Raw genomic sequence first — 280037 nt, forward strand, 5'->3', positions numbered from 1 at the left:
CCTAAGTTTGAAACAATATATAAGATTGGTGTGCTTAATGTCAATGGAATAGACATTCCTTGTATGACACCTTTTCCTGTTATAGGAAACTGTTGGTAGTAAAAACCAGAAATAAGTTTTGTATTATAGCTCATATCGTTTATAGTAAACTCAGTCGGACATCCAAACATAATGAAACCTGCTCTAGTTGCAGCACATGTTACACCCGTCCTTAAAGTATTAAATAAGTCAACAAAACCTGTTGGTGGTATATCTGAGTAAGTATCTTCAAAGGAGTATTTTTTACCATTCACAACAATAAAGTCTTCTGGTGTCAAAAGAGCAAAACAGGCTTTAGTCGTCATGTGTTTAAGGTTAGTTTACAATATCGTCCTTGAGGACTTTGTAAGTTTGTTGTTATAGAATTATATGACTCAGGGTTTTTAGTCGTAATAGTATAAACCATTATATCTTCTGCCATTTTATATATTTAAAAGTTTTTCTGAAAGTGGAGAAGAACTTCATCTAAACTTTCACATGGCGTTTCTTGAAGTTCTCTGTCTAAGAAGTTCAAATATTTTGTAAAGACATAGAACTTTCCTTTGTCTACACGAACAAACAAAACAGGGTCTTTCATATCGTTCAAAAGTGTGTAAAGTCCTTTACATGAAATAAAGTCTATATTATTTTTCTTCAAACATCTTTCAAGAAGTTTTGACATTTTTACTTAGCAAATAAACTTCAAAGAAATGTTGTGGTCGTCAAATATTTTTATGACGTCTGGGAAACTATACTTTAAGTTCAACGTTTCACCTCCTTTCATAACGTATATCTTGTCAATGACATTATATGAAACACCACAGCAACTAATGTCGGGTTCTATTTCTTTGATGTTTATATCGTCTGCCTCTGTCAAAAGTTTCAATAGTTCTTTCAAACTTCATGAGGTGCAATGACATATGAGTTCACTTTTACAGGGTTGTTTCGACCAAGTTTAACATTATACTTAAAGCTTGACAAATCTTCTCCTGAGTTTGAAGTTTGTCTTTCAGTTGTTGGTAGTCGTTTCGAATATCTGCAACAGAACTTAAGTCTCTGCTAACTTCAGGATATGTTGGTTGTTCTTTTACAGGAACAATTGTTATACCATCTTCGTCTTCGTATGGTTTCCCCACTTCAACATCTCTGTCTTTGACATTGACAATAACACTTTGACTGTTTGTTTGAGTTGGTGAATTTAACTTCACATCTGCCACCGCCATTAAACCTTTTGAAACACTTACGCTTCTATTTTTCGGAAATGACATTTTACTTAGAATAAAAAGATGGACGTATTCGAGTATCTCTTCGAATTGAAGCAGAACAAAGTTTACACACACAAACAATACAAATACATTGACAGAATAGTTCTTTATACAAACAATGGAAAATGTTATAGAATAGCAGTCTTTGCTGAACCTAAATATTTTCATAAAGCAAAGAAAGTTGGTATAACCGAGATGGTGAAAGTTCTTGAAGCAGACAAAAATATAACTTCAAAACTGACGATATTTCTAAAGGAAAGTTTATAATACAATATTATGTCAAAACTGGCGTACTGTCAATATTTGACGGAGAGAAGTCAGTTCAAGAACAACTTACTGACCTGCTGCCAAAATCTGCTCGATGGAAGCTGTCGTTACCAATCTGAGGAGCCCCAGCAGGTTTCATCGAACGAATCTTCAAAAGAGCATCTTCCGTGAAAAGTGCTATTGGTTTTGTAAACTTCTTTGCTCTCAGTTCATCTGGACCGTCTCTGTCACCAGTATATTGTATTTGTACTGTACCAACAGTTGAAATACCACCCATAAAGTCTTCTGAGTCAGCAAATGGAATGCCAAGCCAAAAGTTTGAACGGTCTCCATTTGTATATTGAGTTTTTTGACCTCCTGTATGAGTCCATACTTTCACATATGGCATAATAGAACTTTGCATTTCAGGGTTAATGGTTGTTGTGAAGTTGTTGTTAAAGTTCATAGCATCTAATGTCAAGTTGTATGACCTCATATCCTCAACTGTAGAATATTCTTCTCTTGGATAATATTTGCCATCTATGTTTATATGATATTTAATACCAGGGTTGTAGAAACAAGAATAGTCATTTATAGTTCGTCTGAACAGTACAAACATAGTATCTGCATGTTTCATTGCAGTTGTTAAAGCAATATCTGTTCTTGCACCTGGGTCAGCACTTTGGTTTCCAACTTCACCTGCAAAGTCTTTGACAGATATTTGGTGTATAGGGAACATAAGTGGAACTGCAATATATTTGGCAGCTAAAGCATTTGAAATATCTGGGTCCAACATATAGACTGCAAGTCTGCTTTCTATTCTCTTGCATTCAAACTTTTCGCATGTGAACTTAACTGGGTCCCAAGCAGTTCCAGCAGCATTGAAATAATAGTTTACTTCAGTGTTGAGTTTGAGAAACCAAAGTCTAAGTCAACTTTGTCTTTGCAAAAGTCGGCGAATGACGTTTGATTTGTTCCCTTTACGTCTGTAATAGTGAATGGGTCTTGTGTTGGTGCAATGACTAAGTTATTTTTGCTTGGAGTAAGTTCGATAGAAATTTTTCCTGCCCAGTTTGGCAAGTATCTTAAAAACCTGAAGATGAGGAAAGATGACAAAGGAACTCTAAGTTTCAGTTTTACTTTGGTTACTGCTGCTGCAGTTTGTCCAGAAAGGTTAACATAAACTCCTGGAACGTTAGGGTCAAGTCTTCTTATTTTCTCAATATTTGCATACTGGTCTGTTTGTTCTCTAGCTTGTGGTTGTACTGAGTTTCTCAAAGCGAACCATTCATAGTTTGCCCATGTTACTGTTTGAACTAAGTCAGAGTTAGAATATATCTTATATCCCATGAAAACTTCTGGAGCATATTGGTATCCGACATAGAAAATTCCATTGCAACCTTTCTTGTCAGACAACTTGGCAGAAGGTTTTATTTCAATGTCTTGTTCCACGTATAAGAATGAGTTGTCAATAGAAATAATATGAAACCTGTCGCAAGCAATATCTACTGTTGTTGAAGAACCTTCTCCAAACTCACCTACGTTTCCATAAGAAACAGCAGTTGTATATTCGTAAGTTCCAGGAACTATTTCTGACCTTCTAATGGCATTGTCGCATTCGTTATACCATTCGGAAACATTTCCGTTCATGGCATCCAAAACTGTTGGCGTTATATTCTGAGCGGCGTACATTTCATATGGGTAAAAATATAGAATAGTTGGATTTATGTGTCATAATAGAACCCACTCGTACCAAGCTTTACTTTCTTCCTGACTGAGTTTTTAACTCTTCTTTTTCCTTCATTGCCACTACTTTCACTAGATGAAGTTACTTCTTCACTATTTCACTTTGTTCTACTCTTCTCTTCTTCTTTGGTGTCGCTTTTGGTAACTTGCCCTCTGCTTCAAGTTGTTGCATCTTTGCCTCATGTTCACCTAGTATGTTGTAAATTTCCCATGTCCTTTTTGCCTTTGGGCTCTGGTCGCCCATCTCAGGTAACCTATATCCTAGAAAGATTTTGTCATAGTTTGTATTTGAGTCTTCGCGTATTGTTTGCATGACTCTTTCCTGAGTTTCCGGTTCAAGCTCTTCAAACAGAGCTTGTCCATATGGAATATGCTCGTTTCCAAATATATGTTTTTGTAGCCATTCTGGTTTTCTTTCCATGTTACCAATAATATCTTTTGTGAATGGGAAAGCTTTTACCCAATGTTTCAGTCTTGCGTCATTTATTTCTGTAGTTGGTTTTATTTTGTCAAGGAACATGTTTTTCAATACTAACATTTCATTTGGTACTGTCCATTTGAGTTTTCTTAAATATTCATCCCTTCTCAGTTCATTGTCTGCAAAGTAAGTTTTTATGACATTTTGTAAACTTTCGTTTGCAAGGTCATGTACAATAGGTTCTCTCCTTCTATCTCCCTAACTTTCTTTCTAAACTCTTCACCAAATATACCATCTCTATGGTTCTGTGTAGTTCTTTGAGATAAATGTTCTAGAACGTCAGGTGTTATATTTCCATCAGCCATGTTCATTTCATACTGGTCCAAAATATCTGCATGTTTCATATCTTTCAATGGCATTAAAGCCGCGCTGAAAATACCAGCTATATCTGGTTCACCATTCACTTCCATTGCGTCTACAACTTCTTGGAATTGTGGTTGTAAGTTTATGAACCACCTATCCGGATTAGCTTTATGACCCCATCTCATTGTAGTTCCATAGTCTGCAGAAACAAAAGTAGGTTTGTTTCCATATTGGTTAGGTTCTGAATGAACTTTAAACAATGTTTCATTTCTATATGTTTTGTGAAATTTAACCTTTTATTTTCACCGAGTTCAGCCAAAGATTGAACGTTATATGGTCGTAAGTAAAAAGGATTGTTGTATTTGCGTACACTTTCTTTCAGTTCTTCCATTCTATGCTGAATATTTTCATCTGATGTTGGAGTCTTTTGTATGTCGGCGAACATTTTTCGATATTCTTCTACTATGTCAGCGAATTTTTCTTAGACTCTTGGAAAGATTCCATATTCTCCGCATACTCTTGTTGAGGGTCAAGATTTTTCGGCTGTTCCAAATCTTCATCTAGTTCTGTGAAGTTAGTTTCCAAAGGAGGACTTGTTCGTTTCCTTCAGGCTCTTCTAGCTGTTGTTGCTGAACTATTTCTTCCATGTCTGGTTGTATCTGAACTTCTTCCTGTGGAGTTTCTTGTACCTCATCTGCTGGCATTTCATATATTCCGAGACCGTTTTTAACAAGTTCCCTATTTAACCATCCGCATTCATAACCCTTTCTTCTTTCGTTCCGTCTCTATTTTTTACGCGTTTCATGAAGATAGTTGAATTATCATTTATCTCTGACACCAAATATCTCGGAGTAAATTCATCCATGTCATTTGGATGATATGCTATTAAATCATATCCCTTAGCGAGCTTGTATTTTCCAGGTTTGAAATTATATCCCATTTGGTGCTGAACCATAAAGCTAAATAGGTTCGGGTCAGTATTTCCTTCCTTGAACTTTCTAATAGCTTCTTTATATCTGTCACTAAAGTCAAGAGTATCTGGGTAACCATAGTCTTCCTTAAGCATTTTTAAGAATTCTTGGTTTCCTTGTTCTCTACTTCTTTTATGTCCTTGCTCTGTTGTGTGCAGTGTTTTGAACTGTTGGTTGTGGTGCAGTGTTTTGAACTGTTGGTTGTGGTGCAGTGTTTTGAACTGTGGTTGTGGTGCAGTGTTTTGAACTGTTGGTTGTGGTGCAGTGTTTTGAACTGTTGGTTGTGGTGCAGTGTTTTGAACTGTTGGTTGTTGTGTTGGTTGTTGTGTTGGTTTTGGTGCATGCCTGTGTCTGTGTCCATGTGACGATGTAAATGTTTTAGGTAGTCCTGGTGCAGGTGCTTCTCTTGGAGGGTTTGGTGGTATATAAGTTCCACCAGCTGGCACATATGTTCCATCTGCAGCATAATGTCCTACCTGACTTTTCGTTTTAAGAAAGCATTTACTAGGTCTGTTTTGGTCTGTTGTAACTCTTTTTCTTGACTTTCCACAACAGTTGCTCTAACGGCGTCATAGGCACTTTGAACTGCCTGTCTCGTTGCTGCATCTGTTATTTTCGTCATATTTTGTGCTACTTCTCTTAACTTTGTCGAAACCTTCAGACTTCAGTTTCTTTCCAGATGAGAAGTCGTTCACTAGTTTCACCTTACTATGAAGAGCTTCGAAGGCGTTCTTAAAGTCAGCATTCATTAAAGCTTCATTTGAACTGTCTTCATCCGCTTGTATTTTTGTCCTTATTGACCCTATAAGTTGGGCTGCTTTAGCGTTGGCTTGGGCATCTAACCAGTCATTATTAGCTTTTATATATTCTGCGCTTTTCATTGCCTTTTGCATGGCTGCGTCGTTATTTTTACTTTCTTGTGCTAAGTTTTCATACTGTACGGTTTGGTTTTGCAACTGTAAAAGTTTTTCTGCCTTTACATTTGCTTCAACTTCTTTTTTATACTCATCGCTATCCATATATGTCTTCAGGGCTTTTTGTTTTATTCTTCATCTTTCAGTACTTTATATTGAGTAGTATGGTTTTTCAAATTTATAACATCTTGTTCCATTTTTGCTACTTCTGCTGCTTTTTCTGACACTTTTTTCGCATATTCCTCTGTACTTAGTTCTTTCAGTTGTTCTTCTTTCTTCTTTTTCTCTACGTTTAACTCATTGAGTTTCTTTGTGTGTCTGTCATATTCTAGTTTCTTTTCGTTTTCACTTATTTGTTTCTGTATGTCTATGTTTGACTTTTTGACATCTGTTATTTGATTTTTGAGTGAACTCAAATTCATTTGACTTTGAGGGTTATAAGCTGTTCCGTCTGCAGCTCCACCATAGCCTGCCATTTTCGCTAAAAGTGCCGCTCTTAAACCTCCACTCTGTGCACCAATAACTCGGTTTAAAAGCATAGGGTTGCTTGACATTTGTTGCAACATAGTGGGGTCATTCATCATTTGTTGTTGCAACTGTTGTTGTGGTGTCAGTTTTACTATTGGATGTTTCAATGCTCCCTTCCTCTTACGTATATTCTTACGTAGCTTACGTGGCATTTTAAGTGAAGTTAAAAAGCGGTTTTTGACAGATGTTTATATGACACTTTTTGTTCAGCACAAAAAACTACTCGGTCAAAGTGTTGTCAGTTTTGTAAAATAACCGTCCTATCTCATTTTAAGGGGAAAAGGCTTCTCAAAGTATACTTCCTTGGAACGCCCGTAACTTTTCCTGTAGCGACGATAGACCCTTACTTGTCCGGACAAAGTTATACTATTTTGAGTGCTCTACAAAAAAGTCAACGCGACGACTCTCAAAAACCGTTGTGTAAAAAGTTTTACCGTTGGACAAAAAAGTATATATAGAAAACAAAAAACGTTTATAGTTCATTCAATATTTGAGATGGAACGGTTTGCCAACGGTAACTATTAAATAAAATAAAAAAATAGAGGGGGTCTCCGTTGGTAAAAACCGTTTATTTTAAACTTTTCTATGAGTTGTCCGAAAAAAAAACAGTTCATTTTTCATAATGGAAGGAAGAAAAAGTGTCGCAAACAATTCGTCGACTACCTCTGCAGTTAAAGTTCCTACAACTTATGTCTCACCATTCTCAAAACCCTTACGACCTCCTATAATACCAAAGCAACTTCCTCATACAATTGCAAACAAATTGTTGGACAATTCAAGACAATCTACTCAAGAAAATACCATACAAACAAACGAAACAACAGATACAGTTGTACCAGACACAACAGGACAAGTTTTACAGTCTTCTCCAATTGCAAACAAATTGTTGGACAATTCAAGACAATCTACTCAAGAAAATACCATACAAACAAACGAAACAACAGATACAGTTGTACCAGACACAACAGGACAAGTTTTACAGTCTTCTCCAATTGCAAACCAATTGTCCAACAATTCAAGACAATCTACTCAAGAAAATACCATACAAACAAACGAAACAACAGAGGAACAACCAAGCGCGTCATCGATGACGACAAGGTCCCAGATGAGATACCTCGCGTTCGCGAAGCAATTTCAATCAGGAGATACAGAAAATACAGAAGAAAACACTACCATACCTGAACGTGTTCGCAGGCAATATGCTAAAAAAAGACTTCAACTCCTTGAAAAACTCAAAAACCAATGGGGAATTCAAGACGACACCGATTATTCGGAAGTGTTTCAGTCTGTTATGGATAGTTTGCAACCAGTTGAAAATGAAGTTAAAGACCCAGGTGTTCTCGTGGACTTGTTTGTTCAATACTTGCCTGTTACAGCAAACCTAATTGCACTACAAGCCATCGACCAATTTATTAGACTTTTCCCCAAAAATATGCAAACTTATTTGCGAAATGTGAAAATTGCTGAGTATGTCAGCATATATCCCAATACCTACAACTATCTCGAAGAATTGGATGAGTATGGGCAAAGGTCCTTTTACGTATACTTTTTTACCAAACCAGGACAGTCAAAACGGTTATATTGTATACAACCTTTACCAGAATTTCAAGACAATTTCCATGTCATATCCACTATAGCGTTAGATACACCAGAAAGAGTTCCCTACGGTAGCAAAGTTAGTATTTCAAGCTTCCCGAAAGCTACCAAAGGACATCCTATAAAATTGGCAGAATTCACTAATTCAAATTGCCAATTCAAACAGGATGTTGAGTTTGTATTCTTACACGATACCACATTCATAATACAGACACCTCCAGATGGACTCTACAAAGTATTTATAGCTGGACACGTAGCACCAGATGACGAAGAAGAAGTCGAGGAAATTATATCTTCGGATAATGAAGAGGAACAAACATTTGAAGATGTTAAAGACTCAGATTATACTGAGTAAAAAACTATTTAAGATTAAAAAATTTTATTTTATTTAAATATCTTTCTTTTTCATCGGAGTCTTGGGGTCAGTCCTCCTCTAGGTTTTTTAGGGGCTAGAAGGGGCGCAGCCCCTGGAAGCCCCACTACCTTTTTTTTTTTTTTTTTTAATATATGTATCAATTATAAAAGTAGGGTTGCTAATTTGGATGATCTTTTTGGATCATCCAAATTCAAAAAAACCCAAAGATCATCCTAAATTCGAGTTTTGGATTTTTCAATTTTTTTTTTGAAAGAAAAGAGCTTTTAAAACAGATATAAATATCAAGCAAACCATTATTATTATTAATGAGGAGCATATATTTGATAAGATATCATAACTTAAAGTCATTTTTCCGATATCAAATTTTCTCAGATCTGTGTTTTGGATTCTTTCGCTTTGGGAGGGCGCGAAGCGCCCTCCCAAAGCGAAAGAATCCAAAACAACACAATTTTAAATTTTGAGATCGAAATCTCTAATTTTTTCCATATAAAAATAGACAGTACCAACTTTGCGGATCTTCAATCCGCAAAGTTTGTACCTAAAGCGTTATAGACTAACCCATGAATGGAAAATGACATTTTTTGCCATGTAAACATTTGAAAATAAGAAAATATTATTATCTTTCAATTCTGTGCATTTTCAGTTCTTTCATTAATATAGTTCGATACACATCTTTGTATAATTCAAGTATCGAACGGAAAATGAACATTAAGTTGTTAGAAAATTCTATTTTTTCTGAAAAAATAAATCAAAAAGTTTCTTGGAATACATTATTAATAAGAAACAGATTTATGTGTTTAAAATCCATTTATCCGTATGATATTTGGGAACAATATTACGGAAAAATTAATTCATATACAGAAATCAATGAAAGCCAAATTATTTCTAATATTCAAGGAAATATCATAGTTTATAATGCATTATTTAACGGAAAATACAATAATTCCATTATTTACTTGAAAGGAAACGATGAAACAAAATTTCTTATTTCAAATTCTATCTTTGATATTTCAGAAAATACTCGTGGGTTTGGTTATATTATTAAGCAGGAAGATGGTTCATGCGTTCAACATCAAATATGTGTCAAAAATTCTATTTCAATTAATTATTTTGCCACTCAATCATATATTGTAGCATCAAATTCACCTGAGCATATCAATTTTTTAATTGATTCAACTATTTCGGTCCCGAATGGAAATAGTATTTATTATAGTTACGGTAATATTTGTGTGGATAAAACAAATATTTCTAACTTATTTCAATTTGAACAATTAATACACATGATGTGCTATTTCCAATTATCTCAGCCAAACTCAAACGTTTCATTTTCCACTCTTAAGAACAATACTGGAAATTTACATTCTTATTTATATCATTATAATTTTAAAGGAACTCTACATCACCTTATTATTGATTCAAATATGGCAAGGTTCTCAATAATTGTTTTGAGTGATTCTAATTTAACTATTAAAGATTGCAACATCATAAACAATCGAGTTCAAATTGTTATCTTGCCCCAAATGCAGAAACTGCATACAACAATGCAGCTTTTAAAATAGAATCAACTCGAAACAGTTCGTTGGATTTCGATAATTTGCTTTTTGGATGCGAAAGATGTGATGGCCATCCATTCTATTTAAATAAAGTGATAATCAAATGCATTTCTATTCAAAATGAAAACTTTCCAATAATAGAACATGATGAAAAAATACATGCAATAATTTCAATTATGCCATCAATTGGGCCATTTTCTGTCAAAATTGAATCATGGATTGATAATAATAGACAACTGAATTCAGCCAATCAAATTAAAACAACACAAATACATGTAGGTGATCGAAATATTACTTTTGAACATGATTTAAGTAAATCCGAAAAGTATGGTCCCCAAACATTACATGTAAAATTAAGTTCAGGGAATAATGAATCAAATATTTTTGACATTAATTTCATACGTAGGAAAAAAGTAATAATAACAGTAACTGATATTTTTCCTTCACAAAACAAATTGGCAATAGTTGGAACAACTGATGAATCGTTAGATAATTGTCATATTCAATTATCATTCGATAATTCAACATTCACAAAGAAAGTTCCAATTTTCTCGAATTCATTTGATTTTGTTTCTGATATTCCACAAGATGCTCGTTTGAAAATTAATCCTGTTCGAATTCAAGTTATAAATCAAAAAGGAAGAGTCATCGGAGAAACATACAAATCAATTAATACTGAAAACAAAGTATCTATCTTGACAAACGATTGTAACCTTGTTTATCTTCTTCGACGCAGATAATAAATAATATCAGCAATACATTTTTGTTGTATAAGTCAAATAATTATTATAATTATTGAATTATACAAAGCAATGTGTATTATTAGTGAATTAACGTTTCCTATCATTTGATAAACACAAATCGTTTGAAAATGACTCTTTAACATGGCTAATTCTCGAAAGTATGTATAACATCTTATTATATAACGTAAAACGTAGTTTTTTAATCTTAAACATCCTGAGAAAATGTATTTTTATATATCAAATTCAAATTTATAAAAATATTGATATTTTTTGCAGGATGTTTTATTGTCGTCTAAAAAAGAGATTTTACAAGCATCTTTTGGTACCTAAATAAAGGAAAAACATCAATTCCATCTATGGTTATAGTGTGCAAACACTCATAATATATGGAGTAGCTAATTCTATTATTCGAAAATTCGCATTGTCATCTAAAACCCCCAGACGACAATAATAATACCCCTTTTTTGATTTGTTCATAAGTATAAATATTTTAATGATTTTAAAAATCAGTTTATTGACAAGAAAAAATAAAAAATATGCTAAATTTAAGTGTTCTTGAGGCTGTTGAGAACATTTTCAATGGAGTACTTAGAATCGATTCTCTTTGTTGTTGCCTGAGTGTGAATTGGCTCAATAACGATCGGGAAGTCCCAATCTGGTTTGGAATAGTCGACATCTTCTGGATCATCAGATTCCATCTGCTGCTGGTTGAAATTCTTTGTTTGTTTGGCCAATTCCGCGAACTTTTGTGGAGAAGGAGACCTTCTTCTGTCCGGAATCTTTGTTTGTCTGGCAGGAGACTTCTGAACAGGCTTTTCATTATCACTAGATGACGAAGATGAAGAAATCTTCTTTGGAAACTCCTTTTCTGAATCAGATTCCGATGATGAAGAAGATATCTTGGTCGGAGATGGCTTTCTGACTGGTGATGGCTTTCTTGCTGGTGATGGCTTCCTTTGTGGTGGCTTGACTGGCTCAACAACTTCGTCGTCGCTTGAATCGAAGAAATTCTTCTTCTTTTGTGGTTCTTCCTTCTTCGGAGGTGGAGATTCTACGATTTCTTCGACGACTTTCTTCACTGGCTCCTCTTTCTTCGGTGGAGGAACGTCTGATTCTGATGATGATGAAGAATCCAAAACATTTTTAGCTGGTTCTTGTTTCTTGGGTGGAGGAAGTTCCTCTTCGTCGGATGATGATGACGATAAGGCTTTCTTTGGCTCTGGTTTCTTTGGAGGAGGCAAATTTTCTTCTTCTGATGAAGAAGATGAAGAAATCTTCTTAGCAGGAGCTGCTTTCTTTGGTTCTGGCTTCTTTGGCGGTGGTAATTCATCTTCTTCCTCAGATGATGAAGATGAAATCTTTTTAACTGGCTCTGGCTTCTTCGGAGGAGGCAATTCTTCATCTGATGATGATTCTGAGAGTTTCCTCTTTGGCTCTGGCTTCTTTGGTGGTGGTAATTCGTCATCTGAAGAAGAAGAAAGTTTTTGAACAGGCTGAGGCTTTTTAGGATGTGGTAATTCATCTTCTGATGATGAGGAAGAGATTTTCTTGGCTGGCTCTGGTTTCTTTGGAGGAATTTCTTCATCTGAAGAAGATGAAAGTTTTTGAACAGGTTGTGGCTTCTTTGGTGGTGGCAAATCATCGGATGATGATGAAGATGAAATCTTCTTGGCTGGTTCTGGCTTCTTTGGTGGGATTTCCTCTTCATCTGAAGATGATGAAAGTTTTTTAGCTGGTTCTGGCTTCTTTGGAGGAGGAAGATCTTCTTCATCGGATGAGGATGATGAAAGTTTCTTCTTTGGCTCTGGTTTCTTAGGTGGAGGCAAATCTTCATCGGATGATGAGGAGAAAATGGATTTCCTTGCTTGTTTCTTAGGTGGTGGTAATTCATCGTCTTCTTCTTCATCTTCGATTAGCTTCTTTGGCTGTTGTTTCTTCGGAGGAGGCAAATCTTCAGATGATGAAGAAGAAATCAAAGGTTTCTTAGCAGGAGCTGCCTCTTTCTTAGGTGGAGGTAATTCATCATCGGAAGAAGATGATTCTTTGACTGGTTCTGGCTTCTTTTCTGGAGATTTCTCTTCTGATTCTGAATCTGAAGATAATTTCTTCTTCTTTGGCGGAGGAAGTTCATCATCGCTCGATGTAGAGCTGAAAACGCTCTTCTTAGGGGCTGGTTTCTCATCATCAGAAGATGATGAAGAAATCTTCTTCTTTGGAGGCTGTTTGTCATCTTCATCGCTTGATGATGATAAAAATACTTTCTTCTTCTTAGAACTAGAGCTTGAATCCGTTGATTTCTTTTCATCTTTCTTTGAATCCGATTTTTCGGACTTTTCTTCCTTGTTTTCCTCGTGAACTTCCTCTTTGGCCTCTTCTTTCTTCTCTTCTTCCTCATTCTGTTTGAGATCTTCTTTTGGTGGCTCTTCTACGACAGGAGCGTACTTATCTTCAATTCCCCAGAGGTCCATTTGTTCCTTGGAGATGTACTGTGGGAATCTGAACTCGATCGTGTCCGGTTCTGTTTCATCATATCTATTGATCGGAAGTAATGGAGAATCCCAGGCCTGCGCGTACTCTTTAACGCTAGAGAATTCTTCGCGCTGCTCTTCTGTGAGGATTCTATTGTAAATTGGAAGGTTTTCTCCTCTGGCTTTTGCCAATAATTTCTTTATATCCTGAACGTTGTCCTTCCAGTTGGGGAATTTCGTAACGAGCTCGGCGAGGTCAGCAAGTGGAGGTACAAATAAAACGTGCTCTTCTTTTGTGGAAAGGTCAGATGCGAGTTTTTGAAGAGGTTCTATCTGTTCCATATTGACTCTGTCGATGGAAACCTGCTTGATGGACCTGGATTCCATTACGAGTTGGTTCAAAGCTGTAATGAAGGCGTCTCCGAGTGATCCATTTAATATCTTGAGATTTTCAAGGAAATTGAGTTTCGGAATGAGCTGATTGAACTTCTCAATGTCTGTAACGATGAAGTTTTGGATGACAAGTGTACGAAGAGTTGACGTATCTGGAAGATTTTCGATAATCTTGTCGAAAAGCTCTTTGCTCTCTTCTTTCATTCCGAAATCGATTGAAAGATACTCAAGGTGCTTGCAGGCGAGTACGAAATCGATCAGTTTTGGAGTAAGATTTGGTCCGATTACCAAACCTTTGAAATTACTGCATTTGGAGGCATTGAACTCGAACTCTTGGACAAAGGAACCATTTATGTGTAATCTGATTCCATTTTGGAAGGTTGTTCCCTGTAATAATTTGATTAATTCTGTAAATGCAGCTCCTTCAAAGGTTAAGAAGGACAAATCAAGGCGTTCGAGTTGTGGGATATCGATTTTCTCTGGGAACAATTGACAAATATTGGCAGAAATGTTAAGCCAGCGAAGATTTGCCATTTTGAGGTTGGAAATCTGGGTAAGGATAGTTCCTGTGTTAACTCCGATAGCAGGCATTGATAATATGTAGATATTTGGTAATTTCGGTGCAATTGTTTCGAGTTGTGGGTAGATATTGTGATCAATTGCGAGGTACAAGAGAGTTTCAGCGATGGATTCGTTGAAAAACTCATTTGCGAAGTATTGCATGTCTTCCTGTAAGAAAGCGTTGTAGAAACAAAGGGATCTGACGTGTTTTTCGGAAAGTTTTTGATTAAGTTTCTTCAAATTGTCCGAAGATAGGCTTGTGTTAATAAATGAAAAGCAATTTGCGGCGTACTTATCGAAATTGTCAAGGAGATCTTTGAAATGCTCATCAGAAGGGATACTGAAGCCCAGATGGCGGTAATGAAGGTCTCTCTTAGCAACATACTTGACGATTTCGGCGTAGATCGATTTGGCAGGCTTCTCCGCAGCAAATGTGAAAGATTTTGAATTTCTCTTGAATCCGAATGCATAAAGGATGGTAAACAAGTAATCAGCCACTGGCCTCTGTGGTGGGATTGCTATGTCTGTTATATTGTTAGCAAGCAAATAATAGACTAAGTTGCTAATTTCAAGAGGCATTGACTTTCCTACTTTGACAAGTAGGTTGTTAAAGCCGAAATTAGTTGTTACAACGGAGTATGGGAAGTTCTTTGATACTGAAGAGTCGTATCCAATCTTTGCTACTTTATCCGGGTTAAATGAACGGCACAGATAGCTTTGGATGATTCCGTAAATATTGTCGACATCAGGAGATTCAAATCTGATTTGTGAAGGATTTTTTGTTTCCTGATTAAAGTAAATTTCGATTCTGTTTGATTTTGGCTCGTTTATCCTCCTTACTTCACTAGTGTCGATAAACAAAAATTTCCTGTCTGGTTTCTTTCCTTTGTAATACTCAATCTTATTAGTCGTTATTACGATATTTCGGGCATCGCCTCCTTTTCCAGAGTCGTGGAGTTTGCGAACAGCTCCGACGTACAAGATAGTGCTACCTGCCTTCTTCTCGGCATCAACAATAGCTTGGAACTCTTGATCTTCTTTGCCCATATAACTATTAAAGTAAACTACACAAAAATTGAGAACTTTTCATTACATTTTGCAACTCACCGCGATTTTAACTTTTAGAATTGCATGATTTCTCTTGAGAGAGACTGTGTCGATGAAAATTTGATTTCACTTTTCATGCGCAATATATTTGACACGAGTCAAACTTAATTTAATAAATATTAATACTCACATATAATGCAATCTATTTCGAAACTTTCACTTTTATCATTGTACTCTCAATTTTTGTGAAGATTGAATGGAATAATTTAGGTGAATGAGAAAAAAATAAATAATTTTGAACCAAAGACAGTTACTTTTAACAAAATTTAGTTTTCAGCTGGAGTTTCTTCCTTCTTCTCTTCCTCCTTCTTTTCCTCTTCCTTCTTTTCGTCGTCCTTCTTATCCTTCTTAGAAGATGAGGATGAAGAAGAGGATGAGCTAGAGTCTTCGTCCTTGTCATCATCCTTCTTTTCTTCTTCAGCCTTCTTTGTAGCCTCCTCTTCAGCAGCCTTCTTCGCTGCCTCTTCTTCGGCGGCCTTCTTAGCTGCTTCTTCTTCAGCGGCCTTTCTGGCGGCTTCCTCTTCAGCAGCCTTACGTGCGGCCTCTTCTTCGGCGGCCTTTCTGGCAGCTTCTTCCTCAGCAGCCTTTCTGGCGGCTTCCTCTTCAGCAGCCTTACGTGCGGCCTCTTCTTCAGCGGCCTTTCTGGCAGCTTCTTCTTCGGCAGCCTTGCGAGCGGCCTCTTCTTCAGCAGCCTTTCTGGCAGCTTCTTCGGCAGCCTTTCTGGCAGCTTCTTCGGCAGCCTTTCTGGCAGCTTCTTCTTCGGCAGCCTTACGTGCGGCCTCTTCTTCAGCGGCCTTTCTGGCAGCTTCTTCTTCGGCAGCCTTGCGAGTGGCCTCTTCTTCAGCAGCCTTTCTGGCAGCTTCTTCGGCAGCCTTTCTGGCAGCTTCTTCTTCAGCAGCCTTTCTGGCAGCTTCCTCTTCAGCAGCCTTACGTGCGGCCTCTTCTTCAGCAGCCTTTCTGGCGGCTTCTTCTTCAGCAGCCTTACGTGCGGCCTCTTCTTCAGCAGCCTTACGTGCGGCTTCCTCTTCAGCAGCCTTTCTGGCAGCTTCTTCCTCAGCAGCCTTTCTGGCGGCTTCCTCTTCAGCAGCCTTACGTGCAGCTTCTTCTTCGGCAGCCTTACGTGCGGCCTCTTCTTCAGCGGCCTTTCTGGCAGCTTCCTCTTCGGCGGCCTTGCGAGCGGCCTCTTCTTCAGCGGCCTTTCTGGCAGCTTCTTCCTCAGCAGCCTTACGTGCGGCCTCTTCTTCAGCAGCCTTTCTGGCGGCTTCCTCTTCAGCAGCCTTACGTGCGGCTTCCTCTTCAGCAGCCTTTCTGGCGGCCTCTTCTTCAGCAGCCTTTCTGGCAGCTTCCTCTTCAGCAGCCTTACGTGCGGCCTCTTCTTCAGCAGCCTTTCTGGCGGCTTCCTCTTCAGCAGCCTTACGTGCGGCCTCTTCTTCAGCAGCCTTTCTGGCGGCCTCTTCTTCAGCAGCCTTTCTGGCAGCTTCCTCTTCAGCAGCCTTACGTGCGGCCTCTTCTTCAGCAGCCTTTCTGGCGGCTTCTTCTTCAGCAGCCTTACGTGCGGCCTCTTCTTCAGCAGCCTTACGTGCGGCTTCCTCTTCAGCAGCCTTTCTGGCAGCTTCTTCCTCAGCAGCCTTTCTGGCGGCTTCCTCTTCAGCAGCCTTACGTGCAGCTTCTTCTTCGGCAGCCTTGCGAGCGGCCTCTTCTTCAGCGGCCTTTCTGGCAGCTTCTTCTTCAGCAGCCTTTCTGGCAGCTTCCTCTTCAGCAGCCTTTCTGGCAGCTTCCTCTTCAGCAGCCTTTCTGGCAGCTTCTTCCTCAGCAGCCTTACGTGCGGCCTCTTCTTCAGCAGCCTTTCTGGCGGCTTCCTCTTCAGCAGCCTTACGTGCGGCCTCTTCTTCAGCAGCCTTGCGAGCGGCCTCTTCTTCAGCAGCCTTTCTGGCAGCTTCCTCTTCAGCAGCCTTACGTGCGGCCTCTTCTTCAGCAGCCTTACGTGCGGCTTCCTCTTCAGCAGCCTTTCTGGCAGCTTCTTCCTCAGCAGCCTTTCTGGCGGCTTCCTCTTCAGCAGCCTTACGTGCAGCTTCTTCTTCGGCAGCCTTGCGAGCGGCCTCTTCTTCAGCGGCCTTTCTGGCAGCTTCTTCTTCGGCAGCCTTGCGAGCGGCCTCTTCTTCAGCAGCCTTTCTGGCAGCTTCCTCTTCAGCAGCCTTTCTGGCAGCTTCTTCCTCAGCAGCCTTACGTGCGGCCTCTTCTTCGGCGGCCTTGCGAGCGGCTTCCTCTTCAGCAGCCTTCTTCGCTGCTTCTTCAGCGGCCTTCTTTGCTGCTTCTTCAGCGGCCTTCTTTGCTGCTTCTTCAGCGGCCTTCTTTGCAGCATCATCTTCAGCTGCCTTCTTTGCAGCATCATCTTCAGCTGCCTTTGTAGATTCGTCCTTCTTTCCTTTCTTCTTAGATGATGAAGATGAAGAAGATGAGGATGAAGAAGATTCTTCCTTATCTTTCTTCTCCTTCTTCTCTTCCTTCTTTTCTTCCTTCTTTACTTCTTCGGCCTTTTCTTCCTTCTTTTCTTTTGTTTCTTCTTTAGCATTTTCGACTGATGCAACTTGAGCTGGCTTTTTTTCAGCCTTAGCTTCTTCAGGCTTCTTTACTTTTGGCTGAGCTTTAAGGGCTCTTGGTAAATGACCTGGGTCATTAGGCTTTGATGCACTGCAACCCATTCTTTATTATATGTGGCTAGACGAGTTGTCAAATCACAACCGTTTTTCCATAAATTTTTATACTGATATTGGATTATATTAATATTTTTTGTTGCTTTTAATGCATGGCCAAATTTCGAAAGAATCTATCGTCTTTTTATATTTATTTACAACTTTTAAATATTTGGTTAGACTAGATGGATTTAATATTTCAGAACCAACAAACTGTTTATCAAATAATTGAAATCAACGATAGAAATCAAATCAAAATGCGATACAAATTCTTAAAATCCAAAATTTTAAAATTCGAATCTATACATAAATGCAATACTAAATATTCATTAAAATAAAAATAATAAACGGTTATAATTGTTATAGACCGAAAATATATTTTTTCGGTTTTCTCTTCAAATAATTGAAAGAATGATACTATTATAGGTTTATTTAAGGGTTTCGTTTTGCTAAAATTGTGAGAGAGGGTCAAAGTTGCTATTTGTCACTTTTCCACAAGAATATAATGGGGAAAAAGTTATCATATAGTTGATCTCATTCAGTGAGGTGAGAGATGCATGTAGTGTAATGTGATAAACAGTGGGATTGCTGCTCTAAGTCCTAGGTTCGAGACACATTGGCTTCATTTTTCTCTTTTTTATTGACGTAAACTATTCAATTTTTGTGTTCTCCATTCAAATTTCAGAATTTTTTTTGCAGATTTCACGCTACATTCGAAGTTACCTTTTGTAACAACCACCACTGCCTACGAAAGACGAAAGTGTGTCACGATTTCACCCGGAAATCCGACGGTTGTTTAAGAGTATGCACTTTTGTCACCTACTCCTAAAATTGTCACTTTTATAGCATATTTGTTTTTGGATGTTTTGCGAAACCAAAAAACAAAAAACTATGATATACAATGTGTGTGTAAAGAAAATACTTTATTTACTAGTTAAAAAATCATTTGGTATTGATCAAGTTATTTTTTCTGGATAAGATATTATATGGATAATTGGATAGAAAATACAATTATATAATCTTGTACCTGGTTTAATTAAGCTAATTGTCATCAGAAACTTGTAATTTTTATGAATTTCAGATTTTCTTTTCATTACTGCTTTTCTTAATAGGTCAAGTTCTTATTTACGTTATAAAGTATGATATTTACAAATATCAAGTTATCATGTTTTTTGAGAAATTATGAGAAACAAACAAAAATGAAAAAGATAGGAATAGCAATGAATAGTGATGTGGGTATAGAAAATGTAAGAGATATGAATGCAAAGCAATCAGTATTTAGGATATTGACCATAGATTTCGAAAAAAAAATGCTGCATATTGAGCGAAAACTATGATTATATTATAAGGCTGTCATTTAAAGCATAATGAAACTATTCCCTTTTCATTTTAATCGAATAAGATAGTAAAGATTTTTGAATTAGCTAGAAACTGATGAGATGTTTTCACAAATCAGATTTTTAATCTCTATAATGCATAATTCACTCAATATCTCAATTTTGATATTGCGAGATATTTTTGCTATCGGTTTCGCAATTTTGACACAATAGCAAGAGGGTTCTATAAGCATTATTATCAACGTAGAATCTGAATATCATATCAGAAAATGTCGCAAATCTGACATTTACCCGACCAAATAGCAAAAATAATTGAATACTTTTCGCAAAAACTTTAAAAATCGATAAAAATATGAAATATAGATATTAAAGAGACTTTTTATATAATATTCATAAAGATTTTCCAAAAATATGATACCGCAAAATTAAAAAAGTGACGTCTTGAGTGGAGTCAAAGGTCGAAATTGCTAGCTAAATGTTTTTTTAGCGAAATTGCGTATTGTACGTTTTTTTCGCAAAACGAAACCCTTAGTTTATTATATTATATAGCATATAATCATGCTATAGCCGAAAATTATAAGTTTTGAGAAGATTGAATATAACACAAATAAATTTGAATCTAAGTTAAATTGCTTGTTGTTTTTAATAGCTATTCAATGAGAAATCCAATATTACAAAATTCAAATTGAATGATTGAAAGAACAGAAAAAGTCATTCTTTTCAATTTCGAATATGTTTCATTGTATTTATAATTATATGGCAAATAAGATATTTAAACTTGATTTTTGAAGGAAAATTCACAAAATTGAATAAATTCAAATAATTTTTATTCAAAAATAAACTAGTTATTTGAGTTTAATACCAATTATCTATTCAAACTACAAAGTTTGTAATTTAAAATATTTTGTGAGATCAGATTGAATTAATTCAAGGTTCTTTTCAATTAATATTAATGACCATATTACGCATTTTCGAACATTCTAAACCAAATATATAAAAATGGGAGACGAATGTTAAATTTTCTAGACATAAAGAAGTTGTTTACCGAGTTTTAGCTCTTATCTCTAACAAAAAATTAATTTTTAAAAAAATGACCGAATACGTTTCACAGCGAGAAAAAAATAAAAGGCAAGATAGAATTTTCTAGACATAAAGAAGTTGTTTACCGAGTTTTAGCTCTTATCTCTAACAAAAAATTAATTTTTAAAAAAATGACCGAATACGTTTCACAGCGAGAAAAAAATAAAAGGCAAGATAGAATTTTCTAGACATAAAGAAGTTGTTTACCGAGTTTTAGCTCTTATCTCTAACAAAAAATTAATTTTTAAAAAAATGACTGAATACGTTTCACAGCGAGAAAAAAATAAAACTGTACACTGATTTTCATTTTCATTTCCAGTCACTTTACTTATTATTTTTTCTTTTTTTCATTTTAATTATAAATTATTTCATAATACGTTTATTTACGTTACCATTTTCTTTATTCTTTTGAATTCCATACTAGACACTTATAGAATATTTTGATTGTTAACGTACTTCATTAGAATGAATCCTTACAAAGGGTATGTCGATCGAATTTACCTAATTGGTATTTCCAATCAGATTGAAGAAGGTAAAATGACATGGGAAGAAGCTTGCACCCATGTTCCAATCGCCCCAACCCTTCAATCAAATGATTTCAAATATTTAGATGTTTCAAAATCTTTTTTACAAAATCAATTTAGCTTACAGAATATCCCATTGCCTAAAGGCAAGAAAGGTCGTAGGGTCAATCCCTACGACCAAATCAAATCTCTTGCTGTGATACATGACCACTGGGCCTTTCCCTGTGGTCAAACAAAACAATGGAAACGTTTGAAATTACAACAAATTGATGTATCTTATAGAGAAGTACGCAGATACTTCAAAGAAAATCATTTCACCAAGACGCGATTAGAGCATGCCGGGCCAGAAACAGCAGTAAGATATTGGGCGCTTTCACCCAATCTTATCTGGCACGCAGATGTTCATTATTTTAGGGGTGTTCGTGGCCAGTATATTTATGGCATAATCGACAATTTTAGCCGCAAAGTCCTAGCGTGTATACAAATACCAGATATGCTGGCAGCGACGACAGCGAACGTTGCGGCTTCCGCCTTCATTGAATTTGGCGCCCCTTATTGTTTCTGGACCGACAACGGTTCAGAAAATAGGGGCGCCTTTCAAGATTTACTTGATCTTTGGGGCGTCCAATGGCGGCATACAGACTCTCATTCTCCCTACCAAAATGGGAAGATTGAGAGATTCTGGCCGACATTGGAGCGCTGCCAAAGCATTCAGGCTATTCCTGCCTTTATTTGGGAGTACAATAATAACACACCGCATGAAGATCTCCCAATTAATCCATTAACTGGAACAAATTACACGCCAAATCAAATGTATCAGCTGAAACCGAAATACACAAATGCAGATACAGAAAGGTTGTGGCAAATATGGGATACAGATACAGGCATGACCGCTGTTGACACATTCACAGCGTAATAATAAACATAATTTTTTAATTTCATTTTTAACAAGTTTTTTTAAATGTATGTAATGAATAATTCATTAGAATATGATAATGCACATTGTAACAGAATAGAACAATCACCAAAATTTTTTTTGAAATTAAAAAATATAAAACCAAAAATAATTGTTATAATTTAAATGAAGAAGTAGTTTAAAACGATTTTATTTATGATCAAATTTTATATATTTTTTGGATCAAATCCATTTTAATAGAAATTATATACTATTCATCTATTAGTAAACACTACCGTATATTATTTTTTAAGCTATCTTATTTTTTGAACTTTTATTCAAATCTTTGGTCGCAAGAAGAATTGCATGATAAATAAAAACATTTAATCAAAGTCAATTTTATTTTTCATATTCAAATGGACTGAGTGTTAACATTTAACGTTTTTTGCTAATTGTCGTCAAAAATTAGGCGTAAAGCAAAAATTGATATTTCATATGGTTTTATGATAGATAAGCATTATATTCCCACTCATTATATTCGTAAATTTTGAGGTTTATCCTTCGCTTTTAAGATCATTGAATTTGATTTTTATATAAAATAGTTATATATTAGAAAATAATATGAGTTTATGTGATATTATTTTTCAGAAGATTTCATTCTATATGCCTATGAAAAGTACTCTCAAAACTAACTTTTTCCTAATTATAATTAAATCTAGAATATTGTATTATGCTTAGTATTATTTCATTTTTCTCATTCAATTTAGAATTTACAAATGTCAAAAAATTGAGAGCCGTCACTTTTGATTTTTAAGTAGAGTTTATCGATCATTAATGCATTAAGCATGAATAATTGGTTAATTAGTTAAAAGTTCTGCTGAGATTAAGCTTTAATTGCATGATAGTCATGACTAATTCGCTGAATAAGATTTTGAAAAATGGTCAAATCGTATAAGATGCAAAACGAGTGCATAAATGGTGTTTTTTACATGTAATGGATTGCATCGACTACCAATAAGCACCCCATAATGTCAAAATTAAATATTGCTTGGCTGAATTTTTCGATTTCAAAAATATAAAAGTGATAACCGCAGGTTTACACAACGATAACGCATTCAATTCATTTTTTTCTAAAATTTTAAGATGTCCGACAACACTTCTGGGTCAACACGCGGACGTCGAAGGGGGCGAAGCGGGGATGAGTATGTCCCTTACAGTAATGAAGCTTCTGAAGATGATTCGGACCCAGATGATTCATCAGAAGAAGAAGAAACCGAACAAAATCAAAATTCAAATGAAGAAGAAGAGGATGTAGACAAAATACAACAGATAGTCGGTATCAAAAACATAGAAAGTATCGATGACACGGATGATTCTGTTGATTTTGATGAAATTCCTCCAGAAAAAATTCGGTATTACGTAAAATGGGCAAATAAAAGCTTTATTCATAATACATGGATGACAGAATTAGAAATACTCGATGTTCCAGGTGGAGAAAACGCTCTCAAGAAATTCAAAAATCGAACTTCGGATGGATTAACAAAATCGCGCTCAAATCCCGATATACTCACTGTCTATCAAGAAGATATGGATGACAGTTGGACTCAAGTCGATAGATTACTCGGAGAAGCCGATGATGGCGATTATTACGTAAAATGGAAGAATCTTCCATACGAAGATGCCACATGGGAGAATCCTGACGATATACCTGACTTTGAGAATGCTCTCAAGGCATATAAGAAGCGCAGATCTCATGAAAACATGAAAAGAATATCTGACGCCATTCAAAGGCCATCTGGGACATTTACACCACTTAAAACCATGTCTAAAGCCGACGATGGCTCCGAATTACGCGATTACCAGATCGATGGCGTTAATTGGCTCCTTTATTGTTATTATGAGCACCGAAACTCAATTTTGGCCGATGAAATGGGTCTCGGAAAAACAGTCCAAATAGTCATGACCCTCAAAAAAATCAGTGAAATAACCAAAATTAATGGACCTTTTTTGGTTATTTCGCCTTTGTCAACATTGCAACAATGGAGACGCGAATTCGAGAAGTGGAGCGACCTCAACACAGTCGTTTTCCATGGGAAGCCGGCCTCCAGAGAGGTCATTTTAAACTTCGAATTTACAACTGATGATGAATCCGAAAACAAAGTCGGCTTTGACGTATTAATCACTAACTACGAGACATTTACAAGCGAATTCGAGTCATTTAAGCCAATAGAATGGCGTTACTTGGTCTTAGATGAAGGTCATCGTCTCAAAAACCACACAGGGAAGTGCTACCAGCTACTTACACAACTTACATTCGAACACTGTACATTATTAACAGGCACTCCAATACAAAACAACGTCGAGGAACTATGGTCCTTACTACATTTACTACATCCAAAGGAATTCGAAGACTTACCAGAGTTCCTTGAGCAATTTGGCCACATAGATGACATAAATACCCTCCAAGCCCTGCAAGAACTCATACAGCCATACATATTACGAAGAAGAAAAAACGATGTAGAGGCCACACTTACAAAACTTGAAGAAACAATCATAGAAGTCGAACTTACACGTATCCAGAAACAGTATTACACAACATTACTCCATGAAAACGCTTCAGTTTTGATGCAACAGATCACAGGAGGTTCATTACCATCATTACAGAACTTGATGATGCAATTACGCAAAGTTTGTAACCATCCTTACCTTATTAAAGGAGCTTCAGAGTTCATTGAGAAGATGATCAGAGAAAAATTATCACAAGCTTCAGAAGATGAAATACAATTACAAGCATTGATTGAATCATCAGGAAAAATGATACTTCTTGATAAATTATTACCAAAATTACATCAAGAAGGTCATAAAGTCCTTATTTTTTCTCAAATGGTCAAGGTTTTAGATATAATTGAAGATTATCTCATTAAAAAAGATATTGATTGTGAAAGAATCGATGGAAATGTTCCTGAACCTGAAAGAAACGCTGCAATTGATAGATTTGTTAATAATGAAAATTGTTATATATTTTTATTGTGTACGAGAGCTGGAGGTGTTGGAATTAATTTAACTGCTGCTGATACTGTTATTATTTATGATAGTGATTGGAATCCACAGAATGATATACAAGCACAATCAAGGTGTCATAGAATTGGTCAGACACAAAAAGTTAAAGTTTATAGATTAGTTACTCGTGGAACTTATGAATTAGAAATGTTGGATAGAGCATCTAAAAAACTTGGTTTAGATCATGCACTTTTGGATGGAGGAGAAATAGGAAAAAGTGATCCTGTGCAAGCAACGGAAATAGAGAAATTGTTAAGGCATGGAGCTTATAATATTACTCATGATGATGATAGTGAAACTGATAAATTTGTTGCTGCTGATATTGATCAAATTTTGGGAAGTAGAACAACAGAAAGAACTCATGATTTATCATCGAATTCTTTCTTCTCGAAAAAACAGTTTTTCTCTGAAAATAAATCACAAGAAGATGAAATAAATGCTGCTGATTTCTGGCAAAACATTTTACCTGCAGAACAAGAAATTCTTGAAGAAAGAAGGTGTAGAAAAAATAAAATAAATTTCGATGAAAGTTCTGATTACGATTATTCCGATGAAAATACAAATCAAACTGACAATTCTAAGCAAAAGAAAAGATATTCGCCTGTCAGTTTACGAGCAACTATTCGGAGATTAATTCATCTTGGATTAAGTGATAATCAATATGAACGCGCTATTTTGTATTTCGCAGCAATGGATCATACTTATCTCGAGGAAAATGATGCAAAAGAAATTTGTGAATTGTTGAAAATTGACAGTTTGGATAAACCTACTGAAGATATTGTTAATTCTTTGAATGAATTCTCTTCTAACTTGAATGATGCTCATGAACGTTCTCAAAGCATCGTTCGCCGCTGTTTGACTTTCAAACATCTCGAATCGATAATAAGAAAAATTCAATTGCCGTTAGATATGTGGCCAATTAATGAAAATGCTGATCCAATGGATGATTACGCCTTTCTTTTGGGTGTTTTTAGAAATGGTATCGGTGAAACAGATTCTATTACTGAAGGTTTAGGAGTTAATGAATTAAATATCGCGTCTATCAAAGCCCTTGAAAAGAAATTGTTGAATTTAATGAGTGCATTGGAAATTCAATTGAAAGATGTCAAAATTCCTGACTTGTCAAAACCGTCGGATTCTATTGAAAGAGATCCGAAATGGAGGAATTCATTTAGAGGGGATGAAATGCTACCTCATGAATGGAAAGAGAAGCACATGATGCTTTACAACAGAACTGAATTGAGCAAAGAAGAAAGTACTGCTTTGTTCCAGGCAATTCATTCTTTCGGAGTTCCTTTGAACGAAAACAAAGAAAAAGATTGGAAAAAATTGAGAGAAATCGCCAAATTAAATGGCGTTGCAATAGAAGCTGTTGAGAAAATGGGAGAAATAATCTTGAATTTGGGAATGAAATCTCGTGTTGAAGAAGAATTTAACCAAGCTTTGGAACCATACAAACAATGTTTTGGAAATTTTTCAACACGTTTATGGTTCAAAAAAATGTTTCAGCCGGTTTGTGATTTGGCAAAAATCAGAGATTTCGTTGCTACTCTTTCTGAAAGGGATATAAGATATATAGAGAAAGTTAAGCAGTTTCCGGCAGCTGAATGGTGGAGATCTGAACATGATGTTGCTTTGTTAAAAGCATTGGCAAAATACGGTTTAGTTTTTGTGACACTTTTTATCATGCAAGAAGATTCACCGTTCAGAAAATTGATTCCACCGAATTTAACAAGTGAATTTGAGAAGTGCTGTGAAATGGAGAAGACGAGATACAAGCCATGCAAACCAACAGATGCAGGTGTTCTTTCTTTTTTGTATAAGGACAAGTTGAGAATTACAAGAGCAATTTCTGTTGTCAGATCTGTTGAAGCGTTGAAAGAAAAAGGGAAATTGTTGCCTTACGACATGAAAAAGACAAAGATAACACAGATACCGCAATTACCATTAGTTTTGATATATAATGAATTGGTAATTACGAGTTTTGGAACTTTTACATCTCCTTATCAAGAATTTCCAACTGGATTTTCTTCAAAACGACTTTTTGTTGATGTAAAAAATCCAGATCAATCTGTTTGGTACGATTTGATGATAAATGATGGGGTTTTCATTATAAAGAACTCTGCAAGTAATATGACATTTAGAGGAAAAACTGCACAGGAAGCTTTTGAAAATCTGATTGAATTATTGCCTCAAAAAGAGGAAACTAATTTGAACAACACAATGAACGGATTAATTATGTTTGGTTTGAAATTCCCTGTTGTTGAAGAAGCTCTGGATATGATAAAAAAGTCACTTTTTGGTCAAAAACTGCCAATGCCTGTCATCCAGAAATTACCAATGCCGATGTTCAACATAAACCAACAAACACCAAAACCGTTCGTTTTACCTCAAGCTCCTGCTCAGAATTTCACTTCACCTCCGCAGTTCACTTCACTTCCTACAATTCCCAGTCCCATTATTTCACAAAAACAACCTTTGGTTGTTCCTCAGAAATTCACTCCACTTTCCAATATAATTTCTCCACCACAAAACATTCCAAAACAGAATTTTGTGCCTCCACAAATGGTCACTTCACTTCCTATTATTCCTCCCGCACAAAATATCATTCCGAAGTTTCCACCTGTTCAACAAAATTTTGGAAGATTTGTTTCTAATCCTGTAATGCCTCAGATTTTGACTTCTCAGAATAATTTCCAAACAAGTATTACTCAGCCGATTATTCCTGCTATTGGTTTGACTTCTCCACAAATTCAAACATCAATACCTGCTGTTTCTATCAAACAAACAGTTTCGTCACCAATTGTGAAGAAGGTCCAAGCGAAACAAGAAACTTCTTCGATTTCAAATGTCATTGACAATTCTAACAAAGTTTCAGCTCCAAAAGTTGTTAAAATCAAGCATGTTAATGCTGGCAAATAATAATTGTTTTTTTATATTTATGTATTTTTGTTTATATTATAATTTGTTTTATTTCTTTAAATATGTTTTATTTCTTTAAATATGTTTTATTTCTTTAAATATGTTTTATTTCTTTAAGGGTTCACTTACGCCTTTATGACATGGCATTCAATTCAGATATTTAAGGTTCATTTTCAATGACGCTTCACGCCAGTTGTCAAAAATTTGAATTAAAGTCAGATGGGCATAAGTGCAGCCTTAAATATGTTTTATTTCTTTAATGTTATCGTCATTTCAATGTTATGTCAAAAATTTCCCATATGATTTGATAAATCACCAGCTTATGATTATCACTAATTAGATCATTTATTGATACTTCAATTGGATAATTATCTAAGAGTGTTTGGATGCTTGCAGATCTTAGTATCTGAATTTTTGATTTATATTAATAATGGATATAAGCAAAATTGCACATACTTTCTTCCTCAAAAGATGCATATTTCATGAATACAAACAAAAAGATGAATATTCATGACAGTGATACAACATTCCAACTTTTTTTTACCGGCTATGAAGTTTTCGATGAGGATCATTCTATTGACGAAACGAAGTGAATTTTATTCAAAACAAAAACTGCTATTATATATCATGGTGATCTCAAACAGGCCCAAGCATATGATTTCTTAGCTACAAACAATGAAATTAATAAATGCAATTTCATCTTACTGAATTATTTAATATAGAAGAAAACAAATATTCATATTCTGTTTGTCAATCTCGGGGTTTTTTGTATTCATTTATAACAACAACAAGTCAGATTGTAGATGTGTTTATTATATTGGTTTTAGTATTACTTTTTTTTAATATACTCTCTAAATAAGAGTTTTTATAAGAAGAAAATTTTTATTAAGAGTGTCAGGCAAAAGATAATGGATTTGATAAAATTCATGTCATTTGACAATTTTGTGTCATCTGACAAAATTGACAGTTGAACAAGATAACATATTTTCGATTGTTAAATAATAATAAATTATCTTGTTGATTTCTATACAAAAATTTCAATGAATTCTGAAAATCAAAATCATTATGTTGTTTGTATTATCAACCCTCGGTATTTCCAAATTATGGATGCCAAATAAACCAAGACCATGTAAGAATTTTCAAAAAATCGAAGTCCCATTTGATTTCTTCCGTTATACTAGACTTACTATTCCAATAAGATGGGCTGGTTACCAAGAAAGTGAAAATGGAATAATTTACAGGCCAAGACCATGCAAGAATTTTGAAAAAATCGAAGTCCCATTTGATTTCTTCCGTTATACTAGACCTACTATTCCAATAAGATGGGCTGGTTACCAAGAAAGTGAAAATAAGGCAGCTCTTCCTCCCCTATATTTTTATTATCGTTATATCTTTCCAAAAGAAGAACCAAAACTAAGCAAGAATTTCAAATTAATGACTCCAGAGGGTGTCATAGAAGATATTCCAGATGGAATTCTCGCTATGATCAGAAGGAAGTTGCCCGTGTAGTATCTTAAAATCCATGCTAAACCATCTTATTCTGAAGAAAGAATGAGAGATTTTGTTCATTTGTAAACGTTATTTACTAATTGATGTTTTTTTTTATGTGCACAAGAAGTGTGCCCACTCCAATATTAGCAGCTTAGCTTAGCTGTTCATATTGGAAAATACCTAGGCCTAGTTATGCATATACCTATAAATATTGTTCGCATCTCTTTTATCGAAGTCAAGTATTAAATTAAATTTTTGAATATCATATACAATATTCACTTTCCTAATTAAGAATGTAACATTTAGGTAGCGTTAATATATGTCTGATTCAATATAATATGATTGGATTCGAATTTAGTTAAATCAAAATCATATTTATGGGTACCTAGTCATTTTAAGTCTTGTAATCTTAATAATAAAACAAATTCATGGGAATTATTTTAATTATAAAACAAAATCATTCCTTTGCACAAAATTTAAATTCGAGATCTGAGAAATTTAATCAGAAACTTCTGCAATTTTGTGGAAGCTATCATGTTTATTTTTAATCAATGTTATGTATACTACATATTAGGTGTTTAAAATCTGCACCAATATTAATAGAATCCACGATTTCCATACCAAAATGTAAATGTGATGCGACCAAATATAGCGTGCTCCCCAGAATTATTTTTGCCTTTTTCCTCGAAATTATTATTAAACATCAGATTTCAAATATGAAAAAGTGAGAAAATTTACATTTTAAGAGTAAAATTGAATGAAGCACGTTGAGGATGTAGTGCAAACAAACTATGGATCTAATATCTACATCATATATCAATTCTAAAAATCATAAAGAGAAAGCTAAGATCACATTTTTTGTGAGTGGGGTCACTTCTTGTGCACATACGTCACTATGAGGCCTTCAATTCAGATGTTTAAGGTTAATTTTTAATGGTGCTTCATGCCTGTTGTCAAAAATTTGAATTAAAATCAGATGGGCATGCACTTATCACTTTCTGACATGCTCTTCCAAAATCAATTTTTCTATATTAAAATTGCAAAAAAATATAATTGTCATACTATTCATTATTTAAAGATTTATAATAACTTCTTTCCAGCCAAAAATATTAACTTTTTACATAAGAAAATTGGGATGGAAATCTTAGATGTCAAAAAAATTGAGAGAATGTCAGAAAGTGGTAAGTGTGGTCTTAAATTCGATTTGAAAGAAAATGTAGTGGTTCCTAATGATAATGAAACAAGAAAACATTGTTTTTTATAATAAGGAATCTGAAAAGCTGATTATTTAAATAATATCTGCCACTCTCAAGCAACATAATTCATTTCTAAATATGCGAGCAAAAAAAAATTATGCAACGTAATTCATTTCCATTGGTCAATTTCGAGGTTTATTATTCATATAAAATAACAGCCTGTCAAGTTGTATATATGATAATTATCATGGTTTCAGTCTTTCTTCTCAAAATTTTTGTAATAATCTTATCTTGAAAATCATAAGAAGTATTCTTGAGATCATAGAAACGGTTATGCTTCAAAATATAAATGCTATTTATACTACGACTAATATCTTCACCTTTTGGGTGAAAAATTATAACATATATATTTCTAATGATAATATAATACTTTAATTTATAACTATGTATACCTTCAATTTTCATTGTTAGAACTGGCATAATCAATAAAAATTGATATATGATATCTAATTAATATGAGGATGTTTTATTGTCGTCTGGGAAAAGTGACAAAATTATTATTGTCGTCTAAAAAGGTGACAAATTATTATTGTCGTCTGGAAAAGTGACAAAATTATCATTGTCGTCTAAAAAATAGATTTTTCAAGCATGTTTCGGTACCTAAATAAAGGAAGAACATCAATTCCATCTATGTATATAGTATGCAAACACGCATGATATATGGAGTAGCTCTTTATCTGGCTAAAAATCCTATTATTTGAAAATTCGCATTGTCGTCTAAAACCGCCAGACGACAATAATAATACCCCAATTAATATAATAAAAATTTAAAACTCAGTCACATAAGCTACAGATCTAATGAAAATACAAGGTTTTAATGTTAAAAACTCATTAAAATGTACTTTGAAGTTGAATTCAGATTTTTTTCAGAAAATGTGTTCCATATTTGAATATATTTATTTTAAATATGTGGAAGCTTAACTTTGGATCTCAAATGACAAAAATATTCAATGATCTAGTGTTGAAATTATTTTAAAAAAATACATCAATAAAAATGTTTTCATTTCATAGGATATCATAAGGATTATTTATGTTTTACAAGTTGGTCAGTGCCTGACAAACCATATTGAATTTATTTATGTCATTTGACAAAAATGACAGTTGAGCAAAATTATATATTTTTAATTGTTAACTCATAATAAATTATCCACTTAATTTCTATACAGAATTTTCAATACATTCTGAAAATCCAACTTTTATTATGTTGTTTGTATTAGCAGGTCTCAGTATTTCCAATCTATGGATGCCTGGTAGAGGACAAATCATATACATCAAACCCAGAGAGAATTTCCTATGGACGGCACCAGATGGCAGAGTTCTTGATCTTCCAGAAGGAATCTTAAGTTTCCTTGATCGCGATCCAAGCAAATAGCTGGCCCAAGAAAGTGAAAATGGAATTCGTTACAGGCCAAAACTTCCTAAGACATCAAGAACAAAAAGATTTGGAGTCCAGTTACCTGTTTTCTCCAAAATTAAGGATACAAGGTTTGCAATTTCCCGCGGAGTAAAAACAACTCTTTGCAAACATAGAATTCTCAAACCAAAATTAATCAGGAATGCAGATTTACAGTTTACTTATCCTGATGGAACACCTGTACCATTTTCACCTGAAATGTTCGGTTTAATTGATAAGCAATCATTCTACGATATGGTTGGCAGACTCAGCAAGAATGGTTATCCATGGTGGAAAGGAGCATGCTAAAACATCTTATTCTGAAGAAGGAATGAGAGTTTTAGTTTATTAGTAAATTGTACCTACTAATTTATGTATCATTTTTAAATTTAAATTCTGTTGTGAAAGAAAATTCAAAAAAAAATGATTCTTATTGATTCATGATGCATTAAAACATAAAAGCGTTGCTTTTTGATATAATGATATAATAATTTAATAAAAAAACAATATTTGAAGAATTGCTCAAATATTAAAGTCAACAAGTGAATATTTTATAATTAATGTGGTTCAATATATTACTACATTGTGATTGTGATATATTGGAATTTTGAGAAGAAAAAAAAAATTAAAAAAAAAATTAACACGAAATTCAATAAATATGCATATATTATGCATAGAAGACAGGAGTGTACTGTTTTCAGAGTCTTGAGAATTATATTACCAAATTAAACTTAAACATGTGATATTTTTTTCTCTTCTGATATACTTACTCATTCTATTTATCTCTAATGATGTGTTGTTACTTTAAAAACTCTCTTAAAGCATTCTTATAAGTCAATTTTAAGTTAATGCAAATTGATTATCGGCAAAATTACAATTAAAGGGTGTTTACTAAGACCATTTACTCTTCTAGAGTAATAAAGACTTCTGGAATTATTAATAAGGATTTTAAGATCTAAATCTTTCCAAGCATCATGTGATTCTATAGCTCATGTTTCTTATATGAAACAAATTTACCAAATAATCATTTTTATTACTAACTATACTTAATATTTATATATATATAAGATATTCCGATTTTAGAGAAGGGCGATTCGGACAATTTTAGATAAAGAAGCCAGTAATTACTTATATTATAATATAAGCAACGAAATGTTCCCTTATGAAAGCTGATGTTTCTCAAGAATTGAATAATCGCTCAAGAAATTCTTTCGGAATCGTAATTCTTTAAACATTAATTTGAACGATTAATTATTATATCACATTCATATAATAAAGACATTCTCTATGAATGCCTTTTTTTATTACTTTTTTCATTCTTCACAATATTTCTGATTTAAACTTTAATCATAGTAATCCGGATTAAAAATTAAAAAAAATAAGAGTATATTCAAAAAAAATTGAATTCTATAGATCACGGTAAATGTCTCAATGTGAAAATTTATGAGAATTACTTGCCTGTTGAAATTGAAAATTCAACCCTAGGTTCCAAAAAAATAGTAAAAACAATTGAATTTTAATTACATTGAAATGGGTTAATCAATTCAATTTTGTTAATTGTTACAGTAAAAAGAACTCATGACTATATTTATATACATTCAAGAATCCCTCATGCAGATTCATCGATATCTATCTTGATATATTTGGATCAAAATTTTTGATGCTTGGAGAAATACAAATGAAGAATACTACTGTAAATCATTGAAATCTGTATTATTTTTAAATAATTTAGAGTATTTGGGAGATTTTGCATTTTATGAGTGTGCTAATTTGACGAAATTTAACTGGTCATCTGATAACAGTGTATATATTGGTGCAGGAGTATTCTCTAATTGTTACAGTCTTGATAATGTCCAACTTCCGCATTCAATTCTAAAAATTCCTGATAAATGTTTTTCATTTTGTCAATCTATTACTGAAATATCATTTCTAAACAATATTCTTGAAATTGGTAATTATGCTTTTCAAAAATGCATCAGTCTCCGAAATATAATAATTCCGGATTCTGTAATTGAAATAAAAGATTATGCATTCTACTATTCTGGAGTTGAGTCAGTAATTTTATCCAAAAATCTTTCATCTATTGGTGCGTATGCCTTCTCTGAATGCTACAATTTAAGAAATGTTACATTTTATGACAATATTTCTGCATTAAATCAGTCTTTGTTCAGAAATTCTTTCGATAATGCTTCATTGGTTATTCCTCAATCTGTAACCATCATTTATGAATATTGTTTTTCTAATTGTTCATTAATTGAAATTAATTTATCACAAAATCTTCAAGAAATCAAGCAATACGCGTTCATTAACTGTACATTACTTACTTCTATTGTATTTCCGAGCAATTTAAGTATAATTGAAGCTTCTTGCTTTAAGAATTGTAAAAGTATTAATGAATTGAGAATTCCATCGAAATTAACAACTCGTGGCAACTCATGTTTCGGGTTTATGGATAGCTTAGAAAGTGTCATCATTGAAGATGGTTCAGAGTCAATTTTTGAGCAAGAATTTTATTCCTCTATTAATTTGCATGAAGTTACATTTCCAAGCACATTGAAAACAATTCAAGCTTATGCTTTTTTCAATACAGGATTAATTTCTATTGATATACCAAACTCTGTTTTATCAATTGGAAGCGGAGCATTTAAGAATTGTTATTCAATAAATCAAATAACATTTGGTGAAAATATAGAAGAATTAAACGACTCGGCTTTTAGCAATTCATTCGATAACGCCATCATCAATCTTCCAAATAATTTGAAAACAATCAAAAATGGTTGTTTTATGAATTCTTCTATTACAAAAGTGACCTTTGGGACCTCTTTACAGTATATAGGTTATTACTCATTTTATGATTGCAGACTATTAACAAATATAGAATTCCCTAACTGTGCAATAACTCTTGATACTTATGCATTTAGTGGTTCAAATCAAATAAAAGAAATCACAATTCATTCGAATATTACTTTTATTGGATATAATTCTCCATTTTATAATATAGGACTTCTCAAAAAAGTTATATTTAAAGAAGGAGTCAAAACAATCTATCCGTATGCATTTCATAGATGTTACAGTTTAAGCGATGTAATTTTCCCTGATTCTCTCACTAATATTTCTTCATATGCTTTCTCTGAAACTAAATTATCATCAGTAGTTTTTCCAAATAATCTAACAACAATTGGAGATGATGCATTCAGTAGGTGTAGATCATTATACAAAGTTATAATTAATGATAATTTGTCTGTCCTTCCATCTTCATGTTTTATGTATGATATTAATCTTACAATATTAGTTCTACCAAAAAATTTAACAGTGATTGAGTCACATTGTTTCGAAGGATGTTATTCTCTCAATTTAACAAATCTTCCATCATCAATACAAGAATTAGGGTCATATTGTTTTGAAAATTGTTATTCTATTAATTTAACTTATCTGCCATCATCAATAGAAATATTACGGTCTTATTGTTTTTATAATTGTTATTCTATTAATTTAACATATCTTCCTTCATCATTAAAAAAATTGGGGTCATTTTGTTTTTATGGTTGTTCTTCCATCAATTTAACAGATTTTCCTTCGACTTTAATTGTATTTGGAGAATATTGTTTGGCAAATTGTAATGCATTTGAATCGATTAAAGTATTATCTAATTGGACAAGAGGTAGAGGATGTTTTTCTAGCAATGAAAATCTCAAGAAAGTTGTTTTCGATCAAAATATTACCACAATAGTTGAGAGTGAATTTTACTTATGCCCAAATCTAACAGAAGTAGTTTTGCCAGAAGCTCTTATGACTATTGAATCAGGTGCATTTTCATTTACAGGATTAACTTCTGTTATTCTACCAGAAAATGTCTCATCTCTTGGGAATAATGCATTTTCTAATTATCTCTCATTGAAACAATTCGAATTTGATGATAATTTAACAACATTTGGGGATTATTGTTTTCAATTGTCTCTTTATTTAGATGTTCTTACTTTGCCTGCAAAATTAGAATCAATTGGTATAAAATGTTTTGAAGGTTGCTCGTTTAATTCAGTAATATTTCCTGATTCTCTGATGTATATTGGCAATTATGCATTTGCAAGTGCGAATCTTACATCATTAGAACTACCAAATAGATCAATAGAAATAGGTTGTATGGCATTTAAAAATAATTCAATAACAGAGCTTTTCATTCCTGCAAAAGTAAAATTCACTGGAGAGGGTCAAATATATCTGCACGGTTATTATGATCCAGTATACAGTTATTACGGATATATTTATGGGAATGGTTGTTTTCAAGATAATGTATATCTTTCAAAAGTTGAATTTGAGGAAGAGATCATAGAAATATACTCTGGAGAATTTTTTGGTTGTTCTAATTTAACAGAAATAAAGTTGCCTCAATCTTTGAAAAAATTTGGGGCAGTTTGTTTTGCATATACTGGGATCAGAAATATCACACTTACAGATAGTATTATTGAAATTGAAACATATGCATTTGGACACTGTCATTCATTGAAAGAATTTAAATTCAATAATAATTTTAACGTTCTTCCTGAGTATTGTTTTATGGACTCATTCAATTTCTCTGATTTGATAATTCCTAATTCAGTAACCGAAATTAAAGCAGGATGCTTTAAAAATTGTCTATTAAATTCTATTGTGCTTCCAACATCACTTTCTTATATTCGAAAAAATGCATTTTATAACTGTACAATAATTAAACCTTTTCAGTTTCCAAATAGTGCAATATCCATCGAAGAATATTGTTTTAGTCTTAGCACTATCGAAGAATTAAATATATCATTTGACAAAAGGAATATTGGAAAATATTTCTTTGCTGGTTGCCAAAATCTTAAAAAAGTTCGCTTTAGTAGTAATATTCATTTTATCGAGTTTGGTGAATTTGCAAATTGTATCAATCTTATAGATGTTGAATTGCCAGAGTCTATTACTACTATTCGTGATGAAGCATTTATGAATACAGGAATTGTATCAATTAAACTTCCAGACAATTTGACAACAATTGATTTTTGTGCTTTCAAAAACTGTATTCATTTAAAAAGTATAACGTTTGGAATTAATACTACATTTATCGGTGCTTCATGTTTTGAGAATTCCTTCAATATGTCATCTATTATTTTGCCTCCAAATATGACTACAATTTATGGTAATTGTTTCAAAAATGCACAACTCAATTCCATTGAGATTCCATTCTCTGTAACTTCTATTGGTGTCAGTGCATTTGAATATAGTTATCTCCCTGAAAAATTGATAATTCATGAAAATATTAATACAATAAATGTATTTGCATTCCATGGAGTTCAGAATGTAAAATGTATTGAATTTCTTGGAATAACAAATGTTGATTTATCTGGTTTCGAAGAATGTAAGGATTTGATTGAAGTTACATTGCCAAAGGAAGGAAGACTCAGTTTTGATTGTTTCAAAGATTGTACTAATCTTCAAACTGTTCGCTCGACTCCATCACTCAACATATTAGAAATCCAAGGAAATGCTTTCGAAAACTGTTATAATCTACAAGATTTTCCATTTGCAAGAATAGATTATATTTATGAAGAAACATTTAAGAATTGTACAAGCTTGAAAAATATTGATCTGAGAAGCATTCATTCAATTGATAGTATGGCATTTTATAATTGCACTAACATTCGATGTGTGCGAATAGGAGATGGTACATATATAGGATATTCATGTTTCCAGGATTGTATCAATTTAAAGTATCTTTATATTGGAAAGGACTGTAATATTCACTATTATTCATTTTATAATTGCGAACAAATTAAATATCTAATCATTGACTCAACAACTGAATTTAATCATTATGATGAAATATTTTCAAATAAAATATCTATTGCAGTACATAATGCAGGCCCTGATAATTATGCAGATATATGTAATAGATTTAGTGAAATGGGATCAAAATTCCATTTCTATGGACTCAATAGAGAATATTTCAACGACGCATGCAATATTCCTATGCTTCCTGCTCCAAACGACATTAATTTAGCTTATTGTCGAGGATATCCAGAAACTCTTTTGCATGAGCGAGATTTTTCAAAATATCATTTTGAATTTCTTTATCTTTTATCAACATAGTAAACTATTTGCGTTTTTTATAATATGCTTCATTATCATGTTTGAAACATACAATTTTGTCTTCATATGAACTAGCAAAATCTCAATGAGATAATCTAATTATGTGTATGTAAAGGATCTATTACTCTTACTCACACAAAATATTTAGAATGAATTCACTTAAACAAAATAATCAAAATGATAAATAATATGTGTGTAACAATGGATGTAATTTTATGTGATAATTAATGCAATATTCATTTATATTCAATTAATTTTGTCCAAATGTTTGTCATTTTTGATATATTGAGCCACCAATGTTTAAAATATAAACATTGAAATTCCATGTGTTTTATAATTTTTAGTCAAATATGACCTCAATGGAAATATTGAAGATTATTTTTAGAGAAATGGACCTATTAAGTGAACTACACAAAATTTATAACTTCCCAATATTTTTTATTAATTGAAGCCTGTTGAAAACCCATAATAACGAAAAATAACAATTCAATACTAATAAGTTAATAAGTTTTAGAATTATTTCAAGAATAGTTCGATATGCCACAAGAATATAGAAATTTTAGTGCTTACTAGAACTATAATTGAATCTGACCTTTTTTTTGAAAACAATTTGAATCTATTGACTTGAACGAAAATCGCCGTTTGTTTCACCCATGAACATCTTTCATGGGATAACTTCTTTGAAAATACACCTTATGTTCTTTTAGAAAGAAAAAATGGAGTTCAAACATTCTTTAATGGATCGGCAAACTCCTTCTTTATCTCTAGTTGTGTGTACATTGAGCAACACCCTCAAGGTGCAATACGATTCCTTAATACAAATGAAGATATGTGTATTTTTATCAATGATACAACTTTTCGCCCTTGTTATACGGACTTTGCTAATTTAAGTGGAGGATCATTTTATTGGAAAGATTATGGTAGTGTTGTTCAATATAGAAAGTGCTACCACACATCATGGTGCTCACAAAATGGTCAAGCTTATGGCACAAGTGTTTCAAACAATTGCATCAACCATTGTAACTTCACTTCATTGTTCAACATAGGGATTGATGAACATAAATACGCATATTCTATTGGCCAATCTAAAGGAAATGTATTCATCAATAATAATAATCAGACTCTATGTAGATGTGTTTATATGGCAGGTTTTGTTTCAAATTTTGCAAATTCTGTTTCTACACTTTTCTCCAATTTTATAAATTTAAACTCTCAAACATTTCAGGCAAAAATAATCTCAATAGGAAACCAGAAGACTATTACAAATTTAGAGCACAATAATATTATTAATTGTAGTTCAACTTACACCTTATTGTTTTTCGGTTATACAAACAAAACAATCATTAATAGTTGCATAATTAAAGATAATAATTCGCCATATTTAATTATTTTTGATCATGATACTATTTCAACTATAAGTAATATGTATATAGAGAACATAAGTCAAATTTTAGGAAATCCTACATTCAATAATACTAAATCTGTCGAAGGTGTCATAAATGAAATCCTTCCTCTTGAGATTGAAGTTTGTTTGAGAAAGAAATATCAAAGCACGTATGAAACTCTTATTTTTGATTGTTCCCCTTTATATTCTGCTCTTACTGAATCTCCTAACTTATCAAAGTAAACCATATCTATTTGATAATTAATTCAAGATAAAATGACAATAGAAAACTGATCCGATTTTTTTTTGAAAAAAGGACTTGAACGATAATGACCGTTTGTTTCACTTGGGATGAATTCTTTGAGAGCACACCTTCTGTTCTTGCTCTTGAAAAAACGGAGTTCAAACATTCCTCAAAGGAAATGCAACTCCTCTTTATATTCATTGAGCAACATCATCATCAAGGGGCATTCAGATTTCTCAATACGAACGAAAACATGTGTATTCAAACTATTACAATAGATAGAAAAATTGAAGGCTTAGGGTTATCCTTTTCTTTATAACATATCTGAACAACTCAAATTTCACATTTAAAAGCTAGAATTGCTTTTATTTGCTATCTTAGATAATTTTTATCGAAAATTATGAGTTTCTCAATGAATAAAGCAGTTCATCAAATTGAAGATTGATCAATTGTAAGAATTTCATCAGAGATCAAACTGCATATCAAATATATCCTTTATTAATTGATTCTAATAATATATCCGCAGAATAGGATCTTTTCCTATTTAATCAGACATTTTATTAAGTAAAAATCTTTAATTTGATAAATCAACGTGTGAGTTGATAATTTTGTCTGAAGTAAATATAATTTTCATATTGATTTTGTTCAGAATAAGACAACAATTCAAGCTCAATTCATAAAAAATTCGATTCAATAAGTCCGACTTCGAGAAGAATTCTTTATTACATGTGTCAAATATGGTTTCAAAAGAAAAATGTATATTTTGTATCTTATTCCTTTACATTTTGTAAAGTAACTGAATTCTGTTATCGAAAAAAAGAAAATCGAAAATAATGGAGAAATCTGAGAGTTTCAATGGATTATACTATCATGCAGTTGCTGAGAAACTCGCACAGAATTTCTCAAACAATAAGAAATTTAGAAAGCCGATGGATGCTGAAGCGTACAGAATTGCAAATGAATACGCGATCGAGTACTTAGGAAACCATAGTATGAGCCTTACAGAAGAAATTGCAGTATCAGAATCAAATCAATACATATTAGAACGTCACAATCCAAATTGGGTTGCAAGGAAATTAAAATTAAATCCGACTGAACCACTTTTCCCACAATTAGTGAAAGTTCTTGGTGCTGATCAGCCAGCTACAGTGTCTGATACATTTTCTGATTCAGAAGAACCCCAACCACTCAGGAACTCGATTAATGTAAGCGAGAGAGGACTTCCTAAAGTTCCAGAAGAGGTTAAGGGTAAAAATAATGGCAGGAGAAACCTTATGTCTGATGATGAAGATGTTTTTACAGCTGTCATGAATACTACTTACGCAGAAGAAAATTTAGGCGAACCAAAGGAGAAAAAGCATCATCACCAACCAGAGTTTACAGCTCTGGCTGATGAAGAAGCAAAAGAAAACAAACCATCGAGATTATACAACAAGAAGGAGAAACGTGGCAAGAAAGAGAAGCTTGCCCCTCCTCCAAAGGACTATAGAGCTCATGATATGACTGATACTATCATTGATACACAGTAATAAAAATTTTGGTTATTCTTTTATTTTTTCAAACCAATAAATAATATCTCCTTTCTATAATTTCAATAAAAACATAAAAAGATTAAAAATTTCGCAATTTACAAACAAATAAAAAAAATATCTAAATATTATTAATAATTCTATTGAAAATGTTATTGATACTGAACCTTTCTGTCAATTCATCAAGTTCTGTAGAGATTGTAACCTTCGGAACCTTTGGTTGGATGATATCATATTCGGAAACTTCTAATGGAGGAGGATTTGTCTTCATTTCGCTTTCAAGAGCACCTATATTAGTCCTACTTTGTTCAAGCTCCATTGTAAATGCATTGATGTCTTGTATTTCATAAGATTTTTCATTATTTTCTTGTTTTGATGCTTGTTTTCGATTCGAAACTGCACTTTCATTATATTTTTCGTTAACAATTGGTATATCCACTGTTGTTTCTTGGTTGGCGGCATCAGATAAGTAAGATCTCAGTTGTTCTGCAACAGAATTCTTTATAATCTTATTTTCGATCATTTCAATGTAATTTTTGTCCGACCAAATGTAATTTATTGGGGATCCTCTTTGGGAAATCGCTTTAAATAAATCAGAAATTTCATTTGATGATTCTAAATTCGAAATTTCGAGTTTAAATGTACGGATATAATGATTACTTAACAAAAGCTCTTTAACTTTTGTATAAATGGCCGGAGAACAGTCATGGAAACTTAAATCAACTGATGAAATGGATTTATTTGATTTTAATGACTCTAATAGCCTCTCAATGTCATTGTTATTCAATTTCTGTGTCTTTGATCCGTTTAATGTCAAAGATTTGAGATAATAATAATTTTCCAAATAAAATGCGAATTCATTGATCAAATCATCACCAGAAGCAAAGCATCCACTTAAATCAAGTGTTTCTAGTTCAGTTGCAGACTCTAAAAGGTCGAAAAACTCCGGAAAAACTGGATTTTCTCTCCAAATCAATTTTTTGAGATTTTTCGGTTCAATATTGGAGATATTTTGATATAACAAAGTCCACTGACTCTTATCCATCTTTGTTGATATACATCGATGTTTGGAACCGAATTAGTAACAAGTTTTACGAATCTTATAAAATTATCTTCGGAAAATTCAATATTTTGAGCTATAATTGTCTGTAATTTTGGAGGGATCAGTTCAGCATCATTTATCAGTTTCGTACATGGATTTTTAGAGATATTTATCGATTTCAAAATTAAATCTTTTTGAATTGTCAAAAATCCAAGGATATGACATAACTCAATGCCACATTCTTGGATGGAGAGATCTTCTATATGTGACAGAGATCCAAATAAAAGCGGCAAACTCAAATTATTCGCTCCATCTAATGAAAGAGAACGAATTGATGAGAATCCAATATCTTTATTGAAATATCTCAAGAATACTGATGTCATATCTCTCTGAAGACAGTAATTGAAGCCAAGTTTTTGAATATCAAAATTTCCAATTGATTTTGAGAGTTCTTGGATGGTATTTTTCGTAATATTGGGTTGTATAAAGATCAAATTAGGTATATTGATTTCATCGCTTTCAGATTCGACTTCTTTTATTGAAAATAAGATTTTTGAGGAAATTCCATTTAGATATATTGTTGTAACTGATGTATTTTCATATAAAAACTCTTTCATTTGGTCAGATGTCAAAACTGGTTTAGAAATGTTGAAATAAAGCGTTGAAACTCTTGTTTCTATAGCAATGGCTTGTAATAATTCATAAGTAAATTCACACTCACGATCTATAACACTGAAATCAAAAACTGTTGAAGCGCTAGTGCAAATAACATCTAAGAATTCACAAATTTCATCTGGAGGAACTTTTTGATTGTTAAAACATAATGCTCGAAATCTGTTTGTAAGAGATCGATAATGTCTTGTAATATCAGTTAAATTTGGAAATATTGTTTCGATTTTTGGGAAATTTTGAGGTAAAATAATGCTTTTCAGTTGATTTATAATCAATGATATGAAAGCTATAGCTACATCAGATTGTATATCAATTGTTGTGGTAGAAAATTTAAAAGTTGTTGAATCTTGGGATTGGAATGTAATTTGATTTAAATTGAAGTAGGAATCACAGAAAGTTTGAGTCAAAGCACGTGATATTTCTTTAGGTTTGAAAAAATATAGATGACTTTCGTTTGCATAAAGTAATTTTTGTTGAAATTTGCCATTTCCTCTTGAAACATCAACCATTATGCATGCAAAAGGAGAATTTATTTCTGGGAAGACAATAGGACTAATTAAGTTTAAATGATCAGCAGATACACACATTTTATAAAAAATTGAAAAGAAAAAAATAAAAAGTGGGTGAACCGTGAATCGAACACGGATCTATTGAGCCACAATCAACAATACTAACCATTATACCATTCACCCCTTACATTTGTTTCATTTATTTTAATTTATCATAAAAAGCTAAAGATCTTCTCTGATATCAAATGACTTATGATTTTCTTTTACGTGGAAGAAAATTTCATGATTTACCATATCCCGTTAGATATCCCTATGCCCTTATCTTTAATTAATATTCTTCTATTATCACATTTCATTTTTTAAATTTCATGATTAATGTTTCATATCATTGCCATCATTATTCATTATTCATGTATTAATGCGTTTTCGTTTGTAATTGAATGCAATCCGATATATTTGTTTCTATTGAGCATATTAATTTCTTATGTTTTTTCATATAATCTCCTGAAAATAGATATTTGTGTTATGCTCTATCAAGTTCAGCTTCACTTTCTTGTCGATATTTATCGTATTCAAAACAGCGTTATTTTTTATAAAATTGAAAACTCTTACAAAATAATTTTAATAAAATTGTACTCTTTGTATTAAATAATTTAATAATGAAAAATGTACGTTTGAAATTCTGATTAAAAAATCCGATGAAAAAAAATTGTTTAATCCTTTTTGTATTCTTTGAATGACCTCATTGGATAAAATTTTGCATCAAATTGCTTTTCAATTTTTCAAATGAACCTTGAACGCCCTGTACCGTTAAATCCCAAAGGCTATATATTGGATAAATTTATTGCCGAAGGTGGTTTTTCGGAGGTATGGCTGGGAAGACATGAAGAATCAAACACCCAAGTTGCGATTAAAGTATTTTATAAGAGAACAATGGACTCAAAAATTAAGCTGAACGATTTCAAGAATGAAGTTCATATACATAAGCAGCTATTACACCCGTTTTTAGTTCGATTCTACGAAACACTTGAAAATTGCTTTTACTATTATATTATAATGGAATTTTTGCCAGGAAAAACTTTAAAGCAAATGATTGTAGATAAATCCTCAATCGAAGATAACACGCTCAGAACATGGGCGGTTCAATTTTTGATGGCCATTGATTATTTGCATACGATTCCACAGGTTTGTCACATGGATCTCAAAGCTTCCAACTTAATAGTTGATAGTGACAATAATATTCGATTAATTGATTTTGGAATTAGCAGACCAATCACGAATAATACGGTACAAAATGACAAACAAGGAACTTTATATTATTTTGCTCCAGAAAGATTCAATGAAGAAACAGTAACAACCAAGGTTGATATTTGGAGTTTTGGAGTGATTTTATATTATATGTTCTCAAAAACTCTCCCGTTCAGTGGAGAAAGTCCAGCTGAGACAGCACAACTGATAAAGAACTCAGAACCATGTTATTTAGATGAAATTCCTCAAGATATAACTGACCTTATTAAATCTTGTTTGATTAAAGATCCAGCCTCTAGAATCAGTATGGAACAGATAAAGAAGATCCATTGGGTATCTGAAATATACTCAGAAATGCAAGGTAAATGTGGAGATATGGGAGCTCTTAATTCTACGAATCAAAAGTTTATAAGCATCTTGCGAGTACTTGAACAAGATAGTTCCTGTTCTAATCCTGGTTCTATCCGTCTTAGAAAGCGATCAACTGCAATGAGAAGAATTAGCTCTTCTGGTCGTTTTAAAGTTATTGATTATAAGTTAGCTAACTTTGGTTCTTCGCCAAATTTCTTTAACAACTCTCCAGAAGAAGAACAATAATAATATTCAATTTAGTAAATTGTTTTTATGCATCTGTCCATTAGAATACTATTATAAATATTATTTCCTTTCTATCTTCATTCATAGATGTGAATCATCGATTATTTTTTGCAAAATTATCTTCACTACATTATGTTATGGAAGAAAAACATGCATGGAATAATGGGAATTGAATTAATATGATTAAAACTGTAATTAATTGATTACTATTTTGTCACCGAAATCTTTCAATTTTGAAATTGTATAATATTAATTCATAATTTCCGAAAATTTATATTAATCATATTGAGTGAAGTTCTGTAATATGAAAGATTTTCTTGAACGCATATTCATTGTGAATTGTTAATACACAATTGAGAGGTCATGAGTTCAGAAAAGAAATTAAGGTGAAACTGGACTAATAAAGCGTATCAAATGGTCTCCATTTACCAATTTAAATATTTAATAATCAAAGTATTTATTTATTCGTCGAATTGCTTCATTTTAAAGGAAAACATGCTAATTTATTCATTTAATAGTGGTTTTTATAATAGGAAGAATCTATTATAAAAATAATAGAAAGAAAACTCTTTTACATTAAACCGGGCAAATTATAATATACAGTATATCACGAGCATTATTATCTTAAAAATTATAATTATATAATTGAATCAAATTCAATAAGAACCCAGCCAATTCAATTTTCTATTTCTTTCAAAAAATAAACTTTTCAGTGATTCAAGTGATTAGACATTCCGGAAATAAATTGATGCGGCAATGTGACTGTTCTAAAAAACATAAAATCAAATTTAACTTTTCATGAGTTTTCAGATGTTTCAATACATCTGAACAACTTATAGCGGATACTATTATTGTTCTCTATATTTGCAATAAGTTTTCACTAATTTCATTTCGAAATCTTTCTATATTGAAATAATTCACAATTACATTTTCTGAGAGACTGACATTCTCATTTTCAGATATGCAGCAGAGCATTAATGAACAGACTGAGGAAACTTATAATAAGCCAATCCTTCAATCTGCACAGATGCGTAGGGTTAAAAACAAATTTACAATGAGTGAGGATGCAGCGCTTCAAAGTCTCGTAAAAAAGTATGGAGATGCCGATTGGTCAGCAATTGCAAATGCTTTAAGAACTAAAAACTCACGTCAATGCCATGATAGATGGTTTTATTACCTCAGCCCGAAGCTAAACAGAAACCCATTCACCGAAGAAGAAGACAATAAACTTATTCAATTGGAAAAGAAATATGGACAACATTGGGTTAAAATCGCCAAACACTTCTCAGGAAGAACAGATACTCAAATTAAAAATAGATGGAATGTTATTAAGAGAAGATTAGAAAATGATAGACCAATAATGACAACAACCTATATTAACCAAGCAGAGAATCCTTTTGACTATAATCCACAACAACTCTTTTGGGATGCACAGAATCTTTTCCAATTTTCTCAGATGACAGCACAATATTGAAAGAGCTGATGTGAAAATTGATAATGATGATGTAATTTTCAATATTGAAGTTTCAAATTTAACTTCCCTATTTTTGTGTGATAAATAAATGTTTCTTATATGATTGTAAATGATATAGGGGGATTTATATCATCGATCAAATAATATTATATGAGAACTGACTGGATTGCACAATTTATCCTCCTTCAAATTCAAATTTAACTTGCAAAATAATGATTAGATATGTGCGGGAGTACGAAATATGCAATAAAATTTGATCGATTACTCAAAACAATAAAAAAATTGAAGAAATTTCATGATAATCTAAGAAAAATCAATTGCAATTCGAATATCTTGAAGACAAATAATTTAATTAGCATAGCAATAAGATTTAATTTTTTACATTATTGATTCAGAAACGCAAAATTCGATTATCTAATAAGAAAATATGAATATTCTATCATATCTAATGCTAATTATGATATATTCTTAATTACATCGGCGCGTCATTATTCGGTCGATCTTTCTCAAAATCAAAAATTCGATTGGATTTTTTCAATGAGATTTGGGTTAATTCAAAATTATTGTAATACGAATAAATTGGATATATCAATTCATTAGAGTATAACAATGGAATTCCCACAAAAATTAGGACTTTAATACAGGGAATTAAATTATCCGATTATCAAAACTGAAAATAGTACGATATAAGATAGATATTTAGAGGTATTAGGATAATATAAATCATATTGCTTATTAAATTAATACAGTTTATAAATAAAACAGGAAGAAACAACATAAAAAAGGCATTGTTCTTTAAAATCTCAAAATACAGATGCAAAAGGATCATCTATTTGATCTACTCCTTCGAGTTCAAATAGATTATCAAACATTCTTTGAGAAATTGGATCAGAATTTTGTGTTATAACTTGCTGCGATTGTGGAATAATATTTTGTGTTGGGTTCAATATAGTTGGAATATTAATAGATTTTTCACTTTCTAGCCTTCTTTTAAGAACATTCCATCTGTTTTTGATCTGGGTATCTGTCCTTCCTGAAAAATGTTTTGATATACGAACCCAGTGCTGTCCATATTTCTTTTCAAGTTTAATAAGTTTTTGATCTTCATCTTCTGTGAATGGTCCGCGATTCAACTTCGGACTTAAATAATAAAACCATCTATCATGGCACTGTCTAGCATTTTTAGATCTAAGAATCTGCGAAATAGTGGACCAATCGCTTTCTCCGTACTTCTTTACAAGCATTTGAAGTTTTGCGTCTTCATTGATGGTAAACTTGTTCTTTCCGCGGCGTGTTTGATCTGTACGTGAAACGATCTTTGATTCTACCAGTTTGTCACTTGACATTGGAAATATGAAATGATTTTATACAAGAAATAACCTTCTGAATTTTCCACATTGAAAAAAATTCTTGATTAAGATGCATTGAAATAATTCAATATGATTTTAAAAGTTATGAAAAGTCAGTATAATGTATTCATTAAAATGGGTATATATTGATAAATAAGATTATGTAATTTTTGATTAATTAGATATTTGAATTAGCATTGAAACAGACCTCAAATTTTCACCTTTCAGTTCTCAATTGGTTATTACTAGTTATACCAAAAATATTGATTTTATGTGTATCCAACAGTGTTTTAAAATATTGACTTTTAATAATAATTGAAAGATTATATATTTTGTATGGATTGACGGTTTGATATAGAAATTTTTGTGAACTTCAAATCTCTTACTACACAAATATTGAGAGGGGTTTTCAATATTCAAAATCTTTTATTCTTTTCTTTTTATTAATATATATTATTTTAAGAATGGCAATGGATTTATGGTTTTAAACGCCATCTCAGCATTATAAAATTTGATTTTCATAATGAATTTTGATTTGAGCCATTTTATTGAAGAAAAGCAATTATTTCTTATCAATTATATTAGAGATTAGGTAGTGGAATAATTTACCAAACTTTGGCTTCTTTATTCGTCCATATAAATTCACTAAATTGCTTCATTCAAAATTTCGCAATCCAAAACTTTTCTTCTTTTCTGTTTATGAGAAATGCATTAATAAAAATGAAATCTTGATTAGCTCTCTGAAAAATATAAAATTTGAGGATCATGATGCATTCAAAAATTAAATGAGTCAAATTTGAAAACACCTTTTATCATTGGGTGTTTGTGTTATAATGAAAGGGTAATATTTTTTATTAACAAGTACATTCAAATTTCTAAAGCATTCAAAAAAATATATTGGAAAAATGCTTTATCTGAAAATTTAGTAGATATAGTTGGCGCTATATTACAATTTGAGAAATAAAGTAGGATTTTGTTTTAATTGTATTGAACTAATGCAGAATCAGTAGAGAAGAAAATATGAAAAAAAAAGATTTGGATAAAAATAGTAAATTACAATAGAATATGCAATCCAGACACAAATGGATATTTGTTTTACTTTGGGAGCTCCTCGATTTTCTTATCATTACCTAACCATTTGGGAAGAAACAAATAATAGTATATTTTATTAATTATAAATAATTTTATAAATAAATTAATGTAAATCCGATATCGTTCAGCGGTTAGGATATGTGGTTTTCATCCACAGGATCGGGGTTCGACTCCCCGTATCGGAAAAATTTTTGATTTTTTTTTCATTTTTGGCAATCATAACTCAATGAACTTCTTTTTGTAATTAATATGAAATTTGATTTACCCACAACAAAGAGGAACACCTTAATCAGTTTGTAATTCATTAAGGGCTATCAAAGTAAAGTTCCAAAAAAATATTTTCTAAAAATGTAATAAAAAAACAATACTTTATATTAGAATATCATATCACAATGACGGAAGTTTTGGAGGAGAGTTTAAACCAGTGATTGGAGGTAAGCCTGTTATCGTACCTGATTTATTAAGTTTAGGCTTCGAAACTTGTGGAACCATTTGATTTCTGAAATTGCTCAGGAGTTTTTCTGAAGAAGAAGGTTTAATATAATAACCTCTCTTCTCAATAGGTGAAGAAGTCTGATTTACTGCTTCAGCCTTTGTAACCCATGGCAATGGATCAAAGGCCAAACCTTCTGGTTTAGTTCCTGGATTGAAAACTAAAATTCCACTCTTATTAGTGTTTTGGCCGCAGTAATTTGAAGCGGAAAACACAGTTATGCAAAGCTTGTTGAGAGAATATCTAACACCCTCGTTAACGCATTCATGTCCGCGAACAATTAATTCTAAACCTGAATTTCTCAGGAAAGAGTTCAACGCATTTTGACCAAATAAGTATCCAACGCCTCTAGGAGAGGACATATAAAGTGGAATATTATCAAATGGATCTGACCAGGTGAGTTCTGTTGCGACTTCATCATCCATTATCGGACCTGGTCGTTTTATATTCTGAATATCATCTAATTTCTGAATGGATGGACCTACACCACCATGTATGCATAAAGCGTATTTGTCAATGATCGCTGCATATGGCATTTGGTTAAATGCGTTATTGACCCACTTAGCAATATCAGGCGTTCTCCATTCCTCTATTGCTGAATTTATGAAACATTCTTTGAACTGAGTATCTTGCCACTCATGATTGCCTCTTAATACATATACTTGATTTGGATACATAATTTTTAAAGAAAAAATGAGAACTAGTACTTCCATTGAAAAGTCGCCTCTATCAACAAGGTCACCAAGGAAAATATATTTCCTGAGTGGAGGAAAACCGTTAAAATGAAAAATTCTCAGTAAATCGATGAGCTGTCCATGAATATCACCTAAAACAATGCATGGTGACTGAATCTCAAGAACTGTTTTCTCTAACTTGAATAAGTTCGCTGCTTGTTTTAATATTGATCTGAGAGTATCGATTCTTGGAACGAATATCTTGAGTTTTAATTCCTTCCTGCAATAGGCATCCATCTTGTCTTCGTATTCATTTTGATAAAATCTGATTATATCTGGGATTTCATCAACTGGAAGATCTTTAAACATTAATTTTTTCTAAATGCTCCGCACATTGAAAAAAAAATATTTTTGTATGTATTCTCAATTGAAATTTAATGTGATTATCTGATTTATAGCTATTTGCGAACGAAATTACTGGAATTTTATGAAAACAGATATTTTTAATAACTTCGATAATATGACTTAACCAAGCAAGTTATTTCAATATTATAATAAAAATATAATTCTTATCTCAATCCATTCAAATATGTAAAGCAACAAAAATTGGATTTTTATGTTATTGTATTGTTTGTATGTTATATAATCTATTTATTTAAAATAAAATTAAAATCACGTTATTTTTGACACTTTTTTCCTATGGTTATTTCTTGAAATTACTAGTGGATTGTGCAGGATTAGAATAATTGCCTTAAATTAAAAAAAAAAAAAAAAAAAAAAAGGCAGTGGGGCTTCCAGGCACTTCGTGCCCTCTAGCCCTGAAGATGTTTAGTATAACTTTGTCCGGACAAGTAAGGGTCTATCGTCGCTACAGGAAAAGTTACAGGCGTTCCAAGGAAGTATACTTTGAGAAGCCTTTTTCTGTCACTTTTCAGGGAAAAAACATTTTTATTATTATATATAAATGAATTTTACAAAACCACCGTTACCGTTCTTTGGAAATAAGAGTAAATGTAAAGATATTATATTGAGAGAACTTAAGAAACTACCGAATGGTCTAACATTTGTAGATTTGTTCGGTGGAAGTTTCTATATATCTCATTTATGTCATACCGTATTTCCTGACTCAAAGATTATATGCAATGACTTCGACAACTATATGGACCGTCTCAAACATATTCCAGACACAAACAACATATTGAAAGAGTTAAAAGAAAAGATACCTATAGGTAAGATGGAACGTATACCATTAGATAAGAAAATATTGTGAGAGAGGTTTGAAAAAAGCAGAATATATAGACTGGGATAGTATATCTGCTAGACTATTATATAGTGGTTCTATAAGATTCATGACATTGAAACACTTATGTCAAAAGTTTTATATCTTAACTATACAAATGTTTTCAAAGAGGACATAGAAAAATATATTGAGGGTATAGAGTTTGTGAGATGTCATTGGACAGAGTTGTATGAAAAATATAAAGACAAGGAAAATGTTTTCTTTATAGTGGACCCGCCGTTCTATAACACATGGGATTTTCAATACCAAGTAGACTGGACTCTGAGAGACTCTTTAGAAACTTTAGACGTTTTACATAACCATCCATGCTTTTACTTTACATCCGATAAAAGTGGTTTGGAAACCGTTATGAGATGGTTAGAGGACATACATGACTATGAGTTTATATATGACAAGATAGAATATGAGAGAGGTCCTATAAACTGGAGAAAGTGTCATAATAAAGAAATTTTATTAGTAAGTAAATGTGGTTTGAAATAGGACTACTTGTTTTAGGTTTTTTCCATTGTGTCATTTATTTATTTGACGTGGCAGAAAAGTACAGAGAATATGAAGATGAACCAATGCCTGCAAATGTTCAGCATATGTACTCGTAAGAGATATTTTTATCTAATATTAAATGGACGCACAGAACTTAGCGAATGCACAGCAACCTGGACAACCAAACCCAGAGAATATTCCAAATGAAGTTAGAATACAAACTGCAATGGCAAACTATGGTCAAGTGCCAACAGATGTACAAATGCAAACTGCCATGTCAAATGACGCTGCGTTAGGTTTGCCACCATGGTATGCAAATATGAGATGGAAAGAGTTTTATACAAACCCTGAAGTGGGATATAAACAACTCTATGCAGATGACGCGAACACAGGAGTTGACCCAGAGTATGTTTTCTACCAGAGGAGAAATAGAATGTATGAGCTCCAGTTAAAAAATGCTATGGAACTCAACAGGAAACGTAAGAGACTAGGCGGACATTAGATTTTTACATATAGTAAAATGGGTTTCTTCAGTAGTATTGGAAACTTCTTTCGAAATGTTGGAAGAGGTATATGGAATGGAATAAAACCGTAGAAGAGGAATTTGGAACGGAGTCAAAAATATTGGTAAAAGAGTAGGTCAGTTTGTTGGTATTATACCTAAAGACCCTGAACCAGAAGAACAAGCTCCTGTTATACAACAGCCTGAACCTGCACCACAGTCTAGTTGGCAACCAAATCCAACACCTCAACCGTATTAAAATTATATTTTTACCGTTCGATAGTAGTTGTATATGAGACTAAGTTCTAAGTAAAACGCATGGTATAATGGAACTATTCTCTTTCTTCCATCTGTTGTAAACCATACTTGAAAGTCTGAAATACTTCCACTCGGTGGTTCATATAGCTTTGTAGGTTTTTCGTAAAAGTCATTTGCCAAGCATAAGAAAGAGTTTTGAGCGCCAGAAAATGAAGCATGAACAATAATAGCAGCTGGGTCGAAAACATCTTTAAATAAATATGGTTCATCTCTTGCATATCGACTGTAAATATTTGCTAAAGGAAGTTCGACTTCTGATTTAACATTCTTTGCAAATAATACCATGACATTGCAGTGAATTCTGTATATATTTGTTCGTCTTTCTTTGGATTGTCTTCGTAGATTTGAAATGACACTTGTGAATTTTGTTTGTCATATACAATTCTCACATAAAGTGTGCTCTCGGTATTTGCATATTCATCAGCATATTTTGCATAACATGAATTTATTTTATCTTCTATATTTTTTAACGCAGTCTGTAGAGAAGATGAAAGGTCAACTTGTATTAGCTCAATTTCTTCCCACATTTTTCGTTTCCCTTCAGATATATAATCTATATGAAACCTTACAATAAATGGAAAACTTTTATCTTTCTACAGACACAAACTTCATTCTACGAAAGCCAATAGCTTTTGTGACAGATGGGTCTCTTAGCCATCTTAATGGGTAGTCAAAACGATAGCCTTCATGCTTTACGGTCTCTGTCTCAAACTTTTGACCGACATTAGTAAAAAGTTCATCTAATGGTTTAGTTGTAGCAACTCTTGAATTTTCTTTTTCTATTGGAAGCATATTTTATCTAGAATAAAAATGTCGAAAGATATTGCTTCCATGAGAGAAATACAACACAACCGACAACTCATTATGCAAGCTCTAAATAAGAACACAACAAACTTTTCAAACTATTCTAAGATATCTGAGTCATTGAAAGAAGGAAACTTAAAACTGACATTAAACCCAATGACAGATGAGTTTCTATTTCAGACAAGAAGAACAATACTGTCTGTATAAATCCAACAAAAGGAACTTTAAACGAGAAACCTATAAATGAACTTCTTTTGAAAGCAGATGTTGACAACAAAGCTGACAAAGAATATGTAGACGATGCAATAGCAAAAGAAGAAGAAAGAGCTAACAATGCTTATGCAACAAAAGAACATACTCATCCTGAACTAGCAGACAAAACATATGTTGACAATAAAATGTCAAGTGAAGTGACAAGAGCTGAAAACGAATATTCTAAAAAGACTCATATACATTCTATATCTGATATTACAAACTTACAAGAAACCTTAAACAGTAAAAGTGCCGTTGGACATACACATACATCTTCTGAAATAACAGACTTAAACGTTAGCCTTGAAAAGAAAGCAGACAAGAACCATACACATGATTTCTTCACAACTGTTGCTATAGAAAGTATTGAAGGAACGGTTGAAGAAACTGGTGGGGATGCATTATATTGTAAACCTCCTAACTTTCCACAAGGTTTAACATCGGATGACGACATAACGACGATGAGAAACATTAGATGTAAAGATGTTTATGTCATGAAGGATGAACATAATATTAAATTCACTGCTCAAGATTTATATGACAAGAAAGCAGACAAAACAGAGCTTCAAACATTAAAGACAGAAATGCTTCAAACATTATATCCTATAGGCTCTATTTATACGTCAATGAACTCTACCAGACCAGAAACAGTTTTAGGTTTTGGAACTTGGACTCAAATAGTCGACAGGTTTTTGTATTGTGCAAACTCTTCAAAGGAAACAGGTGGAAGTAAAACGATTTCAGGTGAAAATTTACCTGCACATAGTCACTACATAGATTTAAGTACATCTCAAGCGGGTTGGCATAAGCATAGATATTGGGATTGGTCAGGAATGATAAAAGGTAAAGGATATGATGTTAAAGACAACGTTAAGTTTGCTATAGATTGTTACTGGAGTAACACTGAGGGAGGAGGAAACCATACACATCGCGTTTCGGGATATACGCAAACAACGGGACAAAGTAAAGACTACATGCCACCTTACATGACAGTTTACGCATGGTATAGAAATGCTTAGTCGTCATTTTCAACTTCTTTAGCATATTCGTCAGGAGTTGTCTTATATTTGTTAGGAACTGTCTTTGAAAGTATACCACCTTGAACCTTAACAAGTTTGAAACGAGGTCTGACAATAGTAGTTTTATCTTCTGCTTGCAGTCTGTACATTTTGCCATGTTTGCCTAAAACTTCATAATATTCTCTTGTATACTTTCTTCTATTTTTACGAACACGAACGTGAGTACCTGTCGAGTTCCCATTGTTGTCATAGTCAATAGTATTTTCATATGGGTCGCGTTTAGGTATTTCTATTTTTACTTTGTCACCTTTCTGAAGTTTGAAGCCCGGCATTCTTTCTTGTTTGTCTCTTTTGACTAAATTATTAAATATATAGTCTTTCTCTAAGTCAGGGTTGTTTTTCATTTCTTCGGGGGAGTGGTTTCCCAAACCTTTTTGTTTACGGCTATTGTAAATATTTAAAACTTGTCTCATCTTTGCCATGGAGAAGTGTCTATATTTGTCGTCATATGACATTTCATTTGCTTCACCACCTTGTGGTTGGTTTAAGTCTCTTAACATTTTTATACAACCGTCAATGACACCAAGAGCAGAATGGTTTTGGTCGACAATGAAATATTGGTTTACATTTTTTGAACGCAGATAGTTTTTTACATCATCTGATTTGAAAGAACTTTCACAGTCAGATGTCAGTTTTGTTGGATGGTATTTGTCAACGAATATTGTCAAAGCAGTTTTCACATCTAAAATATTTTTGGACCATAATGGTATGGCTTCACAGTATCTTGTGTTTTGACCGACAAATATTAGCCAGTATGGTGGTCCATCTTCTCTATACCTCGGAATGTTTTCCAAGATATCCATAAACCAAGCATTTGGTGTTGAACTAAAGATTTTTATCATGAGTGCTTTCTTTGTCGCTTTAGAAACATAGGGGTCCTTGTTTGGATTCGTCATTTTTTAACCCATAAGAAATGGGTTTATTTGGCGCATTAGCAGGAGTTGCATCCAGATTTTTGCCCGCAGTGGGAACAATAGCCAGAGGTGTATTTGGAGTTGGAAGGAAGATTTTGAGTACATTAGGTATACTTAAAGAGAAAGCACAACCTATTATACAAACTGTACAGAAAGGTTGGGATGTAGCACGAGATGCAGCAAATCTTATTCCAAATCCTGAAACAAGAGGAAAAGTTCAAGGATGGATGGACAATGTAGGAAGACAAGCAGGAAACTATTATAACAAAGCAAATGACTACTATAACCAAGCAGGACACTATATGGACCAAGGTGAAAGATTCTTTAACAGAGGATATAACCATGCACAACAATGGGTAAACAATAACCAACCGCAACCGCCTCAAACGTGGGGAATGTAAAGTTTTTTACTGAGATGAAATGAACAATACAGCATTGAGACAAATGGGTTCAAGATGGATTTGTCGACTTCCAGCAGTTACACAACGTGTTTGTCAAGTTCTTCCTATACCTCAGGAAGTTTTAGACCGACTTAAAAAACAACAACAACCAGTTGAAAACAAACCAAACTAAAATTTTTTACTGAGATGAAATGACCGAAGAAGTTGAAACGGTAGATTTGACACCACAAACAAAAAGTTCAGAACCATTGTCAAAACCTGTCAAAGAACTTACAGATGAAGAGAAAAATTCAATAATAGAAAGTGCCAGGTCTGGAAATACAAACCCTAACTATAAAGTCACTTTTCATAGAAATGGAACGGCTAGTATCTCAAAAAAGAAACAGACTCTCACAAATAAAATATTGAAGTCTGAAGGAGCTTTCGAGACAACAGATGGAAAAGTATACTTCACTGACAAACAGTTCATTATAGAACATCTCATTGACTTAGAGTCGAAATATTCTAAACTTTACAACAAACACAAAAAGTTGAAAGGAAAACAAAAACAAATGGCATATGATATTTACGAAGATGTTGACGACACAACCATACCTGCAAGTGAAGTAAAGTCAGGTGAACCGAAAAGTGACATTGAACAGATAGAAGAAGGTGAGCCAAAAACTGAAGATAAACCAAAACCAAAGTTTAGTTTCCAAACTAAACCAACTCAACCTTCATTAGCTGGTATGGGTTGGCGTCAAAGACTTCTGGTAGCAGGAGGTTATGTAAAGTAAAAGAAAAAAATATTTTTAAAACAGTATATTTTTTTATTTTTATTTGAACTGTACGCTGAGTTTGTTGGAAAAGACCGTTGGGAAACTTGTTTGTTAGACGATGAAATATGAAATGGCATACCATTTAAAACAACATTTTTTTAAAAAATATATTTTTTTATTTTATTTGAAATGTACGCTGAGTTTGTTGGAGAAGACCGTTGGGAAACTTGTTTGTTAGATGAGAAATATGAAATTCACTGTTGTGAGTCATTTGAAGTCAGAAACAAAAAGACAAAAAGAGTTTTAAGCGAATGGGAGCAAAATAACGGATATGCTAGGATGAGTATGAGTGGGAAACGCTATTTTAAACATGTTGTCATTGCAACTCATTTTATACTGAATCCTAACAATTTACCTTTTGTAGACCATATAAACCGTATAAGAAACGACAATAGACTTGAAAACTTACGCTGGGTTACTTGTTCTGAAAACAATAAGAACAAAGGCAAATTTCGAGATATTGTATTCGAATTTGTCGACGAACTAGAAGATGAAGCAATTGAAATTACAGACTATGGCGAGCATACGTTTGAGTTTTACTACTATAGCGAAGAACAGGACTCTTTCTACCTTTATACCGGCGTAAACTATAGAAAATTACAAGTATATTTTACTAAGGAAGGCTATGCTTATGTAAACGCTAGAGATACAGATGGAAAAAACGTTAGACTATATCTTAACAAATTCAAGAAGCTATATGGCATACCATTTTAAAACGTTTTTCAAAACGTTTTTAAAATAGTATATTTTTACATATATAAAATGCTTCAGGTTGAAAAACAAAGAACAAAAGTAGCAGATACAAAACCGTTAGACTATATCTTTACAAATGCTGGTAGGACTATTTCAGATGAAGAAATTTCATCCGGTGCTTACAGGTTTGATTATCCAATTCGTTGGCTTCAAAGTCCTTCAGATGCAAAGGCAATAGGATTTAGAAGAGTTTTGTTTTCAAAAAGAACTAACGCATTTATGTTCGCAGTATATTTTCATGGGCAGTATAAAGGTTCTGATGGTCTAATAGACAAATTTGACGAAATGAGAATCTTTACAGTTCGTTCAGACGAAAGTCTTGAGAAAACTCTAAATGACTTTCAAACTCAAATGAACAAATATTATTGGGAATTTCAAGAAAAATACGACTCTTTACTAAATGGAACATACTATCTGAAACTAGAATATGACAAGATGAACTCCACCGTTTCATTTCAAAAGATTGAAATTAACCCTCCAAGAGATACAGAGTTTTTATTTTGGGAAGTAGACAAACGTTCTTGGGCACAATTTCTTCGGTTACTAAACCAGAACGAACCATTACCACCAGATGGTCCATTTCAATTTATACTTCCACCAGCAGATTTGACAGTTTATAGAAACGTGTTTGACCCTCAAAATGTTATGTGTCATGCAAGTTTCAGTTCAAGCAACAATAGTTTTCTATGTATTGGTAAGGACTTTTATGACTTTGCTTCTAAATTCTACGAACCACCTAGTAACAGTTTCTCTGACTTTCAAGTTTGGTTCACAACAAATGGTGTGCAACATATTATTCCATTGTACTATGACTTTTATCTCGAATTGTCTTTCATATATAACTACGGAAAAGTGCTGAAAAAGTATTGAATGTAAAGATATTAGAAAATAACACGTTTTCTAACATCGTAGAAAACTCATGAAAACAATTTATTTTTGACACTTTCACAAAAAACATAAAAAAGTGAAGTTAAACGTTAAGGTTTACTGAACTGGTTGGATGTCGCCTTCTGAGGTTATGAAGAACGGTTGTCCTGAGAAGTGGAACAGTGCTCTGAGAATTTGTATAATTCGTGGAATTGGACTCTCTCTGTTTGGAAGTAGTATCCAAGGACGCTTGGCAAAGAACTTGAGAAGAGCTTCTTTCTTTGCTTGCTTTATGCCATCGTAGGCTGTCCCGTCTGGTATTTGAATTGGAATTCCAGTCGAAATCTCGAGAGTCAAGGCAGCCCTTCCAGAAATAGTTGTGAACTTGACCTTGGGCTTCATGACCTTGCGCAAGTAGTCTTTTATGCAGTCGTTAATTTAAATTAGGTAAATTGCCTCGTCAAATGGCTCGATGTTGTCCATTGCACTGCTTCAGAACAATACTTGTACTTTTTCAGAACAATACTTGCACTGCTTCAGAACAATACTTGTACTTTTTCAGAACAAGACTTGCACTGCTTCAGAACAATACTTGTACTTTTTCAGAACAAGACTTGCACTGCTTCAGAACAATACTTGTACTTTTTCAGAACAATACTTGTACTTTTTCAGAACAAATTTCCCGTAAAAGCTCTCAATTTGTGAGAAAAATTTTCTGTTTCAGAACAATACTTGTACTTTTTCAGAACAATACTTGTACTTTTTCAGAACAATACTTGCACTGCTTCAGAACAATACTTGTACTTTTTCAGAACAATACTTGCACTGCTTCAGAACAATACTTGTACTTTTTCAGAACAATACTTGCACTGCTTCAGAACAATATTTGTACTGTTTCAAGACAATGTCCGACGTACCACCAACCCAGTCCATTCCCAAACCAGAGGAACCTAAAGCACCAGCCCCTGCACCTCAGTTCCAGCAAGTACCTCCGATTTACTACCAATTTCCACCTCAATCCAAATCGAAGAGAGACCAAGAGTTCGAAGAAGGTCTGAACCGCTTACGCAAAGAGTATGCTACAGCTCCAACCCTTGGTTGTTCCAGCAATTCCAATCTCAATCCAAATTACTACCAATCTCAATCCAAATCGAAGAGAGACCAAGAGTTCGAAGAAGGTCTGAACCGCTTACGCAAAGAGTATGCTACAGCTCCAATTGAGAGAAAGTTGTTGCTAAATTCAGTAAAAATAATGTTTAGGTGAAGAGGTGACATCTCACCTGTTTTCTCACCTCTTTTCTCACCTCATGAATTTTCATGAATTTCATCGTAAATGTTTTGTCGAAACTTCTTCATCGTAAATGTTTTGTCAAGACTTCTTCGTAAATGTTTTGTCGAAACTTCTTCATCGTAAATGTTTTGTCAAAACTTCTTCATCGTAATGAGTGTAAATGACCCAAAAATATATTTTAGGTGAAGAGGTGACATCTCACCCGTTTTCTCACCTCTTTTCTCACCTCATGAATTTTCATGAATTTCATCGTAAATGTTTTGTCGAAACTTCTTCATCGTAAATGTTTTGTCAAGACTTCTTCGTAAATGTTTTGTCGAAACTTCTTCATCGTAAATGTTTTGTCAAAACTTCTTCATCGTAATGAGTGTAAATGACCCAAAAATAATGTTTAGGTGAAGAGGTGACATCTCACCTGTTTTCTCACCTCTTTTCTCACCTCATGAATTTTCCCGAAATAAAAAATAAAGTTAGTTTTATTTTTTTTATTTTTTTTATTTTGTATAAAAGAACAGAAATGTCAACAATCGGCACAACAACAATTCAAACAACTACAGCACCAAACTCGCTAGTCATGAATCCTACGTCAATGTTGGTAGAAATGAAAAGCTTCATTCCTTCTTCATATACTTTCGAAACAGAAATACAAAAAATTAAGCAAGAACTTCTCCAAGGAGATTTAGACTGTTGTGCAAAAGATGAAACAAATGAACAGTATCTTTATGAAATGCAGGACATTATTGACCATTTACCCAAATTGCCTGAAATTCAGCAGCAAAAACTCACTATTCCTGAATTCGATGAAATAGAAGTCAAAGCAACTGACTCAGTAGAAATAAAGAAGTTCATACGAAAGGTAAATTATGAATTCCTTGGTTTTCATTGCAACCATAAGGTTATGGACAAAGATTGCGACATGGTATATAAAAATATTTCTGACATATATAAATCTGGGGAGTTTAAGACCTACGACAACTTTGTTTCGTTAGTTGCTGAATGTGTATGGCAGATAAGAGATAAAGATAGAAGAGGTAAGGTATGGAACGAACAAATAAGACCCGCTATGTTTGAGATGAAGAGAGCAATTGACGCTTTAGTTGTTTTAGCAGGTAAGGTTTCAGAATATAACGCAAAAATGAACCCGCAATGTTCAAAATGTAAAGCAGCAATTAGGAAATATAACTACTCCGTCAAAGAGATAGAACGTATGCGAAACGACTATGCAGATTTAAAGAAAGAAGCAGAAAAACCAGCAGAAGATAAAATGGACATGTTAGAATTTCTGAACAAAAACTATCCAACAGCAGAAGATTTCCTTCTATCTGACGTCAAGAAGAAATATAAAGAGACTTTCGGCATTGTTAAAACTTTTGATATCCTCAGCGAAGAAATAGAAGCTACGAAATTGTTCAGGATTTCAAATATACATCGTACAATTCATGTAAAACGCTTATAAAATAACTAGGGTGAGAAAAGAGGTGAGAAAACGGGTGAGATGTCACCTCTTCACCTAAACATTATTTTTTACTGAATTCAGCAACAAAATTCTGAGTAAAATAATTTTTAGGGCTTGTGTCAAACCGTTGAGTTTTCACAAAATTTAAAAAATAACGTTTACCATGTAAAACGCTTATAAAATAACTGAGGTGAGAAAACAGGTGAGAAAACGGGTGAGATGTCACCTCTTCACCTAAACATTATTTTTGTCTGATTTACGCTCATTACGAAGAAGTCTTGACAAAACATATACGTTTAGTTTCGATGAAATCATGACAAAGAATGTACGATGAAGTCTTGACAAAACATATACGAAGAAATCATGAAAATTCATGAGGTGAGAAAACAGGTGAGAAAACGGGTGAGATGTCACCTCTTCACCTAAAATATATTTTTGCTGAAAAATGACCAAATTTCATGAATTTCCTTAAGACAGAAAAAATAAAGTTAGTTTTTTATAAAATATTTTTTTTATTTTGTATGTAAGAACAGAAATGACAAACATTGAGTTTGAAACAGTTAGAAAGATAGACAATGACACCAAAGTGGTTAGAATAGGTGATTTAAACGTAAGATACTCAAAGAAATACAACAAATATTCTTTGTCAGACATTATATCTCCATCTGGAAAGAAAACAAAGGACTGGGTTAGAATTGCTTCTAGTCAGAAAATTTTGACAAGAAATCCTGAGCTTATGATATCGGTAAGATTCTATGGAACTGCAGCATATCTTATAGACAAAAGTCTTATACCAATAGTTTTGTTATGGTTAGACCCAGTTGTTGGATATAACTTCATAACATATGGTTCATTCGATACGGAACGTTGCAGTGAAGGCTTACTTTACATCGTTCAGAAACCGAAGGACTTCAATACAAAAAGATATAAGATAGGAAGAACATATAATATAACTCAAAGATATGACAGTACAGTCAATAGAGTCAAGGTTGTGTTTGCTAATGATATGAGAGCTGCAGAAACAGAACTACTTGAAAAGTTTGAGAAAATATATGGTGCTCCATAAAAGGTAAAGAAACGTTTGAAGTAGATGAGATAGATAAAGCTATAAAATTATTTGACGAAGTTGCTGAAAAATACATGTAAAGCGTTTATTTTTGGTCTTTTGTGAAAGTCAGAAAATAAAGTTAGTTTTATTTTTATTTATTTTTTTATTTTGTATGTAAAGACAGATATGTCAACAACAGAGAACACAACAACTGCTATCGTTCATGAAGCCATAAATGAAGAATACGAGTACATACAGTTTAACAAACAACTCCGTCTCATTCGTTCGGTCAAAGACGATATGTACCAAATGCAAAGTATTTTGAATGCTCTTCGTTCTACAAAGCAAGCATATCATTGGTTTGAAAACCAACAGACAAAAGAACTTTTAGAAGAATTTCCTCATATGTTTGCTTCCCTCGGAAAACCGAGGGAAGAGATTCCATTCGAAAATCGCAAGAATTTGGCTCCTTGTTTGAAAGGATATTATGTTCATAGACTTTTAGTAAATGCTGTTGCAATGTGGGCTTCACCTCGTTACGCTTGTTATATTTTCATGATGTTAGATGAAATTCATAGACAAGAACGTGAAGAGATGGAAAAGAAACTTCAAGCAAAAAATGAAGTCATTGAAGCAAAAGACAAAAACATTCAGAAAAGAATACCACGTTCGGTACCAAAAGGAAAGGAAAAGAACTATAAGTATATGATTTATACTGAAGAGATGGAAAATGAAGAAGATAAAGATATGGTTATGTTGCATTTAGTCAGAAGAAACAACAAAAGCTTTTACGACCTTGCTAAGATTTACAAATCTGACAGAAATTGGTTCTATCGCGAAAACTTACCGATTTCAATGACACCTAATGAAGATGTGAAACAAATAGTTCAAGATACGTTACCTCAAACACACTATGATATTAAAGGTTGTACAATTCTTACATTCAAAGAAGATTTGCCATTGTTAAAGGAAAAAATAACAGAGTATTTTGACAACTTCAAACAAGCAGAGTAAATGAACTCTTTATTTTTCAAGCTTGACTTCAGATGGCTCAAGTAGCTCAATTAGGTAAATTGCCTCGTCAAATCCTTCTGGCATTCCGAGTCCTTCCATCCGACAGGAAGAACTCTTCCTTCCGACAGGAAAAAATTTTCCTTCGACAGGAAGAACTCTTCCATCCGACAGGAAAAAATTTTCCTTCCGACAGGAAAAAATTTTCCAGTTGTCCGTCCGTAAACCATTCAAATTTTCGAAAATTGAGAACTTTTTGGTCGAACTTCAGAAAAAAATTTTCCATCCGACAGGAAAAATTTTTCCATCCGACAGGAAAAAATTTTCCTTCCAACAGGACACAAACGAATGTCTCACGTCCCTCTTCCTGAATGCCTTCCAAAGCCAGAAGAACCGACAGCCCCAGCACCACAACAGACTTACTAAGACTAAACACTTACATTTTTCAAGCTTGACTTTTTACAATTTGAACTTTGTTTGCGTAGATATGAATTCTGAAAGAAGTATGAGGGTCTTGTATGACTTTGTACTTCTCCCATAGTTCATGTCTGTCAAACTTACCTGCCATGGACTCTTTCATAAGTTCCATGAAATCGTCTTCGGACAATCCGGGGAAAAGTATAATGTCAGTAAGTATTCTTTTAACATCTTTACTTAAACTCTTTGCTGTCTGTACACAAATGACAACTGAGATGTTAAAGTGTCTGAGCTTCTTAAGAATTCGACACATGTCTTGTTCTCTATTCTTAAGCAAAGGATGAGAAGCAAAGTCATCTAAGATAAGAAGACACCTATGAGGGTATGTCTTCCAATCGTAAGATTGCAATTTCTTCGAAATGTATTCTATCTCTTTCTGTTTGTTTCTGAAGTGTTTCTTCTCTAATATTCTCTGCATTTCCTCATTTGGGTCTTTAAACTTAGAATTTATATACTCATTTATAGCATTGTACTTCAAAACTCTTCTTTGGTACTTCTTTATCCAATCTAACAACTCAGAGTCTTTTATACATACTAACTTAGACTTTTTTATAATATCTTTGAACGAATTGACGGTTTGGTCAAATTGACCAGAAGTACTACAAATAACAACTAACTCATAGAATGGGTTCTTCTCATCTAGTTCTTGTTGTTGTGCAGCCATTTTAAGATAAGTGAAAGTCTTACCCGACCCAGGTGGTGCGATTAGACCTGTTATACCATTCTGAGCAAATAGGAACTTGTCATGTATGGGTTTTATCTGAGCATTTTCTAACTTCCTCTTGTTCTGTTTAAAACATTCTCAAATTTCTTGTCAATGTCAGCAAACTTTTTTTCTAACATATTTTTAGAAAAATTAAAAATTTTATCTTTTAGGAAATGTCTAGCGATTTCGCTATCTATATTCGAGACAAGCTTTTCGACAGCAAAACATCTGTAGACCATAAAATCTTACATAGTGTAAACAAGAAAGGGGAATTTGTTCTAAAGTTCTGTTTCTGGGAATATGACAAGAACCATAAAACATTAAGCAGAGAAGTCTTAAAATTTGTCAATGACAGACTTGTTGACAGAGATGACGCCGATTGGAAAGATGAAGTCCAACAAAAGTTCTTAGAATGCAAAGAAGACACATGCGCTGTTCTTGAAGATGAAATAGAAAACAGAATAGAAGAGCTATTAAAGGACAAAGACCTTTTACAAAAATATGGTTCTGAGAAGTTTGACATAACTCCACCAGAGAAGAAGAAGAAGAGAGAGAAGAAAGAAAGAAAGTAGAAGAAGAGAAGAAAGAACCTGAACCAGTTCCAGAGAAAAAGAAATTTGACATGTAAAAATAAAATTTTATTTTTAGAACATTTCTGGGTCAATGTCAATGTTCTCTTCCTCTTTAGGAGTAAACACTGGCTTAGACTCTAAAATCTTTTTACCCAATTTACCTTGAACTTCAACTATCTTAGACTCATAATATTCATAGTCGTCTGCTTTCTTTGGTTCATAAGGTATAACAAGTTTGTATGCTTTACCTTCTTCGAGTTTTGAGAACTTTCTGTCAAAATTTTCTTTGACTGTCAACATACCGTCAATGTATAAGTCTTCAAAAGTTGCACCACTTTTTCTAACAACAGCAAACTTAACTGGTGCAATGTTCCAAATTTTGTCAAATGTAGACTTTTCAAAATTGTAGAAGTAAACATTCAAATATGCAAATGGAGCTAACTTATCTTTGACTTCTGTCATGTACTTATTTACTGAGATGAATTTTGCCATCTTTTCTATCGGATAAAAAAATATTTTTTTAAAATTTACTCAGAAAAATTTTTCTTTGTATATACGCCATTCTGAACATCTAAAAGACTTTTGACATTTGCCAAGAATGTTCGTTTAGACGCTGTCATATAACCATACTCTTGACAATATTGTTTATATTCATCGTACAATGACCTTTCATCTAAACACTCAAAGTTAGTCTCATCTATAAACAGTTCATATACACTCTTGTTTGCTTCTAACAATGTTTGTCTCTCTTCGGTATATGGAATTTGTCTTGGATTGAACTTTGAAATATCTAATGTCATAAAATATGAGAACAAGTGGTTGTAAAAGTCAGATGTCAAAGTTTCTGCTAAGTCGTCAAAATATTCAGTATCTTGCATATGAGAATCTGACGTTCTGACAACTACATATCTTCTGTCAGAACTTTCTAACTTCATCGGAACAGCATTGTTTGAAACCATAATGAAGTTTGCAACATTTTCACAAACTCTTTGGTCTTTATATTTTCTTTCAACAACTCCAACTTTGTCTGTTATAAGACTCTTCAAAGCATCTGAGTTCAAAACTTTTGTTGTATCTATACTTTGAAGTTCATTGCAAACTATAAGTTTCATATTCTCAATTGAAGAGTTAAATTTACCGCAGATGTTTTCTAAGTTTGTCATATTCGGATTCGAATAACCTTCTAACAGTTTGCACAAAATATCTGTAAAGAAAGTATTCTTACCAGTTCCTTGTTTTCCAATTATAATGAGAGCAGTTTCATTTTTAGCACTTGGATGTTGTAAGATGTTTGCAAACCAACATAAGATATACTCATAGACTCTTTCGTTTCCATTGCATATAATTTCTTTGACATGGTCTAACCAAGCTTCTATAACATTTTCTTTCCATTCTACTTGTTCATATTTATATCCAGTGAAGATAGAATAGAAGTTTGGAGAAGGTGTATAAAACTTTATACCACGAACTGAAAAATCTTCTAACTTTGACAATAAGATATCCCAAGCATCTAACATCTTCATGCCAACTTGTACGACTTTATTTTCTTAAGTTTCTGTCTACATTCTTGTTCAGACACTATTGTTGCTCTTGGTTTGTTAAAGACAACATCCCATTCTTTCATGACATAACATTCTGGGGCAGAGTCAACATAAATGACTAAACGTTTCAAATTCTCGACTGCTTTGTTATAGTCTCGAAATGGACACATATTTCTGAATGCTTGGAAGTCATAAAAATCTGAAACATCTATTCTGTACATTTTTATAAAAATAAAAAAAAATATTTTTTTTTATTCTTGACTTTGTTGTTGCATTTGTTGTTCTTGAGCTATTTGTTGTTGAAGTTGTTCTTGTAATACAATACTTTCACCGGTTGCATCTTCCAATTCGAAACTTTCTGCCGTCATTGACAAATACATAGGACATAAAAGTTTTACAGGAACAAAGTTTGCGTCAACTAAGGTTAAGTTTATGTTTGCTAAAGTGTTTGAGTTTACTAAAGCTGAAAACTCTGCATTCGAATGAACAATAGGCAAACCAGCAGAGAAAGTGTTGTTTATACGCATGAGTATCTTTTGGTCATAGTAGTTTCTGTCAACATTCGAATAGCACTTTGAACCTAAGTTTGAAACAATATATAAAATAGGTGTACTTAAAGTCAATGGAACAGACATTCCTTGTATGACACCTTTTCCTGTTATAGGAAACTGTTGGTAGTAAAAACCAGATATAAGTTTTGTATTATAGCTCATATCGTTTATACTAAACTCAGTCGGACATCCAAACATAATGAAACCTGCTCTAGTTGCAGCACATGTTACATCCGTCCTTAAAGTATTAAATAAGTCAACAAAACCTGTTGGTGGTATATCTGAGTAAGTATCTTCAAAGAAGTATTTTTTACCATTCACAACAACAAAGTCTTCTGGTGTCAAAAGAGCAAAACAGGCTTTAGTCGTCATCGTGTTTAAGGTCAGTTTACAATATCGTCCTTGAGGACTTTGTAAGTTTGTTGTTATAGAATTATATGACTCAGGGTTTTTAGTCGTAATAGTATAAACCACTATGTCTTCTGCCATTTACTTAGCAAATAAATTTTAATGAAATGTTGTGGTCGTCAAATATTTTTATGACGTCTGGGAAACTATACTTTAAGTTCAACGTTTCACCTCCTTTCATAACGTATATCTTGTCAATGACATTATATGAAACACCACAGCAAGCAATGTCGGGTTCTATTTCTTTGATGTTTATATCGTCTGCCTCTGTCAAAAGTTTCAATAGTTCTTTCAAAATTTCATGAGGTGCGATGACATATGAGTTCACTTTTACAGGGTTGTGTTCGACCAAGTTTAACATTATACTTAAAGCTTGACAAATCTTCTCCTGAGTTTGAAGTTTGTCTTTCAGTTGTTGGTAGTCGTTTCGAATATCTGCAACAGAACTTAAGTCTCTGCTAACTTCAGGATATGTTGGTTGTTCTTTTACAGGAACTATTGTTATACCATCTTCGTCTTCGTATGGTTTCCCCACTTCAACATCTCTGTCTTTGACATTGACAACAACACTTTGACTGTTTGTTTGAGTTGGTGAATTTAACTTCACATCTGCCACCGCCATTAAACCTTTTGAAACACTTATGCTTCTATTTTTCGGAAATGACATTTTACTTAGAATAAAAGATGGACGTATTTGAGTATCTCTTCGAATTGAAGCAAAACAAAGTTTACACACACAAACAATACAAGTTCATTGACAGAGTAGTTCTTTACACAAACAATGGAAAATGTTATAGAATAGCAATATTTGCTGAACCAAAATATTTTCATAAAGCAAAGAAAGTTGGTATAACCCGAGATGGTGAAAGTTCTTGAAGCAGACAAAAATATAACAACAAAACTGACCGATTATTTCTAAAGGTAAGTTTATAATACAATTTTATGTCAAAACTGGCGTACTGTCAATATTTGACGGAGAGAAGTCAGTTCAAGAACAACTTACTGACCTGCTGCCAAAATCTGCTCGATGGAAGCTGTCGTTATGCCAATCTGAGGAGCCCCAGCAGGTTTCATCGAACGAATCTTCAAAAGAGCATCTTCCGTGAAAAGTGCTATTGGTTTTGTAAACTTCTTTGCTCTCAGTTCATCTGGACCGTCTCTGTCACCAGTATATTGTATTTGAACTGTACCAACAGTTGAAATACCACCCATAAAGTCTTCTGAGTCAGCAAATGGAATGCCAAGCCAAAAGTTTGAACGGTCTCCATTTGTATATTGAGTTTTTTGACCTCCTGTATGAGTCCATACTTTCACATATGGCATAATAGAACTTTGCATTTCAGGGTTAATGGTTGTTGTGAAGTTGTTGTTAAAGTTCATAGCATCTAATGTCAAGTTGTATGACCTCATATCCTCAACTGTAGAATATTCTTCTCTTGGATAGTATTTGCCATCTATGTTTATATGATATTTAATACCAGGGTTGTAGAAACAAGAATAGTCATTTATAGTTCGTCTGAACAGTACAAACATAGTATCTGCATGTTTCATTGCAGTTGTTAAGGCAATATCTGTTCTTGCACCTGGGTCAGCACTTTGGTTTCCAACTTCACCTGCAAAGTCTTTGACAGATATTTGGTGTATAGGGAACATAAGTGGAACTGCAATATATTTGGCAGCTAAAGCATTTGAAATATCTGGGTCCAACATATAGACTGCAAGTCTGCTTTCTATTCTCTTGCATTCAAATTTTTCGCATGTGAACTTAACTGGGTCCCAAGCATCTCCAGCAGCATTGAAATAATAGTTTACTTCAGTGTTGAGGTTTGAGAAACCAAAGTCTAAGTCAACTTTGTTTTTGCAAAAGTCGGCGAATGACATTTTATTTGTTCCCACTACTTCTGTAAGAGTGAATGGGTCTTGTGTTGGTGCAATGACTAAGTTATTTTTGCTTGGAGTAAGTTCGATAGAAATTTTTCCTGCCCAGTTTGGCAAGTATCTTAAAAACCTGAAGATGAGGAAAGATGACAAAGGAACTCTAAGTTTCAGTTTTACTTTGGTTACTGCTGCTGCAGTTTGTCCAGAAAGGTTAACATAAACTCCTGGAACGTTAGGGTCAAGTCTTCTTATTTTCTCAATAGTTGCATACTGGTCTGTTTGTTCTCTAGCTTGTGGTTGTACTGAGTTTCTCAAAGCGAACCATTCATAGTTTGCCCATGTTACTGTTTGAACTAAGTCAGAGTTAGAATATATCTTATATCCCATGAAAACTTCTGGAGCATATTGGTATCCGACATAGAAAATTCCATTGCAACCTTTCTTGTCAGACAACTTGGCAGAAGGTTTTATTTCAATGTCTTGTTCCACGTATAAGAAAGAGTTGTCAATAGAAATTATATGAAACCTGTCGCAAGCAATATCTACTGTTGTTGAAGAACCTTCTCCAAACTCACCTACGTTTCCATAAGAAACAGCAGTTGTATATTCGTAAGTTCCAGGAACTATTTCTGACCTTCTAATGGCATTGTCGCATTCGTTATACCATTCGGAAACATTTCCATTCATGGCATCCAAAACTGTTGGCGTTATATTCTGAGCGGCGTACATTTCATATGAGTAAAAATATAGAATAGTTGGATTTATATGTCATAATAGAACCCACTCCGACCAAGCTTTACTTTCTTCCTGACTGAGTTTTTAACTCTTCTTTTTCCTTCATTGCCCTCTGCTTGAAGTTGTTGCATCTTTGCATTATGTTCATCTAGTATGTTGCAAATTTCCCATGTCCTTTTTGCCTTTTGGCTCTGGTCGCCCATCTCAGGTAACCTATATCCTAGAAAGAGTTTGTCATAGTCTGTATTTGAGTCTTCGCGTATTGTTTGCATGACTCTTTCCTGAGTTTCCGGTTCAAGCGCTTCAAACAGTGCCTGTCCATATGGAATAAGCTCGTTTCCAAATATATGTTTTTGTAGCCATTCTGGTTTTCTTTCCATGTTACCAACTATATCTTTTGTGAATGGGAAAGCTTTTACCCAATCTTTCAGTCTTGCGTCGTTTATTTCTGTAGTTGGTTTTATTTTGTCAAGGAACATGTTTTTCAATACTAACATTTCATTTGGTACTGTCCATTTGAGTTTACTTAAATATTCATCCCTTCTCGGTTCATTGTCTGCAAAGTAAGTTTTTATGACATTTTGTAAACTTTCGTTTGCAAGGTCATGTACAATAGGTTCTCTTCCTTCTATCTCCCTAACTTTCTTTCTAAACTCTTCACCAAATATACCATCTCTATGGTTCTGTGTAGTTCTTTGAGATAAATGTTTTAGAACGTCAGGTGTTATATTTCCATCAGCCATGTTCATTTCATACTGGTCCAAAATATCTGCATCTTTCATATCTTTCAATGCATTAAAGCCGCGCTGAAAATACCAGCTACATCTGGTTCACCATTCACTTCCATTGCGTCTACAACTTCTTGGAATTGTGGTTGTAAGTTTATGAACCACCTATCCGGATTAGCTTTATGACCCCATCTCATTGTAGTTCCATCGTCTGCAGAAACAAAAGTAGGTTTGTTTCCATCTTGGTTAGGTTCTGAATGAACTTTAAACAATGTTTCATTTCTATATGTTTTCTTGAAATTTAACCTTTTATTTTCACCGAGTTCATCCAAAGATTGAACGTTAAATGCTCGTAAGTAAAAAGGGTTGTTGTATTTGTGTACATTTTTTTCAGTTCTTCCATTCTATGCTGGATATTTTCATCTGATGTTGGAGTCTTTTGTATGTCGGCAAACATTTTTCGATATTCTTCTACTATGTCAGCCGAATTTTTTTTAGACTCTTGGAAATATTCCATATTCTCCGCATACTCTTGTTGAGGGTCAAGATTTTTCGGCTGTTCCAAATCTTCATCTAGTTCTGTGAAGTTAGTTTCCAAAGGAAGGACTTGTTCGTTTCCTTCAGGCTCTTCTAGCTGTTGTTGCTAACTATTTCTTCCATGTCTGGTTGTATCTGAACTTCTTCCTGTGGAGTTTCTTGTACCTCATCTGCTGGCATTTCATATATTCCGAGACCGTTTTCAACAATTTCCCTATCTACGTCATCCGCATTCATAAGCTTTTGTTCTTTCGTTCCGTCTCTATTTTTTACGCGTTTCATGACGAAAGTTGAATTGTCATTTAGCTCTGACATCAAATATCTCGGAGTAAATTCATCCATGTCATTTGGATGATATGCTATTAAATCATATCCCTTAGCGAGCTTGTATTTTCCAGGTTTGAGATTATATCCGTTTTGGTGCTGAGCCATAAAGCTAAATAGGTTCGGGTCAGTATTTCCATCCTTGAACTTTCCAATAGCTTCTTTATATCTGTCACTAAAGTCAACAGTATCTGGGAAACCACACTCTTCTTTAAGCATTTTTAAGAATTCTTGGTTTCCTTGTTCTCTACTTCTTTTATGTCCTTGCTCTGTTTGTGGTTGTTGTTGTGCAGGGTTTTGAACTGTTGGTTGCTGTGCTGGTTGTTGTGTTGGTTGTTGTGCTGGTTGTGGAGGTGGTTGTTGTGCTGGTTGTTGTGCATGCCTGTGTCTGTGTCCATGTGACGATGTAAATGTTCTAGGTAGTCCTGGTGCAGGTGCTTCTCTTGGAGGGTTTGGTGGTATATAAGTTCCACCAGCTGGCACATATGTTCCATCTGCAGCGTAATGTCCTACCTGACTTTTCGTTTTTAAGAAAGCATTTACTAGGTCTGTTTTGGTCTGTTGTAACTCTTTTTCTTGACTTTCCACAACAGTTGCTCTAACGGAGTCATAGGCACTTTGAACTGCCTGTCTCGTTGCTGCATCTGTTATTTTCGTCATATTTTGTGCTACTTCTCTTAACTCGTTGTCGAAACCTTCAGACTTCAGTTTCTTTCCAGATGAGAAGTCGTTCACTAGTTTCACCTTACTATGAAGAGCTTCGAAGGCGTTCTTAAAGTCAGCCTTCATTAAAGCTTCATTTGAACTGTCTTCATCCGCTTGTATTTTTGTCCTTATTGACCCTATAAGTTGGGCTGCTTTGGCGTTGGCTTGGGCATCTAACCAGTCATTATTAGCTTTTATATATTCTGCGCTTTTCATTGCCTTTTGCATGGCTGCGTCGTTATTTTTACTTTCTTGTGCTAAGTTTTCATACTGTACGGTTTGGTTTTGCAACTGTAAAAGTTTTTCTGCCTTTACATTTGCTTCAACTTCTTTTTTATACTCATCGCTATCCATATATGTCTTCAGGGCTTTTTGTTTTATTTCTTCATCTTTCAGTACTTTATATTGAGTAGTATGGTTTTTCAAATTTATAACATCTTGTTCCATTTTTGCTACTTCTGCTGCTTTTTCTGACACTTTTTTCGCATATTCCTCTGTACTTAGTTCTTTCAGTTGTTCTTTTTCTTCTTTTTCTCTACGTTTAACTCATTGAGTTTCTTTGTGTGTCTGTCATATTCTAGTTTCTTTTCGTTTTCACTTATTTGTTTCTGTATGTCTATGTTTGACTTTTTGACATCTGTTATTTGATTTTTGAGTGAACTCAAATTCATTTGACTTTGAGGGTTATAGGCTGTTCCGTCTGCAGCTCCACCATAGCCTGCCATTTTCGCTAAAAGTGCCGCTCTTAAACCTCCACTCTGTGCACCAACAACTCGGTTTAAAAGCATAGGATTGCTTGACATTTGTTGCAACATAGTGGGGTCATTCAGCATTTGTTGTTGCAACTGTTGTTGTGGTGTCAGTTTTACTTTTGGATGTTTCAATGCTCCCTTCCTCTTACGTATATTCTTACGTAGCTTACGTGGCATTTTAAGTGAAGTTAAAAAGCGGTTTTTGACAGATGTTTATTGTGACTTCTTCGTAAAGACTTTGTTATGACTTCTTCGTAAAGACTTTGTTGAGATTTCTTCGTAAATGAGTGTAAATGACCCAAAAATATATTTTAGGTGAAGAGGTGAGATGTCACCTGTTTTCTCACCTCATTTCTCACCTCTTGAATTTTCATGAATTTCTTCGTAAAGACTTTGTTAAGACTTCTTCATCTAATTTCTCATGAACTTTCTTGTCTATGTTTTGTCAAGATTTCATCGTAAAGACTTTGTTGAGATTTCTTCGTAAATGACCCTAGTAGTATATTTTTGGTGTAAAATTCATGAAAATTCAACGGGTGAAAAATTAGGTGAGAAAACAGGTGACATCTCACCTCTTCACCTAAACATTATTTTTGGTGTAAATTTCATGAAAATTCAACGGGTGAAAAATTAGGTGAGAAAACAGGTGACATCTCACCTCTTCACCTAAACATTATTTTTGGTGTAAATTTCATGAAAATTCAACGGGTGAGAAATGAGGTGAGAAAACAGGTGACATCTCACCTCTTCACCTAAACATTATTTTTGGTCATTTACACTCATTACGAAGAAGTCTTGACAAAACATTTACGAAGAAGTCTTGACAAAACATTTACGAAGAAGTCTTGACAAAACATTTACGAAGAAGTCTTGACAAAACATTTACGAAGAAGTCTTGACAAAACATTTACGAAGAAGTCTTGACAAAACATTTACGAAGAAGTCTTGACAAAACATTTACGAAGAAGTCTTGACAAAACATTTACGAAGAAGTCTTGACAAAACATTTACGAAGAAGTCTTGACAAAACATTTACGAAGAAGTCTTGACAAAACATGAAAACATATATAATTTGTGAAAAGCTCCTGGAAGACCCGTATATATAAGACCTTCATTTATACTAAACATCTTCGGGGGCTAGAAGGCACGAAGTGCCTGGAAGCCATCCCCCAAGAAAAAAAAAACTTCATTATACTCATTCATCCTCAGGGCTAGAAGGCACGAAGTGCCTGGAAGCCCCACTCCCTTTTTTTTTTTTTTTTTTTTTTTTTTTTAATTATTTCACAAATTCATGAAATTCATTAAAAAAAAATCAACAAAGATTTACGCGTGAGCTCAACCACAAAATAATTATGTAGAATGTTTTTTTGTTACCTATGTATGATGATTAAATCTAAAAAATGTATATAACTCAGAGCCTTTTTCGGGAACAGGACAAATTTGCCACACGGCACTTTTTTTAAAAAAAATTAATGGAGCGGAGCGATACTCTGCTGCAGGAGCCCCAAGGCTCCCAATCATTACGAAAGGGAGCCTCAGGGCTCCTGAGAATCCATCAGCAGAGGCCTTTTCATTTGGCCTCTGCTGATCAAAGATTCGGCGAAGCCATTCTTCGTCTCAGGAGCCCCAAGGCTCCCAATCATTACGAAAGGGAGCCTCAGGGCTCCTGAGAATCCATCAGCAGAGGCCTTTTCATTTGGCCTCTGCTGATCAAAGATTCGGCGAAGCCATTCTTCGTCTCAGGAGCCCCAAGGCTCCCAATCATTACGAAAGGGAGCCTCAGGGCTCCTGAGAAACCTCTTTGAGAAGGTTTTCTTTAAGAAAACCTTCTCAAAGATGATTGTCAGCATTCACTCAAAATCTACCAAGAGTTTCAAAGTTTCAAATCTATCTGAAATGAAGCTTTGAATCTCTTGTATATCTAATTGTAGAGGTACCTTTTCAAAATGTCTTCTATTGATTAAATTTAATCAGTAAAAGTCATTTTGAAAAGGTACATCTTTATAATTGCTATTGAGCATTCACTCTTGGAACCTTGGAGCTCTTGTGTAGTGCATGAAAACTCCAAGATTCTAGCATAAAACATATATCATAGACATAATTTCTTCAAATATAATTTAAGGTTATTTTTTAAAAAAATAGAAAACTTAATTTAAGGTTATTGAAAAGTGACACTTGGCAAATTTGTCCCGCACTCGCCTTTTTCAAATTTAAAACGGTGTTATCAGCGTCAATCAGATGTTAAAAACAGGTTCTCATTGCAATAATGTTTTGATTTCAGAAGACTTTGATACATATATTCATATATTCCATATAGAATGCTGGCCGCAAATTACCATATGTTGAACAATTTGCATCTACATGTGCTATTAATTGATGGGAATGTCACTCAATTGCTAACGGCGACAGATAGAAATATATTGTCGAATAACCTATAGCATCGTCTAAAAATGCATAATAGATTCATTTCTCCACATAGTGTATTGGCATTTCATGTTTCTTTTTAATCAATACTTATCATATCGTTCGGTCACAGATGAAAAAGGATGGGGATATGATCATATTACTGATCTATCACTGATATCCTATGTTGGATTGTTGCATTGGATATCTATTGATTCTTTTATGTTGCCTTCTCGTCTGGCAAAATATTTTTGCCATAACCAGCATCAAATTGTGTGGTTTCACATTCATTGATTTTAAAATCCTTGGTGAAACATTCTTGCATCGATTTCTTTGAAATTTGCCATATGATATTTTGTTCAAATTTTTTCTTGCTGATCAAAATTTAATTTTGACCAAAAAATTTACTTGACATACTTCATCTTTTCTATATTTTATTTTCTTGACATTATTTTTATCCAAAATGTATAATTGTAAAATTGTCACTTTTTAATTATATGTCCAATTTTGTCACAATTATTCTTAAAGAATCCAAAAAGCGTGAACAGAAGAAGGCAATGCTTCCTCCTTCCATAAACCAACTTAAAAACCAAGCAACAAAGTTATTCAAAATTCAGCCGCCAAATAAAATTCAATCAATTTACACGACTGATGGAGTATTAATCACTTCGATTTCTGAGTTATCGCATGGTATGGAAATTCTTGTTTCAACGCAACTACCCGATGAAGACTTTTCTGAAGGTGAAAATCAAGTTGAAGAAGCACCAAAATCGAGCCCACGCTCATCGCAGATACCAACTAAGCCAAAGACTCCTATTTCACCAAAACAAACGCCGCCACCTAACTCAATGAATTCTCCAAAATTTGTACAGCCACCACCAGTCAATGTTAGTCCAATGTTTGGCAGCAAATCACCTAAGATGAGTGTTCAGTCTTCTGGCCGCCAGACTCCAGTTCTTGGACAGATTAATGAACCTTCAGCTTCAACGCCAGCCGTAAAGCAGCCAACATCGGGAACTCCAGGTCGCTCTCCATCTCCGATGGCTCAAAACCAGCCTCCTTCTCCAAGAAGCGAAGAAGAAGGACAAATGGTCAGAAATACTTCACAACTCGCGATTATACAGCAATCTACACCAGAGTTAGAAGCTAAAGAGAGCTCTGCCCGCCGCTCTAACTCTCCTAATGCTCCAAAGCGAAATACAGTTACAAGAGATGGCGTTGAAGAACAAATTGCCGAAATTCTCTCTCCAGATGAGAAAGAACGCAGAGCGATGCTTTCCTGTGGTGTCGATCGTGATCTTATCATCTCCAGCCTCTCAGAGAACCTTTCAGGCCTCTTCTCCGACATAATGCCATCGAATGCTGCCGCTACCGGTTCCTCATCGCAAAAGGGAAGTTCACGTTTGGGACAATCTGCGAAAGACGATGAAGAGCAGCCAGAAGTCACAAACGAGACACTTAAGACTGCTATTAGGCAAGTACCGCAAGTCATGCAGCGCTTCATGACTCAGAACGGGAACAGCGAAATCACACAACAAGCGATTGTCCAGAAGAGACTCTTAAATCACTTCGGCGAGATCCCACGCATATCCAACGCCTTAGAACAACATATTAACGACCAAATAAAGAACGGAACGTTCTCAACTCTCGGTGGATTTAATGTCAACTTCAAGACATTGATTGTCGGACCTAGATCGTCAGGCAAAACAACATACCTCAAGAACCTCGCTAAAAATGTTTACAGAAGATTGATCGCAAGCGGACAATATCGTCATACATTCGTATTTAATGTCGACTTTCTACAGATAAAGGAGTCGTTTGACGACCCAATTAAATTCTACAACGCATTTATGGGCCTTGCATTGGCTCAGGCTGCAAGCCAGAGGATAGATTTCCAGCCATATCTCGATATGATTACACAATACTTCGAAAAGATCGTCCAAGTCGATACATTCATTAATCTTCCTACGAAATTCTCATTACAAGACGATTTCAGAGCTACATCAGCTGTTTTAACTGAATTAGCCTCGAATATCTTCAACGCGTACAAGAAATCAGGTTCTCTCTCCATATTTATGACCCACGTTGTTACGATCCCAGATTTCATTGCCAAAGCGTTCGGATACAGCAGAGTTCTTGTAATTGCAGATCACATCGACGTTGCCGACGTTCTTGTCCCGTGCAACGACCAATTAACGCGGGATACGCAGAATCTCCCTATTATAGAGTTCGTTAAGCTCCTCCTTGAAGACAACGCCTTCATCGCCGGATGCCAAGACGAAAGACATGCAATCGAAGCGATAGACCTCATCGCAGATGATTCAACAGATATTCTTACAGGTACAGACATAGTTTCCGTCATCAATTCGGACCTTGACGAAACTCATTCTTCAGAAATTTGGTTCAAACTCCAAGTGGCCGGCCAAACACCGAATGTCCTTCTTCGTTGTGAGGACTGCGGTGGATGCCCAGGATTCCTCGCCCGCTGGGATGTCATTATTTCGATGGCTCAGCAGTATATCATAGAGGAACACAAGGATAAGAACTCAAAGAAGCTCAGAGAGCGAAAATTGGCCCTCATTACAAAGATAAGAGAGCTTGCAGCCCTTGTTTTCGCCGAGGAAGGTGATTTTGGTACAATCAACCCTTACCCAGGCAAAATCAACGATTTCGAAATTGTCCAGAATGTCAGGAATGAGTAAAATTATATTTAATAAACCATTTTTCATCTTTTCTTTTATTTTAATCAAAATAATAACAATTTTAAATATTGATGGCTCTATGTGCATAAATTTTATGCATTTAAATAGGTTTTCAGTTATAAATCATTTTGAAGATATCATAAAGATTGATATTTGAACATCTTTCTGGTTCTGGAATAATATATCGTGTTTCTCTTTTTGTCTATATAAGTTGAATAAAGTTCTGTTATCTATTGTGCGAAGATATGAACTTGATACAACCCTTTGGTTCAAAAAATCAAAACTGATATTAGATAATTTCATGCATCATGTATCTATACTTACTCATCTAACAAACATGCAACATTTAGCGAAATAAAAAATGTTGATTAGTATTAATGAGTTTGAGAAAAAGATTTATGATAAAATAATTCAAATTAAGGTTGAGTTGAATTTCATTGAGTGAAAAATGTTATGTACTTAAAATAAAATTGTTTTATAGATTTAGATTTTTCGATTTTCTTCCAAATTTTTTTCATTTTTCAAAAAATGATTTTAATTTCCTTTATTTTACTATAATAAACGTTTAAAAATTATTTTTATGAGAATTCGTGTGAATCAAATTAGCCAAGAGAAGCTTGATAATCGAGTAAAAGTCATGTTGGAAGATGCACATGTGTTAGAACACTCAAGAGCACAATTCCTTCATGATTTATGTAAAGAAATTGACGAATCTCCAAATCCAAAATTTACTCCTGTAAAGCCTCATGTTAAAAATTTCAAAAAAGATTCATGGATAATTGCAATGCAGATAGTTTCAAAGTATCTTCAAGCTCTTAAACTTGATATCACAAAAGATACTTTCGATATCGAAACAAAGAAACAGATAACACCTACATTTTATACGCATGGAATGATTCCTGTCAAAATAGATGAAAACGCAATTCGAGAACTCATAAATCTTAAAATGAATCCTCCTGAAGAAAATCAAACTCAGGATCAAGTAGAAGAGGAGCCATTTTAGCAACTCTGCTTTTTATTCATTTAATTCAATAGATTATTGAATATCTACCAAATCTTTAACTATTTACGTTGTAATAGTAATCGGTTCTATTTTACTCATCAATCATTTACGACCTTTACGCTTCTTGTATTGTAATTGTTCTTAATTTTTAAATTTGTATGTTTTTGTTTTATAAATGTATGTATTCTACGACTTTCCCTATTTGCATTAGGACTTCGGCTTTAGATATCCCTTTCTATCTTTTCATCAAAAGATATTAAACTGAATTTCGAAATCCTTCAGTTATAAAACAGTAGGTGTCAATTTTTTGCAATCAACTCAACGGTTCCATAGCATTGGTATCGAACAGATCTGAAAATGCTTTGAGGTTAAAAAAAAATAATATTGAATAACGTTCATTTTATCCGCTACATCGATTTTAACAAATATATAAAGTGAGTGCCACACATATGATTTAATTTCATGAAATAACTACTTTTATATTAGGTTTGCAAATTTGCTCAATACGTTTTATATAAAACATTGATTTCATTGAGTAAAAATAAGAGTAGGGGTAATTTTAGCTAAAAGTGACACACCTGTAAAAAGTGACACATCCGTGAAGGGTGTGATTACCGATCGGTAATTTCGACAGTTTAGAATTTAAAATTTTTTATGGAACTGTTGCGAGTTTCATAAAGAATTTAAGGAATATAAGCAAAGATTTGAATCAAAATCTTAGACCTAAGCCGCTCGATTCGCTCGCGGCTTCCGCGAATTACAGATCAGCAAAGATTTGAATCAAAATCTTCGAACTAAGCCGATCGCTTCGCTCGCGGCTTTCTTTATTATTTTAAATTTGCATATTTCCATCAAAAGTTCATAAGGTAAAAAATTTCGTTTATATTATTGCAAAATAAATCTTCATTATCAAAATAATATTAAATGATAATATAATATAATTTATAAACAACTATTATTTAATAAAGTTTAATTGCCAAGGTTCATCTAATTTTTTGATTTTTAATGTTTATGAATTTTATTTATCATGTATATATCTAATGAAGATTATATATGTAGAAGATAAGTACCTTAATATGTACGTAAATTTTAATGAAATTTATACAATATTATAAAAATTTATGAATAAAAACTTGATATAAAATAACATTTTTATTTTTACTAAGAAAAAAAAAGGTTTTTGATAATAAATTTATTTTATTTCGAAAAAGTAGCAATAATCGTAAAAGGGTATTGATAGGCTTGCTAAAGTAACTAATTTTAGCTGTCAAATACTTTTGTATTTTGAAGTAAATTAGTATAAATTTGTTTTTACTTTTATTTCGAAAAAGTAGCAATAATCGTAAAAGGGTATTGATAGGCTTGCTAAAGTAACTAATTTTAGCTGTCAAATACTTTTGTATTTTGAAGTAAATTAGTATAAATTTGATATTATTTTAACTCCCTTTGAAAACCTCAATTTTCCATACAGAGGGAACGGGAATAGCATCCAATATTCCCTGAGAATGGTTGCGCATTCTCAGTTCCCTCTATATTTCGAACGAAGCTCTCATCGGTCTTTTTTTTTAATACTAAACGTTTTTTTCCCCTGTCACTTTTAGCTAAAATTTGGGTTTGCCAAACGAAACCCTTAGTAAAAACCCACCTTCAAGTCATACGAGTATATTTCTTAATGAATTTAATAAACGGGTAGAATTTTCACTCTCAAAACTATTGAAATCATTATTTTTACATCGGTTAGATTTTAGAAAGTGAAATAAAATTTTTGAAATGATCAAGTAAGAAATAGAAGTGTATTTTAATAAGTTTTTTAAAAAGTTGTCAACTTTTCTCTTTTTTTTCAATAAATGAAAAAATCAGCCTTATCCGCCATAACTAAGGCTGGTGGGAGTAAGTTACATGTGTTATGGGCTAAGATTTACATGGTTGGTCCTAATCCTCCAAAGGATTTCGCTCAAAAATTTCCAACTTTAGAACCTCTCAAGAATCTCATTGATTTTCCAGGAATTGATACGGCGGATATCAAAAAAGCATGTAAACAATCGAATAGTCCAGCTGAACTTGAAACAAAACTTGTTCAATTGTTTAATTTAGATTATAATCCAACGATTGAAGTAGGAATTATCAATATAATACACAAGATTCAGTTTCCAAAATACAGTGAGCAGGCATTTACATATTTCTATTTCTTCTGTTTAAGAAGAATTATTCGAAATTTGTATTTATTTGACTCATCATATGAGAAACTTGTAGAAAACGATAGCCTATTGGAACATATTGACGCTATATATACTCTCTGCCCTCTAGTTGCAGTTCTTCTCCTAGGTCAAGATAAAAATTACGATTTGTTTGAAGAAGTCGTTCCCTACTTACTAGATAAGCTAGATTCGATATGGAAACCTACATTTTCCAATCCAAAAATGAAGAAAACTCAAGCTTGGCTTCTAGAAATCTTAACAGACTTAACAAGGCTCCTTCAGATGGAAAGAATGAACGGATACGATTCTACATACAATTTCGTGTTCAACCACTTCTCTTCAGTTTTAACAGATATTCCTGAAGATAATTTTGATGAAACCTTCGTTATTCCTTTCAGAAATGTTCTAGCCGGATTAACTACAATATACAGATTACTATCGGACCAAAACAAATTCGAAATTTCAACAATGGCAACAAATATTTTACAAATTATCGTCAAATTCAAAAATATTCAAAAGAAAGACGTCGCAGCTATAGGCAAACAAACACTAGGTTTATACGCTGAATGTTCTAAAGCATTATCTGCTGATATTTCGATAAATCAATTTCAAGTCATTATTAACTTCGTTATTTGGCTTATTCAGTCATCATCCGAAAATCACGCCCCTCATAAAGTAGTTTTACCATCAAAATCCAAAACTCTTCAACCAATTTCAACAAATTATTTCAATTACGTACAAATGATACCGGAAAGGCAATGTGCGTCACCAGCATCATTACAGATTACAGCTAGTTGTCTCTCAGACATCTGCCAAAGGTCACAACACGAAAAAGATTTGATGGCAATTTTGGCTAAGTCGATTTCGGAGAATTTACAAGATTTTACATCAGAACAAATGCAACAGTTTATCGGGTTCGTGATAGATGTCATCTACAAAGCGAAAGATCAAATGATTTTCGATGTTTTTCATTCAAATTGGGAATATCTATTAAATGAGCGGATTTTCAGCTTGACAGGTGATTCCGTTGTACAGAATGCAATCAGTCATTTGATTGTTAGGTTATTTAATTCATCAGCTGAACTTAGAAGTTCGATATTAAAAGCTCTGTCGGTTTTTATCTCAAAAGACCCTGAGAACCACATATTATATTTCATGCCGATGTTCGTAACCCTCTTTTCGATGAATGATCAGAATAATTTCATTGAAGAATTTTCGACATCGCCAATCCTTGAGATTTTCATACAACAGGCACCGGAGAACTACGATATATATGATTTCATACGTAGGATATCCATAAAAGATCCGCATTCTTGTTTTTCTGTCAACAAATATACGACATTTATTTTTTCATCGATTTCTGAAGAAGATTTCAAAGAGAGTGCGATATATTGTATCAAGATAGGCATGCTAAGCGCAAAATTATCCAATACAAATGAAAAAACATTAATTTCTATTTTTATTTTCATTATTCATACGCTAAACGCGTTCAGAAAGACCAACACCAAGCTTGGCATCATATTTATCAAGCTTTTACGCGAGATTTACTCAGAAATTCCCTTAAATATTTTCGATGATCTGTTTCAGCTTCAAATTTTCGAAGTAATCGCCGAGTATTGTATCTTCATGATGGATGAAGAGATGATACACGAGATGTTTAAGCTTTTCACTGAAGTTTCCAGATTATCATTGAAAATTTTGGCAAAATTCACAAATCAGAACTTCGCCATCTACAAAATAATCGAAAATGCCCTCAAAAACATCACTTTTTCGATTTCTGATGATTTATACGAATTTACATGTGGAGGAACCCAAAAAGGGCAGCCAATTGTGTTCAGAAATCCACGCGCATTGGAATTATTATTACTTTGGTCTGTGAATAAACCGGATGAAAAGGAAATTTTGTCGAAATTATTCCAACAATGCGTTGTTTCCTTCACTTCTATGGACATTCTTACCAAAGTCAATACGACAGCGCATTTAATAAAGAGATTAGGTAACTTTAACCAGTCAAATGACCTTTCTTTCGCAATTTCTGATATTATATCTCAATTATTTAGAAACACTTTCACAAATAGTGACCTTAATGAAGTTATATCACTCATAAAGGACCCATCCTATAAGAATCCACACATGTTCCTTGAAGTTTTTTATGATTTCTTAAAATATCCGCAAATTCCTTTTCCAAATGCCTATTTCCACTTCAATGGGCTCAAGTCTGGCATCGAAAGTATCGATTTACCCCTTCCAGACACGTTTAATGTCAAGTTTTCCGCAAGATTTGATTTAAATATCATGAGATCGACTCTTACATTCTTAACTATCAAGTTTAAGACAGAAACAATCAAAATAGATATCACTTCCACTCAGAAAATCGTCATAACTCGAAAAACTCAGTCAAATAATTTCCAATTTGAGCCAATTTTGACGTTAAACCAAGGAATCTGGACAGATTTCACATTCGCTTTTGGTCAGAACCACATGAGTATCACTCATTACAACAAAACCCAGACATTTAACATTCATCCGAACCAAATTCGAGGATTAACTAACGCTACAATCAAAATCGGCGATATAAACAGTAGTTTCTCGCAACTAGGCCTTCCATGCGAGGTTTCCGTAATAAAATTCTGTGATTCCGAGAAGATTTACGCCTCATTTGATCCTTTACACGTATTTAGAGACAAATTGGCCGATGTTTATCAAGGAGCGCCACCAATAACGTTCTCAGGAGAGGTTTATCCGTACGTAATTGGTATACAAACTGTTGTTCCGACGATTTCTGCTTTGACTAATTTCATTCCATTGTTATCTCGACTGAATGATGAACGTATTCCATTCAAAGAAGGCTCCCTTTTGCTTAAGAAGTTCTTCAACATACTGACTTGGTGCTTTACTAAGCGAGAACTGCTTCAAGAAGAGTTTGCAAAGGAAAATTTGGTCCAAGTATTGGCCGGATACATCATGAACTTGGATAAATCGTATTTGGGATCTGATACCATCAAATACCTCGCAGACATCTTCAATGTTATCACTAATTCTCAGATGATTATTTCGTTCATTCAAGACATCCTATTCAATTTCGAACTTCTTAAGAAATTTGAGAGCATTATCGTCCTTTACTTCTCAAATTTATTACCGAAAATTTTTGTTGACAATCAGCCGAAATTCGAATACTTCAAGGACTACGAAACACTAATTGTTGGTTTCATTGAGAATGATGATAAAAAGATTCGAGATGTCATATGGAAATTCATTTTCAGTTTCTTCCAGTCGCTGAAACCGAAGAATATAACCATGAAACTCATTACTTTGGCGTCGTTACAAGTAGATGACTTCATAAAAGAGAATTTACTCTCATTAACAAAATCTTTAGTGTATTCCACCGACGAATCCGATCTAAAAGAGCTTGAAACTTATGATTACATACTTCCTTTCCTAGATACAATCGATTCGCGCTATTCTAAGGATTGTATCATCAGATTGTCAAAATTTTTAACGACAGAGCAACAAGAGAAGCTCGCTTTCATCATGATATACAAATTAGAGGATACAAACATCATTTCTTCCTGTTACGAGTTCATTAGAAAAATTATTTTTGTTGATGAACATAAAACTAACTTTGCAATGATGCCATTCATCTCGAAAGCCATGAAATATTGGTCAGAATCAGAGAAATCATATATACAGAATAATTTTATCTCAATAATTTCAAATTCTCCTTCAATTTTCCCTTCTTTCATTGAAAATCCACTTCCTTTGTACTGGTTATCCAACATTATGCTCCAATGCATCAATATAGAGACAGATACAATCAAATTTGTCGTTCCTTTCTCATTAATTTTGACAAACATGAAAAAAGGTCAATTTCCAATATCAAACTTCCTTTCTTTCTGCATAACAATGCAAAAGGAAACAGGAAGGAACTTCCTCTGCCTCTACAAACGAGTTATTCGAGATATAATTGTTAAATTTTCTGCAAAAGAGGACATTGTCCTTTCCAAAGAGGATCTTCTATGGTCATTCTTCGTCGCCTGCTTCTACGACATAACTTTTGTCCAAGACAAAACGAAATCCGACGAAGATTTAACGAATGACTACGTACAGCTCCATTTGAACAGCAAAATCACAAAAGCCAATGATATAAAGTCACTAGGAAACATTATCTCTGGTTTTGACTCTTCAATTATTGTAAAATTCCGACCAACTATAAATCCAGACCATTTAGACGTAATGGAAATGTTTCTGGCATTGATTGATGAATTTACTGACACAAAAATTAGTTTTGACAGTAAATTTAGGCTATCGTCATGTCACGTTTTCTCTTACATTATTGTCACTTTTCTAAGATATGGGAAAATGTTTAATTTTGAGAGTGATGTTGAGAAACTTACCAAAATCTTAGACAAAGAAGATCAAATTGTCAGTCATTGTTGTAGTTCAATTATTATCAAAGAAGCCAAGAGAAATAAACTTGATATCTTTAATTTGGAGATTTATCCATTGGCTTTCAATGATCATGATGATTCTCCTGAACTACAGATGTTCCTTTTCGAAGACAAACTCTGCAGAATCTGTTCTTCTTTGAGTAACCAAATTTCCCTCAAATCAACTGAAGTTTCTGTTGATTTAAGACTAAAAATCATAGAAAGAATCAAAGGAAAACAACAAGAAACAAAAAGAAAAGTTGTTATAGAACAAAGTCCAACGAAAAGACAAATAAGAACTCAAACAACTAAAAGAAAGACGTATCAAATTGATGAAAAAGATCTCCAATTATCATTGAATGAATACTACCAGTCTAAAAAGAAAAATACTTTCATTGAACATAAATCTCCGAAAAGTGAAGTAAAAAGTGACATAAAGGAAACAAAAAGTGACATCAGAAAATCAAAATCAGATATAAAATTCTCTCCAGAAGATTTTAATTCTAATGAAATTAAATCTGACACGAGGAAAACAAAAAGTGACAATAATTTACCAAAAAGTGACAATAATTTACAAAAAAGTGACACCGGGGAAGTTCCCTCCGATCATGACTCTGAAAATGAGTTTTCTGAGATTGATTCGTTGTTTGTAAAACTGAAAGAATATGGAGAAGAAACAGAACAAAATGCTTTAAATAATTTGAGAAAATTACGAGCGAACAGAGAAGAAACAATGAGAAATTACAAGAAGATGATAGAGAAATCAGCAGGGCCATGGTCGACAAACAAAGATACAGAACAAAACCAACTGTATTTGTTGAACAGAACAACAAAAGATGGACAAAGAAATTGTTTAGTTTATAAGTCCAAAAACACGAAAAAGTTCGATTTCGTGTTCGACAAAAACAACGTGACTTATAAATGCGAAGCAACATTTGTTAGAGTCCTCGACAAATTCGTTGGAAATCTTTATCTCTACGACCAACAAAAACTCATTGTTTTCTACGGAAATTGTGAAGAAACTGAAGAATCAAAACTCCTGAAAATTAAATATTCCGACATTGATTTCATATTCTACCATGATGGCGGAATTGTCATAATTACGAGACAAGGATCTCATTATCTTCTTAAGATATCTCCATCAATAAGAAAGGAATTTCTCAGAAACATCAATTATAAATCTGATGACAAAAAATACGAGAAATTCAACTTTTTCGCAAAATGCAGAAAAATTTGTTCAAAAATTTATCAGTCAAAAAGTGGTTCTGAAATATACAATGAAATGAAACTCCAAAAGAGATGGATGGAGAAAAGAATCACTACATTCGAATACATTATTTACATGAACTATTTGAGTGGAAGATCATTCGCTGATGTTGAAAATTACCCTGTTTTTCCACAACCTCTCAAATTCCATGACATAAGAGGTCATTCATACAACAGACAGCCTTCCCCTGCAAAAATTGATGCAAAGAATGTGTTGAATCAGCTGAGAAATGTTGAACCGTACAGAGAGGCATTTAAGAGGATTCAGGAGGGAGAATTAGTTGTTTGTTCCAATGATTCTTCTGAGGAATTCTCCCCTGAAAACTTCGTAACAATGATTCCATCTGATATAATGAATGATGACGATGACTCTTTCGACCAACTTAGATCTAATCCTTTCAACGACGACGAAAACTTCCAAAATTCTATCAAAATGATCACTTCACCTGACAAATTCCTTGAAAACGAAATTCCACAAACTAATGATTCTGGTCAAAATAATGAGAAAACTAATGATGTTTCTCAAAATAATGAGAAAACTAATGATGTTTCTCAAAATAATGAGAAAACTAATGATATTTCTCAAAATAATGAGAAAACTAATGATGATTCTCAAAATAATGGAAATCAAAATGTGAAAATTAATGTAATTCCACAAATCAATGAGAAACAAAACGAATCTGGAAAAGATAATGAGAAATCTAATGAAAGAATTAATGAATCTGCACAAGATAATGAGAAACAAAATGAAATTGCTGAAAATTCTAATGAAAATGATGGAAGTCAAAATGAGAAATCATCAAATGAAATTTCTAAAAATGAAGAAAAATCTAAGGAAAATTGTCAAAATGAAATTTCTTCAAATAATGAAAATTTCAATGAAAAAGTGACAGAACTCACTAGTAATGATGAAAGTAAGGAGATTTCGAAGGAACTTATTCAAACTCTAGATAAATTTAATGAGAAATTAAATCAAGTGTCAGAAATTAATGAAAAAGTAACAGAATTTACAAAAACCGATGAAAAGTTAAGTGAAAATACACAAATTAATGAAAGATTTTCCACTCCATCTTCGTTAGATAACTACAGTTCTCTTGATAACCAAGAAAACAAAGTAAATGAAAATTCAGAATTTTCGAATTCAGAAAAAATGTTTTCAAGTAACGAAACTGATTTATTTAATTTAGAAAGTGAAAACTCAATAACAATCAGTTCCAATTCATCCTCCAAATCTCCAGGAATCTCTCCATCGCGTACACAAGGCGAAGAAATCGAAATAACAAACTTCAGAGTCTTCCAAAGTCTTCCACGAACTGATTTCTGCGAAAAAGAAAGTCCAACAAGAAGATCAACTTTCATTGGCTCGACAACTACTTCCATCACTGATTTCAGTGGAATTCCTCAATTCGACCAAGAATCCGCTCTAGTTCCTGAAGTTTTCTGTGTTTCCACATTAACAAACGGACTTGGAACGAACATAAAATGGGCATGTGACGGCGAACAACTGATGATTTCGATGATGTCCGCTTTAGAAGCATTCCAATTCACCACACAAGCGCATAAATGGTTTTCCGCAGCCTTCCCAACAGTTCTTAAGCAAGAACATCCACAAAGAGTTACGAATCCTGATATAGAAACAGTAACTGTTCCTTCACATCCTTTAGATACGAAACCATTCAAGATATTAAGAGGATTTTGTTTTTGTGGACATTTAATCAAAGATATAATGAACCACACGAGTCAGATCGATATCAAACTTCCTCCTTCTTTTAATAGATACTCATTAATTGATGGACATCATTCTACTTCTAAAGTTGTCATTTCCAATTTGTTCGGGAAACAGATTGATGTGTTTTCTCTTCGAAAAGAACCACAACAATCAATTAATTTCGGACAAATAACTGATGGAGCTTTAGTTACTTGTTTATCTGTTTGTGGATCGAATTATTTAGTTGTTGGATCAACGGATTGTTCCATTTACGTTTTCTCTTTGAAAACAACGGAATTTCTTCAAAAAACGAGTTTCCACACACGACAAATTGTTTGTCTTGCATCGTGTTCTGCATCTAAACTTGTTATGAGTACTGATATCTGTGGAAATTGTGTTGTAGAAAGTGTTGCAAAGAAATCATTTTTGTGTTCATTTTCTTTGTCTTCTTTCAACACATTTTCTAAGTTATATCTGTTTCCAAGTGGATATTTCGTTGTTGTTAGCGTTGACGAAGACCAGAAACAAGTTTGCATCAGGTCAAGCACAATTTTCAACGCAAAAACATTCAGGAAAAAGTATGCAGAAGGAAATTTAACATGCTGCAGAAAAGTTAAAGTTGATGGAATTGATAAAATTGTTATAGGTTTTGAGAATGGAGTGATTAAGAGTTATTTAGTTCAGAATTTAACACTTAGTTTGACATTGAACACTCATATCAACACACCAACATTTTGCAGCGCTGGAAACACAGGAAAAATAATTTTGTGCGGTTCAAATAATACATTATACCTCCAATCTGTTTAATATATCTATATTATTTATTTATTTTTTTTTTTCTTTTGTAAGTAAAATATTTATTCGTGTTAAAATTATTTTTTAGAATCATTATTCAAGAAAGATCATTAGAACTTAGTTTTCTCTCAATACAATTAATATGATTTTGATATTCATTCAAGAAGAATATTTTTTTTGTCATTCAGCTTTGAAGAATGTGTTTTTGTCATTCATTCAAGAAGAATTTCATAAAAACAATATTTGTGATTCCTCTTTCCTGGAAAATATTTTTTTTACTTATCAACTAAAGATCTCATTCTTTCTGCAGAAAGAGGTATTTTAGCATGCACCTTTCCACCATGAGCCACCATTTGCTTCGTGGTTCAGATCTATACGTCAGCGTATTGGCTCCAAAAGGTTCGTAGTTCTGGGGCGTAATCTTATTATATGAGGGTGTGGACGTGGTATGAAGCCATGTGCTTCACCCCAACCATAGGCAATTTCACCTGATGGACAGTTCTTTTCTTCTTCACTCCAACCAATACGCCATGGCTTTGATCCTCTTGTTGGGTCAAATGGAATTTCCCACTTGTTTTCTTCGTTGGGCCTGCACATTGGCATTCCATATTCATCAGGCCAACATTCAACATTCGTAGTTCTGGGTATTCTTTTGATTACACGAGGGTGTGGACGTGGTATGAAGCCATGTGCTTCACCCCAACCATAGGCAATTTCACCTGATGGACAGTTCTTTTCTTCTTCACTCCAACCAATACGCCATGGCTTTGATCCTCTTGTTGGGTCAAATGGAATTTCCCATTTGTTTTCTTCGTGGATATCGCAAACTGGCTGGCCAAATCTATCAGGACGACATACAACATTCGTAGGTCTGAGGTATCTTTCTTCTTGGAAAAAGCGTGGGAATCCATTCTTAGTTAAGTTTCGTCTCCTCATTATTAACCATCCTATAGGTGTTCCGAAAGGATGATGAGCGCCAGTAAGTCCACTATATGGACAGTTCTTTTCTTCTTCACTCCAACCAGTACGCCATGGCCTTGGAGGTGCTATTGGATCAATTGGAAATTCCCACTTGTTTTCTTCTTGGAAAAAGCGTGGGAATCCAGCTTCATGAGAAGGATCCCAAGGTCTTGGATGTCCATTCTTAGTTAAGTTTCGTTTCATCGCTAATACAACTCCTATAGGTGTTCCGCAACGATGAAACTCGCACCAACCGGCGGAAAGTCCACCATATGGACAGTTCTTTTCTTCTTCACTCCAGCGAGGGAGATAAACTCCTCTTCTTGTCCTAGAATGACTTGGATAGGAAAGACTTAAGCTTGAAAATACAAATAACATAATGAATTTTATTTTTTTCAGATTCCATTGAATTTTTTTGTTTATGAAATTTTTAACAAAATAGTTCAGAATTAGTTAAAAACGTAGGATTATACTAACTAATTTATCTGGCATTTTTGTCAAATGACATCGATTCGTCATATGCCAGATTTCAAAAAGTTCAAAAAAAAAATTCCAAATAGAAAATCTCTTTTTTATGGCTATGGAGAATGACTTAAAAGTTAATAAAACTCTAATTTTCCATTATGAAGTCCCCCCAAATAGCTACATAGTGAAATGAAGAAAAGAATTCTAAGAATCAAGCTGATTTGAAGCCAGTATTTTCTTTGCTATAATATGAGAAAATAGGACAAATGAATTTCATTCCACATCGGAAATTGACCAGATAAGATTTGTATTTTTGATTATGAGCTAATGAAGTTAAATTAATATATTTATTACTAAGTATATAGATGTATTATATTTAATCATTATACAAACATGTTTAATCTATAATTCATTTATAAATAAAACACAACAATAAAAATAAATCTGCACAATAAGATAATTAACTATATATGAATGATTAGAGATTTTGCAAAACAGGGGCATTGTTCTTAGAGAAGAAATTGGTTGTTTCGCAGCAATCCTGAGAAATTCTTGATTTCAAGTCTTCAATTGACTTAAATGCACGCATTTTTCTGATGAAATGATGAACATAAACTGTAATCTTTTCGCCATAAATATCTTCATCGAAGTTAAGAATATGAACTTCAAATGTTGGAGTAGTCATCTCGAATGTGACATTTTTGCCAATGGAGAATACACATTTATATTCAGGGCCATTGTTTATTGAGCAAATTCCGCAATAAACACCGAAATCATCTTCAGAAAGATCAATGGTCCATGACTTCGGATCAATATTTGCTGTTGGAAAACCAAGTTGGCGGGAGCCCCTCTGAAAACCCTTAACAACTGTACCTGAGAAATGTGTGGGGAGTTTCATTTTAAAATGATGCTTTCACTTTTGAATACGTTCACATTTCTCTTCTCAATAAATCCAATAAACCTTCTTAATTTTTCTATCTCACTAGTAATTATATTATACATGAATTGTACTATATAAAATCATGAAAAATTTTTAACATAGTGCATTTTGAGCCCTTAGAGGTAAAAACGAATGTACCTATGCAAGTATACAATATTTTTACTACGATTCTGTGCAAAAATTTTCATTAACCTCGTTCAAAATTTTCAAAAAATTTTGTGAAGAACGGGTAGAGGTAATTTTGAATAGCCATATAATTTCTGAATGCCAGCGATAATTATATCAAAAATCCGATTACAGTATGAATATATTTTTTAAATCCTTTTATCGTAAGAAAACTTCTCAAAATTTAGAAAATTGAAAACTTTTCAAAATCTTATTTATTTACGAATAAACATACTATTTTCGTTCATTACTAAGCATTGATTAATGTGGTACAATTGGGTATCACTGAAATAATAGGATTTATGATGAATTGCAATTTCAAATTTCCGAAACTTCATGAATGCTGTAAGTCTTGTTAAAAATTGAATAAGTAAGAGTTTTCTATTTCAATTTCAAGTTGCTGTATTAATTTTCGTCATAAAAAACATGCGTTGCTAACTATATTTTAGTGGCAATCTATATAATCGAATCTATCGGTATTTTAGAGCTTAAAATATCTCCAAGAACGAACGGAGTAAATAATACTAATAATAAATATAATTAATCCTTTTATTTTAAAATCATGTTAAGAAAAATACAATTATTGGCGTAATAAATGAAAGCGGTAGATAGTAAGATGCTCTATATGTAGGACATGAACTTATTGAATATATATAAGTAATGTTATCGGTTTTAAATGTAGAATATATAAAGTTGCCATAGGAGTATATTATTTCCTTTTGTCTATAATCTCTATATACAATTATTGATTCTAAAACATTGCAGGACTGAAAGTTATATTGACCAAATTTCAAAAATGATTGAGGGAAAACTACATTTTTGAGAAACACAAGTCTCGAAAAAGCGGCATGCGATGCAGCAATAACACCATTTGGAATGTTATAAAATGTGATGTTTTTTGATGAAGGAAAATAAATCAATGTTTTCATATCTTTGGTAAACAAAATTCCATCAACTGAGCAATAATTTTGATTTTCTGGATCAACATCTATATGCTCTAATCCCGGAGTGTCATCAAATGGATTATCGGTTGATAAATATTTAACTCCTCTTGGAATTTTAAATGAGCGAACTTGAGTTCCAATTAAAATACCATTATCAATAGATGTTAACGAGTCTGGAAGGTAAACATATATTAACTTTGAAAAATTCTTAAAACAGGCGTAGGGAATAGATAGAAAACCTTCAGAGATAGTGACACTAGTATATTGGGACCAGGACGTATCTGGCGGAAATGAAACTGTGGTTGAATCAGTAAAGTTTAGTAAATAATTTTCAGACAAATGTTACTTTTCCTTTACAAAACAATGAAAGAATTTAATAATGATCCTATTGTTATATAAACTCTCTTGAATATGAAGCGGAAACATATAACTTAAGTTGGATAGAACTCAATTGTTTCAAAAATAAGAAATTTTGATTGGATAATGCAATTTAATGCATATGCAATTTTGAGAATTTTGAAGTATTCATATTTTCTTTTCCAGAATAAAACCTTTTTGAATTTCGAAAAAATAAGAAAAAAATGTAAAAATTAAATAAACGCGCTTTTTATACTTTTTCAGTTAGACCAACAAATTATTGCTGATTATCATCAGCAGCAGCTCTTAAAGGATATGGGATATTTGCACATGAAGCTTTGTATTCTTCAAATTGGGTCTGAAGATTAGCTTTTGCAATAATTTTCTTGACGGCTTCTTGGCAATCGCCTCCGATGAAGAAATCTTTTCCTTTTCCGTATACAAAAACTCCAGAGTAATTAAAGAATCCAAAAGTCAACCATGACTTGAATGCATGCCATGTTTCTCTTAATCTCCCTCCTTTCGCTTTAACCTTGTCATAGTTGATGACAAATCTTGGAATTCCGGCTGGAACTTCTTCAACTAGATCTGCAAATGGATATACACCAAGGGATGTTCCAGTAATTATACAAAGATCGCAACTGTGGAAGTCTTCATACAAAGTTTGTTCGAATCTATCTGGCATCGCTTCACCGAAAAATGTAACATCAGGTTTAACATGTTCACCATCACAACTTGGACAATGTGGAACAACAGCATTAGTCATATTGAGTCTTCTGTTTTCAAAGTTGGGTTGAATTTGACGTAAACATTCAGCTAAGGGTACTGCAGCATGGCAATCACAGCAATGACATGTTGGAAGGGCTCCATGACATTGGACAAGCTTATCTTCTGGAAGGCCTCCTGGTATTTCCAATCCATCAACGTTTTGCGTGTAAACTCTCTTTAATACACCGAGTTGGTTTAGATAACCAATAAAGTAGTGCATTTCGGTGGGTCTCGGCCATAAATCTTTTGGCCAAAGGTGACTAAATATCCACCAAAAAGGTTTTGGATCGTCCATGAATACATCAATGTCAAAAACGAATGTCGGATCTCTAAATTTCAATCTAGAAGCTGACTTTAAGGTTGCATATATACCAATTGCCGGAGATCTGAAATCTGGAATTCCAGCAGCAGTTGAAATTCCAGCTCCCGTTAAGACTATGACATTTTTATAGTTTCCGCTAATAATTTTTTGAGCTAATATTTCGCAAGGATCAGGTTTTGGCATTACTATAATTTAAAATATTTAATCGTTCATTCTACAACGTCAACTTTTTGAATAAACACATACAACTAATTATACTTTTTTCTCAATTTTTTTGTCAGATTACAGTTTGTAAATCTTGATATCACTAATTTCGATCAAGTGTCATCATTCTTCATTAATGCGCATATAACTCTTAGTTTGGCGTATATTAATCTCTGCATTTATACCAATTTTTAATCTAGGTTATATTTGAAAATTTTTCTAATTGGTAATACCCATCGATGACACAATAGATTATTGCAATAACAGTTATATGTCTTGTGGTTACGAGAACTTTGTCATCTGACTATTTCCAATGGGTGTTTTCAACCTTTTTCGAATTAGCAGGATTTTGAAATATTTCTATCATACATCTGCGTACATATGATCAAATAGTCTGAAGCTTGCTAAAATCTCTTGAGTGAACATGCAGCTTTTCATCATTCTCACCACATTTGTTCAACTCATTATTAAGCTGCAAATAATTTCAGAAATATGAATTAAATCATGCATTGATGTGAATTATTTCCAGAATATGGATTTATTGATAAATCTAACAATTGTTGATGTGAATAAACAAATGGATGTTGATTCACATTGAAAGGAAACATTTTGGAAACTGTTTTTAATCTTAAAGATGTAGAAGCAAATCCATGAGCCAATAGTCATAAATCCGAAAATATACAGACATACGAAATATTAATTTTATTGAACAATATTATAAGTATTTAGCTGCTGCAAAGCTGTTTATTGCAGTTTGTTCCGTCCACAATGCAAGAGGAAATACAATTGCTTTTTCCATTTTCAAGATATAACACAGATCTTGATAAAAAATGATGAAAACTTATTTTTCAAGAAATTAAATAAGGGTTTCGTTTTGCGAAAAAAACGTACAATACGCAATTTCGCTAAAAAAACATTTAGCTAGCAATTTCGACCTTTGACTCCACTCAAGACGTCACTTTTTTAATTTTGCGGTATCATATTTTTGGAAAATCTTTATGAATATTATATAAAAAGTCTCTTTAATATCTATATTTCATATTTTTATCGATTTTTAAAGTTTTTGCGAAAAGTATTCAATTATTTTTGCTATTTGGTCGGGTAAATGTCAGATTTGCGACATTTTCTGATATGATATTCAGATTCTACGTTGATAATAATGCATATAGAACCCTCTTGCTATTGTGTCAAAATTGCGAAACCGATAGCAAAAATATCTCGCAATATCAAAATTGAGATATTGAGTGAATTATGCATTATAGAGATTAAAAATCTGATTTGTGAAAACATCTCATCAGTTTCTAGCTAATTCAAAAATCTTTACTATCTTATTCGATTAAAATGAAAAGGGAATAGTTTCATTATGCTTTAAATGACAGCCTTATAATATAATCATAGTTTTCGCTCAATATGCAGCATTTTTTTTTCGAAATCTATGGTCAATGTCCTAAATACTGATTGCTTTGCATTCATATCTCTTACATTTTCTATACCCACATCACTATTCATTGCTATTCCTATCTTTTTCATTTTTGTTTGTTTCTCATAATTTCTCAAAAAACACGATAACTTGATATTTGTAAATATCATACTTTATAACGTAAATAAGAACTTGACCTATTAAGAAAAGCAGTAATGAAAAGAAAATCTGAAATTCATAAAAATTACAAGTTTCTGATGACAATTAGCTTAATTAAACCAGGTACAAGATTATATAATTGTATTTTCTATCCAATTATCCATATAATATCTTATCCAGAAAAAATAACTTGATCAATACCAAATGATTTTTTAACTAGTAAATAAAGTATTTTCTTTACACACACATTGTATATCATAGTTTTTTTTTTTGGTTTCGCAAAATATCCAAAAACAAATATGCTATAAAAGTGACAATTTTAGCAAAACGAAACCCTTAAATTAAACAGCACAGAATCAAAGATATACCATTGCTTTCGCTCTGTTTCAGTTTTCCAGAAAAGATGTTGGATATTTTAAATATTTTTTGGAAAATTTATATTGTCAAAATTATTTTTATGTCACAAGCAAATCCTTCACAGAATAAGCTTAAGATTACTTTTCTTGGTGAGCCAAGTGTTGGAAAGTCATGCATCGTCTATCGTCTTGCTAACGATGAATTTAATGAAAATCTAACGCCAACACTCGGATTGACATTTTATGAGCGTGAATTTCAAAATTCAGAAGCCAAAAAATATACCTTTAGCTTTAATGATCTTCCAGGATCCACTACTGCATACAATATGGTAAACACTTGGTATCGTAAATCTAATTTAATCCTTTTAGTTTACGATGTTTCTTCAACCGAATCATACGATGCCATTAAATTATGGTACGAAAAACTCAATGGAGAAAAATTTTCTATTATTTTAGTAGGAAATAAAGCAGATTTAGATAAAGCCATTACACCAGAAGATGAAAGATACAAGGATATCGTCAATGAACATATACAGGTTTCAGCAAAGACCGGTGAAGGAATGCCTTCGCTCAAAGAAAAGATTATCGAATTGGCATCTCATAACTTATATGAAGATCAACAACTCAAAGAGAAGCAGGATAAGAAGGGATGCTGCTAAAATTAGTTTCGTTATAAATATGATTTTGTTGAATAGTTTATATTTTTTAATATTTTTTTTCTTATGACTTTTCATCTACATAATAAGAGAAAATGGGAAATCAAGAGTTCTTTTTCAATGAAAAGTTTATAGATTTTGAGAAATATATGAACTAAAAATCGAAATTCATGAAAGATAGAACCAATGATGGTAGAGCTATACTACTTGCTCATTATATCTTACACCAGAATTTCTAAATCTAAAAACATGAAAAGGTAACTAAACTCCTTTCGCCGATCCGATTTGCTCCATATTTAAAATATAGCTTGCATATGTAGAAGAAAAGCTAATTTTGAAGTACGCCCGAAATCCACCAACAGGATTTCGAGCTACTAAAAAGGTACTTTTAAATGTGATTTTTTTTATAAAAAATTAAATTTATTTTAAGATCAGACTAAAAACTAATTTTATGGAAAATCTATATCGACAAATTTATTACTTATTGGGTATATAGATTTTTTGATTATGGCGATTATGTCTGATATGCTTCCAATAAGCCAAAACACATTTCATACTGATTTCTATAAAAGGTATCTTTATTATAGAAGTGTAAGCTATATCTGTTTGTTTTTTTTTATTATAACAAATTCAAAATTCTCTTATAAGGACTAGATGAAATCTGTATTACTAAATCATTAGCTAAATGAAGGTTCAAATAGAAAGTAAATATCAATTTATATGATACTGAAACCAAATAGTTCTTTTAATAAAAGATAACACGCTGAAAATTATTGAGTATTTGCAAATCTCAAAAATCTATTGGTGAATTTGGCTCAACTTTTAAAATTATAACATCCATATCAAATCATAAAAGCAGACAAAAATTAAAGCCAAACCTATCGGCCAATTTTTTTTTGATATTTTGATTTTTGAGGTATACTTTTAAAAGTGGATTTAAAGCACTTATGAAAAAACATTAACTTCTGTCGTTATGATTATTGATTTCGACAATAATGATTTTAATCTTTGATTATCAAAACACTAAAGTCATCTTTTTAACATTTGCTTGGTAGCATTAACTCAAGTCTAAAGTACTATTTTATGTGGAACTCTTAGAATTTTTGTATTCATTGTACACGCTGAAATAGTACCATTAAAGTTATGGCGGACTTTCAAAAAATAGTTTGGTCACCTTTAAACATGTAAGAATTTTCAATCATAGAAAGAAAAATTTAATAAAATTAAGAATGTAAGCATTGCGTTGGTGAGAAACACATGATAAAAATTCAGATTGAAATGTTTACAACGTAAGAATTTTTTCGTTACAATTTTGTTTTCATGCAAAAGAATGATCACGCGAATAAAACAAAAGATGAAGAATATAGTGAATACTACGATGAAGAAGAGTCGTACTATTCAGATGAAATAAATGAAAAACCAATAAAAAAATCAACTCAAACGTTAACACAAAATAAATATGCAGTTCTCTCGGATTCTCTTAAAAGTGATGACAGTGAGTCAACATTTAAAAGTACAGTTCAATCAAAAATTAGTAACAAATTATTGAGCACAAATACATCTAAAGGACGGTTATCAAATCAGCAAATTTATGCAGTTACAGAACCAAAAATTTCATCTCGTAACTTTAATAAGTCACCAAGATCACCAATTAGCAGAAATAATACTTTTTCCAGTGATGAAGACTTTGATTTCGATCAATACGAAGAATTTGTTAGTGGCATAGCAGAAAAGAATCAATTACCTCCGGATGATTATATAGAATCCGTTGAAGAATATATTAATCAATGTATTCCTAAAGCAATTGAACATCGCAACTATAAAGCTGCAAAAAGATATCAGCAGGCATCACAGAACTTACAAATCATCACAAAATCACAAGCAGCTGATGTTCAATACGGAACTAAAGATAAACTGATGTTTGCACAGAACAAAATCAGAGAAATCAACGAAAAATACGATAAATTGATCAGATATAAACTGGCAGAGTTCAATGTCTTGAAAAATCAGTTAAATGAAAAAATTTCTCAAGAAGATCAAGAATTTGAGGAAAAATGGAACTCACCACAGCAAATTAATCCATTTGCGAAGCCATCACGTCAGTTACTCAATCTCAGAATTGTAGAAAATAAATATGCAGAAGCTGGAATGTTTGATGAAGCAGATGCAATGAGAATTAGAGCAGATAAGCTTGAAGCACAAGAAACAAAAGAAGCCAGACAACAGTTGTTTAGAGAAATGCAAAAAGCTTTCGAATCTCTCAAAGCAAATCAAAATAAGCAAATTGAAGGCCTCAACGATTACAGAGATCGCGAAATACATAATCTAGAGATCAAAAGACAAAAAGAATTAAATGGAGTTGAAAAATTTGCAAAACGACCGGATGTGGCTAATCCTACACCAAAAGTTAGAGATGCGAAACTTTATAAACCTCGCCAAAAGCGCTATGATATTGAATTAAAAAGTTATACGCTAAATTTAGGCAAATTTAACTTAAAACAAGTAATACATCCAGAAACTAATCGTTCTCCACGCAGCGCTCGAAGATCTCCTGCAATATGAAATATTTTTTCTTATATTTGTATGTAATCTTAAGCAAAGTAAAAAGTTACTTTTGTTACATAATATTTTTATCTCCAAAATGAAATAACCATATGTTTATCCAGGTAACATGGCCAGATATTAAAATTTTCATAAATTTTTCAGAAATTATTAAAAATTAGATCGTAAAACAATAAGGATATACAAAACTATCTCATGCCTTAATCAAATAAACATGATTCAAGATCAAACGATAAATTATTGATGAATTTTCAAAGGTGACCAAACTATTTTTTGAAAGTCCGCCATAACTTTAATGGTACTATTTCAGCGTGTACAATGAATACAAAAATTCTAAGAGTTCCACATAAAATAGTACTTTAGACTTGAGTTAATGCTACCAAGCAAATGTTAAAAAGATGACTTTAGTGTTTTGATAATCAAAGATTAAAATCATTATTGTCGAAATCAATAATCATAACGACAGAAGTTAATGTTTTTTCATAAGTGCTTTAAATCCACTTTTAAAAGTATACCTCAAAAATCAAAATATCAAAAAAAAATTGGCCGATAGGTTTGGCTTTAATTTTTGTCTGCTTTTATGATTTGATATGGATGTTATAATTTTAAAAGTTGAGCCAAATTCACCAATAGATTTTTGAGATTTGCAAATACTCAATAATTTTCAGAGTAGGTGACAAAAGTGCATACTCTTAAACTACATGCATCTCTCACCTCAGTGAATGAGATCAACTATATGATAACTTTTTCCCCATTATATTCTTGTGGAAAAGTGACAAATAGCAACTTTGACCCTCTCTCATAATTTTCAGCGTGTTATCTTTTATTAAAAGAACTATTTGGTTTCAGTATCATATAAATTGATATTTACTTTCTATTTGAACCTTCATTTAGCTAATGATTTAGTAATACAGATTTCATCTAGTCCTTATAAGAGAATTTTGAATTTGTTATAATAAAAAAAAAACAAACAGATATAGCTTACACTTCTATAATAAAGATACCTTTTATAGAAATCAGTATGAAATTTGTTTTTTGACATGTAAAGCTCTCAATTCATTATAACATGTTTGTCGATTTTTATATATTTTTCGCTTTCATTATCTATGATATTAAAAATTATGTCATCAGAATGTGAAATAATTAAACAAATGCCCTGCGGGAAGTATTTTATACTAGAATTTATAAAAAAAATCACTGTACGTTTAGCCTACTGGTTATGTCGTGGGGTTCAAAGGCAATATTTTCAAATCGGTAAGCACCCAGTTTTTTTTTAACAAGGTGAATATAACTTTTGATCGAAATCAATGAGTTACATGAATTATCATTTATCTAACTACAATTAAATTGTGAAAATATACTATCCAATATTAGCGTTTAATAAAATCAAAGATTATTGACTTATATTTTGAAAGTAATCTAAGCAGAATTTAGATATCCAAATTCTAAATATCTTCATGCTTAGATGCTAGATAATATATTCTTATTTGAAAAATTTATAATGTTATTATTTTCTTATTTGATATTTACTACAAGCAGAAAAGCATTTATATTGTAAATTAACAGATTATGATAATTATACTCGTTTTTATATGTTCTTAATGAAGAATATCAAACGTATTTCTATGAGTTTTAAAAAATGAAAAGTTTTAATATGGCTAATATATTTATTATCATTAATAGAATAAAAAAGTTTTTTTCGCATATCACTCGATGATTGGCAAACCCAAATTTTAGCTAAAAGTGACAGGGAAAAAAAACGTTTAGTATTAAAAAAAAAGACCGATGAGAGCTTCGTTCGAAATATAGAGGGAACTGAGAATGCGCAACCATTCTCAGGGAATATTGGATGCTATTCCCGTTCCCTCTGTATGGAAAATTGAGGTTTTCAAAGGGAGTTAAAATAATATCAAATTTATACTAATTTACTTCAAAATACAAAAGTATTTGACAGTTAAAATTAGTTACTTTAGCAAGCCTATCAATACCCTTTTACGATTATTGCTACTTTTTCGAAATAAAAGTAAAAACAAATTTATACTAATTTACTTCAAAATACAAAAGTATTTGACAGCTAAAATTAGTTACTTTAGCAAGCCTATCAATACCCTTTTACGATTATTGTTACTTTTTCGAAATAAAAATAATATCAAATTTATACTAATTTACTTCAAAATACAAAAGTATTTGACAGCTAAAATTAGTTACTTTAGCAAGCCTATCAATACCCTTTTACGATTATTGCTACTTTTTCGAAATAAAATAAATTTATTATCAAAAACCTTTTTTTTCTTAGTAAAAATAAACGAAATTTTTTACCTTATGAACTTTTGATGGAAATATGCAAATTTAAAATAATAAAGAAAGCCGCGAGCGAAGCGATCGGCTTAGTTCGAAGATTTTGATTCAAATCTTTGCTGATCTGTAATTCGCGGAAGCCGCGAGCGAATCGAGCGGCTTAGGTCTAAGATTTTGATTCAAATCTTTGCTTATATTCCTTAAATTCTTTATGAAACTCGCAACAGTTCCATAAAAAATTTTAAATTCTAAACTGTCGAAATTACCGATCGGTAATCGCACTCTTCACGGGTGTGTCACTTTTTACAGGTGTGTCACTTTTAGCTAAAATTACCCCTACTCGTCCTCATAAACGCATTTTGTAAAAAAATATAGTGCATCAGTTTCGAACTAGCGTCCCCGGTACCCAATAGTAAGGGGTAATAACCATTCGACTATTTGCCACGTAAAGCATCGCCAGATTTTTTTGTATTTAATCACTTCCAAAACACTGTTTTGGCTTATTGGAAGCATATCAGACATAATCGCCATAATCAAAAAATCTATATACCCAATAAGTAATAAATTTGTCGATATAGATTTTCCATAGGGTTGTTAAAAATATCAAAAATTAGCGTTTTGAAGACACCATGGTGTCTTATAATTTTCCCTTCCTTATTGGCGTGTAGAAATAAATGCGCCAATAGATTGAAGAAGAAGAATTGTTTTTCTCTTAATGAACTTTAATCCTTTTGATATAAGAATATTAAAAACATTAATATAATTTCGATTTCGGAAATTAAATTTCCAAATTTTTTGTCGATTTCGGAAATAACAGGATCCCGCATCCAACACGCAACAACAAAACACAAAACACACTTTTTGGTTCTTTCATCGTTTTAATCGTAATTTATGTAATAAATGATTTGGATAAATTTTACAAAAATAGAACCTATATTATATTCTTTTTAAAGATTCTTGCAAATCATCAAAAATAATTGTATTTTAAAAAACGATCAAATTATCCTTTCATTATTTTAAACTTAAATTAGTTTTTATGATTGACTAAAGCAATCATATTTATTCATCATTAAATAAACAAAAAAATAATATTTGAGAGTTATTTCAAAAAAAAACACATTGAATTTATTAATTTGTCTCAATTTCAGTATTATAAATTTTTAGAATTTCAATTTTTTGAAATACACTTTTTAATATTTCAATATTTATTATATTTCAATGTATTAAGTGGTCTCAAATTGAGCTTCTCAAATATAAGTTGGCCTATTCAAATAATAAAATTAAATAATATTTAAAATAATAAATAAAAGTGATTGAGGTCATAGCAAAACGGCTGTTTCAGTCATTAATTCTTAATAATAAAAAGGGTAAAAACTAAATAAAATGGGTAAAATTCAATAGTGTCTGTGCTATCGTTCAATTTGAAGGTGTCTTTTGAAACCGCAAGAGACATTGAATTTTTGAATAGTGTATTATGGTTTGACAGACACCAATGAAAAAAATAAAATGATATTTATTTTAAATATATAAGATCCTTATATAAAATATAAATATTTTATCGTTTTATTTTCTTGTTTTCGAAATGTTTTTTATTGAAAAATCAATAAAACTAACTCCAAAATAAAATTTTTGATTTAAAGACACTATGATGACACCAGGCAAATCTTCCAAGACACCTATCGTCGGGAATCTAACAACCCTAATTTTCCATAAAATTAGTTTTTAGTCTGATCTTAAAATAAATTTAATTTTTTATAAAAAAAATCACATTTAAAAGTACCTTTTTAGTAGCTCGAAATCCTGTTGGTGGATTTCGGGCGTACTTCAAAATTAGCTTTTCTTCTACATATGCAAGCTATATTTTAAATATGGAGCAAATCGGATCGGCGAAAGGAGTTTAGTTACCTTTGAATTTTCATGATCGTTCTTTGAGAGTTAAGAAATAACAGCGGGTTTAACGAATCCTAAAGTAAAGCGGAATGAATGCAGAGAGACGTTAGATTATACCAGTAATAAATCTGAATTTCGAAAATTATGAGTCTAAAGATGCTAATTGATTGGTTATATCTAAAGAACTTGCCAAGTTGTGGAGTAAGAGGATAGAATCTTTTAAAATTCAAAGATTATAATCTTATATGACGAAGTTCTGATTTTAGAAAGAGAGAACGAGTCAATTTTAAAAAGTGACAAAATTTTGCATGAGGTTAGAAAATTTTTGGGTTTTAATATAGAAAAATAGTATAACACCTTATTTGATTTACAAATAACAGATTTAAAACACATAAAATAGTTATTGTTCAAAAATTTTTGTGAGGAAGAAATTAAAAAGAAAGAGATATGATATATACAACTAACCTCTAAATGAAACAATTTGAGAGCTTTATCTCCAAATTGAATAGAATTCATGATTATATAGTCATGATTATGAAAGCACTATACATCATAAATATTAAGTTTTATTTTTTTTATGTCAGACATCCCTTTGAAATTGTTTATAATTTTATTTGGTGAGTTTCTTGTAATATTTATATTGTATATGATCTACAAATAACTTTCCATTTCAACGTTGTTTTCATTTCGAAAGTTTTTTAATCAAAAGATTAGTTTTGAATGTCAATATTTTTTACTTCATTCAATTTTTCGAAACATTAGTTATTATTGGCATTCAATGTATTTATGATCTCATTATTGGAAAAATTTTTGGCAGTATTCAATTTGAAAATAACGGTAGAGTGATCACCAAAAATCAACCGTCAAAACAGCTTCAAATTTTGAAATCAACCGTCGCCTAAATTGAAGGAGTTTTTCTGTTTTAACAAATTTAATTTTTTTCCTGGCTTTTGGAAAAAGTATACAACAATATGAGTAATTTATGGCATAACTTTGATTTATCTAGCTCTATCGAATATAAAGAAAGCCCATTCCTTGGCGTTTTTACAATGAGACCTGCTGACATTGCTGCAAGAATTAAAAGACCAAATCCACCCTTTGTTCAAAAGCCTTTATACTCCGAAAGAAATTCCGATTCATCTGATAGTAATGCTGATGAGATTCCGATCTTATCCATCGGTTTCAAACCATTACCTACCATCCCCCTTGTTTGTTAAATAGATTGTTTATTGCGTAATAAATAAATAAAGACAATAGAAGTCTACTATCGTAATCATAACTTTTTTTAATATGGAAATTTTTCCAATTTTTTTTTCCACAAATATATACCATAGAAATCGACCTTTCTAGAAGCTCACATTCAACTAATACATTCTTACGGAAGGTTTTTCAAACGTATCACTAACATATTCGTTACAATTTGCCTACTGCTCTCAATTTTTGGTTTCATTTTCCCATTAACTGCTCCATCTTATGGACTTATTAATTATTGCAGAGATATTGAAAAAGGGCTAAATATATCTTTGAGAATTATAAAAATAAAAGAATTTGGAGTTAAATTATCCTGTATTAATAAAGTGAGACGGTATCATAACCATTTCAAACTATATCATTGCTCAACGAATGAATAATAAAGATAAAATTAATATGTACGACTTTGGTAGTATTAATAAATGAATATGTTCTCTTCATATAGTTCAGCCGAATTCATCTAAGTAATTGATCCGATTTCACATACAGAGGCATAAAATACCAAAATGAATTTTTGTCACTTTTCCCCTTAAACATGAGTGAGGAAGAGGCAAAAATAATTGATCAAGAAGAGCGGCTAGAGAAAGCAATTCTAGCTGGATTGGACGCTATTTTTGCAGATGATGTTGATAAATTTATTGAAATAAATTCAAATGTTCAAATTCAAGATATTCACTTTGCTATTTCATACAAAGTTCCAGAATTTTTATCATATGGTCCTCCAATGATATGCGTTGCCGCTTACTTCCATGCCGAAAAAATCGTAGATTATTTAATTAATGTTGGAGTTAACTTAGATTTCAAAGATTCCAGAGGTATGAATGTAATACACTATGCTGCAGCTGGTGGCAGCTTATCGATTTGCAAAATGCTTGATAATGAATGTAATATGTTCAAAAGAGAGGATTCAGAAGGAAACGTACCGATGCACATCGCTGCAATGTACAATTCAGTAGATATTGTTAAGTATTCATACGCACACGGCATCATTTTAGATGCTGTAAATAATAATGGTGTTACGCCGCTAATGTTAGCAGCCAAATGCGGAAGTATAGATATATTGAAGCTTCTTAATGACAATGGAATTAACATGCACGATTCAGATTCATCAGGAAATAACGCATTGCATTATGCAGCGATGGGTAATAGCACAGAGTCACTTATCTACCTTGCAGAAGAATGTGGTGTACTTATTACTCGTACAAATCATAACAGCGAAACTCCTTTAATCATTGCTTGCGCAAGAGGTTGTTTATCTGCTGTAAAATGCTTAGTTGAGAAACTTGGCGATAAAGTTAAAGTCAGAAACAAACGTAAAGTACCAATTGTCAGCGCTTGCCAAAGTGGAAACCTTTCTTTGGTGAAATATTTGATAAGTAAAGGAGCTTCACTTAATGATTTCACTTCGCAAGGAGAAACACCAAAAGATGCTACTTCAGATTATTGTCATTATGAATTACTCAAATGGATCAAAGCAAATAAGTAATTTGTTAATTTTTTTAAAATAAATTTTTGTTTTTATTTGATTTGTATCGAAACTATACTTCATTTTTCCATTTGCCATTAATACTTTGAACATATTTAAACATGCTAGCAAATTATTTCAATATATAATAAAAAAGAATAAAATAATGTAAGTTTCATAATGCTCATTATGCTTATGATGAATGTGCAAGGTATTTAAATTATAGAAATTGATTTTCTATAAAAAATAAAATATTGCTACAAAATCTGGAATGAATTATATATGAATAAATAAGATAATGCTGAAGCATATAAAGAATGGTGAATTATTGCGTGACATTAAATCTCAAACATGAAAAAAGATAATTTTCTCATATTAAAAAGTGAAATGATAACATTGAAGTGTCACATATCAGGGAATAATCAAGCCAACAATAATTATGCATTTAAATTTAGCGAAAGACGTTGAGATCCGGATTTAGAAAAAATGGAAATTATCGGTATGATCAAATGATTTGTCAAAAACCTCGAAACGGAAATTTATATCCTGATATTTCAAACTATATAATGAAAAGAGATGAATTGATACGTAAAGCTCAAATTTAGCGGAGAGTTTTCAATTTTTATGAAATGTGATCGCACTTTGAATCTTTTATATTGAAAATAATTTCGCCATTTTTAATTATTATACTTACTATATTAATCATTATTTTCGAAATGAAATAAAGACTTCCGAAAACTCTAAATAAAATACCATAATTTTGCAAATGGTATCAATGAACATGCTATCTGGAATCTAGCTGCTAAATATTTCCTTAACTGGGAATAACATAAGAGAGTAACACAAGGATGGGTATTTGTAAACTTTTATTTGACGATAGACTTTTCTAAAATAAAATCCTCACATGTTTTTTCGATGCGCGTTTTTGTAAATCACTGAAAAAATTGAAAGGGAAAAATACTTCTTGTAAACCAATCAATATTTTCAATGAAAAAAGCTAAAAATAACCAATTTGTCATTCATGAGTATTGTTAGCTATCGCAACTCAGGCAAACCACATCCAAGAACTAACTTCTCCAAGGATGAAGATAATCAACTCTTGGAACTTGTCCAGATGTACGGTGTAGGAAATTGGAATATCATTGCTTCTAAATTAGAAAACTGTAATGTTAGGCAAGTAAGAGAAAGGTACCTCAAGTACTTATCCCCTAACATCGAGAAAGGCCCATGGACACACGAAGAAGATTTTCTTCTTACACAAAAGTACAACGAGATTGGTCCAAAATGGAAGCAGATTGCAAGATTTTTCCCAAAACGTACAGATATTTCTGTCAAGAATAGAATGAATAAGTTAATGCGTGGTGTTTTTAAGCCAACATCATACAAACATACACCAAAAGTCCAGTCTTCAGCGCCATCTACCCCAGAACAGACACTTTCATACCAAACTCCTGTTGAAGTTGAGAAAATACCAGAACCATCCAATGGTATTCCATTAGAAGTGAACAGTGTAGATCTCTTCGAAACTGAGTTAGATGACTTTTCATTTGGCTTTGAAGAATTTGTTTTGTAAAAATATACTATGAGTTTATTTAAATTATATTTAATATTTTTCGATTTCATTTTTAAAGTGCAAATTGAATATAGACACATTCACATAAATTTAATACATACAAGTTCGACTTTCCTAATTTATAATTCATTAGCAGATACAAACTAAATGGAAGATTTCAATCTCAGACTAAAATCAGGTGTTTTTATCACACGAAACCTTTATTTACCAGATTAACAGAAGTAAAGAGCATCTAATATTAGTTCTATTACTGAAAATAATTGTCCTGATGAAAATTCATAAAGTATGAATACTCATCGCCCATTAATTATTACAACGTAATGTTTGCAAGACAAATAGACGATGGTCATGTTTGATTAACCTATATTCAGAAAATTTATATGAAAAAAGAGTTAACTAAATGGTTAACAAATTTGTACGATCCATTGAATGCATAGTGTGTATACAGAGCGATACTAACAAATTCTCTTGCCTTATTTTACATTGATGGATTACCGAGGAAAAAGATTTAGACAATCAAAGGACAGAGCTTGTACCTCTTTCCAGTTTTGATTATTTGAAATTTAGTTTATTTTTTTCCAATGCCGCCATTTTCCAATTTCCATAAATTGCTCTTTTCAAAGCATTTTGAATAATAAACGGACATTTGTCAGAAAAAGAAAGTCTAGAAGGAATGGTTCTTATTCAAGTTAAAAAAAATCATTTTTATCCATTTCATATCCGCCATGATATAAAATTTTGAAAGGAAAATATTGGCTTGATGACATCTGTTGCTTTTTCCCATCATATTGATGGATATTCCGGGAAAAGCGACGATGTTCCTAACAATCCATGCTGTAGACCTTCATCTTTCGCAGATAAGATTCCAAGCGGGCTGAAAAATTGCTTCACAAGGTTTTCATTTTGGCTATATATCATGATAGCAATAATAAATGTATATATTCCATCTAAAGTTAGGATGTGGGTCATAATATTTCCAGTTATTCTTACTATTTTAACATCTTTCATGAATGATTATATTCGTTATTCTCGAACAAGGTTCTGGATATCAAAAATTAACAATAGAACTACTTTAGTCCTTCGAAATATGCAATGGATAAAAACAAAATGGTCAGATCTTCATACTGGCGATATAATAAAATTAATGAATGGCGACTATGTTCCAGCAGACATAATCCTTTTCAATACAGACAATGGGCAACAAACATCCATCGAAACTCACATAATTGATGGATCATCTCAATGGCAGCCAAAATCTCCTGTTGAATTCATCAATTTACCCTTTGAAGAATCGCTTGGCAATCAATCATTCACAATTACAGATATAACTCGATCACCAGTTACAGATCCAGAAGTTTCCAAAACATCACTGACAACCAAATATTTTTTTGCAGCAAACCTCCATTTTAATAACAAAACCTTCGACATATCAACAAAAAACTTGATAGAAAGATATTCAATCATACATCAACAGAATTTTGCCATTGGCGGAGTTATTTTTTCCGGAGAAGACTGCAACACAGTAAGAAACAACCTTCCATCATTTAGAATCACATCGATGGAAAGGATTCTGCGTAGATTTAATATATATGAAGGTGTCATAATGCTTTTATTGTCAATTTTCGGGACTTTATATACTTATTCATATTTTTTTGTCGGAGATGCAACAGAAATCAGGAAATTCTTAATAATTACATTTGTTAATTATATTTCCACACTAACACCACTTATTCCATTGGAATTATTTTCATTACTCGATTTATTAATGCTATTTAACGGAAATATCTTCCAAAGAAATATAGAAAAGATGTTTGTAAATAGTATAGATAAGTTTTCAGAGATAATAAGCTGCAATTCCTTACTCATTTCAAGATCAATGTTACTTGAGCGAAGACCAATACTCAAGAGAATATTTTTGAACAACCAACTATTTGGTGATGATATATCCTCGCGTCAGCTGTCTCATTTTATTGAATCAGAGACTTTTACAGAAGAAAATTTAAATCGACATTTTGCAGATCCTGCATTAACTGTAAATGAAGAAACAAATCTTTTCTTCGAACATATATCACTATGCCACTCAGCTTCCATCATAATCGAGAAATCAAAAATAAATTATATTTCTCGCTTTCACGATGACGAAGAACTCCTTAAATTAGCAGCCAGGAGTGGTGTTATGCTTGTTAAAAGGACACCAGAAGATAGTTCATTGCTACAAAACGATAAAATCAAGCATTACAAAACAATGAAATTAATTCATTCATGTTCTAAGCATCCAAGGATCACCATTATTGTTGATGATGGACATGAAGATGATTATCTCGTTCTTACTCGAGGAATTTACAAAGTTATGAATTTTGTCGTTGAAGATCTTCAATATTACGACAAATATTATGACCAATTTCATACTGAAGGATTCCATGTCGAAGTATGCGCCTATAAACGACTGAAAAAGAAGAAATACGATGAATTCTGCAACAAAATTATTGAATTAGGTGTTGCAGACACAGAATTTCAATTTCCTATTGTTGAAGATTATATAGAAAAGAACATGACATTCCTTGCATTATTAGGCTTTGAAGATAGAAGTCGAAAAGGCAGTTTATTGTTCTTAAGTCATGCAAAACAACATTTTGATCAAATCTGTTTTGCAACAACATCGAAAGGGATGTCATTAATAATCACAATCATTTCTCTAGGATTAATAGATGGTAATAATCCATCAATTGGCCAGATAAAAGGAAGTTCACAAGATGATGTTGATATTTCTTTGACTTATCTCTTCGAACGACAAGAATATGATTGTATTATTATTACAGGACATTCTCTTGAATATATTGTAACTTCGGAATACGCTGATCATGCTGCAGAACTATTTAAGAAAACTCCTGTTTTAATTATGCAAAGATCAAATTATTTACAAACAGCAGCTTTCTGTGAATACCAGCAAAAGATTCTTAAACAAAGAGTTCTCGCTGTCGGCCATTCTGTTTATGACTCTTGTTATATGAATGTTGCCAATTTATCAGTTGCTATTCCTGCAAATGAGATCAAACCAAACAATATAAGTTCAGATATAATTGTTACGAATTTCGAACAGTTTTCTTCATTGATTTTTGTAGGAAGTTCATGGCTGAGTGAAAGAATTGATTCATTGTTAAAGTTTTATGAATCAAAGAACATTTTATTAGCAATGATGCAATTTTGCTTTAGTATCAAAGCGAATATTAATTATAGCTATGCATTTAGTTGCAGTTTATATCCTGTAATGCTTTTATTTACTGTTTTGAGTTTATTCCCTCATTGCATTACCAAGAATTCGAAGTCTTCAGAAGAAATAATGCTTGATGTTACAAAACCTTCTCAAATTTACACCAAGAAAACAAAGTTCTTTTTTGTTTTCATGTTTTTCACTGCCTTGGCATTTTTGCTTATTGAAACAATCTTTTTCGTAATAAGAAGATGCTCAGATCCATTCACAGCTGTAGAATCTCCTTTCTTAATTATTGCTAATTCATTTGCTTTTTACACAGCATTTCTAATATCTGATTTCGAAAAATTTAATGTAGTTAATGTTCCTGGAGTTATAGGAAGCTTAATTTTCTTCTTTGTATTCATGTTGATTTATACAAATAATCCAAATGTACCTAACGTATTTGATTCCATGTTTCAGACGCGTGAAGAAGTATTTCTTGTCATCTTTTGGTTTTTTGTTCCATTAGTTTTTGGGTATGTAACAAAATACTTTTCCAAACCACGCATTTCCGAAAGGAGTCACAACAATCGAGGATTTGTTATGCCTCAAGCTAGAAATCAGCGCTTTTTATAACAGATTTTTTGTTATTATATATTTGTTTTTGTTTGTTATTATGTAAATATATTATTTATTAGTATGTGATCAAATTATTCACTAAGAATTGCGATACAGCAAACAATATATCATAGATTTTTGTTATCTTCAAAATCCAAAATTGTGGATTAGGCTATTAAAATTACTCAAGAAGTTGCTTAAAAATATGAACTCAAAGTCGTTATCTTATTCATATATTTTTTGGAGAATTTGCCAAAATAACAGATTTCATAAAAATTTGTTAGTTTTTCGGCTAATCATAGATAGGTGATATGAGTTTCAGGGAACAATTCCTTTACATGAGGAGATAACGTGCAAAATTTTTCGAGGCTCTGAAATGTCCGAAAAAACTCAATCAGCAGTGCCGCTGATTGAAATCAAGAAGGGCCGTCCGGAAACATTGATGTCAGAGAGTTCTCGAAGGACTAATGCATCAATCTCACGCGTCAGAGTCTCAAAAATGGATAATAAAAAAGCATCTTCTTTGCTGATGGAAGGCAAATCGCTAAACACAGTAGGATTTAAGAAGGGCGGCATTCAAACACAAGCAGATTTAACTCATTTCAGAAACATCGTTGTTTCAAAAGTTTTTCCAGAAAAAGCAATGAATCTTCTAAAGAACTTAGAAGAGTCGATTTCGCAAATACCAATCAATTCATACGGCCAAGCTTCTCCAGAAGAAAAATTTGAAATCTTAAATCAGCTTTGTGATGCATATAACTTTGCTTGGAATGAAGGATGCATACAGTTAAAGGAAATTAGTGACGAGCATGGCAAGCTATTTGCAAAAATCAAATTATTTTATATGTCGTTATTAGAGAAGTATCCGAAGCTTAGCGAATCATATAATGACGAGATACACAAACTACGAGATATGATCTCTTTGAAAGACGAAAATATCAAAGTCATCGAAAAAGAATTAAAAAATCATTATAATCGAGCTGAATCAGCTAAAAAGTTTATCACAGATGTTCAAAATGAAGCAACAACACAGAGAACCAAGAAGAGACAGTACAGAGAACAAGCAAATGAACGGTCAGTACAAATTGAACAACTCAAGAGCTTAGAAACCGAACTTAGACTACAGATCACCATACTAAAAGAAGAAAACGACCGTTTAAAGGTACAAAAAACCGTTCCAAACATAAAAGATACTTCGAATTACGTTGATATTGGCACGGATCCAATAGAAATACCTCCGCCAAAGATCAGAGAGTCACAGTCATCAATTTTTACAAGGTCCGGTGGCAATTTCATCTCCAGATCTTCATCAAAAAGAAAAATAACAAGAGTTGACAGTGTTGACCGCATTATGTCATTAGAAGAAATTGATTCTCATGATGACAGGAACGCGCCGTTGAGACATACAATATTCAGTTTCATTGATTATGTAAAAGAACAAGAATTTGTAGAAAGATCGTATGATGAAGGCGAATTCAAGAAGTATTATTGGGTTTTCCCTAAAATATGCTCTATTTTCATTAACGGAATCTCATTTGAAGACCCACAAAAACCATTTACAAAATTTGACCAAGTTTTAACGGCTTATCTATCGAATATGTACAAGACACAATTTCTAATTGATAGAATGACCAAAACCATGATAAGAACAGCCCATTTCATGGAAGAATCGAATTATTTATTTGTTGTTTTCAACAAATTCATTACTTATCAATATGATTTCCCATTATTCAGATTCTTTAGTGCTATTATCGAATATTCCATCATATATTCTCAGCCAGATATTGCAGATTTAGTTTCTAATGAGCAAATCACTCCGGAAGGATCCGTAATCACCATAACTACGGATGATGCAGTCAGCGTTCATCATGCTTTGTTCCCATTCTGGCAGCCATGTCAAGAATTCTTCACAGAAACGAAAACAATTGATTATTGGAAGTTTTTGGATATTTTGATCGAAGAATACATAAAAGTAAGGTTACATGTATTAGCATTTATCAAGCATGGCCTTCTTTTATCAGGTTGTCAAGATTTTAAGCATATTACGTACCAAAACTTCCAAAATTTCGTTTCTATTACATTTCCAGAAGAATGCAATGGAAATCCGAAGGCAGAATGGAAGGAATTACTCATTAGATACAAAGCTCTTGAAAATCAGGATTCTGAAACGATAGATAGCGAATGTATCATCAGTTACAGCGTTTCTAAGGATACAATGATCATTTCCATGATGAGAACGAACACACATCGCAATTTCTCAGCGATTTATTACGATTGGAACATTTCCATGCTGAAAGTTCTCAATTTCATCGTAAAACGGTTAACAGTTTATGTTCCTGCTCTTAAGAAACTCCTTCCTCAGCATGTAGAAATGCTAAATACTGCAGGAGCTGACATAAGATCGGCTTTGTTTATGGGAGACCTTTCTAGTGCTGTTGCGTATTACAGAAAAATGCTGCATGATGTTGATTCCATATTTGTTTATGATTTTACGAATCTTAATGTGACAAATAACTCATCTGATAAAGATATTGATGATTTGATCCAACATCTCAAGTTACATGAAGTTGTTGTTGGAATTATTAATAATGAAACACAATCTTGATCTTTATTTATATATTTTTTATTCGGAATAAAGTTTGTTTGTTTGTTTTTAATGATCTTTATCATTACCACAGGGAAACTTATTTATGTCTAAAATTGTATGGCTCAAAACGAACCTTACATTCAAAATAAACTATGAGGAATAAAAAATTTTTATAAAGTACTATACAAATGTGATGAACATATATTTGTGGTTAATTTTTGATCATAAATTTATCCATGTCAAATTAAAAAAATTGAGAGTTTCTGCCTTCACAATTCAGAACTTCAGATAATTTTCTTTTATTATCTTTATATTAAAATAAGTAATATTTTTTGAAGATTTTAATAGATTGAAATTAAAAAAACGTGACAATTCAATGTTTCTGTTTTTAACTTTTTTCGCACTAAGTGGTACGAAAGTTACTAATCCTCCTATTGAGATTAAGCTTACTACCATTAGTAACCCTCCAACCAGGACAATTAAATGCACAATAAACGATTTATACATCAAACTTCTTACGATTCCTTCATTAACAGTCGATCAATGCAGTTGTTTTGTTTCAAAAATGAGGTTCGCAAAATCAAACTCTATTCTCTCATACAGTTTCAAGATGGATATTAACTTCCTTGATCCAAACTCTAGAGTTGCTACTCGTAGCCTTTACAAGATTACAGCTAATAAAGAAACAAACGGTCAAATTACAATCTCATACTCATCTGTTGTTGCTTACGCGAATGTTAAATCTCAAGTTATCACAGAAACTTCTAGCACATTCCTTTGGTGGGAATTTGATAAGCAGAGGTCAATCCAGTGGCGTCCACTTAACAACGTTGAACTCGATCAAGTTAGCGATTTCCTCCAGAGGGCTGCAGCTTCACAAGAGAGCAAATTGCGTAGCAAATGAAAAGATTAATTTACTATTACTAAAGACTTTCAGTTTTTATATAAAATTTAAAAATATTAAAATATAAACTTTTTTTCACTTGTTTCACGGAAAATATGTGAACTCCTTCTCCTTGATATTTGATAGTTGCCGTTGGGTTCCTAATATTTATAATGTTTTTCAAAATTTAATAGCAAATGTTGAATATTGAAGTTACTTTCCTTATTAAGCTTTATAAAGTGTCCAACATTAATTCACATGAATATGTAGTCTAAATATCTTGGATAAATAGGATATTGATTGATATATCGTTGATATCAATCCCCATAATCATATTATGAATATATAGAGCTGATATACAAAATAATCAATTAAACGACAGCAGATTAAAGATATAAACATATTACAGATTCACTTATTTTGTTTAATTCGATGAATAAACACTATTTGTTACGTAATGATCATAGAAGAACTTAATTATTCAGCAACTATCAATGAAATGAGATCAATGATGCAATATATACAACAAATATGGCTTGTATCAAATTCATTTCATCCTAAATAATATGAAGTGTATGTACTAGTTATATAAAATTAAATGAAATCGTTTGTTATGGCAATATCACAAGTTAAAACAGAGAAAATTATGATATATGAAAAAGAATCAAACATTTTTTTTTTAAAAAAAAAACAAATTAAACAACAGATTTTGATAATAAATTATTATATTCTCTATAAATATACTTAGAACTTTGCAAGTCATCTCTCAAGAATAGCAAACTATCACTTCTTCCTTCTTTAGAAGCGACACCAAACAACTTTAATGTATCAGATTGGTCATCATAGAATGGAGATTCACCGGCATATTCATCTGTCTTTATGCCAATAATTGGTTTTACAATTCTCAAATCAAATAAACAGACAGTTGCATCGTAAGTACATAATGCAACGTATTTTCCGTTTATTGACGACCCAGTAACTGATTTCTTATCGGCAGATAAAGACATTGCCGGCGTAGATTGTCTAATATCCCAAATTTTTGAAGTTTTATCTTCGGATGTTGTCAATATTAATCCGTTAGAGATTGATATTGAGTTTGTAATATCTGTATGACCGATTAAATAACGAACTGGCTTTCCATCTGAAGATAAAACTTGAATAGTGGGAGATTGAGAGAAAGAAACAACCATTCCGTTAAAAGATGATGATTCCAAGAATCCTAGTGATGATATACCATATGATTGTGGGACATTTGGAGTAATTTGAGTTAATTTTCCTGCAGAAGTGACATAATTGATGGTTGGAGAGCTACTAAACCCACATATTGCATTATCTTTATGTGCTAACGATATTGATGCATATCCTGTAGTAGAATTTAACTTAATTTCATCTAATGAAGTGTTATTCTCAAAATCAGTAATTACTAACGAGGAAGTTGATATAGAGAAGCCATATTTCTCATTAATAATGCATTTATCAATCTGGTTTTTCACTTTTAGCTGAAAACATTTCCAATTATCTCCAGATTTAATAGATATAGCACGTTCTGGACCATCAGGCATACAATGTATATATGCACATCCACATGGACCTATATATGATGTATCAAACGCTTTAATTGTATCTGTAAAATTTCTTTTTTGCTTCCAGAGATCGCCATGAGGATCTGCTGATGGAGGTCGTGGAGAAAAATCATAGTAGTTCACTAAAACTTCCTTAGGTGATGGAAAATTTATAGTTTTGAAGATTTCTCTGTTTTCTAAAGCTCCATTTATGAATTTGGAGTGCATTAACTGGCATGTCTTATCGAATTCATTGACAATTGATAGTATTTCGTTATCATTGGCTTGTTTTGCTGCCTTACAGAGCTGATTAAGTTGAGGAATAAAACTTTCTGTGGGTAAAGCTCGATTTTGTTCTAAATTCTGTAATGGATGGCTTTGAATTTTTATTGGTTGCTGCATTGGCATCTGTAATGGTGGCTGCATCGGAGAAGTTTGTGATACAGTATACGTTTGAGCGAAATGGACGGATGTTTGGCGTGGTATACTTTGTTTTAATTGCTTCATAACATTTTTAAGTATTTGTTGTGGTATTTGCGGCTGCATTTGTTGATATTGTACGTAATATTGTTCATTTGGATCAACTTTACGGAAGTTTGATTTATTATTAGTAAACCATAGTCTTACGGCTCTTTGATTCCAGTGATTTGAGAACTGCAATAGCTGTTTAGAAACTTCAGCAGCAAATTGACTTCTTTCGTTGCTTCTTTCTGGAAAACTAAAGTACGTTTGAAGTGCATTCGATAAAAGAGCGAGTTCTGCCTCTTTGGGATAATATCGATGCTGATCTAACGATTTCTCATTCATAAATTATTTAGTCACAGATAATGTAGGGGAAAAAAATTATATCAAATTATTGAATGGAAACGATACTTTATAATCGTTGTCAGTTTTTTTATCCATGATATCAAAGTTCAACCATTTCACACAAGATTAAGCATGCTAGATGCATTGCTGGGGAAAGCCGGAGAGAAATTAGAGAATTATAAAGATTTGGGGAACATATTCACTTGGGAGATTGGTCCAACGAATGATACGAAATTTGAAATGATATCCGTGAAAATAAGAATGGTACTGACTATTGAAAATCTTAGAAATTCGTTTTCTTATTTATAAATGATGTTGTAAATTAGCTGCTAACGTTTGAAAATTGCATATACAGTCATAGAAAGCAAAAATATTAATGTAAAAACTGTTTTGGCTTTAGTTAATTTTTTATGAGTTTTATTTCATGTTTTTCATTTGGTTTTTGGAAGCAAAAGAAGACATTAGGACTTATTGATGCTTGTGCGTAATGTTAAAGTTTAAATTTCAATGTGCATTGCAGACTCTATTGAAAAAATCGAAAATTGTAAATTTTTTGAAAGAATTCCATGAAGAATAGAGATGATTCCAGATGTTACAATTGGAGAGCAAATAAACTATGGGAACAAGTATCGCTTCACATTATTCAACCAATCGGTCTTCCAACTTATCTTTTATCATGATATTCGGACGAAAGAAGAATACTTTACGCGGGAAAATGTTTGTCATTTTTCTGGAAGATTTATGTACAGCGTATTATCAGATCTTGAAATCGAATCTAACTATAAAATTAACAATAAATACGAGTTTCTTCTCCATTATCCCGAAGTTAACGGGATAAACTACAACTGGTGGCGTCAAACTCTTTCACCTACTATTCAAACCGAAAATTTGACTCAACAAAATTCGGATGATCATTTTGTTCTTGGATACGAAGTAGTTGATGTGCATTTTACTGATTTTAACTGGGGTGGACTAAGCTTAACAAAAGGCTATGTCAGCTCATATATCAATGGAAATATTAATCTTCCTAGTTGGCACTATGCTATTGGTGCATATGGATTTGAAAAAGGAATTCCAGGTCCATTTGGAAGTGATCATTATTTAAATTTCGTTGCACTTTATGCGAAAATTAATTCTTTAAATATGATAAGATGTAACACAATTAAAGCTTACCGAAATTCATTTTTAAATTCAAATGTATTTTTATATGTTTTTAATTTAATGTAAACAATTAATATTATTTCCTCGGCTAGTCTTATTTCTTATGTTACAATCATTAGACAAAGTAACAAATTCATATTGTACTAACTGAGCATGAAACAGAAACAATATGTAGAACAAACGACAAATAATCAAGAATTGAATGTATTTGAAGCAAAAATAATTTTATGAAACGTTATGAAAATGATAGTTTAATCTGAGTCATAGAATAAGTTTTGAGCCATTTTAAAATAACCTTATTTTTATAAAATTTTTAATCTGACGACTGTTTATTCAAAAAAATTAGAGCAAAATTTCAGTTCATTTCGATGACAGCAACTCCATATTCGAAGTATTACCCAGGACAAGAAGCAGTGCCCCAATTTCTAACAGAACATACAAGTTTCAGCACAGAATCACGAAACATTTATGTTCATGCCTCCACATTTGAAGGAATTAGCAATGATGGATCAGGTGGTGCTATTTTCAGTTCACTACGTATTGCAATTGTGCTGTGCAAATTTGTCAATTGCCATTCTAATATTCAAGGAGGTGCATTTGCTATTTTCCCGGGTGGCGAATTATATTGTACTCAGTGCATTGCACTTGGATGCAACACTAAAGGTGCAACACGAAATGATAGAGATGGTTTCTCAAAAGGCGAATTTTTCTATTCGAGAGTTAAAAATTATAATTCTATTAACCACGCCTCAGAAATAAGCATTTCCACATGTTCTGATGAATTCTCACATAGTTGCCAGAGACCATTGTACTTTATTAATGGAAAAGTAACTGCCAAACTTATTAATGCATCAAATTGTAGAGTAGGATGGTGTTCTTGTATGGAGATTGCATATGGCATTATTCAAGACTGCAAATATATAAAAGTAGATAGCTGTGAATCATGGCAAGTCGTTATGGAATTTGAAGTAACTGCTGGATCAATTTCATATGTAACAATTACTAAATGCAACACCTTAGATACCAAAGAATCATATAGATTAATTATATCAAGAGCTTCAAATATCATATTTGAATACATTTCGATAATTAATTGCAATTTAGCAGTAAGGCAACTTTACGCCAAATTTGACGATGCTCAACTGAACTTGAATAATTATTATATTCAAAATGATATATCTTTAGAAGGCGTAATCACACAAAATAAACTTGGATCACAAACAGAGTTTGTCACAAAATTCTTCGATGATAATGAAAGAGAAAAATTAATTAATTTTCCACCTGACAATTTCACTATTTTGATGATTTGTTTAATTGCTGTTTTAATAATAGCATTAGTTGCTGTTTCTGTACTTACACATGATAGATCAGCTCCAGAAACAAACTTTATGACAGAGCATGCCTCTGAAAACAGGAGTTTTGGTCACGAATCTAATGAACAAATTCGCAGGCGTCTTTTTTAACTAATGAATGAAGAAATGACACAAAAAGATTCTTAATTTCTTAGTGAATTTTGCAATAAAAAGAAATGATATAAAAATTATTTTGAAAAAAGTATAAAAAGGAATAACTGTTATTGCTTTTGCACACATATTTCCATCTGAACATAGATAAAATTCTCGTCTTTAGGGGTGTAACTGTTATTGTATGTAGTAAATATCAGGATTTACTCTAAGTTGTGCAGATATTATTAAATTAAAAATTCAAAAATTCGATTTTATGCTAATTTTTATTTGAAACCAATCGCTATTGGTTGTTATATAGCTGAGAAATAGATTCCTGTGTCTCAGAAAAAATTAAAATCTGTCAAAAACTTTTTTTGTAAGGAAAGAATTTGAATAATAAAATCGAGAATCCCAAATGTCACAATTGGGAATCAAATCGATTATGGGAATAAGTATAGATGCACTATCTTCAATGAAACTATCTTCCAACTTATTTTTTATCAAGACGTCAGAACAGGAGAGAATTACTTCACCCATGATAATGTTCGACCTTACACTGGCCAATATATGTACAGTATATTATCCGATCTTGAAACAGAATCTTACTATAAAATAAATGGCAAATACGAATTTCTAATCCACTATCCTGAATTAAATGGCAATAACTATAATTGGTGGCGTCAAACCCTCTCACCCACCATTCAGACCGAAAATGATACACGAATTGACGAAGATGATCACTACGTCCTTGGTTACGAAAATGTTAGTGTCCATTATCCAACAGCACGCTGGGGCGGACTCAGTTTAACTAATAGCACTTCATACTCTTATATCAATGGCAACATTAATTCCGTTAAATGGCACTATGCGATTGGCTGCTACGGAATTCTTGAGAAAGGAATTCCAGGTCCTTCTTATATTTACACAAATGTGGTTGCTTTGTATGTCAAGATTAATAATTTGTATATGATAAGATGCATATCATGCAAAGTTTACCATACAATTCCAATTTCAAATACTTATTTATATGTTTTTATCTTGATGTAAAATTATATTAGTATTAGCTTATAAAATGTATTTCTATATCTATTCTCTTTTAGGCAAATTTCAACAATGATTCTGATCAGGTTCAGAAAAAATCGAAAATTGACAAAAATTTTATGTAAGAAAAAATTCGATTGAAGAAGAGTGATTATCCCAGATGTCACAATCGGAAAACAGATTGGCTATCGGAATAAGTATAGATTCCCATTTTTCAATGATACTTATTTCCAGTTAATCTTTTATCACGATATCAGAACAGAAGAAAAATACTTCACAGAAAACAATGTTCGGCATTACATTGGTCATTACATGTACAGTATATTATCCGATCTTGAAACAGAATCTTACTATAAAACGAAAGGCAAATACGAATTTCTCCTTCATTATCCACAATTGAGTGGTAATAATTACAATTGGTGGCGCCAAAGCCTCTCTCCAACAATCCAAACTGAAAATAGAACCAAAAGAAACCCAGATGACCACTTTGTTCTTGGTTATGAAAAAGTAAGTGTTCATTACAACGGTAATAATTGGGGCGGATTAAGCCTGACTGGATCTGGCTATGGTTCATATATCAATGGTTGTATTAATGTTTGGAATTGGTATTTCGCCATTGGTTGTTATGGGAATGAAACTGGTTTCCCAGGGCCAATAGGAGGTTTGAATAATTACTTAAAATTTGTTGCTCTATATGCAAAAATACATAATCTGAATATGATCAGGTGCTTCTCATGCAACGAATTTCGAAATTCTTTTTCGATGTATAACTTCCTTTTGTATTCACTTGTAGTTGTGTAAAATCTCTATTTATAGTACCTAAATATTAACAAGGTAAATTGAATTTGTATCAGAATATTTTTTTTACCATGAATGTTCAACAGCTTAATATAAAAGATAATTACAGCCAATACCAAGGATTAATAGGCGCAATCTACATACTAAGGTACAATTGATACTCTAATAGGTGCAAAATGAATATATATCTCATATGAACGGCCATGCATATTAAGTAGATTGCTTTTCATAATAGATTATCTGAAATCTTGATCATTAAGATAATCAATCAAAGTTCTGAAAAAATCAAAAATTAACAAAAATTTTATGTAAAACTTTTCTCTAAAAGTGAGTATCCCAGATGTTACAATTGGGAAGCAAATCAATTATGGGAATAAGTATAGATTCACTCTATTCAATGAAAGCATCTTCCAACTCATCTTTTTTCATGACGTCAGAACCGAAGAAAAATATTTTACTCCAAGTAATGTACGCCAGTACTTTGGACGATACATGTATAGTTTATTATCCAATCTTGAAGCAGAATCATTGTATAAGACCAACGACAAGTATGAATTTATTCTTCAATATCCCGAATTGAACGGCAGCAATTACAATTGCTGGCGTCAAAGCCTCTCACCAACTATCCAGACAGAAGATAATATAGAAAACGAAACTGGTCGCCCTCAAGTTCTTGGCTATGAAAATTTAAGTATTCATTATACAAGTAGTAACTGGGGCGGATTAAGTCTCAGTGGCAGTAATCAAACCACTTATGTCAATGGTAATATTATCACTTCATTTTGGCATTATGCTATTGGCTGTTATGGTTATGAAAAAGGGATTCCTGGCCCTTTTGGAAACAAGAATTATTTGAAATTGGTTGCTCTATATGTTAAGATTGCTAGCTTAGATATGATAATGTGTGTATCATGTAAAGTTTATCGAAATTTATTTTTAAATCCCCACGCATTTTTGTTTGTTTTTATATTAATGTAAAATGTAACTTATTTTTATAACTTTAGGATGCTTTTCTGAAGTGTTTATTCATAAATAAGCAATTTTTACTGAAGATTTTAAAGGATTATCGGAAAATACACTCTTTTTGAGTCCTCTATATGAATATATAATATCAATTCTGGTAGACATTTGTAATGATATTCTTTCTTTCCTTATTGTTCAAATATAATGCTCCCCAAATTTCGGATAAAAAATATTCAATGAAGTTCAGAAAAAATATTTGAGAAAAAAAAATTGTTTTTATGAAAACTTTGAAGAAAGGTGAGTATCCCCGATGTTACAATCGGGAAGCAGATTAACTATGGAAATAAGTATAGATTCACTTTCTTCAATGATTCATACTTCCAACTTATCTTTTATCATGATGTGAGAACAGAAGATTATTATTTCAGCAAAAGTAATGTTACTCGTTGCTTTGGTCGATACATGTACAGTATATTATCAGATCTTGAAAAAGAATCTTACTACAAAACCAACGGCAAATACGAATTTCTACTTCATTATCCCGAAATGAATGACAACAATTACAATTGGTGGCGCCAAAGCCTCTCACCAACAATTCAGATGGAAAACAATTTACAAAACGACACGGATGGACTTCATGTTCTTGGTTACGAAAATGTAAGTGTTCATATGACTACTCGTAACTGGGGCGGATTATGTTTAACAAATAGTAATATTACTGCATTCATCAATGGAGATGTTAGTCGTACAAATTGGTATTATGCAATTGGTTCCTATGGAACTGAAAAGAATATTCCAGCATACGGAGCATATTTAAAACAGGTTGCTCTTTATGCGAAAATTCCTAGCTTGGATATGATTATATGCATATCGTGTCAAGTTTATCGGAATTTGTTCCTAAATTTTCCTGAATTTTTGTTTGTTATTATAGTATAATAAAGTGTAGCTTTTAGTATTCATATCTAGTTTTTAACTCCTAATCTTCAAACCAAAAGGGAAATTCATTGAATTATGAAGGCGAAATTCAGAGTTTCTGTTAATAAATATTGGTACTATGTATCACATCCAATAATTAAACCGAGATGTTCTATAGTTATATGTATAAATGCTAATGATTGTTTCATTAATTTGGACGAGTTTCAATAATCGACCAAGTATATCCAAACACGTAATGATCACCATGTGATGCAGTGTTAAAAGCATCAGAATTCATAGTTCACTAAATAAAATCAATCAATGAAGTTCACAAAAAATCAAAATCTGCCATTTTTTATATCAAAAAATGTTCTTTCTAATATGAGTATCCCAAATGTTACTATTGGGAAACAAATCAACTACGGGAATAAGTATAGGTTTACTTTCTTCAATGATTCATACTTCCAGCTCATCTTTTATCACGATGTCAGATCTGGAAATTATTATTTTAACAAAGTAAATGTAAAACGCTATTTCGGACAATACACATACAGCTTATTATCCGATCTTGAAGCAGAATCATTGTATAAAACAGACAACAAATACGAATTTATACTTCATTATCCAGAATTAGGTCTTGATGAGTTCAATTGGTGGCGTCAAAGCCTATCACCAACAATTCAAACAGAAGATAATTTACAAAATGAAACTGGTACTCCACTAGTTCTTGGCTATGAAAACATAAGTGTCAAATTTACTACGAACAACTGGGGTGGATTAAGTTTATCCAAAAGAGAAAATGAATCGTATATCAATGGGGACGTCAGCCCTGGATTTTGGTTTTATTCGATCGGTAATTATGGTATTGAAAAAGGAATTCCGGGACCTACTCCAACTTATTTAAAACAAGTTGCTCTTTATGTGAAAATTACTAGCTTAGACATGATCAGGTGTATTTCATGTAGATTTTGTCGAAATTTTTTCTTAAATTTCCCTGAATTTTTATGTGTTATCATAGTTTTATAAACTATAGCTTATTTAACTAACTGTTTCCTGCATTCTATGAGCTTAGATTCTTATAATATTTAATCTAATTTTTTTTGGAAATGTTCAAACATAGCCAATGGCAAAGGCAATTCCATACTCTATTAAACTGAGTGTATATTTTAAATGGAAAGGAATTGATCGTCATGTCCTTTTCCATCAAACATTTTAATGGAAAGTAATATAAAGAACAGTATTTTCCATTAATTCATCCCTGTTTGTAAGCAAATCAGGTAAAAAGTAGTGTAAGGATTAAGAGGCATCAGGTCGTAAAGTTATGAAAATAAACGGTCTCTTCTCAAAATTGAATAGTTTACTTAATGATACGAACTTTCATCCCTGCCAGCAAATCATGATTTTTTTATCAAGTCAAAATAAGTTTATTACGACAACCTTGGTTGCTATTTATGGCATTTCAATAGATGTAGAGCAAAATCAACATAAAAACTTATAATTTTATTAAATTTTGAAAAATTCTTGAACAAAAACTTCAAGCTACAATAGAATTAAAAAAAAATAATAATATATTTAATCATTTACTTTGATAATATTCTTTCTTCCCATGCATTGGCACTTGCAAGGGAGATCTCCAGCTCCGCAGTCACAAAATCCACTATTGGTTTGAATAGGATTTGGATCAATTCTATGTCCTGCGTGGCATTTGTTTTTACAAGCGTTACAAATGATCCGGCTACCGTGGCAGCAATCCAGGCATTTCCAGAATGTGCCTTGCTGGTGTCTCCTCCTTGTCTTAATAAATGTGCAGTCTATTTCGTCATCAAATGGAACTCCTTTTTCGATTAAATCATTCAACTCGGATTTCTCTGTTTGAAGGGTTTGTACGATTTTGACGAGTTGGAATGCAACTTCTGCGATTCTTTCCTGTGAGTTCATCTCGATGTAGTAGATATTTAACATTCCTAGAGTTTCTAAATCTAATTTCGAAACTGAAACTTCGTTTAAGTAATGAACAGAGAGGCGGTGGCCAATAACTGTGCGAACATAGATATTCCAGTCTTCAAATTTTGGCTTTTGATTATAAATGTCTATAATTAAAGCATCTGAAATGGACATGAGCCAATTCTCTGGTACTTGATTGATACTTTTAGCTATTGACTGCAATAAGTTGTTGTAATCAGTGAAAATAAGAGGAATTCCGATTTTTTCAATCGGAACCAAGGCTGAATTCAGTTTAATCACTTCAATAACCTCTGGCATCTCTAGTTCTTTGGCTATCTGTAAGTATTGATCGGCATGATCTAAGGAAATGTCGACATTTGAAGAAGAAATTTGTGTGAAAAAGTTTTTAATGAGCTCATCATCCCCTGTAAACTGTAGTTTGTATGATGAAAATGTTGAATCATTCGAAATTTTATTATAAATTACATTTGAAAGCATGGCTGCTCCAATTTTTTTCATTTTAAACACTTTCGAACCATTATAGATGATTTCGAACTCTTCGTTCATATCTTTGATTAAAGCTGAGCACTTGAAGATCTTGTCAGGTGTAAATTGGACCTTTTTCATTGAAAAATGAAAAGAAAAATGATTTTGAATAAGGGAAAAAAATGACTTATGAATTAGTCAAAATTATTAAAAACTGAACAATTTCATATTATCCAGCTTAGTGTGTGATAGGTGAGAGATTTCTGGTAAAAAAACTTTCAAAAAATCAACGTATCAAATACCAAACTCCGTTTATCGAATAAATGGAGTGTTTCAGTTATAAAATAACCAAGTCCATATAGAGATGTGCTAATATGTATCAAAGGAGAGTATTTTTAATAAGATTTGATCGATTTTGAAGATGAAAATCAAAAATCTGACAAAAATTTCTAATTCGTCTTCTCATGAAGAAGAGTGAGCGTTCCAAAAGTAACAATAGGAAATCAGATTAGCTATGGAAATAAGTATCGCTTCACTCTATTCAGCAATACATTATTTCAACTTATCTTTTATCAAGATGTCAAAACAGGCGAAAATTACTTTACACCAGAAAATGTTCGTCATAACATTGGAAAATACATGTATAGCTTATTATCCGATCTTGAAAAAGAAGAATTCTACAAAATTAATGGAAGATACGAGTTTTTAATTCATTATCCAGAGTTACCAGGTGAAAACTACAATTGGTGGCGTCAGACTCTTTCACCTACTATACAAACAGAAGATATTTCCAAATCTGAATCGCCTGATCATTACGTCCTTGGATACGAAAATGTTAGTGTTCATTACACTTCAGCAAGATGGGGTGGGTTATGTCTAACCAATAACAATAACAAATCCTATATTAATGGCGCAATAAATTTTTATCAATGGTTCTATGCTATTGGATGTTACGGAACTTTGGAAAAAGGAATTCCTGGTCCATTGTTAAATGAACGTATTTATTACAATCAAGTTGCTCTTTATGTAAAAATTAATAGTTTAGATATGCTCAAATGTATGTCATACCGAGTTTACCGTTGTTTGTTCATGAATTCAAATATCTTTTTCATGACCATATTATTATAAATCTTCATTTTGATATAAAATTTTATTTTATTTTTGATAATTTCGGATCTGAATGAAAAGTTATATTGATCAAACTTGTCTAATCAATTATGATAAATTACTTTTAATATACTTAATTTTTTTTAATTTAATATTCAAGTGTTTCGCCATCATTTGGAATGGAGATAACATCTTCGAGATGGTGTTCTGCGACAAATTTTCTTGTGTCGCTGCGGAAGACTGTTGAATGTGTAATTTCATCCAAGTGAGAAGCAATAATCTTTGCGTGTGGAATGTCGTTGTGAAGCTGCTCGACTTCTTCAAGGCCCATAAGAATGTATCCATATGGTGTCTTTCCGTGGCAAGCGTTGACAACGACAACATCTGGGTTGAACTTCTTAAGAGCATCTTTGACGCAATCGACATAAAGTGTGTCACCTGAACTGTAAAATGTCTTCTCTTCCTTTGGAGATTTCAAAACAAAACCAGAAGCTTTCTTCTTCAATTGAATTGCATTGAAGAATTCATCTGGACCGTGGTCGCAGTCTGTTCTTGTGATGGTGATGTCTTCGTATTTAGTTCCATTTTCTGTAAATAAGCGGACATCATTGAAGCCCCATTTTCTTATTTGTTCTGCTTCTTCTTCGTCTTGTGAAAAGACTGGGATTGATTTTGGAATCAAGTTTGCAGAATATTCTGTGAAGTGATCGAAGTGCATATGAGTAACAATCAATGCATCGACTTTGACAATCTCTTCAACTGGCATTGGTAATTCATGAATTGGAGATCTTTGATTTGGATCTGCAGCAAATGGCAATCCAGGGAAAGTATCCTTTGGTTCTAGCCATGGATCAACAAGGATTCTCTTTCCTGCAAATGTAATTATGACGCAAGCATGCCTGATCTGCTGAAATTTCATAATAATGAAATGATAAAATTATTTTATCTGAATTGATAGGACCTTTTCAATTTCGGTCAAAAAGTCAAAAAAGACTATGGAAAGATGGAATCGATGTCTTCATTGGTATTAACTTATTTGATTCGAACCATTCCAAAACTATCTTTCATTTCATTTCCTAACTGATGATCTCAAATTTTCAGAAGAAATTAAATTTTCAATATCCCTTGAAAAAATTCTGATTAATCCATTGTGAGAAAAGTCTTTATAAAAAAAATAACTAAATTCTTGATTCATTCCATTTGGAGAAGTAACACCCAAATACAAAGAATAATTCTTCAAGAAACAGTCAATTTATTCAAAAAAAAATAATCGGATAATCCTATGATAAATTAAATAGTAGGATAAATTAGATCGAGAATTCAAATTGGAAAATCATATAGTAATTGTGTAATAATGAAAAAGAAGATCAAAAAACCCTAATAAATATTAAACAATTGATTTAATTATTCGAAAATAACATATCTTAAAATATTGATTCGCTCCTATATCAATGAAAACAGAAATAGAAAAAAATCATTTTGCAAAATTGAACATTTCATTCAATGGAAGCTCATTATGTTCCATCAATTGGCACTCATTTTAGAATGCATGGATTATCAATATCATTTTATAATTCAACAATATTCGAATTGAAATAATCCGTATATTTTCAAGAATTTTGTAGAATTTGATATAAAATCGTTGGTGTATCGAGAAGTTAATTTGAGAGTATGTTTGAAAAATACCTCAAAAAATTGAAATTTGTCAAAATTTTGATGAAAATATGATAAAAACACAATGACTATTCCTGATGTTACACTTGGCAAACAGATTAACTATGGGAACAAGTATCGTTTCACACTCTTCAATGAAAGTATCTTCCAACTTATCTTTTATCATGACGTCCGAACAGAAGAAAAATACTTTACGCCGAGTAACGTCCGCCACTACATTGGACGATACATGTATAGCATATTATCAGATCTTGAAACCGAGCCCATCTACAAAGCAAATGATAAGTACGAATTTATCATTCAATATCCAGAATTAGATGGTCCCAACTACAATTGGTGGCGTCAGAGCCTATCACCAACTATTCAAACTGAAAATTTAACCATGAATAGTACTAGCGATCATTATGTCTTTGGATATGAAAATATTAGTATTAATTACGATACACATGACTGGGGTGGATTGAGTTTATGCAGTTATACCATAAAAGCATATATCGATGGTCAAATTAACACAAATCATTGGAATTTCGCGATTGGTGCTTATGGAGCTGAAAAAGGTATACCTGGACCTCTAGCAAATTATTCAAATTTTGTTGTGCTTTATGCAAAAATTAATAATCTTGACATGATCAAATGTATAACGTGTAAATTATCTAGAAATATATTCTTAAATCCTACTTTGTTTGTATATGTTTTTATTCTTATGTAAAAATTAAAATCAAAAATATTTTTTAATAATTCGAGTTGTTTTCAAATTTAAGTGCTCTATCTTATTATTATACTGTATTATTTTGTTTCTTTATTTGTTTACTAACAAATTCAATAACGATATCTAAATATCCGAAAAACAATTTCTCCTTACATAATATATTAATTAAAAGACTGTACATTCATGTATTTCTATATATGTGGTTTAAATTAAGCCTAAAATAAGTTTATATTAGTGTTCTTGATTGAATTGAAAAAATGGAAACAAAGTAATATAAATTTTGGGATATTCGTTATATTGGGTGATCATAATGATTGTGTGCAAAACAAATGACCATTTGATCATTTAACATGTCCACATAATCGCATAATTATATGATAAAATTGTAAAACATATTAAAAATAATGAATAAATAATGTAGCAGTTTGTTTAGGAAATCGAAATTGGTTCCACCTAATATTTTGGCACAAACTCCATTGTTCTCTGTTAATAACAATAGCATCAGGAATAATGTCTTTGTAGTTTTACTGATATATTGTGATATATTGTTTTCCATAACGTGAATACCAAATCAAAATATAGCAAACATTTACACTTAAATCATATTTTCCGAATAAAACTTTATCAGATAGGTATTGATTTGATTCAATATCAGTGTAAGAGCATCTAATTCCCATCAACAAGTGTTAACATGGTATAAATACGAATTATAGCAATTACACGATTGTCATAATTATAATATATATTTTAAAAATGCAATTCTTAGAATTGAAGAACAATCTTTATGAAATGAACTGATTCTTAGTGATATGGATAAGAACGACTCTTGCATTGTCAGTGTATTATCTAGAGAAATTTTTCCTTCTATTTATTTCGAATTTCATTGGTTTATCAATAATGATTAGTTAATGAGTATTAATAGTAATAAATTTGTTAGATGATGCCTGTGGTAGGGGGATGGAACTTGTATCTGAGGTGATTGAAAATTGATTTCTGTGATACTTTCTCCAATGAGAATTAGGTTTTCTCTGATAGGTAACAAAGTATGTGTGTAGAACACGATACCCTTGATTTGAGTTCTCGATGAGTTTGTGAATATTATTGTAAGCTTGCTATATTCTCTAACTTATAGGGAAACAATTCTCTCATGAGATTTTAGCTTTCACGCAATTCCTTGCGATGATGGAATTGATGTTGTTTTCGACTTAATTGCTTGAAATCGGTAATTGTAGTCTCAAGTTCGAAGAATTATCCGAAGACGCAAAGAAATTGATCAAAGAACCAGAGAAAGAAGGATTGTTTGTTTTTGTCATAGGAACAAAGATTAAATACAGCGGAATGATTTCTAAATATAACTCTGCTCTTCACGCCAAGAAAGGAAGCATTCCTTTCGAAGTTGGAAGGCTTGAAGAGTATTTTTCAGAATTAAAGACAGAATAAAGAAGAGAAAGATCAAGATTCAAAAACGAATTCGTCAAATGGCGAATTACCATATGTGGCATATCCTCCCACCTAGTGAACAATCAGATGATTGTTTGGAAAGAAATCGCTCTGAGTGATCAAAACGGCCACTGCTAGCCAAAGCAAGCTAAGACATGGCGTCACTACCCTTGTCTTGCCGACAGTCAAAAGATTTGTCTCGCAGTGACCATATTTACTGCTCACTGCTTGTCTATTGATGCCTTATTTATTAGAGTGACCCTGCCCTCTTCAAATTCGAATCCAGGCAATTATACCATGGCCTGGATTTTAGCATATGGATTGATCAATCCATTTTGATTAATTGTACATCTATGATGTATTCCTCTTACAACATTATATTCCTATCAAATATACATATTACTACCTTTAAAAACCCTATAATTCTACAAATTCCATTTCATATTCTTCTATTACTATTGCTCCTATCTATATTCACATCATATAAAGATAAATCATATATTCCAAATTCAATTAAATATATATAATAGTTTAATAATTCTTCATTTTCACACTTGGTACAATCACAAACTACCAATATATACTTAATCTACAATCTCAATCACAACTTGGCAAACTATTGGAAAGTCTATATACTAAAAATATATGTTGAATAACTCTGCATCAATTTTTACTATAATTATTTTTACTAATGATATCTTATTAATAAAAAGATTTTAATATATATAGAATTATAGATTAAACAAATATTCACATATTGAGATAAATGTATTTAAAAAAAAATAATGTAAAAAAAATCGGAAAAAAGTGTAAAATCTGACAATGAATAATGGAACATATGCTCTCGGTTTAAATACGGATCAAGATGATTTAGTAGAATATTACTCAGATAACACTTAAAGGTGTATCGGCCCTGTTGAACTAGTAGATACATATCAACAACTGAGTAATTTCGAGCATAATTTTATAAGAGATTCAATAGTTGAAAGATGTGATGCGGAATATTTTGAAAAATTTGCATATTCCAGTGTTGTGTTTATGTCTCAGGATGGTAGAGTTATTTATTTTAAATACGTAGTAAGACCTGAAACAGGTATTGATAATGCAAGTGATGGTATCGGAAAATTAATAGCTCGTATTGTTGAGCTAGAAATCCGATAAATGTAAAAATTTATCTTTTATTGCTCAAAATTCAACGTTTTTTGCTGTCAATTGGCAAACTTACACTGCTATTGAAATCATTTAGAGAATAGTTCTTCCAAGCTTTTCCAAATCTCGTAAGATCAAAAAAGAACTATTCTCTAAATGATATCAATCACTAAAATATAGACTTGAAAAAAGTGTCTACAGCATTGATATCCTGTCCATATAATTTTTGATGGCAATGCTTTCTATTGATTAAATTTGTTTTTATATGAATGTTCTGTGGTGGCCACAACTACAGCATGTAGCGCAACTTCTATCTTCGTAAATAATTTAACAAGCTCAATTCCATCATTATTCATTATGAAAATCTGACATTCAGAAAAAATCAAAATCTGACAAAAAATTTATGAAAAAGTAGATTTTGAAGAATGAGTGTCCCAGATGTTACCATTGGAAGTCAAATCAATTATGGAAGTAAGTACAGATTCACATTCTTCAGAAATACTTACTTCCAACTCATCTTTTACCACGATGTGAGAACAGAAGATTATTATTTTAGCCCAACTAATGTAACGCACTGTTTTGGTCGATACAGATACAGTTTATTATCCGATCTCGAAAAAGAATCAATATATAAATCTAGCGGCAAATACGAATTTCTTATTCATTATCCCGAATTAACCGGTAACAACTACAATTGGTGGCGTCAAAGTATTTCTCCTAATATCCAGACTGAAAAACAAAACCACACAGATGAAAATGACCATTATGTTATCGGATACGAAAACGTAAGTGTTTATTATACCCAAAATTATTGGGGTGGATTAGCCTTAAACGCATTAACTAATAAATTGTACCTCAATGGTTGTATTAATTCGCTTATGTGGTATTATGGCATTGGTGCATACGGAGTTGAAACAGGAATTCCTGGTCCATCAGGAGCAACATATTTAAAAAGAGTTGCCCTATATGCAAAGATTAATAGTTTAGACATGATTTAATGCATATCATGTGGGAATTATCAGAATTCTTTCATCAAAACAAATCTCTTTCTACTTGTTATTACAACGTTGTAAAAACAATTTACTATATAGAGAAAAATGATGTTCCGAATAAATTGAGGATTTATTTTTCAATATTTTAATATCAGGAAATTGAATTTGAAAATATTAATGAAAATATAAAGAATTCAAGTTAATTCCAATCCATTTATTCACATTGCGATTTTTATGTTGCCTAATGACGAACGAAAGCTATGAAAACTGTAAAACTGTATTTTTTAATTTGCTATTCAAATTTTTGTGAGATTTAAGGGTATAGTCCACTAAAAATTTTTAAGTTTTGACAATGAAAATAAGCTCTGTAAAAAAAAAAAAAAAAAAAAGGTAGTGGGGCCTCCAGGCACTTCGTGCCCTCTAGCCCTGAAGATGTTTAGTATAAATGAAGTTTTTATTCGGAAAATTGTTAGTCTTCTGGTGTGAATTCGGAGGACTCTTCTTCTTCCTCCATTGCTTCTGGGAAGAAGCCTTCTTCTGGGTCGAAAACATTATATAATGTGTCGCTTTTCACAAATTATATATGTTTTCATGTTTTGTCACTTTTCTGTCACTTTTCAGGGAAAAAACATTTTTATTATTATATATAAATGAATTTTACAAAACCACCGTTACCGTTCTTTGGAAATAAGAGTAAATGTAAAGATATTATATTGAGAGAACTTAAGAAACTACCGAATGGTCTAACATTTGTAGATTTGTTCGGTGGAAGTTTCTATATATCCCATTTGTGCCATACAATATTCCCAGACTCAAAGATTATATGCAATGACTTCGACAACTATATGGACCGTCTCAAACATATTCCAGACACTAACAAAATATTGAGTGAGTTAAAAGAAAAGATTCAGATAGGTAAGATGGAACGTATACCATTAGATAAGAAAATATTGTGAGAGAGGTTTTGAAAAAAGCAGAATATATAGACTGGGATAGTATATCTGCTAGACTATTATATAGTGGTTCTATAAGAGTTCATGACATTGAAACACTTATGTCAAAAGTTTTATATCTTAACTATACAAATGTTTTCAAAGAGGACATAGAAAAATATATTGAGGGTATAGAGTTTGTGAGATGTCATTGGACAGAGTTGTATGAAAAATATAAAGACAAGGAAAATGTTTTCTTTATAGTGGACCCGCCGTTCTATAACACATGGGATTTTCAATACCAAGTAGACTGGACTTTGAGAGACTCTTTAGAAACTTTAGACGTTTTACATAACCATCCATGCTTTTACTTTACATCCGATAAAAGTGGTTTAGAAAGTGTCATGAAATGGTTAGAGGACATACATGACTATGAGTTTAGATATGACAAGATAGAATATGAGAGAGGTCCTATAAACCGGAGAAAGTGTCATAACAAAGAAATTTTATTAGTAAGTAAATGTGGTTTGAAATAGGACTACTTGTTTTAGGTTTTTTCCATTGTGTCATTTATTTATTTGACGTGGCAGAAAAGTACAGAGAATATGAAGATGAACCAATGCCTGCAAATGTTCAGTATATGTACTCGTAAGAGATATTTTTATCTAATATTAAATGGACGCACAGAACTTAGCGAATGCACAGCAACCTGGACAACCAAACCCAGAGAATATTCCAAATGAAGTTAGAATACAAACTGCAATGGCAAACTATGGTCAAGTGCCAACAGATGTACAAATACAAACTGCCATGTCAAATGACGCTGCGTTAGGTTTGCCACCATGGTATGCAAATATGAGATGGAAAGAGTTCTATACAAACCCTGAAGTGGGATATAAACAACTTTATGCAGATGACGCGAACACAGGAGTTGACCCAGAATATGTTTTCTACCAGAGGAGAAACAGAATGTATGAGCTCCAGTTAAAGAATGCTATGGAACTCAACAGGAAACGTAAGAGACTAGGCGGACATTAGATTTTACATATAGTAAAATGGGTTTCTTCAGTAAGATAGGAAACTTCTTTCGAAATGTTGGAAGAGGTATATGGAATGGAATAAAAACCGTAGGAAGAGGAATTTGGAACGGAGTCAAAAATATTGGTAAAAGAGTAGGTCAGTTTGTTGTATTATACCTAAAGACCCTGAACCAGAAGAACAAGCTCCTGTTATACAACAGCCTGAACCTGCACCACAGTCTAGTTGGCAACCAAATCCAACACCTCAACCGTATTAAAAAGTTATATTTTTACCGTTCGATAGTAGTTGTATATGAAACTAAGTTCTAAGTAAAACGCATGGTATAATGGAATTATTCTTTTTCTTCCATCTGTAGTAAACCATACTTGAAAGTCTGAAATACTTCCACTTGGTGGTTCGTATAACTTTGTAGGTTTTTCGTAAAAGTCATTTGCCAAGCATAAGAAAGAGTTTTGGGCGCCAGAAAATGAAGCATGAACAATAATAGCATCTTGGTCGAAAACATTTTCATATGTTCCATTAGGGTTTTCGACTTCATAAAAGTCTGGGTGTACTGGATATGCTGCAGGCTGATTTAACATCCTCATAAATCTATACCATGGCCAAGTTGTTATATTTTGTAGAAATATAAACGTTTTCTCCAAGGTCTTCTATTCTATTGATTTTAACAGTTGCATTTTTCCTGTCATAAATAATATCGAGATGGTACTCTCCCTCGTCAATGTTATACTGGTTTGCATATTCGATATATAGATATCGTTTATTTTTTCTTGAAAAGCTTGAAGAGTTGTTTCTAAGTTTACAAGCAAACTAACTTGTAAAAGTTTTCCCTGTTCAAATTTCTCATACATACGTTTTTCTTTGTTATAGTATCGAACTTCAAAACCGACCGTAAATGGGAAACCATGTATGGCTTCTGAAATGAACTTCATTCTACGAAAGCCAATAGCTTTTGTGACAGATGGGTCTCTTAGCCATCTTAATGGGTAGTCAAAACGATAGCCTTCATGCTTTACGGTCTCTGTCTCAAACTTTTGACCGACATTAGTAAAAAGTTCATCTAATGGTTTAGTTGTAGCAACTCTTGAATTTTCTTTTTCTATTGAAAGCATATTTTATCTAGAATAAAAATGTCAAATGAAACAGCGTCTATGAGAGAAATACAACACAACCGACAACTCATTATGCAAGCTCTAAATCAGAACACAACAAACTTTTCAAACTACTCTAAGATATCTGAGTCATTGAAAGAAGGAAACTTAAAACTGACATTAAACCCAATGACAGATGAGTTTCTGTTTCAAGACAATAAGAACCATACTGTCTGTATAAATCCAACAAAAGGAACTTTAAACGAGAAACCTATAAATGAACTTCTTTTGAAAACAGATGTTGACAACAAAGCTGACAAAGAATATGTAGACGATGCAATAGCAAAAGAAGAAGAAAGAGCTAACAATGCTTATGCAACAAAAGAACATACTCATCCTGAACTAGCAGACAAAACATATGTTGACAATAAAATGTCAAGTGAAGTGACAAGAGCTGAAAACGAATATTCTAAAAAGACTCATACACATTCTATATCTGAAATAACAGACTTACAAGAAACCTTAAACAGGAAAAGTGCCGTTGGACATACACATTCTATATCTGAAATAACAGACTTACAAGAAACCTTAAACAGTAAAAGTGCCGTTGGACATATACATACCATTGCAAATATTACAAACTTACAAGAAACCTTAAACAGGAAAAGTGCCGTTGGACATATACATACCATTGCAAATATTACAAACTTACAAGAAACCTTAAACAGGAAAAGTGCCGTTGGACATACACATACCATTGCAAATATTACAAACTTACAAGAAACCTTAAACAGGAAAAGTGACGTTGGACATACACATACATCTTCTGAAATAACAGACTTAAACGTTAGCCTTGAAAATAAAGCAGATAAAACATATGTTAACGAAATATACCAAAGTTTGATAGGAACAACGAAAAATATTGAAACTATTGTTGGTGACTTTTCTATCTATGAAGAAAACAAATATTTTAGATGGGAGTTTGTACACTCCTTAAAAAATGGTATACGGTATAAACTCATTCCGAAAAATAACAATGAAATGTATGTAGGCTATATAAAGAATAATGGTACACAAGTTAAAGTTCCATTAGACAACAACTGTTACTTAAACTTATATGGAGACGAACAAAAGAAATATTTAAGAGTTTATGAAATGGCAGATATGACATTGCCTGACCCAGCTCCAGCACCATATTATTATGACTATGGAGATGACGTCAGAACACCACATGTAGATGAACAAAAGCTAACATTATATTTAGATTATTATAGATATAAAAGATATAATGCAATAGAAAAAACGAGAATAGTATACTATTATGAAGATGACAGAAATAAATATTATAGTCAAGATTTTACCTACCCTGAAACATTAAGATTATATTAGAAAAAAACTATTCTGACACAAACCAGAAGAAACCTGAAATAGTTTGCACTATATTTAAGTTCAAAAGAGACAATCCTATAATGTCTCATATGTTTATTTAATGAACCCAGTAAGTTCTATTTATACATCTATGGAAGCAAGAGGTCCTCAAGTAATGTTTGGTGTGTGCATGGGGAACAAAATAGTCGACAGGTTTTGATTGTGCAAACTCTTCAAAGGAAAAGGTGGAAGTAAAACGATTTCAGGTGAAAATTTACCTGCACACAATCACTACATAGATTTAAGTACATCTCAAAGCGAGTTGCAAAGCATAGATATTGGATTGGTCGGAATGACAAAAGGTAAAGATAATGATGTTAAAGACGACGTTAGTTTGCTATAAATTGTTACTGGAGTGACACTAACAGGGAGAAAGGAAACCATACACATTTCGTCAGAATACAAGCAAACACACGGCACAAAGATAAAGAATAACATGCCACCTTACATGACAGTTTACGCATGGTATAGAATTGCTTAGTCGTCATTTTCAACTTCTTTAGCATATTCTCAGGAGTTGTCTTATATGTAAACTGTCTTTGAAAGTATACCACCTTGAAACTTTGACAAGTTTGAAAACAGGTCTGACAATAGTAGTTTTATCTTCTGCTGCAGTGTGTACATTTTGCCATGTTTGCCTAAAACTTCATAATATTCTCTTGGTATACTTTCTTCCATTTTTACGAACACGAATGTGAATACCTGTCGGTTCCCATTGTTGTCATAGTCAATAGTATTTTCATATGGGTCGCGTTTAGGTATTTCTATTTTTTACTTTGTCACCTTCTCTGAAGTTGAAGCCCGGCATTCTTTCTTGTTTGTCTCTTTTGACTAAAATTATTAAATATATAGTCTTTCCTCGTCAGGGTTGTTTTTCATTTCTTCGGGGAGTGGTTTCCCAAACCTTTTTGTTTACGGTTATTGTAAATATTTAAAACTGTTCTCATCTTTGCCATGGAGAAGTGTCTTAATATGTCGTCATGACATTTCATTGCTTCACCACCCTTTGTTGGTTGTTTAAGCTCTCTAACATTTTTATACAACCGTCAATGACACCAAGAGCAGAATGGTTTTGGTCGACAATGAAATATTGGTTTACATTTTTTGAACGCAGATAGTTTTTACATCATCTGATTTGAAGAACTTTCACAGTCAGATGTCAGTTTGTTGGATGGTATTTGTCAACAAATATTGTCAAAGCTGCTAAGATATCTAAAATAGCTTTGGACTGTTAATGGTATGGCTTCACAGTATCTTGTGTTTTGACCGACAAATATTAGCCAGTATGGTCGGTCCATCTTCTCTATACCTCGGAATGTTTTCCAAGATATCCATAAACCAAGCATTTTGTGTTGAACTAAAGATTTTTATCATGAGTGCCTTTTTTGTTGCCTTAGAAACATAGGGGTCCTTGTTTGGATTCGTCATTTTTATCCTATAAAAATGGGTTTATTTGGCGCATTAGCAGGAGTTGCAACCAGATTTTTGCCCGCATGGGAACAATAGCCAGAGGTGTATTTTGGTGTTGGAAGGAAGATTTTGAGTACATTAGGTAACTTAAAGAGAAAGCACAACCTATTATACAAACTGTACAGAAAGGTTGGGATGTAGCACGAGATGCAACAAAATCTTATTCCAAATCCTGAAACAAGAGAAAAGTTCAAGATGATGGACAATGTAGGAAGACAAGCAGGAAACTATTATAACAAAAAGCAAATGACTACTATAACCAAGCAGGACACTATATGGACCAAGGTGAAAGATTCTTTAACAGAGGATATAACCATGCACAACATGGTAAACAATAACCAACCGCAACCACACCTCAAACGTGGGGAATGTAAAGAGTTTTACTTGAGATGAAATGAAACAATACAGCATTGAGAACAAATGAGAGTCAAGATGGATTTGTCGGCTTCCAGCAGTTACACAACGTGTTTGTCAAGTTCTTCCTATACCTCAGGAAGTTTTAGAACCGACTTAAAAAACAAACAACAACCAGTTGAAAACAAACCAAACTAAAATTTTTACTAGAGATGAAATGAACCGAAGAAGTTTGAAACGGTAGATTTGACACACACAAACAAAAAGTTCAGAACCATTGTCAAAACCTGTCAAAGAACTTACAGATGAAGAGAAAAAAATTCAATAATAGAAAGTGCCAGGTCTGAAATACAAACCCTATACAAAGTACAACCTTTTCATAAAAATGGAACGGCAAGTATCTCAAAAAGAACAGACTCTCACAAATAAAATATTGAAGTCTGAAGGAGCTTTCGAGCAAACAGATGGGAAAAGTTTACTTCACTGACCAACAGTTCATTAAAGAACATCTCATTGACTTAAGTCGAAATATTCTAAACTTACACACAACAACAAAAAGTTGAAAGGAAAAACAAAAACAAATGGCAATATATAATTTATGAAGATGTTGACGACACAACTGTCCTGCAAGTGAAGTAAAGTCAGAGAACCGAAAAGTGACGAAAAACCGATAGAAGAAGAAAAACCAAAAACTGAAGATAAACCAAAACCAAAGTTTAGTTTCCAAACTAAACCAAGTCAACCTTCATTAGCGGTATGGGTTGGCGTCAAAGACTCTTAGCAGCAGCGGTTATGTTAAGTAAAGAAAAAAATATTTTTTTATTTTAAAAATGCCCCCATATAGAATGGATAGAAAATCTGCTAGAATAAAAGCAGAGTTGCAAAAGATATGGTTGGAGAGTTCGAAGAATTTTAAATAAAGAAGGAAAGACCCATAAAAAGTCTATGACAACTGGCTGGTCTGACCTACGAAATGGATTTGGAAACAGCACGTGCCAATTATCCAAACAGACTAGAGAGGTTAGAAGAAGAACGTGCTTATGTACATGCTTGCATGTAGTGAACCTCAAGTTGAAGGACACGACGGCTTTGCCAGATTCTACTGGAAACATGACGAACAATTGCATCCTTTGAGAAGGAAAAAAGGTAGTGCAGAGGAATCATGCTCCATGGAAGAAAACAAGATATGCATATGAAAAGTATCGTGAAGTTAGAAGTCAAATTACATCCGGTCGAACCTTTACAGTAAACTCGTGACGAAGAAAGAACAAAGAAGCTTCATGGGTGTACTTGCGCAGCAATTCAAGACGGAATAAGAAAGAGAACACAACTCTCAGCATTGACCATACACGGATTTGGGTGGTCACATTTACTTGCAAATGGCAATGAACAAACAAGCTGCAAAAACTTACTGCCATATATACAAAACAAGAAACAAATGGTTGACTCCGACTTCAGACATTTTGAAATGCAATTGAAGGAATTGCAAGTGTCAAGTTCGAATGGTACCAACCTAACCCTCAAGCAGTCAGACAACATGCTGATACTTCCCGTTCAGAAATAAGTCTTGACATTGACTTGACCAAAGGTATTGGAATTTACAATTCAATTTTGAACAATTTGCAATGAACCTTGTTATTAACTTTTACATGTCTCAGGAACTCTGATCTTGTTACGAAGAAAAGATGAAGTACCTTGAGTCACTGTGTGAAGACAAGGGTACCCTTCTCAGAGGTCAATGGCAAAAATTTGCAACCGTTGGCAAATGTCAATATCCGAGTCAACATACCTACAGCTAAAGGTTCTTCACATGACGACTATGTTGTTGACTTCAAATTGCATATGCTGGATAGATTGTAATTGTCCAACAACACTTCATGTTGAACGAAAGTCTTAACAAACCCATTGTTCGGAAAGCCAATGCAACATGTCAGAGCTGTAAACATTCTTTTCGAGAAAAGGTTTGTTGGAACCAATTCCAGATGACAAGCTGACAGAAACTTTGTACCAAAAGACGAAACAAACTTTTCACTGTTTAGCAAGACCAAAAGTTGTTCCAGACAAAGTTCTAGTACAAAAAAGTACACAATTCCACAAGGAGTTGGATTGTTCGGAAACCAACCTGAACCAGAAGAACTTCCAATGAGGTTGCAAGAAACTTCCAAGATGCTATAAACAAAACTTCCATTGAGACATCCAATTGACGTAAATTGTATTGGAGAGCATCTGAGTTAGGTCAGAAGGTTTTATATGAAACAGGTTGCTTCGACGATGTTTTGAGATAACAGGAGAAGTTTCTCAGAAGATAAGAGACTCACTTGAATTCCCACAAAACTGGACCAATTGGTTGCGACAAGTTCGACTCAAGACGAAAAGAGTATACTATGTCGACCTTAACCGCTCGCTACATGAGGTTTTGTCCAATATATTCCGACTGGAATTCCAAACGAATGGTGAGTTCCCGGAAGGAAACTATACAGTTGGAAAAGTCATACAACAACTGTATGATATTAGGAAAGCTTCAAACCCCAAACTGCAATGACACTCCATTGCTTATGATTCGACATGGGGAGAGTTCCATTAAGAAACCTACAAGGATGAGAGTAAACATTAGTGAGAAGCGTCGACAACTTGTCCCGCTTGGAGAAAGGTTTCTCCTTTTGTTTTGAAACGTAATTCACTCAAGGTCAACACGTGGCTTAGTAACCACATTAAAACTATTGTCGAACATCTGGCTTTACCCTAGTTCGCAAAAGCAGATCCTTTGACAAAACAACAAATTTCTTCTCCGAAGTCAAATCCAAAGTGAAAGGTTTACTTTATGAGAACTTGACCCAGCTCATGGACGAACGAAGAAGGATACAACAAAGCTCATTGGAAAATGGGATAATGGTCAGTGAAAAGATGGGTCTGTATTTAGCTAGATAAGGTTATTTCTGAAGTTCATGTCCTCGATCAAGCGTAAAGTATTGGGGCATTACTTGAAGACGGCACAGAAAAATAAACATTGCATGAAGTAAAAATTTATTTTTAAAAAAGTGACATTTTTATTTTGTATTTGAGTACGCTGAGTTTGTTGAGAAGACCGTTGGGAAACTGTTTGTTAGATGAGAAATATGAAATAGCATACCAAAAAATAAAACAATATATATTTTACATATATTAAATCTTCAGTTGAAAAACAAAGAACAAAAAGTAGCAGATACAAAACCGTTAGACTATATCTTTACAAATGCTGGTAGACTATTTCAGATGAAAGAATTTCATCCGAGCATACAGGTTGACTATCCAATCGTTGGTTCCAAAGTCCTTCAGATGCAAAGGCAATAGGATTAGAAGGTTTTGTTTTCAAATAGAACTAACGCATTTATGTTCGCAGTATATTTCATGGGCAGTATAAATTCTGGTCATCTAATAGACAAAAATTTGACGAAGAGAATCTTTACAGTTCGTTCAGACGAAAGTCTTGAGAAAAACTCTAAATGACTTTCAGAACTCAAATGAAACAAATATATTGGGAATTTCAAGAAATACGACTCTTTACAAATGAACAACTATCTGAAACTAGAAATATGACAAGATGAACTCCACCGTTTCATTTCAAAAAAGATGAAATAACCTCCTCAAGAGATACAGAGTTTTATTTTGGAAAGTAGACAAACGTTCTGGCACACATCTTCGGTTACTAAACCAGAACACGAACCATTACCACCAGATGGTCCATTTAAATTTATACTTCCACCCAGCAAGAATTTGACAGTTTATAGAAACAGTTTGACCCTCAACCAATTTATGTGTCATGCAAGTTTTCAGTTTCAAGCAACAATAGTTTTCTATGTATTGGTAAGGACTTTTATGACTTTGCCTTCTAAATTCTACGAACCACCCTAGTAACAGTTTCTCTGACTTTCAAGTTGGTTCACAACAAATGGTGTACAACATATTATTCCATTGTTACTATGACTTTTATCTCGAATTGTCTTTCATATATAATACGAAAAGTGCTGAAAAAGTATTGAATGTGAAGATATTAGAAAATAACATTTTCTAACACGTTTCTACCCTCTGAATTTTCAATGACTTCTCGTAAATGTCTTTGTCAAGACTTCTTCGTAAATGTTTTGTTCATAACTTCATCGTAAATGTTTTTGTCAAGACTTCTTCGTAAATGTTTTGTCAAGACTCTCTTCGTAAAATTTTGTCAAAACATGAACGTACATGCTTTTGTCATGATTTCATCGTACATGCTTTGTCAAACATGAACGTACATGCTTTTCATGATTTCAATTCGTAAATGCTTTGTCAAACATGAAACGTATATCTATTATAAAGCAACAAGTTTTGTCAAAAGACTTCAATCGTACATGTTTTGTCAAAAAAATTCTCGAATGTTTTGTCGAAACTTCTTCGTAAATGTTTTTCGAAACTTCTTCGCTACAGTTTGGTCAAGACTTTCTCGTTAAATGTTTGTCAAACATGAACGTACTGCTTTTCATGATTTCATCGTACATGCTTTGTTCAGACTTCTTCGTAAGTTTGGTCAAACATGAACGTTACATGTTTTGCAAGACTTCTTCATCGCTAATGAGCGTAAATGTTTTGTGAAGAATATAGCAACCGTCGGAATACAGACGGTTGGTTTTTATACAAAATTCATGCAGGAAATTTTGAGTTTTGGTTGAAAAGAATACGGTGGAAGCCAAAAGTGGTCGACCATCAACAAACAAGCGATTTTATGAGCTTACTAAGGTGTTAATGAATGAATTCAAAGGTATTTACATACATCCTGACCTCGTTCATTTTGTGCTGAATTCAGCAAAAATAAAGTTTAGGTGAAGAAGTGAGATCTCACCTGTTTTTTCACCTCTTTTTTCACCTCTTGAATTTTCAATGAATTATCCCGAAATAAAAAAATAAAAGTTTAGTTTTATTTTTTTTATTTTTTTTATTTTGTATAAAAAAAAAAAAATGTCAACAATCGGCACAACAACACTTCAAACAACTACAGCTCATCCAAACTCGATTAGTCATGGAATCCAACATCTATGTTAGTAGAGATGAAAAGCTTTCATTCCCCTCTTCATATACTTTCGAAAACAGAAATCCAGAAGATTAAAGCAAAACTTTTAACATGTATAAGACTGTAGTCGAAAGATGAACAAAAATGAACAGTATCTTATGAAAATGCAGGACATTATTGACCATTTACCCAAATTGCCTGAAAATACACACAAACAAACTACAACTATTCCTGAATTCGATGAAATACGAAAGTCAAAGCAGACTGACTCAGTAAGAACATAAAAAGAAGTTCATTCGTAAGGTAAACTATGAGAGTTTCTAGATTTCATTGCAACCCATCAGGTTAGGACAAAGAATTGACGACATGTATTATAAGACATGTTCGTGACATCATATCAAATCTGAAAGAATTTAAGACCTACACAACCTTTGTTTCGTTAGTTGCTGAATGGTGTACTGGCAAGATAAGAGATCAAGATAGAAGAAGGTAAGGTATGGACACAACACGATAAAACCAGCAACTTTTGAGTAAGAAAAACCATTACGCCTAAACAGGTAAGGTTCAATATAACGCAAAAAATGACACCCGCAATGTTCAAAATGTAAAGCCAGCAATGAGGAGATATAACTACTCCGTCAAAGAGATAGAAAGAATGAGAAAACGACTATCCAAAAAGAAAAGCAGAGAAACCAGCAGAAAATAAAATTGACATGTTAGAATTTCTGAACAAAAACTATCCAACAGCAGAAGATTTCCTCTGTCTGACGTCAAAGAAGTATAAAGAAACTTTCGGCATTGTTAAAACATTCGATTACTAAAAGAAGAAATAGAGGCTACAAAAATCGTTAGGATTTCAAATATAACATCCGTACACATCATGTAAAACGCTTGTGAAAAAAGAGGTAAAAACAGGTGAGATCGCACCACTTCACCTAAACTTTATTTTTGCTGAAATGACCAAAATTCATGAGTTTTCCCGAAATAAAAAATAAGTTAGTTATTTTTATTATTTTTTTTTTGATTGTCTAAAGAACAAGAAATGTCAAAACAATGAGTTGAAACAGTTAAAAAGATAGACAAACACCAAAGTGTTAAAATAGAATAATATAAATAATAAGATTATAATATATGTCAGAATTTTATACTCAACCATCTGGAAAACAACAAACCATTGCTTTGGCGAATTGCCTATCTACTCCAGAAAACATTTGAAGCAACATATCCCTGGCTTATCGATAATCAGCGTAGAATCATCCTATGGAACTGCAGCAATATCTATCGACAAAAGCTCTATACCAATAGTTTTTGTTATGGTTAGACCCAGTTTTGGATATAACTTTCATAACATATGGTTCATTCGATACGGAACGTTGCAGTGAAGGCTTACTTACATCGTCAGAAACGAAGGACTTCAATACAAAGAATATAAGATAGGAAGAACAATAAATATAACTCAAAGATATGACAGTACAGTCAATATAGTCAAAGTTGTGTTGCTAATGATATGAGAAGCTGCTGAAACAGAACTACTTGAAATTTGAGAAAATGTATGGTGCTCCCATAAAAGTATAAAGAAACGTTTGAAGTAGATGAGATAGATAAAGCTATAAAATTATTTGACGAAGTTGCTGAAAAATACATGTAAAGCGTTTATTTTTGGTCTTTGTTAAAGTCAGAAAATAAAGTAGTGTCATTTTTTTTGTATTTTTTGTATAAAAGACTATGATTTCAGGATTCTTTGACGAAGTGTCAACCTTCACTTCGTCAAAAAATAACAAGTTATCTAATGAAAAAGTGTCATTTTTGTATTTTTTTGTAAAAAGATATATTTCAGGATTTTTTTGACGAAGTGTCAACCTTCACTTCGTGTTTCATAATGTAAATAACGTTTACCATGTAAAAACGCTCTGGAAAAAAGAGGGTGAAAAAACAGGTGAAAAAACAGGTTAGATCTAACATTCTAACATAAACATTATTTTTGCTGAATTCAGCAACAAAAATCTGAGTAAAATGGCATAAGATTGCTACCCTCGAAAAACCGAGGGTAGAGATTCCGTACGAAAACAGTGAAGAAACAGCGAGTACGTTAAGAAAACGCTAGTTCGCCAAAACTCTATGAAAATCATGAAGCACAGCGAGACCGACTTCTTCGGGTCGCCAAAACTCTATGAATCATGAATCCTTAAGATAGAAAAAATAAAGTATTTTAATTTATTTATTTTTTTATTTTGTATGTAAAGACAGATATGTCAAAACATCAGAGAACACAACAACTGCTATCGTTCATGAAGCCATAAATGAAGAATATGAGTACATACAGTTTACACAAACATTCGTCTCATTTCGTCGGTCAAAAGACGATATGTACCAAATGCAAAGTATTTACGGCTTGTTGCTCCAGAACATAAACACGCAGACGACTGGTTCAAAAACCAAAGCACACAAGAACTTTGAGTGAAAATTCTCTTTAGACCGACTTTTTTCGGCCATGCATAAAACACATGAAAATCGTAAAAATTTGCCAATAAATTTAAGAGGATATTATGTACATAGACTTTAGTAAAATGCAGTGCAATGTGGGCTTCTCCCCGATCGCATGCATGTTTACAGATTCTTGACGAAATTCATAGAAAGAACGTAAGAGATGGAAAAGAAACTTCAAGCAAAAGATGAAAGTCATTGAAGCAAAAGAAACAACATCAGAAAAAATAACCACTTCGGTACCAAAAGATAAGGAAAAGAACTATAAGTATATGACTTTATCTAGAGATGGAAAATGAAGAAGATAAAAGATATGGTTATGTTGCATTAGTCAGAAGAAACAACAAAAGCTTTTACGACCTTGCTAAGATTTACAAATCTGACAGAAATTGGTTCTATCGCGAAAACTTACCGATTTCAAATGACCCCAAATGAAGGTACACAATAGTCAAGATACGTTACCTCAAACACACTATGATATGAAAGGTTGTACAATACTTACCTTCAAGAAGATTTGCCCATTGGTAAAGGAAAAAACAACAGAGTATTTTGACAACTTCAAACAATAGAGTAATGAACCATTTATTTTTCAAGCTTGACTTCAGATGGTCAGGTAGCTCTATAAAGTAAATTGCTTGTCAAATCCTTCTGGCATTCCGAGTCCTTCCTTCCGACAGAAAAAGTTTTTCCTTCCAACAGAAAAAAATTCTTCCGCAGGAAAAAATAATGACACATAAATCCGACAGGAAAAAATTTCCAGTTGTACGTCCGTAAACCATTCAAATTTTCGAAAATTGAGAACTTTTTGGTTCGAAACTTCAGGAAAAGTTTTTCCTCTCCAACAGGAAAAATTTTTTTCCAACAGGAAAAGTTTTTCCTTCCAACAGGACACAAACGAATGTCTCACGTCCCTCTTCCTGAATGCCTTCCAAGCCAGAAGAACCGACAGCCCCAGCACCACAACAGACTTACTAAGACTAAACACTTACATTTTCAAAGCTTGACTTTTTAACAATTTGAACTTGTTCGCGTAGATATGAATTCTGAAAGAAAGTATGAGGGTCTTGTATGACTTCTTATACTTCTCCCATAGTTTCATGGCTGTCAAACTTACCTGCCATCGACTCTTTCATAACTTACATGAAATCGGCTTCGGACAATCCGGTGGAAACTAGTACAATGACAGTTAAGTATTCTATTTAACATCCTTACTTAAACTCTCTTGCCTGTCTGTACACAAATGACAACTGAGATGTTAAAGTGTCTGTAGTCTTCTTAAGAATTCGACACATATCTTTTCTCTATTCTTTAACAAAGAATGAGAGGCAAATCATCTAAGATAAGAAAACGATCTCTATGAGAAGGTATGTCCTCCAATCGTAAGATTGCAATTCTTCGAAATGTATTCTATCTCTTTCTGTTTGTTCTGAAGTTTCTTCTCTAATTCTCTGCATTTCCTCATTAGGGTCTTAAACTTAGAATTATATACTCATTCCTATAGCATTATACTTCAAAACTCTTCTTGGGACTTCTTTAGTCCAAGTCTAACAACTCAGTATCCTGTTTCAACATACTAACTTAGATTCTTATAATATCTTTGAACGAATTGACGGTTTGGTCAAATTGACCAGAAGTCGAACAAATAACAACTAACTTCATAGAATGGTTCTCTCATCTTTTCTTGTAGTTGTTGCAGCCATTTTAAGATAAGTGAAAGTCTTACCCGACCCAGGTGGTTGCAATTAGACTTGCCTTATACCACTTCTGAGCAATAAAACATTGTCAATGTATAGGCTTTATCTCGAGCATTTTCTAACTCTTTCTTTGCTTATTTAAAACATTCTCAAATTTCTTGTCAATGTCAGCAAACTTTTTTTCTAACATATTTTTAGAAAAAATTAAATATTTTTATCTTTTAGAAAATGTCTAGCGATTTCGTCTATCTATATTCGAGACAAGCTTTTTGACAGCAAAACATCTGTAGACCATAAAATTTACAATGTAAACAAGAAAGGTGAATTTGTTCTAAAGTTCTGTTTCTGGGAATATGACAAAGAACATAAAACATTAAGCAGAGCAGGCTAAAATTTGTCAATGACAGACTTGTTGACAGAGATGACGCCTCTTGGAGGATTGAAGTCCAACAAAACTTCTTAGAATGCAAGAAAAGACACATGCGCTGTTCTTGAAGATGAAATAGAAAACAGATAATATATGAGCTATTAAAGGACAAAAACTTTTACAAATAAATATGGTTGCGCCAAATTTGACATAACTCCACCAGAAAAGAAGAGAGAGAGAAAAGAAAGAAAAGAAAGAGAAGAAGAGAAGAAAGAACCTGAACCAGTTCCAGAGAAAAAGAAATTTGAACATGTTAAAAATAAAATTTTATTTTTAGAACATTTCTGGGTCAATGTCAATGTTCTCTTCCTCTTTTAGGAGTAAACACATGGCTTTAGGACTCTAAAATCTTTTTACCCAAATTTACCTTGACTTCAACTATCTTAGACTCATAATATTCATAGTCGTCTCTCTGCTTTCTTTGGTTCATAAAGGTATAACAAGTTTGTATGCTTTGCCTTCTTTAAGGTTGAGAACCTTCTGTCAAAACTTTCTTTGACTGTTAACAAAACCTTCTAGCTTTAAGTCTTCAAATTTCGCACCATTTTTAGTCACAATAGCAAACTTAACTGGTTCGATGTTCCAAACTTTGCTGAATTGAAGACTTTCAAAAATGGTAGAAAGTAAACATTCAAATATGTGAATGGGTCTAGTTCTTCTTTAAGTCCTGACATGTACTTGTTTACTGAGATGAATTTTGTCATCTTTTTCTATCGATAAAAAAATTTTTTTTTTTTAAAAATTTACTCAGAAAAAATTCTTTTGTTATATACACCATTACTGAACATCTAAAAAACTTTTGACATTTGCCAAGAAATGGTCGTTTAGAAGCTGTCATATAACCCATATTCATTGACAATATGTTTATACGAATCGTACAATGACCTTCATCTAAACACTCAAAGTCAGTTTCATTCTATGAACAGTTCATATACACTCTTGTTGCTTCTAACAATGTTTGTCTCTCTTCGGTATGTGGAATTTGTCTTGGATTGAACTTAGAGAAATATCTAATGTCATGAAATATGAGAAACAAGTGGTTGTAAAAAGTCAGATGTCAAAGTTTCTGCTAAGTCGTCAAAATATTCTGTACTTGCATATGAGAATCTGACGTTCTGACAACTACATATCTTCTGTCAGGAACTTTCTAAAAAAAACGCCTTCCACATACTAATACAAAACGACACAACCACACACAAACCAAACAGCAGCATTACAATACACTTTTTCTTTCCGGGAACAGCAATTGTTTAAACCAAATGAAAAATCAGACAAAAATAACATTTCACCAACACAAACAAACTCTACACTAAAAAGAATCTTTTAAAGCCCAACTACACCAACTTATCCTACAAAACCTCACACACCTATGCTCTAGTCTACTCAAAAACACTCAATATCCAACAAAGAGCACACACAATCAGACAGATCAACAAAACTTTTGTACTACTCATATACTTAATTCATTGCAACACATAAGTTTCATTCTCTATCTATTGAGGACACAGCGCATACAAAATCTACCAACACAGACTTTTCCTCACAAGCTTTGTACCATACTCTCAGAGGTGGTCGAATACGTCCAACCCTAACAGTAATCCTGCACAACCAAACAACCACTCTGTACAAAGAAATGCGATGCTCAAGACCCTCAACCACAAGCATCCCATCTACGAGACCTTCACCAGACAAACACCTCTCCACAACTCCCTACAAACATCGAGAGCCCGCACAGTTCTCCAATTCTATTTAACACCTATGAGCACACTATCATTGTCACAAGAACGTTCGCACAACAACCAGCACAAACCATATACACAGATATCCACTCATCAGACATCTCTTCTCTCGATCCATCCACACACTTGACAAAATCAATGTTCCACATCGGAACCAACATCTTCGAGACTCTAAGAACAAAACCCATATAACATATACAATATTCTCTTCTCCCATTCTCCCCATCAACTGTATATCTACACACAGCTACAGACTACATACACCTCACGCTGCCACAGATACGCCAATAAGAACGTATGCGACAAACCACGTAGCGTCAAACCATAATCACAAACGTTCCTATTACCAAAATCGAACCACTGAAAAATCTTCCCAAACTCTCAGGACACATCCTTACGAACAATATCCCAAGCATCCAACAATCTTCCATGCCAACATGTACACGACTTTCTATTTTCTTAAGTTTCTGTCTACCATTCTTGATTTCTGAAAACTCATATAAACATAACATCCCATCTTTCATAACATAATCATTCTGCAGGCAGAAGTCGACATAAATGACTAAACGTTCAAATTCGCGACTGCTTGTTATTAGTCTCGAAATGGACAACAATATTTCTGGAGAACATCTCTCTCGATCACACACACACTCCACAAAATCTTTTTATAAAATAAACAAAAAAATACTTTTCGGTTAACTTATCTCCTTGACTTTGTTGCTTGCAAAATTGTTGACATTGCCTCTGTTCTTAGCATAGTGTGTGTTGATTGAAGCTTTCCCCCGCTAACATGTAATCAATACTTTGCACCAGTCTGACATCTCACTCCAATTCGAAAAACCATTTCTTCCCGTCATGACAAAATACCATAAGAACATAAAAGTTTCATACAGGAAAACAAATGTGCTTCAACTTACAAATGTCAACGTTACACCAACATTATACTTGCCAAAGTGCTTTGAGTTCACAAGGGTGCAAAATTCTGACCAATTCGAACCAATGCAACAATAGCGAGAAACCCGCAGCAGAAAAGTATTGTTTATACGCATACAATATCTTTTGTCATAAATACAGTTTCTTCACAAACATTCGAAATAAACACTTAACACTAACGTTTGAACAACTATACTAAAAGACGGGTGTGCTTAATGTCAACTGGAATAGACATTCCTCGTATGACCTTTTACCTCGATCATATAAGCGCGAAAATGTGCGCCGTAAAGTAAAAACAACAAACCAGAGAAATAACGTTACTAAACTATATACTATAGCTCATATCGTTATAATATACCTAAACCCACTATACCACACACCCACCAGCCACGAGGAACAAAACCACAACAACTAAAATAAATATCATCCACAACTCATACCTAATAACACGCAAACAGACAATATAAGCACCAACACACCAACAATTACAAGCTAGATTACACTAAACCAAAATAACAACACACAACACTGATATCTCACAACAATGTACACACACTATACACATCAGAACGGTCCAAGAGTATCTTCAAAAGGGAGAATATCTTTTCTTACCACAAATACCACAAAACAACAACAGTCTGCTGGCACGTACAAAAAAGAGCGCAAAACACACCACGCATTAGTCAAGATCATATCGATCGCCTCTTACAAAGTTCACGTTTACATCCACGTCCCTTTCTCAATTTCATGATAAAGCTTCCTATCGCATTATAACTAAAGACCCATTATCAATCGCACTTCCAGAAGAAGTTCTATATAGTACCACTCCACCACATAAGCTCATAACACCCAAATCAGATATATTACTGAACCACCTCCAAATATCAGAAATACTATAATGTCCAAAACACGTATCTACTCTCTGCATTTGACTTTATAAAAGTCTTTCACACATGAGAACGAACTTCCACTACCTACAACTTTCATATACCACATGCGTCTTTAAAGTTCTCTTGTCTAAGCAATTCAAATATTTTGTAAAGACATAGAACTTTCCCTTTGTCTACCACGCGAACAAACAAAAACAGGGTCTTTTCATATCGCTTCAAAAGTGTCGTAAAAGTCCTTTACATGAAATAAAGCTCCTATGATTCAATTTTTTCTTCAAACATCCTTTCAAGAATTTGACATTTTTACTAGCAAATAAATTTAATGAAATGTTGTGGTCGTCAATTTTTTATGACGTCTGGGAAAACTATACTTTAAGTTCAACGTTTCACCTCCTTTCATAACGTATATCTTGTCAATGCATTTATAGCAAAACACCACCACAACTAAATGTCGGTTCTATTTCTTGATGTTATATCGTCTGCCTCTGTCAAAAGTTTCAATAGTTCTTTCAAAACTTCATCAGGTTCAATGACATATGAGTCACTTTTACAGTTCGTGTTTCGAACCAAGTTTAACATTATACTTATAAGCTTGACAAATCTTCTCCTGAAGTTTGAAGTTTGTCTTTTCAGTTGTTGTAGTCGTTTCGAATATCTGCAACAGAACTTAAGTCTCTGCTAACTTCAGGATATGTGGTTGCTTCTTTTAGCAGGAACAATTGTATTACCATCTTCGTCCTCGTATGGTTTCCCACTTCAACATCTCTGTCTTTTGACATTGACATAAACACTTTGACTGTTTGTTGAGTGGTGAATTTTAACTTCACATCTGCCACCAGCCATTAAACCTTTTGAAACCTTACGCTTCTATTTTTCGGAAATCACATTTACTTAGAATAAAAGATGGACGTATTCGAGACATATCTCTCGAATTGAAGCAGCAACAAAGTTACAACACACAAACAATACAAATACATTTGACAGAATAGTTCTTTATACAAACAATGGAAAATGTTATAGAATAGCAAATATTTGCTGAACCAAAATATTTCCATAAAGCAAAGAAAGTTGGATAAACTGAAATGGTGAATTCTCTGAAGCAGACAAAAATATAACTTAAAACTTACAGATATTTCTAAAGGTAAGTTTATCTTACCAATATTATGTCAAAACTGGCACGTACTGTCCATATTTGACGGAGAGAAGTCAGTTCAAGAACAACTTACTGACCTGCTGCCAAAATCTGCTGCGATGGAAAGCTGTCGTTATTGCCAATCTGAGAGGCCCCAGCAGGTTTCATCAAACGAATCTCAAAAGAGCATCTTCCGTGAAAGTGCTATTGGTTTTGTAAACTTCTTTGCTTTCAATTCATCTGCGACCGTCCCTCCTGTCACCAGTAATTGTATTGTACAAGTACCAACAGTTGAAAACCACCCCATAAAGTCTTCTGAGTCAGCAAATGGAATGCCAAGCCAAAAGTTTGAAACGGTCTCCATTTGTATATTGAGTTTTTGACCTCCTGTATAGTCCATACTTTCACCACTATGGCATAATAGAACTTTGCATTTCAGGGTTAATGGTTGTTGTGAAGTTGTTGTTTAAAGTTCATAGCATCTAATGTCAAGGTATGACCTCATATCCTCAACTGTAGAATATTCTTCTCTTGGATAATATTTGCCCTCTATGTTTATATATATTTAATACCAGGGTTGTAAAAACAAGAATAGTCATTTATCAGTTCGTCTCTGAAACAGGTACAAACATTAGTCATCGTGCAATGATCTTCATTGCAGTTCGTTAAAAGTCAATATCCTGCATTCTTCGCACTGCATCAGCACTTTGGCTTGCCCCCACTTCACCATGCCACACAGTCCATTGACAGCATGGATTTCGGCTGTATAAGGAAACTTAAGTGAAACTGCATAATATTTGGCAGACTAATCAGCATTTGAAATAACATCTAAGGGCTCCACAACACTATAGACTGCAAGGCGTCGCTTTCTATTCTCTTGCATTCAAATTTTTATTCGCATGTTGAATCTTACACTGAAACACAACGATCCCAAGTCACTCCTCCCCACACACACAACGACCAAACACCAACAAACACCGCAATTGAAATAATACTTCATCACTTCACCACATCTCAGATTGCGAAAAGTTAATCGACACAGACCAACAAAACACAGAAAGTCTAAGTACAACTTCCTTGATCTAGTAGCGAGCAATAATCATCCGAGCGCAACTGCACGACGTTGATTCATTTCGCCCTTCTACGTCACTCAAAAGACAACACACGCAACAAATGATATAGATGACAACACTCCCAGACAAACACACACCACAACACAACCACCCCACAAAACCGAGAATACCTGCTGTTGGACAGATCAAACATATAAGTTCATTTTTGCACCTCTAAGGCAGACGAATCATATCACACCACAGACTATACCCAAGATATACGCACAAAAATTTATTCACCTGCCCAAGAGATCATGGCACCACATATCCTTAAAAAACCTCAAGAAGAGGAAACGCATGACCACAAAGCACAGCAACTCTAACAAGCGCGGTTCACACGTTTTCACTCATGGTTGACTGGCTGCTGCAGTTTGTCCAGAAAGGTTAACATAAAATTCCTTGGAACGTTCAGTCTGTCCAAGTACCATTACAATCTTCATTTCTCAATATTTGCATACAGTGGTCTGTTTGTTCTCTAGCTTGTGGTGACTGTAGTTTCTCAAGCGAACCCATCATAGTTTTGCCCATGTTTACTGTTTTGAACTAACGTCAGAGTTTCACAAGCGAGGTACCAAGCTACTACTACTAATATACCCACATGAAAGACTTCTGCGAGCATATTGCGTATCCGACATAGAAAATTCCATTGCAACCCTTTCTTGTCAGACAACACTTGGCAAGAAGGTTTTATTTCAATGGTCTTGTTCCACGTATAAGAATGAGTTGTCAAAAAAATAATATGAAACCTGTCGCAAGCGAATATCTACTGTGTTGAAGAAAACCTTCTCAAACGTCACCTACCGTTTTCAGAAGAAACAAGACAGTTGTATATTCGTAAGTTCCAGGAACTATTTCTACCTTCTAATGGCAATTGTCGCATTCGCTTTTTATACCATCGGGAAAAACATCCGTTCATGGCATCCAAAATTTGGCGTATCCCTCCCACGGTACATTTCATGATGGTAAAAAATATAGAATACGTTGGATTTATTTCATAAATTGTTTCTACAAGCTTACTTTCTTCTCTTGCGACTGCAAGTTTTTAACTCTTCTTTTTCCTTCATTTGCCACTACTTTCACTAGATGAGTTACTTCTTCACTACTTCACTTTGTTTCTACTCTTCTTCTTTGGTGTCGCTTTTGTTAAACTTGCCCTCTGCTTAATTTGATTGCATCTTACAATGCCTCATGTTACTACGCCTTATGTTGTAAATTTCCCCTGTCCCTTTTTGCCTTTGGGCTCTCGGCGCCCATCTCAGTTACACCTATAATCCTAGAAAGATTTTGTCATAGTCTTTGTATTTGAGTCTTCGCGTATGTTTGCATACTCCTTTCCTGAGTTTCCAGGTTCAAGCTCTTCAAACAGAGCTTCGTCCAATAACACCAACAACAAACAGCCAACCACAAGAGAACACTATACACGAGCGTATATCAATCCATAATCGATCTATTTGATAACGCCATACTCACTGGATCCTATAACCCTCATTTAACCCATAATCATAACCCAACAAAAATAAAATCTTCATTGTCTGCGAATCATGGCCGCAAAAAGCCTTCATAATACCACTCACTTGACGTCACTTACTCATCGTGCTTAGAACTCTCATATTATTACAACAGTTCACGCTCACAAATCAACCTGTTAATATTAATCCAAACAATACACTAACCACATTCAATTCCATCTACCGACAGTCACTGAATCCATTTGCGAAGTTTTCCCTCTAACATATCCTCCTGCTCTGCCAAAGCAGATTCTTTATGACATTCTGCTGTACAACACTTCCCCGCGTTTGCTAACGCTCATGTACAATAGATTCTCTTCCTTCTAATCTCCCTACTTTTCTTATACTAAACTCTTCACCCCAAATATACCACTCTTATATAATATAATAAAGTCTTTGAGAAAATGTTTTAGGAACTCAGGGTCGTTACTCTATTTCCACTCACCATTGTTCAATTTCATACCTTCAAAATATCTGCATCTTTCAACTATTCAATGGAGACCACTTAAAAACGGACCAGCCCGCTGAACAATACACCAGCAATAATCACACTCTGTTCACAACAATTCCACATTCCAAATTAACGCCAAGCTCTACCCAACTTACGCAACCTTGAGGTTGTTAAGGCTTTACACCAATAAACCCAACCATACTCCGGTACTATAGCTTATAATAGACACCACATTCATAACACTACGTCTCACACGCTCTCACATAGTCTAAGCCAAGAAACCAAAACAAAAGATAGTGACAATATTGTTTCCATAACTGAGCAACCGGTACTGAAATGAAAACTCAATTACACAAACTGTCTATCAAACTACTAAATCCACATATATGCCCATTATGCGAGACTCTAACGACAAACAATTCTACCAACACACTTTCATACTATATTACCACCCCAGAAGATTCATCCTATCGTCGTAAGTACAAAGGCAATCCATCTCCTGATTTATCTGCAACGCTAACCACACACAACCCACCTCTACAATCACAACCACTCACAATACCAAACCAACTCAAACCACAACATCAATTCTAATATCAACCTACCACCTCAGCAACAACAACATACGGAGACAGAGTATACTATAACATAAATGTACACTAATCCACGAGCGCCAGACCAACCATCAACTACGACACTAACATCAGAACAACACAACCCACAACCAACCACCTACCTTCATCCCAACCTACCTACCAACTAGCACATGAGATAACCACACGCAAATCTATACTATACAATCTAACACGCAACCTCTCACCATATAATCTTCTAGGCAAAACACACAGGGCATTCCGAATCTATGATCACACCACCATACCAAAACAACAAACCTAGTTCGAGAAACAACGACCGAGCGGTCTCCAAAACCAAACCACCACCACCCATCATCCTCTCATTCCGAGAGACCAACTTACGTATATCTAACCACACAAAATCCCACCCACAACCAAGTATTCTCACTGCTCGAATCCCTTAATTAAGTATACTCATAACCACAACCCAACCGACGGAACAAAGACGCAAACTCTTTCTACGATTTCCATTCAGAGCCTCATCTCAAAACACACCATGATTCCAGAGAAGAAGAAAACTGAAACAACACTAAAACTTCCCATTCCACCGCAACTAGCTATCACCATCGCGCAATATAGAGCAACACCTATAGACCACTGCAACCTATCATATCCCATATCGCATGGCAACCATCATATCATTACAAGATCACCTAACATCCTTCCACCATAGCGCATAATCTCCACCACACCTACATACATCTATAACCGAGCACCCCGTATTATAATCTAATTAAAAAAGTAACCCACTACCATATCTACAAAAATCAAGCCGACTTCATAAACCTTTCTTCTTTCGTTTCCAACAGCTTATATATATATCATTTTATATATCCGCGTAACTATCAACATGAGAAGAGAGTTGAATTATACAAAATATATCCAGCTCAATCGAAACCAGCCCCACAAAACGACACCATAAAAACCATCACTCTACACGGCAGGTAAATTCCCATCCAATAGAATCATTTGTCCGAAATCTATGCTACTTAAATCACATCAATCCCTGTAGCGCGAGACCTTGTCAAAATTTTCCAAGGATTTCTCGCAACAAAAAAACCTCTCAACACCAACGCAACCTAAATCCCCAATTTTGTGAACACACTGCAAAACCATAAAACGCCTAACATAGGTCTACGGTACAGCGTAATTACTCTCCCATATATAGACTCTACAATCATAAATAGCACTATCTAACACATCTAAACACCACATCACCATAAACCCACTAAAATTCAAATATGACAATACACATCTGAACAGACCTCAAAAACAACAATATAACTCACTCACTTCAAGCCATTTAACGCAATATCCTTCTAACACAGTTTCCCAGCTTCCTACATCACTCTTTCCTATGTCCCAAAACTGAGCTCACTGAGCGATTATCAGCATCGCACCGCTTCGCTTACATGCTATGCCCACCGAAGGTCTTCAATCACACTGCCTATGAGAGCTGCTGAAGCGCCTAGCAAACATGTTTCTTCTAGAAAACTACGCGTTGCTCTCAGCGCGATATCTTAGAGCTGACATGCCGACTTATAAACTAGTTGCTAATCGATACCGTCAATCTGACACAACAATCGCGCCAATCAGCCACTGCAAACCAAACAACCACCCCCACAACAACAAATGTCTGTGCGTCCATAATGACCAGACTAGATCACAAATGATATCTAATACTGCACCACGACACTCGAGTCGCAGAGCATCCTAACCATATATAATAAACGAGGAGGATACTCTCAGCTTGCGTATATAAGTTCCACCAGCGCACAATATGTCCATCTGCAGCATAATGTCCTACCTGACTTTTCGTTTTTTAAGAAAGCATTTACTAGGTCTGTTTTGGTCTGTTGTAACTCTTTTTCTTGACTTCCACAACAGTTGCTCTAACGGCGTCATAGGCACTTTGAACTGCCGTCTCGTTGCCTGCATCTGTTATTTTCGTCATATTTTGTGCTACTTCTCTTAACTCGTGTGTCGAAACCTTCAGACTTCAGTTTCTTTCCAGATGAGAAGTCGTTCACTAGTTTCACCTTACTATGAAGAGCTTCGAAGGCGTTCTTAAAGTCAGCATTCATTAAAGCTTCATTTGAACTGTCTTCATCCGCTTGTATTTTTGTCCTTATTGACCCTATAAGTTGGGCTGCTTTGGCGTTGGCTTGGGCATCTAACCAGTCATATTAGCTTTATATATATTCTGCGCTTTTCATGCCTTTTGCATGGCTGCGTCGTATTTTTACTTTCTTGTGCTAAGTTTTCATACTGTACGGTTTGGTTTTGCAACTGTAAAAGTTTTTCTGCCTTTACATTTGCTTCAACTTCTTTTTTATACTCATCGCTATCCATATATGTCTTCAGGCTTTTTGTTTATCTCTTCATCTTTCAGTACTTTATATTGAGTAGTATGTTTTCAAATTTATAACATCTTGTTCCATTTTTGCTACTTCTGCTGCTTTTTCTGACACTTTTTCGCATATTCCTCGTACTTAGTTCTTTTCAGTTGTTCTTCTTTTCTTCTTTTCTCTACGTTTAACTCATTGAGTTCTTTGTGTTGCGTCTGTCATATTCTAGTTTCTTTTCGTTTTCATTATTTGTTTCTGTATGTCTATGTTTGACTTTTGACATCTGTTATTGATTTTGAGTGAACTAAATTACATCATTGACTTAGGGTTATAAGCTGTTCCGTCTGCAGCTCCACCATAGCCTGCCATTTTCGCTAAAAATGCCGCTCTTTAAACCTCCACTCTGTGCACCAATAACTCGGTTTTAAAAGCAAGGGTTGCTTGACATTTGTTGCAACATAGTGGGGTCATTCAAATTTGTTGTTGCAACTGTTGTTGTGGTGTCAGTTTTACTATTGGATGTTTCAATGCTCTCTTCCTCTTACGTATATTCTTACGTAGCTTACGTGGCATTTTAAGTGAAGTAAAAAACGGTTTTTGACAGATGTTTTTTAGACACTATGTTTCAGCACACAAAAAACTACTTGGTCAAAGTGTTGTTAGTTTTGAAAATAACCGTCCTATCTTGTTTTAAAATGGAGAAAAGGCTTCTCAAAAGTATACTTCCTTGGAACGCCCGTAACTTTTCCTGTAGCGACGATAGACCCACCTTACATTGTCCGGACAAATACAAATATACTTACATATTTTGAAGTGCTCTACAAAAAAAGTCAACGGCGACGACTCTCAAAAACCGTTGTGCAAAAAGTTCTACCGTTGGACAAAAAGTATATATAGAAAACAAAAAACGTTTATAAGTCCATTCAATACTTCTTGCCGCGCACTGACGGACCAACACAAGCGAGTGTCGCAAAAACCATGTTCACAACATCACACCCACAAGCCATATCACCATCACCAAACCCACACGTCTACACGTAGTCGAAACTTTATTTCCCTCAAATTATCTACAACCCAAAATACCAACAACCAGTCCTCCACATCTCTCTATTCATCCACGCCATTCTCATCGCCTTATACTCCACATGTCCATTACCAAGACAGATAGCGCCCATATCACGTTATTCCATGTCATCCTCCACGTCACTCCCAGTCCCAATGACACTCCCAAGACTCGCTATTGAACCCCGTAGCAATCTAACTTCCAAATTAGCAGCCAAACAATTGCAGTCAAAAAGCTGAATGCAACATACATGGCTTCTTCTAAAATAGAAGAAGAGGTAATGAGACAACAAGACCTTATACCAGAGACCATTCTAACAAGCTCAATTATCTGAGTCAAATAGTTTCAGGCACAGCGTCCAATTATATACGAACCAAACAGACCATACCTAAGGGTTCACCAAATCTCACAAATTCAATATGCAGCGAACTTGTCCAACGCCATCTACCTTCCCTCGTCCCACTCTCTGTACAAAGCAGCTGACTCCACAGAAGACGAAACCACTCCATCAACCTCCAGATTGCTACCCTTACAACGAGCACACCACCAAATTCTACCAACAAAATTCACACTTATGCAAAAACCCTCACCCAGAACCCCAAAACCAAAACCCACACCCACCACAACCCAACAAAAACACCACCCACCCAACAGCACCCCCACCCCGTGCAGCACAAAACTTCATCGATACTCGTACAGCTTATGACAGGAGATGAACTACTGACGAAGTACGGAGCCGAAAATGTTGCGCTGGGTTTTTCTCAGCAACTCCTTAGCGAAATCCAAGTTGAAATTGTCAACCGATTTCCTGTTCGTACTATATTCGTTACCGAATGAAACAACGAAAAAGATTGAGTCATTCCAGGTGACCGAGAGTCATTTTCCAACGCAAAAGTGGACAAGAAATTGTATTCGAAGAATTGGTTTGCATATTCTTTAGCAATGGTCAAGACTACTGGGAAGGAAACTTGGTATTAGTCCCCGGTGAAACCATTTCTGTTTCATCGGATTTGAACCATCCATACAAGATATGGTTCAATTACGTTGCATATAACGCAGAAGACCCGAACTTTGACTCAGAATAAAAACTTCATTTATACTAAACATCTTCGGGGCTAGAGGGCGCAACGCGCCTGGAAGCCCCACTACCTTTTTTTTTTTTTCTGTGACCATGTAAATATATATCTATGCAAAACGAGAGGTTATGCCATAATTTTTTTTAGTTATCAAATTTTCCTTTTTTTGAGAGAAGTCTCTCAATAATTTGAGAAGAATCTTTGATATAAAGAGATACACATTTGTAGAACGAAGTAAGTGTTTTCCAAACATTTTATATGTTCATCCTGTATAACAATATAAAGCTGCATAGTGCCATCTTGTGCGTTTGCTATTTTATGTACTTTTCATTGAGATAATCCCTCTTCTCGGGTGATTTTAACAGTCAACTCAATTTTAAAATAAAGATTTCATCAAAATGATTTCGAAATTCGGATATTGATTATATAAATAGCACTGTTAACATATTTTGGATGAGTAAAAAATACCTTGTTTTGTATGCATTTAGTACACCTTTATTTTTGATTAAAACTATAAAATTTTTATTCCTTATATAATAAATAGTATATGTTACATAAACATGAAATTCAATAGCATTCAATTTTGGATTTTTTAGATTTGGTAAATTTTAGAAGAAATAAAATCAGCAATCAAAATAAAGAAACTTTTTTTGTATCTTCTATGATTACCTTTTGGTACTAAATTTTGCATTAATAAGTAAATTATCTGTATTATTCTGTGAGCACAAGCCCTCAGTTATGCTGGTAGTGAATGATGAATCGTCATTTTGCGAAGAGAACGCGATTATTAAGGTAATTTTGAGAATTGTCTTGAATTATTTAAAATTAAAGTTAATTGAATAGGTAGGATAACTAGCCTTTGCTAAATTTGTATAATTTGACCTTATTCTAGTTGGATCTGAGAATATTTTGCTGAAATAATAAATTATATCGCCGATTTATGAAAATTTCTCTGATGGGACCGACTCGCTGAAACGTATTAGTGTTAATGGTAACTTGTCTGAATTTTCAAATTTTTTTCGAAATCCAAAAAATCACAAACAAAAGCATCAAAATTAGATTTGCATTTAAGGTTTTCATTTTTTTTGGAAAATAAAAATATTTTTTCCCCAATAAAGTTTTTTTTACTTTTGAGAGGAATAGAAACGTTATTTTGGAATTTTGAAACGACAGAAATGTTCCATTTTTAATGTAGATTCTAAAATGGGGTCAAATTTTTGATTGAACCGTTATCCATTGAAAAACCTCGATTTTAAAATGTTATTCCAAAATATTCATCTAATGATATAGTATATATTTATTAATTATTACTTTTTATTCAATTTTCACTTTTGGCGGGATTTCATTTTTTTTTGTTGTATGGGCCATATTGTTCACCCAAAACGGAAAACAAAGGCAATGCATAACATTTTACTCCACGAACGTCGTCGACTCTCAGCGCGACAGATGCTTGGTGCTTGCATAATGACCGGAATGCCATATACAAAAGGTGCTCGCTTTCTTTCTCTTTGTGGAACTAAGCCCCCTGTGAAGAGTGGTGTCATGAGACAACAGAGATTTTGTGACGATAAGATTAGAAGACTTAAAAGTATTTCCCTAATGCTGTCGAGAAAGTCCTTCAGTGGTTACTTATCCATTGATGCAAGATGGACGCACAGGCGAAACTCGCCAAGTTGTACAGTAACTGCGCTCGATGCTGTCACAAAAAGAGTTCTTGCATGCGTGAACATCAACCATATTGGTGGAAACAGACAGCATGCTCAGTATTCCGGAGCTTCCAACAATATGGAAAGTGCTGGAACTCGAATCATCTTGAAGCAATTAAAGAAATACAATATCTTGAAAGATGTTAAAGAGATTATTAAAGACCGAGATAACAAAAGTGTCTCTGTCTTTAAAGAATTTGGCGTCTCTCATCTTGAAAGATTCGATCCAGGTCATGTATCAAAAAATATCTCAAAAGATTTTACAAAGTTCTCAGCTTCTCATAAGACAGTTGAAGTTTTCAACGACAAGACTCAGAAGATTGAAAAAATAGAGAGACCTTTCTGGGGTCTGAATGCAAGCCTAAGTATGTGGCTTTGGTCATGTTTTGCCGAAGAAAATATTGACAAACGTACGAAAATGTGGGAGAATTGTGTCTACCATTACGTAGGCAATCATTCTTTTTGCGAACCGCACAATTACAAATGCTTTGAATGGCAAAAAGGTGTCAATTCGATCCAACTTCAATTCATGCTCTATGACTGGGTTCACAAATGGACACCCATAGTTTCCAAAGTTTCTTCCATTGGATCTACCTGCATGAATGAAGCGTTTAACTCCAAAATTGCATGCTATTTGGACAAATCAAGAGCCTGGAAGAACATTAACATTAGAGTTAACGTTGCAATCTTAGAATGGAATGATCCAGAGCATTTTCTCGGAGATATACAAAAAGCATTACATCTTCCCCCACTTCCAGAAGATTGTGTCAAATCATTTGAAGAGAATTGTTACTCCAAAATGATATTGAAACAAAAAACTGTTACAAAAGGTTCTAAAAAACAGAACAAATACAAAAAATCCATTCAGAGTGTACCAGGAGGAGATTATCAAGTTTTCAAGTCCGAATGGGAATCAGAAGACGAAGACATTGATGACTTTGATTAACGAAAATTACATTTTATTTATTGTTTTTGTTTTTAATTAAATTATTATTATGCTCATTTTCTTATTTTGATTTTTTCTCATTATGATATAAATAATTTATTAATGCATTTATCCAATAATTATGCTATGATATTTTTATGCCTTATTTCATTTCTCTTATATTTGATAATCTGGTAAAATATAGTTCAGACTATAATCATTTTAGATTATTGATATATTTATATAGGTTAGAATAAAATTAGTTTCATTTTCTACTTTTATTTTGAATTAATAATTTATAATATCAAATATTATGGCGTAACCTCTCCTTTAAAATATAGATATATATAGGCCTATAGAGTTTATTGGCACTCTCAAAACTCTAGAATTTTGAGTTTACTATACCCTTAAATTAATTATCGAGATGGAAGCCCATTCGAGTTTATTAATGATTTTAATCATTAATAATGAAATAAAAAAATATTGAGAATTGAAATTTATTATTAATCACTCAACAACGCCAATAATTTATGGGTTAAAATTGTGTAAAAAGAATTTGAATAAGAAATAAAAAATGCTTCAAAAATATTGAAAGCCCAGGGCTTTTTATTGTATATATTCCGTATTCCTATTAATGCTATGTAGAATTATCATCAAATTGATTTTAATTACATTTCAAAAGATTACACTCTTTGATGATAAAACGTCAACAATTGAATCATTAATGACATACAAAATCAAATCATATCTCGATACTTCAGAAAAGTGGCAATAGAAATTAATTGAATAGTTATTCAAAAGTTATGATTCACAGTTAAAAAGTTATTTGAATTTATAAGAAATGCATGGAAAGTTTATTAAGGGTGCACACGAGAGGATCATGTAAACTTCAGAATTTAGAACCTTATTTTTAGGCATTATCTTGGCTACCTATTTAGGCTCGAAAAGCAAAAAATATCAAAAAATACAACTTGAGTCCATTATGACCCTTTCATGGAGGTAGTTTTTATCCGCTAGTATTTTCCCTTTGAATCTCTTTACAATTCGAAATCAAATTCAAACCTCAGTAGAAGAAAGGAAGAATCGACTTACTACGGTTGTAATACGAATAAATACATATGTTTAATTATTTTTATTTACATAATAATTGTTTGAAGCTCATATTCCATCAAATTTTTAAATAAAAACATTAAAATGTTGAAAATGTTCATATATTTTAATAGGGTTTTGGCACTTTATTGAGGAATTACTACATACATAGTCGAACTGAACTTGATATTTTGAAATTTAAATTATTTATCAAAATTAAAATTTAACTTGAAATTTATAATTATTTAGTCATATTTTGCATAATTCTAAGTAGATTTTGTAAAAAATCAAGAAAGAAAAATTTTAACGTGCATTATTTTTTCTTTTTTATAATAATACATATTATTATATAATTAACATATTCATAATGTTTCACCCTTTCAAAAATATAATCCTCCTCTCAAATAAACGTACATACGGGTGGCCTCTTTTTTCAAAAAATTAAAATTTGAAATTTTGGGCTCAAATATTAGAGATTTTTTCAACCTTCAACGATATATGTTGTCTATATCAGACCTCCTTTCTTTTTGATACTTAACATTGTTCCTAAATCTTAGCCGTTAAGGTTGTTCTGAAAATATTTTTTTTTTTCGAAAAAATTCGAAAAAAATTCTTAAAATTCAAAAATCCCTTAATTCCTGAGGATTTTGGAAAAAAGTTTTTACATGAACATGTGTATATTATATGAAGTATATTGATAAGGTAAAAATCAAATTTTATTGCATATTCATCGAGAAAATAAACTAACGAATCCCTCAAAATTGAGAGGGTAATCCTCCTCCTCTCAAATAAACGTACATACGGGTGCACCCTTAAATACAATTAGTTGATTTCAGGACGAATGATTAATTTTGTGTTTCTGTTATTTGAAGCATTCTTTGAGCTCAAGACAGCTGGCATGGATAATGATCTTGCACGGACATTATTATCTGGTTTAAACTGCAAGAGATTGATGACTTGCCTTGCAGATAACCTTTCATCTGGATTTTTAACTAAGAGTCCTTCAAGAATTGTTTTCATCATGCCATAGCATTGTGCTTCAATGTCTTTAAGTTCTCCCAAGTACTTGAGGAACTTTTTTGTTGAACATTCTGGAAATGGAAACTTTCTGAAGACTGTGTAGTAGATAGTTATGCCTAAGGACCACATGTCTGATTTGCTTCCATCATATGTATCATTATATATGACTTCTGGAGCAATAAAATAAGGAGTTCCGCACGCGAGATTTAAGTTTCGATTTTTAGTTTGAACACCGAAACCGAAGTCAAGGAGCTTAACATTCATATTTTCATCAAATCCGATATTCTCCGGTTTGATATCTCTATGAGCAATTCCTTTCGAGTGAAGATAATCAAGAGCCTCTGCTGTTTGAATAATAATATTGTAAACCATTGGCTCAGGTAATTTATGCCTTGTTGAAGTAAGTTGGTGTAATGTACCGTTAAGCAACAATTCCATGATGATTACTATAAAATCTTCAAGATAGATGACTTCATGGAACTTTGCAATGCGAGGATGATCTATTCTTTCTAGTATTCTTAGTTCTGATTCTACATGTCTCAAATACTCGTTGCTTTCAGAAAATAACTCTCTTGGAATGAATTTAGCGGCAAAATACTGACCCGTTTTTAAACAGTAAACTTGGTATACAGAGCTTGATGAACCTGTGCCAATCAAGCAGCCAAGGGCATATGTTTTGAATTGGTTGGGGATCTTGGCAACCATCCCACAAAAATAAAAACTGTTAGTGTCGAACTTTTGAGATAATTTGTATGTCTTTGAATTTTGTGATCCCTTAACCGCGAAAATAATCTTTTCGGTATTTTGACTCTTTATGTGTTGTTAATCAATTATGTTTTGAATAGAAAATTTGAAAATCAGAAGGGTGTAAAATTAAGTTAATATAAATTTTTAGATTGATGATAAATTTGCTGTATACATGGAACTCTACAAAAGTCATACGTTTGCGTTCATGAATTAAAAAAAAATTCAATATGCTTTGAATTCAACTATTCAAATAAAAACGTCCTCCTAAGAAAACTGCCCATCACACTCGTTAGAAATAACTAATGATGCTGGATAATATTGCAAAAAATTTTGAATTTTCGAAAGTTGGGAGAAACGACCAAAAGTAATAAGAAATATACTATTCAAGGCCTGTAAAGAAAAACCTAAACTATAAAACAATAAATTTCTATTCTCAAATTTGAAATTAAACTTTCCATCGTGTTCTTCAATTATTCCTTGATAAATAATTTCGCAATAGTATTGAAACACGAATAATTCCAAAATTCCATTTTTATTTTTACAATTTCAAATCAAACTAAAAGAAATTTCGTTTATTTATATAATTAAAAGATGTTTCTGCAAATACATACTCTGTATAGTATGGATCATCTATTGGGCCATCCTATGGATGTCTATTGATTATTTCATTTCTTCAATAACACATATTATGATCATATTAATACTTTCAAATTCATTATTAGGACGAATCCAGATCGAATCAAAATACGAAATTGTCCTATACAGTTCAAATCCTCTGTTTTTTGATGGGTCAAAACAATAAAAAAAAAAGTTATGGGTTAGTAGTATATGTTGAAGGGTTTTGTGACTTTTTTTGTAAACGTAAGAATTCATACATTTTTGAGCGATTTTGTATCATTTTTTTTTACATATGAAGTAAAAAATGTATGATTTTTACGGTTTTTATTCTTACGTTTTTGAATAAATCAAGATTTAAAAATTTTCAGAATCGTAAGAAATTTTCACTAAACCCATACATAATGAAATAAAAAAATAAAAAAAATAAAAAAATAAACTTTAAAAATTCATGTCTTACATTTTTTGAATAATTTATTTTTTTAATTCGTATGAAAATGAGTGTCAAGACTAACGACGTTAAAAAATTGGGATTCACAAACGAGGAAATAAAGGATATATTAGAGGAGGCGAGTTATGAAGTTAATAAATATTATTTAAGAAATTGTCAAAAATTCGCGGAGTTATTAAATGATTTAGATTATGATGGAAAAATGAATAAAGATGATGTTATAAATTTCTTATATCCCACATCTGAAGAAGAAAAACCTAAAGAACCTGATGTTTTCCCTGAATATTATGAAGAACGGATTAAAGATGATGAATATGATGAAATTGAAAGACTGGAAAAAATAAGAGATGAAATAGATGAAAAAATTAAGGAATTAAGAGAAGTTGAAAAATATAATGAGAATGAAGTAGAGGGTTTAATGAATATCCCAGCTTCAGAATCAGAAGTTCAAAAATCTCATGAAGAAAGATATAAAAATTACTTTTTGGAATCTACTAAAAATTTATTAGATGGTGAAATAGATGAAACACTTTCAGAAGAAGGCACAAAATTTATTCATAAACATAAGTTACAATTTATTGACGATGGAGATTATCCATGTATATTACTTTCACCTCCTCTTGATTCTGAAAAATTCAAAAAAGCACTGAAAAATGTAACATATGCAACAAATACGATTAAGAAAGAAGACCATGATATTTACACAAATTATTATTTAAATAAATGTACAGGTGTTGATAAAGTTTTTGATTTGTTAGATAAAATATCAAAAGAAACAATTGGTACATATAAAATTTTATGCGATTGTGGTTTCATTATTGAAGATACTAATAATGTTTCATATGAAAGAACAGCACCGAAGGAAGACGAAGTTGAAAGGTCTATACCATTCGTTATTAAGAATATAAAAGATATGAAAACTTATAAACATTATATTTATTCATTTATTTCAGAAAAAATGGAAGCAACCCATAAAACATCATCTCATCATTTTATAGCTATTCATACATTCCTTTTCAAAGTTGTGAAATTAAATAAGACAGGAATTAGATTTAATGTATCAGGGTACGCATTCTTGAGTAAATTAAAATGTATTCGTCACGTCGCAGATGATAAAAATTTATGTGTTCTTAATTCATTTTATGGACTTTAGCCCTGGACTTTAAAAAAATAAACTTTATTTTTATTTATTTTTTAATTTTTTATTCTTACATAAATGAACAAAAACGGAACAGCTAAAATGAATGATAATCAAATAAGAGCCGAAGGTAGAAGGTTATTTAAACGCTTCTATAACATTCCTGATGGTGTTAATCCTAAAACTCGTAGAAGTTATTTAAATGAAGCCATAGATGCATATGAAGGATTTGACATTTCATCAGAAAGTGAGAGGTTAGCAAGAATGTTAAACGTTAATATTGATTTTTATTATTGTGACCCTCAACCAGAAGACGTAGACATAAATAAGGTAGACTTTCCATTAGTGGAATCAATAATGATAGATCCAGAATTTGAAACAGTAAATATTTTATTAACACAGAGTCCATGTGGAAAACTTCACGCTGACAGAATTACAGACGTTGAAGCACTCACAGGATATAAAGTTTGCCCCTTTTGCAAAGAAGAAGTATATTCTATCCGTGATGACCCAGAAAGGAAAAACCAAAGAAGATTTTTAAAACATTGTGAGAAATGTAAAGAAAATAATGGAAGATTAATTCAAGACGTTCAATTGCAAAACACACAACAACCATATGCACCACATATCACGAAACAGAAGATATATCAATGGCTATTAGCTCACAATTTGCAGGAATATTATAAACCAACAAGATATTATATTACTTTTGACTTCGAAACATTAGAGACTAAAGAAGAACTTCAACTTTCTGAATGTGCAACTTTGAACGCTTACTTAAAACCATTTATGGTATCATCAACTGTCAAAATAAAGCCGCAAACGGACTCTTTGAGTCCTGAAGGTCTTTCAGACCGAAGCGGCGAGGTCGTAGACCGTGATAAAACATTTACGAGGAATTTTTGCTTAACATCAAGTGATTCTTTTATTTCTGATTGGATTGAGTTTTTATTTTCAACCTGTTCATTAGTTGCTAAATCAAATATTGAACAATATGAAGAATTAATGAAGCCGCAAACGACCAAACGGCGGGGACTTTGTCCCATACATTAAATGAAAAACAGAAGGAAGCATTTAAAGAACTTCTAGATGAGGAATTCAATAAAGTGAATATCATAGGTTTTTAATTCGGGAAAGTTTGATTTAAATTTAATTCTTCGTGATTTAAACACTGCAAAATGGAAAATAAAATCAATGCTGGGTTCTTCTTCTCAATTTAAGCAAATCATTGTAAAGAAAACAAACTGTCCATATGAATTAAGATTTATTGACATCAGAAATTATATAGCGGGTGGAACATTAGACCAATTCACTCAAGATTTCGGAAACAATAAATCACGTGTTAAATCCTTTTTCCTTATCAATTCATCACATGGGAGAATTACGAAGATGAATTATATAAAGTGGAACCATTCACTCAAGATTCATTTTATTCAGCATTAACTCAAGAAACAATATCCGATTCAGATTATCAAATATATCTCAATGATGCTAAAAATTTTGAGAATAGATTAGAATATTTTATTCATTATTGCAATAAAGACGTTGAAATTATGATTGACCCAATTGATAAAATTATTGAAGAAACATTTGTTTATAAAATTGACATGCTTCATAATCTTTCTTTATCATCGAATGCATCAATGATTCGTTACGCGTTAGCATATAAGAACTTCAATCCTAACGAAACATATCCAGAAGAAGAAAATGTGGAATCAAGTTTTGAATTAACAAAAAAGTATTGGAAATATAAAATTGATTCATATAAGAAACAAGATGAAAAAGCAGAAAGGGATACTAAAAACAATGTTTCAATGGATGACTATCAATACTATCACGATTTAATCCTTTCATCTAAATGCAAAATGTGTGGTAAAGCGTTTACATATGCTAATAAACCAACATTAGATAGAATCGATAATGAAAAACCACATACCAAAGAAAATTGTCAGTTAATGTGTTGTTATTGCAATGTCGTAAAATCAAATAAAGATGAAGATGTTCAACGTTTAAGAATCAATTTAAGAAATTATGCATTAAAAAATAATTTACCAATGACTCTAGATTCAGTTGAAGCTTATCACATCCTCCGTAATGGAATTACTGGTGGTTTATCAAATGTTCAACATAGAGTAAATCTTAAAGGAATCACGCACATTAATAAACTTTCATATAATCCAGAAACTAAAACTGTATCAAATGAGGACACTTCCAACATTATGACTCATTTCGTTGGTGTTGACTTTAATTCATTATATCCTTCATCATTTTCATCTAATCCTCATGATTTCATTCAATATACTGACCATAAAATGTATATGCCGGGAAGATTGAATGGTGTTATCATTTGTGATACAGCAACAAAGAAAGCAAAAGCACTGGGAATAATTAAGAAGAAAAATACTTTATTCGTGGCTGAAGTAAAGGGTCACATTGATGAAAATACATTAATGATTACATAAACTTTTTACCAATAATAAGAAACTTTGATATTATCACAGATGAAAAAACAATTGGTGGTTTTATGTATAATTACATGAAATCAAACAATCTACCAGTTGACCAGAAACAGAGGAAATTAACTCAGTTAGCATCACACACACAACCAATATCAACCATTTTCTTCTTATTATCTTTGGTATCTAATAGACAGATTTCATTTTATCATTGATGACATTCAATCAATTTTAACATTTACGAAAAATACTTGTTTTAATGAATTTGCGAATGAATTTATGAACGAAAGACAAAAGGCTGAATTAGAAGGAAATAAAGGAAAAAGTTTATTTTGCAAGATTTCACTTAATGGATCATATGGTTACGATGCAATGAATACACAAAATTACGCAAAGACTAAAATAATGAATGCACAGAAGGCACGCGTTGCATGTATGTCAAATAAGTTTAAAAACATAAGAGAAATAGGAGAGGATACGTATCAAGTGATGCTTAAAGATAGATTTTATAGATGTGATACATGTTTACAAGAGGCATTCTTCACTTTAGATAACGCAAAATACTGGTATTTGGTTTTCATTTATGATTTTATGTATAAATGCATGGATGTTAATCGTTTTCATTCATTGAAGGTGATACTGATTCATCTTATTGGGCAATCGCTGGCGACCCAAATCTTCCTAACACTCAAGCATTTCAAGCAATTGTAACCGATAAAAATTTTATGATAAAAACATTTACAAATTCGCACCTTTTTGATTTCTTCTGTTTTTAATGAGAAATTTAAACCTAAATTAAAGAATAAAGCTGAAGAAAAAGCACATGAAGAAGAAGTTATTGGGTTTAGCAATTGAGAAACAAGGTGATAACATGGTTGCTTTATGTCCTAAGTGTTATACTTCATTCAACGGTTCAATTGATGGAAGTGATTTTAAAAAGATTGCACAAAAAATGAAAGGAGTTAGTTTACGACAAAATAAACAATTAACACCTAAAAATTATTTGGATATAATAAATGATAAAGTGATATTTGATGGTCAGAATATTAATTTACAACTTAAAAACGGGTCAATGACTCGCTTAACAATCGGTAAGACTGCATTAACAGGAGCACACACTAAGGCTGTATGTTGTGAAAATGGATGTTGTATGCCATTTATTTAATAAAATGCCACAGAAGAGACAAAAGGAACCGTAAATAATGGTTTTGATACTATGATTCAAAGAGGCGGGCACCCTTAAAACACTTATTTTATTTTTATATAAATGAATAGCGTAGATTTAAAAAATTTAATTGATGATTTAGTACTTAATCAAAATTTTCTTAATTATTATGAATTAAAATCATATCTCCAAAAACATGATAACAATATAACGGGTGATGATATGGATTATTATTATTCGTATTATAAAAATGAAGTTTTGAAATATCATGATAAAATAATTTCTAAAATTAAAGACAAAATTAAAAATAATGAATATTCAAAGGGAAAAAGTAAATCACAACTTAAACAATTGAAAGATTTCAAAAATAAAGTATTAACAGAAGAAGATATTGATGAATTATATAAATTATATAAATTATATAATCCTGAGCCGCAAAAACCAAAGGAACAAAAACAAAAGGTGCAAAACGCCCAGGTCCTTCAGACCATAAATGAAGCACAAGCTTTAATTTATGATTCATTAGTTAAACCATATTCAGCCCGACTTTTAAATGAAGATCAACTTTTGGAATTCATCCTTCAACATAAACTCGAAGCGGGAAAGTATATCAAACCTTTATATACAGCATATTTAAAACAAATGAATAGAATACATCCAGAATTAATGAAGGGGGGAATGAAATCCAAAATCAAAGCAGATAAAATTAAACCACCTGCAACACCAAACCCTCCAACGACAGTACCTCCTCCTCCTTCAGTTAATCCTTCATCATTCACTTTATTATATCCATTTCAAACATTAAAGAAGCAAAAAGATTTTAAAAAGGATTTCAAAATATTAAATAAACCAACTGACCCAAAAATTCAACCGTTAAAGGAAAAATTTAGTCGCCCTTCATTTGCACCATATCCATATTCATACGAAATCGATCATTTAGAATATTCAAGAGGAAACGTTACTTATTTATTTGCCATTAACATTAACACCAGATATTTATATTGCATTCCGGTGAAAGGGAAAACAGAACAGGAAACAAGAAGAGCTATTCAATACTTACTAGATCATGAAAGAGTAGATAATATAAGGGGTGATGGTGATAAAGGATTTCAGGCAGCTATGGCTCATTATTTCCCACAAATTAATTTTTACTTTTCATCCTCTCCATATACGTTTCATAATAAAATAGTTGATGCGGTAATGAGAACTCTTAGAGATGCGTTAGGGGTTAATGGTCAGATATACTGGGATGGAAATCATGACTCCATCATACAGCAGTTAGTATATTATTACAATAATACATGGCATAGAACAATAAACATGAAACCGGTGGAAATGAAAAATGATATTTCAAAAGAATGGGAATATATTAGAAAGCAAATGGAAAGGTTGAATGATGTTAAACGTGAACAAATTAATTCGGGGCTCATGAATTTTAAACAAGGGGATAAAGTTTTGATTCATCTCGATTATGGAAAAACTGATAAATCAATGACAAAAAGAAGACGAAGATTTGACACAATAGCTGAATTTGTTAGATATATTAACGGCAATGCATTAGTTGAAGTTGACAATAAATTAATAGAAATTCCGATTTATTTTATTACTCCATTATATTTAAATAATATTTAATTTTTTTATTTCGTAAGAAATGAGTAACAACGAAGCAGTCAAGAGTCCAGACGATGAATATAAAAAGAAACTAAACAGAATTAAATCAAAAATATGTTATTACAAAAAGAAGCCACAATGTGGTGGGGTTGAAAACGATAAAGAGAGGAAAGAAATAATCGAAAAATTAGAAACTTATCGTTCAATCCTTAAACTGAGTGAAGCAAAAATAAAAGAATTTAATAGAATAAATAAATTGATTGGAAGAGATGAATTTAATAAAGATGAATTTTTAAACTCTATCCAAATTTAATTTTTATTCCTCTTCGACAACATCTCTCTTTCCATCATTACCGCATAACCACATTTTCTCAATTTTAGTGGTTTGTTATTTTTAACATGTTCTTGCATCATTTTTATCATTTCCTCCCTTGTTATGATTCGTGGTAAATTTTGAGCTTGTGGGGTATTCATTTATGATAAAAATAAAAATTTGTTATCACTTATTTTATCGTGAATGTTTTTAGGTTATTCAATAATTAATTATTTTTGAATAACTGGGAAATAAATTTACGTCAAATATGCAATTTATAAAATCTTATGTCGACAGGCTACGTAGCACAGTGGTCTAAGGTGGTGTTATGGAGGGGTCAAGGTCTGTGGTTCGAACCGCGACAGCGCCGTATTTTCTTATTTTCTTTATTTGTCTTGTTTGTCGTGAATAAAAAGTATCATAAAAGTGCTCTATCTTCCACGGGAATAAATAAAAAATTTACTTTATTTCTTCTTTATTTCTTCTTTATTTCTTTGTTCCCGTGGAAGAAGGGTTTTGCTGTTTTTTCTCAGCCGAAATCAATGATTTTTTCATTTTTGGAATCCTTAGCGAATGAGGAATCTTTTCTCTCGTGGAAGCTTTGACCTAAAATATAATTTAGGTGAAGAGGTGAGATATCACCTGTTTTTTCACCTGTTTTTATGGTAGTAGTGAAATAAAATTTTGTTATCAGTTATTTTATCATCATTTTATTAAGTTCATCTTTAGTTAATAATTTGAATGGATTCGCTAATGTTCCACCTTGAGTCACAACACTTGCCCCGGCTAATTGTGAAGAACCTGGGATAAGTACTCCATGAAATGATTTCATTGGTATCATTAATTTAGAAATAGTTGGCTTAATTAATTTGGTCATTTATGATAAAAATAAAATTGCATAATTTAAATTTTTTTTCTTTCTCATTTTCTCATTTTCTCATTTTTCATTCTGTTTTGGTTTCAGCAACTTTTCAAGTTGTTGTCTTGTCAGTAACTTTAATTTTAACTTTGGATCAAATATTGGGTTTCCATCTTTATCTCTTCCAATAACACCATATGGTAGAATCTTCATTTATACTAAAATAAAAATTTAAATTATGCTGTTTGCTCTTTTGGAGCTCCTAAAGTTTGTTTCACAAACATTGAGCTTCATTGAACTCTATACCATGCGAATACAGTCATAAATGGTGGCATGTAATCTTTACTTTGTCCCGTTGTTTGTGTATATCCTGAAACGCGATGTGTATGGTTTCCTTCTCCCTGAGTGTCACTCCAGTAACAATTTATGGCAAATTTAACATCATCTTTAACATCATATCCTTTACCTTTTGTCATTCCTGACCAATCCCAATATCTATGCTTATGCCAACCTGCTTGAGATGTGCTTAAATCTATGTAGTGACTGTGTGCAGGTAAATTTTCACCGTAATTGTTTTACTTCCCCCTGTTTCCTTTGAAGAGTTTGCACAATACAAAAACCTGTCGACTATTTGTTCCATGCACCAACACCAAACATTGCTTGAGGACCTCTCACATCCATAGATTATAAATAGAACCTACTGGGTTCATTAAATCAAACATATGAGATATTATAGGATTGTCTCTTTTGAACTTAAAATATAGTGTAACTATTTCGGGTTTTTCTGGTTTGTGTCAGAATATTTTTTATAATATAATCTTATGTTTTCAGGGTATGTAAAATCTTGACTATAATATTTATTTTTGTCATCTTCATAATAGTATACTATTCTCGTTTTTTCTATTGCATTATATCTTTTATATCTATAATATTCTAAATATAATGTTTGCTTTTTTGGTCTACATGTGCGTCAACACCATAGTCATAATAATACGGTGCTGGAGCTACGTTAGACAATGTCATATCCGTCATTTCATAAACTCTTAAATATTTCTTTTGTTCGTCTCCATATAAGTTTAAGTAGCAGTTGTTGTCTAATGGAACTTTAACTTGTGTGCCATTATTCTTTATATAGCCTACATACATTTCATTGTTATTTTTCGGAATGAGTTTATACCGTATACCATTTCTTAAGGACTGTACAAACTCCCATCTAAAATATTTGTTTTCTTCATTGACGAAAAGTCGCCAACAATAGTTTCAATATTTTTTGTTCAACTAAACTTTGGTATATTTCGTTAACAAATGATATATCTGCTTTCTTTGCTAACTCATCGTTAACAAATTCCTTATCTGCTTTCTTTGCTAACTCATCGTTAACATATTCTTATCTGCTTTCTTTGCTAACTCATCGTTAACATATTTTATCGCTTTCTTCCCTAACTCATCGTTAACATAATTATATCTGCTTTAAGGTCTAAACATTCTGAAACCATCCTGTATCAGCTTTAGTTTTAAGAATCTTCGATGTCCGTTCATGATACCATTCAACCTTTCTATAATTTCATTATCTTTTTCATTACATATTCCTTATCTGCTTCTTCATTTTCATAACATCCTTATCTTCTTTGCTAACTCATCGTTAACATATATTATCTGCTTTCTTTGTAATCATCGTTAACAAGTTTATCTGCTTTCTTTGCTAACTCATCGTTAACATAAGTTATATCTGCTTTCTTTGCTAACTCATCGTTAACAAATGATTTATCTGCTTTCTTTGCTAACTCATCGTTAACATATTCCTTATCTGCTTTTTCATTATGTCATTTAGGAAACCTTTTATGAATTCCTCATTTAAATTAAATCTTCCAATCTTCAAAACTTTAGGAAATGCATTTAATGCGTAATATCTTTGTTCTTCTGGTGGAATTGATGTTATATCATCCGTTATTCCTTTAATTTTTGAATTCATAAATAAAATTTCTTTTATATTTGATATCACTGCACCACCTTTGCAAACGAATTCGAAATGGTCATTTTTCAATACTATCTCCAAATCTCCATATTTCAACATTTGCGTTTGTTCTGCCGTCTTTGAATTATATGCATATGGCGTATGTAATGGTCTGTGGTTGCTGTTGTTTAATCATTTATTACGATTTAAAAATAAATATTTAATCTGTTATCTCATCAGCTATTTTTTCTATTTGAAATTGCCATAATATTTCATTCATAAATTCTAAATCACAATCAAATAGGTCAGTTATTCTAAATTTAATATTTGATAAATCTTTTGAATGAAGAATAAATGAATTCCCGGATAATTGAAACGGATATGATAAAGAAAATATGTTTAAGTTGATGGATAAAATGTTTTGTATTGATGGGTAAGAGTTAGGGTCTAATGTTTGATGTGAAAATCTCATTGGGGTATTAACTTTATCACATTTGATTAAAATGAAATTAGAACCAGTGTCAGAATACAAAACATCCCCAACATCTTTTTCAAAATTTAATATCCCCAACAATGAACGAAGACGAGGAGTACAAAATTTAATTTTCAGCGGAAATTTAATAAGGTTATTTATTTCATCAAGTTCAAAAAGTTTATCAGGTTTTGATTTAAAATTTTCTTCATACCATACGATAAATGATTCATTTAAATAACTTAAAATCATGTTAATATCCCATTTCGTTATCACATTATTTATATACATATCATACGTTTTTTTCATGGTCATCTTTAATAAATGATATATAATCTGAAGGGTCTAAAAGAATGGGATTAAATTTACCACTCACAGAAACGAGAGTAACATTATAAATTCCGCTAACTGTTAAATTTAATTCACAGTTATTATTCGAAATAATATTGATAATTGACATTTTTTTATTACGATTAAAAATATGGTAAAGCGTTATTTTCCAGTGATAAATAAAACTAGAATAAGATTACCTCAAGAATTCATAAATTCAACGAATAAGAAATTCATTCATGTTATAAATTTTAGTGTTTTCAGAAAATATGAGTCGATGTCATATTCATCATCAGGTTATATTTCACTTCATTCAAATTTAGTTCAATCAAACCCATATAATGACCATTTCATAAGATTTTCAGATGGTATTAAAAATGTAATTGATAGATTAAAATATGAACAGATTGACAATATCGAATTTTTGGAATTTTGGTTTAAATATCCGATGGAAAAAAGATTGAAGTTAAAGATAAAGCTGATACTATAACAAAAAAATTACAATGACCGATCCGGATAGTGGGGAACAAAAAAGAAATAAAACAAACGATAGAAACTGGTGAAAGGTCAATTATTATCGATTATGATTCAAAGGATTATTATTCGATAATGTTAATGCTTGAATATTAAATAGCCTTAACAAAGAATTTTTCAAGTGATATTTTATATTCATCAACTATTTTATTATAAATATCATTATATGTTAAATGAAGTTCAGTTGTTGTTCCGTTCTTTGATATCTTAATTGTGCTAATATCCTTTATAGGATTTATTTTTGCAACTGTTCCGCAGCATGAAACCTCATCATCTATGAAAAATTGAATCTTCACGTCTGAATCTTGAACATCACAAAGAATGGCGATAATGTGAATTAATGATTCATAAGGTAAAATAATTAAACCGGATTGGTCAATTAAATTTATTATTGAATCATAATTATCAGTTATGATATCACGGTAAATTTTCATTAATTCAGAATTAATGTCTTTTTATATGGGTTATCAAGTGGTGCTGGGTATGTTGGATAAGTGGGAATTTCAACAGGTTCTTTACCAGGTTCAGATAAAATGATTGGGTCTCCATCTTCTTTTTTTCTCTCCTCATTCTTCGGTAAGTCACGAGTTAATAAATTTGGTTGAGTTGCTGACCTTGTTAATTCAGGACTAACATTAACTTTAACATTTTGAATAATTCGTGATTTATCATCATTTACGTTATAACCAACCGTAATCTCTGCTTTTGCGTTAGTGTTCTTTTGACTAGTGAAACGTCTTCTCATTTATATTCGAATAAAAAAATATATTTAAACTTTTATTTTGCTGGAACTTTTGAATCTATTATTTCCTGTATTTGTTCATGAAGTTGATTTTTAGCATTTTCATCGAAATTAATAGACCGAATATATTCATTAATTGCATTCTTATAATCATTTGATTTCTCAAATTTTCTTTTATCTGATTCCTTAACTAAATCATAAGTTAAACCTCGTTGCTGATATAATGGTTTCTTAATTAAATCTTTGAATGCTTGAGATAAAGCACCTGATGCAATTCTTGCTACTATAATTGGTTGGAATTGCTGTTTAAGTTCATCTTTAACATTTGCGAAAACTGGATCGAATAAAGCAACTTTAAAGAATTTCTTAGCTGGAATTTCAGGTCTTAAATTTGCATATTGACCATCAAACTGGTTAGAATATCGTGGTAATCCATCCGGTCCCTCTTCAATAGCATTTAATTCTTCATTGAAGTAAGAATATGGATTATGACGGTATGAATTAATTGGACCATTTTCACCTTCTCCAATGTATTGTTTAACAGCTTTTCCATTTTCATCAAATTGCATAGGATAATGTTCATTATATGCTTTACGTTTAGGATAATCCGTCATTGTTAATTTATACCCATTTATGACTTTAATATTTCCTTGACCATCAGTAACGAAAACTTCATTTATTCCATCAGGTTTTCCATTTGGACCCGTAATGTCTGCTTCGTGTGCTTCCCAATTTGGTCCGTGACGTTTGGCATATGCTTGAGCTTCTGGTAATGTTAAAACGTTTCTCATTTGTTTAACATCCTTTTGAAGACCGGCAACAATGTGGACTAATTCTTTCATTCCGTCTGGAACTTTCATAGTTCTATTATATGCACCCTTTTTGTTTGTTCCTTGTTTTAATGGAACCTGTAGAAGATTTGCAATTTCTGTCATGTTTAATTATAAATAAAAAATAAAAATTAATTATAAAAAGTTATTCGAATTTAATGGAACCTTTATTTAAATCAACTATTATTTTTCCATGTTCTCCTAATTGTTGATATTGTGTGTAAAGTTCATTAATGCTCATTGGTAAATTCACTTGATAAAGCATAACGTTCAACTGTTGACGACTAAAACCACTGAAAATGAAAAGGGTGGACAGGTTTGATTTAATGTTTGTGCTTAATGCTTTAAAGTATTGAACAGCCATGAAGAATGAACACTGAATGTGTCGACATTGAGTTAATAATTGATTAAAATATGATTTCTCATTAGTTATTAGTTTTGATTTCACCGCATCATCTAGAAAAATGAGTGAATGCAAAAATTCTCTATCAAAATTTGAAATAGAAAGTGTTTCAAATAATTCATCCCGTTGTTTATCAATAATTTTATCCTCTAATCCTTGCTTCTTGATTGTATTATATAATTCTTTATACATTACAAAGTTTTTTAAATAATCTTCTGCTTCTTCTTGTGATAAATAAATAATTGGAATTTTGATTAAATGCTTTAAAGATTCAAATGTATCATCTGAAGGTGAACCTGAACGGTTGATATAAATTAACACATGTGAATAGGGTGAAGTGTTAGCAATAATGATAATTTGTTTTAATATCGTTAATGTTTTACCTTTATTTTGTTTACCAATTGCTGCAGTGATTGAATTTAAGTAACATTCAGAATATGGAATTTTCATTAATTTTTCCTTAGATAGAGCATTTCTATTATCACTCAATGCTTCATTAATCATATCATCTACGTATGTATTATATACTCCTGCTAATTCTTCATAAGGGGTGGATGAATTTAAATCCATTTAATCAAAAATAAATTTATAATTTTAAACATTTCTATTCATCAATATTTCATCATATGAACTTCTATACTGCGGTGGTGTACCTGTTGGATGATATTTCAAACCTTCATCCGGTGTCCATGTCCAATATGTAGTCCTAGTAAACCAAACCTGAGGAGGATTTGTCACCTTTGAACAGTAAGTGTCATTTTCACCCTGAATGATTGGATAAGCTTTCACTTGTACTGTAACTTGTGAGTTGAAAGTTTCTAATCCATCAAAGAATATACCCGCTCCATCACGTTGAACTGGAATAGTGCATAAGAATGAAGTTTGGTCTTTCCATGTTCTAGCTAATGGCGTGCCATTATCATCATTCAGTGGTCTAGTTAATGAGTCCTCGTATTCTTCCGTGCATTCATTCACTCCATCTAAATCAGAAGCTTGAAGCATACGTGTAAAGAATATGTCGCCCACTGTGGTCATCGCTTGATCGGGGAAGTTTCTGGAATCTATAGTGACCTGAAGACCTCGAAGCATTGGATTTTCTAAAACCGTTCTTTGCATTGCATTCTTCGGAAATGTTAACACAACATCTGTAACATTATGAAGAGCGTATGAGAAATCTGAGCTATACCTTCAGGAGTGATGCAACCTCCATTTAGTGAACGAACGTCAATATGTTGAGCTGGAATCATGAATGGATCTTCCTTACTAAATAAACGTGGTATTGCTTTAACTGATTCTTCAATTAAACCGTATCCTGGTGTAATGCATTTATCCTCTAAAACTTCCATCTTTGTGCATGAAATAATAACGTCTTCAACTGTTGCGTCAGCAGATGTAGCGGCTAAGCTTGTAATTAATTTGGCAGGAAGTCCGATTTGTTGGAATTTGCGATCATATTTATAAACATGATTCATAATCTTTTCATAATTTTCATCAGTTATCTTTTCATAAACGTAATTTTGTAAATCAGCAACTCTTAACGGGTCAACCTGACAAAATACTAAAGTATCCCTGAAAACATAATATTTAAGAATGATTTCACCAAATGATTTAGGATAATCATCGAACGCCTGAAATGCTAACAAATCATTTACCGGAATAATCATATCAAAAGTGACATCAACTTCTTCATTTGCTTTCTTGAAAACTTCTGAAGGGTCAATATATTTACCACATACTGAGTTATCATATTTTTGAACATTATTATATAACGAATGAACAAACTTTTTAACTTTCCTTTCTGATTTTGGTTTATATGTTGCAAATGCGAAAGATTCACGGGCGCAATCCATCTGAAGATAACCGCATCACCTCTTTCGGTTTCTACTTCTAATTGTTTAAAGCTTTGATTTGATGATTTGTAACCAACGAATAAACGCATGCATTTAAAAGCGGCATCACATGTGAAAGCTTTATTTGAAACTAGAGTTGCTTTAACTTTGCGTTTAATATATGTGTCACCTAATTGGTTCACATCATGAGCCGGATTTGTAATTCTTAAATGAGTTTGTTTATCATCAAAATATGGAGCATCAGAGTCATAGCATGAACTTTCAAGTTCTCTATAATATCTTCTTCCATCATTCTTTGCGAATATTTCATTTATCTTTTCGAATGAATGAAACACATTTCCATTAATCGGTTTAGTGTTTGGCACTAAATAGTTAGTCGTCATTTATTATTAAATAAAAAATCAAAATTAAAAGATGAAAATGAATTTTTAATTTTAATGAAATAATCAACTATGGCTGCAGGATTCTTTAAGAAACTGTGGGATAAAGTAAAAAGAGGAGCGCATAAAGTTTGGGAAACATGAAGAAAGGAGCAAATTGGATATTTAAGAATAAAGAAGCAATTAGTGACGTTGCTGAACAAATAGCACCTAATGTTCCGGTAAGGGAAGTATTAAATAAAGGAGATAAGTTTATCGACTACAACCGATACTAAGATAAAATAATATTTATTTATTTTTCCACTATCTACCCCTATTTTATTAAGTATTCCTTCAGCAATTCCACCAACTGCGTTACCTGCTTGTGCTCCCATCGCTGGATTACCTGCTTTAGCACCTAATACTCCTCCTATGATAGTTCCTGCCGTTTTCGCTACTGGTGCCAAAAAGTTTGCAACGGGTTTAATAATCTTTTGATGAACCCAACTTGCAGCTTTCTTAATTCCTTCCCATAATTTTTTAAAGAATCCTGCCGCCATCTCTGATTTAATATTAATTAAAAAATATATTTCATCACTTATATCTAATTTTTTATTTAATGATAAATGAAACCGATTTTAAAAATAAATGAAACAGAGGAGGAAGAAATAAATGAAAGTGAAAATGTTCAACAAAAAATAAACGTTGTTAAACCAATTACTGAAATAAAAATTTTTTCATCTGTTGAAGAATTTAATGATATTATGCTAATAATAAAAAATTATTTGAAGAATTGACAACATGTAAATTGAATAAAATGTTTAAAGTTGAGGACAGAGTCCAAGACCCGGAGGGTCATGGATTCAAAATTTCAAAAATAAAAGGTGTTGTTAGTTTAAAATCTATTCCTCAATCAAGAATCACCTCATTAATGAAAATAGATGATTTAACAAAAAGAATAGAAAGATTGAAGAAAGAATGAATCAAATAATTGATTTCATAAATTCAAATAATCATTAGTTTCTTAAAGTTCAATGTTGAACTCATCAAATTCATCTTCATCATCATTACCTTTAGTGAGTTTATTTACTCTTTCAACTTTATCTTTTGATAGTCTTTCGTTTAATTTTTTCTGAAGTTTTTCGTTACCAAGTTCTAAAATTTTACATGGATGATATTTAAATCCGTTAAATTCTTTTTCCTCAGTTTTAATCATTAATCTACAAAGAACTTTAGTGAAAAGGTTTTGTTGTTTAAACCACTTATCCTTAATATTTGTTATAAATTCAATATCCGGAATTAATTCCCAAATTTTTGAATTTTCGATTAATTTACCATCAAATGCAAAAGCAATAGGTTTAATATTAAACTTACCTTTATAAAATAAACTTTCTATGCAATCATCAAAATAAACGTCTACTTGTTTAACATGGGTGAGAATTGGTGAAAGTTTATTCATTAATTGATTCACAGTCACGAATTTTGATTCACTCATTTTCATACGAATTAAAAAAATAAATTATTCAAAAAATGTAAGACATGAATTTTTAAAGTTTATTTTTTTATTTTTTTTATTTTTTTTTATTTCATTATGTATGGGTTTAGTGAAAATTTCTTACGATTCTGAAAATTTTTAAATCTTGATTTATTCAAAAACGTAAGAATAAAAACCGTAAAAATCATACATTTTTTACTTCATATGTAAAAAAAAATGATACAAAATCGCTCAAAAATGTATGAATTCTTACGTTTACAAAAAAAGTCACAAAACCCTTCAACATATACTACTTGGGTTCTAAAAAAATTTTATATCGCTAATAAACATATTTATATATAAAAACTAAAAAATAAATAAAATATAAAAGTTATTTGTTTCTCAGTCCAAAATAGAAGAAATAAAAATAATTCTTCCATCTTGTATGACTGCAGTAACAATTCCTTCTTCTTCGTGGTAGATCACAGACATCACCTGAGCTTCAATTCCAAAGATTCTTCTTCCGATATCGCAATAAAAGGCTTCGAAATGGAAAATGTCTCCTTGGTCTGTCGCCATGACGATGTAATCGAATCCCTTCGCGTTTTTGTAAGTATACCAGCAAGAAACTTTCGAATTAAGTTCGCATTCGTTTATTTTGTCTCCGTTGACAGAATAAATCTCGATGAAGTGCTGTAAGTATCCCTTGGATAAATCTGTTGAGTAGACAACGATGAATCCCCAGCCGCGAGTGATTAAAATCTTAATTGCCCTTCTTCCATTCAAATCAGCAATTCTGACGACGTTTCCTGTGTTCAGGGAGCCAATTGTCAGTCTGCAGTCCTTTGTTCCGAAGCAGAACATCTTAAATGGAATAGAAATCGCAACTGACTTCACTTTTGAGGAATACGAAGGAACGGTGAACAGCGGAGATGTTCCTTGCAATGTATCGTAAACGGTGACCACATTATCGCTGTTTGACGTAATAATGTGGTTTTTATCGGAATAAAGCGATGTAATTGAAGATCTTTGTCTCGTAAAGAGCGTAACTGTTGGGAAGGCCTTGTATATCTCGCATTTGTTCTCTTCCGCGAAGTAAATCGTCGAATCATCTGTTTCTGTGAACAAAATTGATTCTGATGCTCTGAAACCTTTCACAACCTTCGTCTTGGCCGTGGCAACACATGAGATGTGTACATCAGACACTATAAACCCTTTATCGCTGGAATCCTTTCTTAACCGAGTTGTCGACTTTTTCAGAGAAGTTGGCGGTTTTGACATGACATGTTGAGAACTCATAGATTTTGATCTCAAAACTGGGGAATTGACACTTTTACTAATGGCTGAAACAGTCATTTTATTTAGGGAAGAGGCGTCGAATAGGGCAGTCATAGAGACACAATCCTCGTCAATTGTCGTAACCTTGCATTTCGTGGGCGAATTGGTCAATGAAATTGTTGCAATCAACAGATTTGTCATCTGCATATTGACTGAAACGTTTTTGGAGAGCGTAGGGATCTTCTTTGGTAAGATTGCACGCTCAGGATGCTTGGTTGCGAACAATTGAGGCGGTATCTGGCCGACATGGGACAGAATTGCCTCATTTTCAGCTCTTTTCGCTGGATTTTCTGTTCCTGGCTGGTTCCAGATATCGGAATACATCTCTCTGATGTACACATTATCATATTCATACGACTTCTGCTTGTATCCCCATACCAAATCGATCCAATTTGATAATTTCGAGGAAACAAAGTCAGATTCAAGCGCTTTTCTGTTCTTATACACGAAATCAAAGTGGTTCTTCGCCCATTTCGGCATCTCCACATCGCTATTTTCTAATCCAAGGTTGAAATTGTCCGAATTTACCAAAAACTCAGGACAACAGAAAAATTCTGGTATGAGTTCGCGGAAATCATTCGCGTTACATGTTGCAAACTCCCACAAACTTGGAATTGAGTGGAATAATCTCGATGGAATGTCAAATCTGCCTGATTGCATTCGAATATGGAGAGTTGTGAATGGCTCGAGCCTTAATAGCATCAAAAAGATGCTGAGAGGGCAGTTGTACGTTGAGGAATAAAGGAATGGCTCCTGAATTCCTGCAGCTTTGAGAGCATCGACTCTAGATCTAAGTAATGAGAGTCTTTCTTGGTTGAGAGCTCCTATGGGCTTCGTAAGGTCTCTGTATGTCTTTGGATCGCTGAGATCTAAGAATAATGACTCATAATCCCTTATAACCCAAGGAATTATCGGGTAAGCGGACGTGTCGTTGAACGACCTGCCCGATGACCTGTTCAGTTCCATCAGGTACTCGAAGTTTGAGATCTGGCCACAGCACCATTTTGGAGTAAAATCTGTGGTGGCAAAAAACGGTTTGAATGGCACTTTTTGTTTGAAAATTGCCTTTGGAGTTTCTACCAAATCGAAGTTCTGGAGAATTGTGAGTGAATTTACTCCGGGGAAGTTGATTAAATATGTCAAACCGTTTTCTAAGAAAATTTCAATGGCCGTAGGATGGTGTAATCGAGTTCTGAAGTAAATCCTCTCTATTGAAGCTGATTTGATGACGACAACCTTGTCATTTTCGAAATTGATGAAGATCTGGTCTGTGAACAGAGCGAATTTCGCTTTAAATACCTTTTTCAACTTAATTATCTCGCAAGGAAGCTCTAAAAGACATCTTTCCTTAATATACAACATGCTGTATTCCTTCTTACTGCTGCTTTCGTCTGTTTCGCTCTCATCCAAATCCAAATCTCCGATTTCGAACAGAGGAGCATGTTTATCTTTCTCGTACGTCTCCTTCAGCTTCCTCTTCTCCTCTTCCAGGGCTTCTTCAGCCGACCACCAGCTTCCTTTGTCCCTCAAAAGAGAAGCCAAAGTGTGGTCGTCGAAATTGTTGTTTACCTTGATGTTCGTAGGAACACCATACGCTGTGAGAACGTTGTCTCTCTTGTAATGGGTGACTTTTCGGAGAGAATCTGGCAAACTGCACTGCCAAGGCGAATCTTCGAGAGTTAGGACATGCCATGACTTCTGCCAGAGCTTTCTGTTCGAGATCTTGTTGGAATGAATCAAATCTTCGTCGTCGTTTACTCTATTATTCGCCATACCAACTAATTCGTCCGAAATCGATGCGAAAATCGCAAGAGCTGTCTTGGAATTGTTCGTTTGCTCTCTCATTATCGCTTTCAAACTGATTAAAGGTCCTGCATCTAAAGCTCTGTCTCTGAATTTGTTGTCTAGGCTTTGTATGTACTCGAAACACGCTTTTTCTTTGGCTGCACGAGTATTCTCGTCCACATTCTTGAAAACTTTGTCTTTTGAAAGGATTTTGTCTAAATATAGCAAAGGATCTGGTAATTGTTGCTTCATTTCTGGAGAAATCTGGTCAAGAACTGATTCGGATACATCAGATCCGCTTTTTGTCAAGAAAGCAGTGATAATCAGAGCAATTTCGAGATATTCTGGGCTTGGAGCGGACAAAAACAGGGTAATGAACTGCAGAGCTAAATCTACATCAGCCCAACTGTCTTCTCCGTCGAATCTCAGTCCGAAAACGTAAGAATACTCTCTATCTCCTGCTAATGCGAGTTTATTTCCTATATCGTACGGCATAATCGACAGTAATTCGGCTCTTTCCTCATTTAACTTGAAATCTTCTGGAATGTCATCATCAAATTCATTCAAACCGTCAATGTTTACAACGGCTAGTGAAAAAGTGACAGATGGTTTGAATTTTTGGAAAATTGAATATCTTCTTGTAGTCATTTTCTGGAGGATTTTGAGTTTTGACATGGCTCTTAATGCGAGCTGTGGGCTGTAATTCTCGAGATCTTCCACGAATTGGACTATGGATTTCCTTCTGATCGAATGTCTTGCTTTTCTCTTCATAATTTTCTGCGGACTTGACTTTGGAGCTTTCGGAGGAGTTGCGGGGACTTTCTCTTCAAGGTATCTCCTTGATCTCTTCGGTTTAATCAGGACATATGGAGAATTCGAGTAAAGTTGGGCCAAAGCCAAGTTATTGTAGTTCTCAATGCTATGGAAGAACATGAAGTGCGTCATCAGCTTCGTATACTCGCCAAATGTAATTTTCTCCGGATTACTATGAACGATGATTCCTACGTTAAATATGACATCGTGGATCAAATCCTCTGTGTCTTGTGAGCTTCCATCGAACGTTCGGCCAATTACATCGATCATTGAAATAAAATCGGATAAATCTGGCAAATAAAGATCGATTAAATACGTAATGAGCTTGTGTACGATCTTTCCTTCCAATATGTGAAGGCTGTGGATCAAGAAAACTGACCAATTCTTTGATTGAGTGTATTCTTTCTTCGGAGGAAGGTTTTTAATGACGTATTCGATGCTTTCTTGGCCTAGATTGGCTGCCATCCACGTGCATGTCGTGAAAAGCTCTGGTGTTGCTTTGCACATCGCTACAAAAATTTCGAAATTCGATTTCGTAATGAAATTGGCCGAAAGCTGGTGTAATATGATGTCCAGATTATTCGAAAGGCTCAAATTTGTGACAATTCCGGCCTTATGGGCATCAATTAAGGTAGATATGAGAATAACCGCGATATTTTCGGAATTTGTATTGAAAAGGTACTGGACCAAGAGTATAAGAGAAGAATTATCAACTTTGTTGAGGATTCCATCGTTGATTAATTCTCTTATGAAAACTAAAAAGTCCGTAATTTGGTTTGGATACGTCGTAGTGAGAACATGGCTCATTAACAATGAGAAATCGGCATCTGTGAACTTCATGGCCGCTGCGTGATGGGCCAAAGACAAAACATTTTTCCTGCATTCTTCAACATTGATTTTCTGGCCACGGCAATGGTCTGTATGGTAAGATCTGTGCTCAGCCTTCTCATCTTCGTACCAATAATAGAGTTTAAGAATGGATAATAACTTTGAAAAACTCAAAAACTGAATTGTTGGGGAATTGGGAGTACAAAGACTTCGACACCAATGTCTGGTTATTCTCGTGTGGTCAAGAGCTTCAGTTTTCATCCAAATTTCATTATTTAATAATATCTCATTAAATAATGATTCTTTTGCATGAAACACGTTGAGATTATTGAACAACGTGTAGAACCTCATATATAAATTATATGAAATATGGTTTTGGTTCGAAGATATAATTAAATGAGAAATAATTTTGAAACCTTCGTTATCTGCGAAGATTTTCTGGGCGAAGTTACTCATCATCAACGCGTCTTGAAGCAATTCGACCGTACTTTCCGCATAAAAATCGATCTTGTTCCCTTCAAAATCGTTCAAATCCCATTGTGCGAACAAAGGAAGCAAAACTTCGACACCGCAGTGGTTGACCAACACTTCTGCGAAGTTGAATGTTCGGTTGTATTGATAGGAAATGTTGTCAACAACGATATCGTTGTTAATTTGGTTAATTAAGGTAACTTCGTCATCTTTTTCTATTGGAGATAGATAGAATAATGCTGTAGATTTGCTGGATGGTACAATCGAGCACTTCCTATCGTACAATTGGAGAATTTGTTCTCTTGATAAACAGGAAGGATAAAAGGAAACTGGGCCAAGGTAGCTGCATTGTGATGGCTGGGCACTATCGAGTGTAAGTCCACCTATCTTGAGGCCTTTAGCTTCAGTTTGTTCGAAAATTATTTTGGGAAATAGGTAAAAAGTTGAATCTTCGCCATTAACTGAGTAGCTACATGTATTCTTATCATCTTCTTGATGCATAGTGAAGCCGATTGTTACTAAATTCCACTTTTTCGGTGGAATAGAAATTTCAGTTTTTGCTGTGTAGTCTTGTCCTCCTTTTTGCATGTAGATATATATTTGATCCTCTGCAATGAACACTCCAAGCTTACCATCTTTCTCATCTACGGCCAGGAAAACTTGTCCGAAATATTTGTTCTCAATTTCTTCAATATAGATCCAGAAGGCCAATGTAAAGTTCTTGTTAAAATAGGAAGTCTTGAATCCTCTCATTGTGAACGTAAATTTGTCAATTAAAGGTAAATACAGATTTGGTCTGTATTTTGAAGCGGACATCATCTGCATCATTGATTGTACAATGGAATTGTGATAGAAAGGAAGCGATTTCCCATCATTCGGACAAATTAATCTGATAAAATACCTTACAAGGCTTGCAGAGCTAATTTGGCTCAATATAACCGTCAAAATATTGAGAATTAAGTCAATTCTGCTGGTGTTTTCTGGAGTTTTTTCCTTATTTCTCCAAGAATAAATTAAATCTATTAAATAAAAGTCCAATTCTCCATTGTGAGCCATTATAGCGTTACCCACTGAATCACTGATGAGTTCATGAACGAATTTGAGGACTGTATCGATCTGAGAAGAGTTTTCATGTATAGATATTAATAATCTTAGAGCTTTTCCTTCTTTTATATCGAAATGGTTGGTCAGAAATGTCATGTGCTTCCTGGAAATGATCTGAAGAACCTTTACAAATATGTTTGTCGTTGGTTCATTCCTGTAAATTATAGAAATCGCGTTTTGCATTGCGATTAACTCGGGATTGGCGAACTTATGTTGCACGGAGTTAGCATAGAATGAAAGGACATTCTGAATGAACAGCTTGGAATCAGGAAAATCCTTAATATTTACGATACCTAATTTGATATCTTCAAAAAGTGGGTCAAAAAGTGAAGATATGTTAGGATAAAGTGTGAGAATTGTGGAGATAAGCTCGAATGTGACACATCCGAGTTGAACAACTTCAGGATCGTTGCAGTTTTCCACACAAAAAATTGCAAGTTGGTAAATTCTCTCAAGTAACTCTATGTTTTGTGATGATTTCTTGGTACTGATGTATCTGTTGATATGGGCAATGCAGAAACTTTGCATGGATTGGTCACCCAACATACCAATAAATCCAGAAATGAAAATATGGTTCGTAAAGATCTCTTCTATGAGGTTATCATCGAGTAAGTAGTTGTTAAAGAATATAATGAGACCAATCTTGGCTTTATTAATTGCATCTATCTCTCTATCTGATAAATTTTCAAAAGATTGATAAAAAATCATCGCTTGCATAACTGATTGTAATAATGGTTCGATGCCGTCTGATTTGAGATCAATTTTTGGCTGCAACGATATCATTCTACGCATGATTTCTGCAAAAATTAATGGATGTTGGAAATTTGTTTGAATTATTGCAACAAAATCCTGTACACCACGTAGAAGCATCATATTAAAGCAATATACTCTAATTGTATTGATAATTTGGTAAAAATTATCATCGAAATTTTCGTAATTTGTAACCCAATAAGAGAATATATATGGAGAAGTTATGAATGATGTCGGTGGTGATATGCTGAACTTCTTTGAGATAGAAGTAAAGATAACTATAAAAGCTGTGAAAATATCCATAGATCTTGGGTTTTTGACGATTTCAGAGTATTGCTTGTCACAAGCTTTCATAAACATAGATGCTAATTGCTTGTCATTCTGTAAAACTTCAATAATTCCTTCTACTCTTGAAAGTGCTTGAGGATGGATGAGTTTTTCGCGAGGAAGAAGAGGTGGAAACTTTTCTTGCTTATAAAAGTCAATCGATGCAGGTAGTGTGGCTTTCTTAATTATCTTTTCCGCTGGATCATATAATTGACCAAGAGTTAAAACAATAGAAATCGTTTCCGATGGAACATTGATGAACTTTGGGGTCTGAAGGATCGTGTTGATAATAGACTTTGGTAATTCATCAATGTTCGGTAGCATTTATAAAAAAAAACAAGAAAAAAAATTTTTTTAGAAGATTGAAATAATCTGAATTTCAAAACAAAGTGAAAACTACCTAAAATAAGTGTCCATTATGTGACGCATATATTTTATTGAAATATCTATTGTTTTCTAATTTTGGAGATAAAATTCGAAATTATTTTATTTCAGAGTTTCATTTTGTGTGATTTAAAATTTAATTTATGTGAGAAATATATGCCAGGAATCGGAATCGAAACACAAACCGATAGTGGACAATTTTGAAATTTCAAAGGGTTAAATTGCTTATGAGACCAGAATCATCATGATGAGCTGTCGTACACAATTTCATTTTATAATCAATAGCCTTGGAATGGTCTACTCTTGAGTTATGTTTGATATACCTTGACTATAATGTCCCGAATTTGAATTCAGCGTTGTAGATAGATCTCATAGTATGGTTTTAAAAAATACTACTAATACAAAATTTGAAAAAAACTATAAACTTTATAATATTTATATAAAAACATACATGATATTAACAAAATTTTCATTAGAAAGTTCTATTAAAGCTTTGGGAGCTTGCAGATATCAAGGATTTTGGGAATAGATATCCTGGAATGTCTTCTAATATCCATGGCATTGGATTTCATGCTTCCAATAAGGGTTTTATTCTTCGTGATAGGCATAAACTTCCTTGCTTTGATCTCGAATTGTTGGAAATAAGGCATCTTGAGTAGTTCATCAGCTGTTGCCCTTGATGATATATTGCAATCGATGCATCTTGAGATAAGCATCCTAAGAAGTGGATCATCAATTATTCCATCACTATATACACCTTCGCAGATAGTTTCAATTAATTTGTAAATTGAACTATTGATAAATGGGAGTGTACCTGTTGCCAAGAAGTATATTGTAAGGCCTAACGCCCAGATATCAGCTTTCATTGGATTATACAACTGTCCTTTTAAGATCTCTGGAGCCATGAAAAGTGGAGTTCCTTTGCATTCAGCGGATCTTGGGCTCAATGAGCAGATATCTGAAAGTCCAAAGTCTGATATCTTTACTCTACCGTGCTTGTCAAGAAGAAAATTGGATGGTTTGATGTCACAATGAGCAATGCCTCGATCATGGCAAGCTTTTACAGCGCTAACAATATCGAATATGTAGCGGTGTAAGTCCTTCCTGGAAATGTACTTACTAGATCTGATAACTGCCTGAAGGTCTGTCTTACAAAATTCCATTAAAATGTAGATATAAGAGCCAAACTCAAAATAGTCGTATATTCTGATAACTCTTATATCATCAAGGTGCTTAATGCACTCGATCTCCTCAATCTTGAACTTGTCCTTGAGAATTCTCTTAAGAGCGAATCTTTCGTTGTACTTATTAGAGAAGACATCAAAGATAGTTCCATAGTTACCATGGCTAATTTGCTCCTTTACTTCGATTTGTTGTGTCAGCAGGAACTCAATCTCTTTTGGTAGCATGACGTTCTATAAAAATGATAATTTTCAAAAGGTTCTCAAAAGAACATTAAGATCATTTTGCTGTATTCCTTAAAGGGAATAATATTTTCTGGATTTTTGTATTTGCATTGCAAATAATCCATTCAATTTTTAAGACCAATTTTTGAATAAAGCTCGAGAGCAACTCAAGAAATGAACTGTATGAGCTTTTAAATGCACTTTTTGTTCATTAACTGTTTATCCTGCTATTTAAGATTTTTCAATTTTTGTATACTTCGAATAGTGAATTGAATGTTAAAAAAATGAGCAAAGACTAACTTTTTATTATGAAATATAGTTTAACTGTATATGTTAAGCATATTTAGATTTTTGTTAGTGATATTTTGGCTCTCAATTTGGCCAGCTTTTGAAAGGAATTGATATCACTATTTTTTATGAAATAGTAAAATATATTATGCAACATCATTAAGTTGATATATTTATGTTGATTATTCAAGGCGCCGTTACAAAACAGTTTCATTCAAAACTACCTCTGTCCAAGAACCCCTTTCAAAAATATATAGATATTTGCATTACCTTAATGCTTAAATAATTCAGATATATTTAATAAATTAAAATTGAAAAGGTTCTCTCAATGTCGTTTGATTTCAAAAACATTGCTATATTTCATTCAAAATTATAAACTAGCTATTAGAAAAATAGGATACAGTTTAAGAAGATGTATCTTTTAAATGCATATTTTGAATAAATTTTAATTGTGCAACTCAATTTTGAGCAGCAATGAAAATTTTCGAATTTTCAACATTTATTCCTGAATGAGTGCATCGTGAATATGCACGAAAAATTTTTGTGCGTTTCAGAAAAATCAGCATACCGATATTCATTGAAAGTAAACATAAATTAAATAGAGAACTTCAAGTATATATTGCTACGAAGGATGTCCTGAAGTATTTTGAGAAACCTGTTAAAAATTATTTTTCCCAAAATAGTTATTTTGGCTCAACATTTGGGTTTGTAGCCACAGCACTCTATCTTCGCTAATGACTGAATAATCAATGAATCACCATATCACCGCCGTAAAATTGAAATTAATTACTGACCAAAAAAAGGAATAAATATTATATCCTGTAATGATGTAATATGTCAATGCTGATATCCAAACCTGTAAGCAAATTAATACCAAATTTGAATGTCTTTTGCCAATCCAATGCAAATAAATAGTAAAAAATCATATTTTCATAATCTATATCTTTATTAAAACGTATTACATTTTTTCATATGTTGAAAACTTCTTTCCAAATTTTGAATTCGCTCCAGAAAGAGAAAACTACTTTATAATTCAATGTTTGTCATGCCAAGTTGTTTTTTCATGTTCTCATATTGAAAAACACTTATTGGTCAATATATCAAATCGCGAAATTCAATTGGTTTCATTTTAATAATATCATATTGAATTTAGTGTTAATTCGCCTTCAAAATATGTTTGTGTTAAAATTATGGCAATATTTCAAGTAAAATATCAAATGTTGAATCAATTTTTTTCAAATAAAGGTGTTTCTTTGCTTCGTATGAAATTTCATGATCTACTAAGGTAAGGTAGCTGATATCTACATGAAATACTAACTTGGATAAAAATGCAAAGACAATTGAATGAAAATTTAAAACATAAAATAAGATTTTAATAAAATACTGCCTATTTGATAATGGTAAAATCTTGCCGATATCGATCAAAATCAAAATTTGGATAAATTGTCAGAAAATATAAAATCAAAAAAAAAAGAATGACAGAAGAAAATCCCAAGATAGACGTTCTTTCCATTCATGAAACCGTCTCGGAATTCATCGGTGTAAGGCAGATTCTTTGCAAGTTCAAAACTGCTCTTTGCCCAGATCGCTGTGGCCATTGTGCTGATGTTTACACATTCAAGGTGTTAGAATATACAAAATACGAGAAACCAGGTGAGTATGGAGATGATCAGCAGAAGGAGCTCCATATCAATACAAAAGAGCATGTCTTTGGACAAGATCCAAGCATTTTGGAGAAATGCAAGCACCTCGAAGAAGGAAAGAAGTATAGAGTTTGCTACAAGCATCTCTATGTTGATGATGGCTCAAATGCTCGCCCTGAAAGGCCATTTACCGAAATATCACCAATAAATTAAAATTTTTCCTTGTATTTTGAACAGTAATGAATAAATAACATCTTAATTTACGAAACATAGAACTTTTCGAAAATTCATATGATCAACTACTTCAAAATACCTCATTTTTTCAATAGCTATTTATGGGCTTTGATCCTCCGCATAATTCTCTACTGCAATTGATCTTTTGCATATAATTAATAATAATATGTGATTATAACTATCGTTTAATATAATTATTAAATTAAATTTTTTTCATAAAACCAAATAAGATGTTTTTTATAATCCAATGATAGAGCAAGAAGAATTGTAAGCATTATAGCAATATCTTTCTCTAAATTACATATATAAATCAAATGATTTTCATACAAAGAACGATGATTGAGAATGTCTGCTATATTTCATAAGTTATGGTCAAATTTTGAAAAATATAGTGATTGTTGCAGCCAATCCAGAGTTATGGTGAGACTTATTTCCTCATTGAAAAAAAAATGTATTCACACATGTCAATTGGAATTCTATCTTGGCATGTATTTCATGAACATTTACCAGTTTCAGAAAGTCATAAATAATCACTATGTTATATGATAGATTGCGGTCCTAAGGAACATAGTGCTTTGATCCATTTGGTCAAAATAACACCTTTTCAAAAAATGTTTGAAAAAAAAAATTCAAAACTTTTTTATTTTGAAGGCTGTTCTTTAAAACTGAACTTTGTTTGAGCATGAACACTAAGTTATCAATATTTTTATCATTTTTGGGCATTGTAGCATGTATTGTATAAGATATGACATTGAACAGATTGTTTATTTGCGATTGAACTGCTTTAAAATAAGTTAAGGAGTAATTTTGAAATATAGAACGTAAAATCAATTTTGCATGAAATTATTGTGATTAACAGACTTCTAATGGTTGAATTGGAGAATAGGAATTCAAACGAACATTTTTTATTTCTTTCGAGAGTTATCAGGAACGAGGAATGAATATGCAATGAAGTAAAAGTCTTTAAAGACATGAAAGATTTTTAAATCTAAGACATACAAATGGTGATAGAGATATAAAAAATTTTTTTGGTATTGTTAGCTAACACGTCATGTCTTCCCGGATGATTCAAGACTACATCCAGCTATTCTCAAACTTTCATTGCGCTCCACTTTCAGATGATGAAAATACTATTTGTTCAATATAATGCATGATTGTGTGAAAAGTTGTTTAAATTCTGGAGAAGAGATAATGAATGAAACGATAGAAAAGGAACGAAGTGATTAAAAGAAATGCTACAAACCCGACGTATGCTACATCATGATTGGCGATTTGATTTCATTGTATGTTTTGAGCATCGAAGAATTAGAAACATGTCCGTTGATTCTATCAAATTCTGAAAATTTTTGAATATGCAACGGAAGAAAAATTGAACAAATTTGCAGAATCATAAATGATGCAAGATACATATGGAAAATATTTGGTTTTGTATAAAATTTTATTTTCATTAATAAAACAACGGTAATTTATTAATGAGGCAAATCATTTTCAGATTCTTTTGTAGAATGATGAACCATAGCATAAATGGTGTTCATAAAATATAAGATGAAAGAACAATGGTATGATATATTAATGTCCAAATGTAGGAGCGGATTTAGGAAAAATTACGATATCAGAACAACGGTAGTGAAATTTATACGCCAATAAACATCCTAAAGTGTAAGCTAATGAATTTCAATATGAAAAAGAAAAATCAATAGGAAAAATTTCGAGAAATTTTTTGATTGTAAATAAAAAGTAGCAAATTATAAATGAAACGTTTCCATTATATAGTTGAAATTTTAAAAACTTATTTATGCATGTCTCCATTATCGAACAGAATAATTTTTACAAAAAAACTTCGATATCAAAGTATTTTTCGCATCTTATAATTATTCATTGATATGTCAATATTGATATTTATGTATCATTCTTTAAAAATGGAGTTCAAAATTTGTGTCTAAAAGTGACAATCCAATGGAAAATCCCTCTGAATTTTGGTTCTTTTTTCATGGATAATTTTTTTTTCTCGACAAAAGAAATCTTGCCAGTAATACCTAATTAATGATACTAGCATATGTTTAAAAATTAAATTCAGTTATCAACCGCAAATTCTGAGGACAAATTGTGAGAGTATTGAAAATATAGAAAACAATAAAAGATGCCAGTGGTAAAAGGTGATACATTTCGGGCAAGATAATTTCGAAACTATAGATTTTTTTCAATGAGATAACTTCTAGAAAAGTGAGATGGAGATAGGAGAAAACCAGGTGAGATGATGAGTTTGAAATATTGCTGAGTATGAATAGATGCGAAATTAAGTAACTACAGAAATCAAATCAATAGGATTTGAAAAGAATTGTTTGAAGATCCTAGTAATTTTTAAAAATATTTAGTGGAATATGCAGTACAACATATGATTAATAATATTCATACGGGAAAAATTATCCAAAATATTGACCAAACATATTGATGTTTTTTGTAAATTGCCCGATTTTAAAAAAATGCATATTGCAATATAACAAAGGTACATTCACTAGGCGATAACAGTAAAATGGGATGAAAATAGGATAAATAGCATCCCTATATAGTGCCTAACAATATTTATACGGGCCAAAAAAAATTTGGCTCGAGATTTGGCGAGTTATAAAACTTATAAAATTGAGAGGGATTTTTATTTTTGAATTTTTTTTGGAAAGTTAAAATTGCGATTAAAAATCGATTTCCAGGAGAACTAAGCATCTCATCATATATTTAAATCGATAAAAATATTAAATAATAGTTGAATAGTATAACAACGTGAAATTATGGCTGAATCTACAGAAAAAATGAACATATTTGACATTTTTGAAAATTCATACGTTAGATGGTGACAGACTCATAAACTATACTTTAGCTAAGATTGATATATGGTTTCAACAACACATGGTTAAAATCGTAAAAATATTTTAGATTTCAAAAAGATATATATGGTAATATAATGGAACAAAGTCAACAAATAGCATGTTAAATATGTTATAATTAACTTTTTATTAGATCCAATAGTAGATATCGAATGGTTTCCAGCTTTATGGTTAAATATTTTCTTTTTGAGCTTCTCTTTAACTGTTGTATTAAGGTTGTAAATTTTTGATGCTAGAAACTATGGAATCTTCTTTGCTGCTGCATTTTTCTTGAGAGTTCTTGCAATTTCGAATACATCTGCGCATTGTATGAAATGGGGGCTTTAAAATATCTTGAATCATAATAGGACTGCTTCTCCAAAGGAATGCTTATTTGTAAATCAGAGAGTTTCAAAATTGAGAGCAAGATTATCATCATAACTTTCGATTTTGCTGCGAAAAAGGAAGACAAGTAATTAACAAATCATTTACTGTTGTTCATCAAAAGAAGAAAACTTTGATAACAACTAATGATGATAAAATCAAGCTATCTTTTAATATTTTAAATTGATAAGACATTCAAAATATTTGAATGGTTTAAAATATTTTCTTTTAATTTCTATAAGATATTATCATGATTATATAATAAAATTTAAATTTTTATTCAAAAAGGCAATATTTCAAACTTTTAATTTCAAAAATCTTAATTCTGCAATAAGTGTATTTAATTGTAGCAAATTTAATGATCCTTCGTCATGCTTAGCAATTTGGAACTCATAAATTAATGATTTCTTCAAGTAAAATTCTGCATTATTTCAAAAGTCAATAATTCTCTAGTAACTTTTCTTCAAACCCTAACCATTATATTATATGTATAATGGAGAATAATTGCAAAGAAAGATAGCCGAATTTACTGGGTAGTTCTTGTGATGCGAAATAATTGCAAATTAACACCTAGTTTTAACAGCATCAATCTCTTTTTGCTCTCATTTAAATGCATTCGCACACTTTAATTTTGAAATATAAGAGTTTTGGAAATTATCAAATTTATCTGCTCAAATACTATAGATCTTCATAAGTGTTAATAGAATCATTAGCCTTACATATAGTGTTTAATATAATGATGCACATTATACTGGGATTCATTCCTTATTCATCTAGTTATTATAAGATTTACAACCCCATGAAAATTTAAAATTTTGTCAAAAATAGTGAATGTACCTTTAATATAACAAATACTAGTGATATTAGTGATCTGAATTTGATAAGCTCCAAAACGATGAGTTATATTCAATTCCCTGAAAACGATTCAGAAATGTCTGGCCAGTGATTCTTTCTAAAGATTTTTAGATATATTCTTATTTATTGGAAATAAATATGAAATATTGAAATTTATAGGTTCCGCTAAACGACAAATCAAAATCATGATATTTAGATATTGGATGATATTTTAAATACTCATTAAGATTTAGATGGATGACTCTTTTGGAGTTTGGAGAATCTCTCTGAATTGGATTGTTTTTGAATTGTCTCAATTTGAGATGTGTGGTTCGAATAAATTGAATGTGAATAAAAAATAGCGGCTCTCAATTTCTGAAAACCGATGAAAACCACTTTTACTCTCGCAAAATTCTGAGGGTAGAAATCAAGAGAATCATTTTTCAAACTGATGAGTTACTTATGCTACTACCCCCAAGTTCAAATCAACCAACTTCCTGTCCCAATAACATTCCCTAAGGGTGTTGATTCCTTTAGAGCCTCCATCATCATGTTCGTCGAGACATTAGAAATGGAACCAAAGCAAAACTACACAATATCCCAGCTCTGCACACGCTTTGCATTCCAGAGAAGAAGATTTTATGACGTAGTCAACGTTTTGGAAGCCGCCGGATGCTGCCAGAAAACGAACTTTGACTGTTTCACATGGTTAGGCTTAGCCAATGTTAAGCCCCACTTGGCCCAGTTAATCAGAGACCACGAATTAACCACTTCCAAGAATGACATGGAAGAATTATTCCCAACGAGCGAATCCATTACTATTGCCAATCTTGCTTATCAGTTCTTGTTAGCCTTCCTTGCCCTTGACAAGAAGCTCCTTGATATTAAGCAGATAGCCCTCTTCCTCTCCAGAAACAATTCCCGTTTCAAAACAACATTATGCAAGCTCTATCAGATCTCTCATATATTAGAAGTTGTTGGCATCATTGAGAAGACCATCACACCAGGCGAAGTCTTGCTCGCTGAGAGATTCTTCCCCGACAAGCCAAGTCAGAATCATGTCTTCATGGATGTCGGAATGCTCTTAAACGGAACTAAGAAGCAAACTGCTTCCGAAGTTTATGCCGATAGATGGAATGCTTTCACAAAAGTTCATGAATTGCCACAGCCAATGGTCTTACCAATCCTGTCCCCGATTACTTCCCCAATTAGTGTTTAAACTGTTTGTATATATTATATAATTATTCCCCTTTTTTGGCATAGTATGTAATTAATTCAGTTTGATAATACAATTCAGTTATATTTTCAGAATTATTTGAACAAAAATTAGTTTAGTTTTGAAGTACTGGTGCTACCGGATTATATTTCATTGCAAAATCAAACTGTAAAAATAACTTCTCAATTTTAACCTAATTGAAAAATATGATACACTGTATGAGAAAATACGAAATAATTTTTTACATAAAAAAAATTCAAGCCAAATTGCCGATATTGTCTTCTCAAATTTTTGTATAGTTTACAGGAACCCATAACTTCACATTTTTTGAATTTGTATCATAAATGTAATCCTTATAATATGTCTTACCAAAATTTATCCGTAATTTCTCATCTTCTCAAAAACTCACTTTAAATAAGAGTAGGGGTAATTTTAGCTAAAAGTGACACCCCTGTAAAAAGTGACACACTCATGAAGGGTGTGATTACCAATCGGTAATTTCGACAGTTTAGAATTTAAAATTTTTTATGGAACTGTTGCGAGTTTCATAAAGAATTTAAGGAATATAAGCAAAGATTTGAATCAAAATCTTAGACCTAAGCCGATCGCTTCGCTCGCGGCTTCCGCGAATTACAGATCAGCAAAGATTTGAATCAAAATCTTCGAACTAAGCCGATCGCTTCGCTCGCGGCTTTCTTTATTATTTTAAATTTGCATATTTCCATCAAAAGTTCATAAGGTAAAAAATTTCGTTTATTTTTACTAAGAAAAAAAAAGTTTTTGATAATAAATTTATTTTATTACGAAAAAGTAGCAATAATCGTAAAAGGGTATTGATAGGCTTGCTAAAGTAACTAATTTTAGCTGTCAAATACTTTTGTATTTTGAAGTAAATTAGTATAAATTTGTTTTTACTTTTATTTCGAAAAAGTAACAATAATCGTAAAAGGGTATTGATAGGCTTGCTAAAGTAACTAATTTTAGCTGTCAAATACTTTTGTATTTTGAAGTAAATTAGTATAAATTTGATATTATTTTAACTCCCTTTGAAAACCTCAATTTTCCATACAGAGGGAACGGGAATAGCATCCAATATTCCCTGAGAATGGTTGCGCATTCTCAGTTCCCTCTATATTTCGAACGAAGCTCTCATCGGTCTTTTTTTTTAATACTAAACGTTTTTTTTCCTGTCACTTTTAGCTAAAATTTGGGTTTGCCCTTTAAATAATCGTAATCTGGGCAAAATGATGGATAAATAATAATATACACATCACCACCTGTTGATTACTAATACTAATTTTTCGATAAAATAAATGTTGAAATAGGAAATTTTTAAACAACCGCATAAAGCTATATAAATAAGTGCATTCGAATCTATTATGGCATCATTTTTTCTTTTGTAAATACAATCCATGCTCCGACACCAGCAGCACCTAAAATGAAAGTTGGAAGGACAATCAAGAACGTAATGAAAGCGTCGAAACGGACGATCATATCTTTATCATTCTTCTCGCAATTATAACCATGAAAACCGGGCTTGCAAACGCAAGTATGAAGTAAACAATGTCCATTTTCTGAATTACAATTCTTTGCGCAGTAACCGTGCATCCAATTCGAAATCTTTTGCATAATAAGTGGTTTCATCAAATTCAAATCATCGCCATCAGTAATTGCCGCTGGTCTCATATCGCATGAAATTCCATTATGTGCGATATAGTAGTGCAATTTCTGGATGGAATAGTCTGTAATTCCTACAGTGAGGTTAACAAACGGGTCTAAGTCACAGGAAGTATAAATAGAATTTGTTGTTTTAATATTCGAAGCTCCGTACAAATCTCTCGACATAATGTTTATAGATTTCTTACTTATATCGATATTGAACATATTCATGCAAACTTCTTGGTAATAATCTGTATCTAAATCTGAAGGGAGGAAAAATCCAGTTACATTGAATAAACCGATCTCATTACATTGCATGAATAATTTACTCTTCTGGCTTTGTGTTTTCCAGGTTTTAATCATTGGATCCATTTGGTTTGGAGAATAATTTTTTGTTTTCTTCCAATTTTTGACATAAGTAATAAGAGAATCAACCTTGCTTTCACTTGTGTTCAAGCTACGACAGTATTTACCAAGCATATCTTGGTTTTCTGTCAGTAAATAATAATAAAAATCTTGTAAAACGTATATAGCACTTCCAAAGTTCCTAGATTCATCAACTCCGATATTTGTAATGAAATCATTGTATTCTTTAGAAGAATTTTGGTAATTGGATATGATATCGAAGAGATTTAATGAATTGTTAAAACAAACAGGGTCTCTGCGATTAATTTGTGTACCTAAAAAGAAGTCGAGCTCGAAAGCTGTCTTTTTGAAATTAAGAATCGGTGATGATATCCATGAAAAGTTGACAAGTGAAGAATATTTAAGTTTGAATATGGAACCAATGGTGCCCATCAAGCCAGCACCAACAACAGTAATGGATTGATTGCCTGAGCATGGTTTCCATGATATGCTTCGTGCAATATTAGCGAGATCTTCAACACATTGATCAATAGTTAAAAATTTGTTTATTTTACTATCATATGGATCAAGTGTAGAGTCACCAAAGAATCTCTGTTGAACAACGATTAAAATTGCTTTTGAATAATTTGCGAGCTCGAAAACTGGTAATTTATCGATTTCTTCTGTCTCTACGTTAATTGTATGTCCTAAGTATAGAATTACATTCGAAGTTGTGCTATTTTCTGGCCAAAATTTATCGATAATTGTATAATTCTGATAAAATGTTTCATTTGTAGAACCAAAATGATCTAAAGGCTGTTCAATAGTTACAATAGAACATTCTGGAGGAAGGCAAGTTTTTATGTTCAATGAAACACTGAGAGAAAAAAGAAACAAAAGCATAATTTTGATTTCTGCCAAATATAAAACTCATCCGATTATTAAGGTTAGTAGTGTACTATGTGCAAATAGCAAGATTCAATCAAATACAATTGTAGGATCTCAATAGATTTGATGACCTCATTTTCATCAACTCTAATTGAGCCGTGAAACCTATGGCAATGATACATACTCTTCTTACAGAAGCGTACCCTTTGTGTTCCAATGTTTCCTGTTTCATATTATTTCCCATTGTTTCGTTACAACTCATGAACCCACTAACTTTCTGAAGTCATAGAATAGCATGTGCGAAATAATATCGCAGGCTTGTCCTAAAACTGTAAAAATCTTCAATTATGATATCCGTAATAAATCTTTCGAAACAGAGTGCCTCATTACCTGTGATCTATCAGAATATTACTTCAAATACTTACATGGTGATTTGCAGATTTCGGTCTTTGCGGAAAATTTAATCGAAATAAAATCGATAATCGATTATACATGGCAACGACACACGGATATTTCTAGTAAAACTTTCAAAATTACTATTTTACATATCCTTTTTTGAATTACATAGTCATTTTTCAGGTCTTATTGAGCTATTTTAATAAAAACTCAATTATTTCCAATTAATCTAATGGATTCATCGATTCTGTATCTAAAATATGTGTTATTCTATGATTTGGTTTTCCAAAAAATTCAGAAAATTATGTTTTTATTAGCAATTTCATAGTTTTGATTATCATTTTTTGATTTTTGAATTTTTTTTGGAAATTATCGATAACAATATTGTTCTGCATGATATTTGGAATCATTTTCCAGTGTTAATGAAATTCAGAGTCCATCGACAATTCAATAGGTGTATTGAAATTTTACAATGAATATTTAAGGAAATATTGTTTATAAAGTTATTTTAACAATATTTTTTTGTCGTGTAAGAAAATTTTCCTAAGTTTTCTGAATTTTACAAATCGGATTTCTGAAGATTCTCTGCGTGGATGAGGAAGCTGCATAAAATAGTAGTCCCAAACAAAGCTCCAGTTGTTCTGTATCTTCAAAAATCAGATGTTCAGTTCCACTTACCCAAACTCATCAACAACTCTCCAAAACCAACCTCAGAATCTCAATCACCAAAAACATTGTCAATACATGATTTCCAGGGACCTGTTAAGCCAAGTTACTTCGCATCGACCTACAAAGACTATCTTACTCCTTATGAAAAGTCAGAGATCCATAAATTCCTCCAAATCTATTATGTCAGACAGACAATTCCGGCCGGTAACAATACCCCTAAGAAGGGTGCCAAGTTCTTTCCATTTCAAGCTGATGAACATATAGCCTACAGATACCAACAGCTCCAAATTTTAGGTCAAGGCAGTTTTGGCTCTGTCATCAAGTGTTTAGACCATAAAACTCACCAAACAGTTGCCATCAAGGTGATCAAAGATTCAAAGAAAACCCATAAACAAATGGTCCTTGAACTTGACATTCTAAAACATCTCCAATTGAATGGTGAGAATCATCACATACTCCACTACATTGATGTTTTTCAATTCAGAAGCTTCTTTTGCATTGTCATGGAACTTCTTGGCCAAAATTTACATTCAGTTTTGTCAGATAATGGCCACAAGAGTTTAGCATTACCAATGATCAAAACCATAGCATACCAACTCGGAAACGCCATCCAATACATGCATGAATCAAACATTATCCACTGTGATATCAAACCTGACAATGTTTTGTTTTCCCAGGTCCGAAAAACATCGCTTAGAGTGATCGATTTCGGATGCAGCTGTTGGGTTGGCAAAACAATGTATGAATACATTCAATCTCGATTTTATAGAGCTCCTGAAGTAATTTTGAACCTTAAGTATTCAACAGGTATCGATGTTTGGAGCTATGGATGCGTTCTTTTCGAGATCGCGAATGGAAGACCACTATTTATGCCAGATAATGAAGAAGAACTCTTCCATATGATGATTGAAGCTCTTGGATCACCTCCTGACTACTTAGTTGCAAAGGCTGGAAAGTATTGTGACTTCCTTGGCCCATATAAAAAGATTGAACCTTATCAGAACAAAAAGACAGGAAAGTTGTACTTCCCATTGGCTTTACCATTCGAAAAAAGGATAACCCACATGAGTGAAAGCTATATAGATGTAATTAAAGCTTGTTTAACTTGGGATCACGAAAAACGTCCAAGTATGGCAGAAATCCTTAAAATGCCATACTTCCAAGAGTAATTTATATTTGTTTTTTGAATAAATTTGTTTGTTTTTTGATTTTTATTAAAAATAAAAAATAATTTTTTTTTACCGCTGTCAAACTATGAATTTAATGGTTTCTGACCTTTCCAATAATACTGATTTCTTCATCATTCATATCATCTAAAGCATCGAAAGCCATAGGGTCTCCTTTTTCAGAAACACCGTAGAATTCGAGTCTGTTGAGTATCATGCAATGTTTGCAGCCCTTGTATGGCTCTTCTTGTACAAGACGGACGTATTTGTAAGGCTTTGTCTTCGGGAAGTCGTAGTGGGCGTTCGAGCAATATTCGATTGAGACATCCTTCTCAACACGATGTAAAACATCCCATGTGACGTTGTCGTTGGAGCCACGAAGAGAGAATGTATACAATGAGCAGCAGCAATCGTACATATAAGTGTTATCATCAAGGCAGCATGCTCCGTAATAGCAGCATCCAGCACGGAGGGAATAACCAACTAATGATGTTCTGTATTGTCCAAAATCATATTGGATCCACGGAGGATGATCGCGATCTGGGGCAACGTTGGAGCACCAATCATACTTAGCAATGCTATTATCTGTTGAAACTGTTATGTTCGGATATGTTGGGTTGCATTTAGAATTGTAATATTGGCCAATTGAGCCACTAGCTGAGATTTTGAGATTGGAATAGATTTCTTTATCTTGGAGGACACTATCTTTACGTGGTTCAAATGGCTTTATCTGCAAAAGTAACATTGGAAATAAGAAAACTCCAGTCATTTTGTGTTCGAAAAACTTGACAACTTCAGATTTTAAGATAGAGAATTGGTGTGCTAACTAGTGAATAAGAAAATAGATATTGCACCTGGTGCATGACTCTTTGATGTGATAGTTCTGCTTTGATTTGCATATTTTTCACGTATTGAATTGAATTGATATAGCGTAATCCATTTGATACATGAGCACTAGATTTTATGTAGGGATGTAGACTTAAAAAACTGAGTAACAGGCGTCTATATAGTGAAATTAATCAAATTTATTCTGTCTAAGTTGATTACAAAATAAGATCAGGAGATTTTAATTCCATGACTAGAAAATATGATTTAAACAGTTAGATCGATGTTACTTCAATTATTTAGATAATTTATTAAAATTTTATGAAACTATTTGATTATTCCAAAGTAGTATGGCTTTACTGAGGGAGTCCTTTGATTTTGTTTTCATTTTTTTACAATGCTTCTCGATTCAATTTCTTCATCAATTGAATACCTTCATGTTCCTTATGTTGGTGAAGAAATTGAAATGCCAGCTGTTAAACTCAAGTTTAACAAACATGAAGTAATGACAGAGTTAACAAGAGAAGCTTTAGGTTTATGCGGATTAAAAGAAACGAAAGATCAAAAACAAGCAGTATTAGTTTGGGGGAAACAGTTCGATATTACAGAATATTCATCATTTGGCCCTTGGCAAAAAGTTAACCACTTTGCTGGTGCATATTTAATCGGAAGAAAAGACAATTTTCACAAATACATGATGTCATTCAAAAAGAAAGAACCAGAATTAGGAAAATTTTACCCATCTTCTTATCTTTTACCAGATCAAGCAGAAGATTTAAGCAAAATATGGAAGAAACACAAGCTTTGGATTAAGAAACCATCAGCCTCATCAAGAGGTCGAGGAATTAAAGTCATTTCATCAGAAAATAAGCCTCCGAAAAAATCTGGATTAGTTCAAGTTTATATCGAGAAACCATTCCTTATCACAGGGCGAAAGTTTGATATTAGAATGTATATTTTAATACCATCCGTCAATCCCCTTAAAATCTACGTTCATTCCAATGGAATGGCGAGATTTTGTTCTCAAAAGTACAAAATGGATGATCCTACAGATCTGCACTCCCATTTAACGAATTTCTCTATTAACAAAAACGATTCCAACTTCATTAGATGCTCAGGAGAAGAATCTGTTGAAGATTCGAAGTGGACACTTCAATTTTTCCACAAATATCTCAAAGAAAACGGATATGATGCTGATAAAATCTTTGATTCATTGTACCAAACAGCTACGAAGACGTTTTTGATCGGAATGACCGCAGTTCGAGATAAACACATCAGATATGTTTATCATCGCAATGTTTCTTCTGAATTGTATGGTATTGATATCATATTAGATGAAAACCTTAATCCCCATGTCATGGAAGTGAACATTTCCCCATCAATGAAAGGATCTGATTCCAAATTAGACCATGACTTGAAATTACCTGTTATGCTTGACACTCTAAGGCTTTTTAAGATATATCAGACCTCATCTGACGTAGTTACAGAGTTCGAAAAGGCTGTTCGTCAAAGTGTCAGCAATGAAAGATTAAATTCAGTGATGAAAGGCCAAGATCCATGGGAAAAACCAGTTATCTCTGATATACAGACTGTTAAAGAGTTTCTGTATGAACAGGCCAATGCAGGAGGATACAGATTGATGTATCCAACGAAAGAAACAGTTGAAGAATACAAATCATGTTTAGAAAACATGCATTATAATGATATTGTTTTATTAAACTGGGTTAAAATGAATGACGAAAGGAAAGAGAAAGTTCTTGCTGCAAATATCAAGAAATACAAGAAATTCTTATCCCAATTCCAAAAATAATCATTAATAAATTGTTTGTAATTTTTACGATTTTTTAAAAATATATAGCTTGAATTTGTCCAAAAGTTTGATGGTGTTAGTTTGCTAGTGTCTTTATTGCATTTAAATATGCACCCATTTTATTTTCTAATACTGCAATATTTAGAGGTGTATATATAGGCAGTAATTTTGCTATAAAAATACATCACAAGAAATCCAGGAGTGTCTTTAATATTTCCTGATTCAACTTTGTTTATGCATTTATATCTGAAATATGTGAGAAAAGATATTTTACTAATAAAACACACATCGAAAGGAATCGATGAATTACAAGGCGATTCAGAAATCCAAGTGTCTTTAATATTTCCTGATTCAAAATGAAAATCAATAAACAAGGCAGTTGCTGTGATTCAATGCTTAAGAGATAGAATCATATTCAAGGCTGGAGGTGGAATTTTCGGTTCAATGGTATCTCATATGGTAAATAATAGTCCAATTAACTTAATCTTTTATAATTAATAACAACAACTACACATTTCATAATAATTCTTAGAAGATTGAAAATTCTTCTATTTTTGGATCTTGGAAGTATTTATCGATAAGAAACTCATCATCAAACTCCAGTTCATTTAGAATTTCATCATTCTTATTGGGGATTTCAGTTTTTTGCTGACTTTTATTTTCTTTAAAATGTTTTCGTTGGTATTTTGCTCTTCGGTGAGTATCTACATTAATAAATATGACATTATCTATAGTGGCATGGCGGCGCATCAGCTTACGATATTGGGCTTTAATCATGACGTCAGTTCGGTTTTTAAAAAACTTAGCAATCATTTTCCATTTATTGCCAAACTCTTCAACTTTGCAAAGAAGAAGATAGTTTTCTTCTTTAGTAAATTTGCCATAGTTTAATCCATCACGAAGATAATTGATGTATCTGTCTTTGCATTGACGTCTGTTCTTGTTTGACATCAATGATGACACAAAAGTCCAGTTAATCTTTTTCAAATCGTTCAGATAATATTCTTCAACAATATTTTTCAATTTTTCATCATCTTCACTCGTAAACATAATGTGCTTCTTTTTAATTAGATCTTCATCAAAATCATCTTCGCTTGATGACACTGAATAGCCATCAGATAGTTTTGCAGTCCTCATTTAAATACAAATGAATTAGAAATTAAAAATATAAATCATTTTTGTGAACACATTCAAAACTGAAAAATAAAGAAAGATATAGATAATCTGGAGCATATTAAATATTATTTTTGCAAATTGAAAGCCTTCGATCAAACTTTAATTGAATTAAAAACTTCAAATCTAGAAATACAATCATTAAATGGCAATTTCGACTTTTTTTATTTTCAATGGAAATAATCGTACGATCAAAAACTTTTTGCAAAAACGGAGTATTTATGAAAATAATTTAGAATATCAAATTTATTTGCATAAAAAATTGAACATGCGAGAGTTTTGAGACATCTCATTGAATTACCTCAAATGTGTATTTTCATTAATAATAAGAAAATGGCTTGTTATAAAAACGTATTCAGTATTTACTGTCTTAAAATTTGAAATAACTTTGAAATCGCGATCGGATTCAAATTTGAATTTTTTCCCTCTGAAAAAGGATTAATGAGATGTTTTCTTAATGAATTTTCCTTATTTATTAGAAATAATAACAATAACGAATCTTAAAATCAATAAAATAACGACGAGATATTTCGAATTAAAGAAAATTACATCGAAAATGATGATGAATGATGCAATACAATCTTTTTCAGTTGTCCAGCGAATTGTTTACATCATTATTAAGTAGGGGATATCAAAAAGTCTCTTTTTAGTATTTATTTTATATCATTTTGAATTTACTGCATTTTTTATATATTTAACAAATAACATCATCCTTGATTGATTTGATGTCGTGCTCTTATCGATATGAGCAATGAAAATAGATCATTATAAGATAATACACATATAACGATTAAAAATGGCTTTAAATACAAAAAAAAACCAAGCACATTTTGCTTGATTGGATTTATTCACTGAAAGACAGCATATTATAGTAGGGTTTTGCTATGAATAAGTAAGTAAAAGTATGTAAAAAGAAAAAACACATATTCAAGGTGAAAAACGCTAATATAAGTTAAAAATTTACAAACAAACAGATAATTCTGATTTGAGCTGAATGATTTCATTCATTATCTGAGACGCCTCATTCTTCAGCTCAGGAGTGATTGGCTGTCTCTGTATCTCGTTCAATCTCTTGCTGAAAGCAATGACTAATTCGATGACTTCTTGACGAGTTCTTTTCGCCGATTTCTCGTATTGAGGAGGTATCATTGGTAATGGCTGTGGTGTTGCCTTAACAGATTCAATTCCTTGTGGAAGAGGTTTTGGAGATGCATTAACTGGAGAAATGCCTTGTGGAAGAGGTTTGGGAGGAGGAAGTTCAACAGTTAATGGATCAACTTCTTTTTCTTGATCAATTTTAGGAGAAATTTCCGATTTTTGATCATTTGTTGGAATTTCTTCAACTTTTTGATTTAATTCATTTGGTTTTTCTGACTCAACAGGTGTCAAAGAGTTATTCGGCTTATCTTCTTCCAAAGGAATAGCTTTCTGATGTGTTATGACATTGTCAATTCTTAATCTTTCAGGAGAACATGGAGGAGATGAAGGAAGAACTTTAGAAGGAGAACTTGTGTTGGATACAATTGGTTTATTTGGTGCAGGAAGGAAACTTGGTCTTCTTGGTGCAACGATTTCTGGAATTTCGAATTTCGGAGCTGAATTTGGAAGTGGTTTTGGTTTTGAATCAGGTGGAATGATTGGTTTAGGAATTTCTTCAACAACTGGTTCCTTTTCTTGGACAACATCAACTTTTTGAGGGACTTCATCAATTGATTCTTCAGAATCTTCGCTTTTAAGAAGGTCTTCACTTTCAGAATGTGCTGCAAAGAAACCTTTAGATCCTTCAATGAAACCTCTGACAAAAATTTCGACTTTTCTGTCTTCGTAAATCTTCATTGCTTCATCTTCTTCTGCTTCCTTCTTGATAAGATATTGATGATATCTTTTGAATGCTATTATACCTTTCTTCATTGAAACAATTCTTCCAAAATCAATAACAGACTTAATTAAGAACTCCAATTTTTTGAATTTCAAGTAACTTTTCTTCCATGGATTATAAATAGTTAACAAGAGCTTTGTTCTTCTGAAAATAGCTGCTTTACGTATCATGTCATGTTCATCTTTGTTTTGCTTGAATCCTTTAAGACCTTTCTTGTAATAATTTTTCTTGATAAACCATGAAATTTTGTTTCTCAAGTCTTTTGTGGCAACTGTTGACTTGAATAATGCACCCCAACGTGTGAATGATCTCTTGAGAAGAGTGTTTGTCGATTTCTCAATGTATTCTTGTGTTTTTTCGCGGTTAAACTTCGAAATGGAGTAATTCGATACCCATTTTGAAAAATAGCGATTCAAGGAAGAGTTGACCATCATTTTCCTTACATTTCTGATCTTATCGTGTATCTTTTTCAGTGAAATGGCATCATCTGCCCAACGATAAAAAATCTGTCTTAATTTTGAAAGTTGCAATTGATTTGATACGTCATTTACCATCTTGTCATCATTAACTCTTGATTCATGAATATCACACATTATATCAAAGTATTTTCTCATTAAATTCAATTTTGAATTTTGCATAAAATTAGAAAGCTCTGTTGTAATGCGCATTCTATTATTATACTTGTTAAACCAGCGATAAAATACTGTCTCGGTAACAGTTTCAATCCTTGCTTTTTGATATTTCGATAATAATTTTGATAATCTAATATTTTCATAATAAGTTTCGTTCCATAGGTAAAAGTAAACTCCTTGAATGATACTGTTAACCTTTTTCTGACAAATTCTGTATTTCCTTTGTCTTCTTGTTGAATCTTTCCAAAAATCCCAAAATCCAACAAGAGAAAAGTAATAGTGATTACTAGAAATATCTTCAAAGTTACGAGCTAGTTTCTTGCGCTTGTCAATTATATTAAACCAGCCCATAAATGCTCTACGAAGGAAAATTTGATTTGCATCTCTAGTATATCTGCGCGATTGCTTTTCTAAGGATTTAACGTACTTCCATCTATTAAAGTATATTCTCATTGAAAGTTTGCGACGCATTAATTGAATTTCAATTTCTTTTCTTTCATTTTGGTATAAATCTAAGTATTTTTGATACCATAATTTAATATATTTTTCTGCTTTGAGCTTTTCTTTTAGATATGCAAGTTTCTTGAATGCCTCTATCTGTTTCTTCCATTTCATAAAATATGAATTAAGTAGTTTTCCGGAAAGATTTTGATGAATTTTCGAAATATATTCCTTTTCTTGTTTTTCTGTCATTATCAACGATTTCCAGAGTTGAAAGAATTTCAATCTTATATGAAGGATACTAAATGTTTCAGCGCGCACTTCTTTGAGATAGTTATCTTGGTTCACAGACTGCAATAATGTGTCACTCAACATTTCTGTTGAACCTAGAGTAAATTCATTCATCAAGTGTACGTTTATTAATATTTTTTTTCAATTATTTTTATTTCCGCGGCACTAAGTTTGCTGTTATCTTCATCTCATAGATGAGCGAAATGGAGATGAGATATGTTGTCTGTCGGAACTTTTAATATGAAATAACGAACAATATACGAGTAGTACTGTCGTATTTTTAATAATTATCTGATTAGATTACCTGGCTCCAATATATAACTTATATATTTTCGTTGGCTCCTTACCATTTTTAATAATTATCTGATTAGATTACCTGGCTCCAATATATAACCTATACATGTGTGCAGCACTTCATTCTTAGATAATAAAGATGCAATAAAGATTCGTTAGCTCCTGGAAAGTGCTATTCTTCCTTATTTTATCCATTGCATCTTTATTATCTAAGAATGAAGTGCTGCACACATGTATGGAATACTACTTATATTAATGCAAACTTAGCCAATTAAATTTTCTTGCAAGTAAAATCTGTCTATCTATGAATTTTGGGAAATTTGGGAAAAATTTACATTTTGCAAGAATAAGGATCAAATACGAATAAACACAATCTATATATTATAGAATGCTTTTTTATCCCTTGATCGTGATATATTTTTGATCGCAAATTCTCTCAAAAATAATTTTCAGAAATCTTCCAAAGAAATCTTTAAACAACAAGGATACAATACACATACTATTTGGTTGAGCGGCTTTTTATTCAACTATACAATCACATAAACACATTTTGGATATCCTTTCAAAAATAACGCTATTTGAGATGAGCTTCTTTTTTTCTGAGTTTTGCAAAAAATTCTGAAAAATATCATACATAATATGATGCTTACAGTATTTTAATCATTATCTAAAATTTTCTCTTGAAAAACTTCCACAAATTTGGATCGCAAAAATTTTTATTGAATAGATTGAAAAGACTCAGAATTTCTATAGAATTTTTTCAATTTGTATCTAATTTCATTATAACAAATGCAACTCAGACATGATAAGATTGTCTTATTAGGTGACTCTAGTGTTGGCAAGACATCCACCATCGAGAAGTTCCTTCATGGAACTATTCCAAAGTTCTGTTCTTCTACAGTTGGTGCAGGTTATAGCGAACTTTTATTAGATTATCATAACTCAAAGAGAAAAGTTCAGATATGGGATACAGCTGGACAAGAGAAATCCCGCTCAATGGTTCCAATCTATGCTCGCAACGCTACAGGAGCTTTTGTTGTGTTTTCTTTAGACAACAAAGAATCATTCAAAAATATACCAAAATGGATCAGTTCATTGAAGACTGATGCTAAAATTGTCATTGTTGGAAACAAATGTGATCTTCCAATGCGTGAAGTTTCAAGACGTGATGCTCTTGAACTTGCATCAAAGTATAATGCTGAATATATTGAGACTTCTTCGTTAACAGGAGAAGGAATTACTGACTTATTCACAAGTATGGTCTCATCAATTATTGATTATGGAGAAAATCATAGTCCTGAGACATCAATTTCTAGTCTTGAAATTGAGAACAAGCGTGGATCTTGCTGGTAATAATATGTGTTGTTTGAAATAAATCATGAAGTTTAGATTTTAAATCGGAAACATAATTTTTTTGAAAATGTGTAGTCAAACTTATCATTCAGATCATTTCTCGTATAAAAATGGATATTTTAGGCAGTGTATATTCATCTATACTAGTATCAATCATCACAAATTCTGTTTGCAGAATAAGGAAAATTTGAGATTCCTGAAGGAACACTCTACTCCAATCAGTTTTGCTCTCCATCTGATGTGTAAAAGATACCTTTCATTACAAAATATTGGTTAGCATGTCGAAATAAAAAGTTTGTTGTTTCTATCAATTGTTTTCAAATAAAATTCACAAAAAATTAATGTCATTTTTTATGTTTTAAAAATTCATGAGCAATATATTAGGACTTCATTTTTGAAAAGCTTTATAAAAATTCTCAATTCACCTCACATTCGATGAATTTCGATCAGTTCCTTGCTACCGTGAAGAAATACGCAATCATTTTTGCCACAGGATTTCTTGCTGGCGTAATTGCATACCTTATTCAATATGTAATTGATCACAAGAGTATTGATTTGAATCTTTATAAAGAGTGTGATCTTTACTTAATGGGTTTAACATGCGGAATTTTGTACATTATCGAAACGCTATGTGAATACTGGCTCTTACAGATCAAATTCATTAAGTCAATCCATGATCAGCTCAGACCAGTTTTCTACTCAATTGTTGCCATTCTTGTTGTTGCAATCCTCTATGTTTTCACCATCCCATTCGTTCGCATCTATCACTTCCCCAAGGCTTACAAGGCTCTCGCTAAACATGCTTCAATTCCACGTATTATTGATGCATTGTGGGGAGGATATCAGAAAAAGTACACAAACACAGTCCCATATATGATGATCAGAATGCCAATTGACTCTATTTTCTGGATCATCCACTCAAAGTATCTCAGATCAGCTGGAAACAAGTATGTTTCAGTTGCAGTTTATGCCCTTTGCATGGCTGTTTCTGCTATTGCAGCAGGCTTAGCTGTTTATCCAATCGAATCTACCCTCGCTGGCAATAAGTTTGATCATTGCCTTCATCTTGGCATTGAAGATGCCATCGTTATGATCCCAATAGTTGTTGTCCTCTCCCTCGTTGATGGTGGCGAGAAGTCTGTCTCATTCTCATTAAGACTCTAAAATCATGAATAAACGAATTAATAACTTATTTATAAAGTATTCTCGATTTTAACTCTATTAATAATTGAGTTAAACAGAGAAGTGAATTGATTTCCAAAATTTACAGAAAGGTTCTCAATTAAACAAAGTTCATAGCTTGGAAAAAGGGTAGTCAGCGAGTGTAAATTGTTTTCTGTGGTCAAGCATTTCGATTATAAACAATATTGAATTTTGAATAAAAATTTCTTAGCAACTATCTCATCGTAACTCGAAAGATCATTAGCCAAAGAGTTTTTCAGATGAATTATTGGCTAATGTAGCCAATTATTACATCATATAAATGAAAATGCTGTAATATTGAGGGAGGACAGAGAATAGTCCGTAAACGATTATATGTTTCTAGATGCTATAGATGATTCCAAAGCAGGGAACATCGAAAGTGTTCTGGAAAACCAGGATAAGTTCATAGACGGAATAAGATTGCTTCCATAACTTTGAAATAACGACATATTGCAAATATCTACCTATTATGGAATACAGGAATCCTAAAAATAGCTCCTTATTTTCAATTTTATCTGATCAACACTTTATTGTTTGAATATTCATCTGTTTTAACACGATATATTAAATTGACTCAATATGCTTTATATAATAGCGAGAGATCGGAGAAATGAAATTCATTATTCGCAAATTTAAATAAATTTTGAAAATTTACATTGAAAATTTTTGAATAAAAGCAACGATAATTCAAAAATTTCAATAAAATTTTAATCTATGAGGAAATGTGAACAAAAGTTATCTAAAATTCAATAGCCTCTAATTCTGTCAAATTTTCGGTTTGCCACAAAACAAAATCTTCATGATCCATAGACATAATGGAACTACAGGAAACAATGATATGTTCCAAGACAAGCCTCAGCCAGGTCAGAGTCTTCCTGTAGCATCCTGGAATAGCCTTCCAAACATCCCAGTTCAGTCACGTAGTTATAAGGGGTGTTTTCACCGTGATCCACAGAATATCGCAATGTCTTTAAAGCGCCCGTCAGCACCAAATAATAAACCAACGTTTGTACTTCCAGCAGGCCGCACTTTTAAGGACTTTGAGCCAACACGCAGAAATTCTATCAGCCATTCGAAGTCCTGCGACGATATCTCCAGGACCCATTGCTAAATTGTTTGTTTGTATGTTTGTTTGATTAAGTTAAGTAAACTTTTTAATCTTATTTTACCTCAATATTTTATTTTCTCAATTATTTATCGTAAAAACACTTATGGCGACCGCTAACATGTTAAAACACCGAAAAATAAGAAGATTACAATAAAATAACCTAACCGAAGTTTAGATAAAAACAAACAAAAATAATATAATAATATAACTTAAAGTGCTGGATCCATATCAGAAGTATCGCAGGAAACAGCTTGTGAGTTCTCGTTTTCGTGAACAAGCTGGCACAAGGATGGCTTTAAGATTCTTAAAGAGAATTCAACAAGGAATGAGATAGACAACGAGATAATCGATGCCAAAATCATTCCCATCCAGCAATCGAAACGTGTATAAATCTCTAAAACACTTCCATAGAAGTTTGAATCAATTAAGTAGCCGTATAATGGAAGAACACCAAACATAATGGCTACAGATAGCAAATCAAGGATAATGGCATAAACATTCCAGTCATTTGACCAAAATGCAATTTGGACTGAAATAACAATAACAAGAGTGACATAGTTCAATGTTCCAGTGCCAATCATGGATAAATCTGGGCATGAGAACGTAAGAATGGCATAAATGATCGCAGACTGGACAATTCCGAGAATTAAATAATAAGTCAACTGAGAATATTCCAATGGACTCTTGTATGTTCCATGAAGCTCTGGATGATCAATTAAGTCTGAGCTTCTGTTGTCCTTGTCAAATAATCCGAAAACAATAACAGGAATGAAAGAGAAGATTAAGTTGAAGCATGTCATAAGGAAACCATCAAAGAACGATGATGGAGAGGCCAAGTTGTTGAAATAGCACCAAATTAAGATGCATTCGAAGGCAAAATTCTTGTAAAGCATCATCATCGTTACATAGGATAGTCTATGAAGGGTCCAATGGCCGTGAACACCGATAAGCTTCTGTAAGTGTCTGAACTTTGGAATTGCGAAATCACTCATTTGAGCAGCCTGTGTTCCTTCACGACCGAAGATTCCGACGCTAACTGATGATTCCTGGATCATTCCGACATCGTTGGCCCCATCTCCGACTGCTAATGTGATCGCATTATTTCTTGTTCGGACCAAATTAACAATCTTAGCCTTCATGTATGGAGAGACTCTTGAAAAGATGACAGATTTGCACTTCATTGCCAGCTTGAAGAAGAGATAAGACTGATTACTTAAGCAGAATTCCAAAACTTCCTCTGTAATGACTAATACAGGATCATTGAAGTTGTCAAACTCATCAATGTATCTTCCAAGGTCTAATGATGTAACGATTTTGTCACTGTTACCTAAAATCAAAACATCTGAACCATGTGGGATAACTTTTGATGTTTTTCCAATTTCAATTGCTGTTTCGAGCTTATCTCCTGTTAATACCCAAACATGGATACCTGCTCTTCTTAGCCATTCGATTGTTTCTGGAACTCCTTCTTGTAATTTGTCTTCAATTGCTGTAATTCCAATGCATTCTAAGTCTTGTTCAACAGATTCAGCGAATTCTAACAATTTCTCATCAACTTTGTCCATAGAAAGAGTGATTTTGTTCAAATTTTCCATGAATTTCTGTTTTTCTTCTCCATAAAGTTCTTTCATAGCGAAAACAAGAGTTCTGTAGCCACTGATTGCATAATCATTAAGCTCCTGTCTGAAATATACTTCTCTGCATCTTGGGTAGATGATGTTATCAGCTCCTTTAGTCAGAACTAAAAGACCTTCTTCGCCCTGTTTCCTGACAACAACTGTCATTCTCTTTCTTGTTGAATTGAATGGGAAAACAGCAATTATGTCATAAACTTGGTAAACTCCATTAACTTCAATAGCAATTCTTGCTGGATTTCTTGCTTTCAAAACCCAGTTGCATTCAGAAGCGAATTTGACGAAAGCTGCTTCATCAGGGGATTCTGCGTTGTATTCAATTCCATTTGGAGAATTGTAGACAATTACAGAGTTATTAAGGACAAAACTGAGTAACATATCAGCGCTTTTCTCCTTATCTTCAGCGGAAAACTGCGAGAAATACTGAGAATGAACTCCAGAATGATCAACAAAAGAAACTAAGTTCATTTTGTTCTCTGTGAGTGTTCCTGTCTTGTCTGTGAGGACAAAATTGATCTTAGCCATGTCGATAAGCATGTTTGAGTTGTGTGGAACTGCATCTCCCATTTCATCATCATGCATGTCCTGATCAACGTGAATCGTTATAGCAATCCAAAACCTGAGGATCTCGATAATCACCATCAATGAGATCGGGATCATATAAGAGAAAATAATTAGATATTGCAAAATTGATTGAAGAAAACTAATGCCAATTGATGGAAGAACGTCATCAATTACATTAAATGAACCAGCAAATTCGAAAGCAACGCACGAACTCGAGATTGCTACTACGATCAATAACATCAAAACAAAAATCAAAATTACAGCTTTATTCACGCTGTAATCGAAAGCTGTAAGTTTAGCGGGTGGAACGCGTGAGTTTTGCATGACTCTTGTGTCGGCTCCTGTAGCGATCGCAACACCTATTACCCAATCAGTGTATTTCAGTGTCATACCGCGTAATAATATGTTGTTGATTGAAGCCGAGAACTTTTCTTCGCCTTTTATTAATCGGCAATAAAATGAATTTAAAGATCTTGATGGTTCGTTGAGTTCTATATTCCAAACATCATATGATTTTGGATCATTTATGATATCTGTTTTGTTGAATATTGGAAGATCAGCCATCGTTTTAACAGCTGTTTCTCCATTGAGATTTGCCTCGGAATAGTTGCATATTCCATCGTTATTTGATGAGCAGACGTATAATAAATCGCAGGGAATCATTTGGTCGTTTTTGATTTTGACGAGATCACCAATACGAATGGCTGATGATTTTGTAACTTCCCAATTGTTGTTTTGATATACGAAATACTGAGTATTGTTTTTTGTTTGGTCTTCTCTGAACTTTAAGTAATCTTCAATACCGCTTTTTACCATTGAAACGAGCAAAACGAAGGATAATGGGATGAGTTGGAAAACCCATTCAACTGGAGAATATGGAAGACAGCATATGACAAGAATAAATAAGAAGTAATCGTTGGCAACAATCCTGAAGTTTTCGAATAATGTAAGTGGAATGAAATTTAAGATGTTGTATCTATGAGTCTTGACGTAGTTGTCGATTTGTCCTGGGTAATCTAAGTTTTTGCCCATAACGGAGATTTTGGCCCATGAATTAAGTTGTTGTTGCTCGTTTTGCATTGAAAAAATTAAATATCTTGGGAATAAAATTTTTGCAAGCTTTTGAATAACCTTTCAAAATTTTTGCAAACGATGTTGAATTCGTGTCAATTTAATTAATTTATCAATTATCAGCAATGTTGTTAGAAAAGTCTATTTTGTTAATACATTCAATTCGATTTTTTCATAGAGTGGAAATTGATTACTATATTTATCATTCTTGGTTATATATCAAAATTAAGATTTTTCTCCAAGCCAGGTTTTTAATTTATCCGGTGAATTCAGTACCTTAAAATATTGAATGGGGAAAATAACCTTTCTCGAATAAATTAAAATTATAGTTGTAATCAAGTTACCGAATTGACAATAGAGAATTATCGATAATTCAAATAACCTTTTTGTAATTCCGATAATTTGAAGAAATTTTACCGGTGCTATTGGCTAATTATTCTGCATAAATCCACGATCATTTTTCAATAGTGTTTCAATAGTTTTTCAATTGAAATGACATTGAATTAATTCACCATAACGATAATTCAAATTTAATCAGTGAATCTGTCAATTTGATCGGCCGCCATTAAGCTACGAAAATCCATTCCATTATTAACCTCTTTACAAAATAGTGATTGCATAGTAAAATCCAACTAATACTAGCAAATGCGATCAAATTTTTATTTTCAATCGAATGAACAAATCATATCCGTAATATATTTATTCTAATTTCAATAATGGCATAGCATTTGTAATGGATTTTACTCATTTTTAATACCCGTAATTAATTTTTTCATTGACATTGCAAACTGCTATGTAAATTTAAGTCATGCTTAACAATTGTAATTTTTCGCCCATGTGAACATATTTCTAATTCAGTATTTTGAAATCTTTCAAAGATCTATGAATATTGTTATTTCAACATATATGTATTAAAGCTTATGGAATCTCTCATTCACACATTTGATCAATTTTATGAAATTTAATAATTTCAAAAATATATATTCGGAGTTCATTTTAACATTCGCGTATATTAAGAAACCGTTATATATCTTGTATAATATGTTTTTAATGCTCCAATTTAAAAAAATTCCACACTATTGATTTTTCGTAAATCTGCGAACATAATTTTAATAGAAAATTTGGCGCAATGCAAATTTTGAATTCAAATTTGGTCATTCAAATTTGTAAATTAAAGATGTGTATTTTGGTCTTTTGATAATCACCTACACCATTAAACTCTGAAAAGGAAATTTATACAAAATTTTAATTACACAAAAAGTGACGGAGGAATTTTTTTGGCGCACTTGGCGCGCTTCACAAAATTTAGGTCTGCCATGAAGGATTTTGCTGAGGGTTGCGTGCTTGTCACTTGCAAAGCTGGAAAAGCTTCTTTTATAACAGCATTCACCCCAGATGACCTTGACTTGCAGATTTTCAATCAAGATTTTTACTCATGTGCGTTTCCGAAGAATCTCTCAAAGGGTACACAGTCATCTGTGTTTGCATTCACAGTTGGCTCAATGACAGCCTATACATGGAGCTTCCAATATGGCTCAAATGTCGATTCAATCATTATTCTTTCTTCATTACCATATCCACATTTATTCCTTAACTTACTCAGCGAGGTCTCTCAGAACTGCCCTGCAAATGACACAAACTTTGATGAGGACACAAGGTTTAATTTGGTTGTGTCGTTTATAAATTCTTGGAAATTACAAGCAGAAGGAAAAGTTCTCTATTCATCTATTGAAGCAAGCGGATACTTTGGTCTCTCAAACTTTGGCTATTCTTCAATAGATCCTTATCATTATTTTGGCAAAGACACAGATTACACCAAAATATGGAAATCACTATTGCTTAACCAAGGAGTTGCAGTTATCGGAGATGATAAGTCTTCCATTTGCCAAGGAGTCTTTTCTTTGCTTGGATTATTCGAACCATTCAAATTCAATGGAGAATATCTTATTACAAATAATCCAAAAGATAGTAGACTCTTTGACACATCAAAGAAATACTCTATTGTAGGCATTTTGACCAATAATTTTAATGCTTCGAAATATAAAAGGAAGTTTGGAATTTGCCTTCAAATAGATACCAAGACCGGACAAGAACTTGATACCGTCATCATTCATAAAAAGCAGAAACTCCTTTATGACCTCATGGAGACTATTTCAAATAGGAATCTTGAAACAGATCCATATCATGAACTTCTTAGCAGAAGACTTGTTACTGATGATATTGATACAGTAATGTGCCCTCAAATGAAGAAGAAAACACTGACTTTCAGTGAATTAAGAATTTTTGAAACAACAAGATTAGTTTCTGAATGGATGAATGGTCGTACATATAGACCGGAGCTCAGAGAATCATTCCTTTCCAACACTCCTTCAGAAATTGTCGAGAAAATTGAAACAAAAGATTTACCTTTGGCTCTTTCAGCTGTTAACTCGATCAAAGCCATGTTTCCGAATGATTCTCACTTCCAGAGCGTAATGAGAAAACATAGAAGACTAATTGAAGATCGTCTGGGTCAAATCAATCGTAGATCTTCAGACAGCGAATTGTAATAATAATATTAAACATTTTGTTTGTATTTTTCGTCAATTATTGGAATTTTTTTCCCCTCAAATTCAAAATGGCAAACCCAAATTTTAGCTAAAAGTGACAGGGAAAAAAAACGTTTAGTATTAAAAAAAAGACCGATGAGAGCTTCGTTCGAAATATAGAGGGAACTGAGAATGCGCAACCATTCTCAGGGAATATTGGATGCTATTCCCATTCCCTCTGTATGGAAAATTGAGGTTTTCAAAGGGAGTTAAAATAATATCAAATTTATACTAATTTACTTCAAAATACAAAAGTATTTGACAGCTAAAATTAGTTACTTTAGCAAGCCTATCAATACCCTTTTACGATTATTGTTACTTTTTCGAAATAAAAGTAAAAACAAATTTATACTAATTTACTTCAAAATACAAAAGTATTTGACAGCTAAAATTAGTTACTTTAGCAAGCCTATCAATACCCTTTTACGATTATTGCTACTTTTTCGAAATAAAAGTAAAAACAAATTTATACTAATTTACTTCAAAATACAAAAGTATTTGACAGCTAAAATTAGTTACTTTAGCAAGCCTATCAATACCCTTTTACGATTATTGCTACTTTTTCGAAATAAAATAAATTTATTATCAAAAACCTTTTTTTCTTAGTAAAAATAAAAATGTTATTTTATATCAAGTTTTTATTCATAAATTTTTATAATGTTGTATAAATTTGAAGGTGGAAATCTGTAATAATTTTATCTTGAAAAGACTTGGCATTCTCAACAATGAATTGAGGGGTATTGCATCCAAATTCTGTAATTTGCGTGAGAATACTAAGCTTGATTTCCATTGGGATACTTAATTTCGAAAAATACTGGGTCATTCGTTTTTGAACCTTTGCTGCCTTGACAACTTTATCAAGTAGGTCATCTAAACCCAATTGAAGCGTATTTAAGTTTGCTGATGAGTTAACTATTAACGATTTAATTTTATCAGTGAGCATTATACATTTTTCTGTATCCAGTCTGATTGTAGACTTTTTTGGCTTTTTTTCAGATGGCAACGGATTTGGAATTTTGTCTCTGAGCCTTATATCTTGAGAAATTCTGTAATAAAATGAAGGAACGATAAAATCGATTAATTTCATCACAAATCGATCAAATCTCATGAAAATTGTTCCGCCAAAGTAGTAATATTTAATTTTTTTGTTAATCGATTCTGAAATGTTATTTGTGAGAGCTAAATTTTCATCTCTTTCAGCGGCTGTCCATCTTTCTTGGTTTGATATCCATTGATTTTGTATGTATTTTGAAAATTCTGGGAATTTTTCGGCTATTTCCAGAATTTTTTTGAACGTTGGTTCAATCCATTCTTTCTTGCCATTTCTGCCGTATGCAAGATAGTTCATTTTTGTATCTAATATCAATTTGTCTGAACTCTCAAATGCATAATCTTTCAAATTTTTTCTGAACGCCCTCATTACATGAACTGCACACCAATGAAGGATAACTTCTGGAAAAGAGTTGATAATCGCATTTTCGATTTCTTGTGCACAATCTGACATAAAATATTTTGGTTTTACTTTTGCCCAGTTAAAAAATGCCTTGAGACAGAATGCAATATTTTCTGAAGTGTTTGGATAAACGACAAATTGAAAAATTGGGAATGCATGTGTATTTGGAAATTTGGCTGATATCATGTAAAACAACATTTTAAATTCAAGTAATGAATGGGTTGCATCAATAAAATGCTCTTTCACAATTTTGATTATGTCCAGAAATTTGAAAGAAGCATAATAAAAGATTAATTTCTTTGGTTTGTTGTAATTATCGACATCGAAATAAATTAAATCTTTTGGTGACTCTTGTTCTTTGATACCCTTAAATAATCGAGTTGACTTGAATTGATTATCATCGTACTTTTGAATACCTTTGATCTTTTTATTTCCTTTTTCCTGAATTGTTTTCATTTGATCTGAAGATGCATTCAAAAAAGATGGCCTGTTAAGTGGATCATCCAGATCAAGTTTTTTGTCGCATTCAATTTGAGCTATTTTCGGATCACCCCCTGTTTTATAAAATTAATAAGTACCCGACGATAGCATTGTGATAATGTGTGGTATTTCTTTGTCTCATCTTTGATTTGATTGTGATTATGTGTTCCATTATATTCTGTTAGGATATATTCTTCATCATCCTTTAGAAATGAAATACATGCTTCACATTTATCTGCACTACACCTGAATTTTAATTTTGTTCCCCCTAAATTTGGATTTTTTTAATTGATATGGACAACCTGCATGGCATTCGTTATCAATGACAGCTTTCATAGCATCTATATAAGATAGCCTTTCTTTAAGTTCGCATGGTGCATCGATATGCATCAAAAAAATGAAATGAAATTTCAATATCAAAAAAAGCACAAAATTTGAAAAAATTCACAAATCTCGGTTTCTGAAAGAAAATGGCCTCTTAAACTTTGTGCATATATTCATCTATAAGACACATTGTATCCATATATTATTTAGCCAACACAACTTATCTGGTATCGAGAAAATTCAAAAAAAGCACAAAATTTGAAAATTGCTCGGTTCTACATTCAAAATAAATTTCATTAATTTTTACGTACATATTAAGGTATTTATCTTTTACATATATAATCTTCATTAGATATATACATGATAAATAAAATCAATAAAACATTAAAAATCAAAAAAATTAGATGAACCTTGGCAATTAAACTTTATTAAATAATAGTTGTTTATAAATTATATTATATTATCATTTAATATTATTTTGATAATGAAGATTTTATTTTGCAATAATATAAACGAAATTTTTTACCTTATGAACTTTTGATGGAAATATGCAAATTTAAAATAATAAAGAAAGCCGCGAGCGAAGCGATCGGCTTAGTTCGAAGATTTTGATTCAAATCTTTGCTGATCTGTAATTTGCGGAAGCCGCGAGCGAATCGAGCGGCTTAGGTCTAAGATTTTGATTCAAATCTTTGCTTATATTCCTTAAATTCTTTATGAAACTCGCAACAGTTCCATAAAAAATTTTAAATTCTAAACTGTCGAAATTACCGATCGGTAATCACACCCTTCACGGGTGTGTCATTTTTTACAGGCGTGTCACTTTTAGCTAAAATTACCCCGACTCAATTCAAAATTGAATGATAAAACTGACATAAAATTTTGGGAGTGAAAACTTTAATAACGAATCAAGAAAGACACATATTAACAACTATAATTTCTGCAGGAGAAAATATTTTTTGTAATTTTTTTTTAAAGAATGTTATCTCAGAAAGTTGTTATGGTCGGAGACTCAAGTGTTGGTAAAACATGTATCGTCTCTCGACTTATAAACAGCCAATTTAATTCAAGATCTGTTCCAACAGTTGTTGCACAATATCATCAATATAGCGTAACAGTAAATGATATATCATGCGATTTAGATATATATGATACTGCAGGACAAGATCAATATAAATCTTTAGCACCTCTTTATTACAGGGGCGCTTCAATTGGAATATTTGTTTTTGATGTTACGATAAAGAAATCTTTTGAAAATTTACCAAGTTGGATTGAATCATTCAAAAATATAAATGGAGATGAGAAAATTATTGTCATAGCAGGAAATAAAATCGATATGCCTCAAGAAACATGGCAAGTAGATCCAATTGACGTCGATACATTTGCAAGAAATTGTGGGTACCAATCATATATGACATCTGCTTTTACTGGCCAAGGCATCAACGAATTATTTTTAGGTGCCGCCACCCAATTAATCGAAAGTAGACATTCAGTAGCAATTACAGAAGATGAAGAAGCTGTTCCTAGATTGCAGCCAAAGAAAGAAGAATCTAAAAAATGCTGTTAATTTATTGGCTGCATATAGATAGTTCATATTGCCAGTTTAGATTCTTTTTACAGTTAAATGTTAAATATATTCTTACTATTCCTACAAACATACAATTTTATTTCCTCAATTTATAATTAATTATATATCATATAAACATCATAATTTAACTTTCATTCTTTCACGGAATATAGGCTATTCATAAAGTTCCATAACAAATTGATCATCATTGATCCAAAATTTTTCATGAAAAACTGTTTTCATAAAAAATTTCAACGGCAAAAATAAAGCAAAGCGAATGATTGGCTTATTTTATTATTTAAAAACAAATCAAATATGATTTGAATTTTGAAAAGTGACAATGCTCTTATGTTTACTTTCAACATTCAATAGTGAACGAGGAATATTTCGTAAATATTATCACGACAAGATAATTAGTGTAAACGTAAGTAATACATCAAAGCTCCACTTTGATGGAAGATTTCAAGATTCTTCTCCAGATTTAGCTATACAACCAGTTGATAAAAAGGAAGATTGGTCATCTGGATGCTCAAAAAACCATGCAGTTTTCCCATGGATTACTTTTAGTCTAAAAAATAAGAAATTTGTTTTTGATGCGTACTTTATTAGATCTGGTTGTGGCTATTATGGATACTGCTGTGATGAAAATATCGGCTGCTGTGCTTGCACACTTTACAGCTGGTTGCTTCAAATTTCAGATGATAATTTCACATGGATTGACGTTCATAAGGTTGAAAAAGATAAATCTTTGACAAGATGCCGTAGCAAGACATATCAAATGGATTCAAAGTACACAGCAAAATACATCAGACTAATTCAAACAGAAGCGACTTCAGGAGAACCACCATGCATTGCCATTAACAGAATAGACTTTCTTGGAAAGGCTATCAATGATGATGGAACTGAAGATATATCAGAAGAAGAAGAAGAAGAAGAAGCAGATGCTAAAATTGAAAATTTAACTCCTGCACATGATGAAGATGAAGATATAAGCATTATTGGTCATGTATCAAAGTATAACCACCATCAGGCAGTATAAGTCTTTAATTTTGAAAAAAAAAATAGGAATATAAAATTTTTATTGTTTTTCAATCACAAATACGCTTATCTTATTGGATTTTACCATACAAAATTTTATATTGTATATCAATTAAGACAAAAGAAGCAGGAAATTTTAATTGAATTTGAAATTGAAAGACAGAACAGAAAAATATGAATATTTATGAGATAAGTAGTCACTTGCAATCTCTAAAATGCGCGGCTCATTGATTCCGAAATTCAATGTAGTCAAAAAATGTCAACTCATTTTATGCCATACTTTCAGCGTTTCTATCATGCATTCATGAATTATCATTCACTCGATAAAGCATACAACTGATACCTTAGTTCATGAAACTCGATTTTAATATCAAGACTGAAATTTTCAACATTAATTTTATTGATATATTTGGATGTTTATCAATTATAGATTATTAAATTCAAGTAAAGGAACTGCAAATGTTACGTATCAGGACCTGAATGAATTTACGTTTGAATACCCTTGCAAATCAAATAATGATTGCACACCATATGTAGCAGAAATCCAAGCAGGCCGATACATCTTTGAAGTTTGGGGAGCACAAGGCGGCCAAAACGGCGGCCTTGGTGGCTATGCAAAAGGCACAATCTCATTGAAAGCTACTACAACGGCATATATCTACATCGGAGGCCAAGGAAGTAGTAACCCTGGCAATACTAATTATGGTGGCTACAATGGTGGTGGCAATGGCACTGGCATTTTTAGAGACTGCACAAAAGAATACGCCTACCTTCTGAGCAGTGGGGAGGGGCAACAGACATTCGCCTTCGCCAAGATTCTCTAAATCATCGAGTAATTGTTGCGGGCGGTGGCGGGGGTATTTCATATGAATATTATTATTACGAAAACAAGGGCGATGACGAAGGTATTTCATATGAATATTATTATAATTACGAAAACAAGGGCGATGGTGGCGGAATAAAGGGAGGCGATGGAGAATCTGAATATTCTAGCGTACCTGGCCATGGAGGCAATCAAACGAGCCCTGGATTACTTGAATGCGAAGACGAATTTAAATGTTTATCAGAAGACGAATATATCAAAGCTGGATTCGGATACGGCGGATCATCAAATGACCAAACTAACCTTCCTACGGTCGGCGGTGGAGGTGGATGGTTTGGTGGCTCCGTATCTTTTTTTACATTAATTGTGAAAAATATTCTGATCCTGATTTTAAAAGAAGATTTATCCCTAGGCAGGGCCGTGTTGAAATGGAATATCCAGAATTGGCAGCTGGAGGAGGATCAGGATATGTTCTTTCAAGTACCTCCCACAAACCAGATTATTACATTTATTCAGAAGATGACTATATGAGTGATACTAAATTAACAAAAGGTCTTCAAGAAGGCAACGGGAAAGCCAAAATCACTTTATTAGAATTATTTGAAGAAGAAGAAATCAAAGAGTCTCCTTGCCATAACTACATACAACAACGTTTCTCAATAAGAAAGAGATAAAGCATTATATATGATTTCCATTTGTTTGCATAACGTTTAACAGCATTCATCTTATTTTAACTCGAATTCGGAATCACCCATAGATGAAGATCTGATAGAAGTTTAATGTTCTAGTTGAAGCCAATCCAACTTTGTCCTTAATTCAAACAAATTCGATAATACAATTCATGTTTTGTAAGTACTATTTATCAACACTGACTATGATTTGCTAGTGAATCTGAGCCTTCTTTTAGAAAATACTAAAAAGAAGTAATACTTTCATCTTACTCCGAATAAAAACATATTATTTTTAGATAGGCATCATGCATATTTAGATCTCTGAAGAAAGATAATTGGATTTTTAGAGTGTTTATTTGGTGTTTCATTATATATGCTTCAAGGAATGGGAAAAACATTATCTTTATGCATACTAATGGAAGGAAATATATCCATTCAAGTACATCTAATAAACAGGATTATTACATTTATTTCTAAGATGATTAATCTTCATGCTGCTCAAATATAATCTGACGATAGTTTTATAAAAAGTCTATGCAAACTTCCTCTATCTACTTTTAATTCTCAATAAAACTTTATCATAAATTATTTCTAAAACTCAACTCTTTCCACGTTTAAATTCAATTTCAAATCATTTAAAAAGTATATTAATGCAATTTTCATCATAAAATCAAACAAAAATAATTTCTGAATATTAAAAATTATCATCAAGCAATTGTGGCACTTTTTGTGGGATTATAAACGAACTTGAAAAAATAATATCAAATATCTATTTAAAAATATATTTACAATTTTTTAATGCACACTTCTCAAAAAGCGTATAAAATATTTTGAAGTAATCCGATAAGAAATTATTGAGAGAGACAATTGTATTCAAAAGATTTTCTTTCAATGAAGAGAGCTTTGGGTTTCGTAACAAAAGCTTACCAAAGAGTGGTAAACTAATTTCTTCGTCAATTGTTCAGATATATATATGTTTATCAAATATGGCTTGAAAGATGAGAATAAAGGAACTGCAAAAGTTTCGCGCGAGAAAGAAAATGAAATCGTCTTTGAATACCCTTGCGAATCAAATTATGATTGCACACCTTACTACGCAAAAATCCCAGCAGGCCAATACATCTTTGAAGTTTGGGGAGCACAAGGTGGTCAAAACGGCGGCCTTGGTGGCTACGCAAAAGGCACTATCTCACTCAAATTAAATACTACTGCCTTTATTTCTATCGGCGGCCAAGGAAGCAGTAACACTGATAATGAGTTTCACCCCGGCGGTTACAATGGTGGTGGCACAGGCCGTGGCCATGCCATAGAATATCACACCGGCGGTGGAGGAGGTGCCACAGACATCCGCCTTCTTTCTGATACGCTTTATCACCGCGTCATTGTGGCTGGTGGCGGTGGTGGGATTATATCTGGTTTAGAATGTGAGACCTACGGATTCGGCGGTGGAGAATTTGGTGGTGATGGTTGTGAGAAAGGGCGTAATTCATTTTCAGGTAAAGGAGGCAATCAAATCAGTCCAGGCGAATCTGAAGAAATAGTTAATCAACAACATCCAGGTTTTGGAATTGGCGGATCAGTAACCGCTAACTCCAAAAACATCGGATCGGGCGGTGGAGGTGGCTGGTATGGTGGCTCGATATCGTATTTTGATCCTGATATTAACGTTTATTTAGATCCTGAATATCAAATATCTCCTAATTCTGGAGCTGGTGGAGGGTCTGGATATGTTCTGACAAAAGACTCATACAAACCAGCAGGTTATTTTTCTTCCGAAGATGATTATTTTATGACAGATATTGATTTATCAGGTCGAATTAAACAACGAGGCAACGGGAAAGCCAAGATCACTTTATTAGAATTATTTGAAGATGAAAAAGAAGTAGAAGAAGAAATCAAAGAATCTCCTTGTCATAACTACATAGAACAACATTTCCTAATGAGAAAGAGATAAAAAAATCCTCTTCAATGCTTATGCAAATGTTGGTTTTTCATTAGCTTACATATTGATTGTATCCATTAGCATCAATTTAAATACTAGAATATTTTATTAGTGATTCTTTGTTTAAGGGTGCACACATGTCTTTATGACACAACATTCAATTATGTTATTTACGGTTAATTTTCAATGATTCTTCGCGCTCGTTGTCAGAAATTTGATTTAAAGTCGGAGTCAACCCTTCAGGGTTTCAGAGAAATTTATAAAGCTAATATTTGAATAGCATTAATTGGAACGTAATATTAGAAATTAGAGATAAGATAATTATGATTAAAAGTAGTTATACAAATCGAATTAACATGTTAATTTGATCTGTATCATAAAAACAAACATAAATAATTTATTTAAGCTCCAAAATAAAAGAAATTACTGAGAGGAACAATAGAAGAAAGCTTTGGAATGCCCTGCTAAAAACTTATCAAAGGGTGTTAAAACGAATTCTTCGCCAGCAGTTACATAAAGAAATATGAATATTCATGATATAAATAACTGTTATTATCCTAAAAATGTGCGGTTCCAGGATTATAAAATTCAATGATGTCAAAAAGTGACAATTTATTTTATGCCAACTTTCCTACAAATCCACCCTGTATTCATAAATTATCATATACTCGATGGATAATACAGCTGATACCATAATTCATGATATTTAATTTTAATATCAAGGCTAATAATCATAAATATATTTAGATATTTATCAAATATGACTTGTTAGATTCAAGTAAAGGCACTGCAAATGTTTTGCACGAAAAAGGAAATGAAATCACATTTAATTACCCTTGCGAATCAAACCATGATTGCACACCATATGTCGCAGAAATCCAAGCAGGCCGATACATCTTTGAAGTTTGGGGAGCACAAGGTGGCCAGAACGGCGGCCTTGGTGGCTACGCAAAAGGAACAATCTCGCTCAAAAAAAATACCACTGCCTTTATTTATATCGGCGGCCAAGGAAGCAGTAATACCAATAATATTCACCCCGGCGGTTTCAACGGTGGTGGGACAGGCGTTGGCTATGTGGATGAATCTTATACGGGCGGAGGAGGAGGTGCTTCAGACATCCGCCTTCTTGCTAATTCGCTTTATTACCGCGCCATCGTGGCCGGTGGTGGCGGTGGGATTATATCTTACATAGGCAGCCACACCGAAGGATTCGGTGGTGGAGAATTTGGTGGCGATGGTTATCAAATTCGTGAAGAATCCTATCCCGGCAAAGGAGGCAATCAAACGCGTCCAGGAGACAGCCTTCCATACTCTAGTCTCCAATATCCAGGCTTTGGATTTGGCGGATCAGTTGGCGAAACTGATGCATACGGATCAGGCGGTGGAGGGGGCTGGTATGGTGGCTCGGTATCGATTTTTATCCCTGTTGCTCCTGAAGAAGAATATGTGGTTGATCCTGGATCAGGAGCTGGTGGAGGGTCTGGATATGTTCTGACAAAAGACTCATACAAACCAGCAGGTTATTTTTTTTCTGAAGATGATTATTTTATGACAGATATCGATTTATCAGGTCGAATTAAGGCTCCGGTCCCACCCTCTCAATTTTAAAAGTTTTAATATCTCCACCAATATGAGTTTTTGATACTTTTATTTTAGTATATAATATCATTATGTAATACACTATAGTATTGTATATTTAAACTGAGTATTACTATTATAGTTCATCTTATCTGAGAATTCGGTATTTTGACAAATTTCAACTTTGACTGGTGAAACTATTTATAATCAAAAAAGCCCACGACATTTTATAGCATATTAGTGATACATTATATTGTTATTAGTAAACTTGATTTTCAATCTCTTCTAGATGAGTTATTTGTTTTTTTGAAAAAATCTGACAAATCACTTTTTGACAGAATCTAAAGATTTTTGATTTGTGAAAGTTTTAATAATATGATAAGGTTTATATATGCTATCATAATATAATAAAATCATATAATATTACATTATCGCTATATATGTCGAATATTAAAAAATTGTATATTAACATTTTTTGTCATATCTTGATAATAAAGAAAAAACTCTCAGTTCCCCTTCAACAAATTGTTAGAATGCAACTAAAGTTTATTTTGATATAGTGAGTTTGCTTCTAAAAAGTATATGAAAGAAGAATTAGATTTGCAAGACCCCTATAAAAAACCATTTTTGCGTCGAGAATAACTTCATGCACGATTAATTGATATGATAATAAAAATCATATATGATAATTACTTAATATAGGCAACAATATTGTATTAATCACTTTTTGTCAAAACGGTTTTTCGATAATTGAGTATTCAATTTTCCAAAAATCCATTCAATAATTTGATTTATAATTCAACGTATAAGAAAAAACTCTAGTTCCCCTTCGACAATTTGTAAAGAAAATTATATAGTTTCTATCGACACTATTTGTATATTCTACCTTCTTCGGTATTTCGAAGAATTAGGTTTGCAAATTTGATATTTTTGATGTATTTATTCAAATTGAGAGGATTTTTGACGATAGAAGTAGGTGTTTTTTGAATTACAATTTTATATTGATGTGCATGATAAAAATTTGAACTTATATTATGGTGACATAGTATAAGTCATAATGTATTAATATACAAAAGATATTCAAAAAATTCCTTTCCAATATGTATAAACAAATCGATTTTTTAAATTAAATTTAAACCTTAAACTCAATATATTAAAAAGTGACATTATTTTAATTAGAAGTACAAAAATCCATAGTCATAGAATTATCAAATGATTGAAAATTGTTATAATTGGGCGCATTATACTCATTTATGAATTTACTATACTATATACTTTGCAAATTTAAAAATCCAAATTTTCAATTTTTAAAATATCATTATTTATCATATATCAAATAGTAAAGTTAGTATATATCATGTTTAAAACGATAATATAGTCAAATTCGAAAATTTTAAAAATAGATAATATTTAATTTTTATAAAATATTGGTATATGTGCAATATATTGGTATATTTTTACTCCTTATTAGATACTCGTCCTAACTATATGCAGCAATCATGCAGGACTGGAGCCTTAAACAACGAGGCAACGGAAAAGCCAAGATTACCTTATTAGAATTATATAAGCAAAAAGAAGTCAAAGATAGTTTTGTATACTGTTTGTGTAAACTCACACTCTCTACATCGATTATTTTTTCTCAAAAGAAAACATCTCATTTTTAATTTTATTGACAGCAATATTAGAAATTAAAGCTAAAGTTATAAAGTGAATTAACATGTTAATTTAATTTATATCATAAAAACAAACAAAAATAATTTACTAATATAAAGAAAAATATAAGAAATTATTGAGAGAGACAATTAATTGTATTCATAAGAGATTCTTTCATTGAAGAAAGCTTTGGAATTCGTGCTAAAAGCTTATCAAAGAGTGGTAAAACAATTTCTTCGCCAACTGTTCTAGAAACTGCAGCAGTTACGTCATCTTTAGATTCCAGTGCGAAATATCTTCGAAATTCACTAATTTTTGTTATCATTGCACCAATAAGATTCAACTGTTCGTGGTTTGAAGAATCAAAGACTTCAATCTTTTTGTATTCTTCTTCAGCATTGAAACAGAAACATTTCGAAAGCATTGGCCAGAAATCTTCATCTATTTCTGGAAGTCCTGAATCCAATGATGCCAACATTGCTCTTTCAAGTCGAACTAAATAATCAGGATGATCTCCAAAACAAACAGAAGCAGCAGAATTATCATTTGGATCATTCAAGAGCCAGAACAAAGAAGCAATCAATATTGCTGACTTTTGTTTCTTCGTGAAAAGTGATTCAGATAATTCCAAAATTGCTGCGGAAAACTGCATGCATTCAACACAAGAACTCCAAAGACCTTTTGACATTTTCATTGCCGATTTTACAAGTCTCCTGCAGATATCAACATTTACATTTCCTTGCAAATTCAGAAGATATATTGAAAGACCAAGCATTTCATCTTTATTAAGATTTCCAATCTTGATCTTATAATCCAATGGATCTTGTATCTTCGGAAGGTTGACGAAAATGTTCTTTTTGATTTGTGATTTTAGATTTTTGTTGAACAGTCTACAATAATTCGCATGCGATTTAATTATTGGCAAGAAAGCATTAAATGTATAAATAGAATCACCTATTTCCTTTCCAATAAACAACATGAAAATATCATCACAGAAATTGATTATAACAGCTTTTTTGCCATAAACATCTGCTTCGAGTTGAGTTTTCTTGTACATCTCGTATTTCAATTCGAAAACATCTCTGTTTTCTTTCAAAAGCTTATCAATGTCTGGTGTCTTTCTTATATTCCTAAAATCATTCTTCGTTGAGTGTGCGAAATACGAATTTTCCTGTGCATCGTAAATATAAAGACAAGCTTGTTCGAAACCTGCGAAAGAACCAATACCCCTACAAAACTCTGCGAGATTACTAGTTTCCATGTGTTTCTTGGCAACTTCTGTTACACCTTGTACAGTTAGTAATCTTTGCTTTTGTATTTTCACGTCTTTCTTGAACTGTTCTTCATCAGTAATGTTAAATGAGAAATTACAAAAAGCTCTTGCGATGCTTTCAGAGTTATCATGCAATCTATTCGACAAATTCAAAGGATTTGCACAGAAAATGCCGTATCTCGTTGATCCACGGCTTTCAAAACAAATAAATACTGATCTGTAGCTGAATCCTTGTATCGGTTCAAAGTTAGGAAGTTCATTAGGAGATGTTGTGTTTACTATTGAACCTCTTTCGAACTGATCTTTTACGAATTTCTCGGAAAAAGCTTTTCTTCCGAATTCGTAAAGTTTCTTTGGATTTTCTCCATCACCTTTTCTATAAACAGTCATTGAATCAACATTCATTGCTTTGTAAAGAGTATTAAATATATCGTCATGGTTAAATGACATTGCAGCCATTTTTTCTGGTACTAAACTAAAATCTTTTATACCTGCCTCGAGGTGTTCTTTTGATTTCGTTTCAGTAACACGTTGAACAACTAAAGACATTGTTGGAGCAATGACCATGGCTGCTTCCAATTGTTCTTCAGTGAATAATGTTCCTCTAGGAGCTGCTGCACATAAAACTGCAATGCATTCATTTGTTGATGACATGATTGGAGCTCCGTAAAATGATTTTCCAATACACCATGAATCAACTTTTTTGTGACAAAGTGATTCTTCTAATTTCTGTTCAATGAAGATTCTTCTTGTTTTGGCAATATGATGTGTAATTCCCGCGAAAGGAAGCTTCTTATCCAATGCTGTCTTCTCTTCTGTCAAAACATTGAAGATGAGCTCGTTGTGGTCGATGAAAAATAGTTTAATTATGTCGGCACCGATTAATTTCGGAAAATTGTTGTCGATAAAAGGAACAAGGTTTTCCATTCTATCGATTTTCAGACAATTCCTCTCAAAATCATCAACTTTCTTTTTGTAATCGTTGGGAGTAATGATTCCTGGAGCTTTCTGGTCAATGATAATGAGTGAAGAGTTAAGAAGAGAGAAGATATCGCCTACAGAGATGTCTTCGTTCTTGAAAGGAAGAGAGGAATCGTCAGATCTGATCGCCAAAACTGAAGCAGCGTCTCTGGCGGGAACTATGATGCACGATCTGTCTTTGGGGTTAAAGACACTATCAACTTGACGGTTGAAGTTGGGAGATTCTGAAGGGTGGTTGAAAATTTGAGTTGTAGTTGTTTGAGGGATTAAAGATTTTGGATCTTTGACGTATATTGTGATATCGTTAGGAAGATCACATGCGTAAACTCCTGTACTAATATCTTTTAAGAAGTAAAATGTTGTATCTGATTCTAAAATTTTTCGAACGGCTTCCATAATTATGGATTTGAAATCAGGCTTGTTTAAATTCATGGATAGTACTAAAAATGATGACCATATCAATGAAAATCTCTGTAACTGGTGCCCAGTATAAGAAATAAATCTGGATTTCGAACTTTGAGGGAGATTTTTGATAAGATCAGCAAGCATATCTGCATATCCAGGATGTAGTAATGCCTCCAAAATCATTGGTTTGTTCCTTAAAAATTCTTCAGTAGTGTTTGGCGAAATCTGTGATATAAATGACTCTGTTTCCATGTATTTTATAGTTGTATACTTGTTTGCTTCATCCTTATCTTGTTTTAAAGATAAGCTCGATATTCTTGAGTATAACGAGTTTATTCGATCTTGGTTTTCATTCGCTTCTGCAGTGAGCATTTCGATTCTTTCTGATAGTATAGTATTGTTCGATTCTAAATTTGAAATAATCTTTTTGGAGTTTTCCGTTAATTTGTTCAAACTTCTCAGAGCTTCAACAGAAGGCTCAGATGGAATAGGATTTTTATCAAAAAAGTGCGGGGATGCTGGTTCTGTGGAAGGATCTGTCCGAGTTCTGCTTGGTAAAGGCCCCCATTTGGCTCGGAGAGCGCCTGGAGCTCCCTTTTTCTCCATCCTGTCACTTTTACATTAAAGCGACGCAGAATTTTGTATTTTAACACTAGATATCCCAATCATTCCTGTTTACAAAACAAATCTTCGGACTAAATTTTCTCGAACATTACGATTTATCCCTAAATCAATCAAAATTAATATTATTATCATTCCATTATTTGTAAATTTCACTATACATGTTATTGGTTCTTTTAATTTTCCAGCAATTCTTATTTTTTGTTCGAGAATTAATTGTAAATGGTCCAAAATGGACTTTTTGCCTGTGAATAATTTAATTTTGATCTCCTTAATCTATAAAATGAGTTATAATTTCATGAAAATTCGCAAGAATTTTTTTGAGAATACCCTCCTCAAATTTTCACTGAGAAAAAAAATTTTGTAAACTTCAAATGGGCATATTCGTTGTTTTTTGTTATCTCCATATAGATACAAATAACTTTTAACAGAAGGAAAACTCTAAAATCTTTCTACTCATTTTCAATGGAAAAATTTGAGAGAAAATTAACTCAATTTTTTCATCGCATTGTTATGACAACACAGGAAGTATTTATGGATTCTTATATATCACAAAGTATTTCAAATGCATACTCAAGTCCTCCTCTATATCGGCCATATGTTAAACCTCATGATTTTGTACAGAAAAATTTATATTCTTTAATTCCAGGAAATTTATGGGAAGCAGCGACCGGCGAAAAAGTCAAAATAGACCAAATTATTACTCAAAATGCTATAAGTGTCCTTTCAGCTAATCAAGAAGATCCGAGACGTTACGTAAATATGGCAAAAGACAGACAAAACTGCAGAAAACTACAGGACGATCTACAATTTGGAACTGATAAATTCAGAAATATAGTTTTAAATTCATTAATTCCATATCTTGGAGAATTATATTGCGATCCTTCAGCAAATTTTGTTGTACAGAAGCTCCTCGATTATGCTACAAGAGAACAAAAGATATCTTTCTTAAATGCGTTTAAAAAAGATCCTCTTGAAATTGCAAATCATCCTTGTGGGAGTAGAGTGATGCAGAAGTTTATTGAGTGCGCGGATACTGATCTAGTTGACGAATTATATGTATTTTTGTCCTCATCGATATTAGATTTATGTCAATCTTTGCATGGAAATCGAATTGTCCAACAATTCATCGATATTTTGCCGAATCGCGTACCGGAAATCATTAAATGTATCATGCCATACACGATTTCATTGGTCGCTGATAACTGCGGGTGCAGAGTTGTTCAACACCTTTTTCAACCATTCGATCAAAATAAATTAGCGCCTTTGATTTCGGAAGTTATCAAGGCTGCACCTCAACTAACGGCGAACCAATATGGTAATTATGTCATACAGAATATTATAGATGACGGAAATGAAGAACAAGTTGCAGAATTAATCAAATCTTACAAAGGTTACTATTATTCATTTTCGATACATAAATTTGCATCTAATGTAATAGAACGATGCATAAGACGAGCTAATCAGGCTCAAAGAGAATTTATTTTTGCAGATATTATCGGAGTTGAAGAAAATTACAATTACGATCGTATTTACAGCCTTATAACCGATAAATTTGGCAACTATGTGATACAAAGAATCCTTGAATTTGGTTCGGATTCCCGGATTAACGCAATCTATGACGTTGTAGATAAGAATTATGATGAATTGCAGGATGTCGGATACGCAAAGCATGTAATTACCAAGCTTAAAGCATTAGGTTTCGAATAATTTTCTTTATTATAATTGTTTATTTTGTTATTTGTTGTTAAACATGATTAAATGTTACTTATACAATAATTGATTCATTTTATAATCCAAAGAAAAGAGAATATAAATTGAAATTAAAAAATTTCGGATAATTTATGGCCATAACAATGAAACAATACTATATCCAATGAAATATGATGAATTACCATACTTTCGAATACATACTATCTAAATTTCAAAATGTAAAGGTCGAAATTTACAAATTCAGGAATAAGAAATATTAATTATGCAATGATATAGAATGCTGTTATCATATTTATAGTCATCTCAATGATGTGTATCGATTATTGTAAATATCAGAAAATCCACATCATGGAAAACATGGAAGATGTTGATGACGTCCTTCAGGAATTGATCGATTCATTGAACGGAACGAGGCAAATGAACTTCCCTGAAAGATTGTTCCTGTGTTTGGAGTTTATTGATAGACATCCAGATTATTTTGATCAAGTTGGAGCAATTTGGAGCGATGATGGCAACGATTTTGTGGTCTACAGCGATAAACTATGCCATATACTTAGAATCAAAAGGAATTCTCTTAACAAAAACTTCAATATGTACGGATTTAAAAAATTACTCTTACTAGATCCACCTCGCTTTGCAAAAAACAAGTTCAAGAGGAGTTTACTCATACGCCGTACAAGCTCTCAGTTCCAATTCAGCAGAAGTACAGATTTTAGTACGATCAGAAAAGCAGCATCATTAACGACCAGATTTACGTCAATCAAGAAGAAGATCGAAGTAACTGATGATCAGGGTCCTCTTATTCGATCCAGTTGGTTAAATTTAATCGGACCGAAAAAAAAGGTCACTAGAGACGAATTGGTTGAACGTATAATCACTGGTATTATTGAAGATCAAGGCTCATCTCATTATGATGCTTGGAAAGCTACGATAACTTCATTGATCGAAAATGAAGAGCTTGGTTTCACAGAATACATGAACTTTGTGAAGAAGTATGGTGTTCTGAGTGCGGCCATCAAATTCTTTCAAACAATTATTTCATATGATGGAATAATTGAACCATGGTATGGAAGTTCGATCAAAACTGGCTGGAATTGGTGCGTATACCAGTATTTTCCATGCAGGCTTAAAGTTTGCAAGCGTAACCGCGAGACAATTATTATTGATCATAAATTCAACGGAGAATTTGCTGTTATTACAGCAGAGTCGGGTCTTGTGACAAGCTTCTCCTTGAAAGAGTTGCTCTTTGACATTTTGAAGCTTGAGAACATTGAAATTGCAAATTTCGATGTTGAAGCCGAAGAAAATGACGTTGAAGATAATCATCTACCAAAGCTTGAATGGGAACACATTCAATCATCCCCAGAGTATACAGATTTTTCTTTACATTTATAAATAAAAAAAACTTTTTTTGTATAAAATATCGGCGTGAAGTGTCAAACAGTTTTTTCTCAAAAGAAAATTTTTGATAAAGTGGCAAATGACATTCTCTTGACATTTTATAACAATTGATTTTTATGAAATGTTGTATACTTCTAGTTGTTTATTATATTACAAGAATTTTCGATTTATTGATTGAAAATTTGAATAAATATCGAAAACATTATGTTTTTTGCTATTACTTCTCTTGGAATCTCCAAGATTTTACCATTCAAAACATTGCACGGTCCTAGATACTTCCCAAAACATGGACCATTCGTACCATTATTACCTGGGTACGAAAAGATCGGACAATACATTCCACCTTCTTATCGTATAGCCGAAAAGAACGGGCCGTACTTCCAGGAAGATGAAAATGGCTGGTTGAAGAAGCTCGCTAAACGCATTGGTGTCGGCGCCACGATTGGCCTTCCATTCCAAGAAACCGAAGAAAACGGCATGATGTTAGACTTATATAAAAGCATCCTTAAGCAAGAAATCTTGAAGGCTCTCTACGGTCAAGAAGCCGAAGAAAATGGAATAAGATTTCCAGGACCAAGACCAACTAGACCAGATCCAATATTCCCAGGACCAATATATATCCAGAAGGCCGAAAAGAATGCATTCAGACCAATCCCAATGCATCCACCACCATACTTCCAGGAAGATGAAAACGGCTGGTTCAAGAAGCTCGCTAAACGCGTTGGTGTCGGCGCCGCTATAAAGATTCTACTCCAAGAAGCCGAAGAAAATGGCCCATTCGAACCAATCCCAATCCATCCACCACCACACTTCCAGGAAGATGAAAACGGCTGGCTCAAGAAGCTCGCTAAACGCGTTGGTGTCGGCGCCGCTATGAAGATTCTACTCCAAGAAGCTGAAGAAAACAGCAAGTGGACACGTTTTCGTGATAGACACTTGAAGCCAGCTATCATTTCCATTCTCCAGAGAAATGAAGACGAAGACGAGAACAGCCTATGGACAAAAATCCGCGATGGTGTCATTAAACCAGCTGTCATTAAGGCAATATTACTTCAGGAACAAGAAGAAAACTTTAGGCAGCATAAAGAACCTATTAAAGCCAATCAAATGGAGATAACGCCACCAGAAAGACCATATCCAATTACCCTCAAACCAGTAGCCCCAGGAATCATGATTGGTATTTAATTCGATAGTTTTTTTTAATACAGATCAAATCCTTCACCTGTTGAAAGAGAACGGAATTTTATTAAATATTTCAATATTTCACCTTCATTAATTCCAAATTTACATTTTAAAAAATCTTCTGAACAACGAGATAAAAATAAGTCATTTATTTTTCACAGTCTCCATAAGTATATCAGAACACTTGACAGGCTCTTTATTAAAAGTAATAAATAAAATTCATATTAATTAATTAAAAATTGTATAAAGTTTATATGACCATCTGTTGGCATAAATCTATTGGATTCCAATTTAGAACAATTCAGAATGAGTTTTGCATATCGATATTATAATTTCAAGGATTGTAATATCGATAGTAGAAATTCCATTCGTTGCATTTTTCATACAAAATACCACCAATATTTGGAATTGAAATTGCATGAATCTGATTTTACATGTTGACAAATTGTCAAATGACATTCACTTGTCATTTGACAATTATTGATTTTTATGAAATCTTGTATATTTCTAGTTGTTTATTAAATTACAAGAGCATTCGATTTATTGATAGAAAATTTGAATGTGAATTGAAATTGAAATCATTATGTTTTTTGCTATTACTTCTCTTGGAATCTCCAGGCTTCCAGTTGGACCATACATCCCAATAATGAATACACATAAGAGAATAATAATGCCTATTGAATGGGTCGAATATCCATACTCCCAGGAAGTTGAAAACGGCTGGTTGAAGAAGCTCAAGAGGCACCTTGGTGGAGGCGTCATCATGTATGGCATTCCATTCCAAGAAGCCGAAGAAAATAAGAAATGGCCAGTACTCCCCCGTAAAATTAGACCAAATCCAAAATTACCAGGACCAATATATATCAAGAAGGCCGAAAAGAATGCATTCAGACCAATCCCAATGCATCCACCACCATACTTCCAGGAAGATGAAAATGGCTGGTTCAAGAAGTTCAAGAGGTACCTTGGTGCAGGCGGTGTCATGGTTGGCATCCCATTCCAAGAAGCCGAAGAAAATAGGTGGCCAAGACCAACTAGACCAGATCCAATATTCCCAGGACCAATATATATCCAGAAGGCCGAAAAGAATGCATTCAGACCAATCCCAATGCATCCACCACCATACTTCCAGGAAGATGAAAACGGCTGGTTCAAGAAGCTCGCTAAACGCGTTGGTGTCGGCGCCGCTATAAAGATTCTACTCCAAGAAGCCGAAGAAAATGGCCCATTCGAACCAATCCCAATCCATCCACCACCACACTTCCAGGAAGATGAAAACGGCTGGCTCAAGAAGCTCGCTAAACGCGTTGGTGTCGGCGCCGCTATAAAGATTCTACTCCAAGAAGCCGAAGAAAATGGCCCATTCGAACCAATCCCAATCCATCCACCACCACACTTCCAGGAAGATGAAAACGGCTGGCTCAAGAAGCTCAAGAGGTACATTGGTGGAGGCGCCATCATGTATGGCATCCCATTCCAAGAAGCCGAAGAAAACAGCATGTGGACAAAATTCCGCGATGGTGTTCTCAAGCCAGCCGTCATCGAGGCTATCCTACGCCAGGAACAAGAAGAAAACAGAATTTGGGATTTGGGTAGTTGTTTCCACATATATCCCAAACAAAAGTAAATCTTGCTCTGCCGAAAGAGTAAGTACTTTAAAACACGGGTAAACAATTTTATTTTCCTAATTGATGCGAATATTTTTGAATTCTTTTTTTTTAACAAAACAAAAATAGACAATAAAAGGAAAGAAATAAAATATAGTAGAAAAGAATTAATAATTGTGGATAAAGCTAATTGGTATTTACAGATTAATTTAAGGGATATCTGACAAATCTAGATACTTTTTCCATTTTTGAGATGTATTATAGTCCCATATTCTTAGTGGATGTGCTTCTGTATTAAAAATCCATTCATCTGGGTGAATAAAATCATTATCTTCGAAAGTTAAGTACAAATATTTCAATGTTTCGGCCAAAAAGTAACTTTCCATAACCTTTAGACTCCATCTTGATCCATTAACATTATAAACACCGACATATCCGTTGGAAACTTTGCAATATTTAACAATTCTTTTGAAAATTTCCCAATTATACTGTCTAGATATCTCTTTTCCAGTAAATTTCCAGAGTAAGTATATGGATTCAATTGTTTCTGGACGTAAAACATATGATTCGGACCAAAATGAAATAATATATTCTCCATCGTCAAAATCATAGTCAAACATATCGGCACCAAGACCCGTCTTAAATAGATTATATAATTTATAATATCCGTGAGTTAACTCTTCTGCAATGTTGAGATCAGAATTCCATTCAGAATTTTCTTTAACTGCTCCTGTTGCAATTGTACCAGCATAAAATGTGGATAAATGTCTAATCCGGTAGATTATTTTACCATCGTCATAATCGTGAAGAATGGTAATATTATTAACTTTTCCTATTGCTTTCTCTTTTATCATTGCTAAGTATTTCATGTGTTTCTCAAGTAATTTGGATGATGTTCGGCCGGATAAAATGTAGCTTTTTATGATATATTCGTAATATGAATCTGTTCCTCCAGTGATTCGAATAATATCGGAAGAATTCGACTGATTTACATCAACGATACCGACTTTTCCTGGAAATTTTGTCCATAAGTGTCTATAAAGTCGAGTTGATAATTCTATGTATTTTGGATCGTTTGTAAGCTCTGCTAAGGTCATGAATTCTAACTGCATTGATCCTTGTTCAGCAAGTGCACCTCCATAGTCGCCAATACACTCTGCTGAAATTTTTCCTTCATTATCAGTTTCAAACTTTGCTTCTAAGCAAATTTGACCTGTATTCTTATCAAAAAGTTCGTATATTTCACTACCTAGTTGTTTAGAAATGTTTAAGAAAAAAGGATCATTTGATAATTGATAAGCAGATAAAAATCCGCCAAGAAATCGAATAATGGTTTCGAATGTGCTCCACGTTCCGTTAAATTTGTATTTGGTCTTTAAATAGTCTCTCGAGTAATTAAATTCGTCATATAACCCCATTATATATAATGTTGATAAAGAATCAACTATAGTGAGTCCATCGATGTTATTTCTGCATTCTAATTGTATTGGTAACAGTTCTGAATATCCCCAACAATACTTCTTGTATTTTTTCCAAGCAAATTTAAATTCTTCTTTAATTTTTTGAAGTTTATTAGAATCTTTGTATACTTTAGGAATAGAGAAAGGATAGATGGATGTTGAGATTGACTCATTTATTGAAAATTGATTCGGATAAATTGAAAATATTCGTAATGGACGTAAAAGAATCAATAGTGATATTGCATTGAGGAAAATAAAGAATTTAAGTAACTTGGAAATAGATATTTCTCTCTTGACACTCATATCAACATTGAACCAAATTACAATGAAAAAACTGAATAAAAATTGTAATAAAAATGAATCCAGTATTTAATGATGATTAATATTTGAGATAGATTTTGTAATTGGATAATAAATAAAAAATAAGATTTTGGCTAAAATCGAATTGAACAATAATCAATGATATGACGGTTCCAATTTGGACTTTTTAATTGGTGTTCATAATAGAATTAAATAAAAATGATCAAAGCTACAGACAAAATGAAAAACTAATGGACGTGTATGGATTTAACGATTTAAAATAGTATGGATATTTATCTGAATCTTCAATATGTGTGTAATATGATATAGAATAGTTTCATAGATATATGGAATGACATTTTCAATTGATATGAGTTTCAAAAGGATATTTTTTACTCTATTCGAATATAATTTCTACCAGTAATAAAATTATATAAATATTTTCACATATGCGGAACTATGAATCTTTACTTATTGGAACAGTGAAAATAGAATTCCTATATTTTTCGATAATTAAACGGAGTTAAGAGATATATGGTGCTAAGTAATCGGAATTATAGTCATTTTATTCCATAATCGTAAAAACTTATAAAAAAAAATCAGAGGTGGCATAAAATACGTTATAAAAAATGGATACACCAATGCCATGCTTTGCACTGACTGTGGCGTGTAAAAATATTAAAATTGTTATAATTTGAGAAGAATAAGAGGGGAAAAAGCCTATAAAGTTATCTTTCAAATAATTTTCTGAATAAAAAAATAAAATATTAATAATTTTTAATTATAGATGTAATGCACGTTGATTTTAGATTAGAGTAGAGATAATTGAATGGTATTTAATATTGAAAAGTGATTACAAATAATTTTTAAAAATTCATTAATACATAATGCAGTATTTGGCCTCGATGAAGTAAAACGTATACATGAAATTGAAAGTATCTGAATTGTTTAGGTTCTTTTCAATCATTGTCATGCATAAAAAAGAGCATTATAATATTATAAATATATTTTTGTATTATATATTTGAAGGTTAATTTATATGATTCAAAAAGTTATCATTTACAAATTATATGATTCAATCAAATATATTAAATTTTTGATGTGATTCCCATCTAACATATATTGTTGCTGCAAATAAACGATCAGCTTCCAACGTATCTCTTTTCATATCTATGATTTTCTTTTTAAATTCTGAATCAATGACCATATCTACTAGATCCAGTATTTGGACTCAAAAAATATTTTCAATGCCCAATAAAGCCGATGTGTTCCATTTTGAGAACTTTGAATAATTAGCAAGTCTCATCACACTTTTCAATGCTCGATTTTTAAAAACTGTTTAAAAATGGAGCTTCTATTGAAATAGTGTAGAGACTAAAAATTACCACAGACTATTTCGGAGGATTGAGTGGCAACTCAATCCTCTGAAAAGTCTGAGGTAATTTGCAAAATTTTGAAACTACATTCAATCTGAAAGTTTGTAATGACATGACAATTCAGATTATTGATTCATATATCTATAATCTTACTAAAATGATAACGTCCATTTTGCGGAACCAAAAATTCGCTATTCATCAATTTATTATAAATTTGATCCTTCATTTAATTTGATTTTCTGAAATATTCAAAATCTCAATACTATTCAATTTTTGAGAACGAGATTATTTACGACCATCATAATAAATTCATATATTTTTAGATCTCTAATAATATATTATACTTTAAAATATTTAATTATTTTTATCAATTATTTTCTTTTTGCTATGGAAACTCCTGATCCCATCCTACTTGAATCTTTAGGCTTTGAATATCGGGGTATAATAGCTAAAGGAGGATATGGAACGGTATTTAATGTCTATAGCCCTCAATATCGTATGAATTTTGCATTAAAGCGAATTTCAAGCGAAAAATTTCATGATTCTGAAATAGAATGCATGCTCCAAATCCGTTCGCCATATACTGTAACATTATATAAATATGTTCGCAGTGGTGAATATGTATACTTGATTCTTGAGTACTGTCCGAATTCATTAGACAAAATAATCATTCAAAATCCACGTTTGCCATTAGAAAAGCAATTAAAAATGGCTTTTGGAATGGTTCTTGCTCTTAAAGGCTGTCACGAGTTTGGAATTAGTCATGGCGATATTAAACCATCCAATTTCTTAATAGACAACTATGGCAGAATCAAGATTTGCGACTTTGGTTTGTCTCAAAAGATTACAGAAGAACCAAATACTATTAATCTAGTTGGAACTTTGGCATATAGATCTCCTGAAATGATTAAAATGCAGCCATATGACGGATTTGCTGCTGACATATGGTCTCTAGGAGTAAGCCTCTTCATTTTATGCACTGGAACATATCCATGGAATATATCTTCCAGAGAAAAAATGTTAAAATCTATTACAAACGGTATTTTCGATGAAAGCTTAATTAAAGACCCGACCTTAAAAGAGATAATTGTTAAATGCCTTCAAGTAGATCCCAAAAAGAGACCTACTGCCCATGAAATAACAGATATGATAAGGATTAAGCCTGTAGAAGCAAGAAAAAAACTTGTCAGGGCAGTTCATTCGAGCGTTTATACCACATCCGTATCAAGATCAAATACAATTCGAAGGATTAGAAAGATACAATCGTTTTAATTTTCTTTGAATTATTGTTTGTTTGTAAATGCGTTATGTATAATACTGATTTTTATTTCATAGTATGTGTAAACGAATGTTCATCTATTGCCGATAAATATTATCAAAACTTTTAAATATCCAATGATTTACCTATCTTTGCACTTATTGGGCAATATTAAGCTATTTGGTAAAGAATTAATTCCAAGATTTTTTCCAAAATTTTTTCAAAATTTCATTGTTAAAATTAAAAAAATATAAATTTACTATGAAAAATAGCATTTTTTAAATTTTTTGGAAAATATGATATGATGCATTATGAAAAATAAATAGATATATTTCATATTTCGGCTTTTTTAAGCGAAAATTATTGATTTAAAAATACTATCAACCCAAAAATAGATTAAATAGATCAATAATTCATATCAATTTGATATATACAGTATTTAAAGTATATCGATAAGCTTGATATTAAGATATATAAGGTGCTAGCTTCTATTTCAGTTTCAATATTCTCAAATATATTATATGTATCTGTATTTTGATACTATATCATCTTATTTATTGTGTGAAGTAGGGAATTCAAGGTCAAGAAGTCAATAATCTTTTTTTATGTCAAAAACTATATATTATTTATCCGCAATAGCTAGTGAACACACAAATTCCATTAGATAATCATGATTTGTTGAACTTAATCTATCGAAAATTATAGACAGAGACTAATTATATCTTTTTTATAAATAGTAACTAAAATTATGCTTTACTCTATAAAATACATATAACTTCATGGTAATTTGAACAATGAATTAAAGAGAGAATTCATTGTCATATCATCTACCTTACTCCATATCTGTTCAAAAGTTTCAATATCTTGAATTGGAAAATTATATTCTGCTTCTTTTTTAGGTTCTTCTATATTTGTTGTATCTGCTTTAATTGCAATTTTTTCAATCTTGATTTGTTTGTGTTCTTTTCTTTTCGATTGGCTATGACGTTTAATCAATGACCATCTATTCTTAATTGCGAATGTAGATCTCCCTGGGAGATATTTACTAATATAAGACCACCTATTGCCACATTGATGCTGTAATTCAATAAGTGTGTTATCCTCATCATCTGTCCATTTCTCTTTATTTAGTTCTGGACATAGCGCAAATATCCATCTTTCTCTACACTGCTTACCGGTTCTTCCAGGAAGAGCTAAAGCAATTTCAGACCAATTTTGAAGTCCATGAAGTTCAACTTGTGATATAATAACTAAGTCTTCATCCTGTGTCCATTTATTCTTCGGCGTGCCCCTTTTCACTTTCATAGAAATATATTAAGATGAAATTGAAAGCAGGAAAAATTGAGGAGTAGTGAAATGTTTGTGAAGATAACCGTTGAGTTGAAAATAAAGAAACTAAGAAATTTTTTTGAGAAGATTTCAAATGAATATGAATGAACAGTTTCAAAAGATTATGGCAATTAGATTAATTTCGTGGGATTATAAATTGAATAAACTGTTAAAACTGTTTAAATTACATTAATGATAATTAGATAGTATTATTAGATGCTTATTATAGATAGGAAATTCCTCAGAAAGATTATCGTATTTTTATGTTTTCAATAATTTATGTTCAAATATTGAATTATATAATATTTAAAGTTTATTTTTACTAAATTATTTTGTGTTAATTGAATGATAATTCAAATTTGAATGTAAAATGTTGAATGAAAAATGCTAATTTGAAATATTGGTTAAGTTACGGAGTGTACTTAATATTTGAAAAATTTTGTATTTCATAGTTTGAATAATTTTAGAAATTTTGTAAACACGGGATTGAATTTAAATTTATTCCGATGATTTGGAGATATGAACAAATATTCTACATGTTTACATCCCATTTTCCTATAGAACGTTGGTTGATTTTTCAAGATGTTTGTGAGATCTAAACAAAATTTGAATCCTTACATTTCTCAATTTAACATTGAAGAAATGGGAATAATTTCGCAGAATTACAATAGTCAATATAATCTTTACTCACAATACTTAATAAAAGTAATTTTCTCGCACTAACAATTTATTCAAATCTCACAATTTATAACCGAGAATTTTCAATTTTTTTAATTGATAATCTGGATCAATATATGTATCTCTAAAATCATTTTATAAATACCTCAATTTCTTTCAATTTTCACAAAAAAATTGTTGAGACTATGTTTTATGTACTAATTCAATTCATATGTCACTTCATTATATTTTTTCATAATTTGGTCGTTCTTTCTCAATATTTTTTTACACATTTTATTACCTTATTTCATTTCCAGTTACTTTCTTTGTTATCCAAAATAACCATATTCAATAAAACCGATAAATTTACAAAAACTGGTAACTTTCTATCAAATAATCCATTTCTTTATAATACATTTACCTTACAGCACATAATAATATTTTATTATTTTTCAATTCTTTAAAGTATCTCATTTTCATGGTATTTTTTCCTTTTCCCATAAATTCTCTTAATATGCTCTTCTATTATTTTCATTTAATTTTTTTTTTCAATTTTTGCCATATTCATATTTCATTATTAACGAAATCTCAAAGATATCCCTCGTTACCATTCTGATTCGAATCATGATATTAATATTTTGATACATTAATATTGATTTGGTATTATCCCCTTAAGAAAAAATGATCTTAAATTTCCATTCAGTAAACGAGTATAGTTTATTTAAAAATCGCCACAATTCACACTGGTACAATCTATTCAACTTCATTTTGTATGGTGAAAATTAATAAATTAAAATCTCATCCGCACTCATTCTTATAAGCATATAGTTCATATGCATTTGTCTGAACAAATACCTTCTAAACTTCTTTATCGAAAAATGATTCGAGAATTGAGATCCAAATTGTAGCTGAATGTGGATAATATTGTAGTTCAATAGTCCAACATGAATTCGAGTTTGCTAAGTCCTTTAGTCCTGTCCAAGTTCAAACCACTACTGTTCACACGCTGAGTCATTAATCAAAATAAAACGATGCTTCATTTTTTTGAATGTTGATTTTATGATGAACTTGCAATTTGCATAAAAACTTTTTTCATTCAATTGAAGTTTTTCATGAATCAAATTTATATGTTCAGGTTGATCCTCTTCAAAAATATATATATTTTGATTATCCATGTAATTCCCCAAAGGAATGTTCTCCATACAAGATAACATTAAAAAAAGGGCTATATTACCTCGAAGTCTGGGGTGCTCAAGGCGGAAATTCCACCGCAAGACCTGTTATTGAATATGGCGGATTTGGCGGTTATTCTGCCGGTGTTTTTTTTTGCGAACCAAACATCGACTTTATATCTCCATATCGGAGCAACTGCCAACACCTCGACATATTTTGGCCCGACATATAACGGCGGCGCCAAAAGGCTAACAATTAATGATGGATGTGGATGTGGAGCCACTGATTTCAGAACAAAATCCGGCGGTTGGGATTCAAATTTTGAATTGAGAATTTTGATAGCAGGTGGCGGTGGGGGCGCTTACAGTAACGAAGACAGTTATCATTCTAGAGGTGGCCGTGGGGGTGGACTTAACGGTGAAACTGATGCAAGCGGGAAAGCTCCTTATGGAACACCTAATGGATGCGGCGGAACAATTCGAGAAAAATGCGGAGAGTTCGGAAAAGGAACGGGAAATATATACGGGGGTGGCGGAGGGGGAAAATACGGAGGAGGCACAACAAATAATGGCAACAATGGCGGTGGCGGAGGATCCGGAAGTGTGGAAGGTGTTGGAGAGCTTGGAAAGTATAAAAAAATTACAGATTTCTCTAAACATACTGGGAATGGAGCAGCAAGAATTACTGGCATACTGCTGATAGATAGTCCCTCCGTTTGTGTATGTAATTGCATGCTATTTGCTCAATATCTACATTTATTATTTTCAATTGTTGTTTCTTAAAAATAAATAAAAGATTAATGATAATTGTATTTTCTTTTGATATGATTCAACAATAAACATTTACAAAATATGTTTATTGAAGATCGATAACAATAATTTCCAATGATAAGCATATGACTTTTGTAGACCAAATAGTATAAAAATTCACCAGGATAAATGTAATCATCATAGGTCATTAATGAGCCTTTGAAATTCATGATCAACGGCTTTGCATTGTTGCCATTTAATCATCTTACACAAATAATGTAGAGCATAATTTTCATCAATAATGTTTGGGAAAACAGACGGTTATTTGGCTCTTTGATCTGACAGTTTCTTTCAAAAAATATCTCAAAATACACTGAAAAATTTGGGAAAAATTCATAATACATGAACAACGAAAAGCTTACTACGCACAGAATAAACTATGAGAATGGCGATCATTCCATCAATGAAGATGATGCAGAAGAGATGTCAATTGTATTTCACAAGGAAATTCTTGAATCAATTGACATCGCTCTAAATGAAGCATCAGAGTACGAAGATACTTCGGAATACGAATATAATTTTTAAATTATATGACCAAACTGTTTAACTCTATTACTTTCCCAAAATTATTTGTTCTTTTTTCGGATTATAAAAACTATCTTATTTTAATATAATATTTAATATTTTACAAGGATTAGTCTTTTATGTTTATATCACATATAGCATATTTATTGATGTTTTGCAATAAATAGATAAATATTCAACAGTAATTTTCAAGCCAAGTGGGCTGAACACAATGATGATAACAATATATGAAAAAATAAAGCGAAGTGTAACACAAACATTATTTTAATCATAGAAAAAAATGGAAAGGTTATTTTGGCCTATTATACTTTCTTGGTTGAGGATGCTTTGGAGTGAGGGATACAGCTGTTACATGCTTGGCCAGTTCTGCTTGCATTGTTGTAACAGAATTTGGTGTTCTTGGAGCAGAAGCTTCAGAATGCTTTTCTCTTTGCGGTGTTGACGATTGTTTTGTCTTCTTCGATCCATATCTGTCTGTAGTTGGCGTTGTATAACTCGAATCTGTAGTTTTTGTTGAAATTGGCGGCGGTTTTTCTGTAGCCTTGCGTAAAATCTTTGTTGGAGTATGTACTTGGTTCTTTGATACTACAGGAGATTGTGGAACTGATGGCTTTGAGATAAGTTCGTAAAATTTCAAAACATAACTTTGTTGTGGTCCAATGATGGATCCTGGCCTGCAAATTCTTATCCAGCCGATAGCTTCATCACCATCGAATCCGTAATCTTTAATCATGTAACAAGCTGCTAATGTTCCTGTTCTTCCTAAACCAGCTTTGCAATGGAGAGCAATTACATCATGACTTTCTATTATATCAAGAAACTTGTTCAAAATATCATTTGGAGGAACTGACCCATCAAGAAAATATAATTCTGTATGTTTGAAGCCGGCGTTGACGAAAAGTTTTTCATCGTAAAACCTCTGACATAGTCTAACAATTCTTGTAATTCCGCGCTCTCTAAATATCGGTATTAACTCTTTTGGAGTTGAAACTGTATATCCGCCTTGAATTTTATTAGTTGCATAAGGAGATGCGAAAGCGAGAAGCTTTCCTGGTATAAGCCAGTTCATATCTCCGTTCTCAACTTGCTCGTAGTATATAGTTTCCGAGGAATTAAATGTTTCAGGTCTATACCAGCCAAATTGCATAGCTCTGTAAAGACCCTTTAGACAATGCATGACTGTTAAGTCGTATGTCGATGGAAATGATGAAGCGTCTCTATAAGGTTTAAGCGAGGCTGCCAAATGCGACACAGGTGCAAAAGCCTCCGAAGGAGTTAGTCCGTTTTTGATCATATTGTAGCTTGATATAAACATTACAGCGTTAGCAATCTTTTGTGGAGTAAATCCACATACATATTGAATTTGCTCTTTATGTTCCGATAATATCTGATTTACAAGTAGATAAAAATTATGGATATGAGATAGCTCTGGTGGTCCAAAATCAGAGAAGAAAGGCAAATATTGAAATCTATCATCGTTATCAACGCTAAAGTTGAATAATGTAGACGTATTAGAGGGCTGGATTCTTAAAACAGAAAAAATCAGCCTGTCTTTTATTATCTGTATGTTTTGATGAGGCTGTGGAGGTGTATGCATTATTTATATTTTTTTGCTTCGTAAACGTAAAAGAACTTTTTATTCTTTTTTATAAAAGGTAAGGGTGAATTCATTATATATCACCCATACACATGCATTTTTCACGTGTCTCACATGCTTGATTGAGAATAATACCTTTCAATTTTTATATCTTGCATAATTTTTGAGCAATTATAACATTCTAACAGTAAAAATAGTATGAAATTATCAAACATATTGGAATGGACACATCGGTTTTGGCGAAAACCTTCATAAATCTATTATTGCTCCATTTCTCATTGAAAAAAATGCTATTGACATAATTATTCCTTAAAAATGCATTAGCTAACTTAAAACCAAACCAAATCAAATCAATTTCATCCTCAGAATTTTGATTTTGCTTCGCAACGATTGTTGACATTCGTATAAAAAATTGCATTCATGAAATGATGAGTCCATTTTCAAATGATATATAGATCCTGCTTGAGAATGATATGGACCATTTTGACATATTTCCCGAGGAACATTATATGGTATTACTATAATCAAAATGTATACTTCCCACGACAAGCAGAAACACTGGGGATCCATGTGAACATTTTTATAAGTAGATTACAAAGCGGAAATTTCGGAATTTCAAATTTGTAATTTTACAGTTCGCCCTTAATGTTGATTATTTCTGAATGGAATAAAAAGCGAGACGATTTATTATTGGATAGATCAAATATTTTTAATAATATAAAAAAAAGCAAAAATAAATAAAATATATGTCCGTAGTATAAGATAATATGATGGAGAAAACGCTGGAAATCACTTCATCAACTTACCCCCAAAGCATACTCTCCTGAAAATCTGTAAAATCAAAGTTATCAAGGAAGTCAATCTTTGGTTCGTTTGATTGCTCTTTAATTTCTGATGGTGGAGGGGTTTGCTCAACTGGAGGAACGATCTGTGAGAGCTGATCAGGTGCGTAAGATTTGATAGCGAAGGCATTCAATGTTTCAATTGGTGTACTTGATGGCTTCCTTCTAACAGACCACTTACGCAACTCAGTAGAGTTTTCTTTAAGGAATGAGTATTGGGCAATCATAGCATTTGCTGCAGCTGTCCTTCCAAGGTTTTCTGTAAATCCGAGTTTCTGAAGACTTCCATTGATTGAAGATTTACATCTTGAAATCAATAATTTGAGCTGATGGGTGTTGATTGCAATTCCTTCTGGAAGCCAGGCAATTCCACAAACAAGGCATCTAAGCTTATCATTAGAGTCCCCACGAATTGCAAAACCACGAACAGCTTCCATCGCTTCTGTAAAAGTTGCAATGCGACGATTCCTCTGATTTTTAGTTTCGCTGCTGGACAATGCAAGTCTAAGATAGTTATAACGCTGCATATCTATGGGATTGAGCATTCCCCAGTAAAGAGGACTTCCCATACGACCTTTACCCTTCTTCGGCATTGATTAAAATTTATGAAAAGAAGGACCATTCCAGCTATGAAAACTTATGGTGTAATTCAATTTATTGAATGGAAAGTGTCAACATAAACGGTTGAAATTTAGGAATATAAAAATATAATATGAAACAAATCGATTTCGAAAAATTTTATGATATCAAATTGTATAATCAAACCGCCAAAACCGTTGATGATTAAGAGGTTACCGGGTCGATGTTTTAGGAGGGATAGTGACATGATGCTAACTACATTTACTAAATTTAACAAATTGAGGTCAAATTCAATGTTTTCTTTCAAAATGTTACATTCAATCATGAAAACCGTTATGTGAAATTAAATAATTTTCATATCATTTAAGGGTTTCGTTTTGCTAAAATTGTCACTTTTATAGCATATTTGTTTTTGGATGTTTTGCGAAACCAAAAAAAAACTATGATATACAATGTGTGTGTAAAGAAAATACTTTATTTACTAGTTAAAAAATCATTTGGTATTGATCAAGTTATTTTTTCTGGATAAGATATTATATGGATAATTGGATAGAAAATACAATTATATAATCTTGTACCTGGTTTAATTAAGCTAATTGTCATCAGAAACTTGTAATTTTTATGAATTTCAGATTTTCTTTTCATTACTGCTTTTCTTAATAGGTCAAGTTCTTATTTACGTTATAAAGTATGATATTTACAAATATCAAGTTATCATGTTTTTTGAGAAATTATGAGAAACAAACAAAAATGAAAAAGATAGGAATAGCAATGAATAGTGATGTGGGTATAGAAAATGTAAGAGATATGAATGCAAAGCAATCAGTATTTAGGATATTGACCATAGATTTCGAAAAAAAAATGCTGCATATTGAGCGAAAACTATGATTATATTATAAGGCTGTCATTTAAAGCATAATGAAACTATTCCCTTTTCATTTTAATCGAATAAGATAGTAAAGATTTTTGAATTAGCTAGAAACTGATGAGATGTTTTCACAAATCAGATTTTTAATCTCTATAATGCATAATTCACTCAATATCTCAATTTTGATATTGCGAGATATTTTTGCTATCGGTTTAGCAATTTTGACACAATAGCAAGAGGGTTCTATAAGCATTATTATCAACGTAGAATCTGAATATCATATCAGAAAATGTCGCAAATCTGACATTTACCCGACCAAATAGCAAAAATAATTGAATACTTTTCGCAAAAACCTTAAAAATCGATAAAAATATGAAATATAGATATTAAAGAGACTTTTTATATAATATTCATAAATATTTTCCAAAAATATGATACCGCAAAATTAAAAAAGTGACGTCTTGAGTGGAGTCAAAGGTCGAAATTGCTAGCTAAATGTTTTTTTAGCGAAATTGCGTATTGTACGTTTTTTTCGCAAAACGAAACCCTTATATCATTGCATTTAATATTATTAAATACATACTATTTAAGAAATTATTCACAATTTTGAACATACTTTTTGATTTTCTTTTTTACCCCTTGAATTTGGGTCAGAAATAAAAATCGACAATTGACACTGAGCATATAAGTTCCTTATCTCTCTAGCTCCTCTCTGTTCATTTCAGAAATAAAAATCAATAAGTAATTATGAGAAAATTCGGGGCGGCGACAAATTTGCCCAGCCAGTAAAGTATTCAATTTTTTTTGCATTTTTTTTAAAGCTTCTTAACTTAAATCATGGAATGTCTCAAAGACAAAAGTAGCATACAGCATGTAAAGCTAAAGAAAGATAATCATAATTAATACCTTAATTTTTAATATTACGCATTTTTAGGTGCAAAATTTAAAAACATTCTAATACAATAGAGCAGTTTCCAAAAGTAGCATACAGCATGTAAAGCTAAAGAAAGATAATCATAATTAATACCTTAATTTTTAATATTACGCATTTTTAGGTGCAAAATTTAAAAACATTCTAATACAATAGAGCAGTTTCCAAAAGTAGCATACAGCATGTAAAGCTAAAGAAAGATAATCATAATTAATACCTTAATTTTTAATATTACGCATTTTTAGGTGCAAAATTTAAAAACATTCTAATACAATAGAGCAGTTTCCAAAAGTAGCATACAGCATGTAAAGCTAAAGAAAGATAATCATAATTAATACCTTAATTTTTAATATTACGCATTTTTAGGTGCAAAATTTAAAAACATTCTAATACAATAGAGCAGTTTCCAAAAGTAGCATACAGCATGTAAAGCTAAAGAAAGATAATCATAATTAATACTTTTAAAGTTTAAAATCTTGATTTTTTTTAAAATCAAATATTTATAACTTTAATACATACAGCTTAAACCTTATACTTGTTTTCTCTTGTGAGAAAGCAATCTTACAAAGCTAACAATCCTAAAAAATAAAGAATTAAAATTTAATAATTTAATCTAACAAAATTTCTCTCTTTATCCTTTTGCACTCTTTATATGCAACTCAAATCCATCATATAATATTCCTATAATACTCTTGCCTCAAACAATGACGAACAAACTGCTATTCTCATTTAATTACAGACCAAATCTATTCAAATTTCTGAATTTTTAATTTTCATTTCAATTTCAAATGGAATTAGAAGAAGAAACTATCTTTACTGTTATGGATCTTTGTAAATTTGGAGTTAAACAAGAAATACAAGCACAGTATGGATATGGTGAACGTGTCAGGAAAGAAAGATCTCAGATTTCATTCCACTGCAAATATCCAAAATGTCCTGCACATTTTAATGTTGCAATCTTGGATCAAAATAAATACAAACTCATCAAAATAGTTGAAGAACATGATCATTCCGCCCCAAATGACAAAAGTCAATATTCGTCTGTCTTTTATCGCAAATATTTAGAACATTACTTCCAAACAGATGACAATCAAAGAGCGATAGCACAGCTAAATGCATTCAAAGATCTTGAAATTCCTCTTACAGGTCCGTCCATTCCAGAGATGTACGCTCAAAAACCACGTGCAATCAAACAATTTGCAGAGAGAATACATGCTCTTCAAACTAGATATTCTCCTGACGATGTTGTGTCATTGCAAATCTTTGTTCAGACAGTACAAGAAGAATCTCCAGATGATCTCATTGCATTTGAAGTCTCAGACAATAATATGTGTTTCTATTACGCGCCTTTTGAAGGCAAAGCTTATGCGCATAGTATCAAGACATTTCATATAGACAGCACCTATAAATTGTTGCGATCAAACATTCCATTGTATGCATTTACTGGCAAAATCAAAGATTTTCACATTTTCCCTTTTTTATATTTCTTTTGTCAACTAGACACTTATCAAAACATTCAAGTTTGCGTGTGCGCCTATCTCAGATGGGTAACAATAGTTAGTATCCCTAAGTCGTGTACTGTGGCACTGCGCGTCTCCTTACACCACTTAACGGTTTTGACACTTTACGAAACCGTTAACGTATATTTTACAACACAAACGCAAACACTAACTTAACCTTAAATATTTACAAAGCCGCCAACCACTTCACTAACGAACTCACTAATGTAAAAATAAACGTTCTCACTTACAAAAGTATTGCAACTCCTCCCATTGCTGTGCTTCACATAACAGCTCATAATCTTCTGACTCACTTTCTTCTTCATATAGGTCAAAATCACTGTCAAAATAAATGTTAGTAAGTTTTGACAAAGCTAATGAAACACGTTTACCGTTTGTATCGTATGCTTGTATAAACTTTCCATTCTTCATTCCTTCATAAACGCTTAAACTAACTTTACCCTTTCTCCCTCGTATCTGATAGAATGTATTTTCACGAGGAACGAAGAACAAATTCTTGAACTCATGACCGTTGTAGTTTGTTATCTCAATAGTTTTCGTCATTTACATCCAAATAAACTTAAAAATAAAATAAAAAATAAATGATATCACCACCCTCACACGTATGAAAACATAGCACAAAAATAAATTTAGGGTAGAATGTTAGATCTAACACGTTTTCTAACCTCTTTTCTAACCATGTTGAATTCATTACTTTATAACTCTCTTCCTTGGTTTCTTTTTAGTTGCTTTCTTCACGTCTGTCTCCAGCTTAACTGTCTTTCTTCTTCGTCCGTAATGATACCAGTTACTTCCACCAGTCAATGGGTCAAATGGTCTTTCGTAAGGGTTTCCATACATTCCATAGGGACCATACGGAAGAACTACTGGTGGAGAAGAAACATTTTCTTTAGTTCCATCGAATCTATTTAAATGCATTGTTTCACCTTTCATCTGGTCATTAAAGTCTTTTGCATGTTTTGCAAACTCATCGTCCTTTCCTAAAGCATTTTCTGACTCAGTCGCAACCAAATTGGATGCTTTATTTATGAGCCCTATTTTATTTAATCTTAACTTCTTTGCAACCCAGCCTCCAATCTTTCCTTTATTTGCATCTAATGTCTTCGAAACTCTTCCTCCACTCATTTTATTTACTGCGTCATAAGCCCCAAGTGCTTTTGCTCCAAATGCTAATGCTTTTGTTCCCATTGCGCCTAAAGCTGTCCAAGCTACCATTTACACCATATTAAAATCATCTCTCTTCAATATTATCTCATAAAAGTTCTCTTTACTGGAGAAAGTCAATGAAACATAAACATTCTCATTCATAAACTTCTTTCTTATCTCATCTATACGCTTCAAAATGTCTGAACAATTGCTAACATCTTCTACAACAGTTATTTCATCATGAATGACCTTCAAGAACAAGCTCATTTAATATGCTATTAAAATCATCTCAATAATGAGTCCATCCTTTCCATCTTTAGGTAGCACAACATCTTTCATTGAAGAAGGTTCAACAAGTCTTATATTAAACTTACTGACAAAGTTTGTTATACTATAATGCTTCGGCGGCGAATACATATAGTTTGAAAGACATAATATAGATTCTTCAGCAAATTCACTTATACTGGATTTTATAACAATGTTCTCACGAGACCAAATACCACCAATTGACAATCTTGTAAGCAATCCTGCTGAACCTTCTACTGTAAACGTCGATGGTAACATTCCACGAAGGTCATCTATTGACATCTTTGAGTCACTGAATTTAAATATTTTCTTAAAGCAATCGTCATTATCTAACCATGCAATAGCTTTGAAGTTTTCATTCGAATATACATCTGCTTCATTAAATGTAAAACCTGACTTCTTTGCAGAGACGACTTTAAAATCTATTGCATTTGTTTCAAAATTATATACTATGGTAACTTCTGAAGGTAATGGATGTCCTTCCGCAGTCAGTTGTTCTCTCACTACCGTTTGAAGCTTTGTGTTAAAAACTTTCATGTCATCTCCTGTGTCTAGGTTCACATACACAGCAACAGGAAAACTATCTTGCTTCTTTGTTTCATCATTATACCTCAAAACATTAAAGTTCTTCAATAATATTGTCCTTCCTGCTGGAATACTTCTAACTTGTCTTATTTCAATAGCTTTCTCACCTCCTACATACTCTACCCAGTGTCTTGGATATTCATAAGTATACTGACTTTCTTGAATTTTGGTAGGTTTCATCATAACGTGTTCATAGTATATCTTTATACTCTTGTCAGTTAGACTCGGTGCTATGTTCTGAATATTTCTGACTTGCATTTTTAATGAAGATAAAATGAAGCATTTAATACATGACGTAGATGAAGACATGAATGAAAGCAGTGAAAAGCTCAACAGTTCTCTCATTCTTCCTTTCAGTAAGGACTATGAGTTCTGTTCAAATGGTGTTTATTTCTATTGTGGAAAGATGGGTTCAGGTAAGACATTCAACCTCATTCGTCATATACTCATAACAGAGCGTTTAGGAAACGACTCTTACTATGACCAAATCATTATATCAGCAACTTCAGACTCTATGGATTCAACAGCGAAAACATTTATGTCAAAAGTTCAAGCCTCTGTCGTTAAAGTTCCAGACAGTGAACTCATTGAATTTCTTCAACGTTACATTCGACGTAAGAGGAAATATTATGCTATTGTAGAGTTCATACAGTCAGGAATGCAAAAGACTTCAGAAGAGATGGAAAGAATTATTGACAAACACCACTTACGTCAGTACTCAGGAGTTTACGATATGAAACGACTGACAAACTACATTCTATCAAAACTTTCAAAATACCCCTTCAAAAAGTATCCTTCAAACACTCTGCTCGTTTGTGACGACTTCGCCGGAAAAGGTTTAGTGTCAAAACCTGACTCACCATTAGCTAACATCATAACTAAAGTCAGACATTACCACTTAACTGTAGCAATACTTATGCAAACATGGCGTTTCCTTGCTTTAAACATAAAACGTCTCATAACTGACTTCGTTATCTTTCAAGGTTTCTCACGCTATGATATTGAACTCATTTGGAAACAGTCAGGTATAACATTACCTTTTGAAGAAATTTGGGAAGCATATAAGTCTCTCATCTCTCCTCGTTCATACCTTGAGATTCATATCATGACTAATACCATTAAAGTCAAAAATATTCCATGGGAACGACCAACATTGTTTTAAAGTTTAACCTTCAATTGACTGATGGTAAACAAATTCCATGCATCTCTGTCGCCATTTCTGTTAATATTTTTGCTGTCATTCATATCATCCACTTCCCATCCGTTAGCTTTTGAGGATATGTGTTAGAATAGCTGTTCTTAAATGAAGGCTTTTCACCTTTGAGAGCATAAACTCTATAACTTTCTGCATACTTTATGTTTGAACCTCCTGAGCCATCATTGACATAAATTTTTATAGGCTTCCACCCTTTGTTCATATTCCTGCTTCTTCCCTTAGCTCTTTTGTTCAGTAGTTCTACATCTTTATACACAGCTCCTGTCTCAGTGAATTCAACAATATTTTCATTCGTTAGCTTTACATTCAAACCCTTGTCGAGTATATTGTTCATTTCATACATATAAAAGGTTTTTATTCTATATGAAATGAGAAGCAAATCCATCTTAGCTGGTGCGTTAATGTTCCAATTGAACCAACATCAAATGTTGACTCACGAACGACAAACAATATTGTCATAAAGAACTATAGTTCAGAGTGTTTGAAAGAAAAAGAACCAGAACTTAAGTCGGGAGGGCTCAAAGAGCCCATCTTGGCGCATGGCGCCGTGAATTTAAACTCAGCTTCAAACGCTAACGCTACATCAGATGTTAAGTTAGAGTATCCACCACTGGACCAAATTCTTTCAAAGAAGCCAACGACAACCCTTACACAAATGTTCAAACAAATCCTTCAGATAACGTAGACCATTACCTTCTTCAGTTATACCAAACAATTTTACTCAAAGACGATAAGAAGCTTTTGACAAATCTTATAAGCAAGAACCAAATAATTCTAACAAAGGAGGACCTTGAAAATGTTATCTCACGAATAACAGGGAAACAATGTGTCATTGACTATCTCGACCCTGAAATCGAATGCTGTGGTCAAACTCCACTATTCATGAAAATAGGTAACATCCGCATCATTGAAACACCAGGAACTACAGGAGTTGAGTTTAAGTATAAATATTCGAACGAGTATACAAAACTATCTACTTACTATAAGCTTTGCTTGAAATATGTTTTAGTAAATTAAAGCAGTCAGGAGGGCTCTTTGAGCCCATCTTGGCGCTTTGCGCCGTCAGTCAAAAAAATTCAAGTTAGCAATTTGTAATATCTGTCCAAAACTTCTTCAACAGTATCGAACTCATCTTCATAATGCAAACCTAATCTTATTGACTTGGTGCAGTTTTCACTAACAAATATAGCGCTTTGCGCTCGGCGCCTTTGACGCCTTTTTTCTGTTCTCTTGACTGACATAACTAACTCATTTGTTTCATCAAACAGCAACAACCAAAGTTCATGACCTAATACATAACATTCATACTTTATATTTTTAGCTCTGAGTTCTCTTGTAAGCTGTTGCATTTAATATTTTCTAAAAAGTCAACTTCAACAGTCATTCGCACTGGTGCTGCTTCAGTTCTACAGGCTCTCCTTGAAAGTCAACAAGTCTGAATTGCATGTCTTTCAAATTATGAGGACTAATGCGAACCCATTTACCTAAATGAGTTGCTATGACAGGAACATTTGGAATGAACATTGAATTGACTGCATAACAGAAGGATTTATATTCTACTGAACCTTTACTATTAACTCCTGAAATACCTGTGACATTAGCTATTTTTGACTCAACGTACAAACAATTACCATAACATACGTATGGAACAGATTTCATCTCAATCGTTTTGTCAACACTTTTCAAAGGAAATGTCATATGGTATGCTCCCAGAAGAAGTTGTACTCTATGACTCATTCTTGGTATCTTGAACTCTTTCTTGCTACTGAACTTCAATGTTCCCTCAGAAGAGAGTTCGACATCTATGTTGTCAATAGTTTCTTCATTTATGAGAGTATCTATGACTCCAGCAATTTTATCTATTCTGTACTCGGCTCTGTTAGGAAATGTTACAACACTTCTTTTGTCATCTATTTCAATCTCTATGAAATCTGTTTCATCTGTTATGACAAAAGTTGCGATAGTATTGAAGTCAACAACTCTGAAAGCAAGCGCTTCATTCTGAAGACCTAAGTTTGTTTGTAGCTTTACTGTCCCGTATTCGTTTGGGTCTGTACTTTGCAAATAGAACAACATTTTATTCTCATTAAAATATGACTATTGCTGCATATGCGTATGAAACAAATGAAGCAAGAAGAGCACATGAACTAGTAAACGAAAACTCAACTTTAACCATTGAAGGCAATGATTTAGTCATTGACGATGGAAAAACTAAAAAAGTCATTGATTTCGATACTTTTAACACTTATGACCCATTCATTACAACAAGCAAGGTTCCCATCATAAATGATGGAACGGTGCAATATATAAATTCTACAGTAGATGCCTCATTAGTGAAAGTATTAAATGTTCTCATTGAATTGTTAAAGAGCTTTCGATTTGACGACAACATTAAATGCCTAAAGAATTTAGTCATGAATGAGAAACAAATTCTCGGCGTTGCTGGTAGCAGTAATGATGTACACCTTATGACATTAGAATATTATAACGAACATAAAGATGAACTGAAAGGAGAGAAGGGTGACACCGGACCTCAAGGACCACAAGGAATACAAGGAATACAAGGAATACAAGGAATACAAGGACCTCAAGGCGAAAACGGTTTGGATGGAAAGGATGGAAAGGATGGAAAAACTGCTAAATCATGGATATGGGACCTTATAAATACTGGTTTAACAGCTGCTTCATATGGAGTTCTTCAATACCAAATCGGAAAGATATGGGCGGTACTTGGTGAAGAAGTTTTAAATGACGTTAAAAATGCTTTGAACTTCATTTCAAATGGTTCGGATACTATTAAAACTTTATCTGGTTGGATGCAAGAAACAAGGAGTCAAATAGATACTGTAAGACGTATAGCAAACAATGCACGTACGGGATTGGATACTTTACGACAAGCACAAAATACACTAAAGGAAGCAAATGATATTCTTGGCTCAGTATCAGACATGCATGAAGATTGGCTTAAAGGTATTGACAAATCTTTAAAAAATCACAGTCAGTCTATTGCTGACTACAAGAAAAGTATAGATTTTTTACATAGTGCTATGGACGTACATGATGGAAGCATAAGGAACTTACTTAATGCTAACAATAACTTACCAGGAACTATTAAAGCATTTATAAAGTCCTTTGTAAAACCCGGTGCTCTAACATTTAGGTCTTTGAGAGCAAGAGCATTGAAGTCAAGAGATGCAGAAACTCCAACAGAACCTACAGAAGGAACTGAAACAACAGAAACTCCAAAAGAACCACCAAAACCAACAGCTAATGAAATATTGTTCGAATATTTTCCAAGGTACTCTGTTCTCATTGCATACATTCAAGAAATACTTAAGAAAGCAGACTTGACTTTAGGAGATGATGAAAGTTCTGTATATCTTTCGTTCCAGTTTCAAATAGCAGAACTTTTGAGACAGATATGCTTAATGTATGACAACATCTCTGATTTCACAAGATATGATGACGACCATGACCCCGAACATGGTGAAGAAGAAGTTTTACAAACATCCATTAAGACAGGAAAGGTTTTAACTCAAAGTCTCATTATTGACACCAAAGATGGCGAAGTGGACGTTCTTCAAGAGCTGAAGAAAAATACTTCTTCGGGAGGTGGTGGTAGGCATGAACTTGAAATAAATGAGATAGAAGAGAAATTAGCCGAAAAAGCAGATAAAGAACATAAACACAATATCTCCGATATAAATGAACTTCAAGCTACATTAAATAGTAAAGCGGACAAAAATGAACTTGACGCAATGAACAAAGTTTTGAAATCTCATAAACACAACATCTCCGATATAAATGAACTTCAAGCTACATTAAATAGTAAAGCGGACAAGAACCATGTTCATTATATAACTTCAGACGAACAGATTATAACGGACTACCATGGATATTTAACACGAAGTGATGAAGCGAAGACAAAAAATGTTAATGAAAGAAGATATAAATACATTCGTGCTAAAGGTTATGACATAAGCTGTACTGTACAGTATGATGTAGCTAAAGCACCAGAAGCATTTGGTTATACCGGTGAAATTTATGCCTCTACTTTCAATGTTAACGGTGTATTAGTTGAACCAAGATTTATGTTAAGAGTTAAGGCAAAAATAACGTTTGAAGATGCTATTAAAAGTAAAGCTGACAAAGTTGAACTCGAAGCAACGAACAAAGTTTTGAAATCTCATAAACACAACATCTCCGATATAAATGAACTTCAAGCTACATTAGACAGTAAAGCTGACAAGAACCATACACATAAATCCTTCACTACTGTTAGAGCAGACGACATAATATTGAACTTTGACCTTGGTTCAAGTGCACCATTAGAAAATCCAAGTACAAGCGTAAAAGATACTCTTAACAGTTTAGATAAGAGTTGCAGGAACATTGAAAGTCATGCCAGAAACTTTGAAGCATATGAACTACCAGCAATGTTAGATAAAAAAGCAAATAAGACTCATACACATACAAGTTTTACAACTGTTGCTATAGAAAGTATTGAAGGAACGGTTGAAGAAACTGGTGGGGAGGGCGGAGCCCCGCCGCACGCGGCTGTATTATATTGTAAACCTCCTAACTTTCCACAAGGTTTAACATCGGATGACGACATAACGACGATGAGAAACATTAGATGTAAAGATGTTTATGTCATGAAGGATGAACATAATATTAAATTCACTGCTCAAGATTTATATGACAAGAAAGCAGACAAAACAGAGCTTCAAACATTAAAGACAGAAATGCTTCAAACATTATATCCTATAGGCTCTATTTATACGTCAATGAACTCAACAAATCCAGCAACAGTTTTAGGTTTTGGTACATGGCAGCAGATTGTAGACAAATTCTTATACTGTGCTAACTCTTCAAAGCAAACAGGAGGTTCGAAGAAAATTACTGAAGCAAACCTTCCACCGCACACTCATACAGGAACTACAAACACAACAGGTAGTCATTCACATTCAATAACAAAAAGAGGTTATACAAATCTTGCAGCAGGTTCGGATAGACAGGGAATGCATAGATATGATATCACAACTGACCCCAAAGATGTTAGCACAGGTATTTTCTGTGGAACCGCAGGAAATCATGCCCATACTTTCACAACAAATCCAACAGGCTCGGGTGCAGATTACATGCCACCATTTGTGACTGTATTTGCATGGTACCGCGTTCAATGAACGCGCTTGAGCCTAGAATAAAATCTTTAACTTTACATAAATGAGCTTGAAAGAAGTATTCGAACAACATCCATGGAGGTCATTTAAGAAATTCAATGAAGCTGCAAAGAGTTGGGGATTTACTAACAGAGCTGAAGTGAAAAGGTTCTTTGACAAAAATGTTGTACATCAAACAAAAATAAACCCTTACGACTACTTTTTACCAATTTACTCCAACACTCCTGACGCATACCAATTTGACACTCTCATTCAAAGCAGAAAAGGAGGACATAAACCATTCCTCATCTTCATAAATGTTAACACTCGCAAAGCATATGCATATCCAATGAAAAATAAAGGAACTCGTGAAGTGTTAAGAGTTTTACAAAAGTTTGTAGCAGAACATAACCCAAGTACTTTAACATCAGACCAAGACAGTGCATACCTCAGCAATGAAATCACAGAATTTCTCATTAAGCATAACATAACTCACTACACTACTGAAGACCATAACCATAACATACTCGGCATCATAAACCGCTTCATAAGAACGCTCAGAGATTTAAATCAAGAGCGAGACTTTACCGAAGAAACAATGAAACATTTTCTCGAAGTATATAATTCCTCAACACATTCTACAACAGGACATACACCAAATTCAATGACACAACAACAAGAAGAAAAGTATATACAAAAGAAACGAAGCCAAACACAAAATATCAGAAATTCAACACAATTTACCCTCATTCCTGGTACAAAAGTTCGTGTAGTTCTTGACGACAAACCGTTGACAAAGAAACGTTTAAGGTTAAGTAGAAACTATTATATCGTAGACTCTACACAAGGTAATGGATATCTTATAAAAGCTGCTGACGACTCCATAGCATTTTACCCTCGACATAAGTTAGTTGAAAGTAGTAATGGCAAACTTGCTGAAACCATTGACGAAGCAAAGCGAGGAGTGGTTATTGAAATACTTGGCTACAACACAAACGATGACACTTATAAAGTAAGATATGAAGGAGGTGTTGAAGATGTTATACCATCTAAGAACTTGAGAGAGTCAAAGCCAACTCATCTGGGACCATTAGAGCGGGAGTACTGGAAAGATAAAAACATGCCAGAAAGAATAAGAAAATTCTTCTAAACTTTTTCGTTGGATGTAAATCAGACATGAATAAGAAAATTCATCTAAACTTTTTCATTAGATGTAAATCAGACAAAAATATAATTTAGGTGAAGAGGTGAGATGTCACCCGTTTTTTCGCCTGTTTTCTCACCTCAGCCGCTAAGCGGCGAGACCCAAAGGGTCTTGAATTTGTCATGATTTCATCGTAGAAAACTCATGAAAACAATTTATTTTTAAAACAATATATTTTTTTTATTTTATTTGAAATGTACGCTGAGTTTGTTGGAGAAGACCGTTGGGAAACTTGTTTGTTAGATGAGAAATATGAAATTCACTGTTGTGAGTCATTTGAAGTCAGAAACAAAAAGACAAAAAGAGTTTTAAGCGAATGGGAGCGAAATGACGGATATGCTGATATGAAGATGGGTGGAAAACACTATCTTAAACATGTTGTCATTGCAACTCATTTTATACTGAATCCTAACAATTTACCTTTTGTAGACCATATAAACCATATAAGAAACGACAATAGACTTGAAAACTTACGTTGGGTCACTTATTCTGAAAACAATAAGAACAAAGGCAAATTTGGAGATATTATATTCGAATTTGTCGACGAACTAGAAGATGAAACAATTGAAATTACAGACTATGGCAAGCATACGTTTGAGTTTTACTACTATAGCGAAGAACAAGACTCTTTCTACTTTTATACCGGCGTAAACTATAGGAAATTACAAGTATATTTTACTAAGGCGGGCTATGCTTATGTAAACACTAGAGATACAGATGGAAAATACGTTCGAATACTTCTTAACAAATTCAAGAAGCTATATGGCATACCATTTTAAAACAATATATTTTTACATATATTAAATGCTTCAGGTTGAAAGAATACGGTGGAGCCAAAAGTGGCTCGACCTCAAAACAAACATTTTATGAGCTTACAAAGGGTGTTATGAATGAATTCAGCAACATACATCCTGACCTCGTTCATTTTGTTGCTAAATTCAGTAAAAATAATGTTTAGGTGAAGAGGTGAGATGTCACCCGTTTTCTCACCTGTTTTCTCACCCTCAGCCGCTAAGCGGCGAGACCCAAAGGGTCTTGACTTTGTCATAACTTCTTCGTAAATGCTTTGTCATAACTTCTTCGTAAATGCTTTGTCATAACTTCTTCGTAAATGCTTTGTCATAACTTCTTCGTAAATGCCTTGTCAAGATTTCATCGTAAATGCTTTGTCATGACTTCTTCGTAAATGAGTGTAAATGACCAAAAATAATGTTTAGGTGAAGAGGTGAGATGTCACCCGTTTTCTCACCTGTTTTCTCACCTCTTTTTTCACAAGCGTTTCACATGAATTGTACGATGTATATTTGAAATTCTAAACAATTTCGTAGCTTCTATTTCTTCTGTCAGTACATCGAATGTTTTAACAATGCCGAAAGTTTCTTTATACTTCTTCTTGACGTCAGATAGAAGGAAATCTTCTGCTGTTGGATAATTTTTATTAAGAAATTCTAACATGTTCATTTTATCTTCTGCTGGCTTTTCTGCTTCTTTCTTTAAGTCTGCATAGTCGTTTCGCATTCTTTCTATCTCTTTGACGGAGTAGTTATATTTCCTCATTGCTGCTTTACATTTAGAACATTGCGGGTTCATTTTTGCGTTATATTCTGAAACCTTACCTGCTAAAACAACCAAGGCGTCAATGGTTTTCTTTAACTCAAACATAGCGGGTCTTATTTGTTCATTCCATACCTTACCTCTTCTATCTTTATCTCTTATCTGCCATACACATTCTGCAACTAACGAAACAAAGTTGTCGTAGGTCTTAAATTCTTCAGATTTATATATGTCAGAAATATTCTTATATACCATGTCGCAATCTTTGTCCATAACCTTATGGTTGCAATGAAAACCAAGGAATTCATAATTTACCTTTCGTATGAACTTCTTTATTTCTACTGAGTCAGTTGCTTTGACTTCAATTTCGTCAAATTCGGGAATGGTTAGTTTTTGTTGTTGGATTTCAGGCAATTTGGGCAAATGGTCAATAATGTCCTGCATGTCATAAAGATACTGTTCATTTGTTTCATCTTTCGCACTACAGTCTAAATTACTTGTTAAAAGTTCTTGCTTTATCTTCTGGATTTCTGTTTCGAAAGTAAATGAAGAAGGAATGAAGCTTTTCATTTCTACCAACATTGACGTAGGATTCATAACTAACGAGTTTGGTGCTGTAGTTTGAATTGTTGTTGTGCCGATTGTTGAAATCATATCTTTACATACAAAATAAAAAAAATAAATAAAATAAAACTAACTTTATTTTTTCTATCTTAAGGAAATTCATGAAAATTCACGAGGGTGAGAAAACAGGTGAGAAAACGGGTGACATCTCACCTCTTCACCTAAATTATATTTTTACTGAATTTAGCAACAAAATGAACGAGGTCAGGATGTATGTTGCTGAATTCATTCATAACACCCTTTGTAAGCTCATAAAATGTTTGTTTTGAGGTCGAGCCACTTTTGGCTCCACCGTATTCTTTCAACCTGAAGCATTTAATATATGTAAAAATATATTGTTTTAAAATGGTATGCCATATAGCTTCTTGAATTTGTTAAGAAGTATTCGAACGTATTTTCCATCTGTATCTCTAGTGTTTACATAAGCATAGCCCGCCTTAGTAAAATATACTTGTAATTTCCTATAGTTTACGCCGGTATAAAAGTAGAAAGAGTCTTGTTCTTCGCTATAGTAGTAAAACTCAAACGTATGCTTGCCATAGTCTGTAATTTCAATTGTTTCATCTTCTAGTTCGTCGACAAATTCGAATATAATATCTCCAAATTTGCCTTTGTTCTTATTGTTTTCAGAATAAGTGACCCAACGTAAGTTTTCAAGTCTATTGTCGTTTCTTATATGGTTTATATGGTCTACAAAAGGTAAATTGTTAGGATTCAGTATAAAATGAGTTGCAATGACAACATGTTTAAGATAGTGTTTTCCACCCATCTTCATATCAGCATATCCGTCATTTCGCTCCCATTCGCTTAAAACTCTTTTTGTCTTTTTGTTTCTGACTTCAAATGACTCACAACAGTGAATTTCATATTTCTCATCTAACAAACAAGTTTCCCAACGGTCTTCTCCAACAAACTCAGCGTACATTTCAAATAAAATAAAAAAAATATATTGTTTTAAAAATAAATTGTTTTCATGAGTTTTCTACGATGAAATCATGACAAATTCAAGACCCTTTGGGTCTCGCCGCTTAGCGGCTGAGGGTGAGAAAACAGGTGAAAAAACGGGTGACATCTCACCTCTTCACCTAAATTATATTTTTGTCTGATTTACATCTAATGAAAAAGTTTAGATGAATTTTCTTATTCATGTCTGATTTACATCCAACGAAAAAGTTTAGAAGAATTTTCTTATTCTTTCTGGCATGTTTTTATCTTTCCAGTACTCCCGCTCTAATGGTCCCAGATGAGTTGGCTTTGACTCTCTCAAGTTCTTAGATGGTATAACATCTTCAACACCTCCTTCATATCTTACTTTATAAGTGTCATCGTTTGTGTTGTAGCCAAGTATTTCAATAACCACTCCTCGCTTTGCTTCGTCAATGGTTTCAGCAAGTTTGCCATTACTACTTTCAACTAACTTATGTCGAGGGTAAAATGCTATGGAGTCGTCAGCAGCTTTTATAAGATATCCATTACCTTGTGTAGAGTCTACGATATAATAGTTTCTACTTAACCTTAAACGTTTCTTTGTCAACGGTTTGTCGTCAAGAACTACACGAACTTTTGTACCAGGAATGAGGGTAAATTGTGTTGAATTTCTGATATTTTGTGTTTGGCTTCGTTTCTTTTGTATATACTTTTCTTCTTGTTGTTGTGTCATTGAATTTGGTGTATGTCCTGTTGTAGAATGTGTTGAGGAATTATATACTTCGAGAAAATGTTTCATTGTTTCTTCGGTAAAGTCTCGCTCTTGATTTAAATCTCTGAGCGTTCTTATGAAGCGGTTTATGATGCCGAGTATGTTATGGTTATGGTCTTCAGTAGTGTAGTGAGTTATGTTATGCTTAATGAGAAATTCTGTGATTTCATTGCTGAGGTATGCACTGTCTTGGTCTGATGTTAAAGTACTTGGGTTATGTTCTGCTACAAACTTTTGTAAAACTCTTAACACTTCACGAGTTCCTTTATTTTTCATTGGATATGCATATGCTTTGCGAGTGTTAACATTTATGAAGATGAGGAATGGTTTATGTCCTCCTTTTCTGCTTTGAATGAGAGTGTCAAATTGGTATGCGTCAGGAGTGTTGGAGTAAATTGGTAAAAAGTAGTCGTAAGGGTTTATTTTTGTTTGATGTACAACATTTTTGTCAAAGAACCTTTTCACTTCAGCTCTGTTAGTAAATCCCCAACTCTTTGCAGCTTCATTGAATTTCTTAAATGACCTCCATGGATGTTGTTCGAATACTTCTTTCAAGCTCATTTATGTAAAGTTAAAGATTTTATTCTAGGCTCAAGCGCGTTCATTGAACGCGGTACCATGCAAATACAGTCACAAATGGTGGCATGTAATCTGCACCCGAGCCTGTTGGATTTGTTGTGAAAGTATGGGCATGATTTCCTGCGGTTCCACAGAAAATACCTGTGCTAACATCTTTGGGGTCAGTTGTGATATCATATCTATGCATTCCCTGTCTATCCGAACCTGCTGCAAGATTTGTATAACCTCTTTTTGTTATTGAATGTGAATGACTACCTGTTGTGTTTGTAGTTCCTGTATGAGTGTGCGGTGGAAGGTTTGCTTCAGTAATTTTCTTCGAACCTCCTGTTTGCTTTGAAGAGTTAGCACAGTATAAGAATTTGTCTACAATCTGCTGCCATGTACCAAAACCTAAAACTGTTGCTGGATTTGTTGAGTTCATTGACGTATAAATAGAGCCTATAGGATATAATGTTTGAAGCATTTCTGTCTTTAATGTTTGAAGCTCTGTTTTGTCTGCTTTCTTGTCATATAAATCTTGAGCAGTGAATTTAATATTATGTTCATCCTTCATGACATAAACATCTTTACATCTAATGTTTCTCATCGTCGTTATGTCGTCATCCGATGTTAAACCTTGTGGAAAGTTAGGAGGTTTACAATATAATACAGCCGCGTGCGGCGGGGCTCCGCCCTCCCCACCAGTTTCTTCAACCGTTCCTTCAATACTTTCTATAGCAACAGTTGTAAAACTTGTATGTGTATGAGTCTTATTTGCTTTTTTATCTAACATTGCTGGTAGTTCATATGCTTCAAAGTTTCTGGCATGACTTTCAATGTTCCTGCAACTCTTATCTAAACTGTTAAGAGTATCTTTTACGCTTGTACTTGGATTTTCTAATGGTGCACTTGAACCAAGGTCAAAGTTCAATATTATGTCGTCTGCTCTAACAGTAGTGAAGGATTTATGTGTATGGTTCTTGTCAGCTTTACTGTCTAATGTAGCTTGAAGTTCATTTATATCGGAGATGTTGTGTTTATGAGATTTCAAAACTTTGTTCGTTGCTTCGAGTTCAACTTTGTCAGCTTTACTTTTAATAGCATCTTCAAACGTTATTTTTGCCTTAACTCTTAACATAAATCTTGGTTCAACTAATACACCGTTAACATTGAAAGTAGAGGCATAAATTTCACCGGTATAACCAAATGCTTCTGGTGCTTTAGCTACATCATACTGTACAGTACAGCTTATGTCATAACCTTTAGCACGAATGTATTTATATCTTCTTTCATTAACATTTTTTGTCTTCGCTTCATCACTTCGTGTTAAATATCCATGGTAGTCCGTTATAATCTGTTCGTCTGAAGTTATATAATGAACATGGTTCTTGTCCGCTTTACTATTTAATGTAGCTTGAAGTTCATTTATATCGGAGATGTTGTGTTTATGAGATTTCAAAACTTTGTTCATTGCGTCAAGTTCATTTTTGTCCGCTTTACTATTTAATGTAGCTTGAAGTTCATTTATATCGGAGATATTGTGTTTATGTTCTTTATCTGCTTTTTCGGCTAATTTCTCTTCTATCTCATTTATTTCAAGTTCATGCCTACCACCACCTCCCGAAGAAGTATTTTCTTCAGCTCTTGAAGAACGTCCACTTCGCCATCTTTGGTGTCAATAATGAGACTTTGAGTTAAAACCTTTCCTGTCTTAATGGATGTTTGTAAAACTTCTTCTTCACCATGTTCGGGGTCATGGTCGTCATCATATCTTGTGAAATCAGAGATGTTGTCATACATTAAGCATATCTGTCTCAAAAGTTCTGCTATTTGAAACTGGAACGAAAGATATACAGAACTTTCATCATCTCCTAAAGTCAAGTCTGCTTTCTTAAGTATTTCTTGAATGTATGCAATGAGAACAGAGTACCTTGGAAAATATTCGAACAATATTTCATTAGCTGTTGGTTTTGGTGGTTCTTTTGGAGTTTCTGTTGTTTCAGTTCCTTCTGTAGGTTCTGTTGGAGTTTCTGCATCTCTTGACTTCAATGCTCTTGCTCTCAAAGACCTAAATGTTAGAGCACCGGGTTTTACAAAGGACTTTATAAATGCTTTAATAGTTCCTGGTAAGTTATTGTTAGCATTAAGTAAGTTCCTTATGCTTCCATCATGTACGTCCATAGCACTATGTAAAAAATCTATACTTTTCTTGTAGTCAGCAATAGACTGACTGTGATTTTTTAAAGATTTGTCAATACCTTTAAGCCAATCTTCATGCATGTCTGATACTGAGCCAAGAATATCATTTGCTTCCTTTAGTGTATTTTGTGCTTGTCGTAAAGTATCCAATCCCGTACGTGCATTGTTTGCTATACGTCTTACAGTATCTATTTGACTCCTTGTTTCTTGCATCCAACCAGATAAAGTTTTAATAGTATCCGAACCATTTGAAATGAAGTTCAAAGCATTTTTAACGTCATTTAAAACTTCTTCACCAAGTACCGCCCATATCTTTCCGATTTGGTATTGAAGAACTCCATATGAAGCAGCTGTTAAACCAGTATTTATAAGGTCCCATATCCATGATTTAGCAGTTTTTCCATCCTTTCCATCCTTTCCATCCAAACCGTTTTCGCCTTGAGGTCCTTGTATTCCTTGTATTCCTTGTATTCCTTGTGGTCCTTGAGGTCCGGTGTCACCCTTCTCTCCTTTCAGTTCATCTTTATGTTCGTTATAATATTCTAATGTCATAAGGTGTACATCATTACTGCTACCAGCAACGCCGAGAATTTGTTTCTCATTCATGACTAAATTCTTTAGGCATTTAATGTTGTCGTCAAATCGAAAGCTCTTTAACAATTCAATGAGAACATTTAATACTTTCACTAAAGAGGCATCTACTGTAGAATTTATATATTGCACCGTTCCATCATTTATGATGGGAACCTTGCTTGTTGTAATGAATGGGTCATAAGTGTTAAAAGTATCGAAATCAATGACTTTTTTAGTTTTTCCATCGTCAATGACTAAATCATTGCCTTCAATGGTTAAAGTTGAGTTTTCGTTTACTAGTTCATGTGCTCTTCTTGCTTCATTTGTTTCATACGCATATGCAGCAATAGTCATATTTTAATAAGAATAAAATGTTGTTCTATTTGCAAAGTACAGACCCAAACGAATACGGGACAGTAAAGCTACAAACAAACTTAGGTCTTCAGAATGAAGCGCTTGCTTTCAGAGTTGTTGACTTCAATACTATCGCAACTTTTGTCATAACAGATGAAACAGATTTCATAGAGATTGAAATAGATGACAAAAGAAGTGTTGTAACATTTCCTAACAGAGCCGAGTACAGAATAGATAAAATTGCTGGAGTCATAGATACTCTCATAAATGAAGAAACTATTGACAACATAGATGTCGAACTCTCTTCTGAGGGAACATTGAAGTTCAGTAGCAAGAAAGAGTTCAAGATACCAAGAATGAGTCATAGAGTACAACTTCTTCTGGGAGCATACCATATGACATTTCCTTTGAAAAGTGTTGACAAAACGATTGAGATGAAATCTGTTCCATACGTATGTTATGGTAATTGTTTGTACGTTGAGTCAAAAATAGCTAATGTCACAGGTATTTCAGGAGTTAATAGTAAAGGTTCAGTAGAATATAAATCCTTCTGTTATGCAGTCAATTCAATGTTCATTCCAAATGTTCCTGTCATAGCAACTCATTTAGGTAAATGGGTTCGCATTAGTCCTCATAATTTGAAAGACATGCAATTCAGACTTGTTGACTTTCAAGGAGAGCCTGTAGAACTGAAGGCACCAGTGCGAATGACTGTTGAAGTTGACTTTTTAGAAAATATTAAATGCAACAGCTTACAAGAGAACTCAGAGCTAAAAATATAAAGTATGAATGTTATGTATTAGGTCATGAACTTTGGTTGTTGCTGTTTGATGAAACAAATGAGTTAGTTATGTCAGTCAAGAGAACAGAAAAAGGCGTCAAAGGCGCCGAGCGCAAAGCGCTATATTGTGTTAGTGAAAACTGCACCAAGTCAATAAGATTAGGTTTGCATTATGAAGATGAGTTCGATACTGTTGAAGAAGTTTTGGACAGATATTACAAATTGCTAACTTGAATTTTTTTGACTGACGGCGCAAAGCGCCAAGATGGGCTCAAAGAGCCCTCCTGACTGCTTTAATTTACTAAAACATATTTCAAGCAAAGCTTATAGTAAGTAGATAGTTTTGTATACTCGTTCGAATATTTATACTTAAACTCAACTCCTGTAGTTCCTGGTGTTTCAATGATGCGGATGTTACCTATTTTCATGAATAGTGGAGTTTGACCACAGCATTCGATTTCAGGGTCGAGATAGTCAATGACACATTGTTTCCCTGTTATTCGTGAGATAACATTTTCAAGGTCCTCCTTTGTTAGAATTATTTGGTTCTTGCTTATAAGATTTGTCAAAAGCTTCTTATCGTCTTTGAGTAAAATTGTTTGGTATAACTGAAGAAGGTAATGGTCTACGTTATCTGAAGGATTTGTTTGAACATTTGTGTAAGGGTTGTCGTTGGCTTCTCTTGAAAGAATTTGGTCCAGTGGTGGATACTCTAACTTAACATCTGATGTAGCGTTAGCGTTTGAAGCTGAGTTTAAATTCACGGCGCCATGCGCCAAGATGGGCTCTTTGAGCCCTCCCGACTTAAGTTCTGGTTCTTTTTCTTTCAAACACACTCTGAACTATAGTTCTTTATGACAATATTGTTTGTCGTTCGTGAGTCAACATTTGATGTTGGTTCAATTGGAACATTAACGGCACCAGCTAAGATGGATTTGCTTCTCATTTCATATAGAATAAAAACCTTTTATATGTATGAAATGAACAATATACTCGACAAGGGTTTGAATGTAAAGCTAACGAATGAAAATATTGTTGAATTCACTGAGACAGGAGCTGTGTATAAAGATGTAGAACTACTGAACAAAAGAGCTAAGGGAAGAAGCAGGAATATGAACAAAGGGTGGAAGCCTATAAAAATTTATGTCAATGATGGCTCAGGAGGTTCAAACATAAAGTATGCAGAAAGTTATAGAGTTTATGCTCTCAAAGGTGAAAAGCCTTCATTTAAGAACAGCTATTCTAACACATATCCTCAAAAGCTAACGGATGGGGAAGTGGATGATATGAATGACAGCAAAAATATTAACAGAAATGGCGACAGAGATGCATGGAATTTGTTTACC

The 280037-nt window shown here is 32.8% G+C and overlaps 105 protein-coding genes, 2 non-coding genes and 8 pseudogenes across 115 annotated transcripts, besides 26 other annotated features; 70 read left to right on the plus strand and 45 right to left on the minus strand.

Moving 5' to 3' along the window:
- Positions 1 to 4298: part of a mobile genetic element that runs on past the window's edge.
- TVAGG3_0364980 (uncharacterized protein) lies at positions 2731 to 3221 on the minus strand (the record flags this gene model as incomplete). The annotated part of the gene is made up of 1 exon (XM_051231555.1): positions 2731 to 3221. A coding segment is annotated over one exon (491 nt), but the record flags the coding sequence as incomplete, so codon positions are not given.
- A 2032-nt stretch (positions 4299 to 6330) lies between the features above and the next one.
- On the minus strand, positions 6331 to 6621 carry TVAGG3_0364990 (protein of unknown function, DUF4106 family; the record flags this gene model as incomplete). The annotated part of the gene is made up of 1 exon (XM_051231556.1): positions 6331 to 6621. A coding segment is annotated over one exon (291 nt), but the record flags the coding sequence as incomplete, so codon positions are not given.
- Positions 6622 to 7235: 614 nt separating this feature from the next.
- On the plus strand, positions 7236 to 8420 carry TVAGG3_0365000 (attachment subunit-related family; the record flags this gene model as incomplete). The annotated part of the gene is made up of 1 exon (XM_051231557.1): positions 7236 to 8420. One exon carries the CDS (start codon positions 7236 to 7238, stop codon positions 8418 to 8420), a length of 1185 nt encoding a protein of 394 aa, XP_051101287.1.
- Positions 8421 to 10170: 1750 nt separating this feature from the next.
- Positions 10171 to 10734, plus strand: TVAGG3_0365010 (uncharacterized protein; the record flags this gene model as incomplete). Its single annotated transcript, XM_001308350.1, has 1 exon — positions 10171 to 10734. One exon carries the CDS (start codon positions 10171 to 10173, stop codon positions 10732 to 10734), a length of 564 nt encoding a protein of 187 aa, XP_001308351.1.
- A 504-nt stretch (positions 10735 to 11238) lies between these two features.
- Positions 11239 to 15206, minus strand: TVAGG3_0365020 (4.1 G protein family; the record flags this gene model as incomplete). The annotated part of the gene is made up of 1 exon (XM_001308351.2): positions 11283 to 15206. The coding sequence occupies one exon, from the start codon at positions 15204 to 15206 to the stop codon at positions 11283 to 11285; it is 3924 nt and encodes a 1307-aa protein (XP_001308352.1).
- Positions 15207 to 15513: 307 nt separating this feature from the next.
- On the minus strand, positions 15514 to 17968 carry TVAGG3_0365030 (uncharacterized protein; the record flags this gene model as incomplete). Its single annotated transcript, XM_001308352.1, has 1 exon — positions 15533 to 17968. One exon carries the CDS (start codon positions 17966 to 17968, stop codon positions 15533 to 15535), a length of 2436 nt encoding a protein of 811 aa, XP_001308353.1.
- A 786-nt stretch (positions 17969 to 18754) lies between these two features.
- Positions 18755 to 18784: a mobile genetic element.
- Positions 18785 to 19827: 1043 nt separating this feature from the next.
- Positions 19828 to 20599: a mobile genetic element.
- Positions 20600 to 20841: 242 nt separating this feature from the next.
- Positions 20842 to 21813: a mobile genetic element.
- Positions 21814 to 27891: 6078 nt separating this feature from the next.
- Positions 27892 to 28018: a mobile genetic element.
- Positions 28019 to 30147: 2129 nt separating this feature from the next.
- Positions 30148 to 30250: a mobile genetic element.
- Position 30251: 1 nt separating this feature from the next.
- Positions 30252 to 30277: a mobile genetic element.
- Positions 30278 to 30429: 152 nt separating this feature from the next.
- Positions 30430 to 30454: a mobile genetic element.
- Positions 30455 to 34365: 3911 nt separating this feature from the next.
- On the plus strand, positions 34366 to 38022 carry TVAGG3_0365110 (antigen BSP-related family; the record flags this gene model as incomplete). Its single annotated transcript, XM_001308355.1, has 1 exon — positions 34366 to 38022. The coding sequence occupies one exon, from the start codon at positions 34366 to 34368 to the stop codon at positions 38020 to 38022; it is 3657 nt and encodes a 1218-aa protein (XP_001308356.1).
- Positions 38023 to 40453: 2431 nt separating this feature from the next.
- Positions 40454 to 41220, plus strand: TVAGG3_0365120 (uncharacterized protein; the record flags this gene model as incomplete). Its single annotated transcript, XM_001308356.2, has 1 exon — positions 40484 to 41179. The coding sequence occupies one exon, from the start codon at positions 40484 to 40486 to the stop codon at positions 41177 to 41179; it is 696 nt and encodes a 231-aa protein (XP_001308357.1).
- An 80-nt stretch (positions 41221 to 41300) lies between these two features.
- TVAGG3_0365130 (ribonuclease inhibitor domain-containing protein) lies at positions 41301 to 42224 on the minus strand (the record flags this gene model as incomplete). The annotated part of the gene is made up of 1 exon (XM_001308357.1): positions 41301 to 42224. One exon carries the CDS (start codon positions 42222 to 42224, stop codon positions 41301 to 41303), a length of 924 nt encoding a protein of 307 aa, XP_001308358.1.
- Positions 42225 to 43513: 1289 nt separating this feature from the next.
- TVAGG3_0365140 lies at positions 43514 to 43585 on the minus strand. The gene has a single exon. It is a non-coding gene; the product is annotated as a tRNA-His (tRNA).
- A 603-nt stretch (positions 43586 to 44188) lies between these two features.
- On the plus strand, positions 44189 to 45553 carry TVAGG3_0365150 (protein serine/threonine kinase protein; the record flags this gene model as incomplete). Its single annotated transcript, XM_001308358.1, has 1 exon — positions 44189 to 45247. The coding sequence occupies one exon, from the start codon at positions 44189 to 44191 to the stop codon at positions 45245 to 45247; it is 1059 nt and encodes a 352-aa protein (XP_001308359.1).
- A 655-nt stretch (positions 45554 to 46208) lies between these two features.
- On the plus strand, positions 46209 to 46721 carry TVAGG3_0365160 (RNA polymerase II transcription regulator recruiting protein; the record flags this gene model as incomplete). Its single annotated transcript, XM_001308359.2, has 1 exon — positions 46209 to 46721. The coding sequence occupies one exon, from the start codon at positions 46209 to 46211 to the stop codon at positions 46719 to 46721; it is 513 nt and encodes a 170-aa protein (XP_001308360.2).
- A 397-nt stretch (positions 46722 to 47118) lies between these two features.
- On the minus strand, positions 47119 to 48076 carry TVAGG3_0365170 (RNA polymerase II transcription regulator recruiting protein; the record flags this gene model as incomplete). Its single annotated transcript, XM_001308360.1, has 1 exon — positions 47525 to 48067. One exon carries the CDS (start codon positions 48065 to 48067, stop codon positions 47525 to 47527), a length of 543 nt encoding a protein of 180 aa, XP_001308361.1.
- Positions 48077 to 49275: 1199 nt separating this feature from the next.
- TVAGG3_0365180 lies at positions 49276 to 49347 on the plus strand. The gene has a single exon. It is a non-coding gene; the product is annotated as a tRNA-Glu (tRNA).
- Positions 49348 to 49549: 202 nt separating this feature from the next.
- Positions 49550 to 50706, minus strand: TVAGG3_0365190 (phosphoprotein phosphatase protein; the record flags this gene model as incomplete). The annotated part of the gene is made up of 1 exon (XM_001308361.2): positions 49550 to 50698. The coding sequence occupies one exon, from the start codon at positions 50696 to 50698 to the stop codon at positions 49550 to 49552; it is 1149 nt and encodes a 382-aa protein (XP_001308362.1).
- A 381-nt stretch (positions 50707 to 51087) lies between these two features.
- Positions 51088 to 74811: a mobile genetic element.
- Positions 52249 to 52611, plus strand: TVAGG3_0365210 (uncharacterized protein; the record flags this gene model as incomplete). The annotated part of the gene is made up of 1 exon (XM_051231558.1): positions 52249 to 52611. One exon carries the CDS (start codon positions 52249 to 52251, stop codon positions 52609 to 52611), a length of 363 nt encoding a protein of 120 aa, XP_051101288.1.
- Positions 55001 to 55564, minus strand: TVAGG3_0365220 (uncharacterized protein; the record flags this gene model as incomplete). Its single annotated transcript, XM_051231559.1, has 1 exon — positions 55001 to 55564. One exon carries the CDS (start codon positions 55562 to 55564, stop codon positions 55001 to 55003), a length of 564 nt encoding a protein of 187 aa, XP_051101289.1.
- Positions 55978 to 56379, plus strand: TVAGG3_0365230 (uncharacterized protein; the record flags this gene model as incomplete). The annotated part of the gene is made up of 1 exon (XM_051231560.1): positions 55978 to 56379. One exon carries the CDS (start codon positions 55978 to 55980, stop codon positions 56377 to 56379), a length of 402 nt encoding a protein of 133 aa, XP_051101290.1.
- Positions 56399 to 56551, plus strand: TVAGG3_0365240 (uncharacterized protein; the record flags this gene model as incomplete). The annotated part of the gene is made up of 1 exon (XM_051231561.1): positions 56399 to 56551. One exon carries the CDS (start codon positions 56399 to 56401, stop codon positions 56549 to 56551), a length of 153 nt encoding a protein of 50 aa, XP_051101291.1.
- Positions 56607 to 57155, plus strand: TVAGG3_0365250 (phage tail repeat-like family; the record flags this gene model as incomplete). The annotated part of the gene is made up of 1 exon (XM_051231562.1): positions 56607 to 57155. A coding segment is annotated over one exon (549 nt), but the record flags the coding sequence as incomplete, so codon positions are not given.
- TVAGG3_0365260 (His-Me finger endonucleases family) lies at positions 57327 to 57911 on the plus strand (the record flags this gene model as incomplete). The annotated part of the gene is made up of 1 exon (XM_051231563.1): positions 57327 to 57911. The coding sequence occupies one exon, from the start codon at positions 57327 to 57329 to the stop codon at positions 57909 to 57911; it is 585 nt and encodes a 194-aa protein (XP_051101293.1).
- On the plus strand, positions 57960 to 58820 carry TVAGG3_0365270 (uncharacterized protein; the record flags this gene model as incomplete). The annotated part of the gene is made up of 1 exon (XM_051231564.1): positions 57960 to 58820. One exon carries the CDS (start codon positions 57960 to 57962, stop codon positions 58818 to 58820), a length of 861 nt encoding a protein of 286 aa, XP_051101294.1.
- Positions 59722 to 59975, plus strand: TVAGG3_0365280 (uncharacterized protein; the record flags this gene model as incomplete). The annotated part of the gene is made up of 1 exon (XM_001308362.1): positions 59722 to 59975. A coding segment is annotated over one exon (254 nt), but the record flags the coding sequence as incomplete, so codon positions are not given.
- Positions 60626 to 61479, plus strand: TVAGG3_0365290 (organellar and viral DNA polymerase type B; the record flags this gene model as incomplete). Its single annotated transcript, XM_001294715.1, has 1 exon — positions 60626 to 61479. A coding segment is annotated over one exon (854 nt), but the record flags the coding sequence as incomplete, so codon positions are not given.
- Positions 62100 to 62710, plus strand: TVAGG3_0365300 (annotated as a pseudogene). Its single transcript has one exon. A coding segment is annotated over exon 1 (611 nt).
- TVAGG3_0365310 (KilA, N-terminal/APSES-type HTH, DNA-binding family) lies at positions 62913 to 63508 on the plus strand (the record flags this gene model as incomplete). The annotated part of the gene is made up of 1 exon (XM_051231565.1): positions 62913 to 63508. A coding segment is annotated over one exon (596 nt), but the record flags the coding sequence as incomplete, so codon positions are not given.
- On the minus strand, positions 64069 to 64518 carry TVAGG3_0365320 (protein of unknown function, DUF4106 family; the record flags this gene model as incomplete). The annotated part of the gene is made up of 1 exon (XM_051231566.1): positions 64069 to 64518. One exon carries the CDS (start codon positions 64516 to 64518, stop codon positions 64069 to 64071), a length of 450 nt encoding a protein of 149 aa, XP_051101296.1.
- TVAGG3_0365330 lies at positions 64980 to 65434 on the plus strand (annotated as a pseudogene). The gene has a single exon. A coding segment is annotated over exon 1 (455 nt).
- On the minus strand, positions 65451 to 65678 carry TVAGG3_0365340 (protein of unknown function, DUF4108 family; the record flags this gene model as incomplete). The annotated part of the gene is made up of 1 exon (XM_051231567.1): positions 65451 to 65678. One exon carries the CDS (start codon positions 65676 to 65678, stop codon positions 65451 to 65453), a length of 228 nt encoding a protein of 75 aa, XP_051101297.1.
- On the minus strand, positions 67171 to 67842 carry TVAGG3_0365350 (uncharacterized protein; the record flags this gene model as incomplete). Its single annotated transcript, XM_051231568.1, has 1 exon — positions 67171 to 67842. One exon carries the CDS (start codon positions 67840 to 67842, stop codon positions 67171 to 67173), a length of 672 nt encoding a protein of 223 aa, XP_051101298.1.
- TVAGG3_0365360 (protein of unknown function, DUF4106 family) lies at positions 67964 to 68500 on the minus strand (the record flags this gene model as incomplete). The annotated part of the gene is made up of 1 exon (XM_051231569.1): positions 67964 to 68500. One exon carries the CDS (start codon positions 68498 to 68500, stop codon positions 67964 to 67966), a length of 537 nt encoding a protein of 178 aa, XP_051101299.1.
- TVAGG3_0365370 (protein of unknown function, DUF4106 family) lies at positions 68878 to 69588 on the minus strand (the record flags this gene model as incomplete). Its single annotated transcript, XM_051231570.1, has 1 exon — positions 68878 to 69588. The coding sequence occupies one exon, from the start codon at positions 69586 to 69588 to the stop codon at positions 68878 to 68880; it is 711 nt and encodes a 236-aa protein (XP_051101300.1).
- TVAGG3_0365380 (uncharacterized protein) lies at positions 69943 to 70485 on the minus strand (the record flags this gene model as incomplete). Its single annotated transcript, XM_051231571.1, has 1 exon — positions 69943 to 70485. A coding segment is annotated over one exon (543 nt), but the record flags the coding sequence as incomplete, so codon positions are not given.
- TVAGG3_0365390 lies at positions 72384 to 73456 on the minus strand (annotated as a pseudogene). Its single transcript has one exon. A coding segment is annotated over exon 1 (1073 nt).
- Positions 74812 to 74962: 151 nt separating the features above from the next.
- Positions 74963 to 75734: a mobile genetic element.
- A 703-nt stretch (positions 75735 to 76437) lies between these two features.
- Positions 76438 to 78642, plus strand: TVAGG3_0365410 (P-loop containing nucleoside triphosphate hydrolases family; the record flags this gene model as incomplete). Its single annotated transcript, XM_001311777.2, has 1 exon — positions 76438 to 78642. One exon carries the CDS (start codon positions 76438 to 76440, stop codon positions 78640 to 78642), a length of 2205 nt encoding a protein of 734 aa, XP_001311778.1.
- A 580-nt stretch (positions 78643 to 79222) lies between these two features.
- Positions 79223 to 79645, plus strand: TVAGG3_0365420 (uncharacterized protein; the record flags this gene model as incomplete). Its single annotated transcript, XM_001311776.1, has 1 exon — positions 79223 to 79645. One exon carries the CDS (start codon positions 79223 to 79225, stop codon positions 79643 to 79645), a length of 423 nt encoding a protein of 140 aa, XP_001311777.1.
- A 545-nt stretch (positions 79646 to 80190) lies between these two features.
- Positions 80191 to 81264: a mobile genetic element.
- Positions 81265 to 81492: 228 nt separating this feature from the next.
- Positions 81493 to 90254, plus strand: TVAGG3_0365440 (BEACH domain-containing protein family; the record flags this gene model as incomplete). Its single annotated transcript, XM_001311775.2, has 1 exon — positions 81493 to 90051. One exon carries the CDS (start codon positions 81493 to 81495, stop codon positions 90049 to 90051), a length of 8559 nt encoding a protein of 2852 aa, XP_001311776.1.
- Positions 90255 to 90417: 163 nt separating this feature from the next.
- Positions 90418 to 91377, minus strand: TVAGG3_0365450 (uncharacterized protein; the record flags this gene model as incomplete). Its single annotated transcript, XM_001311774.1, has 1 exon — positions 90418 to 91377. One exon carries the CDS (start codon positions 91375 to 91377, stop codon positions 90418 to 90420), a length of 960 nt encoding a protein of 319 aa, XP_001311775.1.
- A 532-nt stretch (positions 91378 to 91909) lies between these two features.
- Positions 91910 to 92365, minus strand: TVAGG3_0365460 (riboflavin kinase protein; the record flags this gene model as incomplete). Its single annotated transcript, XM_001311773.1, has 1 exon — positions 91943 to 92362. The coding sequence occupies one exon, from the start codon at positions 92360 to 92362 to the stop codon at positions 91943 to 91945; it is 420 nt and encodes a 139-aa protein (XP_001311774.1).
- A 768-nt stretch (positions 92366 to 93133) lies between these two features.
- Positions 93134 to 95193, minus strand: TVAGG3_0365470 (NAD+ binding; the record flags this gene model as incomplete). Its single annotated transcript, XM_001311772.1, has 1 exon — positions 94148 to 95143. The coding sequence occupies one exon, from the start codon at positions 95141 to 95143 to the stop codon at positions 94148 to 94150; it is 996 nt and encodes a 331-aa protein (XP_001311773.1).
- A 1991-nt stretch (positions 95194 to 97184) lies between these two features.
- Positions 97185 to 97847, plus strand: TVAGG3_0365480 (GTPase protein; the record flags this gene model as incomplete). Its single annotated transcript, XM_001311771.2, has 1 exon — positions 97201 to 97758. The coding sequence occupies one exon, from the start codon at positions 97201 to 97203 to the stop codon at positions 97756 to 97758; it is 558 nt and encodes a 185-aa protein (XP_001311772.1).
- A 161-nt stretch (positions 97848 to 98008) lies between these two features.
- Positions 98009 to 98933: a mobile genetic element.
- Positions 98934 to 99017: 84 nt separating this feature from the next.
- Positions 99018 to 100485, plus strand: TVAGG3_0365500 (uncharacterized protein; the record flags this gene model as incomplete). The annotated part of the gene is made up of 1 exon (XM_001311770.1): positions 99076 to 100317. One exon carries the CDS (start codon positions 99076 to 99078, stop codon positions 100315 to 100317), a length of 1242 nt encoding a protein of 413 aa, XP_001311771.1.
- A 499-nt stretch (positions 100486 to 100984) lies between these two features.
- Positions 100985 to 101017: a mobile genetic element.
- Positions 101018 to 102036: 1019 nt separating this feature from the next.
- Positions 102037 to 102957: a mobile genetic element.
- Positions 102958 to 105454: 2497 nt separating this feature from the next.
- On the plus strand, positions 105455 to 107249 carry TVAGG3_0365530 (spectrin binding; the record flags this gene model as incomplete). The annotated part of the gene is made up of 1 exon (XM_001311769.1): positions 106292 to 107242. One exon carries the CDS (start codon positions 106292 to 106294, stop codon positions 107240 to 107242), a length of 951 nt encoding a protein of 316 aa, XP_001311770.1.
- A 962-nt stretch (positions 107250 to 108211) lies between these two features.
- On the plus strand, positions 108212 to 108808 carry TVAGG3_0365540 (RNA polymerase II transcription regulator recruiting protein; the record flags this gene model as incomplete). The annotated part of the gene is made up of 1 exon (XM_001311768.1): positions 108243 to 108794. One exon carries the CDS (start codon positions 108243 to 108245, stop codon positions 108792 to 108794), a length of 552 nt encoding a protein of 183 aa, XP_001311769.1.
- A 1793-nt stretch (positions 108809 to 110601) lies between these two features.
- Positions 110602 to 112623, plus strand: TVAGG3_0365550 (phospholipid-translocating ATPase protein; the record flags this gene model as incomplete). The annotated part of the gene is made up of 1 exon (XM_001311767.1): positions 110602 to 112623. The coding sequence occupies one exon, from the start codon at positions 110602 to 110604 to the stop codon at positions 112621 to 112623; it is 2022 nt and encodes a 673-aa protein (XP_001311768.1).
- Positions 112624 to 112981: 358 nt separating this feature from the next.
- TVAGG3_0365570 (uncharacterized protein) lies at positions 112982 to 113940 on the plus strand (the record flags this gene model as incomplete). Its single annotated transcript, XM_001311766.2, has 1 exon — positions 112982 to 113940. A coding segment is annotated over one exon (959 nt), but the record flags the coding sequence as incomplete, so codon positions are not given.
- Positions 113941 to 113956: 16 nt separating this feature from the next.
- On the plus strand, positions 113957 to 115210 carry TVAGG3_0365560 (uncharacterized protein; the record flags this gene model as incomplete). The annotated part of the gene is made up of 1 exon (XM_001311765.1): positions 113957 to 115210. One exon carries the CDS (start codon positions 113957 to 113959, stop codon positions 115208 to 115210), a length of 1254 nt encoding a protein of 417 aa, XP_001311766.1.
- A 192-nt stretch (positions 115211 to 115402) lies between these two features.
- TVAGG3_0365580 (uncharacterized protein) lies at positions 115403 to 116146 on the plus strand (the record flags this gene model as incomplete). The annotated part of the gene is made up of 1 exon (XM_001311764.2): positions 115758 to 116096. One exon carries the CDS (start codon positions 115758 to 115760, stop codon positions 116094 to 116096), a length of 339 nt encoding a protein of 112 aa, XP_001311765.1.
- Positions 116147 to 116366: 220 nt separating this feature from the next.
- Positions 116367 to 118458, minus strand: TVAGG3_0365590 (U4 snRNA binding; the record flags this gene model as incomplete). Its single annotated transcript, XM_001311763.1, has 1 exon — positions 116771 to 118444. The coding sequence occupies one exon, from the start codon at positions 118442 to 118444 to the stop codon at positions 116771 to 116773; it is 1674 nt and encodes a 557-aa protein (XP_001311764.1).
- A 554-nt stretch (positions 118459 to 119012) lies between these two features.
- Positions 119013 to 119671, plus strand: TVAGG3_0365600 (glycine-rich protein family; the record flags this gene model as incomplete). The annotated part of the gene is made up of 1 exon (XM_001311762.1): positions 119186 to 119671. One exon carries the CDS (start codon positions 119186 to 119188, stop codon positions 119669 to 119671), a length of 486 nt encoding a protein of 161 aa, XP_001311763.1.
- A 302-nt stretch (positions 119672 to 119973) lies between these two features.
- Positions 119974 to 121068, plus strand: TVAGG3_0365610 (uncharacterized protein; the record flags this gene model as incomplete). The annotated part of the gene is made up of 1 exon (XM_001311761.1): positions 119974 to 121068. The coding sequence occupies one exon, from the start codon at positions 119974 to 119976 to the stop codon at positions 121066 to 121068; it is 1095 nt and encodes a 364-aa protein (XP_001311762.1).
- Positions 121069 to 122403: 1335 nt separating this feature from the next.
- Positions 122404 to 122892, plus strand: TVAGG3_0365620 (glycine-rich protein family; the record flags this gene model as incomplete). The annotated part of the gene is made up of 1 exon (XM_001311760.1): positions 122404 to 122892. One exon carries the CDS (start codon positions 122404 to 122406, stop codon positions 122890 to 122892), a length of 489 nt encoding a protein of 162 aa, XP_001311761.1.
- Positions 122893 to 124398: 1506 nt separating this feature from the next.
- Positions 124399 to 124788, plus strand: TVAGG3_0365630 (uncharacterized protein; the record flags this gene model as incomplete). The annotated part of the gene is made up of 1 exon (XM_001311759.1): positions 124399 to 124788. The coding sequence occupies one exon, from the start codon at positions 124399 to 124401 to the stop codon at positions 124786 to 124788; it is 390 nt and encodes a 129-aa protein (XP_001311760.1).
- Positions 124789 to 125148: 360 nt separating this feature from the next.
- TVAGG3_0365640 (leucine-rich repeat extensin-like protein family) lies at positions 125149 to 125793 on the plus strand (the record flags this gene model as incomplete). The annotated part of the gene is made up of 1 exon (XM_001311758.1): positions 125149 to 125793. One exon carries the CDS (start codon positions 125149 to 125151, stop codon positions 125791 to 125793), a length of 645 nt encoding a protein of 214 aa, XP_001311759.1.
- Positions 125794 to 126339: 546 nt separating this feature from the next.
- TVAGG3_0365650 (perineurial glial growth protein family) lies at positions 126340 to 127355 on the minus strand (the record flags this gene model as incomplete). The annotated part of the gene is made up of 1 exon (XM_001311757.1): positions 126340 to 127338. One exon carries the CDS (start codon positions 127336 to 127338, stop codon positions 126340 to 126342), a length of 999 nt encoding a protein of 332 aa, XP_001311758.1.
- A 283-nt stretch (positions 127356 to 127638) lies between these two features.
- On the plus strand, positions 127639 to 128407 carry TVAGG3_0365660 (fibrinogen-related domains (FReDs) family; the record flags this gene model as incomplete). Its single annotated transcript, XM_001311756.1, has 1 exon — positions 127837 to 128325. One exon carries the CDS (start codon positions 127837 to 127839, stop codon positions 128323 to 128325), a length of 489 nt encoding a protein of 162 aa, XP_001311757.1.
- A 45-nt stretch (positions 128408 to 128452) lies between these two features.
- TVAGG3_0365670 (beta-lactamase superfamily domain-containing protein) lies at positions 128453 to 129223 on the minus strand (the record flags this gene model as incomplete). The annotated part of the gene is made up of 1 exon (XM_001311755.1): positions 128453 to 129223. One exon carries the CDS (start codon positions 129221 to 129223, stop codon positions 128453 to 128455), a length of 771 nt encoding a protein of 256 aa, XP_001311756.1.
- Positions 129224 to 130022: 799 nt separating this feature from the next.
- TVAGG3_0365680 (uncharacterized protein) lies at positions 130023 to 130687 on the plus strand (the record flags this gene model as incomplete). Its single annotated transcript, XM_001311754.1, has 1 exon — positions 130043 to 130687. The coding sequence occupies one exon, from the start codon at positions 130043 to 130045 to the stop codon at positions 130685 to 130687; it is 645 nt and encodes a 214-aa protein (XP_001311755.1).
- A 1209-nt stretch (positions 130688 to 131896) lies between these two features.
- On the plus strand, positions 131897 to 132127 carry TVAGG3_0365690 (tRNA (cytosine-5-)-methyltransferase protein; the record flags this gene model as incomplete). The annotated part of the gene is made up of 1 exon (XM_051231572.1): positions 131897 to 132127. One exon carries the CDS (start codon positions 131897 to 131899, stop codon positions 132125 to 132127), a length of 231 nt encoding a protein of 76 aa, XP_051101302.1.
- A 1239-nt stretch (positions 132128 to 133366) lies between these two features.
- Positions 133367 to 133435: a mobile genetic element.
- A 266-nt stretch (positions 133436 to 133701) lies between these two features.
- Positions 133702 to 134274, plus strand: TVAGG3_0365710 (glycine-rich protein family; the record flags this gene model as incomplete). The annotated part of the gene is made up of 1 exon (XM_001311753.2): positions 133702 to 134274. The coding sequence occupies one exon, from the start codon at positions 133702 to 133704 to the stop codon at positions 134272 to 134274; it is 573 nt and encodes a 190-aa protein (XP_001311754.1).
- A 311-nt stretch (positions 134275 to 134585) lies between these two features.
- Positions 134586 to 134607: a mobile genetic element.
- A 30-nt stretch (positions 134608 to 134637) lies between these two features.
- Positions 134638 to 163183: a mobile genetic element.
- On the plus strand, positions 134919 to 135492 carry TVAGG3_0365740 (annotated as a pseudogene). Its single transcript has one exon. A coding segment is annotated over exon 1 (574 nt).
- Positions 135876 to 136238, plus strand: TVAGG3_0365750 (uncharacterized protein; the record flags this gene model as incomplete). The annotated part of the gene is made up of 1 exon (XM_051231573.1): positions 135876 to 136238. The coding sequence occupies one exon, from the start codon at positions 135876 to 135878 to the stop codon at positions 136236 to 136238; it is 363 nt and encodes a 120-aa protein (XP_051101303.1).
- Positions 136502 to 137338, minus strand: TVAGG3_0365760 (annotated as a pseudogene). The gene has a single exon. A coding segment is annotated over exon 1 (837 nt).
- Positions 163183 to 166134: a mobile genetic element.
- On the plus strand, positions 164456 to 165748 carry TVAGG3_0365780 (uncharacterized protein; the record flags this gene model as incomplete). Its single annotated transcript, XM_001580866.2, has 1 exon — positions 164456 to 165748. The coding sequence occupies one exon, from the start codon at positions 164456 to 164458 to the stop codon at positions 165746 to 165748; it is 1293 nt and encodes a 430-aa protein (XP_001580916.2).
- Positions 166135 to 166588: 454 nt separating the features above from the next.
- Positions 166589 to 167628: a mobile genetic element.
- Positions 167629 to 167638: 10 nt separating this feature from the next.
- TVAGG3_0365800 (protein serine/threonine kinase protein) lies at positions 167639 to 168541 on the minus strand (the record flags this gene model as incomplete). Its single annotated transcript, XM_001311750.1, has 1 exon — positions 167639 to 168541. One exon carries the CDS (start codon positions 168539 to 168541, stop codon positions 167639 to 167641), a length of 903 nt encoding a protein of 300 aa, XP_001311751.1.
- A 1186-nt stretch (positions 168542 to 169727) lies between these two features.
- Positions 169728 to 183626: a mobile genetic element.
- TVAGG3_0365820 (uncharacterized protein) lies at positions 169852 to 170802 on the plus strand (the record flags this gene model as incomplete). Its single annotated transcript, XM_051231574.1, has 1 exon — positions 169852 to 170802. One exon carries the CDS (start codon positions 169852 to 169854, stop codon positions 170800 to 170802), a length of 951 nt encoding a protein of 316 aa, XP_051101304.1.
- TVAGG3_0365830 lies at positions 170866 to 176040 on the plus strand (annotated as a pseudogene). Its single transcript has one exon. A coding segment is annotated over exon 1 (5175 nt).
- On the plus strand, positions 176060 to 176332 carry TVAGG3_0365840 (uncharacterized protein; the record flags this gene model as incomplete). Its single annotated transcript, XM_051231575.1, has 1 exon — positions 176060 to 176332. The coding sequence occupies one exon, from the start codon at positions 176060 to 176062 to the stop codon at positions 176330 to 176332; it is 273 nt and encodes a 90-aa protein (XP_051101305.1).
- TVAGG3_0365850 lies at positions 177961 to 179163 on the minus strand (annotated as a pseudogene). The gene has a single exon. A coding segment is annotated over exon 1 (1203 nt).
- A 2777-nt stretch (positions 183627 to 186403) lies between the features above and the next one.
- TVAGG3_0365860 (beige/BEACH-related family) lies at positions 186404 to 193952 on the minus strand (the record flags this gene model as incomplete). Its single annotated transcript, XM_001324039.1, has 1 exon — positions 186542 to 193879. One exon carries the CDS (start codon positions 193877 to 193879, stop codon positions 186542 to 186544), a length of 7338 nt encoding a protein of 2445 aa, XP_001324074.1.
- Positions 193953 to 194424: 472 nt separating this feature from the next.
- Positions 194425 to 195348, minus strand: TVAGG3_0365870 (protein serine/threonine kinase protein; the record flags this gene model as incomplete). Its single annotated transcript, XM_001324040.1, has 1 exon — positions 194425 to 195348. One exon carries the CDS (start codon positions 195346 to 195348, stop codon positions 194425 to 194427), a length of 924 nt encoding a protein of 307 aa, XP_001324075.1.
- A 1733-nt stretch (positions 195349 to 197081) lies between these two features.
- Positions 197082 to 197854, plus strand: TVAGG3_0365880 (uncharacterized protein; the record flags this gene model as incomplete). Its single annotated transcript, XM_001324041.2, has 1 exon — positions 197109 to 197489. One exon carries the CDS (start codon positions 197109 to 197111, stop codon positions 197487 to 197489), a length of 381 nt encoding a protein of 126 aa, XP_001324076.1.
- A 2154-nt stretch (positions 197855 to 200008) lies between these two features.
- Positions 200009 to 201605: a mobile genetic element.
- Positions 201606 to 202020: 415 nt separating this feature from the next.
- TVAGG3_0365900 (E2F TDP 2 family) lies at positions 202021 to 202820 on the plus strand (the record flags this gene model as incomplete). Its single annotated transcript, XM_001324042.1, has 1 exon — positions 202041 to 202808. One exon carries the CDS (start codon positions 202041 to 202043, stop codon positions 202806 to 202808), a length of 768 nt encoding a protein of 255 aa, XP_001324077.1.
- Positions 202821 to 203223: 403 nt separating this feature from the next.
- Positions 203224 to 204023: a mobile genetic element.
- A 125-nt stretch (positions 204024 to 204148) lies between these two features.
- Positions 204149 to 205719, minus strand: TVAGG3_0365920 (Clan SC, family S28, unassigned serine peptidase with dipeptidyl-peptidase protein; the record flags this gene model as incomplete). Its single annotated transcript, XM_001324043.1, has 1 exon — positions 204183 to 205712. The coding sequence occupies one exon, from the start codon at positions 205710 to 205712 to the stop codon at positions 204183 to 204185; it is 1530 nt and encodes a 509-aa protein (XP_001324078.1).
- A 949-nt stretch (positions 205720 to 206668) lies between these two features.
- On the plus strand, positions 206669 to 207938 carry TVAGG3_0365930 (PKc DYRK domain-containing protein; the record flags this gene model as incomplete). Its single annotated transcript, XM_001324044.1, has 1 exon — positions 206687 to 207931. One exon carries the CDS (start codon positions 206687 to 206689, stop codon positions 207929 to 207931), a length of 1245 nt encoding a protein of 414 aa, XP_001324079.1.
- Positions 207939 to 208022: 84 nt separating this feature from the next.
- Positions 208023 to 208697, minus strand: TVAGG3_0365940 (galactose-binding domain-like family; the record flags this gene model as incomplete). The annotated part of the gene is made up of 1 exon (XM_001324045.1): positions 208023 to 208697. The coding sequence occupies one exon, from the start codon at positions 208695 to 208697 to the stop codon at positions 208023 to 208025; it is 675 nt and encodes a 224-aa protein (XP_001324080.1).
- Positions 208698 to 209055: 358 nt separating this feature from the next.
- TVAGG3_0365950 (protein polyglutamylation) lies at positions 209056 to 210599 on the plus strand (the record flags this gene model as incomplete). The annotated part of the gene is made up of 1 exon (XM_001324046.2): positions 209151 to 210563. The coding sequence occupies one exon, from the start codon at positions 209151 to 209153 to the stop codon at positions 210561 to 210563; it is 1413 nt and encodes a 470-aa protein (XP_001324081.1).
- A 492-nt stretch (positions 210600 to 211091) lies between these two features.
- Positions 211092 to 211700, minus strand: TVAGG3_0365960 (RNA polymerase II transcription regulator recruiting protein; the record flags this gene model as incomplete). Its single annotated transcript, XM_001324047.1, has 1 exon — positions 211092 to 211700. One exon carries the CDS (start codon positions 211698 to 211700, stop codon positions 211092 to 211094), a length of 609 nt encoding a protein of 202 aa, XP_001324082.1.
- Positions 211701 to 212612: 912 nt separating this feature from the next.
- Positions 212613 to 215393, minus strand: TVAGG3_0365970 (uncharacterized protein; the record flags this gene model as incomplete). Its single annotated transcript, XM_001324048.1, has 1 exon — positions 212697 to 214208. The coding sequence occupies one exon, from the start codon at positions 214206 to 214208 to the stop codon at positions 212697 to 212699; it is 1512 nt and encodes a 503-aa protein (XP_001324083.1).
- A 669-nt stretch (positions 215394 to 216062) lies between these two features.
- On the plus strand, positions 216063 to 216626 carry TVAGG3_0365980 (GTPase protein; the record flags this gene model as incomplete). Its single annotated transcript, XM_001324049.1, has 1 exon — positions 216063 to 216626. The coding sequence occupies one exon, from the start codon at positions 216063 to 216065 to the stop codon at positions 216624 to 216626; it is 564 nt and encodes a 187-aa protein (XP_001324084.1).
- A 435-nt stretch (positions 216627 to 217061) lies between these two features.
- TVAGG3_0365990 (uncharacterized protein) lies at positions 217062 to 217809 on the plus strand (the record flags this gene model as incomplete). The annotated part of the gene is made up of 1 exon (XM_001324050.2): positions 217062 to 217790. One exon carries the CDS (start codon positions 217062 to 217064, stop codon positions 217788 to 217790), a length of 729 nt encoding a protein of 242 aa, XP_001324085.1.
- An 819-nt stretch (positions 217810 to 218628) lies between these two features.
- TVAGG3_0366000 (uncharacterized protein) lies at positions 218629 to 219001 on the plus strand (the record flags this gene model as incomplete). Its single annotated transcript, XM_001324051.2, has 1 exon — positions 218629 to 218940. One exon carries the CDS (start codon positions 218629 to 218631, stop codon positions 218938 to 218940), a length of 312 nt encoding a protein of 103 aa, XP_001324086.1.
- A 145-nt stretch (positions 219002 to 219146) lies between these two features.
- Positions 219147 to 222215, minus strand: TVAGG3_0366010 (putative phospholipid-transporting ATPase family; the record flags this gene model as incomplete). Its single annotated transcript, XM_001324052.1, has 1 exon — positions 219147 to 222215. The coding sequence occupies one exon, from the start codon at positions 222213 to 222215 to the stop codon at positions 219147 to 219149; it is 3069 nt and encodes a 1022-aa protein (XP_001324087.1).
- Positions 222216 to 223481: 1266 nt separating this feature from the next.
- TVAGG3_0366020 (uncharacterized protein) lies at positions 223482 to 224784 on the plus strand (the record flags this gene model as incomplete). Its single annotated transcript, XM_001324053.2, has 1 exon — positions 223523 to 224755. The coding sequence occupies one exon, from the start codon at positions 223523 to 223525 to the stop codon at positions 224753 to 224755; it is 1233 nt and encodes a 410-aa protein (XP_001324088.1).
- Positions 224785 to 224825: 41 nt separating this feature from the next.
- Positions 224826 to 227898: a mobile genetic element.
- On the minus strand, positions 225447 to 226703 carry TVAGG3_0366040 (MULE transposase domain-containing protein; the record flags this gene model as incomplete). Its single annotated transcript, XM_001324054.2, has 1 exon — positions 225447 to 226703. The coding sequence occupies one exon, from the start codon at positions 226701 to 226703 to the stop codon at positions 225447 to 225449; it is 1257 nt and encodes a 418-aa protein (XP_001324089.2).
- A 131-nt stretch (positions 227899 to 228029) lies between the features above and the next one.
- TVAGG3_0366050 (GTPase protein) lies at positions 228030 to 228705 on the plus strand (the record flags this gene model as incomplete). The annotated part of the gene is made up of 1 exon (XM_001324055.2): positions 228031 to 228618. The coding sequence occupies one exon, from the start codon at positions 228031 to 228033 to the stop codon at positions 228616 to 228618; it is 588 nt and encodes a 195-aa protein (XP_001324090.1).
- Positions 228706 to 228958: 253 nt separating this feature from the next.
- Positions 228959 to 229657, plus strand: TVAGG3_0366060 (galactose-binding domain-like family; the record flags this gene model as incomplete). The annotated part of the gene is made up of 1 exon (XM_001324056.1): positions 228959 to 229657. One exon carries the CDS (start codon positions 228959 to 228961, stop codon positions 229655 to 229657), a length of 699 nt encoding a protein of 232 aa, XP_001324091.1.
- Positions 229658 to 229665: 8 nt separating this feature from the next.
- Positions 229666 to 230651, plus strand: TVAGG3_0366070 (glycine-rich protein family; the record flags this gene model as incomplete). Its single annotated transcript, XM_001324057.2, has 1 exon — positions 230070 to 230480. The coding sequence occupies one exon, from the start codon at positions 230070 to 230072 to the stop codon at positions 230478 to 230480; it is 411 nt and encodes a 136-aa protein (XP_001324092.1).
- Positions 230652 to 230889: 238 nt separating this feature from the next.
- Positions 230890 to 231444, plus strand: TVAGG3_0366080 (glycine-rich protein family; the record flags this gene model as incomplete). Its single annotated transcript, XM_001324058.2, has 1 exon — positions 230908 to 231153. One exon carries the CDS (start codon positions 230908 to 230910, stop codon positions 231151 to 231153), a length of 246 nt encoding a protein of 81 aa, XP_001324093.1.
- A 679-nt stretch (positions 231445 to 232123) lies between these two features.
- Positions 232124 to 233104, plus strand: TVAGG3_0366090 (glycine-rich protein family; the record flags this gene model as incomplete). Its single annotated transcript, XM_001324059.1, has 1 exon — positions 232124 to 233104. The coding sequence occupies one exon, from the start codon at positions 232124 to 232126 to the stop codon at positions 233102 to 233104; it is 981 nt and encodes a 326-aa protein (XP_001324094.1).
- A 753-nt stretch (positions 233105 to 233857) lies between these two features.
- TVAGG3_0366100 (glycine-rich protein family) lies at positions 233858 to 234700 on the plus strand (the record flags this gene model as incomplete). The annotated part of the gene is made up of 1 exon (XM_051231576.1): positions 233858 to 234700. One exon carries the CDS (start codon positions 233858 to 233860, stop codon positions 234698 to 234700), a length of 843 nt encoding a protein of 280 aa, XP_051101306.1.
- Positions 234673 to 236185: a mobile genetic element.
- Positions 236186 to 236455: 270 nt separating this feature from the next.
- TVAGG3_0366120 (3',5'-cyclic-nucleotide phosphodiesterase protein) lies at positions 236456 to 239835 on the minus strand (the record flags this gene model as incomplete). Its single annotated transcript, XM_001324060.1, has 1 exon — positions 236457 to 239588. The coding sequence occupies one exon, from the start codon at positions 239586 to 239588 to the stop codon at positions 236457 to 236459; it is 3132 nt and encodes a 1043-aa protein (XP_001324095.1).
- Positions 239836 to 240068: 233 nt separating this feature from the next.
- Positions 240069 to 241313, plus strand: TVAGG3_0366130 (mRNA binding; the record flags this gene model as incomplete). Its single annotated transcript, XM_001324061.1, has 1 exon — positions 240069 to 241313. The coding sequence occupies one exon, from the start codon at positions 240069 to 240071 to the stop codon at positions 241311 to 241313; it is 1245 nt and encodes a 414-aa protein (XP_001324096.1).
- A 351-nt stretch (positions 241314 to 241664) lies between these two features.
- On the plus strand, positions 241665 to 242711 carry TVAGG3_0366140 (uncharacterized protein; the record flags this gene model as incomplete). The annotated part of the gene is made up of 1 exon (XM_001324062.1): positions 241665 to 242711. One exon carries the CDS (start codon positions 241665 to 241667, stop codon positions 242709 to 242711), a length of 1047 nt encoding a protein of 348 aa, XP_001324097.1.
- A 148-nt stretch (positions 242712 to 242859) lies between these two features.
- TVAGG3_0366150 (uncharacterized protein) lies at positions 242860 to 243973 on the plus strand (the record flags this gene model as incomplete). Its single annotated transcript, XM_001324063.1, has 1 exon — positions 242922 to 243902. The coding sequence occupies one exon, from the start codon at positions 242922 to 242924 to the stop codon at positions 243900 to 243902; it is 981 nt and encodes a 326-aa protein (XP_001324098.1).
- A 509-nt stretch (positions 243974 to 244482) lies between these two features.
- On the plus strand, positions 244483 to 245526 carry TVAGG3_0366160 (uncharacterized protein; the record flags this gene model as incomplete). The annotated part of the gene is made up of 1 exon (XM_001324064.1): positions 244483 to 245526. One exon carries the CDS (start codon positions 244483 to 244485, stop codon positions 245524 to 245526), a length of 1044 nt encoding a protein of 347 aa, XP_001324099.1.
- Positions 245527 to 245715: 189 nt separating this feature from the next.
- On the minus strand, positions 245716 to 247280 carry TVAGG3_0366170 (glycosyl hydrolase; the record flags this gene model as incomplete). Its single annotated transcript, XM_001324065.2, has 1 exon — positions 245716 to 247269. The coding sequence occupies one exon, from the start codon at positions 247267 to 247269 to the stop codon at positions 245716 to 245718; it is 1554 nt and encodes a 517-aa protein (XP_001324100.1).
- Positions 247281 to 249029: 1749 nt separating this feature from the next.
- On the plus strand, positions 249030 to 250102 carry TVAGG3_0366180 (protein serine/threonine kinase protein; the record flags this gene model as incomplete). Its single annotated transcript, XM_001324066.1, has 1 exon — positions 249030 to 249914. One exon carries the CDS (start codon positions 249030 to 249032, stop codon positions 249912 to 249914), a length of 885 nt encoding a protein of 294 aa, XP_001324101.1.
- A 538-nt stretch (positions 250103 to 250640) lies between these two features.
- TVAGG3_0366190 (RNA polymerase II transcription regulator recruiting protein) lies at positions 250641 to 251205 on the minus strand (the record flags this gene model as incomplete). The annotated part of the gene is made up of 1 exon (XM_001324067.1): positions 250678 to 251205. One exon carries the CDS (start codon positions 251203 to 251205, stop codon positions 250678 to 250680), a length of 528 nt encoding a protein of 175 aa, XP_001324102.1.
- Positions 251206 to 253175: 1970 nt separating this feature from the next.
- On the plus strand, positions 253176 to 253841 carry TVAGG3_0366200 (glycine-rich protein family; the record flags this gene model as incomplete). The annotated part of the gene is made up of 1 exon (XM_001324068.1): positions 253176 to 253841. The coding sequence occupies one exon, from the start codon at positions 253176 to 253178 to the stop codon at positions 253839 to 253841; it is 666 nt and encodes a 221-aa protein (XP_001324103.1).
- Positions 253842 to 254682: 841 nt separating this feature from the next.
- On the minus strand, positions 254683 to 255990 carry TVAGG3_0366210 (protein tyrosine/serine/threonine phosphatase protein; the record flags this gene model as incomplete). The annotated part of the gene is made up of 1 exon (XM_001324069.1): positions 254683 to 255990. One exon carries the CDS (start codon positions 255988 to 255990, stop codon positions 254683 to 254685), a length of 1308 nt encoding a protein of 435 aa, XP_001324104.1.
- Positions 255991 to 256680: 690 nt separating this feature from the next.
- On the minus strand, positions 256681 to 257459 carry TVAGG3_0366220 (transcription-initiator DNA-binding domain ibd family; the record flags this gene model as incomplete). The annotated part of the gene is made up of 1 exon (XM_001324070.2): positions 256793 to 257425. The coding sequence occupies one exon, from the start codon at positions 257423 to 257425 to the stop codon at positions 256793 to 256795; it is 633 nt and encodes a 210-aa protein (XP_001324105.1).
- Positions 257460 to 259038: 1579 nt separating this feature from the next.
- Positions 259039 to 260765: a mobile genetic element.
- Positions 260766 to 260825: 60 nt separating this feature from the next.
- Positions 260826 to 280037: part of a mobile genetic element that runs on past the window's edge.
- Positions 262144 to 263025, minus strand: TVAGG3_0366250 (uncharacterized protein; the record flags this gene model as incomplete). Its single annotated transcript, XM_001324074.1, has 1 exon — positions 262144 to 263025. One exon carries the CDS (start codon positions 263023 to 263025, stop codon positions 262144 to 262146), a length of 882 nt encoding a protein of 293 aa, XP_001324109.1.
- TVAGG3_0366260 (protein of unknown function, DUF4106 family) lies at positions 263042 to 263929 on the plus strand (the record flags this gene model as incomplete). Its single annotated transcript, XM_051231577.1, has 1 exon — positions 263042 to 263929. The coding sequence occupies one exon, from the start codon at positions 263042 to 263044 to the stop codon at positions 263927 to 263929; it is 888 nt and encodes a 295-aa protein (XP_051101307.1).
- TVAGG3_0366270 (uncharacterized protein) lies at positions 265450 to 266059 on the minus strand (the record flags this gene model as incomplete). Its single annotated transcript, XM_051231578.1, has 1 exon — positions 265450 to 266059. A coding segment is annotated over one exon (610 nt), but the record flags the coding sequence as incomplete, so codon positions are not given.
- On the plus strand, positions 266077 to 266428 carry TVAGG3_0366280 (organellar and viral DNA polymerase type B; the record flags this gene model as incomplete). Its single annotated transcript, XM_051231579.1, has 1 exon — positions 266077 to 266428. A coding segment is annotated over one exon (352 nt), but the record flags the coding sequence as incomplete, so codon positions are not given.
- TVAGG3_0366290 (keratin-associated protein family) lies at positions 267742 to 269158 on the plus strand (the record flags this gene model as incomplete). The annotated part of the gene is made up of 1 exon (XM_051231580.1): positions 267742 to 269158. A coding segment is annotated over one exon (1417 nt), but the record flags the coding sequence as incomplete, so codon positions are not given.
- On the plus strand, positions 269495 to 270295 carry TVAGG3_0366300 (integrase core domain containing protein family; the record flags this gene model as incomplete). Its single annotated transcript, XM_051231581.1, has 1 exon — positions 269495 to 270295. One exon carries the CDS (start codon positions 269495 to 269497, stop codon positions 270293 to 270295), a length of 801 nt encoding a protein of 266 aa, XP_051101311.1.
- TVAGG3_0366310 (His-Me finger endonucleases family) lies at positions 270544 to 271128 on the plus strand (the record flags this gene model as incomplete). Its single annotated transcript, XM_051231582.1, has 1 exon — positions 270544 to 271128. The coding sequence occupies one exon, from the start codon at positions 270544 to 270546 to the stop codon at positions 271126 to 271128; it is 585 nt and encodes a 194-aa protein (XP_051101312.1).
- On the minus strand, positions 271619 to 272464 carry TVAGG3_0366320 (organellar and viral DNA polymerase type B; the record flags this gene model as incomplete). Its single annotated transcript, XM_051231583.1, has 1 exon — positions 271619 to 272464. A coding segment is annotated over one exon (846 nt), but the record flags the coding sequence as incomplete, so codon positions are not given.
- TVAGG3_0366330 (His-Me finger endonucleases family) lies at positions 272868 to 273452 on the minus strand (the record flags this gene model as incomplete). Its single annotated transcript, XM_051231584.1, has 1 exon — positions 272868 to 273452. One exon carries the CDS (start codon positions 273450 to 273452, stop codon positions 272868 to 272870), a length of 585 nt encoding a protein of 194 aa, XP_051101314.1.
- On the minus strand, positions 274080 to 274787 carry TVAGG3_0366340 (integrase core domain containing protein family; the record flags this gene model as incomplete). Its single annotated transcript, XM_051231585.1, has 1 exon — positions 274080 to 274787. A coding segment is annotated over one exon (708 nt), but the record flags the coding sequence as incomplete, so codon positions are not given.
- On the minus strand, positions 274828 to 275268 carry TVAGG3_0366350 (phage tail repeat-like family; the record flags this gene model as incomplete). The annotated part of the gene is made up of 1 exon (XM_051231586.1): positions 274828 to 275268. The coding sequence occupies one exon, from the start codon at positions 275266 to 275268 to the stop codon at positions 274828 to 274830; it is 441 nt and encodes a 146-aa protein (XP_051101316.1).
- On the minus strand, positions 276338 to 277196 carry TVAGG3_0366360 (annotated as a pseudogene). Its single transcript has one exon. A coding segment is annotated over exon 1 (859 nt).
- Positions 278653 to 278925, plus strand: TVAGG3_0366370 (uncharacterized protein; the record flags this gene model as incomplete). The annotated part of the gene is made up of 1 exon (XM_051231587.1): positions 278653 to 278925. One exon carries the CDS (start codon positions 278653 to 278655, stop codon positions 278923 to 278925), a length of 273 nt encoding a protein of 90 aa, XP_051101317.1.

Source organism: Trichomonas vaginalis, chromosome V (assembly GCF_026262505.1).
Source record: "Trichomonas vaginalis G3 chromosome V, whole genome shotgun sequence".
Classification (NCBI taxonomy): domain Eukaryota; phylum Parabasalia; order Trichomonadida; family Trichomonadidae; genus Trichomonas; species Trichomonas vaginalis.